Source organism: Macaca fascicularis, chromosome 9 (assembly GCF_037993035.2).
Source record: "Macaca fascicularis isolate 582-1 chromosome 9, T2T-MFA8v1.1".
Classification (NCBI taxonomy): Eukaryota; Metazoa; Chordata; class Mammalia; order Primates; family Cercopithecidae; genus Macaca; species Macaca fascicularis.
Genome location: NC_088383.1, coordinates 12,713,485 through 12,957,277, shown reverse-complemented (window position 1 = coordinate 12,957,277; position 243,793 = coordinate 12,713,485). Strand labels below are relative to the sequence as shown.

General features: G+C 44.9%; 2 protein-coding genes and 3 long non-coding RNA genes across 14 annotated transcripts; 3 read left to right on the top strand and 2 right to left on the bottom strand.

The window, feature by feature from the left end:
* The first annotated feature begins 517 nt into the window (after positions 1 to 517).
* On the top strand, positions 518 to 132,031 carry UPF2 (UPF2 regulator of nonsense mediated mRNA decay). Of its 5 annotated transcripts, none has more exons than XM_005564621.4 (22): positions 518 to 863; positions 8,978 to 9,360; positions 14,580 to 15,359; positions 30,354 to 30,514; positions 40,400 to 40,597; positions 43,272 to 43,421; positions 45,060 to 45,163; positions 47,306 to 47,391; positions 66,240 to 66,348; positions 75,826 to 75,939; positions 77,805 to 77,921; positions 83,334 to 83,519; positions 86,780 to 86,983; positions 87,799 to 88,074; positions 91,038 to 91,221; positions 94,812 to 94,951; positions 100,737 to 100,841; positions 101,139 to 101,237; positions 107,444 to 107,611; positions 120,099 to 120,240; positions 122,204 to 122,324; positions 130,748 to 132,031. In XM_005564621.4, the coding sequence occupies exons 2-22, from the start codon at positions 8,996 to 8,998 to the stop codon at positions 130,755 to 130,757; spliced, it is 3,819 nt and encodes a 1,272-aa protein (XP_005564678.1). In that variant the 5' UTR covers positions 518 to 863; positions 8,978 to 8,995; the 3' UTR covers positions 130,758 to 132,031. The 5 variants fall into 5 exon arrangements, 3 of the variants coding, with proteins under 3 accessions (XP_005564678.1, XP_005564677.1, XP_073857117.1); XM_005564620.4 differs by lacking the exon at positions 518 to 863 and adding an exon at positions 936 to 1,022; XM_074001016.1 differs by lacking the exon at positions 518 to 863 and adding an exon at positions 936 to 1,022 and having other exon boundaries at positions 14,580 to 15,532.
* A 13,451-nt stretch (positions 132,032 to 145,482) lies between these two features.
* Positions 145,483 to 151,067, bottom strand: LOC135965014 (uncharacterized). The gene is made up of 2 exons (XR_010577833.2): positions 150,811 to 151,067; positions 145,483 to 149,606 (listed from the first exon to the last, which is right to left on the bottom strand). It is a non-coding gene; the product is annotated as an uncharacterized lncRNA (long non-coding RNA).
* A 10,281-nt stretch (positions 151,068 to 161,348) lies between these two features.
* On the top strand, positions 161,349 to 172,879 carry LOC135965015 (uncharacterized). Its single transcript, XR_010577835.1, has 2 exons — positions 161,349 to 161,867; positions 168,380 to 172,879. It is a non-coding gene; the product is annotated as an uncharacterized lncRNA (long non-coding RNA).
* A 12,502-nt stretch (positions 172,880 to 185,381) lies between these two features.
* On the bottom strand, positions 185,382 to 234,378 carry PROSER2 (proline and serine rich 2). Of its 5 annotated transcripts, XM_074001015.1 has the most exons (6): positions 234,263 to 234,378; positions 207,527 to 207,630; positions 205,363 to 205,581; positions 191,840 to 191,940; positions 190,497 to 190,749; positions 185,382 to 188,123 (listed from the first exon to the last, which is right to left on the bottom strand). In XM_074001015.1, exons 4-6 carry the CDS (start codon positions 191,888 to 191,890, stop codon positions 187,207 to 187,209), a joined length of 1,221 nt encoding a protein of 406 aa, XP_073857116.1. In that variant the 5' UTR covers positions 191,891 to 191,940; positions 205,363 to 205,581; positions 207,527 to 207,630; positions 234,263 to 234,378; the 3' UTR covers positions 185,382 to 187,206. The 5 variants fall into 5 exon arrangements, with proteins under 5 accessions (XP_073857116.1, XP_015311030.3, XP_015311031.3 ...); XM_015455544.3 differs by lacking the exon at positions 191,840 to 191,940; XM_015455545.3 differs by lacking the exon at positions 191,840 to 191,940 and having other exon boundaries at positions 207,527 to 207,609.
* LOC123575522 (uncharacterized) lies at positions 188,114 to 206,222 on the top strand. Of its 2 annotated transcripts, XR_010577834.1 has the most exons (5): positions 188,119 to 188,247; positions 196,018 to 196,218; positions 200,477 to 200,578; positions 201,287 to 201,562; positions 205,812 to 206,222. It is a non-coding gene; the product is annotated as an uncharacterized lncRNA (long non-coding RNA). The 2 variants fall into 2 exon arrangements; XR_012417463.1 differs by lacking the exons at positions 200,477 to 200,578; positions 201,287 to 201,562; positions 205,812 to 206,222 and adding an exon at positions 191,212 to 191,900 and having other exon boundaries at positions 188,114 to 188,247; positions 196,018 to 197,198.
* Positions 234,379 to 243,793: the final 9,415 nt, after the last annotated feature.

Genomic DNA, 243,793 nt, shown 5'->3' with positions numbered 1-243,793 from the left:
TTTATAAATGGGTGATTTGATAACTCAGGGAGGTCTTTCCACTGTAATAAAAATTTGCTTGTTAGAACTGGGTGTTTTCTAAGAAGTGTATGGAAAAAGCCTTGATTCGTCTTCGCCCTGGGTGGTTTTTACGTCGAACACCTACAACTGCTACAGAAATCCCCCCGCGGGACTTTTGATGTCTTCTAGGGCATTCTTAAAACTAGACCCATTCCTAAGCGACTCCCACCTCCCAAACCAGCCATATGCTTTAGTTTCTCCAGTTTCCAATTTTCTAAATCTTCAACGTCTCCCCTCGAATTAGTCCAATCAAACTTTCTCTTCTTAGACCTCTTCCTTACGTTCGCACCAGGAAACTCCCAGGAGAATCACGTGCCCAGGCTTGTCCTTAATGGCGCTCCGTAACCCTCCCACTATTCCACCACCCTTCCTCGCCTCCCGTGAGCTCCGCCCCGCCCCATTCGCGCTTCCCACCCCCATCCCCCGCGAAGTGCTTGCGCCTGCGCAGCTCCAATTCAGGCGCTTTCCCTTTCCTGGCGACCAATCCACTTCCTGCCTCGGGTCCTCGGAACACTCCACCTCTCCGCTGGGGCCCTGGCTTGAGGTGCTGGTAGTGGCTACCTTACGCATTACCTGTCTGAAAAATTCGCTCTTCTCATCGACTGGGGAATTTGGAAGAGCCATTAAGTGGGTGGCACTTATATGAGCCTTTGCCTCGGACCCGCCACCCCAGAGTCAAGCTGAGGGCATCGGCATGCCGCGGGGAGGGCGATCAGGACTGTTTTTAATCGGGCAGTCGCGCGGACGGCCTTTTCCCTCTCGCCTCCTTCCGCCCCGCCCCCACTCTCAGCCCGGCCGCGCTGGTGAGTGGCGGGCGGGAGGGCCGGCGGGCGGAGGGAGGAGGGGGAGCTAAGGGAAGGCGGGCCCTCGGCTGCGAGATAGGTGGGGGGAGGGGAGGGGAGAGCCCGAGCGCTGGAGTTGGTGCTGGGAAACCCGGGGCTAATGTTGACAACAGGCTCGAGGTGAGTCCCGGGGATCCTCCTTCCCCTCCGCTCCAACGATCGGGAAGAAACGGGGCTGGGGGGCACCGGCCTAGAGTCCTACTCCCTGGGGGACCCCAGAGGCGACTCCGCACTCTAGCTCTCCGGGGTCGGCGAGCAGTGGAGGGACCGCGGGTCCGGCGTCGTTCTTCTCAGACCCCCTCTCTCCGAGGCTCCCATCAACGCGGGAGCCCCCGGGCCGGGCCGGGCATGGGGGGCGGTGGAGGAGGTGCCTGCCCCACATGCCTGGGCCGGGCCTCGGGGCTGGAGGCGGGGAGCCCGCGGTGGAGGGGCGAAGGTGTTCGGGGGCGTGGAGGAGAGCGAGGGGAGGTCGGGGGAAGCTCCTCGAGAGCCGGGAGGGAAGCGAGGGCGAGGAAGTGGGGAGGGCGCGTGTGTGGGAGGCTGCGGAGTGGGGAGACCGGCCGGGGAGGCTTCTGTGGCGAGGGAGTGTGGGGCGAGAAGTTGGGGTTGGGGCAGCGATGGTCTGCGAAGGTGACCGTGGATACCTGTGGGAAGGGGAGTTGTGGCGGGGAAGTGGTGTGGTGGGTGTAGACGTTGCCACACCACCAGAGCAGGGGTTTGTAGGAGAGGTGTGTGTAGGCGAAGGGGCTTGGGGTGTATCTGGGGATGGTGGGCATGGGCTGTTTGGTTGACTTCCTTTTAATCACATAGGCTGGTTATTCTTCACTTTGCCTTCACCCCTTCAAGACTCCAGGCACTCTCTTCTTGCTAGGACTGTTGGACTAAGGAAGTGACCACAGGATATTTGGTCCCCAGGTTGGCAGAGCAGAGCCAGCTGGGTCCACTCTGGGGTGATCGGACCTTCAGTTGCCTTGCTCTTCTTGGAGGACTTACACGACACGAAGTGATGCATCAGATCAAAGTGAAACGCTCGCTGACGCTTTATCTCATTTCCATAGTTCTTAGGTGTTCCTTAACATCGTCAGTCTCCTCATTTGTGAGCTGGGACAATTTCTAACAATTCTTAACTAAACGTCCTTTATACTAAGGATGTTCTTTAAAAAATAAAGTCAGAAACTGAGAGAGAGTGTTCCTGTGCTGTTCTGTCCTTACAACATTTTGACTAAGAATTGAAAGGTGAAACAGCATTCTCTCACTCTGGAGTATTTTCGGAGCACTCTGATTGGGATTTCATACATAACCCATATGGTACTTTGCAAGGGAATATCTTTAAAAAGGAAACACCCCCTTTTGTGCCCTCTTCCCCCCAGTACACTCCACTGGTACTTTTACTAGTAAATTAGTTTTACTTTCTTTTGGGAGTTCAGAATATATTTAGAATACCAAATAAAATATACAGTTCAAGTGACAGGACACTATTTTGGGAGCTAGGAAGGTGGTTTTAAAGCATGGTTTCCTTTTAAGGGTAGTCTGAATATAAATTGTATTCAGCAAACTAATTTGTAACAGCTAATCGGATTCCAGCGAAAAGATCACGATTTTTTCTTGTTACTATCTTGAGAAAGGACCTTTTTAAAATTGTAGTTTGGACTAGAAAAACTTTTGGAAACACTTTAGATGACAAGTTTGGCTGTTAAAGCTTGAAGTTATTGAAATAAGAATTTTAGTATTTTATTAAATATCACTTAGTGCTCAGTTTCTTTTCTTTTTTTTTTTTTTTTGAGACGGAGTCTAGCTCTGTTGCCCAGGCTGGAGTGCAGTGGCCAGATCTCAGCTCACTGCAAGCTCCGCCTCCCGGCTTTACGCCATTCTCCTGGCTCAGCCTCCCGAGTAGCTGGGACTACAGGCGCCTGCCACCTCACCCCGCTAGTTTTTTGTATTTTTTAGTAGAGACGGGGTTTCACCGTGTTAACCAGGATGGTCTCGATCTCCTGACCTTGTGATCCGCCCGTCTCGGCCTCCCAAAGTGCTGGGATTACAGGCTTGAGCCACCGCGCCCGGCCAGTGCTCAGTTTCTTAAGTGGACATAAAACAAACGTGTTTTGAGGTGAATCATGGTGTTTGTATATTTTATTCGTTTTAGTGTAGGTAGTGAAAAAGAGTACTGGGTAGTGAGTGTTGATCCAGCCATGGAAACTATCTGTGTAATCTTGGGTAGGTGACTCTGCTGCTGTCCTTGGAATGTAAAAATTGAGGATAGAAGTAGATAAAATCTAATAGTCTTTATTTGACTTTACAAATCTCTCATTGTATGCTGAACTTCTCAGTGTTCTTTGTGAGCGAACATTTATTAATGCCTCCCTCGTGCTAGTTACTATGCTAGAATTTTAAGAACTTTACAAGATAGATAGCAGTATATCCTTCTTATTGATAAATACGTGGACTCAGAGAAGTTGTTGCCTGATTTCTGTAGCTATCAGGCTGCAGAGTTGGGAGGCAGATTTAAAATCTATCGACTTCCAAGCCCATGTATGTTGTTTTCACAAGTTGCATTGCTGCCTCTTCGTGAACTTTTAGATTTTTGTCTTATTTTTTTGTTTACGGAAATTTAGTTCCAAGTATACTTTGGGTGTATGCTTGTAATGTGAGGATGAAGTGATTGAAAGAAGATACCAGTATCAGGACTTATGGGTTATGGAGAATCTGTTTTATTATGCTCTAGGGTAGAGTCTATTCCTATTTTTTTTTTTCTTGAGACAGAGTCTCGCTCTGTCGCCAGGCTGGAGTGCAGTGGTGCCATCTCGGCTCACTGCAACCTCCACCTCCTGGGTTCAAGTGATTCTCCTGCCTCAGCCTCCTGAGTCGCTGGGACTACAGGCGTGTGCCACCACACCCAGTTAATTTTGGTATTTTTAGTAGAGACGGGCTCTCACCATGTTGTTGGCCAAGATGGTCTCCATCTCTTGACCTCGTGATCTGCCTGCCTCAGCCTCCCAAAGTGCTGGGATTACAGGCATGAGCCACTATGCCTGGCCCCGAGTCTAATTCTTGAACGCCTACTGTAGCTTTATTTTATATAGTAAATACTTAAAATTTAATTAACAAATGAATCTTATTAAAGAGTCATAAAAGTTTGGGACTTTGTTGAACTAATAAATGATGACCTTTGTGAATTTGTCAAATACTAGATGAATTTCTTAATCTTTTCTTTGAAGAATTTAAGATTTTATCTTTAGAAATGAGACATGAGGCCAGCCATGGTGACTCATGCTTATAATCCCAGAACTTTGGGACGCCAAGGTGGGTGGATCACCTGAGGTCAGGAGTTTATGAGACCAGCCTGACCAACATGGAGAAACCCCTTCTCTACTAAAAATACAAAATTAGCCGGGCATGGTGATGCGCACCTGTAATCCCAGCTACTCGGGAGGCTGAGGCAGGAGAATGGCTTGAACCTGGGTGGCAGATGTTGCGGTGAGCCGAGATCGCGCCACTACACTCCAGCCTGGCAACAGAGTGAGACTCCATCTCAAAAAAAAAAAAAAAAAGAGAGACATGAATTGTAAGTTCTGATGTCATTCTTTGTAGTTTCCTATGGTCCTGAAATGTTACTTGTTGATGTATCACATCAGAAAATGTGAAATCTATATAAACTTTTTTTCACTTAATGATTAATATCCCTCAATAAGATCATGTTATTACCTTAGATATTAAGTTGTCCCCGTATGTTTCAGCCAGAGTCTGCTAAAAGTTAAAAACATTGTGTAAGAACTGCTTAACCACTATGAAGGATTCTTTCTACTCTTGAGATTCATAATTCTATGGTTTGCCATAGTCAGTATTTACAAACAAATCTTCCATCTCGCAATTTGGTACTCTTAGGATTCTTTGGTTCAGAGAATGGGTTCAGATTCCCATTCTGTCACCAGCTGTGCAGGCCTTGGTCAAGTTACTTGGTCAAGTCTCAGTTTACTCATTTATAAAATAGCGAAAATAATACCTACCTCATAAAGATTTTAGTATTAAATGAGATAATGTATGTAAAATGTTTAGTATGGTACCATGAGTAGTAAGTATTAGTATTATAGTCTCTTTGAAAGTTTGCTTGGTTTAAGGGCGTGATATTTTCTTTTCTTTTTTTTTTTTTTTTTTTTTTGAGACAGAGTCTCACTCTGTCGCCCGGGCTGGAGTGCAGTGGCCGAATCTCAGCTCACTGCAAGCTCCGCCTCCCGGGTTTACGCCGTTCTCCTGCCTCAGCCTCCTGTGTAGCTGGGACTACAGGTGCCTGCCACCTCGCCCGGCTAATTTTTTGTATTTTTTAGTAGAGACGGGGTTTCACCGTGTTAGCCAGGATGGTCTTGATCTCCTGACCTCATGATCTGCCCGTCTCGGCCTCCCAAAGCGCTGGGATTACAGGCTTGAGCCACCGCGCCCGGCAGCATGATATTTTCACATTAAAGTTGGATATTTAATTGAAAATGTATAAGAATCAATAACTACACTTGTAGATAATATAAATGCTGGCCAGGTGTAGTGCCTCATATCTGTAATCCTAGCAGTTTGGAAGGCAGAGGTGGGAGAATCCCTTGCGCCCAGAAGTGTGAGACCAGCCAGGGCAACATACTGAGACCTTGTCTCTATTTTATTAAAACGGTTTTTTTTTTAAATTAAAAAATAGATAATATAAATGCTAATGTTGTCTTGGTGTAGAAAGAATGCTTTTTCATTTTTTGTTGTTGTTGCTTTTTTTTTTTTTTGAGACGGAGTCTCTGTCTGTCGCCCAGGCTGAAATGCAGTGGCACTATCTGGCTCACTGCAGCCTCCGCCTCCCGGGTTCAAGTGATTCTCTTGCTTCAGCTTCCTGAGTAGCTGGGATTACGGGCGCCCTCCACCATGCCTGGTTAATTTTTGTATATTTAGTAGAGACGGACTTCACCATGTTGGCCAGGCTGGTCTTGAACTCCTGACCTCAAGTGATCCTCCTGCCTTGGCCTCCCAAAGTGCTTGGATTACAGGAATGAGCCATGGTGCCCAGCCTGCTTTTTCATATATTAAAGGTATTTTTTGTGTGTGTGTGTGTGTGTGTGTGTGTGTGTGTGTGTGTGATGGAATCTCACTCTGTCGCCCATGCTGGAGTGCAGTGGCACGATCTCAGCTCACTGCAACCTCTGCTTTCTGGGTTCAAGCAGTTCTCCCTCAGTCTCCCCAGTAGCTGGGATTACAGGTGCCTGCTACCACGCCCAGCTAATTTTTGTATTTTCAGTAGAGATGGGGTTTCACCATGTTGGCCAGGCTGGTCTCGAACTCCTGACTTCAGGTGATCCGGCCACCTTGGCGTCCCAAATTGCTGGGATTACAGGCATGAACCACTGCGCCCAGCCCCTAATGACGATTTTAAAAATAGGACCAACAGCTTTTTTGTTGTTCTGAGTTTTACCAGTGGGGTTAGCTAAAGCTTTTAGGTGTCACTATCAAAATAAATGCATGGAACAAGGGAGTGGAGAGCAATGACGGAGTAAAAGAAAAAATAGAAGGAAAAGGTAGCTATGATAAGGTATAGGCTGTGGCATGTACCTGCAAAAATTAAAGCGTTTCCATTGGCCTAGGTTGCTTTCTGTGGTATTAACATTTTATTAGAGCACTGAAGTAAAGTATTTTTGTCTTTAAAAAATGTCAATATTGCAAATGCTTTTTTTGGTAACCTAGTTTTAAGTGCTGTAATTTAAAACCTATATTTGAAAATATTTAAGGATACTATTGCTTTTAATAAAAAAAAAAAATAAGGGGTGGCCGGGCGCTGAGGCTCATGCTTGTAATCCCAGCACTTTGGGAGGCCAAAGCAGATGGATCACTTGAGGTCAAGAATTCAATCAGCCTGGCCAATATAGTGAAACCCGTCTTTACTAAAAATACAAAAATTAGCTGAGTGTGGTGGTACACGCTTATAATCTCAGCTACTTGGGAGGCTGAGGTGGGAGCATCGCTTAAACCCGGGAGGTGGAGGTTGCAGTGAGGTGAGATCGTGCCACTGCACTCCAGCCTAGGCAACAGAGTGAGACTCAAAAAAAAAAAAAAAAACACAAAAACAAAAACAAAAAACAAATAAAGAAAAAAGAAAAAACAAACACTGAAGCTCAAAAATACAATGGCTCATGCCTGTAATCCCAGCATTTTGGGAGGTGCAGATGGATGGATCACTTAAACTCAGGAGTTCGAGACCAGCCTGGTCAACATGGGGAAATCCCATCTCTACTAAAACTACAATTATCTGGATGTGGTGTTGAGCACCTGCTGGCCCAGCTACTTGGGGGGCTGAGGCAGGTGGGTCACTTGAGCCCAGGAGGTCGAGACTTTAGTGAGCTGTGATCGTGCTGCCACGCTCTAGCTTGGGTGACAAAGTGAGACCCTGTCTCAAAAAGAAAACAAAAAAACTAATAAATTTAGGTAATTTTCTACTTCTAAAATAGAATTTTGATTTTCTTTTTTTTCTTGAGACAGAGTTTTGCTCTTGTTGCCCAGGCTGAAGTGCAATGGCGGGATCTCGGCTCACTACAACCTCCGCCTCCCAGGTTCAAGCGATTCTCCTGCCTCAGCCTCCCGAGTAGCTGGGATTACAGGCATGCGCCACCATACCCGTCTAGTTTTGTATTTTTAGTAGAGACGTGGTTTCTCCATGTTGGTCAGGCTGGTCTTGAACTCTAGACCTCAGGTGATCTGCCCACCTCGGCCTCCCAAAATGCTGATATTATAGGCGTGAGCCACTGTGCCCGACCGAATTTTGATTTTCTTATATACAACTCTTAGATAATTTAGGAGTTAAAATGTGAAACACTGTGCCTAAAAGAAATTAGACAACTAGTTCTGAGTAGAGAAATACATTTTTAGAAAAGAAAAATTAAGAATTTTCCTGAAAAGTACAGTTTTTTGTTCCACAGTTACTTTCAGTTAACTGTAAGCCTGTACTATAGGCCAGTGCTATCCAATAGAGCTTTCTGTGGAAATGCTCTGTATCTGTCCTGCTATGTATGGAAGCCATTTAGCTACATGTGGAATTGAGCACTTGAAATACAGATACTAACTGAAGAACTGAATTTCACATTTTATTTAATTTTGATTAATTTACATTTAAGTAACCACATATGACTAGTGCAGCAGTTTTGGGGTGATAATTTTGTCTCCAAAGGATATTTAGCAATGTCTGGAGTTATATTTGGTTGTCAAAATGAGGGAGGAGCTACTTGTATGCACTGCATAGCAGGCAGGGACACTGCTAAACCTCCTACTGAGCACATGGTGGCCCCTTCCCTCTAAAACCAAAGAAGTATTTTGCCCAAACTGTCAGTGGTGCTGAACTTTAGAAACCCTGGGCTAATAACTACTCTGTTTTGGCAGATATAGCACGGAACATACGGATTTTATGTTCATGTTTATTTATAAATTAACTTTGACTAATATAGGTGAAGAAGTTAGAAGTCTAGTTTAATTTGAGATAGTTAACAGTTTTTGTATCTGAAAGTTTGGTGATAAGGTTAGAGCAATGAAGTGAGATTTGTGAGTCCGCTGTTCTGTTTTGTCTGTTGACATATAGGAGGCAAGGGCTTGTTTTTGTTTCCTTTCTCAGCTGAAATACTGAGATTGAATATTATATGAAATAGTGAACCACCATCTTTCATGGTTGTCAAATGCTAGGGTTAAAGCTGACTCAAAATGTTCACAGATATATTCTGAAGTATTTACAATTAAATGACATATTGTTTTGGAGTTGATAGTGGCTGAATCTGAGTGATGGGTACGTGGAGGTTCCTTATATTATGCTCTCTACTTTTGTTTGGGCTTGGATTTTTCCTTATTAAAAGTAAAAAACAAGTACTTAGACATGGGCATAACTAATAATGATAGGATGAGAAATGTGAGCAATAACTTATTTTGTTACAGAAATAGTATTCATTTTACATGCCCACATTTACTCTTTTACAATTGCCAAGTTGTATTAATATGTTCTGTTTAAAAAATAGTGTCATATCATTTAAAAAAGTCACTGCATCTATGGTACTGACATCGTTTCCCTCTTACAGATTGTCCTGGGTCACATAATGCCAGCTGAGCGTAAAAAGCCAGCAACTATGGAAGAAAAAGACTCTTTACCAAATAACAAGGAAAAAGACTGCAGTGAAAGGCGGCCAGTGAGCAGCAAGGAGAGGCCAAAAGACGATACCAAGCTCACTGCCAAGAAGGAGGTCAGCAAGGCCCCTGAAGACAAGAAGAAGAGACTGGAAGATGATAAGAGAAAAAAGGAAGACAAGGAACGCAAGAAAAAAGATGAAGAAAAGGTGAAGGCAGAGGAAGAATCAAAGAAAAAAGAAGAGGAAGAAAAAAAGAAACATCAAGAGGAAGAGAGAAAGAAGCAAGAAGAGCAGGCCAAACGTCAGCAAGAAGAAGAAGCAGCTGCTCAGATGAAGTAAGGCAGTTGATTGTATTTATTGATGTGAGGGAATGGGAAGATTGGAAATTTTTGGGAAAAAAACATTATTTGAAATGTAGCGTCCTGGGTGCAGCTCTTTAAGAATTGGGAGTATCTTAATTTACTTGTTAGGTTAATTTCACTGACTAGGGGTATGCTAAAGGTATGTTAATTATTCAAATTAAATAATAGTAACAATCTTTAATGAGTACTATTCGAGGTCTTGGGTAATCTGTGTTTTGTTTTAAATTTTATTTATTTATTTATTTATTTTGAGATGGAATTTTGCTTAGTCGCCCAGACTGGAGTGCAATGGCACGATCTCGGCTCACTGCAACCTTTGCCTCCTGGGTTCAAGTGATTCTTCTGCCTCAGCCTCCCGAGTAGCTGGGATTACAGGCACCTGCCATCATGCCCGGCTAATTTTTGTATTTTTGTAGAGATGGGGTTTCACCGTGTTGGCCAGGCTAATCTTGAACTCCTGACCTCAGGTGTTCATCCGTCTCAGCCTACTAAAGTGCTGGGATTACAGGTGTGAGCCACCACGCCCAGCTGTTTATTTTTTAAGACTTTTTTTCATACAAAATTAGGCATGGTGGCGCGCGCTTGTCGTCCAGTTACTCAGGAGGCTGAGGTAGGAGAATCGCCTGAACCTAGGAGGTGGAGGGTGCAGTGAGCCAAGTTTGTGCTGCTGCATTCCTGCTGGGGCGACAGAGCAAGACTGCATCTCAAAAAATAATAATAAAATAAATAAAACAAAAACTTTTTTTCGTGGTATGATAATACTCCATTTTTTAAAAAAATTGAAAACCTTCAGTTGGCCTCTGTTTCTTGAGTTCTTATGTATCAGGCCTTGTACAGAATATATTAGCATCTATCCTTAGGACAATCTCAGTGAAGTAAGTTTTATGATCCTCATTTCACAGATTAATAAAATGAAGTTTAAGGACGGTAAGTTGCTTAAGGTCACAGCAAATAGTAGAGCTGTTGGGATTTAAAGCTAGGTTGGCCTGACTTTAAAACTTTTGACTATTCATTAAGCACAATTCCACAATGCTTTCCATTCTTATCTTTATTTAAATCTATTTTTAACCTTGTAAATCTGTGCAAGTAAATAATAAACTAGTGAAAAATGTAGTTCTTAGAGGAAAAACACCAGAGATGCATCAGCAGTAACTTTGTTGAATAGCTTAAGCTCTTCTCTAAATATGAAACTTATTAGGCCAGGCATGGTGGTTCACGCCTGTAAACCCAGCACTTTGGGAGGCTGAGGCAGGAGGATTGGTTGAGCCCAGAAGTTCAAGACCAGCCTGGGCAATATAGTGAGACCCTGTCTATGTGAAGAAAAATAAGGGAAAGAATAATATATAACTTATTTATTTTTTAATTAAAAATTTTTTTTTAAATTTAAGAGGGCAACTTACCTTTTTTAAGCTTCATTTTGTGGATCTCTAAAATGAGGCTCGTAGAATTTAACTTCATTGGTACTGTGTTAGGGATATTTGCTAATGTATTTTTACAGTGCCTGGTAACATAATAAGAGCTCAACAAACTCCAGCCAGGCTGGAGTGTAGTGGTGTGACGGCAGCTCACTGCAGCCTTGACCTCCCAGGCTCAAGCCATTCTCCCACCACATCCTCCTTGATAGTGGGGACTACAGGTGCATGCTACCACACCTGGGTATTTTTGTACTTTTTGTAGATAGAGTTTCACCGTGTTGCCCAGGCTGGTCTTGAACTCTTGGACTCAAGAAGTCCTCCTGCCTCAGCCTCCCAAAATTTTGGGATTATAGGCATGAGCCACCATGTCTGGCCTAAAATAATCATTTTTTGGAAATGATGTCTTGCTATTTTGTCTAAGTCTGTAATTGCTGAGCTCAAGCGATCCTCCCACTACAGCCTCCCTAGTAGCCGGAACTACAGATGTACACCACTGTGTGTGGCCAGATATATAATTTAAAAAGCTTTTTGCAAGCACGATTTTGTATAGATCTCTAGAACAGCCACCTTTCTTCTCAGAGTTGTTCTTTAGAACTTCTGCTTTCTTCCCTTTTTTGTGGGGGTGATGGGGGCATTGCTGTGTTGTTACCCAGGCTGGAGTGCAGTGGCTGTTCTCAGGTTCCATCATAACGTACTGCAGCCTCCAACTCCTGGGCTCAAGTGATTCCTCCTGCCTCAGCCTCCTGAGTATCTGTCATTACAGGCTTGTGCCACCAGTCCTGGCCAGGACCTCTACTTTTAATAAGGAACAGAAGCCTTAGGTCTGCAAGACTATAGTAGTGCCTAGTTTTGGAATATTCAGAACCATGATTCTTGAGAGATTTTTTTTTTTTTTGAGACAGGGTTTGCTCTATCGCCCAGGCTGGAGTACAGTGGCCCGGTCTCAGCTCACTGCAGTCTGTGCCTCCTGGGCTCAAGCGATCCTCCCACCTCAGCCTCCTGAGTAGCTGGGACTACAGATGCATACCACTACGCTTGGTTAATTTTTGTATTTTTTGTAGAGACGGGGTTTTGCTGTGTTGCCCAGGCTGGTCTTGAACTCCTGAGCTCCTGGGGAAATTTCAGATATATGCAAAAATAGAGGAGTATAGTGAACTAGTCCCTCATCTACCTAGCATCAATAATTACACACTTTCTCCCCCTGGAGTATTTTAAAGCATCATAGCATTTACCCATAAAAACTTCATTATACATCTTAAAGTGTTTTCAGTGCAGCTGAAAATTGAGTTATTTAATGTATGTACGTACTTTCTTTTCTTTCTTTCTTTTTTGAGAGAGTTTTGCTCTTGTTGCCCAGGCTGAATACAATGGCACGATCTCGGCTCACCCCAACCTCCACCTCCCGGTTGAAGCCATTCTCCTGCCTCAGCTTCCTGAGTAGCTGTGACTACAGGCATGTGCCACCACACCCAGCTAATTTTTGTATTTTTAGTAGAGATGGGGTTTCTCCATGTTGGTCATGCTGATCTCGAACTCCAGACCTCAGGTGATCCACCCATCTTGGCTTCCCAAAGTGCTGGGATTACAGGCGTGAGCCACCACACCCGGCCTTGTACATACTTTCTTAAAATGTACTTTCACTGCTCATTTTGTATTTGTGTGTTGCTGGGAGACTTCAAAGAGATACTCAACTGTCCATGTTATCAGTGATAGAGGCCACCTTTCTGTTAATATATTGTAGTTTTTAGTGGAAAAATCAAGTAATTATCTTGTAACTCAGGGGTGATTATCTCAGAAAGATGAAAATCTACTTTTTTAGAGATTTATAGATATGTGTATAATTTTTTGAGACAGGGCCTCACTCTGTCACCTAGGGTGGAGAGCTATGGTGTGATCATGACTCACTGCAGCTTCAACCTCCCTGGCTCAAGCGATCCTCCCGTCTCAGCCTCCCAAGTAACTGGGACTACAGGCCTGTGCCACCACGTCCAGCTAATTTTTTAAATTTTTTGTAGAGATTGGGTCTCACTCTGTTGCCCAGTCTGATCTTAACTCCTGGGCTCCTCCCACCTCAGCTTCCCAAAGGGGAGATTTAAGTTATATATTTTGTTATCTCAAAAACTTCAATAAACTTCAAAATCATATTGTTTGTCACCCCTCACTCCTGCCTATTTTATTACTTCTGCAATTTAAATTGTTCTGTCTTTTTAGAGGAAAAATAGGTATATTTGTTTTTAGTTATTTTTTTCAGTATAAACTGAGTCTACTAGCTTTTTATTTAAAGTTTCTTATTTGATAGTTGTCTTCTGGTTCCTTTCCAAATTTTCTAAATCACTTGAATTTTTAAGAGTCCAAACCTGGCAAGGTAGTTTGTTAAAGGTTTGGCTAATGTGCTGAGTATGGAAAAACAATATCTAACATTTCAAAACTTTTTTTTTTTTTGAGATAGAGTCTCACTCTGTTGCACAGGCTGGAGTGCAGTGGCATGATCTTGGCTCATAGCAACCTCTGCCTCCTGAGTTCAAGTGATTCTCCTGCCTCAGCCTCCCGAGTAGCTGGGACTACAGGCGCGTGCCACCATGCCTTGCTAATTTTTTGTTGTTTTTAGTAGAGATGAGGTTTCACCATGTTAGCCAGGATGTGTCGATCTCCTGACCTTGTGATCTGCCTGACTCGGCCTCCCAGAGTGCTAGGATTACAAGTGTGAAGCCACCGCCCAGCCTCAAAAACATTTTTAATGCGTTCTTTTATAGTACTAATTCTTTTTTTTTTTTTTGAGACAGAGTCTCACTCTGTTGCCCAGGTTGGAGTGCAGTTGCGTGATCTTGGCTTACTGCAGCATCAGCTTCCGACTCCCAGGTTTAAACAATTCTCCTGCCTCAGCCTCCCAAGTAGCTGGGATTACAGGCGCCCACCACCATGCCCAGCTGATTTTTGTATTTTTAGTAGAGACGGGGTTTCACCATGTTGGCCAAGCTGTTCTCAAACTCCTGACCTCAGGTGATCCACCTGCCTCCCAAAGTGCTGCCTCCCAAAGTCACCATACCTGGCCTTGTAGTGCTAATTCTTTAAAGAATTCTTTGTGGATTTTTTTTTTCTCTTTGCCCATTGCTTTTATTTGTTTCACATTTTATATCCTTCCCAAACATACTATATTTTTCATAGTAGCATTATATGTCTTACCTAGTTAACTTGCCAGTTGGCAGAATGATTTTTAATTTAATCTAGTCAGTATCCTCCGCTCTATGACATTTGTTATCAACCTACAGTACTGGGCTTCTCATTAAGATAATACTTGTTAGCGTAAGTCATTAGTAAAATGTGTTTATTTATTTATTTATTTTGAGACGGAGTCTTGCTCTGTCGCCCAGGCTAGAGTGCAATGGCACCTTCTTGGCTTACTGCAACCTCTGTCCCCTGGGTTTAAGTGTTGTGCCTCAGCCTCCTGAGTAGCTGGGACTACAGGTGAGCGCCATCACACCCAGCTAATTTTTGTATTTTTAGTAGAGATGGGATTTCACCATATTGGCCAGGCTGGCCTTGAACTCCTGACCTCAGGTGATCTGTTTGCTTTGGTCTCCCAAAGTGCTGGGATTACAGGCATGAGCCACCACGCCCGGCCAGTAAAATGTCTTTAAAAGTAGTGAAAGGCCTTTTGAATCTTGTAGATTATTATACTTAGATAATTTTTTTCACTGGTTTTTTACTCGTAGGGGATTTGTGTATAATGCTTCAAAATATAGAGAGTATTTTATGTATTTGTTTGTTTTTATATAGAGAAAAAGAAGAATCCGTTCAGCTTCATCAGGAAGCTTGGGAACGACATCATTTAAGAAAAGAACTTCGTAGCAAAAACCAAAATGCTCCGGACAACCGACCAGAGGAGAACTTCTTTAGCCGCCTTGACTCAAGTTTGAAGAAAAATACTGCTTTTGTCAAGAAACTAAAAACTATTACGGAACAACAGAGAGACTCCTTGTCCCATGATTTTAATGGCCTAAATTTAAGCAAATACATTGCAGAAGCTGTAGCTTCTATTGTGGAAGCAAAACTGAAAATCTCTGATGTGAACTGTGCTGTGCACCTCTGCTCTCTCTTTCACCAGCGTTATGCTGACTTTGCCCCATCACTTCTTCAGGTCTGGAAAAAACATTTTGAAGCAAGGAAAGAGGAGAAAACACCTAACATTACCAAGTTAAGAACCGATTTGCGTTTCATTGCAGAATTGACAATAGTTGGGATTTTCACTGACAAGGAAGGTCTTTCCTTAATCTATGAACAGCTAAAAAATATTATTAATGCTGATCGGGAGTCCCACACTCATGTCTCTGTAGTGATTAGTTTCTGTCGACATTGTGGAGATGATATTGCTGGACTTGTACCAAGGAAAGTAAAGAGTGCTGCAGAGAAGTTTAATTTGAGTTTTCCTCCTAGTGAGATAATTAGTCCAGAGAAACAACAGCCCTTCCAGAATCTTTTAAAAGAGTACTTTACGTCTTTGACCAAACACCTGAAAAGGGACCACAGGGAGCTCCAGAATACTGAGAGACAAAACAGGTGATTTTCAAATGTTTCTCAGAGTTGAGAATTTATTTTTGGAGCTCATACTTAAAAATGTTTAAAGTCTTCATGCCACTGAAAGAACTTATGGAAAAGGGCTCCTTACAGGTGATTTCTTAACATTCCAGGAAAATTTCAAAGTAGAACAGTCTGAGTACTCATGTTTTAATGTGAGTCTACAATAGATTTTGTTTCTGATTTAAAAAAAAAATCTGCCAAGTAGATGGTGATTTTCACCTTGTGAATGTGTATTCTTCCTGTGATTTTAAACACTACTTAATAATTGAGGGATAAATTTTCCTTTTCTGTCACTTAAACTTACCTGCTAATATTTTTCTGTGTGCTTTAATGTTCTCTCTATAACAGGTTTGCTTTCATTGTTTTGTATTTTAAGTTCTTTATGTCACTGTTGCTCTTCTTAAGAAAATGAGTCATTAATTACCAGTGGTATTTCAGATTAGAGTTTTGGAAAATAATGCACAAAATAAGCTATGAAAAATTTCTTAAATGCAACTTCAAAACTCATTCGTAGGAGTCTTCTTCCTTGGGGCATTCATTTAAAATTCTAAATGAGGAACGTACTGTGCCTGTGGTAATTGGTGAAAAGACCTGACTTTGGGGCCAATTTTGATTGTTAAAAGGTATTGTAGGCTAGTGTGTAGTATTTGTACCTGAGAAGCAACAGGAAGCTAGAAGTTGATGGAGTTGCTGGGCATTAGGTCAATTTCTGTGGAGGATGGATTTGGAGGGGGGCTGAGGGGGTGTAGAAATAAGGTAATAGCCATAGCACGTGGCTGAGTATTAAACTATTTTAATATTTCTACAACTATATTGCGTGGTTGAGAATCTGAAATTACTGTTGATCAGAAATTTGTATAGGAGAATATCCTTTTCTAGTTTCATAAGTCTGTGGTAGGGGAGGAGTGGTTTAAGTAGTTAACCGCTAGAAGATGATTGACTTAACCAGAAGACTGAACAGGAATAGTGTATGCCAGTAGTACAGTTAGGGCAGGGTCAAGGTAGAGACTGTGTGGTTAAATCTTTGTGGCTGAAGGTCACTCAGAGGTGAGAATTTTAGATGGCAATGGTGTTATCAATAGTTCTTTTAGGAAAAAGAAAAAGGCTTATCCTTGTTTTGTGTTTTGATTTGCGAGGACTGGTTTAAACTTTGAAGAGGCAACCTGAGAATGTACTTGTACCATCAGTAATGGACTAAAAAGGATTATGGTTGTGCTTTATTCATACTTCTCACTTACTGAGGGCTTCCTAATTATGATTTCCATATGCTTTGTCAGTTTCATAGTCCTTTCCTCATACATTCTACTTAATATATCATAACTGATGATTTGTAAGTATGCTAATAGTATGCTAATGATTGATTAGTTCTTGGCTACTTTGAGGGTGTATGTGTGTGTATTTGCTTTTGATTGGACTCAGAATCTTGGAGAGTGAAGAGATTCTATGATGTTTTAATCCAATCCATTAACCTTTCCGAAGTAGGAAAACATTTTATAGATTATCTAACAGATAAGATTATTTTTCCTCTGAATACTTCCCAAAGGAGCTCAGTTCTGTCTGTGCCATTGCACTGTTGGTAACACTTATGGGCTAGGAATTCTTTTGTTACATCTAGTGGAAATTTAACTTACCACAAAATGGTTCACTTTGATTTGGTTCTTTTTTCTAGTATGGATGGAATACAGGTACTTGAAGTAGAAGATCTATGAACTTTTTACCTGTTCATAATGAATGAAATACAGAAAGTGAGAGTGAGCACTTAGAAATTATTATAGGAATTTTCAGGCTGGGCATGGTGGCTCACACCTGTAATCCCAGCACTTTGGGAGGTCAAGGCGGGTGTGTCGCCTGAGGTCAGGAGTTCTAGACCTGCCTGGCCAACGTGGTGAAACCCCATCTCTACTAAAAACGCAAAAATTAGCTGGGCATGGTGGCAGGCCCCTGTAATCCCAGCTACTTGTAGGGGCCTGAGGCAGGAGAATCGCTTGAACCCGGGAGGCAGAGGTTGCAGTGAGCTGATATTGCGCCATTGCCCTCCTGCCTGGGGGATAAGAGTGAGACTTCGTCCCCGCCCCCCCCCCCCAAAAACAAGGTTTATAGGAGTTTTCAATGGTCATAGTATTCCTACTATATTTTTACGGAAGTGTCCAATGGTTGGGGATGGAAAGGTGGCCCTTTACCACAGATGGTTTGGGGAACACTGGTAGAGGACATACGTGTCCACTTTTATTCCCATGACAGTATCTCAGATATTCACAGACTGCTGTGATGTTTCCCTTTTCTCTTCTCTATGTTAAATACCTCCAGTTCTTTCAGTTTGCGCCATGATTTCCAGACACTTCACTATGCTTAGGATACTTGTTTTGGATGCATTCTTTTCTATCTGTGACCTAAAATTGCCTTCGTTTTTATAGCTACCTTGTCGTTCTTTTGGTTTTTGTTAAACTTATTTGCACTAAAGCTTTATTTCTCATATGAACTGCTGACAAGCCACTTCTTCTTCACCTTAAACTAGTGAAATACAGTTTTTAAAGCCTAAATGTGTACTTGCTTATCTCTATTAAACTTTATTTAGATGCTTTTGGTATATTATTTTAGCTTTATGAATGCTTTGGATATTGATTACATGTATATTAATAATACACAGTACTGGCTGGGCGCAGTGGCTCACGCCTCTAATGTCAGCACTTTGGGAGGCTGAGGCAGAAGGATCGCTTGAGCCAGGAGTTTGAGACTAGCCTGGGCAACATGGTGAAACCCCATTGCTACAAAAAATATAAAAATTAGCTGGGTGTGATGGCACGGGCCTGTAGTCTCAGCTACTTGGGGGCTGAGGTGGGAGGATCACTTGAGCCTGAAATGTCAAGACTGCAGTAAGCCGTGATCGTACCACTGCACTCTAGCCTGAGCGACAGAGAGAGACCCTGGCTCAAAATAAAAACTGATTAGTACTTATCTTCTGGTCATATTCAGCTTTGATAAGCAGCTCTTCTATTTTATTATTCAAGTCATTGATAAAAATTTGAAAAGGATGTTGTTAAGAACACAGCTTTGTGGCGTTTCCCTAGAAACTTTTATCCATTTGATACAGAACTATTAATCCATAGTTATTAGAGAAGTTTACTTATGTAGTGTAAACTGACCTTAGCATTGTCACAGCCTATTTATTTATTTATTTAGAGATGGAGTCTTGTGCTGTCTCTCAGGCTGGAATGCAGTGTCACGATCTTGCTCACTGCAACCTTTGCCTCCCGGGTTGAAGCAGTTCTCCTACCTCAGCCTCCCAAGTAGCTAGGATTACAGGCCTGTGCCGCTATACCCAGCTAATTTTTGTATTTTTAGTAGAGATGGGGTTTCACCATGTTGACCAGGCTGGTCTCAAACTCCTGACCTCAGGTGATCCGCCTGCCTCTGCCTCCCAGAGTGCTGGGATTACAGGCGTCTGCCACCGTGCCTGGCCATCACAGCCTTTTTATCAAGGGAGACTTTGCCCATTTAGATGTAATGATTTGAGGATGTGTGAATCTTAATCACCATGTAGAAAATAATTGGCATATGGCTTAATAAATCACTCATGCCTTAGGATCGCTTCAACTTGAGCAGCCACTATAGTGAAGATGCAGAGACGTGACTAAGCGAAAAAAACATGAGGAAAGGATTAATGCACAATCCCTACTTGGCCTAATGATAGTTTCCTACCTTCTACGAGGGTACATTATGGTGTTCTGCTAAAATGATCATTTTTTCCTTCCCAGTCATTATCCAGTAGCTGTGTGTTGTTTTGTTTTGTTTTGTTTTGTTTTGTGGCAGGGTCTCACTCTGTTACCTGGGCTAGAGTGCAGTCGTGTGATCATGGCTCAGCGTAGCCTTCCTTGACCTCCTGGGTTTTAAGGGATCTTCCTACCTCACGCTCTCAAGTAGCTGAGACTACAGGCCCGTGCCACCATGCCTGGTTAATTTTTTAATTTTTTTATAGAGAGAGAGCTCCCTGTGTTGCTCAGGCTGATCTCAAACTTCTGGGGTCAAGTGATCCTCCCGCCTTGGCCTTCCAAAGTGTCGGGATTATAAGTGTGAGCCACTGTGCTCAGTGCTACCCCACCTTTAATTAACAAATAAATTAATTAATTTTTTGAGACGGGGTTTCATTGTATTGCCCAGGCTGGAGTACAGTGGTGTGATCTCAGCTCGCTGCAACCGCCGCCTCCTGGGTTCAAGCAATTCTCCCACCTCAGCCTCCCGAGTAGCTGGGACTATAGGCACATGCCACCACGCCCAGCTAATTTTTGTATTTTTAGTAGAGACGGGGTTTTGCCATGTTGCCCAGGCTGGTCTCGAACTCCTGACCTCAGATGATCCACCTGCCTTGGCCTCCCAAAGTGTTAGGATTATAGGCGTAAGCCACCGTGCCTGCCCCCTACCCCAACCTTTAAAATAATTTTTGTAAACATAGAGATATGGTCTCACACTGTTGTCCAGGCTGGCCTTGAACTCCTGGGTTCAAGCAGTTCTCCTGCCATGGCCTCCCAAACTTGTGGGTTTACAAGTGTGAGCCACTGCACCTCTCACCCAGTAGGTATTTTGAGGTTTTTCTTTATCATAGGACTAAATAATGGGCAATCGTTCTTCCAGTAAGGTTTCCCTGAAGTGTGGTAAAGCAAGAAAACTAAGCTAGCTGATATTTAAGATTCCTATGTAGTTAAATTTCTTTAAACCTTTTATTCAATATCTTTTATTATTTTATTTTGGTTTTTTTTTGAGACAAGGTCTCACTCTGTCACCCAGGCTGGAGTGCAGTGGCAGGCTGAAGTGCTCACTGCAGCCTCCACCTCACGGCTCAAGCAGTCCTCCTCCTGAGTAGCTGGACCATAGGCACGCGCCACCATACTTGGCTAATTTTTTGTATTTTTGGTGGAGACGAGATTTCTCCATGTTGCCCAGGATGGTCCCAAACTCCTGAGCTCAAGCCACCCGCCTGCCTGGGCCTCCCACAGTGCTGGGATTACAGGCATGAGCCTCTGCCTGGCCAATATCTTTTTTTTTTTTTTTTTTTTTGAGATAGAGTGTCACTCTGTTGCCCAGGCTGGAGTGCAATGGTGTGGTGTCAGCTCACCACAGCCTCCACCTCCCGGGTTCAACTGATTCTCTTGCCTCAGCCTCCCGAGTAACTGGGATTACAGGCATGCGCCACCACGCCCAGCTAATTTTAATTTTGTATTTTTTGTTTGTTTGTTTTTAGTAGAGACGGGTTTTCACCATGTTGGCCAGGATGGTCTCGATCTCTTGACCTCGTGATCTGCCCGCCTCGGCCTCCCAAAGTGCTGGGATTACACGCGTGATCCACCACACCCAGCTGAATATTATTTTTTATTATACATTTTGGTTAAGTGATTGACCTGGTGAGTTACAATTATTAGAAATTTAAAAATATCATTCAGTAGTAGTTGCCTATTTGGAGTTAATAGCTTTACTTTCTTGGTGACTTTTGCCTGTTAAAATGTTAAGTGCTCTTTATATGCTTTGAAATGCTTTGTACTTTGAAATATTGTAGAGGTCCTGTTAGTATATTTTGGACATTTAATTGGATGAAGAAGTGATTTAATTTTTATTGGCTATAACTCAGTTATGTTACAGAATTTGTTTCTTTTTTTTTTTTGAGATGGAGTCTCGCTGTGTTCCCCAGGCTGGAGTACAGTGGTGCAATCTCGGCTCACTGCAAGCTCCGCCTCCCGGGATCATGCCATTCTCCTGCCTCAGCCTCCTGAGTAGCTGGGACTACAGGCGTCCGCCACCGCGCCCAGCTAATTTTTTTTGTTTGTTTGTTTCTTTCAGTATAGTGAAATCATGAATTCAGGTAGTAGGCCAGAATTCTTGTTTGAGTAATCTTGATGTATCTTTATTCCTTTTTTTCTCTCTAATTGATGGAAGTGGTTACAAATTTCTCTTCAGCACCCATGACTTAGTACCTTCATGATTGCAGGCTTAGTCTGACAGCAGTGAGTTGACAAAGTTCAGGAAAAAGCATTTAAGTAGAATGCAGACTTTTTCCTCTGCCCATGGTTTAAAAAAAAAGTCAGAGGTTTCTTTTATGAATGATAATTCTCGAGGCATTATTGACTGATAATGAAACTTAAAAACACATCAGCAAATAATGAAATGGGACTGCTTTTACTTTCACTTTCCTTCCAGGTGAGTTGTACCTTGCTTCACAGGTAGGTTTAATTAATTGGTAGTATTTAAGCACAATTAAGATGTTACTTCTCTGTACTTTAGACTTAATGTTATAGCTGTAATGTTCTAAGAGCTCTAAAATTGTCTCCTAGATATTCTAATTGTGTTTAAATGACTGTGCTGTAGTAGTAGTACCCATTTTAATGGGTACAGTTTTGCTTTGCTATGTTCTAGAGTCTTTTTACAAGATTATGAGACATCCATAAATAAATTAATTCTAAAATGAAACCAAAAGAAAATCTAAGATAATTTTTTTTTGAGACGGAGTCTCCCTCTGTCTGCAGGGTGGAGTGCAATGGCACGATCTCAGCTCACTGCAACCTCTGCCTCACAGGTTGAAGCAATTCTCCTGCCTCAGCCTCCCAAGTAGCTGGGACTACAGGCATATGCTGCCACGCCTGGCTAATTTTTTGTGTTTTAGTAGAAACAGGGTTTCACCATGTTGCCCAGGCTGGTCTCGAAGTCCCGAGCTCACGCAGTCTGCCCGCCTCGGCCTCCCAAAGTGGTAGGATTACAGGCGTGAGCCTCTGTGCCGGAGTCTCACTCTGTCACCTAGGCTGGAGTGCAGTGGCACGATCCTGGCTCACTGCAACCTGCACCTCCTGGGTTTCAAGCGATTCTCCTGCTTCAGCCTCCTGAGTAGCTGGGATTACATGCAGCTGCCACCACACTCGACTAATTTTTATATTTTTAGCAGAGACAGAGTTTCACCATGTTGGCCAGCCTGGTCTCCTCACCTCAAGTGATCTACCCGCCTTGGCCTCCCAAAGTGCTGGGATTACAGACGTGAGCCACCGCGTCCAGCCAAGAAAATCTAAGATAATTCTAAGCCAATTTTTATTAAAATTTGACAGAATGCTGGAGGAGATATAAAACCCAGAAGTTTTTCTGGGGTCTTCTTCATGATCATTCTTTTAGAGATTTTGTCCATGTGTTATATTTAATTTTGTATGATTGCACAAGGTCAAAGTTAAAATGAATGTTCTGTATTCTTGTCAAGACTATTTTCCTTTTTAATTTGGCTAATGATTAATAGAATTTGGCATTGAAGTTCTTGCCTTTCCTTTATTAGGCTTTGGCACTTTTTTTCTCATGAAAATACCATTTTACATTAACATAATGAATCACATATATGATCCTTTTTTTTTTGAGACAGGGTCTTGCTTTGTCATCCAGGCTGGAGCATCATGGCGCAGTCATCGCTCACTGCAGCCTTGATATCTCCCACCTCAGTCTCCCAAGTAGCTGAGACCACAGGTATGCACCACCACCCCTGGCTAATTAAAAAACATTTTTTTTGTAGAGACTTGGTCTCATTATGTTGGCCAGGCTGGTCTTGATATCTTGGGCTCAAGTGATCCTCCTGCCTTGGCCTCCCAAAGTGCTGAGATTACAGGCGTGAGCCACCACACCTGGCCTATATGATCTTAATTGATCCTAACAGTACCTATATTGTATAAATGCCTATATTTTGAAGATGGTAAAACAAAGGGATTAAAGGGCTTGCCCAATATAACATGGAAAGTGAGTGACAGAGTCAGGTTATTTTCTTCCTCTTCGTACTGTACTTTTCACAATTACATAATATCCATCCATATTTACATTTAGCACTTGTTTTTGAAGTGTATAGTATACATGTTAGCCACTCAATATTTACCAAGTCAAATCCAAAGGAGAGAGGGACCCAGAAAAGGAAATAGAATAAGCTGTTCTGTGGTGAGGGCTTGTCTTCGTGAATGTGTTTGAGAAACATTTGAACTTCACTAGAATGTACAAAGTGGATAATTATAATTTGAAAGGCAACATAGTCCAGTATTTCAGAGCGTGGACTTGAGCTAGAGCACTGTCGTTTGCACATTCTGCAATCTTGGGCAAGTTACCTAGCATCTCTGCTTCAGTTTTCCCATCTGTAAAATGGGCATAACAATAGTTCTGTAACTCTGAGGTAAATGTGAATCATGTAGTGAATTCATATGTGTAAAAGCACTTAATAACAGTGTCTGGCACATTGTAAGTGTTTAGTAAATGTTAGCTAGCTTTTATTAATAGATTGCCTGCCTGACCTTTCTGAAAGACATTTGAATGAGAATTTCTCTTTCTGTCTTTTTATGATTTTATAAATTTTTATGTTAAACTTCTTAAACTTTAGTAGCTCACCTGAGGTCGGGAGTTCGAGACCAGCCTGACCAACATGGAGAAACCCCGTCTCTACTAAAAATACAAAATTAGCCGGCGTAGTGGCGCATGCCTGTAATCCCAGCTACTCAGGAGGCTGAGGCAGGAGAATGGCTTGAACCCGGGAGGCGGAGGTTGCAGTGAGCCGAGATTGTGCCATTGCACTGTAGCCTGGGTGACAGAGCGAAACTCTGTCTCAAAAAAATAAAAATAAGTAAAAATAAAATTTATTTTTTAGGATAATACAAAACAAAAATTAAGTAATAAAATGAAGGAAATATTAAAAAAGTCAAAAAAATGGAAAAGAAAAAAGTTCTCTTAATATTATAATTTTTTAGGCATTAATGAATTTTCTCATTTATGATGTATAATGCTTGACTCAAAAATTGACTGGTTTTTTTGGTTGGTTTTATAATATTAAATTAGTAATACAAAAAACATTAAACTGGGTGCGGTGGCTCATGCCTGTAATCCCAGCACTTTGGGAGGCTGAGGTGGGCAGATCACCTGAGGTCGGGAGTTTGAGGCCAGCCTGGCCAGCATGGCAAAACCCCGACTCTACTGAAAATTTAGAAATTAGCTGGATGTGGTGGTAGGCTCCTGTAATTCCAGCTATGTGAGAGGCTGAGGCAGGGAGAATTGCTTGAACCTAGGAGGTGGAGGTTGCAGTGAGCCGAGATTGCGCCACTGCACTTCAGCCTGAGCAACAGAGCAAGAATCCCTCTCAAAACCAAAACAAAATGAAATAAACAAAAAAAAATACTCCGTAAAATCAAGGACTGATGTACCTTAGAGATTCTTCTGGACAGTGATGTCTCATGTATGTTGCAGAAAGGAGGGCAATTTTTTTTTGTATTTTTATAACAAAGCGTAAGAGTTGGCATTGATTTTGTTCTCATTACTTACTGTTTACATCTGTAAAAGGGGACAAGTACCTCTCTAGTGTGCAATGATATTGCAGGAGGGAATGCACTAATTTATAAGACATGTAGTAGTGTGACAGGGATGGCAAACTATGGCTTGTGGGCCAGATTAAGCCTATGACTAGTTTTTCTACAGCCTGTCACCTAAGAATGGTTTTTACTTTTTTAAATGGTTGAAAAATAGTCAAAAGTAGAATGTTTTGGGAAGCATGAAAATGATTTCAAGTTCAAATTTCAGTGTTCATAAATAAAATTTTATTATAGTCACCCTCATTTGTTTACATATTATCTGTGGCTGCTTTTGTGTTACGTTAGCAGAATTGAGTAGTTTCAGCAAAGACCAAATGGTCTGCAGACTGAAATACACATTGTTTGCCCCTTTACAGAAAAAGTTTGCTAACCTCTACTTTATGACATTCTCAAAAGAATGGCTTAAATTCAGCTTTATGTAATTGATGTATTTCTAAAAAGGCAGTAATTAAAATATATGATGAAATCATGTTTTCAGCTTGATTTTGGTTATATTTTCTGTGATACATTCTCATGGAATTCACATGAGAAATTTTGGTCATATTTTTTGATAACTGATAGAAAGCAGAGATACTTGTTGGTCAGATGTGTTGTGTAATATTTAGTTCCCTCACATGGGTTTTCAAAAACAAACTGAAAACCTTTTCCTATGAGTTTCATAAAGTTACAAAAAATACCCTGACATTTTTAGCTTACATTTAAACATGTTTAATTTCTTTTTTTTTTTTTTTTTTTTTTTGAGACGGAGTCTCGCTCTGTCGCCCAGGCTGGAGTGCAATGGCGCGATCTCAGCTCACTGCAAGCTCCGCCTCCCGGGTTCCCGCCATTCTCCTGCCTCAGCCTCCCGAGTAGCTGGGACTACAGGTGCCCACAACCGCGCCCGGCTAATTTTTTGTATTTTTAGTAGAGACGGGGTTTCACCGTGGTCTCGATCTCCTGACCTTGTGATCCGCCCACCTCGGCCTCCCAAAGTGCTGGGATTACAGGCGTGAGCCACCGCGCCCGGCCAACATGTTTAATTTCATTAGAATTTCTAAATGATCCTGGGGTTTATTTATTTATTTTTTGAGGCAGGGTCTCACTCTGTCACCCAGGCTGCAGCGCAGGCATAGTTGCAGCTTACTGCAGCCTCGACCTCCTGGGTTCGGGTGATCCTCCCACCTCAGCCTCCTGAGTAGCTAGGACTATAGGTGCCCACCACCGCATCCAACTGATTTTGGTTTTTTTTTGTTTTTGAGATGGAGTCTTGCTCTGTCTCCTAGGCTAGAGTGCAGTGGTGTGATCTTGGCTCACTGCAACCTTCGCCTCCCGGGTTCAAGTGATTCTCCTGCCTCAGCCTCCTGAGTAGCCAGGATTACAGGTGCATGCCACCATGCCTGGCTAATTTTTGTATTTTTAGCAGAGATGGAGTTTCACCATGTTGGTCAGGCTGATCTTGAACTCCCGACCTTGTGGTCCACCCGCCTCAGCCTCCCAAAGTGCTGGGATTACAGGTGTGAGCCACAGTGCCTGGCCAATTTTTGTGTTTTTTGTAGAGATGGAGTTTCACCATGCTGCCCAGGTTGGTCTCGGACTTGTGGACTTAAGCAATCCGCCCTCCTTGGCCTCCCAAAGTGCTAGGATTACAGGCGTTAACCACTGTGCCTGGCCAATCCTTGGGGCTTTATATGTTCAGGCACTATAATGAGTTATTTCTCTGCTTCATCTGTGTATCATCTTACTGTATGCTGTGGATTTAGTCAGTTCAGTAAATGTGTATTACTTAGATGTCAAGGAAAGGATATATGGCTACATCTGTCAGTTTTATATATAACAGAAGTCATAACTGTATTAATTGGTATTCTGTCCTGGTAACCAAGTGCTCGGTGTAAGATATTAAAAACAAAACAAAACAAAAGAAAAAAAACTGGGGGCTGGGGGGATAGGGGAGGGATAACATTAGGAGAAATACCTAATGTAGATGACAGGTTGATGGGTGCAGCAAACCACCATGGCACGTGTATACCTATGTAACAAACCTGCACGTTTGGCACATGTATCCCAGAACTTAAAGTATAATAATAAAAAAAAAAAATGGGAGTAAAAGGCTTATGGAGCTATAAAACAGACAAACAAAACCCCAAATCTAAACTTTCCTTGAGGATGATTTTCACTGAATAGTAACTTAAGTACCTACTCATTAGTTAGGTAAGTTAGTGCTATTAATGCATTTGATCATGGAATTAAGGGGAGGGTAAGGAGTATCAGTGAAGCTTTATAGTTTTAGTTTGCTTCCAGCAGGACTGGAGAGGAACTGGAATGCAGACTCAGGGAACCATCATAGAATGAAATCACTTTTAATGGAGCCAGCGCACAGTCACAGGCAAATCCCCACGTGAAAGTGAGGAAAAGTACTGTTCATTTTTGTTTTCCTAAGGTAGTCATCACCTTGCTACTGCTTATGTATTAGAAATCCTTAGTGTAATTATGTATCTCAGTGGACTGGATGTTTGTTCCTTGGATGACCAGAATGTCAGAACTTGTTAAGAGAAATAAAGTTTTGGGTTATGTTATTCTGAGATATATTTTCCAATTTCAAGTATGAAATAATGTTACATAGTAATTGTCATTAGGGGTTTTGAAATCTGTTAGAACCATTATTATCCCTTTAATATAATTTGCTTCAGAATAAACTCTTCAGTTTTTGTTTTTTAATTTTTTTTCCAACTAAAGTGCCATGGAATAAACTCTTCAATTTTTACCTGTTAACATTTTTCTTAATAACATTGCAGATTTTTTTTTTTTTTTTTTTTGAGATGGAGTCTCGCTCTGTTGCCCAGGCTGGAGTGCAATGGTGCAATCTCAGCTCACTGCAACCTCTGCCTCCCGGGTTCGAATGATTCTCCTGCCTCAGCCTCCCAAGTAGCTAGGATTACAGGCACCCACTGTCGTGCCCGGCTAATTTTTATGTTTTTGTAGAGACGAGATTTCACCATGTTGACCAGGCTGATCTTGAACTCCTCACCTCAGGTGATCCACCTGCCTCAGCCTCCCAAAGTGCTGAGATTATAGGCATGAGCCACCATGCCCAGTCCTACATTGCAGATATTTTAAAGTAACTTGCTTCTTTTCTTTTTTCTTTTTTTTTTTTAAAAGACAGAGTCTCGCTCTGTTGCCCAGGCTGGAGTGCAATGGTGCAATCTTGGCTCACTGCAACCTCTGCCTCCCGGGTTGAAGTGATTCTTCTGCCTCAGTCTCCCAAGTAGCGGGGATTACAGGCGCCTGCCACCGCGCCCGGCTAATTTTTAAATTTTTAGTAGAGACAGTGTTTCACCATATTGGCCAGGATGGTCTCAAACTGCTGACCCTGTGATCCCACCCACCTTGGCCTTCCAAAGTTCTGGGATTACAAGCGTGAGCCACCGTGCCCAGCTTAAGTAACCTACTTCTGAGCATTACTTATTTGACTAACTTACTTAATTTTGGCCGAGTGTGGTGGCTCACACCTGTAATCCCAACATTTTGGGAGTTTGAGGTGGGAGGATTGCTAGAGGCCAGGTGTTCCAGACCAGCTTGGCCAACATAGTCAGATTCCTATCTCTACAAAAAATAAAAGTAAATGGAAAAAAAAATTTTTTTAATGACTTTTAACTTCCATAATGAGTTCTATTAGAACTTCTGATTAAAAGTTTTAACAAGCTCATTCAGAGTGCTAATGCTGTCTTTCATAGGTATGAATATGTTAAAATGCTATGGGTTTTTGTTTTAATTTTTAAAATTCATTCACAAAATTACTGAAAAAGCTTTGTGTTTGTAACAGTAGTCTGAAACAAATGTTTGAAGAGGGAAAAATGCTCTCTAATGACAATATTTTTAGAGAAGCACTTTTTAGCCTGGATTATTATGGTTAAACTATTTTAACGTTTTACTAATGTGTTGGTAGAATGATATCTAATGTATATTTAAATCATAAGAAAATGAAATTTCTCATTTTAGACCCCAATAGGCCAGATTTGAAAAGAGGAAATAACTGGATTTCATGAATCTATGCACTGATGCACTTGTAATGGGAACTAATATTTGGAAAATTGAAAATGTTGTTACTTGAATTGTTATAGTATTTATTTGTTTATGAGACAGGAGTCTTGCTCTGTCACCCAGGCTGGATTGCAATGGCACGATCTCGGCTCATTGCAACCTCCGCCTCCTGGGTTCAAGCGATTCTCCTGCCTCAGCCTCCTGAGTAACTGGGATTACAGGCGCACGTCACTGCACCTGGCTAATTTTTGTATTTTTAGTAGAGACGAGGTTTTACCACGTTGACCAGGCTGGTCTCAAACTCCTGACCTCAGGTGAGCCACCTGCCTCGTCCTCCCAGAGTACTGGGATTATAGGTGTGAGTCACCATGCCAGACTGAATTGTTACAGTATTTAAACAAAAGCTTATGTGAGTAGAAATAGGGCAAAATGGGGAAGTTTTGACATTATTTCAAATAATCTGGGAAGAATAAATATAGGCATAATTTTTCTGCCTTTTTCTCTGTAACTTTTAGAAGATGGAAGATGGCATTATAGAAAACCTTGTTTTCTTCACTGTTCAGAAGAAAACTCAAATAACAAGAAATAAAAAACTTCTAAGTATTACTTGTAAAAATAACTTTATAATTGACTTTTTGAAACATTGTATTTGCATTATAGTTTATAAATTTTGAATATTATAGTACCACATGGATATTTTGTATGTAAAAAATTGGATCCAGCTATATAAGTCTCAATGATTTACACGAATATAATAAGACTTTTACTCTATACATTTTGGTGTTTTCAGTAGTTTTGCATTTGTAGTTATGGGCTTATTGGTGTATTCTTGCAAAGTGGAAGAGTGGTTATGTCCTTAGTTCCTTGATATGGGCTGGCCTGAGTAAGTGGACTTCTCCGTTACCCAGATAAATAACCAGTACTTGCACAGTAGATTGAGAATTGGCTGTGGGGAAGATTGTGGGGTTTTTCAAAAGGTAACCTTGATTCAAATCATTATGGAAGTTTAAGGATAACTGATTCTGTTGTTTTTGAACCTGTTCAAAATCTGTTGGTTTTGAAAACTGAGTTGTGTAGTTGTGTTAAATATTTTTGGTTAGCTCTGTATGTCTGAGGGAAGTATGACAGTAATAAAAAGCCAAATAATTTTTTATTATTTTGTGATATGTTGTTAAATATGATATTTCTGATTCAAATCATGGAGGTTTAAGAATAATTGATTCTTTCTATAACCTGTTGCTTTTGAAAATTGGCTTGTGTAGTTGTGTTAGTTTTGGTTAACTTTATCTGAGAAGAGTGTGACTGTAATAAAATACTGAATAATTTAAAATTATTTAGATGTGTATTGTTAAATATTGTGGTATTTCAGCAAGCATGCTTCATATTCTTTGAGGAACTAGTGTTAAAATTTAAATGTTCAGGTAAATTTGATTATACATTTCAGATACATTTTGAAAATATTAGATTCAAATGTTAAATAAAAATGAAAATTATACTAAATTTGTATGAGAAAATCAAATTATGGCATGTTTCCCATATGTAATAATTTGTGATCACATCTGTTTTGATAAGACTGTCAGATGATTTCATTTGTTTATAGGCGCATTCTACATTCTAAAGGGGAGCTCAGTGAAGATAGACATAAACAGTATGAGGAATTTGCTATGTCTTACCAGAAGTTGCTGGCAAATTCTCAATCCTTAGCAGACCTTTTGGATGAAAATATGCCAGATCTTCCTCAAGACAAACCAACACCAGAAGGTAAGATATCCTTAAAAACAAACATTGTGTTTTCTATAAGCACTGTCACTTACCTTTAGGCTTGTCAGATGTGCAGTATTGCGAATTTAAATTTTTAAAATGGCTTCAACATTTTAAAAATGGGCCAGGCATGGTGGCTTATGCCTGTAACCTCAACACTTTGGGAATCCAAGGTAAGAGGATCGCTTGAGACCAGGAGTTTTGACAGCAGCCTGGGCAACATAGTGAGACCCTATCTCTGTTTTTTAAAGAAATTTTTAAATAAAGAAATGGTGTTAAAACCTATTGACAACCTTGAAAAGCTATTTGAAATGATCCCTGAATGGAAGAGTCTCTGGACATAGAAAATAATAATTAACTCATATGACAATATGATGAGTTCATTCAGATTCTTATGTAATAGATAGGTATCTTTGAATTTCCTGGCAATTCTGTTTACTTAGAAATCTTAAGGGTGGCCAGTCTCAGTGGCTCATTCCTATAATCCCAGCACTTTGGGAGGCCGAGGCAGGAGGATCACAAGGTCAGGAGTTCAAGACCAGCCTGACCAACACTGAAACTCCGTCTCTACTAAAAATACAAAAATTAGCTGGGTGTGGTGGCACATGCCTGTAGTCCCAGCTACTCAGGAAGCTAAGGCAGGAGAATCGCATGAACCTGGGGGGCAGAAGTTGCAGTGAGCTGAGATTGTGCCACTGCACTCCAGCCTGGATGACAAAGTGAGACCCTGTCTCAAAAAAAAAGAAATTTTAAGGGTGAAGTATTTGTAAAATATCCTTTTGTAATTAAAGAAAAATTTATATTTAATATTCTCAGTAAGAAATACCTGTTGTATACTGTGAATGCATTTATTATATTTATATATAATAATGTACATAATTCTTACACTTTTTTTTCTTTGAGACAGAGCCTTGCTCTGTTGCTCAGGCTGGAATGCAATGGCACAGTCTCAGCTCACTGCAGCCTCTGCCTCTTGGGCTCAAATGATTCTCCTGCCTCAGTCTCCCAAGTAGCTGGGACGACAGGTGTGCACCACCATGTCTGGCTAATTAGAGACAAGGTTTTACCATGTTTCTCAGGCTGGTCTCAAACTCCTTAGCTCAAGCAATCCTCCTGCCTTGGCCTCCCAAAGTGCTGAGATTATAGGTGTGAGCCACTGCACCCAGCCTCCTATTCAGTATCTCAAAAACTCAGTCTTAATCAAACTTTTTAAATTTTTTTTTCTTTTTTTTAGTTGGAGTCTCGCTCTGTTGCCCAGGCTGGAGTGCAGTGGTGCTGTCTCCGCTCACTGCAAACTCTGCCTCCTGGGTTCACACCATTCTTCTGCCTCAGCCTCCCGAATAGCTGGGACTACAGGTGCCCGCCACCATGCCTGCCTAATTTTTTGTGTTTTTAGTGGAAACGGGGTTTCACCGTGTTCGCCAGGATGATCTCCATCTCCTGACCTCGTGATCCGTCCGCCTCGGCCTCCCAAAGTGCTGGGATTACAGGCGTGAGCCACCGCACCCGGCCAAACTTTTTAAATGTTTTAAAAAAGTTTCATCATAGAATTTGTGTTTTGGTTGACCCTGGCTTGTTTCTCAGAACTTTCTCAGTATATTTGTTATGATATTTTAGAACCAAAATCTCTGTATAATATTTAGCATATGGCCGGGCACAGTGGCTCACGCCTCTAATCCCAGCACTTTGGGAGGCCAAGGCGGGTGGATCACAAGGTCAGGAGTTCGAGACTAGCCTGGCCAACGTGGTGAAACCCCCTCTCCACTAAAGATACAAAAGTTAGCTGGGCATTGTGGTGTGTGCCTGTAATCCCAGCTACTCAGGAGGCTGAGGCAGGAGAATCGCTTGAACCCAGGAGGTGGAGGTTGCAGATTGCTGAGATCGCACCATTGCACTCCAGCCTGGGTGAGACTCCGTCTCAAAAAAAATAATAATAATAATTAGCATACTTGGGGATTAATTTAGTTGGTTTCTTTACCGTTTTCCTCTAATTGTCATACTGAAATTTAAGCTAATTTTTCTTTTCATTTTAAATGACTTTAAATGTATTATTATTATTATTATTTTTGAGACAGAGTTTCGCTCTTGTTGCCCAGACTGGAGTGCAATGGCGCGATCTCGGCTCACTGCAACCTCTGCCTGCCAGATTCAAGCAATTCTCCTGCCTCAGCCTCCTGAGTAGCTGGGATTACAGGCGTGTGCTACCACACCCAGCTAATTTTGTATTTTTAGTAGAGACAGGGTTTCTCCATGTTGATCAGGCTGGTTTCAAACTCCCAACCTCAGGTGATCCAACCGTTTCGACCTCCCAAAGCGTTGGAATTACAGGCGTGAGCCATCGCCCTCTGTCATGACTTTAAATGTATTTTTAGACATCTTCCAGAATTAATAGACCTTGAGAAAATTCTGTCATTGTTTTTATTTTTATTTTTGGAGACAGAGTGTCACTCCATCACCCAGGCTGGAATGCGATGGTGCAGTCTTGGCTTACTGCAACCTCTGCGTCCCAGGTTCAAGCAATTCTTGTGCCTCAGCCTCCCAAGAAATAACTGGGACTACAGGTATGCGCCACCAAGCCCGGCTGATTTTTGCCTTTTTAGTAGAGATGGGGTTTCACCATGTTGGTCAGGCTGGTCTCGAACTTTTGAGCTCAAGCGATCTGCCTGCCTCAGCCTCCCAAAGTGCTGGGATTACAGGCTTGAGCCACTGTGCCCAGCCCTGTCATTGTTTTTAAAAGATCTTTTTGTCTAGGCATGGTGGCTTATGCCTGTAATACCAGGGCTTTGGGAGGCCAAGGCAGGAGGATTGTTTGAGGTGAGTTTGAGACTAGTCAGGGCAACATAGTGAGACCCTGTCTCTACAAAAAATTTTTAAAAAATTAAACAAATTTAGCTAGTCATGTGGCACAGCCTGTAGTCCTAGCTACTTGGGAGGCTGAGGTGGGAGGATTGCACGAGCCCAGATATTCAACCTGGGTGACAGAATGAGACTCTGTATCTTAAAAAAAATTTTTTTTTCAGACATAGAACTTAAGGGCAAGAGCTTTTTTTCTCTCAGTACTTTAAAGATGTTACTCCTCTGTCTTCTAGCTTGCATTGTTCCATCAAGAGTGCTCTTACCTTTCTTACCTTTGTTCTTATTTATGTAATTTATATATTTTTTCTCTCATTGCTTTAAAATTTTTTCATTATCGCTGATTTCAAGCAGCTTAGTTATGGTGTGGCTTGGTATGGTTTTCTTCATTTCTTGTACTTGGGGTTCCTCGAACTTCCTGGATCTGTGGGTGTATAGTTATCATCAAATTAGGAAAACCTTGACCTTTATTTTCAATTGTGTTTTCTCTTTCCTCCTTTGTCACCTCTCCTATAGGGACTCAATTACAGGTATTTTAGGTTGTTCAAAGTTGTCCCACAGCTCATTAATGTCCTGTCCTTTTTGTTCTTCATTATTTTTCCCTGCCTTTCCTTTTGGATAGTTTCTATTGTTATTGGATAGTTTCTATTCTATTGTTGTCTTCAAGTTCACTCATCTTTTCTTCTACGGTGTCCAATAATTTAATTCCATTTAGAGAAGTCGTTTGTTATCTCTATATCTTGTCATATTTTCTTTTTCTTCTATATCTTGTCATATTTTCTTTTTCTTGTATATCTTGTCATATTTTCTTTTTCTTCTATATCTTGTCATATTTTCTTCATGCCTGCTAATGTTTTATTGGATGTGTCCTGGATATTTTTGTGTTCTTATAAATATCATTAAGCTTCATCCTGGGGTGCAGTTAAGTTACTTGGAAATAGTTTCATCTTTGAAAGGATGCTTTGTTAGGAGGTGTCAGAGCAGCCTTTAATCTAGGGCTTATTTTTCCTAATACTGAGGCAGTACCTTTCTGGACTCTGTCTGATAAAGTAGAGTCTTAGAAGATTCTTCAGTCAGCCTGGTGGGTATACAGACCATTCCTGGTCCCATGAGCCTCTCTATGAGTCTTAATTCTTTTCAGTAGTTATTTTCCCAGTCTCACTTAGTTTCCTCACATATAGAGGCTGATCAATACTCAGGTGAACACTTTGTTTCCTTATACATAGGAGCTGATCAGTACTCAGCTGAATGTTCAAGGAGACTGCAAATCTTTTGAAGTCTATCTTTGTGCTGGTTTCTCCTCTCTGGTACTGTGTCCTGGGAACTCGACCTGCCTTGGGTAGAGTATTACCAGACTCTCAGCTCTCATCCTCAACTCAGGGAGACTGCCTGGCTTCTCTCTTACTTGGCCATAGCCTGAACAAAATCTCTTTATGAAGTAAGCTGGGGCAGTTGTAGAGCTGAGTTTTTGTCTGCTCTTTATCAGGGATTATTTTCCTATACTGCCTGATGTCCAGTGTTTGAAAATCATTGTTTTAATATTGTTTGCTTGCATCTTTAGTTATTTTGGGTCACTGATAACAGTACTTCATCTTGTCCGGAAGAGGCTTACATTGTCCAGTGATCAGAATATCCTTTATTCTACAGCCACTTTTTCCAGTTAATCATATGTCTTAGATTTTTTTTCATTTTAATACATTAGTGCCATCTAATTCTTTTTAATTGCTACATAGTAGTATCCTGTTGTATGGTTGTGCTGTAGTTTACTTGTCCTCTGTTGATTAACACTTAGTATTTCTGGCTTTTAGCTATTATTGTCAGTGCTGTAACAAAATCTCTGAACCTGCTTCTCTCTGTATATATGCTAGTGTTTACAGGATACATTCCTAGAAGTAGAATTCTTGGGCTAAAAGGATATATGCATTTTAAGTTTCAATATATAATGCCATATTTGGCCGGGCGCGATGGCTCACACCTGTAATCCCAGCACTTTGGGAGGCCGAGGCGGGCGGATCACGAGGTCAGGAGATCGAGACCATCCTGGCTAACGCGGTGAAACCCCAAAAATACAAAAAAATTAGCCAGGCGTGGTGGCGGGCACCTGTAGTCCCAGCTTCTAGGGAGGCTGAGGCAGGAGAATGGCGTGAACCCGGGAGGCAGCGGAGCTTGCAGTGAGCGGAGATCATGCCACCGCACTCCAGCCTGGGAGACAGAGTGAGACTCCGCCTCAAAAAAAAAAAAATGTATATATATATATGTATGTATGTATGTATGTGTATAAAATGCCATATTTTCTATTACAGAAATTTACAGCAACCCAAATGCCCATCAATAATAGACTAGGTAGAGAAAATGCGGTACATATACACCATGGAATACTATGCAGCCATAAAAAAGAGTGAGTTCATGTCCTTTGCAGGGACATGGATGAAGCTGGAAGCCCTCGTTCTCAGCAGACTAACATAGGAAAAAGACCAAATGCCACATGTTCTCACTCATAAGTGGGAGTTGAACAGTGAGAACATGTGGACACAGGAAGGGGAACAACACACACTGGGGCCTGTTGGGAGGTGGGGGATAAGGGGAGGGAGAGCATTAGGACAAATACCTAATGCATGCGGAGCTTAAAACCTAGATGATGGATTGATAAGTACAGCAAACCACCATGGAATATGTATACCTATGTAACAAACCTGCACATTCTGCACGTGTATCCTGGAACTTAAAAAAAAAAAAAAATTACATGCCACTAAGTATATGAGAATGACTGTTTCTTTCTTTCTTTTTTTTTTCTTGAGACAGAGTCTTGCTCTGTCACCCATGCTGGAGTACAGTGGTGCGATCTCAGCTCACTGCAAGCTCCGCCTCCCGGCTTCAAGTGATTCTCCTGCCTCAGCCTCCTGGGCAGCTGGGACTACGGGCGTGTGTTACCATGCCCGGCTAATTTTTTGTATTTTTAGTAGAGACAGGGTTTCACTGTGTTAGCCAGGATGGTCTTAATCTCCTGACCTCATGATCCATCCACCTCGGGCTCCCAAAGTGCTGGGATTACAGGCATGAGCCACTGTGCCTGGCCCGAGAATGACTGTTTCTTTACACTCTTACCACATTGCAGTTCTTAATTTTTAAATTTGAAGTCAAGTTTTAGCATCTTTAAGTTTATTGATTGTTTTATAAATGTATTATTTTTCCTGTGAAATTCCTATTTGAATCTTTGATACCTCCACCCCCTGCCCTTTTTCCCCTTGTATCTTTTTAAAAAATTGATTTATAAAAGCACTTTGGGAGGCCGAGGTGGGTGGATCACTGGAGGTCAGGAGTTCTAGACCAGCCTGGCCAACACGGTGAAACCCATCTTTACTAAAAATACAAAAATTAGCCAGGTGTTGTGGAGCGCGCATATAATCCCAGCTACTCGGGAGGCTGAAGTGAGAGAATTGCTTGAACCCAGGAGGCGGAGGTTGCAGTGAGCTGAGATTGTACTCCAGCTTGGGTGACAGAGTGACACTCCATCTCAGGGGGAAAAAAAAAAAAGCACTTTGTATATTAAGGAAATTATTATTATTATTATTATTATTATTATTATTATTATTATTTTGAGACTGAGTCTTGCTCTGTCGCCCAGGCTGGAGTACAGTGGCGCATTCACAGCTCACTGCAAGCTCCGCCCCCCGGGTTCATGCCATTCTCCTGCCTCAGCCTCCCGAGTAACTGGGACTACAGGTGCCTGCCACCATGCCCGGCTAATTTTTTGTATTTTTAGTAGAGATAGGGTTTCACCGTGGTAGCCAGGATGGTCTCGATCTCCTGACCTTGTGATCTGCCCATCTCGGCCTCCCAAAATGCTGAGATTACAGGCCTGAGCCACCGTGCCCGGCCGACAGAAATTATATTTTTTGGCCAGGCGCGGTGGCTCAAGCCTGTAATCCCAGCACTTTGGGAGGCCGAGGCGGGCGGATCACAAGGTCAGGAGATCGAGACCACAGTGAAACCCCGTCTCTACTAAAAAAATACAAAAAATTAGCCGGGGCGGTGGCGGGCGCCTGTAGTCCCAGCTACTCAGGAGGCTGAGGCAGGAGAATGGCGGGAACCCGGGAGGCGGAGCTTGCAGTGAGCCGAGATCGCGCCACTGCACTCCAGCCTGGGCAAGAGCGTGAGACTCCGTCTCAAAAAAAAAAAAAAAAAAAAAAGAAATTTTTTATATGCATTGCAACTATCCCTCCTCTCTTTTCTCTTTTTTATATGCATTGCAACTATCCCTCCTCTCTTTTTCTCTTGTCCTGTGCCTGTGATTTTTCTATTTTTTTTATTGCTTTTGTTTGGTAGTATTTTTACCTCTCAGAAGCTGAATTTATTTTTTTGATTTACATTATTTTTTAGATACACAAAATATTTATGCATATTGTAGATTAAAAAGTGAAAATTTACTGTCAGATGCATTACATTCTCCAAGGTAACCACCCTTAACAGCTTGATAGTAATGTGTCCAGACTTTACTTTTTTCCACAAAATATGTATAATCAGATATCTCTAGCTTCAGTAACTTAGGTAAGATGTTTTGCATGATTTCCTTTATTGTTTCAATAATTATGTTTGAGAGCTTTCTGAGTCAGTTCTTGTAGATACATCTCATTCCTTTTAACACCTGATTAATATTACATAGTTGTCTTAGTCTTTTCAGGCTGTTGTAACAAAATATCCTAGACCGGGCAACTTACGAGCAACAGAAACTTACTCCTCCTCTCTGGAGTCTGGGAAGTCTAAGATCAAGGTGCCAGCCAAGTTGGTGTCTGGCGAGGACTCTCGGCTTCCTAGATGGGTGGGAGAGTGGGGCTGAAAGTTCTAATCCTGTAGTCACTTGGTCTTTCTGGTGACTGGCTCCATCCTGAGACTATCCAGAGGCTCCACCCTAAGTCACCTCATTAGCATCAGCTGAGGTAGGGTCAGTAAGCTAGTTATGAATAACAAAATACATTACTTTTACTCAGGAAATTCCATTTTTAGGAGGTCTGCCAGGAACCAGTGACAAACACCAAATATATTTATTATACCATGCGCTATATATTACGGATGTATTCTTTAAATATTGTCAATATTGTCTTCTAGTTTGTTTTTTACTTTTGTTTATACTTTTCATTAAACAGAAGTTGTAAATATGTCAGTGTTTTTCTTTTTGGTGTATTGGTTTAGTGTCCTAATAAGTCTGTGTTTAAATATATGTTCTGTAAGGAAAGTGAGGAGTTTCAAGCAGCCAGTGTTTTTTTGTTTTTGGTGTTCTTATTTTCATAAGTCACATTTAATGGATAATCTAACTTAGGGTTAATTTTAATTTACATAGTCACTCTATAATTCTCATTTGGAGAGAAGTATGTGAGAATAGATACGTTCATGAATGAGTTCATAATCATAAAGTAGGAAGTTACTTTCAGTGTTCTGAGTTTATAATCTGTAGTTGTATGTACTGCATGTGTGTGAATATGTACATACTTTCCATTCTCTAATAAGAGATCTGTACACTTCATCTTTCTTCCCTTCTTTTCTAGCTATCAATTGACTGACATTTATGGCATAAAAGAAAATAAAGGCTGAGCGTGGTCACGCATGCCTGTAATCCCAGCACTTTGAGAGGCTGAGGCGGGTGGATCCCTTGAACTTAGGAGTTTGAGACCAGCCTGGGCAACATAATGAAACCCCATCTCTACTGAAAATAGAAAAATTAGCTGGGCTTGATGACGCATGCCTGTAGTCCCAGCTACTCAGGAGGGTGAGGCAGGAGGATTGTGCGAGCCCAGGATTTTGAGGCTACAGTAAGCTATGATTGTGTTACCGCACTCCAGCCTGGGCAACAGAGTGAGACCCTGTCTCAATTCAAAATAAATAAATAAATACAGTCTGGGTGTGGTGGCTCATGCGTGTAATCCCAGCACTTTGGGAGGCCGAGGCGGGTGGATCAGCCGAGATCAGGAGTTTGACACCAGCCTGGCCAACATGGCGAAACCCCATCTCTACTAAAAATACGAAAAATTAGCCAAGTGTGGTGGTGGACACTTGTAATCCCAGCTACTTGGGAGGCTGAGGCAGGAGAATTACTTGAACCCGGGAGGTGGAGGTTGTGGTGAGCCAATATCAGACCATTGCACTTCAGCCTGGGCGACAGAGTAAGACTCTGTTTAAAAAAAAAAAAAAATTCAGGACCCTCTAAATTTATTATAGCAAGGGGAAAGTTAAGCCTTGGAGACTGAATTACATAACCTGTGTATATCTTTCCTAAAAAAGACGACTTCTACTAATCAGATAGTTGTAACTGTGCATTAAGCCTTATGTGGAAAGATGTTGAAATTACCTAAACTTTCTCTATATAAACAATCTCAAACTTCTACACTTTGGAACGCTGACTTCTGTTCTTTGGAATCTCTGCTTCCTGGGAGGCTGTCCTCAAACTTTGCAATTGAATAAACTCTCTTTAAAACTAGATTCTGACCTTTTTGATTATTTTAGGTTGACAGTGGCAATCTACCATGTGCTAAGGATTATGCCAAAAGGAGGAATGCTTCTTAATTAAAGGTTTATGGTCTGTCTTTGGAGATATAAATGGTATATAAGTATGATGTAAATAGTATAGAGGATTATGAGTTGCCAAAAAAAAAAAAATACTCATGGGGGAGGTGAGACTTTAAACGGATGTCGTAGGAGTGGCCAGACTTACATATTTTATTTTTTGACTTTAAGTTTCATGAAAGTAGACCTAATTTATCAAATGGCTATTTAATCTCATATTAATTGCTTAAAACAAGTATAAGAGCAAAAAGTATTTATGCTGTTCTCTAGTCTGTTTTATTAAAGGGCTTTATTTAAAACACAGTTTTTGATTTGGTGTTGAAAATGGTCACATGTGCTTGTTGATTGAAGAAGTTCCTGTCAGTTGAAACACTCAAGATTCAATAGCTATAAAACTGAAAAAATAACGAATGTCCTGTTTATCATGCTATAACCTCAAGTTATGTTAATTACTTGTGATTTATTTTATGGTAGAACATGGGCCTGGAATTGATATATTCACTCCTGGTAAACCTGGAGAATATGACTTGGAAGGTGGTATATGGGAAGATGAAGATGCTCGGAATTTTTATGAGAACCTCATTGATTTGAAGGCTTTTGTCCCAGCCATCTTGTTTAAAGACAATGAAAAAAGTTGTCAGAATAAAGAGTCCAACAAAGATGATACCAAAGGTAAATTCTAGAGAAAAAATATTTACATTAAGTGCTACAAGAATTAGCTTCAAAATAGTATTTGTAAAAAAAAAAAAAAAAAGCTACTAGTTTTGTAATATGAACATTGAGTCATTAGAGTAAATGAGTGACAGAATTGTATGGAATGATGGAGCATTAAAGGATGATAATTGACATACTTTTAACAATGCTGATACATTTAAGTTAATGTTAATTTGAAAGTGTTTGTTTATAATGTCTTGTAGTGAATTCATGTGAGGTCTTGGTCCTAAGACACGCATTTCCCCCAGGTAGATTGTTAGGGCAGGTGTTAGCTCTAGACGCTTGTTACCTGTACTGCCTTTTCTAGGCTAGATAGAACCAACTCTTTGTGAAGAAGAGTGACTTTAGAGAAGTCAGAGCTTTTAGGTCATTAATAGAGTGGGAGTTTCTGAATGCCAGTTACGTTGTGTTTCTCAGGTTTGTCTTATATTTGCTGCTGCTATTCTAATCTAACTCCCATCCTCTCTCACTTGGGTTACTGTAACACCTCCTACCTGGTTGCCCTGTATTTGCTTTGTTTCCTTCTGTGCATTCTTTTTTTTTTTTTGAGGCAGAGTTTTTGCTCTTGTTGCCCAGGCTGGAGTGCAGTCGTATGATCTCGGCTCACTGCAGCCTACACCTCCCAAGTTCAAGTGATTCTCCTGCTTTAGCCTCCCAAGTAACTGGGATTACAGAAGTGTGCTACCACGCCTGGCTAATTTTGTATTTTTAGTAGAGACGGGGTTTCACCATGTTGGTCAGGCTGGTCTTGAACGCCTGACTTCAAGTGATCCACCTGCCTCGGCTTCCCAAAGTGCTAAGATTACAGGCGTGAGCCACCACACTCAGCCTGTGCATTCCTAAACATTAATTTTACTCTCCTGCCTACCTGATGTCCTTGAATAACTTTACATGTACTTGGAATATAATTTAAAATTGTTAACATTGTCTCTTTAAGACCCGCATAGTTTCAGGTTTGCCATTACAACTCTATTATCCTTAATTTGCCATCCTTCTCAGTCTCTGAAATGGGCCCATCTTCTTGCCTTCTTGCCTTCCTGCATTGTTCTGTTTTCTGCTTGGAACCCTCTCCCACCATACCGTATTTGACTACCTTATGCATATTAGTTTAATTTCCTCAGATAAATTGTATGTTTTTTGAGAGCAAGGGTCACATTTTAAACTTTTTTCAGAATGTCTGACAGCTTTGCGTCATTTTGAACATGTAGCTGATTAGTAGATGTTTTAGTAGCCAGACATCGGGACATTGGGGAGTGAATGCATGCTGCATGTGGGCAGGAGTTTTTCTCTGCTGTACTCACAGGTATATTCCTGGTGCCTAGAACAATACCTAGCACATAGTAGATATTCAGTAAAAGTAGAATGAAAAGATGAATGAATGAGAAAGTAGTAGTCTGTTTTCATCTAGAGGTAGCAAAACTGATTCATACTAGAGTTTTCATCCTCCCAAATAAGATATGACATCAAGTATCAGTAAGACATTTCTGTGTTCAATGCAGAAATTAGGAGATTAGAGGCTTTTAAGAGATGAAGCTGAGAAATACCATACTTTCAGTTTAGGTATATATTCTTGAACTCGGGTTTTATTGGCTTTTGTTTCTTATTTACGAAAATTTTCAAACACAAAAGAAGGCTGTTATAGTGAACTTGCATTTACCTATCACTCAACTTCAGTTATTAACATTTTGTCCCTCTTATTCAACTAAGGTTTGGTTTCTCTTTCTTTTTTATTCTTCCTGTTTTGCCTTTTACCAATTACTGGTCATTTTCTTTTGTTGTGTTTCATTTTTTGGTTTTCTCTAACCCTTCACATTGAAATGATAAGGATATTTTCCTAATTGGTCTTTCTATATCTACCCTTTCCTGACTTTCTAATTGATTTTATATATTGCTACTAAGTTAATTTTCACATCAGTTCCCTTTTAAATGTTATCCCTTGCATAAAGGAGAAACTCTCAACTCCTCATCTGGGAGTTTGAGACCCTTCTTAATGTGAGTCCACTTTAATCAGCCTTTCTCCCCCGCCACCTTTAGCATAGATAGATTTTCATGCCATGTAAGTCCTCATCCACACATATATCTTTCCATCCAGTCATCCGTCCATCTCTTCAGTTAACAAATGGTATACATAATCAGAGAAGATATAGCCTTCGTTCTCGATGAGCATAATGTATATATATATTTTTAGACGGAGTTTCGCTCTTTTTGCTCTGGCTGGAGTGCAGTGGCGTTATCTCGGCTCACTGCAATCTCCAACTCCTGGGTTCAGGCGATTCTCCTGCCTCAGCTTCCTGAGTAGCTGGGATTACAGGCATGCACCACTATGCCGAGTTAATTTTTGTATTTTTAGTAGAGGTGGGGTTTCACCATATTGGTCAGGCTGGTCTCAAACTCCTGACCTCAGGTGATCTCCCTCCTGGGCCTCCCAAAGTGCTGGGATTACAGGGGTGAGCCACCATGCCCAGCCGAGCATAATGTATTTTATAAAATCTAAATATATTAACTTCAGTTGCCGGTTATACATGCAGGTTTTAAAAGAAGTGATGCAGATTTTGTGAGTCTTTATCTACTTTTGTGTAGCAGGATTTTAATATGACTTTGCATTTAGGTATACTTGTTTGTTTTTCAACAGAGGCAAAAGAATCTAAGGATAATAAGGAGGTATCAAGTCCCGATGATTTGGAACTTGAGTTGGAGAATCTAGAAATTAATGATGACACCTTAGAATTAGAGGGTGGAGATGAAGCTGAAGATCTTACAAAGAAACTTCTTGATGAACAAGGTAAAGAACTATTTTACCAACTTTCATTTTTAATTGGTTTTTACACACAGAGCTCTTGCCTAAGAATACAGATCTTTTCTCCTTAATTCTGTGTTTTCTAATCCCTTGTTTTTCTGTTGTTTTCAGTCCATCACTGTTTTTGGAATTTGATTTATAACAGGACATTACATACCCAGTATTATATGTCTACAAGCTTTCATGATCATCTAAATTTTAAATAACTTAGTTCTAAATATCTTTTTTTTTTTTTTTTGAGACGAAGTCTCACTCTTGTCCTCCAGGCTGGAGTGCGATGGTACAATCTTGGCTCACTGCAACTTCTGCCTCCTGGGTTCAAGCAATTCTCCTGCCTCAGCCTCCCGAGTAGCTGGGATTACAGCTGCCTGCCACCTTGTGCAGCCAATTTTTGTATTTTTTAGTAGAGATGGGGTTTCACCATGTTGGCCAGGCTTGTCTCAGACTCCTGACCTCAGGTGATCCACCTGGCTCCCAAACTGCTGGGATTGCAGGCATGAGCCACTGCACCCGGCCCTAAGTATCTCAAAATAAATTTTTCTTGCTACCGCTTCTGTGATGGAATAATGATACTTTTCTGATAACTTGATAGCATTCTCCTGATTGATTTAATTATATGACATAATCTTTACAAACAACATTAATGTATTTGAAAGTTATTCTGAAATGATTACTGGGTAGGAATATGACTAGCTTATCAGTTCATCTATTCATTTTATCTGTCTTTATAATTGAGTTGTGTTTTGTATTCAGTAATACAAATATTACGTTTATTCCCTAAATAATTCCTATCAAGCTTTGAGTTGATTAGCTAGGATTCTTTTATTTTTTTGGGACAGGGTTTCACTCTTGCCCAGGCTGGAGTGCCATGGCATGATCATAATTGACTGCAGCCTCAAACTCTTAAGCTCAAGTCATCCTCCTGCATCAGCCTCCCAAGTAGCTGGGACTGTAGATGTGCACCACCACACCCAGCTTATTTTATTTTTATTTTTATTTTATTTTATATTTTTTAGAGATAGGGTCTTGCTGTGTTGCCCAGGCTGGTCTTGGACTCCTGGCCTCAAGTGATCCTCCTGCCTCAACCTCGTAAAGCCCTGGCATTATAGGCATGAGCCATCACACCTGGCCAAGATTCTTTATTAGAAGGATACCTTCTGTCAATATTGCTTTTCTCTCTGTTGGCTTTACCCTATCTTACTGCAGATTCTTTCTCTATGTAAACCAGCCACCCTCCTTAGAATCACATGGAATAGGGAGGCTTAGTGCTTCAAAGGCAAGAATTGGGAGTGCTGTTAATTGAAGAACATAGGGGAAGGGATGCCGGGCAGATACAAATAACATTTACCATAACACTGCATGCTTTTTCTGACCAAGTTTTTGTGCCTAATGCAAAAAGTTTGACTTTTTATAGTTGATACCTGAAAGACTCTAGTGACTTGATATTATGATTCTAGAGTTACCTAAACTTTCCAGGATAATATTCTAAAAAATGACTCATGTTTTCCTGGGCACAAAAATTGGTCTAGATTATCTATTTTCCGAATAATTAATCATTGGATGTTTTTATTCTGTGTTCTGTTTGTACTTTTTTAACCTATTTAAAAACTGATTTTACATTAGAACAAGAAGATGAGGAAGCCAGCACTGGATCTCATCTCAAGCTCATAGTAGATGCTTTCCTACAGCAGTTGCCCAACTGTGTCAACCGAGATCTGATAGACAAGGTATTGGTATCTCTGTGTAACTTTATTCAAGCACATGGAGCTTGTAGGAGTCCTCTGATAAGGAATGTCTATGGTTTTTAGACTATTTGAGCTATAAAGTCCACCATTTCTTCAAATGAAGTCTTAGATGGGAATTCAGCATAAGCAGACAAAATTGGATATAATTCGTAGATGCTCTGTTTGGGTATAGAATTGGCTATAGCATCTTGTCCTGTTCATATATGGATCCCAGAGTTTGGAAAATATTGTTTTATATCAAAGGTGCTAAAAGTATGGTTTCTGGATTTTTAGTGGCTTTGAGGCACTTCCTGGGGTTCTGTGAGGTCAAAAATTCTTTTGATGATAATATTAAGTTGTTTTTTTTTTTTTTGAGATGAAGTCTCACTCTGTCGCCTAGGTTGGAGTGCAGTGGTGTGATCTCGGCTCACTGCAACCTCAGCCTCCCAGGTTCAAGCAATTCTCCTGCCTCAGCTTCCTGAGTAGCTGGGATTATAGACATGCGCCACCATGCCCGGCTAATATTTTTGTATTTTTAGTAGAGACGGGGTTTCATTATATTGGCTGGGCTGGTCTCGAATTCCTGACCTTGTGATCTGCCTGCCTTTGCCTCCCAAAGTGCTCAGATTACAGGCATGAGCCACCGCACCAGGCCGATTTTTTTTTCTTTCTTTTTTACTGTTTTGACATTTGCAAAAGTGATGGTGGGTAGAGCTACTAGCATTTTATCATGATTCAAGGTAGTGGTACCAAATTATACTAGTACCATTATACTTTCACCATGCATTTGCTGTTAAAAAAACAGTGCCACTTGCACTTAAGAGTCTCCTTGTTGAGTCCATAAAAATGAGTTTTTTTTGTTTTTGTTTTTGTTTTTGTTTTTTTGAGATGGAGTCTTGCTCTGTTGCCCAGGCTGAAGTGCAGTGGCACGATCTTGGCTCACTGCAACCTCTGTCTCCCAGGTTCAAGCAATTCTCCTGCCTCAGCCTCCTGAGTAGCTGGGACTATAGGCGTACACCACCACGCCTAGCTAATTTTTGTTTTTGTTTTTTTTTTTTTTGAGACAGAGTTTTGCTCTGTCGCCTGGGCTAGAGTGTAGTGGCGTGATCTCAGCTCCCTGCAAGCTCTGCCTTCCGGGTTCACGCCATTCTCCTGCCTCAGTCTCCCGAGTAGCTGGGACTACAGGTGCCCGCCACCATGCCCGGCTAATTTTTTGTATTTTTAGTAGATATGGGGTTTCACTATGTTGGCCAGACTGGTCTCGAGCTCCTGACCTCAGGTGATCTGCCTGCCTCGGCCTTCCAGAGTGCAAGAATTACAGGCGTGAGCCACTGTGCCCAGCCAAGGAGCTGTTTATTATGTTTCAACCTTAACTACATATGCCTATAGTCTCAGCTACTTGGCCGGGAGCTGAGGCAGGAGGATCACTTGAGCCTGGGAGAGCAAGGCTGTAGTGAGCCATGATTGTGCCACTGCACCCCAGCCTGGGTGACAGAGTGAGACCTTGTCTCAGAAAAGAGTCTGTCCAGGTGGTAATGGTCATCTAGATAAATTCCCTGTTTTATAAAATTTTAGACAGGGGATTGAAGACAGTTGAGTTTCTGTTGGAAGAATTCTCCTCTGTCAGCTAAGGTATCTTGGAGAGAGAGAGTGCCATTTCCTCCACTTGGGAAGAGAAACAACGGATTGTCAGAGACCTTGACTGAGGCCACTTATCAGGCTTTCCAGTTTTCTTAGTTCAAATGAAGTACTCAGCATCCAAAGAGCCATATTTTGGGGTATTGTTTTCTAAACCCTAACATTACCAAATCTGACTGTCAAGAGTAAACTTTTTTAGTGAATGTGAGGGCACACTTATTCTTACATCTTCTTGGGTATGATTTGTGCCTGTCTCTTTCTCTTTTCTCATTCACCTGTACTGCTTTTTGGTTATCCTTATGAGAGTTAGTAGTTTTCTTGGCTCTTGGTAACTATTCTTGCTACTTTTGAGCTCTATCAGAAAACTTTCCTGGTACTAACAATACTAGTTTCTTAAAACCATTTTGAAATGTTTAAGAACAAATAAAAATATCATAGTAGGCAGGATTTCTGCTTTCCGTAACTAAATAGAGGTTTTTAAAGAAAAAGTTTGCTTTTTCCCAACAGGCAGCAATGGATTTTTGCATGAACATGAACACAAAGGCAAACAGGAAGAAGTTGGTACGGGCACTCTTCATAGTTCCTAGACAAAGGTAAGTGTTATAAAAGAGAAATTTATTAGTGTTTTTACTCTGTAGTGCTGGTTGTAGGATCAAAATTCTTATCTTTTTAAAAATATTGCTTTTGATTTTACTCACTCTGTAGGTCATTAGCATTATTAGCATATTTTTTAGAACTTGTTTCCCATTGATTTTTGTTCACTGCTTGTTAGCTCTGATGGGAATATTTCTTCTGATACCTAATTATTTTAAGAGAAAATGTTTAAGAGTAGCTTAAGCAGAATAAGAATTGCTAGAAGCACTTGCTTTGCATTTTTGCCTCTGAAGAAAAAGTAATAAATGGAACATATTTTTTTTTGGAGAGTTTTTAGTTTGTGCAAAGATCAGGCTAATGTAATATATCTAGTTCTTAGATTTATGTTTAAATGAAAAATTTCAAGTTATTTAGGTAATTATAATAGTTTAGAGGTATGATAGCCTGCCTAGAGACTCATTGGATAGAATTGGAAATCACACTAATGATTATGTTGCTAGTAATTCAAGACACATATTCAGTTGCATAATGCTTTTAGATAATTCTGATGCATTATATTACACTAAATTAAAATTTCTACTTCACCTGAACATTTCAGGACCACTCATAGACTGTTGACCTTAGAATCCTGGAGGAGATCTATTTCCGTTTATTCAACAATAAATAATTAAATAATTTTGTTAACTATTAAAATGATTACATATGATGTAGCTAAGACAGATACTCTCCCAAAAAGATAAGGATTCTGAGGGATTTCATTGAAGGTTTCTTCAGCAGAATTTTAATGAGGTTCATTCATTGATGGAGGCCCATGATCTCTTGATAATGGTAAGATTTCTCAGTGAAACCAAATCACTACTTGCCTTTTTTCTTTCATATCAGTTTTTAATCTCCCGTTAGCATTATTAATTCATTTTAGTGGGGCAAGAGAGAGGGAATGTGTTAATGTAGTGAGTAGATAATTAAGAATTATGTAATTGAAGAAGTCATATGGATGAATATTTTTATAATGTAAAATTACATACTTCAGGCCAGGCACAGTGGCTCAGGCCTGTAATCCCAGCACTTTGGGAGGCTGAGGCTGGTGGATCACCTGAGGTCAGGAGTTTGAGACCTGCCTGACCAACATGGTGAAACCCCATCTCTACTAAAATGCAAAATTAGCAGGGTGTGGTGGTGCATGCCCGTACTCAGCTTCTCATGAGGCCGTGGCAGGAGAACCGGTTGAACCCAGGAGGCAGAGGTTGCAATGAGCCAAGATAATGCTATTGCACTCCAGCCTCGGTGACAGAGCGAGATTCCATCTCAAAAAAAAGGTGGAATGAAGTGATAGTTTATCATAAGTATTAAAAAAAGATGCAAGTATTCTAGAGCCATGAGAAATAGATCTCATAGTCTTATATCCTTGTGGTATATAAATACAATTAAGTATATTATAATCAGCCTGATAGGAAAGATTGTTATATTATTCTAAAATTTAATCATTCATTAAATAATTCATTAAGCATCTGCTGTGTACTGTGATCCATGCTGGAGATACAGTACAGGGGTGAACAAGATCATCTTAGTTCTTGTATTCATACAGCTTACAGTTTGGAGAGGCAGACACAGGAGTAATTCTAAGTGCCATTGTCAAGAAGAAGCGCAGCATGCTTTGAAGCATAGAGCCAAGTGGAACTGACTGACTGAGTCTGAGGAGTCAGAGAAGACTGCCTGGAACAAGGGTCATTTCATCTGAGGCCTGAGAAGAATGGACTAGATAAGGGATGGGTGGGGACTGGGAATGTAGGGAGAGCGTTGCTGACAGAGGCAACACAGTATGTGCGGAGAGACAGAGACAGGAAAGGTCATGGCATCAAACTCCTGGAAATTCTTGGTAAAACCTCTTTTTTTGTTGTTTTTTTTTGATACAGAGTCTCTCTTGTCGCCCAGGCTGGAGTGCAGAGGTGCAATCTCAGCTCACTGCAACCTCCGACTCCAGGGTTCAAGCGATTCTGCTCCCTCAGCCTCCCAAGTAGCTGGGACTATGGGCCCCGCCACCGTGCCCGGCTAATTTTTATATTTTTAGTAGAGATGGGGTTTCACTCTGTTGGCCAGGCTGATGTTAAACTCCTGACTTTGTGATCCGCCTGCCTTGGCCTCCGAAAGTGCTGGGATTACATGTGTGAGCCACCGCGCCCAGCCAAACCTCTTTCTTAAATGTTTTGACGTTGTCCTCTAGACTGTAAACTGCAGGAAGGAGGCCATGTTTACTGCTTTATAGCCAGCGCATAGCGCAATACCTGTCATGTAAAAGGTGATCAAATTAGGCAACATGACACGTAATGCCCTTTCTTGGCTAGCTGGCTTTCAGCTTCTTCAGTCTTAATTCTAGCTATTCTTCCTCCTGCAGAATCTTGATCTGTAATGGCTTCTCGAATACCGTTTGCTCTCTCTACTCCCATGCCTTTGCCGCTGCTCTCTGCTTTTATCTGGGATGTCCTTTATTTTTCCACTGGAAATCTTTGACTCATCTTTAAGTCTTTAATAAGAGCTATCCTCTATGGACAGCCTTCCTTTTTTCCCTTGTGTAGATAGAGATGTTCTTTACAGCACTTCATGTTGGTTTGCTTCCTGTCTCTCCTTCAGGCTTGAAACTATCACTCTTTAGGACAGAGGACTCCATCTTTTCATTTTCTGCATCTCCAACACCAAGTATAGTGTTTGGCATATAGTCCAACCTTAAAATATTTGAGGAATTAATCTTGATCATATGCAGTTTTAAATAATAAGTGATACAGCCCTATAGCTCAAAATCCAGAAGTAGAAAACGTTATAGATGAAAAGTATCCTTCTTATCCTTGCCTTCCCATCTGCCCAATTTCCACTCCTTTCAGTAGGAAATCAGTATCTTGATGCTTATATATTCTCCCAAAGATTCTTCTGCGTATGCAAGAAAATACAATTACAGATTCTTATTTCCTGTTTTTAACACAGTGGGTAACTGATACATATCTTTTCATCTCAAGACATAAAGATTTCCCTTGTTCGTTATTTTAAAGCTGCAGTGTTTCTTTTGATGAATGTACTATATTTAACTGTTTCAGACTTTCCAGTCTTGCCATTACAAACAGTGCCATGTTTGAATTTGTACTTCCTCTTTTCTCCTCATGATTATGTTAGCTAGTGGTTTACCTAGTTTTTTCCTACCAAAAAAACTCAGCTTTTAGATTTATTATTTATTCTCTGTAATGATTTTCTTACTGTTATTTTTGATTTTGTTCTTTATTAATTTCTTCTTTTGGGTTTCTTCCTTTTATTTTGTTTATTTTCTGGCACTTCGCATATGAGTTGTCCATTGAGCATAGTTTAAGCCATGTCTCTTGGTTCTTTTTTTAGAGACAGGGTTTTGCTGTGTTGCCTAGACTGGAGTGCAGTGGTGAGATCACGGCTCACTGCAGCGTCAACCTCCCAGGCTCAAACAATCCTCTCACATTAGCCTCCCAAGTAGCCGGAACCACAGGCATGAACCACCATATCTGGCTAATTTTTACATTAAATTATTATTATTATTGGTAGAGTCGGGGTCTTGTTATATTGACCAGGCTAGTCTTGAACTCCTGGGCTTGAAAGCAGCTCCTCCTGCTTTGGCTTCCCAAAGTGCAGGGATTACAGGCTTGAGCCACTGTGCCCGGCCATCTGTTAGTTCTAACATGTGGTAATTTTAGTTTTATTTCCTTTGTGACCCAACGAGTTTCAAAATTTCCAGGTAGAGGGGCTTTTTTTGTTTTGTTTTGTGGCTTTGTCAATAATTTATATTTTTATTGCATTTTGATTAGAGAATACTGTCTTTTTATTTTTTTTTGGAAGTTTTGAAGTTTACTTTGTCTCTAATTATATAGTCAGTAAACGTATTGATCAGGTTTACATGATTAAATAATGATTCAGATCTATTTTCTTACGTTTTTGGCCATTTGCCCAGAGGTCATGGCTTGAGAGGTGGAGTCAAGACTGTGACTCCTGATCTGTTGCCTTTCTCCTAATAGCTACTATGATTCCAGATTTCTGTATATTACTGTTGTGGTATTTGTTGTATAGATAAAACTTAATTGTTAATTACATACATTTTTTGTCATTATAAATTGTTCTTCTTGGTCTTATTTAATGCCTTTTGGCCTGAATTCCGACTCATCTGATACTAATGATTATGATTGCTGCCTTTTTTTTTTTTTTTTTTTTTTTGAGGTGGAGTCTCACTCTGTCACCCAAGCTGGAGTGCAGTGGTGTGATCTCTGCTCACTACAACCTCCACTTCCTGGGTCCAAGCAATTCTCACGCCTAAGCCTCCATGTAACTGGGGTTTCATGCGTGCACCACCACGCCCGGGTAATTTTTTGTATTTTTAGTAGAAATGGGGTTTCACCATGTTAACCAGGCTGGTCTTGAACTCCTGACCGCAAGTGATTCACTTGCCTTGGTCTCCCAAAGTGCTGGGATTACAAGTGTGAGCCACCGCGCCTGACCGCTGCTTTCTTTTTAGTTGCGTTTTGTTTGGTATACCTGTGCCCTTTATTTTATATTCCATCTTTCAGAATCATTTTAGTTGAGTCTCTTTTATGTACAATTGAATTGAATTTTACTCTCAGACATAGTCTGAAAATACGTTTCTTTTAATGAAAGGAATTTAGGCTATTTATGATTGGCTTGAGTTCTGTAATATTTTTCTTTTTGGTTTAATTCCTAAAAGACTTTCATTGTGTGGTCTTTTATATTTTTTAATTTAGTGTGCGTGCATGAGTGTGTGTTTCTTGTTTTTAGGAAGGTTTGCATTATTATTTTAGTACTTTATGATTGTAAGTTTCCTTAGCGATTGTTTATTTAGACAGTCTCTTATTTTCTACCATGAGCAGTGGTAAAATTAGTTTGTGGTGTCTTCTTACTCTCTTTAGTCACTCATCTGATATTAGTTAATAACGTTTTCTTCCTTAGTATTTTCCTTTTTACTCTTAAATGTATTTATTCTTGTATTTGAGTAATATTTAACTTTCAGCATTACAAGTAGGCAAGCAGCACACCTGACTTCCTGTCTGCTTTCCCAGCCCGCCTCACTTATTTTTATGTTGATGACATATCCTGATAGGGAATAAAACATTTATATTAAAATTTCTTGCTCTAATGCCCTTATTTGCTAAAGTTCATTTTCGTCGTCGTTTTTTTTTTTTTTTGAGACTGAGTTTTGCTCTATTGCCCATGCTGGAGTGCAGTGGCGTGATCTTGGCTCACGGCAACCTTTACCTCCAGTTCAAGCGATTCTCCTGCCTCAGCCTCCTGAGTAGCTGGAATTATAGGCGCCTACCACCACGCCCAGATAATTTTTGTATTTTTAGTAGAGACAGGGTTTCATTATGTTGGCCAGGCTGGTCTCATACCCCTGACCTCAGGTGATCCGCCCACCTCAGCCTCCCAAAGTGCTGGGATTACAGGTGTGAGCCACAGCGCCTGGCCTGAAGTTCATTTCTAATAGTTTTCTCAAAAAGTGTTGTTGGGGAAAAAATATGCCTTGAATTTCTCTATGTTCAGGATTGGGGCTATGTTACTTGAATGGCTGCTTGACTGGTTATAGTGGAGGATCCACAGCTCATACCTTTTAACCCTAAATATCGTGTAGGTGTCACTCAATAGTCATTTGGCATTTGCCATTACTGTGTTGAAATATAGGCCAGCTGGCCTTTTTTTTTTTTCCTCTCTTAAAATTGACTTGGTCATTTAAATGACTGGCCAAGTAATTTTTTCTCTAATTAATGAAGTAAATGCAATAACTTTCCTAGGATAGATCGTTCTTGGTGTGGATCCTTCTGGGTCCTTCTTCATGCCCCTTCCATGTTCATATTGAAAAATTCAGGGAATTTTATTTTCTTTTTCCTCAAATATATTTAAATCCTAGTTCTGTTCTCTTGTTTTGGCTTGCTTTTTTAGGTACCCCAATGATGCATAACTGTGCTTTGCTTGTTTTCTGGCTATTTTATTCTTACCAATCACTTTTTTCAGTGTCGTCTTTTTCTTACTCAGCATTCTGCCAAGTCTTTTCCCTCTACTACTCTTTTTCTCATTTCTTGTTTCAGTTCATTCAATTTTTTAAAAAATGCGTGGAAAACTGGCCAGAATTTTCATATATTTCATGGCAGTATGTTTCTGGAGAATTTTGTTTGGTAGGTTTTGAGGAATTTGTTCTTTTCTTTCTAATTTTTTTAATTTAAAAAAATGGACAGTACCTTTGCATTGATGCTGTACCTACCCTCTTTGTATTACATATCATGAGTTAGATTTGCTCAGCTTTGTTATTAACAGGTTTCTTTTTTTTTTTTTTTTTTTTGTTGAGACGGAGTCTCGCTCTGTCACCCAGGCTGGAGTGCAGTGGCCCCATCTCGCCTCACTGCAAGCTCTGTGTCCTGGGTTCATGCCATTCTCCTGCCTCAGCCTCCCGAGTAGCTGACACTACAGGTGCCCACCACCACGCCCAGTTAATTTTTTTGTATTTTTAGTAGAGACGGGGTTTCACCATGTTAGCCAGGATGGTCTCGATCTCCTGACCTAGTGATCTGCCCACCTTGGCCTCCCAAAGTGCTGGGACTACAGGCGTGAGCCACCGTGCCCGGCCAACAGGTTTCCTTTTTAAGGACAGATTTTTGCTGTGGTTTCTGATGTTGGTTGCTTTGGGGGCCATTTCCCTGTTCTGCATGGGTGTTGCATTTCCTCCTGGAGCTTTTGCTCGGTCTTTACCCTGCCTTTCCAGATGCTAAGCTTTTGTTGTATGTCAGGAATATGGGTTTATCACTGAAAGATAGAACTTGAGGATAAGTGGTCAAACTATAGAGAAACAATATGTGTTTATCATTGAAAGAAGCATGTTGATTGCATATTTGAAGATCTGCCCTGTTTGGGCCAGCTTTCCCTTTTCTTTTTTTTTTTTTTTATTTTTTTATTTTTGAGATGGAGTCTCGCTCTGTCGCCCAGGCTGGAGTGTAGTGGCCGGATCTCAGCTCACTGCAAGCTCCGCCTCCCGGGTTCGGGCCATTCTCCTGTCTCAGCCTCCTGAGTAGCTGGGACTACAGGCGCCCGCCACCTCGCCCGGCTAGTTTTTTTTTGTATTTTTTAGTAGAGACGGGGTTTCACCATGTTAGCCAGGATGGTCTCGATCTCCTGACCTAGTGATCCACCCGTCTCGGCCTCCCAAAGTGCTGGGATTACAGGCTTGAGCCACCGCGCCCGGCTAGCTTTCCCTTTTCTTTTCACTTGCTTATCCTGCTGTAATTTACCTTGAAGCAAATCTGGACAGACTGGATGGCTTCAGTCAGAGTTTTCTTTTGAAGTTCATGTTTTCTTACATTAATATCATTCTAGCTTCCTATAACTGAGAAACTATTTTCAGCTTTATTGGTGTCGGCTATTACTTTTCCTGAGAAGACAGATAAGCCAGGATAGGCTAGGGATGTTGGAGGAACAACAAACCTGAAATCTGAGGCTCTTGAAGTCCTCTGGATTTGGTGGGCTCCCTAGAGCACCCTTTCAGGAGGTGACTCAAGGATCCAGACTACTTTCATCTACATCCTAGCATGACTTTTAGGTGGCCGTGGCATGGGAGGCAAGCGTGTGAACTCAGCTTAGTCGTAGATACTTTGGACAAGAAGTGCCATGTCATTTTTGTTCTTAGCCTATTGTCTAGGACAACAAGAGCATTTAGAAAATGTAGGGAAGCATGTGAAGCATTGGGGTAACATTGTGGCCCTTGCTACAGAAGTACTCACAGGGATTTGTTTTCAGTCAGTAGACTTGTGTTAATAATATTCCTCTTGTAAGTTATCTTGTTGGAAACAGAAATACTCATGATTTGGCTGGTAGAGGACAGTCTTTTGAAGGATGTAATTTATACCTAGCTTTGACTGTTACTCTTTACATGTCTATTTATTTATTTATTTATTTATTTATTTTTTTTTTTGAGACGGAGTCTAGCTCTGTTGCCCAGGCTGGAGTGCAGTGGCCGGATCTCAGCTCACTGCAAGCCCCGCCTCCCGGGTTCACGCCATTCTCCTGCCTCAGCCTCCCGAGTAGCTGGGAGTACAGGCGCCCACCACCTCGCCCGGCTAATTTTTTTTTTGTATTTTAGTAGAGACGGGGTTTCACCGTGTTAGCCAGGATGGTCTCGATCTCCTGAACTCGTGATCCGCCCGTCTCGGCCTCCCAAAGTGCTGGGATTACAGGCTTGAGCCACCGCGCCCGGCCTATTTATTTATTTTTTAAGAGACAGGGTCTTGCTATGTTGCCCAGGCTGCTCTTGAACTCCTGGCCTCAAGTGATCCTCCTGCTTCTGCCTCCTGGGTAGCTAGGATTACAGGCATGTGCCACCATGCCTGGCACATTTTTATATTTTATATAGATTTTAATCAATTGAATTGTATCAAAATCTATAATCATTTCTCATGTTAATAGTACTCTGTATAGTCTTTCCAGTGTTTAAATAAAACCGTCTCAATCTTTTTAAAGGTCATTACTGTGGGATTTGGAAAGCCAAGGCCTCTGTTTACAGATCTGTAAAATGGGATAATAGGGAGGGACTTGGACCAGGTTGACATTTCCTGGTTGGCTGTATGTTTTTATTGATCAGAAAAGTCTTTCATTTTGAAGGTCTTCTTTTGTCCTTCTCTCCCAGGTAGATTTCTACCCTACCTGCAGGATTTAGCTTATCCCTGAGCGGGGGGGATGGCTTGATCCCTAGGGAGTCTGGAGTAGACAGATAGTAATCAAGTGCCAATCAATTCCCTGTCATCCCATTTCTTTCTTTTTTTTTTTTTTTGAGATGGAGTCTCGCTCTGTCGCCCAGGCTGGAGTGCAGTGGCCGGATCTCGGCTCACTGCAAGCTCCGCCTCCCGGGTTCATGCCATTTTCCTGCCTCAGCCTCCCGAGTAGCTGGGACTACAGGCGCCCGCCACCTCGCCCAGCTAGATTTTTGTATTTTTTAGTAGAGACGGGGTTTCACCATGTTAGCCAGGATGGTCTCGATCTCCTGACCTTGTGATCCTCCAGTCTCGGCCTCCCAAAGTGCTGGGATTACAGGCTTGAGCCACCGCACCCGGCCCATCCCATTTCTGATTCTTCCAGAACCCATGTATTCCCATAGCTTTCTCTATCCTTTGAGTGATAGTGATGACTGATAGCCCTCAAGCGGGGAGGTAAGGAGAGTAAAGAGAGTTGAGCGTAGAGTAAGCAGGCTCAGATATTCTCCTGGGTAGACAGTGAAATGGTATTGGAGGTAGCAAGTTACTTCGAGTCTTTGGCATTTGGGGCAGGCTGGAACACTTTGGGAGAGGGGGCAAGGAAATACTATCACCTTTTGGCATCCTGGCCTAGTCCACCCATACCCACCCAGCCTGTTTGGGACTTCTTTAGTCAGATGCTCGTCCTCTGTGGCATGCTCCTTCCTCCCTCCTGTAAGACCAACACTTTTGGAGACCAAGGCAGGAGGATGGCTTGAAGCCAGGAGTTTGAGACCAGCCTAGACAACATAGTGAGACCCCATCCTCTATAAAAAATAAAATAAGCCAGGCATAGTGGCATGTGCCTGTAATCCCATCTACTTGGGGGAGGCTAAAGTGGGAGGATCAGTTGAGCCCAGGAATTTGAAGTTTGTGCGCTCTGATCTCACCACTGCACTCCAGCCTGGGTGACAGAGTGAGACTCTGTCTCTAAGAAATTAAAAAAATAAACACAGCATAACAACTAGTTATATAGCATTTACATTGTGTTAGGCATTATAAGTAATTTGGTATCTTTTGGGTGGGGGTAGTAGTTCCTGGAACCAGTCCCTCACGGATACCTAGGGACGACTGTATTTCCCTAATGACATATGACGTTGAGCATCTTTTCATGTGCTTAGTGGCTGTTTGCATATCTTCTTTGGAGGAGTATCTATTCACAGCCTTTGCCCCTTTAAAACTGTATTTGTCCTCTTTTGAATGAGCTGTAAGAGTTCTTTATGTATTCTGGGCACACATCTCTTACCGGATGTGTAATTTGGAAGTATTTTCTCCCATCTTCCGAGTTGTCTTTTCACTTGCTTGGTAGTATAATTTGCAGCACAGTTTTTAAAGTTTGATGTAGTTTATTTTTACAGTTCTTAAAGGTTTGATCTGAAGCAGTGTTTTAACTTTTAGTTGCATTCTTCCCGATGAAAAAAAATCTCAAAAGACTATGATTATATCCTTTAGCCTTTTTTTTTTTTTTTTTTTTGAGATGGAGTCTTGCTTTATCACCCAGGCTGGAGTGCAGTGGTGTGGTCTTGGCTCACTGCAACCTCCACCAACTGGGCTTAAGAGATTCTCCCACCTCAGCCCCCCAGGTAGCTGGGACTACAGACATGTACCACCACTCCTGGCTCATTTTTGTATTTTTTTTTTTAGTAGAGACAGGGTTTCACCATGTTGGCCAGGCTGGTCATAAACTCCTGACCTCAAATGATCCACCCACTTTGGCCTCCCAAAGTGCTGGGATTACAGGGAGGGAGCCTCTGTGCCCAGCCTCTCTTAGCCTATTCATTTGGACTCCACTGAGATGTAGAAATCCCCTTAGATATTTGCATTTTATTTTATAGGTAATTTATAACATAGCTATACACACAAGTAATTGAGATTTCACATTAAGTGTTTATGTCTTTTTTTTTCTTAAACTTTTAAAGTTTAAGTTCAGGGGTGCATGTGCAGGATGTGCAAGTTTGTTGCATAGGTGAACATGTACCGTGGTAGTTTGCTGCACAGATCATCCCTTCACCTAGGCATTAAACCCAGCAGCCACTAGTTACTCTTCCTGAGTTGTTTCTATCTAAAGTACACATGTGTCCATCACTCAGATCAAGATATATGACATTTCCAGCACCCCAGAAGGCCCCTCACCTAAGCCAAAATTTAAAGTCAGTCAATACCATGGGAAGTACATAAGAATCTCTTCTTTCCTTGTGTTTAAAGTATAAATGCACTTGGTATTGTTTTAGCCAAGTGTTGGCTCTTTAGATTAATGTAAACAGAATACTCTTCAGAGGTGAAGTGCTGCGCTTAATTCCTGAACAGCTTTTCCCGATCTAGCTTTTAGGAGAGTTTGCTGGACTTTTTGTGAGAAATTTTCTGATTGGACCTCTTCCTTCACTCAATTTGGAACTGTGAGAGAATGTTTTAGTGAAATCTGTTAGTATGTTGCACCACTTGGTGCCGCTGTTGTGTTGGAAACAGCAGCATTGTGGAAAAGTCGACAGGGCATTTGGTTGTTGATTTCAGAGTAAATGACCCCAGAGTTTTGTTTATTATATTTCATTTTTTAGGAATCATCTTCTGCTTTAGTGTTTCCTATGAAATCCTTTGTATTCTTTAATTGAACCATAACAGTGTTCTTTCACATTCATTTTTTTCCAGGCATTTTTGAGCACAGAGATAAAATTAAATAGCTTTCAACAGTCAACTTCTTTAGATTTTGAAGAGAAAAAGAGAGCTAGACATTTGTTTTAGAAAGTCAATTGATTAGGAGATAAAACCCCATAAGAATTTCTTCTTTCCCTCTCAATAACAAAAGTGTTTGTGTGTTTCTGCAGTCTTGTTTCTGTTTACTTGTAGTTAGTGACTCTTTACTAACTTGATAATCATTAACCGCTAGTAGGATACTTAAATGTGTGATTCAGGAGACCTTAAAAACATAAAGAAGATTTTATTATTTAAGGACAAATAGCATTCTTTTAAAGTGGTTCATTGTTCATTGTTGGTAAATGTAATTATCACCATTTTATAAGATCATAGAGTTCTGTTTTCAAAGGAAGGATCTAAGTATTTTTCAGTTGCTTTTCAGAACACTCAAATTAGATGAAATATCCATCTAGCTTAAATTTTAGGCTGGGTGCGGTAGCTCACGCATTTAATCCCAGCACTTTGGGAGGCCGAGGCGGGCGGATCATGAGGTCAGGAGATCGAGACCATCCTGGCTAACATGGTGAAACCCCGTCTCTACTAAAAATACAAAAAAATTAGCCAGGCACGGTGGTGGACGCCTGTAGTCCCAGCTTCTCGGGAGGCTGAGGGAGGAGAATGGTGTGAACCCGGGAGGTGGAGCTTGCAGTGAGCTGAGATTGCACCACTGCACTCCAGCCTGGGCGACAGAGTGAGACTCCGTCTCAAAAAAAATAAAAAATAAAAAATAAAAATTTTAACACAAATTTGCAGTTTATGTTGATGAAAATATTTTGTGTTATTAATAACTTTCATGTGACTGATGTGACATTTTGCACTCCATCCCCTTTTTGAGCTTGTGTGCCCTTTGGAAGGCAGAACATGCAGAAAGCATTCTTAAGCAGGACTAGCATTGAACAACTATATAATTGATTATTTACAACATAAAGGATTTTATTTTGTGAGTAATGGATGAACAGACATAGGACTTCAAGATTTCAGTAGGGCAGGGTGATATTTTGTATCAACTATCCTTTTTATAGGGGTAGAGGATTCCAAGAAAATGGAGTATCTAACTTCCATAATTCCTTAACTCATAACTTCCTTAACTCATTTTAAAAATCCCTGTTAAAGCTGAAAACATTTTACTGTGTTGTTACTTCACTGACCTGTGCCTGAACAGGTAGCACAAAACTGTCTTGCTTTAAAATGCATGGCTGGACCGGACATTCACGCCTGTAATCCCAGCACTTTGGGAGGCCAAGGTGGGCGGATCACGAGGTCAGAAGATCGAGCCCATCCTGGCTAACACGGCGAAACCCCGTCTCTACTAAAAAATACAAAAAATTAGCCGGGCAAGGTGGCGAGTGCCTGTAGTCCAGGCTAACCAGGAGGCTGAGGTAGAAGAATGGTGTGAACCCAGGAGGCAGAGCTTGCAGTGAGCTAAGATCGCGCCACTGCACTCAGCCTGGGTGACAGTGCAAGACTCTGTCTCAAAAATAAAATAAAATGCATAGCTGGCCAGGTACAGTGGCCCACGCCTTTAATCCCAGCACTTTGGGAGGCTGAGGCGGGTGGATCACTTGAGGTCAGGAGTTCAAGATCAGCCCGGCCAACGTGGTGAAACCCTGTCTCTACTAAAAATACAAAAATGAGCCGGGTCTGGTGGTGGGCGCCTGTAGTTCCAGTTGCTCAGAAGGCTGAGGCAGGAGAATCACTTGAACCTGGGAAGCAGAGGTTGCAATGACCTGAGAACCTGCCACCAGTCTCCAGCCTGGGCAACAGAGTGAGATTCCAACTCTTTTTTTTTTTTTTTTTTTTTGAGACGGAGTCTCGCTCTGTCGCCCAGGCTGGAGTGCAGTGGCCGGATCTCAGCTCACTGCAAGCTCCGCCTCCCGGGTTCACGCCATTCTCCTGCCTCAGCCTCCCGAGTAGCTGGGACTACAGGCGCCCGCCACCTCGCCCGGCTAGTTTTTTGTATTTTTTAGTAGAGACGGGGTTTCACCGTGTTAGCCAGGATAGTCTCGATCTCCTGACCTCGTGATCCACCCGTCTCGGCCTCCCAAAGTGCTGGGATTACAGGCTTGAGCCACCGCGCCCGGCCCCAACTCTTAAAAAAAAAAAAAAAAAAAAAAAAGCTGTATCTGCCTTTTTGGGGGGACTCAGAAAAAGTCTCAAAGTAGATTGGGCTACTTGGGAGAAGAAAATGAAGTGAAGTGCAAGGGACAGGCCAACAAATAGAAGAAAAGTGAAATGATCTTAGACTAGGTAGCACAAGGAAGGAAAAAAAGAAAAGTGAAATGACATAGTTTAAGAATATCTGATGCTGTTTTATCTCAAACTTTGTTGAAAAATACACTGAAAAAGATAACTAAGATAAAAGTTTTAGAAATTCAAGATCTGGTTCTTGGAAAAATCAAAATAGAGAAGTGTGTAGAAAATATAGTTTGAACAAAAAGAACATTAAAAAGTTTAAGAAATGAGCAGATGATATACTTAAAATATTTTTAAACCACTTGAAAATCTCAGTGAAACTTAATGTTTTGAAAAAAATGCACATTTTCAAAATTCATTCAAGATAAAATACCCACATAGAACAGTAATCATGGAAGAAAGCGTTAAACTTACCAGTTGGGCACACTGGCTTACGCCTGTAATCCCAGCACTCTGGGAGGCCGAGGCGACGGGTCACCTGAAGTTAGGAGTTCGAGACCACCCTGACCAACATGGAGAAATCCCGTCTCTACTGAAAATACATGGTTAGCTGGGTGTGGTGGCACATACTTGTAATCCCAGCTACTCGGGAGGCTGAGGCAGGAGAATTACTTGAACCTGGGAGGTGGAGCTTGCGGTGAGCCGAGAACACGCTATTGCACTCCAGCCTGGGCAACAAGAACGAAACTCTGTCTCAAAAAAAAAAAAAAAAAAATTTCATCTTAAATAGAATAAGACTAGAAAGCTTAACTGAGTATTTTTAGCCTTTTAAGGAAGAAATAATATCACTTGTTCCAGAGCATGGAAAGCTTGTTATTTCATGTATTAAAAATTCTAAGAAGAAGGAGCAAGAAAATCACAAGCATTGACCAATGTCACTTGTGAATGTCAATATAAAAATTTCAAGTAAAACACTAGCAAATCATATTTAATACATAGTATATTGGAAAATAAGAATCCAGCATGACCAAAGAAGATTGATCATAGGAATGGAAGGATGCTCTAACATAGGCAATCTATTAATATATATAACATCAGCAGGAAAGTAAGTAACTATGTGAATGTCCCATTAATTGCTAAAAGATAATTTGGGTTAGCTTTTGCTTGGTAAAATGTAATATTATTACAAAAGTAAGATGCTACTTCCTTAATACGAGGAAGAATGTCTTAGACTAAATGCTAACAGTATACTTAGGAGTGAGTTACCAGAGATATTCATTTATCTAACAAACGTGTATATTGAGTACCTGCCTATGTTCCAGGCACTGTTTGAGTGCTGATAAACTGTCTGCCATGGAACTGAACATTTCTGGCGGGGAGGGGTAACAAATGAGTTAACCATAACAAATCAATTATTTACTACTTTAAGTGGTAAATTCCATTTTTAAAAGTAGTGCAGTAGGCCTGGGCGCAGTGACTCATGCCTATAATCTCAGCATTTTGGGAGGCTGAGGCAGGTGGATTGCCTGAGGTCGGGAGTTCGAGATCAGCCTGACCAACATGGAGAAACCCAGTCTCTACTGAAAATACAAAATTAACCAGGTGTGGTGGTGCATGCCTGTGATCCCAGGTACTTGGGAGACCGAGGCAGGAGAATTGCTTGAACCTGGAGGCAGAGGTTGCAGTGAGCCGAGATCGCGCCATTGCACTCCAGCCTGGGCAACAAGACTGAAACTCTGTCTCAAAGAAAAAAAAAAAAGCTTTGTAGGGGGATTGGGAGAGGTAGGATGGGTTAGGTGCAGTTTCCTTGGAGTATTCAGAATGGGTCAAAACAGGGAGACTGGGACTCCCCTTAGGGAGGGAGTAAACAGTATGGATGTTTAGGGAAAGCATATTCCAGCCCAAGGCAGGGACCATTGCAGAGGCCCTGAGTCAGATCGTCAGTGAGGAGTCAGTGGGCCTGGTGCAGGCGAGCTGGGAGGTATGGGAGAAGAGGGTGGATCAGTCCCTGAGGTCATGGAGACGCTGTTTGCTGCTAGAGTTTATACCTGGGCCTCCTCACTCCCAGTGCGTTGCTTTGCCATCTTGTTACCTTTGCTCTGGTACCTGTACTTTTCTGACCCGAAATTATAGCAATGGCAACAAAAGAACTTACGCATAAATTTAAATCCTATATTTGAATTTGACAACTGATTATGAACTGGAAAATAATACTTTCTTTGTTGTTAAAATGGATGTGGAAAATGAATGAAGAACCTAATATTCTAACTAAAATTCGTAAATTTAATATTAGTGTAAATTCATCTATTATGTAAGAACATTAAATGTTCATTTGCTCCAAGCCTTTTTTTTTTTTTTTTTTTTTTAGCGCTAGGAACATTAGGGAAATTATTACATGTTTATAAGAGTAACTTATAGGGGCCGGGTGCAGTGGCTCACGCCTGTAATCCCAGAACTTTGGGAGGCCAAGGCAGATGGATCACGAGGTCAGGAGTTCAAGACCAGCCTGGCCAATATGGTGAAACCCTGTCTCTACTAAAAATACAAAAATTAGCAGGGCATGGTGGTGCTTGCCTGTAATCCCAGCTACATGGGAGGCTGAGGCAGAAGAATCGCTTGAACCCGGGAGGCTGAGGTTGCAGCGAGCCAAGATTGCGCCACTGCAGTCCACTCCAGCCTGGGCAACAGAATGAGACTCCGTCTCAAAAAAAAAAAAAAAAAACCTTACGGGAGTACCTTATTTTTATAATATCTTTAGAGAGTGGTGGGACCTATTTTTGTGCATTTTCCATGTGATAGCAGCTTAGACTTTAATTGATAAGACCTTAAAAATATTTTAAATAAACATTTAAATTTTAGCATTAAATGTTTTTATATAATGGATTATAGTTTTCACTGTTTCTTTAAAGAAAGATATGATTTATTTTAAAAAACTATTGCAGTATTGCTACAAAGCTATCATATTGCCAACTTCTCTCAGCATCTGTCTTATTTCTGCAATGGTGAGTGTAATATCCACCGTATAGAGTGGTTATTAGGTTTAACAAGTTGAGTTATATATATAAGGCCTAGACAGGGCCCAGCACATTAGTAAGAACTAATTTGCTTGTAAATTATAATAGCCCAAGTTTTTGAGGAGTACTATGTTTTTGAGGCTTTTAGGTATGAATTTAACCAGTTTCCTCCTTTCAACCATACCTTTCTTCTTTTCAATTTTTTTTTTTTTAATCTTTATGAGATAGTCTCACTCTGTGGCCAGACTGGAGTCCTGTGGCATGGACTTGGCTCACTGCGACCTCCACCTCCCAGGCCTGAGTAGCTGGGATTACAAACAGGCCCCACAGCACCCAGCTAAATTTTGTATTTTTAGTAGAGGTGGGGGTTTCACCATGTTGGCCAGACTGATCTTGAACTCCTGACCTCAGGTGATCCGCCTGCCTCAGCCTCCCAAAATGCTGGGATTACTGGCCACCATGCCCCGCCTAACCATACCTTTCAAATTTATTTCCATCCTTCTTTTTTCACTGTATCCCTTTAGCTAAGGGTTAATGTATCCATCCAAGGAGCTTTCCAGATCTAATTATGTGGTTTTTTTCCTGATGATCAAACATTTTCATATATTATTGTATAGTACAGTGATGTACTCAGCAATAATCTTTTTTTGTGATGGAGTTTCGCTCTAGTTGCCCGAGCTGGAGTGCAATGGTGTGATCTCGGCTCACTGCAACCTCCTCCTCCTGGGTTCAAGGATTCTCCTGCCTCAGTCTCCCGAGTAGCTGGGATTACTGGCACCTCCCACCATGCCCGGCTAATTTTTGTATTTTTAGTAGAGATCGAGTTTTACCATATTGGTCAGGCTGATCTCAAACTCCTGACCTCAGGTGATCTGCCTGCCTTAGCCTCCCAAAGTGCTGGGATTACAGGCATGAGCCACCGTGCCCGGCCTCTACTCAGCGATAATTAAGACTTGTATGATTATTTGTTTCTGTTCTAATTGGCTTCAAGCTGTCATAATTTTTAAGCTCTTGTAATTTTATAGTTTTTAGCTTCCTCTCTCACTGTTAGCTCCATTACTTGCTGCTGTCGGTACAGCTGCTTTTATCAGTTCCTCACTACTTCTCATCTTCAGAGTCTGATCTGCTGAGTGTTGAATCATTGAGTAATAACATCTATGGCAGGAATGGAAAATAAATTTTAGCTTGCGTGTTGATTCCAACTAGTAGTGGTCACCTGGAGTGCTGTGCTAAGCAGGATTCCGGAGCATCATTCCTGTGTAATGGGAAAAAGTGCTCTGACAGTGGAAGAGGGTGGCAGTGTGAATGCCACATATTTGCCATTTACTGTCCAAATTAAGATCCTGAATGAGGATCTGAGTGGGTTCTGTAATGAGTGAAATACGTAAGTTAGTGTATAGATTTTGTAATATTGTTTTGCCTTCCTTGAGGCTTTTTCAGTTACTGAGTACCATTCATTCATTCATTCATTCATTCATGTGATGGAGTCTTGCTCTGTCACCCAGGCTGGAGTGCAGTGGCGTGATCAGGGCTCACTGCAATGTCCTCCTCCCAGGTTCAAGCAATTCTCCTGCCTCAGCCTCCCGAGTAGCTGTAACTACAGGCGTGTGCCACCATACCCGGCTAATTTTTTTTATTTTTAGTAGAGACAGGGTTTCACCGTGTTAGCCAGGATAGTCTCGATCTCCTTACCTCATGATCTGCCTGCCTTGGCCTCCCATTACAGGCGTGAGCTACCGCACCCAGCCTGTTGATTACCTTTTTGCTTTAGACCTTGGGGTTTCCAAATAACTTACCCTGAGATAAATGAAGGAAACGGCTTTAAAGGATTTTGTCTTACACTGAAGAAGTTACCTTGAGATTTGTAAATATGCAGTTACTCAGTAATTATGTGATTAAAAATTTAAGTCATGTCAAAACATACTGTTGTTTTTTGTGTGTGTGCGTGGTGTTTCATATTTTATCAAAATTACATACTTAATAAAATTATAGCTATGCAATAAATTCACAGAATGGAGAATGCCAGAATATTAATAAAATTTCAGAAGGCTCATTGAATTTTCAAACACTTCTTTATGATGGCAATAAATAGGCATGTCTGTATGATTATGAGTTTTAAAATCATTTAATGTGTGAATACATCTGAAAAAGTTTAAATTTTAAAATGAATTATTTTTGATATGTCTTTCCTTTGACACATATCACATATAACTTTTGCAGGTTGGATTTGCTACCATTTTATGCAAGATTGGTTGCTACATTGCATCCCTGCATGTCTGATGTAGCAGAGGATCTTTGTTCCATGCTGAGGGGGGATTTCAGATTTCATGTATGTATTTAAGCATTTATTTTGTAATATATATATTCTTATACGTTGAGTGAGGATTCTTTAAGAATGTAATTGTTGGTAAGCATATTCTTGAAATTTGATAGTGGTATAACAGTTTAGAATTTATGGTATTCTAAATTTTTGAAAAGTGGTTTATTTAACGAAGCTTGAAATTGATGAGTGATATTCTGTTGGAAGGTGAGCTGTTGCTGCTACCTTGTTCCCCCATTGCAGGAATGGCACTTTTTTGCTTTTCTAAGGTAGAAACGCTTCTCCAAGGTCAAGACAGCCGGAGCCTTCATTGGTGTTTCCAAAAGAAACATAATTGGCCACCATGAGTCAGGGTGTAGTGCCACATAGGATAAGGTTCTTTAGGTGCTTGGGTCCAAATGTGTGGCGTCTACAAGTTTCCATCAATAATCTGATACTAGCGAGTGCTGCCATAGCCCGTGTTTCTTTGATTCTTGCCTTAAGAAATTTTACCTTGGATCATGGTGAGTTTCTTAAAGATCACCCTGGGAAATAACAGGAGCCTGTTGCCAGATGGCTTCCCTTTCTCTCTAGCCCTAGAAGTATGAACAAACTATGTGTTAGTGGTTCTCCCAACCCATGTTATCCAGTTACTTCATGGAGGTGCTTCTGCTTCAAATACAGGCTTGATAGTGGGGAAATGATACTGCCAGAGGTGACTGAAAGTGGACGTTATTAGACTGTGAAAAAACATGAAATTCAGTTGTTGTTAGCCAATGGAAAAATGGTGTTTACAAAACTTTGCTTTATCATAAGTTGGTCAGAATGCAAATAAAAACAGGAAATGTCTGCACTGCTATCTCTCACTCACTATGCACCAGTCAGTCGTATTGCCAAGCTCTCGGAAGAACAGACAAAATTCCCGAGGTCAGGAACTCAAACGGTGTAGTTGAGGACACAAAGTTTAAATAAAAATTAATCCTTAAATGTAATAGCTGTAAGGAATTGCATGCTGAATTGCCAGGTGAATTATTGGAGAGTGGGTGCTTTGAGTGCAAAGGAAGGAGAGTCTCTTGCAAAGGAGAATAGTCTGTAAGCACTTCTTGTTAGTATGAGATTTGTGGTTAAGATTTTTTGGGGCCAACTTTTGCTAGTTTTTCAGATTTTCACAGGTAGTATGTAAGGGAAGGTTTCTGTGTTTAGAGAGGTTGGAAACCCTGAACTCAATAAAGTTAAATGGTTTTGTTTTGTTTTGTTTTGTTTTAAGAATTCTCAAAGCATTAATATGGTAATGTGCTCTGTGAATCTCCTGGAGGGCATGCATATGGAACCCATCAAAGAACACACTTTGACAAATGCTGCTAGTTCAGAGACAGATACATCATAAGCCGTGATATTCTTGTTGATATGTTTAATCTCATTGTACAAAGAAGTAACTGTTTTACTAGTGGACAGTATGAGTTATTATATTGGTTATATGCCTATACCCCTCAACCAATCTCCAAATTAAAACACAAGTTCCTGGACCAAGCATAATTAGTGCTTTTGGTGAAAAACTTAAAATTAAGAAAATTCTATATGTACTCTCTCATTTGAAAATTGGGGTGAGAGTTGGGGTATTGGCATTTTTATTGTACTGCTGCAATGCTTCATTACAAGGGAAGAATATCAGAACTCCAGGAGCACACTGGGAACCAGTGCTCTCCGAGGGAGAAGAAAGAGCACTCTACATACTTGATCACCGTCTACTTCCTCCAGGATCTGGCCTTCCTACCCCAAATCTATAGGCTTTGCCAGCGATTTTCTATTAGGCGGAAACATGCTCACCACTCACATCCTTAAAGTGACAACAACAAACACCTTTTCTCAGCATCCCCCGTCCCCTCCCTCAGCCGCCAACTGTTTCATTACCTTCTTATTGAAATGTTTGACAGTATACTTGTCTCTGTTTCTCCTGACATTTACCCTTTGATTCACCATCATAGCACCCTGGCAGAGACCAGCAGTTGTTTTTCCGGTTGCCTGTTAGTTAGTGTCTCTGCAGACTCGAAACTGCCAGACTCTCCTGTTTTTTAGGAAGCCTGCCTCTGGCTCCACCACATGCTAGCATTGTAACTGTGGCCAACTTAGACTCAAGTGTTCTAAACCTTGGTTTCCATGTCTACCAAGTAGGGTTAATAATTGCATTTTTAGAAATAGGATTGTTCTTAAGGATTAAATGAAATAATGCACGTATAACTCCTCACATAGCATCTGTACATAAATATCATTTAATAATAATTATACCTTCTATACCACCATTCTCTCCTGGTTCTTACTTGTGTTACTTTCTTAATCTCCTCCACCTTTTTTTCTACCTGAGTTTCTTTGTTGGGATTGGCTCAGCTTTCTTCCTTCAGCCTCCTTTTTAATGGGATGCATTTAGCTGGCTTTTAATTCTTATCTATTTTTCAACAACCCCAAATATATATATCTTGCCAGAACCTCTCTTATGATACTTAGAAAGTTTTCATGTACTTTGAGCTAAATTGTTCCCCAAACTGAATTCATTATTTTCTTCTTAAAAATGTCTTTTACTTTCTTGAATCTGCTTCTGTATTTTCCCTGTAAATTTACAATGTATTTTATCCAATTACTGAGATAAATACCTCTACTTTTGCACCTAGACATTTAGGAGCCATTGTTTACGGAATTAATTGGATATTGACTTCTAAACCAACTAAAATCTAGCATCTTCTCTTCGTACCTCCTGCCACTGTCTTTCATTTTCTATACCTGGAGTTATGATAGTAGCTTTTTAACCAGCTTTTCTTGTCTCTGTCTTCTACCTAGATCTAGTGTTATTTCTGCAGTCTGATATGTTTTCCCCCCTAAGAACCTCAACTGAGAAATAAAGCTTTTGTTAACAAAGCCGTGTGAAATTTCATTGGCAGTTAAGGAAATTCTAGTTGAAACAATGGGTTTGCTAATTTAACTGACAATTAGAAAAGGTAATAGACATGAGAAACCAACATTCTCAGATACTTCAGGTGGGAATATGGTGAAGCTGTTTGGCACTAGATTTCAAGAGCCCTAGAGGCATTCATAATTTGGACAACTCCGAGGACATGTCCTAAGTAAACAAATCTATGTACCAAAAAAGGGTGATTCACACTATGACTCTAATAGGGAAAACTGATCATCTGAAAGCCCAACAGTGGATTAATAAAATGGCCATATAATCACAATGCTGAAATGATGGAAAGCCATTAGAATTGATGTGTACAAAAACCTTTTTAGGGCCAGGTGCGGTGGCCCACACCTATAATCCCAGCATTTTGGGAGGCCGAGGCGGGCAGATCACCTGAGGTCGGGAGTTCGAGACCAGCCTGACCAACACGGAGAAACTCTGTCTCCCTAAAAAAAGAAAAAATACAAAATTAGCCGGACGGGTGGCACATGCCTGTAATCCCAGCTACTCAGGAGGCTGAGGCAGGAGAATCACTTGAACCCAGGAGGCGGAGGTTACCGTGAGCTAAGATTGCGCCACTGCACTCTAGCCTGGGCAACAAGAGTGAAATTCCATCTCAAAAAACAACAACAGCAACAACAAGTTTTTATATCAGAAAGTACTTTTTTAAAAAGCAAGATATAAAATCTTACGTATAATAAACATACACTTAAAATGCTTAGAAAGCAGAGAAGAAAAAACAATCACATGTGAGTATGTTAACGTGGCAGTCTTTGGATGGTGGGAATATGAGGAATTCTTTTCCGTTCTAGTTTTCTCTAAAGTTTCAGTACGGCCTACTTCTTTAGTGATGAAGGGGACAACTTTTTGTTTTGTTTTGTTTTAAGAGATGGTATCTTACTCTGTCACCCAAGGTGGAATGCAGTGGCATGATCATAGCTCACTGCAGCCTCAAACTTATGGACTCACGCGATCCTCCTTTTTCAGCCTCCCAAGTGACTAGGACTACAGGCGCATGCCAACACACCTGACTGGGGAGACAACTTTTATTTAACATAAGCAAATTAAGTCACTGACATTTTAAAAATTAATCATCTCCCAACTTTTTGATTAAGTTTCTTTATTTGTTAAAATAAGTTGACTACATATCCCCATTATAGGTATATTTATTTCAAAATTACATACCTTGGCAATTGTACCAAATGCTTTTGTGCATTGTAAACCATACAAAAACAAATGGAAATGTGTGAGATAAAACATATAAATAGAATTGCCAGTTTCCCCTCCCTACTCCAAGTAGGTAAATAGTCTTATGCACTCTACTTTGGAGATACTGGTTCACAAAAGTTTTTAAAGAATTTTATGTCAAGGCAAATTTACTTATTTATAGACTCAGTACTGATTTTATGTTTAGCCTACAGTAGGTTTTCAGAAAAGTTTGCTGAATGATTGAAGAAACTTCATGTAAAACAAAGTGAGCAAATTATGGAGGATAGAAAATCTATTTGGGTGAATATCTATTTGGCCCTTCTAGAGGGGCCAGCTTGACTAGAACAGAGGATTCTTTCTCCAGGAAAGTGGTAAATGATAGGCCTTAGGAAATCCTTACAGTTCATGTGTGTTGATATATCTGAAAAGTTTTTTTTTGTTGTTGTTGTTGTTATTTTTGAGACGGAGTCTTGCTCTGTTGCCCAGGCCGGAGTGCAGTGGCGGGATCTTGGCTCACTGTAACCTCAGCCTCCCGGCTTCAAGTGATTCTCCTGCCTCAGCCTCCCAAGTAGCTGGGACTACAGGCACAGGCCACCATACCTGGCCAATTTTTGTACTTTTAGCAGAGACGGGGTTTTACCATGTTGGCCAGGTTGATCTCAAACTCCTGACCTTAAGTGATCTGCCTGCCTTGGCCTTCCAAAGTGCTGGGATTATAGGCATGAACCACTGTGCCCAGCCTGAAGAGTTTTAATTAGTATATACAAACTTTGTTGTTCAATTAATCTCAATTTTATTTGTCTTTAGCAGAGTTGCAAGCCACATTTTTGCTATGGATGATTGATTATATGAATAAAGTCTTACAAGAGGCATTATTGAACTACAAATATATAGAAAATGTTACATTGTTAATTCATCCAGAAGTGTTTTGACATATTTTTGATCATAAGGTTTTAAGAAACCAGAGTGAAGACCGGACGCAGTGGCTCACGCCTGTAATCCCAGCACTTTGGGTGGCCGAGGCGGGCGGATCACCGGAGGTCAGGAGTTCAGTCAGCCTGACCAACATGGAGAAACTTCATCTCTACTAAAAATGCAAAATTAGCCAGGCGTGGTGGCACATGCCTTTAATCCCAGCTACTTGGGAGGCTGAGGCAGGAGAATCACTTGAACCTGGGAGGCGGAGGTTGCGGTGAGCTGAGATCACACCATTGCACTCCAGCCTGGGCAACAAGAGCGAAACTACGTCTCAAAAAAAAAAAAAAAAAAGGAAAGAAGTGACAGTGAAAAATGTTGAAATGTTGAATGAGGAGTGAGAATGTTAGCCATTTTTATAAGTTACAAGCTTTTGAAAAGCCTTCAGTTTTCTCATCTGAAAATGAGGGAGTGAGATCATTGATTTATAACACTTCATTTAAATATTGTATAATTTTGTCATTTTTATTAATGTAACCTCTGTAACCTTTATATTTTAGAATAATTAGAATTAATGTAAATATATGATGTGGATGATACAGCATGTTAACATGTTTTGAAAACTAGAATGCTTAGTAATGCTGAAAATGGTGTGATATTCCATAGCAGTTGAAGAAGAGGATATGCATCCAACGTCATTCAAGGAGATTTAAAAATAGATATATGTATTTCCCAACCCTACTGACCCTAAAGACTTAGTTTTAGTATATAGTGTTTTTTTTTTTTTTCCCTTTTTTTTTTTGAGATCGAGTCTCACTGTGTCACCCAGGCTGGAGTGCAGTGGCATGATCTCATCTTGCCACAACCTCCCCCTCCCAGGTTCCAGCGATTCTTGTGCCTCAGCCTCCCGAGTAGCTGGGATGATAGGCACGTGCCACCATGCCCTGCTAATTTTTGTATTTTTAGTAGAGACGGAGTTTCACCATGTTGGCCAGGCTGGTCTCAAACTCCTGACCTCAAGTGATCCACCTGCCTCGGCCTCTCAAAGTGCTGGGATCACAGGTGTGAGCCACCATGCCTGGCCCGTTTTAGTGCGTAGTTTTTGATATGCTTTCTTATGTGTTTTCCCAAACAAAGACACAAGGTCAGTGTAATTTAGAAAACATTTAAAGTTAAAAAAAAGGAAAGAAAAATACCAGTTTCATTACTTAACAGCAACGTTTTGGTGGTTTTTTGTTTTTTAGTTTTTAGTTTTACCTTTTTTTCTCTATAGTTTTTCATGGATGAATTATATTTTATGTGTAATTTTCTGTTATTTCTCAGAAGCATTTTACCCTGTCATTAAAATACTCCTTAAGCATCATTTTATTTACTTATTTTGAGACGGAGTCTCGTCTCGCTCTGTTGCCCAGGCTGGAGTGCAGTGGCACGATCTCAGCTCACCGCAAGCTCTGCCTCCCAGGTTCACACCATTCTCCTGCCTCAGCCTCCTGAGTAGCTGGGACTACAGGCGCCCACCACCACGCCTGGCTAATTTTTTAATATTTTTAGTAAAGACGGGGTTTCACCGTGTTAGCCAGGATGGTCTCAATCTCCTGACCTCGTGATCCACCCGCCTTGGCCTCCCAAAGTGCTGGGATTACAGGCGTGAGCCACTGCGCCCAGCCTAACATCATTTTAAAAGTTGTCTAATCTTCTTTTGTCCTGTACCTTAATTGCTTAGTACCAAGTGAAGTGTAGTCACTACCATCATCATCATTATCCTTACTTTACCAAGTGGGCAGACAGGCTCAGGGAGTTTATATGACTTGCTTGAGATATTATATCCCATAAAGTGATCTTAAGAGCACAGACATTCTAACTCTAGAACTTTTGCTCTTTCATGTCACTGCAGAATGTATATTAAGCTTTAGCTTTTCAATTACTTGTCAGCAAACATTTATTTAGTGCCCATGTATTAGAGGTACAAATATACAAGGAAGGATAAAATGAGTGATAGTATTTATTGAACTCTTGCTGGTCCAAAGCACTGTTTTATGTGCTTTACAAGTATTAACTTATTTAAGACTTATAACCCTATTAGGTCCAATTTACAGATAAGGACATTGAGACACAGGTTAAGTAACAGGCAGTAAGTGTAAGTAATAGTGCTGGGATTGAAATCCAGCAAAACTGGTCCACAGTCCACACTCAATCAATCCTCGAAGCTCAGAAAATAAGGTAAATTAATAAGAGAAGTTTTTTATGTGCATGTATATGAAACATTTATTTGTGAAAAGTTCTTTATGAAGGCTGTGCTTCTTTCTAAATTACAAGGCTAATAATAAGCAGTCAGGTTTATTCAGTATTTTGTTTAATATTACAAATGAGACTCTAGTTCTATTTTATATTTGTCTCTAATTGCAAAACTATTTTGTATGCTTAAATGATGTCATTAAAAAAAAAGTTCTGGCACTTTGGGAGGCTGAGGTGGGGGGATCATGAGGTCAAGAGTTCAAGACCAGCCTGACCACCATAGTGAAACCCCGTCTCTACTAAAACTACAAAAAATTAACCAAGCGTGGTGGCAGGCGCCTGTAATCCCAGGTACTCAGGAGGCTGAGGCAGGAGAATCACTTGAACCCGAGAGGTGGAGGTTACAGTGAGCCGAGATCGTGCCATTGCACAGCCTGAGCAACAGTGCGAGACTCTGTCTCAAAAAAAGAAAAAAAAAGTTCTAGGCCGATTGTGGTGGTTCACACCTGTAATCCCAGCATTTTGGGACGCTGAAGCAGATGGATCGCTTGAGGCCAGGAGTTTGAGACCAGCCTGGGCAACATGGTGAAACCCCATCTCTACTAAAAATACAAAAATGTAGCCAGACGTGATGGCACGCACCTGTAATTGCAGCCACTCAGGAGGCTGAGGCACAAAAATCTCTTTAACCTGGGAGGTGGAGGTCGCAGTGAGCCGAGATTGTGCCACTGCACTCCAGCCTGGGTGACAGAGTGAAGCTGTCTCAGAAAACAAGGAAAGAAAGTGCTAAACTAATTCAGGGCACTACATTATGGTCACTGGTGTTCAAATGAAAGTTTTCTAGACTGTAGGTTTGGTTTTCCGATGAAAATGGAATTCTGAGGTTAAATCCAATTACATTTATCTTGGTATGTCTGTTTGCATTGCACTGTAGCAGCCGGATTTTGTTGCATCTGATAATTCTTGAAATTTGTGCCTAACTAGAAGACTTACATTTGCAAAGGACTTAACCATTGACCAAGTACAACCATGACTGGTGATAAAAAAGAACAGTGATTATATTGGCTCTTTCGTTGTAATGTATTTATAGTAAAAATGCAGCATAGTTCATAATTATAATACACTAGTCAAGCCTTAATACCAGTTTTGCTTAGGTGAGCACTTGGCATTCATATTTTTAAAGCAGCATTTCCTAAAGTGTGTTCCTTATAGTATTAATTTAAAGGGATGTTAACTAATAGCAGTTTCTAACATTTCAAAAAGGAGGTTCATGTTGCCAAATAAATTTGAAAAACATTGACTTAAAGTTTTCTTTATTTAAGAGCCTCTTTAGGCCTGGTAAAATTCATTTTTTTTCTCCAAATTACTTGACCGTGGAGCTGTTTTGCAGAGCACATCCTGGGACTGGTGTTATACAGAGCAATTTTTTCTTTAACTTACAATAGTTTAAGTATAGCAAGAGTTTTGTTTTTGTTTTTGTTTTTTGAGACAGAGTCTTGCTCTTGTCACTCAGGCTGGAGTGCAATGGCATGATCTCAGCTCACTGCAACCTCCACCTCCAGGGTTCAAGCAATTCTCCTGCCTCAACCTCCCAAGTAGCTGGAATTACAGGCGCCTGCCACCACGCCTGGCTAATTTTTGTATTTTTAGTTGAGACAGGGTTCCGCCACGTTGGCCAGGCTGTCTCAAACTCCTGACCTTGTGATCCATCTGCCTCAGCCTCCCAAAGTGCTGGGATTACAGGCCTGAGCCACTGCACCTGGCCTATAGCAAGAAATTTTACCCTTACCTATTAAAAATATCTGGAATGGGCTGGGCATAGTGGCTCACGCCTGTAATCTCAGCACTTTGGGAGGCCAAGGTGGGTGGATCGCCCGAGGTCAGGAGTTTGGGACCAGCCTGGCCAACATGATGAAATCCCATCTCTACCAAAAATACAAAAAATTAGCCAGGTGTGGTGGTGGACGCCTGTAATCCCAGCTACTTGGTAGGGTGAAGCAGGAGAATCGCTTGAACCCAGGAGGCAGAGGTAGTGAGCCAAGATTGCACCATTGCGCTCCAGCCTGGGCGACAAGAGTGAAACTCTGTCTCCAAAAAAAAAAAAAAATCTGGAGTCAATTTGAATGCATTAAAAATAGTTTTTATCACAGAGATTCAAAATGTTGATTAAGCATTATCTTTTCTCTTTTAATTTTTAGGTACGAAAAAAGGACCAGATCAATATTGAAACAAAGAATAAAACTGTTCGTTTTATTGGAGAACTAACTAAGTTTAAGATGTTCACCAAAAATGACACACTACATTGTTTAAAGGTTAGTGCTAAATTGGTTGATTGCTTTTAATTGAAAAGTTTAAAGTTTTAGTTATAAATGGTAGATAAAGTGAAATAATTTAATATTTGATTAATCCAAAAGAACACCAAGAAAGGAAGAAAAAGTAACATTAAACAGGTGTGCAAAATACAAAACAAATAGTTAAGATCTTAGATACTTATGCAGTTCTACCAGTAATAACGTGAAACCTGAAAAGGGTGAAATACATCAAGTAAAAGCCTTAAAAATATAAAACTTGATTAAAACAACTATTAGGAGCTATCTACAACTGTTACCCTTAAATATGAAGATGAGAAAAATTAAATAAAAAGATGGGGAAAATAGTGCTATACAAATACTAATAAAATGAAAGCTGGTTTCTCTGTGTTATCGTAGAGGTTAAAAATATTGACTGGCGGTAGTTATCTTACTCTGTCATATGAATACAAACATTTCTACTTAAACTAGAACGTCCCATACTTATGAGTTGCCATCCCTGGAGAGCTGTAGAAATTTTTTCTCACTTGGCTACCAGTGAGTTCACAGAATTACAAGGGGTTATTAAGTTCAACCTGTAACACTTTTGACAAAAGCATTAAATATTATTAGAAATAAAGGGCCAGGCGCCATAGCTCACGCCTTTAATCCTAGCACTTTGGGAGTCTGAGGCTGGTGGATCACCTGAGGTCAGGGGTTCAAGACCAGCCTGACCAACATGGAGAAACCCCGTATCTACTAAAAATACAAAATTAGCCAGGCGTGGTGGCTGGCGTGCACCTGTAATCCCAGCTACTCGGGAGGCTGAGGCAGGAGAATCACTTGAATCCAGGAGGCGGAGGTTGTGGTGAGCCAAGATCACACTATTGCACTCCAGCCTGGGTAACAAGAGTGAAACTCCATCTCAGAAAAGAAAGAAAGAAAGAAAGAAGGCTGGTTTGTAATGATGAAGAGGTTATTTTAACAGGAAAAGATTACCTTTCTGAATCAGTATGCAGCCAATAACATAGCTTCAAAATATGTAAAGCAAAAATTGGCAAGAAATTGGTTTCTATTGTATCATGATATGAACTAGATTAAAACTTACTTGATTCTTATTCATCATGCAAATTGCCTCCCATTTCAAATTTCAAATACTGTATTCCAAAATCTGAAAAAAATTTGAAATCTGAAACATTTCTGGTCCCAGGCATTTTAGATAAGGGAAACTTAACCTGTAGTAAGAAATGGGAGGCAATTTGGATGATGAATAAGAATCAAGTAAGTTTTAATCTAGTTCATATTATGTAGTACTATGTTCTTTGCAAATCATGCCATAGAAGGACAAAAAAGGACACAAAAAGATATTCCTTATAAGCCAGAAAAACCAAGTGATTAAATGATACAAAGAAACCAAGTTCTCAAATGTCTCAATCTGTTTTAGTTTAGAAAATATGCATAAATGATTAGGAGGGTAAATACTAAAATGTCCTAGTGATATGTTGTGTCTATAATTCATATAATGAGCAAATAATACTTTGGTAGTGAGAATTTTGGAAAATAAATATATAGACCAAAACAAAAGGCATTGAGAAAAAGTCTGCTGTGTACGTGGCATGTGTTTAAATACAAAACATCTAATAATAAATATAGAAAGGGCTTTGACATTCGTTTCCACATATCTTTCTGTGAAAGACATTAAATATATTGAAGTTTTTCAATACAAATTAATGGCAGAACACAAAAGATGCCCAGCAGTGAACCCGAGTAGACTCACTTCTGTTTTTTACATTTTCCAAGTTCTTACACACATTAGATGTATGATAATTTCTTCCTCTACTAGGATTGAAGAGTTGCCTTTGTAGTTTTCATCATTCTTCCTGTTGCAGATGCTTCTGTCAGACTTCTCTCATCACCATATTGAAATGGCATGCACCCTGCTGGAGACATGTGGACGGTTTCTTTTCAGATCTCCAGAATCTCACCTGAGGACCAGTGTACTTTTGGTAAGGGCTTGAGGATCCTGGAAAGAGCTAGAGGTTCTTGATTTACCTGTGCTTCAGAGGTTGGAAATATTGACCAGTGCTGGTTATCTTATTCTTTCATAAGAATACAAACATTTCTATCTAAACTGGAACATCCCATACATATGAGTTGCCATCCCTGGAGAGCTGTAGACATTTTTCTCACTTGGCTACCAGTGAGTTCACAGTATTGCAAGGGGTAATTAAGTTCACCCTGTAACACTTTTAACAAATGATGCAGATGAGCAGGCACCCAATAGTGTTTTTTAGAGCAATGTTTATGAATGTTTTTGTTATGTTATGAATGTTTTGGTGCATCTCAAACCATTATTCGTGTGTCATGTAAGCACATAAAATGTAAGCTTAAATTTTAAAATTAAGGCCAGGCGCAGTGGCTCATGCCTATATTCCCAGCACTTAAAAGATACCAGCCTGGGCAGCATAGTGAGACCTCCTCTCTACAAACACATTTTAAAACTAGCCAGGCATGGTGGTGCTTTCCTGTAGTCCCAGCTACTCAGGAGGCTGAGGTGAACTTGGCAGATCAAGGCTGCAGGAGCCGTGATCTTGCCACTGCACTCCAGCCTGGGTGACAGAATGAGACCCTGTCTCGAATGAATGAATGAATGAATACCCACACAGCTATAGGGGGGATGATAAAAAGAAATGAAATATAATTACCATCTTCAAAGTGATTCACCTCTAATGGGTGAGAGTTAACTACATAATTCTAGTACAATGTTGTAGGTACTGTAATGGGGGACGGCAGAGGATATTGTGGGCTCATGGAGGAGGTACTTAAACCAGACTTAGGGTAGGAAAGATCTCCCCTAATGGCTTGATAGTATTTATGGAGTGTGAACTCTGTGCTAGACCCTTGGAATATAAAGTTGGAAGAGTTTCTGCCCTTATGTAGTTTATAGCCTAATAGGACAGTCAGACAAATAAATAGAGAATTGAAATACATTATGGGAAGTTAAAAAAAAAAAGACATGGCCGGGCGCGGTGGCTCAAGCCTGTAATCCCAGCACTTTGGGAGGCCGAGACGGGCGGATCACGAGGTCAGGAGATCGAGACCATCCTGGCTAACACGGTGAAACCCCGTCTCTACTAAAAATACAAAAAACTAGCCGGGCGTGGTGGCGGGCGCCTGTAGTCTCAGCTACTTGGGAGGCTGAGGCGGGAGAATCGCGTGAACCCGGGAGGCGGAGCTTGCAGTGAGCCGAGATCACGCCACTGCACTCCAGCCTGGTCGACAGAGCGAGACTCTGTCTCAAAAAAAAAAAAAAAAAAAAAAAAGACATACATTATGGTAAATGTATAAGCCTAGGGTATTTTGGGTGTAGCTAGAAGAGACACCTAATTTACTATATCAGGAAAGGGTTCTTGGAAAAAGCAGTTTTTATTTTAGAGACCTAAGCTGAGTCTTAAAGGCAGAGACGAGAAACCAGTTGAATAAAACAGCTGCAGGTAAGACTGGAGGGGAGGGTAGGCACACACTAGCTTATAAGGCGCCCAGAGTGCCATGCTAAGGAGCTTGAGGTTTTTTTCCTGGTGGCAGTGAATAACTATTGAAGGATTTTAACTAAGCAGGTAGAGTGGTTATGATCAGATTCATGTTTTTAGAAAGATTGGTATGGAGGCAATAACTGCTGAGACCAGGGATACAGAGAACAGTTAAAAGGCTGTTTTAAAAACCTAGGGAGACAACAATGAAGAAATGAATTGGGGTATGGATGGTTGGGGAGAAACTGGAGAATTCTGACTTGCTATATGAAAATTTTTAGGAGGTAGAACTGAGGAGACTTGGTGGTGAGATATAAGGGATGAGGAAGCAGAAAATACACTAAGATAAGACTAAAATTCTGCCATGGGCATCTGAGCAGATGATGGCGCCAGTCACAGACATGGGGGAATAAAGGGGAGGGAACAGATGAGTTTGGTTTGAAGCACATCAGTGCTTATAGGATCATCTAAAAAGTATTCACATTTATTTGAGAAGACATACAACCTTTTAACTGGTTTGCCTTCAAAATTATTCTTGGCTAATGTTAAAATTAGTTTGGGGTATGTGTGAGTGTGCGTGTGTGGGGGAAAAGGTTCTAAAGCAGGCCAGATAACAGGTTGAGACTAATTGAGATTAAAAGCTGGATTATCTGTGTACAAGTGATAAGTTAAATGATGCATTCTATTTTGTCCAAAGAACTTACAGGGTGCTGTCATTAAGTCTCTAGCTCTATTTAACATGGGAGTGTTTTCTTGTCTGTTTGGAAGACTGAATATTTAACAGGCATTCACTAATTATAGTACAAAGATGTGTCAGTATAGGGGCTTAGGTACAGTCAGTGTACTATAGAAATCCTTGGAGACAAGAGAAACAGTTATGAAACTTGGTATGCCCACAGTTTAACTTATAAATAGCAAAACTTTCTCCTAGTATATGATGATTTTGCACGGATAGAAAAGCAGTCCATAGGAAAGAGTGAACGTGTTTTTAAAAATTCATTCATTTATTCATGCATTGTTAAATATGAATTGCATGTCTGTCAGGCACTGTTTTAGGTGCTACATATGTGACAGTGAAAAAGATACAGCCCTTGCCCTCCTTGAGCTCACATACACACAGAACTTGAAATCCACCACCACCCAGCACCCCAGTCCACAACACTGCTTGAAGCTCATCAGTGATCTCCCTCTGCACATTTAAACCCAGCCTTCTCACCTTCGTGTGCAGTGCTCTCTATTACCCGTCCCCTCCCTCCTCTTCCCTCTTCCACTGCTCCCTGCTGGGAACACACTGGCCTTCTGTTCTGTGCCACATCTGCCTTTCTTTCTCCTTGGGCCTCTGCATGCTTGCTCTTCCTGAGGTTCTTCAGCCTTTGTTATCCTTCAGATCCTAGTTTAAATGTCACTTTCTCAGAAAAACCTTCCCTAACCCACCCCGAACTAAAGTAGGTTCTCTGTTGTTTCAGATCGCAGTACTTATTGTTCATACTACTGTTGCAATTATTATTGAAAAGAATAGTAGTTGATTTATTTGTTGATTTTATTCTGTCTTCTGACACCAGACTATTAAGCTTCCTGAAAGTAGGAATCATGTCTGTCCTGTTCACTGATGAGTTTCCCGTGCCTGCCATATTGCATAACACTAATTAAGTACCAAGTAATTTTTGTTTGTTTTTGAGACAGGGTCTCCTGCTGTTGCCCAGGCTGGAGTGCAGTGGTGTGATTATAGCTCACCGCAGCCTCCAACTCCTGGGCTCAAGTGATCCTTCCACGTCAGCCTCCCGAGTAGCTGGGACTATGGATGCACACCACCATGCCTGGCTAATTTTTTTATTTTATAGACACAGGGTCTCACTATGTTGCTGAGACTGCTGTCGAAATCCTGGCCTCAAGTGATCCTCTTGTCTCGGCCTCCCAAAGTGTTGGGATTACAGGCATGAGCCACTGCACCTGGTTACTTTTCTTTCTTTCTTTCTTTCTTTTTTTTTTTTTTTAAGAGATAGGGTCTTAAGCTTGTCTTCCAGGCTGGAGTGCAGAGGCATGATCATAGCTCACTGCAGCCTTGAACTCCTGGGTTCAGGCAATCCTCTCACCTCAGCTTCCTAAGTAGCTGGGATGACCGGTGTACACCACCATGCCTGGGTAATTTTTTACTTTATTTTTCTTTTATTCTGTTATTTCTTATTTTAGAGATGGGGTCTCACTCCATCACCCAGGCTGGAGTGCAGTGACATGATCATAGCTTACTGTAGCCTCGAACTTCTGGGCTCATGTGATCCTCCTGCTTTAGCTTCCCAAGTAGCTGGGACTACAGGTACTTACTACTGTGCCCAGCTATTCATTTTAGTTTAGTTTAGTTAAGTTTATTTTAATGTAGAGAAGGGGGGTCTCACTTTGTTGCCCAGGCTAGTCTCAGACTCCTGATCTCAAGAGACTCTCTCACCTCAGCTTCCTAAGTTGCTAGGATTATAGGCTTGAGCCACTGCCCCCAGCAGATGTTTTTAAAATGACTTAATTATTCAGTAATCTTAATGCTTTTTGACATGATGCTGTTTTAAGAATTAGGAGTGCTGTTTAAAGATCTTCAACTTGTCAGTGGTTCTCAACTGGCATCTAGTGAGTAGAGGCCAGAGTGGCTGTGAAACATTCCACAATGCACAGAATAATCCCCCACAACAAATTATCCAATTCGAAATGTCAGTAGTGCTGAGGCTGAGAAACCATGAAGTAGATGGTGAGTGACTAGATCTGTATTTGTTAGTTACTTACCTCTCCTGAGCTGATACTGAGCAACCCTAGACACATTATAAGACGTTGGGGACTTTTAGTTTTTTGCAGAGACATGTCAGGTATCTCATACAACATTGGAGCCTTGAGAATGAAATCTTAGTTGTACTGGAAACAGCTATAGTCAGCCCTTTATTTATATTTTTAGTCCTTGTTGTCACTCACTTGTATATTTGAGCCTTACTTTCCTTAAAGTTCATGTTTTTTGGCAAAGTTATGAAAGAAGTTACCTTGGCAGCAAAGTTCTGAGTCTTTTATTGGATGAAGCCTAAGGCTAAGTAGTCATGGACTAGTATGTTCTTTTTTTTTTTTTTTTTTTGGGATGGAGTCTTGCTCTGTCGCCCAGGCTGGAGTGCAGTGGCGCGATCTCGGCTCACTGCAAGCTCTGCCTCCCGGGTTCACGCCATTCTCCTGCCTCAGCCTCCTGAGTAGCTGGGACTACAGGTGTCCACCACCACGCCTGGCTAATTTTTTTTGTATTTTTCATAGAGGCAGGGTTTCACCATGTTATCTAGGATGGTCTCTATCTCCTGACCTCGTGATCTGCCCACTTTGGCCTCCCAAAGTGCTGGGATTACAGGCTCGAGCCACCGCGCCCAGCCCATGGATTAGTATGTTCTAAAAATAAGTAGTATAACAGTTAGTGTGCTTACATGCTCTTTGATATGCCCATTGATTGTTTTTGTCTCACCACCCCCACCTCCTTGTGCTCTTTTTTTTGTTGTTTTTTTTTTTTAAAGAGACAGGGTCTTGCTCTTGCCCAGTCTGGAGTGCAGTGCCAATCATGGCTTACTGCAGCCTCCACCTCCCAAGTTGCTGGGACTACAGGTGCGTGCCACCACACCTGGCTAATTTTTGTACCTTTTGTAGAGATGGGGTTTCACCATGTTGCCCAAGCTGGTCTTGAACTCCTGGGTTCAAATGATCCTGTCATCTCAGTCTCCCAAAGTGCTGGGATTCGAGGCATGAGCCACAGTGCCCAGCCCTTTCTTTGGCTTTGTAACCCATTACTTTGAAATAGTAAATCACTGAGAAGTTTAGTTAGAAGTAAAGGAATCTTAGAAGGAAAGTGTTTTGATTAATTTGGACGTTTTATTTCAGGAGCAAATGATGAGAAAGAAGCAAGCAATGCATCTTGATGCGAGATATGTCACAATGGTAGAGAATGCATATTACTACTGCAACCCACCTCCAGCTGAAAAAACCGTGAAAAAGAAACGTCCTCCTCTCCAGGAATATGTCCGGAAACTTTTGTACAAGGATCTCTCTAAAGTTACCACTGAGAAGGTAAATCTTATGAAATCATGCAGTAATAGTTAACGTGAGATTTGTGGTAGTACTAAGCTTATGTAGAGTAGGAGAACTGGGGGTGGAGCTCAAGTTCCTTTACAGTCAACTCTGTGTAAGTCATCCTAAGAAGGAATTCTTACGATGATACATGATATTTGAGACATAGGTTTTGTTTTCCTTTTATGACAACTTTTTGTTCTAATTGAAATAGTAACTCTAGGAAATTTTGATTTTATGTATATATTTGAAACTATTACTTTCTCTCTGGTATTCCATAATAAATTTGTACTTAAATATTTTGCATCAGTACATGGGATCCTAACCTTTAGTAGACTTTATAAGAGGCCCATGATCCCTCTGAAATCTCATAATTTTGAATGTCTGTGGCTATTTGTATTTTTGTGGAAACAGGGTCTGCAGCTTGCTTTAGATTCTCAACAGGGGTTAATTTCCAGTGAAGGTAAAGAATCACTGACCTATTATGTTAATAATTGTAGTTACCATGTTAGAAACTTCGCTTTTCAGTAAGATATGTCGAACAAAACATTTCTTGGTGAACTCTACAACTTGACATATAATACAGCATAGAATTTTTTTCTTTTTAGGATGGAAGGTGATAAGAAATTATGTTGCAGGTTTGAAAATTGAAACCAGCTTCCTCAATCAGAGGCAGTAGTTGTTTCAAATAGTTTTGGAATTGTCTAAAAGTTTGAAAAGTATAGAATGGCTAAATGAGTTCTCATACCAGCTTCATTGGAAATGTCAGAGTCATGTTTAGTGTCTGAAAGATGAATTGTTGATGATAATAGAGAGTAGAGATGAAAGGATTACTTTGCAATTGGCTAATAGTATCCATTTTATATAAGGAGAAAAATGGAAAGACTTTGATTATGGTTAGAGCTCTGCTGATTATCTTGTTATAGTAGAGGCTTTGAAATAATAATTGCTAACTTTTAAAAATAATTTAATTTAATTTAATAGAGATGGGGTATTGCTATGTTCCACAGGCTGGTCTCGAACTCCTGGGCTCAAGCAATCCTCCTGCCTCAGCCTCTCGTAGTGTTGGGATTACAGGTGTGAGCCACTGCATCTGGCCACTAACATTTTTATAATGTGCCAGACACTTTCCTATGTACTTCACATATTTTTAACTTGTCTAGTCTTTACCATAAACTAGGAAGTAAGTACTTTTTTGTTATCCCCCGTTTACACATGAGGAAACTGAGGTTGTTGTACAGTGTCAGTCTTGATATAGTGTCCTCCACCTTAAGGGATCTTTTAGGCCGGGCGAGGTGGCTCAAGCCTGTAATCCCAGCACTTTGGGAGGCCGAGACGGGCGGATCACGAGGTCAGGAGATCGAGACCATCCTGGCTAACACAGTGAAACCCCGTCTCTACTAAAAATACAAAAACTTAGCCGGGCGAGGTGGCAGGCGCCTGTAGTCCCAGCTACTCGGGAGGCTGAGGCAGGAGAATGGCGTGAACCCGGGAGGCGGAGCTTGCAGTGAGCCGAGATCCGGCCACTGCACTCCAGCCTGGGTAACAGAGCGAGACTCTGTCTCAAAAAAAAAAAAAAAAAAAAAAGGGATCTTTTAGCCAGTTGACTTTGGGTTTATTTGTTGGAAATTAATGATTTTATTTTTTAAGTGAGATTATTGACTGGCACAGTGGCTCGTGCCTATGAGCCAACACTTTGGGAGGCCAAGATGGGCAGATCACTTGAGGCCAGGAATTTGAGACTAGCCTGGCCAACATGGCAAAACCCTCATTTCTACCAGAAATACAAAAATTAGCCGAGTGTGTTGGCGCATGCCTGTAATCCCAGCTACTCAGGAGGCTGAGGCACGAAAATTGCTTGAACCCTGGAGGCGGAGGGTTGTAGTGATCTGAGACCGTGCCACTGCACTCCAGCCTGGGTGACAGAGCGAGACTCCGTCTCAAGAGAAAAAGAAAGAAAGAAAGAGAGAGAGAAAGAGAGATTATTTATGTCAAATGATGCACCAAAGAGAACATGTTATTTTTCTTAAACCTTGGGTTTTTGTTTTTGTTTGAGAGGGAGTCTCGCTCTGTCACGCAGGCTGGAGTGCAGTGGTACGGTCTCGGCTCACGGCCATCTTTCCTTCCCGGGTTCAAGTGATTCTCCTGCCTCAGCCTCCCTAGTAGCTGGAATTACAGTTGCCCACCACCGTGCTTGGCTAATTTTTGTATTTTTAGTAGAGACAGGGTTTTGCCATGTTGGCCAAGCTAGTCTTGAACTCCTAACCTCAGATTATCCACCCACCTTGGCCTCCCAGAGTGCTGGGATTACAAGTGTGAGCCACTGCGCCTGGCCTGTTCTTGTTTTTAAAGACCTACTCTATGCTGGGCATAGTGGCTCATGCCCGTAATCCCAGCATTTTGGGAGGCCAAGGCACAGGGATCACTTGAGGTCAGGGGTTTGAAACCAGCCTGGGCAACACAGGGAGATTCCACCTCTACAAAAAATACAAAAATTAGCCAGGCTTGCACGCCTTTAGTCCCATCTATTTGGGAGACTGAGGTGGGAGGATTGCTTGAGCCATGGAGGCAGAGGTTGCAGTGAGCCGAGTTTGCACTACTGTGCTCCAGCCTGAGTGAGACTGTGTCTGGGGAAAAGAAAACAAAACAAAACTTACTCCAAACTCCTGGTTGGATATTTCTTTTAATGACCTTAGTACAGTTACCTAGATTGAAGACCTGAAAACTCTAGAAAATTTGAGAGCACTATGGAAGGATTTGGGAAAGATGATAATACATTTTATCGTAATTAGAAAATCTCATTTTTTCTATTTCTGAAGAGGCTGTTAGAGGATTTCTTTTTTTTTTTTGAGACAGAGTCTCGCTCTGTCGCCCAGGCTGTAGTGCAGTGGCGCTATCTCGGCTCACTGCAAGCTCCGCCTCCCGGGTTTACGCCATTCTCCTGCCTCAGCCTCCTGAGTAGCTGGGACTACAGGCGCCCGCCACCACGCCTGGCTAATTTTTTTGTATTTTTAGTAGAGACGGGGTTTCATTGTGTTAGCCAGGATGGTCTCGATCTCCTGACCTCGTGATCCGCCCGTCTCGGCCTCCCAAAGTGCTGGGATTACAGGCTTGAGCCACCGCGCCCGGCCCTGTTAGAGGATTTCTAATGTACTTTCTATTTCAGAAGTTCTCTGTAGAGTCATAGCAAAATTTCTGTATTATTTGGTCAGACTACTGTGCACTTACTTAATAATTTAAACAAAATTCTCTTTGTTTAGGTTTTGAGACAGATGCGAAAGCTGCCCTGGCAGGACCAAGAAGTGAAAGACTATGTTATTTGTTGTATGATAAACATCTGGAATGTGAAATATAACAGTATTCATTGTGTAGCCAACCTTTTAGCAGGACTAGTGCTCTACCAAGAGGATGTTGGGATCCATGTTGTGGATGGAGTGTTAGAAGATATTCGATTAGGAATGGAGGTAACCAAGACTTTCTTTAATGTCACACAATTGGAATTTGTGGATAATTTATTATTTCTAGGTTACTGTTGAGACTCAAGTTATAGGAATCTGTAAGTTTATTAGTTAGAAAAAGCTGATAATCATTTTATAAGAATTTTCTGTAAACACTTTCCTCTTTTTTTTTTTTTTTTTTTTTTTTGAGACAGAGTCTCGCTCTGTCACCCAGGCTGGAGTGCACTGGCATGATCTCCGCTCACTGCAAGTTTGGCCTCCCAGGTTCAAGCAGTTCTCCTGTCTCAGCTTCCCAAGTAGCTGGGATTACAGGTGCTTGCCACCACGCCTAGCTAATTTTTTTGTATTTTTAGTAGAGACGGGGTTTTGCCATGTTGGCCAAGCTGGTCTCGAACTCCTGACCGCAGGTGATTGCCTGTCAACCTCCCAAAGTGCAGGGATTACAGGTGTGAGCTACTGCGCCCGTCCTAACACTTTGCTCTTATTGTAAAACCCAGATTTATTATTTTCTTAATTCACTGATTGCAGAGAAAATAGGTTAAGGGTAGAATTACATTTTAACTGTTTTAGAAACAATTAATGTAATGATAGCTAAATTTAATATCTAATATGTTCTTTTTGTGAAAACACTTTAAAGATAGCCATTTCCTAGAGAGAGAAAAGGACACCTGGAAGTGACCACTTTATTATGAAAGATCTGTCGTTTCTCTATTCAGTGTTCTTCCAGTGATTGATATTTTCAAGTTACAGAGGCAAGTTTAACCTGTTTTCATGTACACTACTCCTCTTTAATGAAAATCTGTGTTTTTGTTTCCTTTTAGGTTAATCAACCTAAATTTAATCAAAGGCGTATCAGCAGTGCCAAGTTCTTAGGTGAACTTTACAATTACCGAATGGTGGAATCAGCTGTTATTTTCAGAACTCTGTATTCTTTTACCTCATTTGGTGTTAATCCTGATGGCTCTCCAAGTTCCCTGGACCCACCTGAGCATCTTTTCAGAATTAGACTCGTATGCACTATTCTGGACACATGTGGCCAGTACTTTGACAGAGGTTCCAGTAAACGAAAACTTGATTGTTTCCTTGTATATTTTCAGGTATATAAGCTGAAATATTCAGTTTGGCATCATTTAATGCATTGCATGTGTTTTAAAAAATACTATTAGAGAAGAAACATGGTATTCATATACCCTATATATGTTCATAATTAGATTATATTGTTCATAGAAGAATGCTTTTGGAAATTTAAAGATATATGGTGGATTCTATTATATGAACATTCTCATTGCATGTAACCTTTATGATTGATAATGATTGCTCATTAATCTTGGGAATTATTTTCATACAGTTTATAAATTTGGTTCACTAATTTGTGGACCATTATATTTAATACAGTAATTTATTAATTAAAATTACTTGTGATTTGTAATACATTTGTTAATGTTCTCTTCTCACTCATCTATATTCTGATTTACATCTCAAATTCTTGCCTTTTTTTTTTTAAATAGAGATGGGGTCTTGCTGTGTTGGCCAGGTTGATCTTGAATTCCTAGCCTCAAGTAAGTCTCCCACCTCAGCCTCCCAAAGTGTTAGGATTACAGGCATGAACCACCGTGCACAGCCCAAATTCTTGTTTCTAAAAGATAGAATTTTTTTTTTTTTTTTGAGGCTGAGTCTTGCTCTGTCAGCCAGGTTGGAGTCTAGTGGTGCAATCTCAGCTCACTGCAACCTCTGCCTCTCAGGTTCAAGCAGTTCTCCTGCCTCAGCCTCCAGAGTATCTGGGATTACAGGCGTACTCCACCACACCTGGCTAATTTTTGTATTTTTGGTGGCGGGGGGGGGGGCGCGGTTTCACCATGTTGGTTAGGCTGGTCTTGAACTCCTGACCTCAGATGATCCACCCATCTCGGCCTCCCAGCGTTCTGGGATTAACAGGCATGAGTCAGCATGCCCAGCCTTTTTTTTTTTTTTTTTTTAAAGAAAACCTATCGCTTTTGAGAAAAATGTGTTCTAGGCCGGGCGCGGTGGCTCACGCCTGTAATCCCAGCACTTTGGAAGGCCGAGGCGGGCGGATCACAAGGTCAGGAGATCGAGACCATGGTGAAACCCCGTCTCTACTAAAAATAGAAAAAAATTAGCCGGGCGCAGTGGCGGGCGCCTGTAGTCCCAGCTACTCGGGAGGCTGAGGCCGGAGAATGGCGTGAACCCGGGAGGCGGAGCTTGCAGTGAGCCGAGATTGCGCCACTGCACTCCAGCCTGGGTGACAAAGCGAGACTCCGTCTCAAAAAAAAAAAAAAAAAAGAGAAAAATGTGTTCTATTTAATACAGAAAGAATGTTTGTTCATTTATTCATAAATTCTTGAGTTGTGCACTCCATATCTTAATTTTGGTTAATTATATAAACTTCTGATTTAGACCAAGTACAATATAAATTAAATTCATATACAAATACAGGGACAGTACTACAACCTCTATAAAGTTTATATTTCAGAAGTTAACTTATAGGTTGATTAGTTGGAGCCCAATTACTATTTCCCATAAAATACAATTTTCTAAGTGCCGATTAGGGTGAACAACTCACTATCAAGTGCTTTAAGTTTTACTAAGTACTGATAGTACCATTCAATTCTATATAATCACAGTTGTTAGTATTTTCATTTACCCATTATGAAGAAAATAAGTTTAATGTTACAACTTGAAGTATTAAAAATACATCCACATTGTGGCATGTGTTAAGTGGGGGGTAAATATTATTGGGGAATTGTGGTCTGTTAGCTTGCTCCTACCACTATTCTTTTGCAATAGAGGGAAACTTATTACTCCTTTACTTTCTGAATTGATGAGCAGAAAGTGGGGAAAAGGACTTGCAGATTTGAGCGTTGGAGTCCCTGTTGTATGTGAGGACCATCTTAAGTTGGATACTGTATTAAAAGCCAGAGTTTTGCTGCAAAATGGCAACTATAACAGCATCCAAACTAGAGTCTCTCTCAGAAGGGAATCATTCTTTGGATTCTCTCTGACGTCTTAGGCTGAGAGAAAAGAAACACTCAGAAATATTCAGGAGCAAAAAGAGACAAAAATGTTTTCCAAATTGATTAACAGACAAAAGTGCATAGCAGAGCCATACTTAGGAATTGGAGTCAAAAGTGAGTGAGGCCTGGGTGGCGAGGTCTGTGTGTTCACCCAGAACATGGAGTGTACAGTGCAGTATTAGAAGGTCAGGAAGAAAGGATCACCTGGAGCAGTGCTTCTAAACTTTGCTGAGCATCCATGTCCCCTGGGGACATTGTAAAGATGCAGATTCTGATTCAGTTGATCTAGGAGGAGGACTGAGATTCTACATTTCTAACAAGCTCCCAGATGAGGTCCACACTTGGAGTAGCAAGGACCTGGAACAGACTGGAGAGGAAGAGTAAAACTCCCAGAGGAATACCTGTTTATATACTAGTAAATTCTTGGGTTGGGGTTGTGCTTTCAGTTAATGTAAATTTAGGAATTAGAACAAATATAAAATAGAATGTGGGAACCAGGCTTGGAGTAGAGAGGGAAAATATCTACACAGTGCCATATACACAGTAGATGTTCCATAAATGCTTGTTGATGATTAGTGGTTTTATATATTTCAAAAACCGTATCTTCAGATACTTTAACTCTTCAAAAATCAAAGCAAGTAGTACAGAGAAAATAATGAACATTTATCACAACAATGGCTTTGAATTTGGTTATATTTGCAAAATTAAATATGGGAAATCAGTACCTTGTTTTGGAGTAGCTGAAAATTTATTTGGTATTTTATTTATAATATATCCTTGCCTTAAACTGTGACAGTTATAATAAAAAGATATTTAATACATTCACCAAATAGCTGAAAGCCTGTATAGACAGAGGGAAATGATTGGAATAAGATCATTGCTGTTGACCGTTAATAGAAATGGTAGGTGTCTTTTACAACCTTTTAGCTTAATAGTTATAACTAGGTAACAGCACAATATAGTTTATTATTTTTAAATATTTTGTTATTAATTTCTTGTAGCTAAATTTATTTTTCATTTGTTATCAGCGTTATGTTTGGTGGAAGAAAAGTTTGGAGGTTTGGACAAAAGACCATCCATTTCCTATTGATATAGATTACATGATCAGTGATACCCTAGAACTGCTAAGACCAAAGATCAAACTCTGTAATTCTCTGGAAGAATCCATCAGGCAGGTACAAGACTTGGAACGAGAATTCTTAATAAAACTGGGTAAGCAATTGATTATAGACAGAAAATGAAGGTGCTATTTGGCAGATTGTATCTGGAATTTGCTTTATAATGTTACCAGTCAGAGTTTACATTGTATCTTTTCTATTTTCAGTGTTGAGTGTAACATAATAGTGTTAGGTAATAGCCATGTGATGTGCTTGATTTCACTAGGTAATTTCAAACTGGAGAAAAACAGTTATGCAGTACTCACAGGACTTGAAGCAAGTAATAGTGATGGGAAAAAAAAAAACCGAAAACCACAATCCTGTCTACCTCTCTTAATTGTAGAATTTTTGGTTGCTAATATAAAATCTATTTTTGATTAAAGCATTACTTATTTTTGCAGTATATATTTTCAACAGGCATTATTTCCTAAAAAGTGCAAGGAAAGAAACTGTAGAAGGGAGTAACTGTCAGAAATTTGGAACTATCCTGCAGGGTAGGATTTCAGAGCTTACCACTGGCAGAGTTGCTTCTGTTTCTAAGGACTAGAGAAAATCTAGAGATAATTAGAAGGTTCTCTATATACTTCAGTATCCTGAGGTTGTTTTGGGGAGAAGAGTTAACTCTTGAATAGCTGCCATTAGAGCTGCAGGAACTTACATGTCTTTAGAAATAACCAGTACAAGGTATAGCCATACCAACCTGGTTTATATGCTGATAGTTCTTAGCATGTTTTATTGTAGTCATTTTAAAGTGACATGTTTTGGACAGTTGTGGTGGCTCATGCTTGTAATCCCAGCACTTTGGGAGGCCGAGGCAGGCAGATCACCTGAGGTCAGGAGTTGGAGACCAGCCTGGCCAACATGGCAAAACCCCATCTCTACTAAAAATGCAAAAATTATCCAGGCATGGTGGCGCACGCCCATAATCCCAACTACTCAGGAGGCTGAGGCAGGAGAATTGCTTGAACCCGGGAGACGGAGATTGGAGTGAGCCAAGATCACGCCATTGCACTATAGCCTGGGCAACAAGAGTGAAACTACATCTCAAAAAAAATAAATAAAATAAAAATAAAGTGACACGTTTTCATACTATTAAGCTAGTATTTGATTTCCCACTAGAACTTGGTACATTCATGTCTATCATGAAGGGATCTTTACCTTAACCAGTTATGCAAATTATATAAATTTACTACATTGCATATCTGAAGAACCACTTTTCATGGTAAAGGTTTTATAAGTGCTGCTACTGATTGTGCAAGTATTAACTTTTCCTGCAACTTAACCCGTAAAAGCATATGTGATTCTTTTTGTTCTTTGAACCTTTTTCCAAGTTACCTACTTTCTTTTCCTTTTGAAATTTCTAATTGAATACATGATCTCATATCAAGCAGAGTATTTGTGAACTTATTTCACTTGCTTTGGATCCTTGGAAAATTGTTAAGTCTTAGCCTTGTTTCTCAAAAACCTTAATGAATGGTACTCTCTGTATAGTGGACATGAGTAAATATTAGTGTGATACCTAGTTTGGTGACAGAAAAGAGAACAGTTGTGCTTTGTCCTTTGTAGATCAAAAGGCTAAAAAGGACTGCAGGCTTCTTGTGAGGACTCTGTCCTTGCTTAGAATATGAAGGTAAAAAATAGATCGCTGTTCATGAATAAAACTCAAAAGATGGTAGCAGCTGCAATCAGTGCACTCCCAAGTCTCCATTTGCTTCCTGGTTATAGAGTCTAAATATCAGGAAGAAGACATATGCAGAAAAATTGATATTAAATCAGTTTCCTACTGATAAACCAGAAGATAATACAGTATTGTGCTTTTGGTAGTTTTTTGTTTTCAGACACCTGAAAATTCATTGTCTTATGTTAGTTTTATAGTATCCCAATGTTAACATTGTAGTTAATTGGAAAATACTAAAACCATTTTCTTGTATTTTAAAAATAATTTTTAATAGTATTAAAAGTCATAAGTGTTCATGACAGTAATTTTTTTAAATACCAAGAAAACAATACCAATATTCCATACAGAAGGATAATCATGTGTTACTATTTTGATACATATTTTTCTACTCTTTTTAAATTTTTTATGTGTTTGTGATTTTATAACCAATTGGTTCTACTTAATACATTATGAAATTTTTTCTTGACATTACACATATTCTTTTAAAGCTTTATTTTTTGTTTTTTAATTGGCTGTGTTCATTTGTATCTATGTGCCATAATTTACTTCATACAGCTGTTTCACTCTTAGGTTGATACTGTTTCACTCTTAGGTTGATTCTAGTTTTATGTAAATAACATTTTTAGTGTACCTCTGATTTTCTCAGGATAGGTAAGATTACTGGCTCAGATTTTTATTTTAATTTAAGAACAAAACTAAAATGATAATAGTCAATATTATTTGAATTCTGGTTTGGAAGTGTTCAAACCAGTATTCATGAAATGAGAGGGTTAAATCATATCATCACTAAAGTTTCTTCCTGCTTGAATCCTCTCAGATTCTATGAATCAACAGGTATTTATTTAACACCTACTGTGTATTTATTAATATATGTGCTCTCAAGTTTTGAACATATAAGTTTTTTGTCCTCAAGGGTCTTATAATCTGATGTAATATTTATGTGATTATTAGGAAAAAAATAACAACGTAGTATATCATCAAATGTAAGATGCTATAAGTTCTCCACATGCTTTAGGAGCAAATAGGAGAAAAAGTAATAGATTGAAATACTCATTGACAGTTTATGCAGCAAGTAAAACTGAAACGGAACTTGAAGAGTGGATGGGATCTGAAAGTACGTATTGAAGGGTGTTCTCTATTGAGAAGGATATTGGACAAGCAAAATCTTAAAGCAGTGTGTTCTGTGACAGGAGATGTCTGAGGCAACTTCAGGGGAGGGCTTAGGAGAGAGGAGTGGGTAGCAGATCAGTGGGATCGGATGAGACCATATTGTGTGCATCTCAAAAGTAGAGAGGGTGGATTGGAATTCCAACAGGAAGAATTGACTAGGCTGTGAAATGTGGGATGGACACAGGAGGTGAAAGCAGATTCAGGCCAGGGAGTTCCATTAGGCTTAGGAGGAGAATGCTGTTATTGAAGAAAAAAAGTGAGTCTGTATGGTGACAAAGCTGCTATGTAGCTTTTTGCCCCATTCCCCCACATCTTAATTTGCATACATTCAAATTGATAGCCAAATATGATTTATCCATTAAAGTGGCACAATTTGTTTCAAGTCTTTGAGTTTTTGGAGACTCTTTAAATCTCATTTGGTAAAGAGTGTGGCCAACGCTGTATCTTACATATGGCTGAGACTGTACCTCCTCTGTTGCTGTTTTCTACCTTTGTCCAAGACTGAGATATATAAGATTATCCAAGTATTTAAAGCTGTAAGAAAAGAGGGAAAAGTATACACACATATACACTTATTTTTTGTCGCTTTTTGTTAGTGGTGTTTCTTTGTTGAAATGTAGGCCTACACATTTAGTTTTTAAAATGTCTCTCACCGCAGTTTTTAACTCTTTTACGTTTGTTCTGAGAAAATGGCTGTTGAATTATTAATGCATACTTTTACATGAATTGGTATAGTATAGAAAACTGGCCTGTATCTATTTTTAATGTATTTTCCATTTCCATCTTCTCATTTCAAGGCCTAGTAAATGACAAAGATTCAAAAGATTCTATGACAGAAGGAGAAAATCTTGAAGAGGATGAAGAAGAAGAAGAAGGGGGAGCTGAAACAGAAGAACAATCTGGGAATGAAAGTGAAGTAAATGAGCCAGAAGAAGAGGTGATGACTTTTATATATAGCAACATAGAGTACATTTGTATAAGAGTATTTTGATTATACGAGCCAAAATTTTTTTAATACATAAGACCTCCTCCTTAGTTGTTTTTTGTTTTTTTTTTTTTTGAGACAGAGTCTTGCTCTGTCGCCCAAATTGGAGTCCTGTGGTGCAATCTTGGCTCACTGCGACCTCTGCCTCTTGGGTTCAAGTCATTCTCCTGCCTCAGCCTCCCGAGTAGCTGAGATAACAGGTACCTGCCACCACGCCCAGCTAATTTTTGTATTTTTACTAGAGATGGGGTTTCACCATGTTGGCCAGGCTGGTCTTGAACCCCTGACTTCAAGTGATCCGCCCCTCACAGCCCCCCAAAGTGCTAGGATTACAGGCGTGAGCCACTGCACCTGGTCTCTTATTTAGTTTTATGATAGTAAATGTAACTAGTAGTATATTTCTATCATAAAACCCCTTGTTTAATTGAAAGTTTTTTTTTTGAGATGGAGTCTTGCTCTGTCCCCCAGGCTGGAAGTGCAGTGGCGCGATCTCGACTCACTGTAAGCTCTGCCTCCCGGGTTCACGTCATTCTCCTGCCTCAGCCTCCTGAGTAGCTGGGACTACAGGCACCCGCCACCGCGCCCGGCTAATTTCTTGTATTTTTAGTAGAGATGGGGTTTCACCGTGGTCTCGATCTCCTGACCTTGTGATCCGCCCGCCTCGGCCTCCCAAAGTGCTGGGTTTACAGGCGTGAGCCACCGCGCCCACGTTAAAAGTTTTTAAAGAAAGTAATAAAATACTGATCATAGCATTTTTATTTAATAAGCAATTTAAAGAAAAAAATTGTTTGATCTCCACATGTCTTTTTTTTTTTGTTTTTTTTTTGAGACAGGGTTTCTCTCTGTTGCCAAGGCTGGAGTGCAGTGGTGTGATCATAGCTCACTGCAGCCTCAACCTCTTGGGCTCAAGCGATCCTCCCACCTCAGCCTCCTGAGTAGCTGAGATTGCATGGACGTGCTACCACGCCCAGCTAATTATTATTATTATTATTATTATTTTTTTTTTGTAGAGATGAGGATCTTGCTGTGTTGCCCAGGCTAGTCTTGAACTCCTGGGCTTAAGCAATCCTCCTCCCTCAGCCTTTCAAAGAACTGGGATTACAGGTGTGAGCCACTGCACCCCACTTCTTGTGTATCGTAATCTCGCTGTTGAATATGGACTTTTTAAAAGTCAGTGGATTTTATACTCTTCAAAGCAAAATTACTGGCTAGATATTAATGAGCTTTGCTTTATTTTTCCCAGATCTCATGGTTATATGAAATCCGAAATTCAACATATACCATAGTAATTGATACACCCTTTTTGTATCTATGACTCTATTAAGCTAAACCATATGAAATTGCTCTTGTACTGTTTCTGACTTAGCAAAATGTCATTTCTGTATGATTAAAACTAGCAGTTTTAATTCTTTCGGTTTTGTCGATGTTTGATACAGTCTTCACTGTCGCCCAGGCTGGAGTGCAGTGGCATGATCTCTGCTCACCATAGTCTCCACCTCCTGGGTTCGAGTGATTCTTGTGCATCAGCTTCCCAAGTAGCTAGGATTTTAGGTGTGTGACACCAAGCCCAGCTAATTTTTGTATTTTTAGTAGAGACGGGGGTTTCACCATGTTGGCCAAGTTGGTCTCGAACTCCTGGCCTCAAGTGATCCCCCCACCTTGGCCTTCCAAAACGCTTGGATTACAGGCGTGAGCCACCATGTTCGACCCATGATTCTTCAGTTTTTTCTTCCAAACTCACTTACGTTTAAAAGTTCCATGAAGCTGTGCACATCTGTAGTCCCAGTTACTCAGGTGGCTGAGGTAGGAGGATTGCTCGAGCCCAGGAATTCATGTCCAGCCTGGGCAACATAGTGAGACCCTGTTTCTTTAAATTAAAAAAAAAAAAGTCGAACAAAATAAAAGGATGTCTGGGATTTGCTTTATAATCTCGTAGATTGGGGAATGGGTTAGGGGTATAGAAGAAAAATGAGAGTTTAAAAAGTTAGAATTAGTAAGATACGAATAGAATACTGATGAAATTAAAATGTAAGTCATGAAATTAGCAGTTTTTCACTGGAAGTATTATTTTAATTAAATATTGAAAAAAGTTTAAATTTGCAGTCAATACTTAAGTGTTTTGGGGAAGTTTAATTTCAGTTTTAAAGTTTTTATTTATTTGAGTAAATGGGATGTAAATATTTTGAGAATGTGGGTTTAATATTTAAAGGACTATTAATTGTTTATAACATTCATAAGATAGATTTGCAAACTGGATATTTAAAAAGCTTTATTTAGAATTAAAGAGAAAGGACTCATAATTTAAGGTGATTAAAGGTTTCTGCGGTCAGATGTAAAAATCCATAAGGCTGTGTTTCCTTCAGCCCTAAAGCTTTGTAACTTATTGGATATTTGGAATGCTTTAACTGCATAACAAATGGCTTTGCTGTTAGTTAAAAAGGATTGGTTGTGAAAAGATAGGTAATAATGTACGGTTTTCCTAATTGGCTAGTATTTATAGGCAGTGGAAATGCACTATTAAGTATTTATGTTATTTGCTACCACTTTTTCTTTACAACCTTAGAACTTCCTTAGATATAAATAAGTTAGTAAAAATTTAGAATTGGAATATGTTTCTTTAATTGGCTTCAGTGTACTAGATGGGCATTACATTGCTTTGTTTTCAAAATGAGGTTGTAATAGAAACATTCAGTAATAGAATTCAAGTTGACTTATTAAGTATTTTATAACAACAAAGGGAAATGAGAAAATATTTCCATTTCATATTTTCAGACTAATCTTATGGTTGTCTTGGATTTGGCTACTGTACTAATTACATGAGCAGTATCTAATAAATCCAGCATCCTTGGTAAATATGACATTAAGGAGCGCTCATTTTCTTACTAATTTCTCATTTGAAGAGTTCTGATATGTTTCTTCCTCTAAATGCATTTTCTCCTTTTTAAACATGAACTTTATACTTTTGATAGTTATATCATTTGTAACCATTACTTACTTTTCCAGTTGGAGAATGCATAGTGCACAGGATACATGGGTGTTTGCTGCGTAAAAATACAAACAAAACGTGCAGAGGGAGGTTCCATGTGCTTGTGTGTGGAAGTGAACTGAGACTGTGGTTTACTTTGTGAGAAATGAGGTTGGAATAGTTCACTTCTCCTTTCACCCCAAGACCAGTTTCCCATGACCGCCCTCCAAACATAAGGAGGAGAAATTTATTAAAGAAAGAAGATGCATTGATTATAAAGTGATAAGAGCAATGGATAGGCCGGGCGCGGTGGCTCAAGCCTGTAATCCCAGCACTTTGGGAGGCCGAGACGGGCGGATCACGAGGTCAGGAGATCGAGACCATCCTGGCTAACACGGTGAAACCCCGTCTCTACTAAAAAATACAAAAAACTAGCCGGGCGAAGTGGCGGGCGCCTGTAGTCCCAGCTACTCGGGAGGCTGAGGCAGGAGAATGGCGTGAACCCGGGAGGCGGAGCTTGCAGTGAGCTGAGATCCGGCCACTGCACTCCAGCCTGGGCGACAGAGCATGACTCCGTCTCAAAAAAAAAAAAAAAAGAGCAATGGATATTCTACAGTTATTTACTTTGAGACAGAAGGGTTATAATTCAGCTCTTCAAAACAAATGCTGTGTTCTATTTTTATCTTGGTCCTCAGCTGTTCAAGGTTCTATTTGACCTTTTGAAGAGTGGGGGTGACTCTTAGCACCTGACAACCAGAACATTTTCTCTTAAACATCAGCTATCTAAGTTAAAGATAACTGTTTCAATTAAATGTTCTTCTGTGACAACTCCAATATTCTCTAGCATTGTGTAATTTATCAACAGAAAGTACAAGATTCATTCTTATAATAGCAATAATAGTTATTTACTGAGCAATTGTTATTCATGGTTACTGCCCTAAGCGCTGTCTTTGTATTACCATTTCTCATACTACCCTTGCAATAGGTGGGAAACGAAGGCACAGATAGGTTGAATAATTTTCCCAAGATCATAGAGCAGGTGGTGGCAGAGCCGGTATTTGAACTCAGGCAGTTCGCCTTTTGCTGCGCTGTTCCTCTTGCTTTCCCTAGCCTGCTTAGGTTTTGTGGTTCATTGGCGAGCACTTCTTAATTCCACCCATTGTTGTATCAGTGTACAGTGGGATTAGGACAAATGAAATTCTTGTTCAAAATCTTAATTTGAAAAATTAATGCATGCTCCATTCCCTGAATAATATGAAGCATAAAGGATGGAGAGAGGGAAAAAGTTAATGTATTTTAGCTTAGTTTTTGAATGGGAAGTGTCTTTTAAGTGTTAAGAAAGGATTCATTTTTTCAAGAGCAAATTTAAGAGCACCTCTATTGCAAATTTAATTTTGAATTATAAAATTAATTCAGAAAACATGAATGCATTTGGGGGGGAAAAGGTAATGTATTGATGTACATTTTCTTTTTGAGTGGGGGATGGAGTGTAGCTCTGTCGACCAGGCTGGAGTGCAATGGTGCAACGCTGGCTCACTGCAATCTCTGCCTCCCAGGTTCCAGTGATTCTCTTGCTTCAGACTCCTGAGTAGCTGGAATTACAGGTGCCTGCCACCATGTCTGGCCAATTTTTGTATTTTTAGTAGAGACGAGGTTTTGCTATGTTGGCCAGGCTGGTCTTGAACTCCTGACAAGTGATCCCCTGACCTCGGTCTTCCAAAGTGTTGGGATTATACCATGGCGCCGGCCATTGGTATCCATTTTTGAAATGTTGTCATTTTAGGAACTCAAAATCTTCAGCTGTCTATACACTGTTATGGTTTTGGAATTAATTGCTCCATACACTAAAGATAACACATTTAAGTCATTTGTTTCAGGAATTATTTCTCAGCCGTCTTTGCACAGTGAGAAGCAGCTGGGTTTAGTGGGTTTTTTTTTTTTTTTTTAACTCTTAAGGAACCATGTTGGGGGTGACTTGTGATACTGGGGTGGAGGGGCAAACGAAGCTCCACTCTGTGCTTTGTGCCCTTTGAAAATCTGTCGGAACTCTGCCCCGTCTTCTGTTTGACCAGAAATTTCAGCTGAGGGAAGTGGATGGAGGCAGGGACTGACTGTGATAACGGGGTGAAATCGTCTTTGAAAACCACCAGTTAGGGGAGCTGAACGGCCAGGTCTTCTGCTTAATAGCAGTGTGCCCTTGGGCAAGTCACTTAACTTTCCTGAGTCTCAGTTTTTTCATGTGTAAAATAGGAACAGTAAAGCTTGTCCTTGCATCCTCAGACTTGGGTAGAGCAAACAAAATGAAGTGTATGAGAATACCTTCCAAACCGAAGTGCTTTATGAAAGGTATTGCTGTATCATTGCTTTCAGCTCATAATGCTGTTATATTTGAACTTTTGTTGGTTTCCGTTGCAGTTAGATGGGTATTAAAGAACTACTGTGAGACATTCAGATTAGTCTCCAGATTAGTTTCAGGAGGAGGAGAACACAAAAGGCTCAGGAAACTTCTTCATTGTGGAATTCAAGAAAGAGCTTCTACAGTAGATCTCTGTATTGTTAGATCAGTTGAAGGCAGTAAGATGGGTTTTCAACTACCAATTTGTCTTAAATGTTACTAGCTGACTTTGCCCTCCCACTGGAAGCCAACTACATAAAGAGCTAAAAGTTGAGAATAGTAAACAATTATACAGAAGTTTTGAAATCTTTTTAAGGCATGTAAAATATGATTAACTTCTCAAAGTGCTTTAATCTTCTAATATTCAATAATTTCAGGAGGGTTCTGATAACGATGATGATGAGGGAGAAGAAGAGGAGGAAGAGAATACAGATTACCTTACAGATTCCAATAAGGAAAATGAAACCGATGAAGAGAATACTGTATGTATGGCTGAAAAGTTTACTTTTTGAAATTGTGCAACATTTTTATAGTATTCAAATTTTAGTCACTAAACTTTTGTTTCTTTTGATTATGAAAAATGTTTGTTTAGAAATTCATTTTCAATTTGTTTTCCTAACCATTTTCTTTAAATTCTTTTAACATTGAATAATGTTAGATATTTTACTCACTTTACTCCTTGAGTTATGTTGAGCAAGTTATCAATACTAAAAGGCTTTGCCCTAGAAAACGTTACAGTTAAAATTTCTGGTCTGATTTTGTTGTTTTGTTTTAATAAGGAGGTAATGATTAAAGGCGGTGGACTTAAGCATGTACCTTGTGTAGAAGATGAGGACTTCATTCAAGCTCTGGATAAAATGATGCTAGAAAATCTACAGGTATTAAATGTCGTTTGTTCCAAAGACTCCTCTCAATACAAAACGTTGCAGCCCATTATATTCTGGTTCATGTGAAGGCCTCTCCTATCTAAGTGTCTCTTCTGCAGCAGCTTTTGCTAGATCATGTGTAGACAGCTTGCAGCTAGCTGCTTGTCCTTCTTGCATCCCACATCCTGATTTGCATGAGGTAGAGTCGGTGAAAATGCAACACACACAAGATTTGGAACAGAATAATTTCATTATGCCAATCTTTGCCTTTATTTCTTAAATCGTATTTCTTTTTTTTTCTTGAGACAGAGTCTCACTCTGTTGCTGGAGTGCCCAGGCTGGAGTGCAATGGCACGATCTCAGCTCACTGCAATCTCCACCTCCTGGGTTCAAACAATTCTTGTGCCTCAGCCTCCCCTAGTAGGTGGGATTACAGGCATGTGCCACCACCCTGGGCTAAGTTTTGTATTTTAGTAGAGACGGGGTTTTACCATGTTGGCCAGGCTGGTCTCGACCTCCAGACCTCTCAGGTAATCCGCCTGCCTCGGCCTCCCAAAGTGCCGGGATTACCACGTGAACCACCGTGCCCGGCCTATTAACTCATATTTCTAAGACTTCTTTCTTGCGGTTTGTTTGGAAGCCAAACTGTGTATAAGATAGACATTTGGGGTCATTTAATTTAGTAAATTCTTACATTTATTAGTTGAATAGCTTCTATGTTAATGGAAAAATGTTTGTTATTTAATGTTTAAAGAAATACTAGTTGTTTAATGTATTCATAACATTAATAAACTGGATTTTCTAAAAAACACCATCTAGCAGTTTTTTGAATGCCACAGTAATTTCAAGTAACTATATTTTTCTAGAGTTAGAGGTAAAATCTTAGACTGCTTACTTCAGCCCTATATGTACTTGATGTTAACCCTTTGGTGACTTGACGAGTGGGTTTGTTTGTTTGAATGGCAGGATGCAGGCCCCGTTGGGGTGGGTTTGGTGGAGAATGGGAAGGGAGGGAGTGAAGATACTGGATATAGATAAGTCTTGAGGAGTTTTGCCAGAAAGGGAAGAGAAACGGGGAGGTAGCTAGAGAAGGTCATAGAGTTAAAAGACAGGGTTTTTTTTTTTAAAGGTAGAAGATATTATGGAATCTTTATATGCTCATGGAGCAGTCCTTTAGAGTTGAAATATTGGATTTTACTTTCCTTGATGCTGCTACAGCCAAAGGTATGATCAAGTACAAATTAGTGTTATAGGTGTCTTAGGTGATCTTCTTTCTTTAAATATTAAAATAACATGTGTTCATATATCCAGAAAGCTCCTAATTTATGAAATAAATCTTACATTTATTTTATTTAGGAGCCCAAGCAATCAAATAAAACATAATCATTATAATCCCTTGGAGGAGAGAATGGTTTACTTCTCTGAGAAACTTCCCATCTTATATGAATCAGTAGCCATTTACTCAACCACTCATTTGTTTAGCAGATATGTTTATTGGGTACCTACTGTGTGCCTAACAGTGTGCATCAGGCTAAGTATAAAGTGGTAAATGCAACTGACGTGGTTCCTGTTCTAACAGAAGGTAGATATTTAACAACTAAACAAATACATCATTTCAAATTGTGATGAATGCTAAGAGCAGAATGCTTTGGTAGAGACTGAGGGAAGGGCATTCCTAGATAGGATAATGGGGAAGACGCCTCTGAGGTCATGAATTTCAAACAGGGCAAGTAAAGTGGAGCCATCCATCCAGGTGAAAATTTAAGGGAAGATGGGAACAATGTGTCAAAAGTCTTGAGGGAGAAAAGAACCTGTGTTTAAAAAACTAAAAGAAGGCCAACACTAATAGAGGGCAGGGCACAATCCTATGTGGGAGGGTAGAGGTACCCAACAGGGCAAGACTAAATTCAGGGAGCCTGGACAGAAGGCTGTTGTAGTGAGTCAGGTGAGAGATGATGGTCAGCTGTCTAGCATATGGCAAGACACACGGAGAGAAGTCTGGATTTCAGCTATTCAGGGGTAGAATGATCTGGCTTATTTGTTGCTGGATTGGGTATGGGTGTGTAGGGGGTGAGGCATCAAAGATGATAGCTGGTTTTCCAGATTGGGCCACTGGCTAATCTCTGGGACAGGAAACAAGGGACCAATGAGCAGAAGTTTCCCTTTGCCCATGCTACACTTGAGAAGCCTTAAGGTGTCAAAATGGAAATGTATGGAGATCAGAGGGATATGTGGAGTGAAAACAGAAATGTGATTGGTAGAGTATATTTAAAGCATTGGAACAAATGATTCATCCCTGGTGTTAAGTGTGGAGATAGAAGAGAAGCAGGGTCAGAATTGAGCCCTGAAGAACCCTAACATTTAGAAATAAGGTAGAAAAGCTGATGAAGTCAAAGGAATAGAAGTTTTTGATATGGTCCAATAATTTTTGCTTATTGACAGTTCTTGAAGAAGCAAGCTGGAAGGATGGGAAGATATAATCAAGGAGGGAAGTTTGGATTCACATTTTTGCAGGAGATATGCTTTTTGTGCTGGAGAAAAACTTAATCCTATACTAGGCCCTAGTTTTTAAGCAATATCAAAATACTGAACAACTGTACAGTATCTCTTTGTTTTGATAAAATTGTCACAGGAAGATACAGTATCCTAGAGATACTAGTTTTCCATAAATCAAGCCCTTAAACTTAGTGGAATCCTAATTATATCACACCAGGAAGATGTTTTGGTTTTGCAGGGGAAAGAGAAGAGCAGGGAGATCAATGCAGAATAAATTTAAAATTATTTCTTAAAACATCTGTAAGAATAAGCAAAATAGAGAATGCTAACAGATTTTTGGGAAATGAGTGAAATGCTCTACAAGATATGAAAATATGGCTGGGTGCGGTGGCTCACACCTGTAATCCCAGCACTTTGAGAGGCCGAGGCGGGCGGATCAGATGAGGTCAGGAGTTCAAGACCAGCCTGACCAACATGGTAAAACCCTGTCTCTACTAAAAATACAAAAAAAAATTAGCTGGGCTCGGTGGTGGGCACCTGTAATCCCAGCTGCTCGGGAGGCTGAGGAGGAGAATCACTTGAACCTGGGAGGCAGAGGTTGCAGTGAGCCGGGATCGCACCATTGGGGACAAGAGCAAGACTTCATCTCAAAAAAAAAAAAAAGATAAAACGTTTTAAACTGACAATAATAGTTTGATACAGGAACAGATTAATGAAACAGAGGAGAATACAAAATCGACCCAAAACATGACCGTTTAATAATATGATGAAGATAACATTGCAAATCAGTTAAGGGAAAACAGACAATAAACAGAAATAAAGTTGACTTTCCGTTTTATTTCCACACCAGAATTAATTGCAAATCTATCAAACACTCCCATAATTTTGAAGACTGTTGGGCCCTGCATCAAGTGCTTTACATCTATTCTTTGCACAGTGCTGTCAGATACTATTAGTATTCTTTTGCTTTAGCTAAAGAAACAGAGGCTTGGAAAGACAAGAAGCTTGCTGGCCAGGCATGGTGGCTCACGCCTGTAATCCCAGCACTTTGGGAGGCTAAGATGGGTGGATCACGCGGTCAGGAGATCGAGACCATCATGACTAACACGATGAAACCCTGTCTCCACTAAAAGTACAAAAAATTAGCTGGGCGTGGTGGCGGATGCCTGTAGTCCCAGCTGCTTGGGAGGCTGAGGCAGGAGAATCACTTGAACCCGGGAGGTGGAGGTTGCAGTAAGCCAAGATTGTTCCACTGCGCAATCTCTCTGCCTGGGGGACAGGGTGAGACTGTCTCCAAAAAAAAAAAAACTTGCTTATGGCCACATGGCTAAGAGGTGTGAGAATCTGTTCTCAACTATTTTACTGTGTTGCCTTCTAGCACAGGATGCTATGAGAAACTTGAAGAAATGACAGGAAGAAAACGTTTATAGTCTACACAAAGGCCTAATACTTCTATAGCAAACCAATGAGAAATGATAAATGATCTAGTTTTTTTTTTTAATTGTATGAAAGGTAATGGCAAAATCATGCCAAAGCTCATGAGTAATAAAATAGTGTGCAAATTCAGATGAGCCTTTTCACTCATCAGACCATCAGATACTGAGATTTACTAAGTGATAATACCCAGTGTGGTTTTGTTTGAGTAAACGTATTTGTAAATGTCTGTCAGTCCAGCTTTTTTAGAGGGAAATTCAGTAAACCTGTCGAATGGGCTTGCCAGTTGATCTAAAAATTTACCCCTACTTGTTCTCTTTATAAAGCTAAATATACAAAGATATCACATTGTGATAGGAAAGAAAGTCCTTCCATGTGTGGGAAGGAGCATTAAAAAAAAAAGTCTTGGTTGTCTGTCAATAATCAATTAAATAATAAGGGCATATCGACGTAATTCGCTCTATATATATTCAAAGAAAAAGATAACCAAGATATAGGATTAAACAGAAGAAAAAATATGTATGTTGAGTATACAACAGTATGCATAGTGGTTGCTTGTGTTTATATGTATATATTGTTCGTATATGCAAGAAAAAATCTGAGAGAACATACTCCATTGTTAATAGTTGTTGCATCTTGGGGTTGGGGCAGAGGGAAGTAGCTGGAGGAGTTAGTATGGACATACTTACCAATACATTTTCGTATTTAAATATTTTATGAAGAGAATATGTTAATGTTATAATCAGGGAGAAAAATCAAGATTTGTCTATTGTGATCCTTTTGAATTTTAAGAAAAAAGTCTTCATAAATCTTATAAACCTGGGAAGACTTCAAGCAGATTATAATAAACTGGAGCTTAAAAAACAATAAAACAGGATTTTACTTGATTTGCAAGTCTCTTGAATATATGGGGCCTGTATCAGAAGACTGTTTAAATGGTGGTAGAGCAGTTTCCAAGACATTGAGGGCCTTTCAGCATGACCTGCCTAGCTTCATGGAATATTCAGCTCTTCCCTCTTTGCTGCTCATTCATCAGTCCTGTGTTTGCAGTTCCCTAAGTGCACCATGCTGGTTCATGTCCTTGCTTTGCACCTGTTCTTCCCCTGCCTGGATTCCCTCCAAATCCCCCAAACTGCTCTTTTACCGTTTGCTTGGAAGAAGTCGATGAAGTCTTTAACATTCTCAAATGTGCCATTTCTATTCAGCCTTTCGTGAAAGGCACACAACCACTGCCAGCCAGGTACAGGTAGTCACTTAATCTCCTCCACAGGTGTTATACACCTATGATGTATCATCATAATTGTTTCTGCATCTGTCTTAACAAGCTTATTGAGCTCTTGGAGGGTAGTGGCTAAGTATTTTTAACATTACTATCTCCAAGCCTGTAACATATGGCAAGTCTTCAGTGAAGGTTCATTTAATTAATTGGTTGGAAAGTTCATTGTAAATGTTAAAAATAATTGATTTTGCCAACCAAGGAATTAATCCGAATGGTCATAGATTCCATTCATTCTTCAGTACTCCCTGAGTGCCTGCTGTGGGTAACGCCCTGCTGGGGAGCCCTGGAGAAAGGGATGCAGTGATGAGCCCATGCTGCCTGGGATTATGAAGGAAGATGTGGTCTAGGAAGATGAATAGAAGGGTGTGGTGTATTTAAGGAGGGGGGGGGAAGATTTGGTAGAACCTGCAGCACTGCGTGCTTGGGAGAGGCTGGAGCAGTCAACAGCAGCCAAGTCCCATAGTTCCTTCCATGTCGTAGGCAGAGGTGTTAGGTGGAGGGAGAAATGCTCCCTAGATTTATCCACGGTTCGAAAGAGTATTATGATAGTTGTGATTGTTGACTGTTACAGTTCTTACGATTGTTGTGTTTTAAGAAATACAGCATTGGGCCGGGCGCAGTGGCTCAAGCCTGTAATCCCAGCACTTTGGGAGGCCGAGACGGGCGGATCACGAGGTCAGGAGATCAAGACCATCCTGGCTAACACGGTGAAACCCCGTCTCTATTAAAAAATACAAAAAACTAGCCGGGCGAGGTGGCAGGCGCCTGTAGTCCCAGCTACTCGGGAGGCTGAGGCAGGAGAATGGCGTAAACTCGGGCGGCGGAGCTTGCAGTGAGCTGAGATCCGGCCACTGCACTCCAGCTTGGGCGACAGAGCGAGACTCTGTCAAAAAAAAAAAAAAAAAAAAAAAAAAAAAGAAATACAGCATTGAATGAGTTTGCAATTTATATTGACATACATCCATATATATCTTGGAGTGTTTATTATGTCCTTTTTAATTTCTTTTAGCAACGAAGTGGTGAATCTGTTAAAGTGCACCAACTAGATGTTGCCATTCCTTTGCATCTCAAAAGCCAGCTGAGGAAAGGGCCCCCACTGGGAGGTGGGGAAGGAGAGGCCGAGTCTGCAGACACAATGCCGTTTGTCATGTTAACAAGAAAAGGCAATAAACAGCAGGTAAGAAACTGCCCGGCCTGTAATTATAGCTGATTGTGAGTTATCCCGTTTAAGGAGCAACTTTGTTTTATTGGTTTTAACTTATCTTTGACCTACAAGGGGATAAGGGTTGCACAGTTTTAAAGCGTTCAGTGTTCAGTGGTAGAATAATTTCATCCCTTATATGGTTTGTCTTTTATTTGCTTGTTTGTTTGAGACAGAGTCTCACTTTGTCACCTAGGCTGGAGTGCAGTGGCAGAATCTTGGCTCACTGCAGCCTCCACCTCCCAGGTTCAAACGATTCTTCTGCCTCAGCCTCCGGAGTAGGTGGGATTACAGGCATCCACCATGACGCCTGGCTAATTTTTGTATTTTTAGTAGAGACGGGGTTTCACCATGTTGGCCAGGCTGGTCTCGAACTCCTGACCTCAGGTGATCCGCCCACCTCGGCCTCCCAAAGTGCTTGGATTACAGGCGTGAGCCACTGCGCCTGGCCCCTTATGTGTTTTAAATGATATATATTTGTTAGAATATGTAACTACCTTGATATCTAGCATAAACGTCCACAAGCAAGCCCCGGGCAGGGAAGGAAAGGAGGATGGCAACTGATGCAGCTCCGAAGAGGCTTGGCTGCCGTCACTTGAACATCACACCAACCCTTCTCTATATCCCTCTCCATTTTTGTTGTTTGCTCTTTCCCCCTTCATACAAGATTGTCCCTCAAAACCTTTTGCCCCTCTACCAAGCTGTTACTCTAGGGACTCATAGTTGATTTGTCGTATACTTATTGAGCATCTACTATGTGCCAGGTACTATTCTATTCAGGTCCTGAGGCTACAGTGATACACAGACCAATGTACCTGCCCTCGTGGAACTTACCTCCTACTAAGAGAGTGAGAGAGACAAATGCACCTATTTGTAGACAGTGAAACATGGTATGAAGAGAATATAGGCCAGCTCTCAGATATACCTTTAGGTGTATTTAGATCAATTCTGTAAACTTTTTTTACATTTTAACATTTCTGAGATCAAGTTGCTTCTTAGAGTTCATGGAATCCTGTGATAATTGACAGCATTTCTTTCTGCTTTAGGGATAAATAAAATAATGGTGCCTATTAGAATTAATAGAATGTTACATTTTGTTGTATATGGTAGCTGCCACAGTTATCTTAGACAAGTCCAATACCTGACTCCCACATTCATCTACACAGTCGTTTAACAAATATTTATTATTTACCTGCTACACACCAGGCACTTCTGTGTGCAGAACATAGCAGCAGTTAGCCAGAGTCCCTCCTCTCTTGCAAGCTTTCATTCTGGTGTTGGGAGGCATGAGAAATACACCAAGTCACGTTGGGGGAATGGCTACTGAAGGGGTGGCCTGCCCCTCCACACCCGTGGGCATTTCTCGTTAGGTGGAACGAGAGACTTGAGAAAAGAAATGAGACACAGAGACAAAGTATAGAGAAAGAAAAGTGGGCCCAGGGGACCGGCGCTCAGCATACAGAGGATCCATGCCGGCACCGGTCTCAGTTCCCTTAGTATTTATTGATAATTATCTTTACCATCTTAGAAAAAGGGACGTAGCAGGATAAGAGGATCATCGAGGGAGAAGGTCAGCAGTAAGACATATGAATAAAGATCTCTGTGACATGAATAAGTTTAAGGAAAAGTGCTGTGCCTTGATATGCATATGTAAACATCTCCATAAACCTTTTTAGTGCATAAAGAGCGGCATTGAGGCCGGGCGCGGTGGCTCAAGCCTGTAATCCCAGCACTTTGGGAGGCCGAGACGGGCAGATCACGAGGTCAGGAGATCGAGACCATCCTGGCTAACACGGTGAAACCCCGTCTCTACTAAAAAATACAAAAAACTAGCCAGGCGCGGTGGCGGGCGCCTGTAGTCCCAGCTACTTGGGAGGCTGAGGCAGGAGAATGGCGTGAACCCGGGAGGCGGAGCTTGCAGTGAGCTGAGATCCGGCCGCTGCACTCCAGCCTGGGCGGCAGAGCGAGACTGAGGTGGTTTCGCCCTGAGGTGGTTTTCTCCTCTCTCAGTAAACAGAACATGCAATCGGGTTTTACACCCGAGATGTTCCATGCCCAGGGACGAGCAGGAGACAGATGCTTTTCTCTATCTGAACTGCCAAGAGGCCTTCTTTCCTCTTGTACTAGTCCTCCTCAGCACAGACCCTTCACGGGTGTCAGGCTGGGGGATGATCAGGTCTTTCTCTTCCCACAAGGCCATATTTCAGACTATCACACAGGGAGAAACCTTGGACAATACCTAGCTTTCCTAGGCAGAGGTCCCTGCAACCTTTGGCAGTGTCCCTGGGTACTTGAGATTAAGAGAATGGTGATGACTTTTAACCAGTAAACTGCCTTCAGGCACTTCTTGAACAAAGCACACCCTGTACAGCCCAAAATCCTTTAAACCTTGAGTCACCACAGCACATGTCTCTTGCAAGGACAAGGTTGGGAGTGGGGTCACAGATTAACAGCATCTCAAATACAGAACAAGATGGAGTCTCTTATGTCTGCTTCTTTCTATATAGACACAGTAACAGTCTGATCTTTCTTTTCCCCACAGCTACCAAGGAGGATAAAGCAGGGTAAGAGGATAGAAAGAGACAGGGGTGATGAGGTGCCAGGAGAGGGAGGCTGCCTCTTAGGTAGGATGATCAGGGAAGACTCTGCAATAAGTTGCATCTGAGATGTCCTCCCCACTAGCACAACCTCAAATATATGATGCCTAAATATCCCTGCATTTGTTGGGCAACTTCTCATGTACACCAAGATCAAAATTGTGCAGTATACTTGTGCAGCATACAAGTGATATACTTGAGCAGTATACTACTTGTTGCTGCAGCGATACCACCTATATACCAATTAGAATTGTGGAGTGTGGCCGGGTGCGGTGGCTCACACTTGTAATCCCAGCACTTTGGGATGCCAAGGTGGGCGAATCACAAGGTCAGGAGTTCAAGACCAGCCTGACCAACATAGTGAAACCCTGTCTCTACTGAAAATACAAAAATTAGCCAGACGTGGTTGTGGGCACCTGTAATCCCAGCTACTCAGGAGGCTGAGGCAGGAGAATCACTTGAATCCAGGAGGTGGAAGTTGTAGTGAGCCAAGATCGCACCATTGCACTCCAGCCTGGGCGACAGAACGAGACTCCGTCTCAAAGAAAAAAATAAGAAGAAGAATCGTGGAGTGTGGGGCTGGCAAAGACTTCACGGCATGCCTCATGTATTGAGAGTTAACTTTGACAGGATCACAGCATTGCTGAATCTTCCTCAGACACTGCCATCATCAGGCCTTGCCTCCAGCCCAGGCTCCAGCCAGGCCTCCTGGTGCCTTCAGGAGAGCCACACCCCTCCCCTCCTTTGACCAGGGTTGGACTCTGGCACATCCCCCTTCCTTTACTCTCCATTCTCTATCTGTGGGGAAAATGAGAGCTTTTTCAAAAATCAGGCCCTAAATGTGGTGTTGCCCTGAGATCTTTGCTAAGACTGCTGTCCTCAGAGCACCGGGAAATGCTAATTCACCACTGTTAAACCAGGATTCACAAATCCCAGCATTTTTGCTTTTCTAGGGACTATTTAGTTCTCTGAACTAGACTTTTCTATTTCAGTTACCATGTTTTAGATCTCCTTCATTCTCTTTCTCTTTAAAAACTCTTAGCTTCCTCCTCCATTCCCCCATCACCAGCTTTTCTTGGCACACAGTTTCTAAAGGTAATTAGGCTGTAAAGTTGGAAGGCATGCACACATGCACATATCTTGGCTGTTGAATTGTGGAGTGGAGTACATGGCAGCTTCAGCTAGATATACCTTGGTCTCTATTCCTGCACAGCTGCTAGATAATGCTATTCCATTGGCACACTAGGGCCATGATTTTTGTTAACTAAAAGAGAGTTTAGGAATATCTCTTTTTGAAGGTCAGATTGCACAACAGTAAATAATCAGTTTTTTTCTTCCTCCCTTTCATGAAGTACATGAATATTCATTATCACCTTTGTCAACTCTACACCCCATCTGGCCCTTATAGAACATGTAGGCATTGAAAATAATCAAAGCCTACTTAAAAAAAGCTTGTGGGCTTTGGAAAATAAGTATACCCCAGCAGTCTGAAATTCTAAATTGTATAAATCAAAATAAGATTATGTATTTTTTAGAAGGAATATTTTTGGTTGAAAGTAGGTAGATTATAAACCGGGTGGCTTATGTAATTTTATGTAAATGAATTTGAAGTTCTTGTTTCTTAAAATGTAACATTTAATTTTTAATTGTTAAGGATATATTGTTATTAAATTTTAAAAATATTAGCAGACATGAAATGAGAACTCAGAGTACCTGGTTATTAAGTAAATTTTCAATGCTTCTAAACTTTATTTGGAATTTTGGAAAATGTTCAGTTTTTGGAACATTATTTGAAGAAACATCGTTGGTATGTTGTGGTCTGAAAAAGAAAGTATATTTTGTTGTGATTTTTATTCCTTTATTTGGCTTTTGGGTGTTGGCCCTTCTGGTGCAACGGTGTTTCTACAAATGTGAAATGTGTTGCCTTATAGGAATCTTTGGTTTTAAAGTGAAAGACCTCTTTGTGCATCAAATTTGTACTCAGAAATAACTTTCTGTTGTGGTCATTAGGGGAAAGAAAAAATTGCACCAATGAAGTGAGTAGTTGCAGAGAAAGAAAAAGATAATGCTTTTAGCCATTTCTTTCTTTCTAGATTTAAATATTTATGAATTAGAATAATGAATTTAAATTAAAACAAGTTTTAATGTAATATAAATGTTATAAAATGCTTTAAAAAGCTTTTTTGACCAGGCGCGGTGGCTCAAGCCTGTAATCCCAGCACTTCAGGAGGCCGAGGCAGGTGGATCACGAGGTCAGGAGATTGAGACCATCCTGGCTAACACAGGGAAACCCCGTCTCTACTAAAAACACACACAAAAAAACTAGCCGGGCGAGGTGGCGGGCGCCTATAGTCCCAGCTACTTGGGAGGCTGAGGCAGGAGAATGGCGTGAACCCAGGAGGCAGAGGTTGCAGTGAGCTGAGATCGCGCCACTGCACTCCAACCTGGGCCACAGAGCAAGACTCCGTCTCAAAAAAAAAAAAAAAAAAAAACTTTTTTATTATTTCAAACAAATGTGTAACATAGTATAGTTTAATACTGGCAGACAAGCCTTTTTTGCAATTAATGTTTACATAAGGAGTTATGATTTGTTATTATATTTTTACTAGAATAATGGATAGTTATATGTCATAGTAACTTGGGATTATGTTTTTTAATTTTAGCTACAGTCATGGAGTAGCAGCAAAATATAAGCTAAATCACCTTCATTGCTATTATGTTCAGGAAATTTAGTTTGAGTGACTTCAATATTTTTATCATCTAACTTGCTATAAAGTAGTGTGTCTCTGTTAACAGTATCTTAGCAGCTCTGCAGTAAAGGCAGTAGGCAAAGGTGGCCATCAGTAAATTTGTCTCTTTGTTTCCCTGTATTTATTACTGTCTCTTTTATGTTCTTTTTAAGTACATAATACTTGAGAACTTTGCCTTTTGTAAAATTTGTCTGAGTTCATAAAATGTGTTTTTGTTCATCTTTTATTTATAATTGTTTCCCATTAGAAGATCTTTTTTTTTTTTTTTTTTTTTTTTTTGAGACGGAGTCTCACGCTGTTGCCCAGGCTGGAGTGCAGTGGCGCGATCTCGGCTCACTGCAAGCTCCGCCTCCTGGGTTCACGCCATTCTCCTGCCTCAGCCTCCCGAGTAGCTGGGACTACAGGCGCCCGCCACCGCGCCCGGCTAATTTTTTGTATTTTTAGTAGAGACGGGGTTTCACTGTGGTCTCGATCTCCTGACCTTGTGATCCGCCCACCTCGGCCTCCCAAAGTGCTGGGATTACAGGCTTGAGCCACCGCGCCCGGCCTAGAAGATCTTTTGACCTTCTTTGATCACATTATGAACTTTTCTTTACAATGTTTTGTACTATTTTATTATTGTGATTAGTGCCATCATCATTAGGCTTATTATTAGTGGATTATGAAGGAAATTTCAAATTTTATCGTCAGGAACCTAAAAGGGGGAGAAGTGGCCAACTGTTTTATTTCTGAGTGTTTAGATAAAAATATCTTAGAGTTGCAACATCTAGTTTCATGATGATTAAGAAATTATCTGTCTACTTTTTTTTTAATTGAGTCGGAGTCTTGCTCTTTTGCCCAGGCTGGAGTGCGGTGGCACAACCTTGGCTCACTGCAACCTCCGCCTCCCGGGTTCAAGCAATTCTCCTGCCTCAACCTCCCGGGTGGCTGGGACTATAGTTTTAGTAGAGATGGAGTTTCACCATGTTGGCCAGGCTGGTCTCGAACTCCTGACCTCAGGTCATCCAGCCACCTCGGCCTCCCAAAGTGTCAGGATTATAGGCATGAGCCACTGTGCCCCACCTATCTACATTTTTTACTGGGCTGCCTTGCTTGACTATTTTGTAAAACAGTAATATACCAATCCCTCTATTTGCATAATTCATAACTGTTTAGGACCAGTTAGTATAGCCACTGAAAGGAAAGCCAGCCAACTGATTAAGAGGATTGTAATGCCAGAGTCTATAATTTACATTCAGAAATTCAGTCTGCCATGTCTCTTCATCCAAGGCATCTTATTTTGTACTTGGAACAGAAAATGGTTTAAAATTTAGCTGTCACTCTCAAAGCCTAATTGATGTTTTTATATATATATATATATATATGTTTTTTTTTTTTTTTTTTTGAGACAAGAGTATCACTCAGTTGCCCAGGCTGGAGTGCAGTGGTGCAATCTGGGCTCACTGCAATCTCCGCCTCCCAGGCTCAAGTGATTCTCCTGCTTTAGCCTCCCAAGTAGCTGGGATTACAGGCGTGCACCACCACACCTGGCTACTTTTTGTATTTTTAGTAGAGGCGGGGGTTTCACCATGTTGGCCAGGCTGGTCTCGAACTCCTGACCTCAGGTCATCCACCCACCTCGGCCTCCCAAAGTGCTGGGCCCCAGGAGGTGCTGTTTTAAAAGGCTGTCTTTAGAGCATAAGAACAAAGAAGGGTAGTCCCAGTGCTTGCAAAGAGATATGGGAAACAGACAAAACAGACCTGTTCTCAGTCCCTTTTATAATGTCAAAAGGAAAGATTATTATCCAAAAGGATAAAATTAAATAATATCAAAAGGGATTATCTTACTACACATTGTCTGTCTGTATCAGAATATCTCATGTACCCCATAAATATGTACACCCCACAAACCCACAAAAAAAAAAAAAAAAAAAAAAGATTATCTGACCAGGCACAGTTGACTTGTGCCTGTAAAACACTTTGGGAAGCCAAGGCAGCTGGATCATTTGAGCTCAGGAGTTTGAGATCAGCCTGGGCAACATGGTGAAACCCAGTCTCTACTAAAAATACAAAAATTAGTTGGGTGTGGTGGCGTGCACCTGTAATCCCAGCTATTCAGGAGGATTGCTTGAACCCAGGAGGTCGAGGCTGCAGTGAACCCAGATGGCACCACTGCACTCCAGCCTGGGTAACACAGCGAGACTCTGCCCCTCCCCCTCCCCCCAAAAAAGAAAAAAGTTGTAATAAATAAAAGAGAGAGATTATCTACTTTAAGTGAGTCCCAGTTAGGCATAAACAAATTGTATCCTTTAGGACTGAAATCACACATAATTATAAAGCAGTTGTCATTAACTTAGAAAAATCTTACCAAATGGAATGAAAGATTCACAGTGGGCCAATATTTCCTTTTTCAAAAGCAAGCAAAATATACATGCGGAAAACTAGATAGTCTGATAAGCTTGATGTCAACTTTTAGCATAATTCTAGATTGAGTTTTAAAACAGATGGTTTTAGTTGTTAGGAAAATGAAAATTAAAACCAAACAAAATAGCAGTATATGCTCATTAGAATGGCTAAAATTAAAAACTGACCATATCAATTTTTTGCCTGGGATATGAAAGAACTGGAACTCTCATACACTTCTATCATAATATGAAATGGGGCTGAGCACGGTGGCTCACACCCATAATACCAACACTTTGGGAGGCTGAGGCAGGTGGGTCACCTAAGGTCAGGAGTTCAAGACTAACCTGGCCAACATGGTGAAACCCCATCTCTACTAAAAATACACAAATTAGCTGGGCCTGGTGGCACGCAACTGTAATCCCGGCTACTTGGGAGGCTGAGACAGGAGAATCGCTTGAATCCAGGAGGCAGAGGTTGCATTGAGCCAAGATTGTGCCACTTTGCACTCCAGCCTGAGCAACAAGAATGAAAAAAAACTCCGTCTTAAAAAAAAAGGGTATAACGTATAACCACTTTGGCAGTTTCTTTTTTTTTTTTTGAGATGGAGTCTTGCTCTGTCGCTCAGGCTGGAGTGCAGTGGCCGGATCTCAGCTCACTGCAAGCTCCGCCTCCCGGGTTTACGCCATTCTCCTGCCTCAGCCTCCCCAGTAGCTGGGACTACAGGCGCCCACCACCTCGCCCGGCTAGTTTTGTGTATTTTTAGTAGAGACGGGGTTTCACCGTATTAGCCAGGATGGTCTGGATCTCCTGACCTCGTGATCCGCCCGTCTCAGCCTCCCAAAGTGCTGGGATTACAGGCTTGAGCCACCGCGCCCGGCCTGGCAGTTTCTTAAAAAGTAAAACACACCAGATATTTCTAGCTATTTCATTCCTAGCATTTTTCAGTTAAGAGATGAAGACAAACATCCACCCAGAGATTTGTACATGAATGCAGAATTGCATGTGTAATAACCCAAAAGTAGAAACAGCCAAAATGTTCCTAACAGGTGAATGAATATGTGGCATATTCATACAAGGAAATACAATTCTGCAATAAAAAGGAGCAACGTATTGATGCATACAACATGTATGTCTCTCGAAATCTTTATGGCAAGCAAAATAAGCTGGACAATGAAAGAGTGCATGTTGTGGCTGGGCGCTGTGGCTCACGCCAGTAATCCCAACGTTTTGGGAAGCCGAGGCAGCCAGATCACCTGAGGTCGGGAGTTCGAGACCAGCCTGACCAACATGGAGAAACCCCATCTCTACTAAAAATACAAAAGTAGCCAGGTGTGGTGGTGCATGCCTGTAATCCCAGCTACTCAAGAGACCGAGGCAGGAGAATCACTTGATCCTGGGAGGCAGAGGTTGCAGTAGGCCAAGATTGCGCCATTGCACTCCAACCTGGGCGACAAGAGTGAAACTCCATCTCGGGGGAAAAAAAAAAAAAAAAAGACTGCATGTTGTATAATCTGATAGATATAAACGTTTAGAAAATACAGACTAGCCAGGCATGGTGGCACTTACCTATAGTCCCAGCTACTCAAGAGGCTAAGGCAGGAGGATCACTTGAGACTAGAACTTCGAGGCCAGCCTAGACAACATAGCGAGATATGTCTCTTTAAAATGAAAAGAAAAAGAAAATGCAGGCCGGGCACGGTGGCTCACACCTATAATCCCAGCAGTTTGGAAGGCCGAGGCGGGAGGATTGAAACCAGCCTGGGCAACAAAACGAGACCCACTCTCCCCACCCCCCAGCCTCCCACTCTGCCTCTACTAAAAATTTTTAAAAATGAATTAGCCAGGCATGCCGGGCACGGTGGCTGGTGTCTGTAATCCCAGCACTTTGGGAGGCCGAGGCGCGTGGATCACGAGGTCAGGAGTTCCAGACCAGCCTAACCAACGTAGTGAAACCCTGTCTCTACTAAAAATACAAAACTTTTGTGCCTGCCTACAAAACAGGTGGTGGGCACCTGTAATCCCAGCTACTCGGGAGGCTAATGCAGGAGAATCACTTGAGCCTGGGAGGCAGAGGTTGCAATGAGCCGAAATTGTGCCACTGCACTCCAGCCTGGGCAACACAGCAAGACTCTTGTCTCAAAAAAAAAAAAAAAGTTAGCCAGGCATGGTGGTGTGTGCCTGTAATCATAGCTACTTGGGAGGCTGAGGTGGGAGGATCACTTGAGCCCAGGAGTTCTGATGCTGCAGTGAGCTATGGTCATACCACTGCACTCTAGTCTGCAAGACCTCATTTCTTAAAATAAAATGCAGACTAATCAGTAGTGACAGAGAGCAGATTGGTGGTTGCCTGGGGATGGTTTCCTTGCTTACGAAGTTTGAAGGTGACGGATGTGCTCATTGTCTTGATTGTGGGGAGGTTTTCTGAAGTGAGCACATACAGCAGAACTCATCAAATTACGTTTTAAATATGTGCAACTGATTGTATGTCAGGTATACCCCAATAAAGTTGCTTTAAAAAAAAAAGTTTTGAAGCCAGGGCAACATAGTGAGACCCAGGTCCTCCAAAAAATGAAAATTAGCTAGACATGGTGGTGCACACCTGTAGTCCCAGCTACTTGAGAGGCCAAGGTGGAGGATTGCTTGAGCACAGGAGGTGGTGGCTGCAGTGAGCCATGATTGCACCACGGCACTCCAGCCCAGATGACAAAGCAAGACCCTGTCTTAAAAAAAAATAAAAAATGTTTTGAGCTTTTTAAAAAGGAGATGATAATTGTAAGGAGTCAATACTAGATCACTAAGACCAGATTCTCAAGCTGAGGTCACTGGGGGCATGGGTAGGGTTTACCGGGCTGGTAGTTAAGTGGACTACCTTAATATTTTTTTCATTTTTATATGTGAGATATTTATCTGCTGTCTTTTTTTTTTTTTTTTTTTTTTTTTTTTTGAGACGGAGTCTTGCTCTGTCACCCAGGCTGGAGTGCAGTGGCCGGATCTCAGCTCACTGCAAGCTCCGCCTCCCGGGTTTACGCCATTCTCCTGCCTCAGCCTCCCGAGTAGCTGGGACTACAGGCGCCCGCCACCGCGCCCGGCTAGTTTTTTGTATTTTTAGTAGAGACGGGGTTTCACCGTGTTAGCCAGGATGGTCTCGATCTCCTGACCTCGTGATCCGCCCGCCTCGGCCTCCCAAAGTGCTGGGATTACAGGCTTGAGCCACCGCGCCCGGCCTATCTGCTGTCTTAAATATGAAGTGTAGTTGGGCTTGTAGATAGTCTCTCACCTGCACTTAGTTGCACCTTAGTGTATCTGTCCTAGTGTGTTTGGCATTCTGGGTGTTCCTTTTTTTTTTTTTGAGTCAGAGTTTTCGCTCTGTCTCCCAGGCTGGAGTGCAGTGGCGCAATCCCGGCTCACTGCAACCTCCGCCTCCTGGGTTCAAGCGATTCTCCTGCCTCAGCCTCCTGAGTAGCTGGGATTATAAGCGCTTGCCACCATGCCCGGCTAATTTTTGTATTTTTAGTAGAGACGGGGTTTTGCCATGCTGGCCAGGCTTGTCTCTAGGTGTTACATTTTAAGAAAAACATTGACTGACTAGAGTGCATCCTAAGAGAGAATACCAAGAGAAGATGTTGGAGATAATAGAATCAGACTGTCAAATCAGACTCCAGTGAATCAGAGCTCTTGTACAGTGTTCAGCTTTAATGATAATTTCAAGGATGCCAGTATTCTGAAGACACAGGTTAAGCTGAAAGAAGCCTGGGACATGGGCACAGCTCCCCAAATCCTTCCATTCCACATCATGTGTGCCTTTGGTTTGGAGTCACTGATGAGGTCTCTTAAGTGAGGTATGCAGGTTATCAGACAGGAGAGGGGGAATTTAGGTTATGAAACATCTCCATCTTATGCTTAGATGCTGACATAGCTTACTTAACATTTTCCTGGGAGCCATGGCCCATAAGTTGATAGATCCTGTCTTGGTTTGTTTAATAAGAGCAATCTTAAACCAGGAACATCCTGCTGAAAACAAACACATTTCTAGATAAGGACTCACTTTCCTCCATAACAGAGAACTCATCTCACTAGGTTAGTGGCTTCACTCTCCCCTCATCACAGGTGTCTTCAGACGTATGAACGGCGAGTATTGCTGAAGATGGACTAGATCTGTTCTGTGTAAACACCTTTCCGACAGTGACCCAGACACTCCGAGGTTAATGGTTGAAAGGTTGTCCCCGGTTGCTAGATGCGTGCTTCTCCATAGGATGCAGAAAGCAGACCATCTGTTGTTTTATGGAGGTTGGACTTGGCTTTTCCCTTATCCAGCCCTAATAGGTTTTGACTGTATTAGAGTAATACTGGTATCTGTTTTTTCTTTTTTTCTTTTTTTTTTTTTTTTTTTTTTGAGACAGAGTCTCACTCTGTCACTAGGCTGGAGTGCAGTGGTAGCTCACCTCCGCCTCCCGGCTTCAAGCAATTCTCCCGCCTAACTGGGACTGTAAGCACATGCCACCATGCCAGGCTAATTTTTGTATTTTTGTTAGAGACAGGGTTTCACCATGTTGGCCAGGATGGTCTCATTCTCTTGACCTCATGATCCACCCGCCCAGGCCTCCCAATGTGGTGGGATTACAGGCGTGAGCCCCCACGCCCAGCCTCTATTTGCCATTTTATTTGAAGTCTGTTTTTTCTTTCTCTCAATGTTCTCAAACTATTTGTGACTCCTTTGTTATTTTCTCCCAGTTTAAGATCCTTAATGTACCCATGTCCTCTCAACTTGCTGCAAATCATTGGAACCAGCAACAGGCAGAACAAGAAGAAAGGATGAGAATGAAAAAGCTCACACTAGATATCAATGAACGGCAAGAACAAGAGGATTATCAAGGTATAAAATCATCTATAAGAGAAGTGGAAATTTTTGTTGCCTTTTGAATATCAAAATTGTTATTTTGTCTCACCTTTTCGTGTCATTTTTGTCCATATTTATGCTGAGAAATTCATTTTGTATCCCACTGTGTTAATTTTTTTCACTTATTTGTAAAATAACAATAGTGTAATTTTTACCATATTTTGCTCTAATTAAATTAGATTATAAACTGCTAGCTATGTTTGCAAGCAAGGTGATAATCAATTTTTAATTGCTTCACATTGCCAGCCAGTTGTGTGCAGATTCATTTAACAAATAGTATGTGTTGCTTAATGACAGGGATACATGCTAAAAAATGTGGCATTAGGCAATTTCATCATTGTGCTAACATCATAGAGTATACTTGACAAACCTAGATGGTGTAGCCTACTACACACCGAGGCTGTATCGTGTAGCCATTATGAATTGTTGGGACCACCATTGTATAGGTGTCTGTCATTGACTGGAACATGGTCACACAGCACACAACTGTATTTATCTCCTTTTGTCTATTGGGCGTCCTGGTCTTGAGGAACCTGTATTCCTTCAGATTTGAGGAAATACTCAAATTAGGATTCTCGTTTTATGCATACACACCCAACAATTTTTGGTTAATTGGAACCTTACATATCGAGTCCATGGAGACTTCATAAGATAGCATTTTGGTGTTCCTGTGGTATGCAGATTTTACAGCCGTAACAGTTGTTTATACAGCACTGTGCTGAACAAACCGCTGTTTGTACAGGAGAGTGCGTGTAAATCAGTATTTGTGGTTTCTAATCTTTTAATCTCACTTGTAGAATGTTCTCTCCCAGTTGATACCCAACAGTGCTTTTGTTTGTTTTAAGAGCCTTCCTTTGTCACCCAGGCTGGATGGAGTGCAGTGGCGCAATCACTGCAGCCTCAAACTCCTGGGCTCGAGTGATCCTCCTGCCTCTGCCTCAGCCCCCCACGTAGCTAAGATTACAGACATGTGCCACCATACCTGGCTAATTTTTAACTTTTTGTAGAGAGGGGATCTCGCTATGTTGCCCAAGCTCATTTTGAACTCCTGGGCTGGAGCAGTCCTCGCGCCTCTGCATCCCAAAGTGGTAGGGTTACAGACGTGAGCCGCCACACCCGGCTCCAACATTCTTAATGATAATAGCTAACACTGAGTGCTTACTCTTTGGCCAGACACCGTTTTATGTACTTTTTCAAAGTGTATAATCCTCATAACAATTCTTTGAGATAAGTGTTGTTGTTATCTTCATTTTACATTGAGGGAAATTGAACCTAAAGTCCCACAGCTAGAAAGTGACAGAGCTGGGATATTAACCAGTAGTCTCGCTCTACACACAATGCTCTTAGCTATTGCAATGCACTGCCTCTTAGGCTTTTTTACTGCTTCATAAGATAGCTGTGTGGTGGCCAAATTCACAGTAAAGGGAACATTGGGTATTAAAAGAGTCTCATCTCTTGATAATGCTCTTTCAAAACTTCTTAATCATTTTAGTCTGTATAATAGCTATTTTTCTTTAGTCAGCTCCCTGACAGGACTAATAAACTTAATCTCCCCAACATTTCATTCACTCTGTAGGAGGAGTACATTTCTTTTTTTTTTTTTTTTTTTTGAGACGGAGTCTCGCCCAGGCTGGAGTGCAGGGGTGCAATCTTGGCTCACTGCAAGCTCCGCCTCCCGGGTTCACGCCATTCTCCTGCCTCAGCCTCCGAGTAGCTGGGACCACAGGCGCGCACCACCACACCCGGCTGATTTTTTGTATTTTTAGTGGAGATGGGGTTTCACCGTGTTAGCCAGGATGGTCTCAATCTCCTGACCTCGTGATCCGCCCACCTCCGCCTCCCAAAGTGCTGGGATTACAGGCGTGAGCCACCGCGACCGGCCGAGGAGGAGTACATTTCTAAGAGTTAACAGCATTTTCTTTTTTGCTCCTAATTACAGAAATGTTGCAGTCTCTTGCACAACGCCCAGCTCCAGCAAACACCAATCGTGAGAGGCGGCCTCGCTACCAACATCCGAAGGGAGCACCTAATGCAGATCTAATCTTTAAGACTGGTGGAAGGTAAAGCAGTCATTACTCTTCCTTAGCTGTTTGTTTTTCATGATGTCCCTAAGAATAAATTAGAGAATTCTGGATTACATTTTGGCTAAGGCCTGATTATTAGCAAAAGAGAAAAGTCTTTGAAGTGTAGATATTTGAGGGGAAAAAACCTGATCTATACTCTAGTTATGGCTGTTCTGTTTTTCTGTTTTGTTTTGTTTTTTTGTTTTTAATTATTTTTTGAGACAAGGTCTTGCTCTGTTGCCCAGGCTGAAGTACAGTGACACAATTACAACTCACTACAGCCTCACCCTCCTGGGCTCAAGTGATCCTCCCACCTCAGCCTCCCAAGTAGCTGGGACTATAGGCATGCACCACCACAACTGGCTAATTTTTATGTCTTCCATGCAGACAGATTCTCGCCATGTTGTGCAGGCTGGTCTTGACCTCCTAAGCTCGAGCCATCTGCCCATGTGGCTGTTCTTACGAAGACAGTGGTTTCAGCTGGATCCTGGCTTTTGCCCTGTCTGAGTGGACTTCTTTCTTCTTCTTTGGCTTTAATAGGAAGGAGTTTGTTACAGATGAGCAACAAAGAGACATCATAGGCTTTGCGCTAGAACTTCTCAGGCCAGGGTTAATTAATATCGATGTTTCCAAAAACTGAAAATCGATTTTCTGGACTTTTAACCATGCAGGTAGTTTGTTCCTAAGCTCTTATTTATTTATTTATTTATTTATTTATTTATTTATTTATTTTTTGAGACAGAGTCTTGCTCTGTCGCCCAGGCTGGAGTGCAGTGGTGGGATCTGGGCTCACTGCAACCTCCGCCTCCTGGGTTCAAGCGATTCTCCAGCCTCAACCTCCTGAGTAACTGGGACAACAGGGCACGCCACTGCGTCTGGCTAATTTTTGTATTTTTAGTAGAGACAGGGTTTCACCATGTTGGCCAGGATAGTCTCGAACTCCTGACCTCAGGTGATCGCCTGCCTCGGCCTCCCAAAGTGCTGGAGTCACAGGCGTCAGCCACCACGCCCAGCCTGTTTTTTTAAATTATAAAATCTCCTGATGGAATTCTTACCAGTTCCACTTAAATTGTTTAATGTGAGATAATTTAAAACTCTATAAAGAATTTGAAAGTGAAGATGTTCCCTAATAAGACCTCTTTTATGTTTTTTAAGGGTAATTTAAAGTTTCTATGGGACATGATCTAAAGACCCATATCATCAACTAACTTTGTTCTTTTCTTTCTCTCTGTTTGTTTTTTTTTTTTTTTTTTTTTTGAGACTGAGTCTCACTCTGTCACTGAAGCTGGAGTGCAGTGGTGAGATCCTGGCTCACTGCAACCTCCACTTCCCGGGTTCAAGTGATTCTGCTGCCTCAGCCTACCAAGTAGTTGGGATTACAGGCGCCTGCCACCACGCCCAGATAATTTTTGAATTTTTAGTAGGGATGAGGTTTCACCATGTTGGCCAGGCTGGTCTCGAACTCCTGACCTGAGGTGCTCCACCCACCTCAGTTAATACTGTCTTGTGGTTAAGTTAAAGTGACAGTGGCTTCTGCTGCCCTTACTGATCTCACTTAGGGGATTAGTGTAAACACTGAGGCTCTACAACAGCCCAAGATGGCACTTTGTTGTTGGGAGCAGGGGAGCAGGTGTAGACGGAGAGTGTGCTGGGGATGGCAGAATTAGATCATGATTCAGGAGGGTAGCATGGGGGAAAATGTAGTCATCAAAGCCTGTGTCTGTTACTCACTGAACATCACTGAACATATTCGTGTGTTCTGGTGGCATTTTTCTTTGAACTATTTGCTCAGATAACTCTAATCAAATTGTAATGTAGAAAATTGGCTTGTCAAGACAGTTTGGAGATCTGTTCTTTAGCATCTGTTAAGTATACTTTTTTTTTTAAATCCAAGTTGTAAATGACGTGTAAACCCGTCTAACTAGGCATAATAAGATACTAGGTTATTTTTAATTATCCAAATTTTATTAAAGTCCTTTAATTAAGCCTGTTTTATTACTGCTAAAATGTAGAAATTAGCTAGGTTAACAGGCAATGAAAAATGTTCATTTCCTGCTTTTGCATCTTCTTAGAGTAGCTTTAAATATATGCCACAGTGTTCTTGATAACATAAATTCCCTCCTGTCTCATCATCAGAGACCAAAACTGTTAGAATATTTGTATTTCGGTTGGTAAAAAGTAATGCAGTTTTTGCCAATAAAAGTAATGGCAAACACTGCCATTATTTTTGCACCAACATAATATCTTGACGTTTTCCATCATCTTTTACCTGTTCATATTGCAACCTAACATCTCTGAATAGCACAATTCATGTATTGCAAGTGTAGTGTCTTAGTAATTTGTGTAGACTCACTATGGAGTTGGATGACATGAAGGGCATCCAGTAGGATTTGCCTCCCTCCCTCAGTGTACAGTCATCCAGGACTGCACTGTGGTAGATGGAGTACAAGACACAGGACTGCACTGTGGTAGATGGAGTACAAGACACAGGACTGCACTGTGGTAGATGGAGTACAAGACACAGGACTGCACTGTGGTAGATGGAGTACAAGACACAGGACTGCACTGTGGTAGATGGAGTATAAGACACAGGACTGCACTGTGGTAGATGGAGTATAAGACACAGGACTGCACTGTGGTAGATGGAATATAAGACACAGGACTGCACTGTGGTAGATGGAGTATAAGACACAGGACTGCACTGTGGTAGATGGAGTACAAGACACAGGACTGCACTGTGGTAGATGGAGTATAAGACACAGGACTGCACTGTGGTAGATGGAGTAGAAGACACAGGACTGCACTGTGGTAGATGGAGTACAAGACACAGGACTGCACTGTGGTAGATGGAGTACAAGACACAGGACTGCACTGTGGTAGATGGAGTAGAAGACACAGGACTGCACTGTGGTAGATGGAGTACAAGACACAGGACTGCACTGTGGTAGATGGAGTAGAAGACACAGGACTGCGCTGTGGTAGATGGAGTACAAGACACAGGACTGCGCTGTGGTAGATGGAGTACAAGACACAGGACTGCGCTGTGGTAGATGGAGTACAAGACACAGGACTGCGCTGTGGTAGATGGAGTACGAGACACAGGACTGCGCTGTGGTAGATGGAGTACGAGACACAGGACTGCGCTGTGGTAGATGGAGTACGAGACACAGGACTGCGCTGTGGTAGATGGAGTACGAGACACAGGACTGCGCTGTGGTAGATGGAGTACGAGACACAGGACTGCGCTGTGGTAGATGGAGTACGAGACACAGGACTGCGCTGTGGTAGATGGAGTACGAGACACAGGACTGCGCTGTGGTAGATGGAGTACGAGACACAGGACTGCGCTGTGGTAGATGGAGTACGAGACACAGGACTGCGCTGTGGTAGATGGAGTACGAGACACAGGACTGCGCTGTGGTAGATGGAGTACGAGACACAGGACTGCGCTGTGGTAGATGGAGTACGAGACACAGGACTGCGCTGTGGTAGATGGAGTACGAGACACAGGACTGCGCTGTGGTAGATGGAGTACGAGACACAGGACTGCGCTGTGGTAGATGGAGTACGAGACACAGGACTGCACTGTGGTAGATGGAATATAAGACACAGGACTGCACTGTGGTAGATGGAGTATAAGACACAGGACTGCACTGTGGTAGATGGAGTATAAGACAGGGTCTTTACCTGCAAGGTTATGGTCTGGTAGGGAAGCCAAGTACAAGTACTTGAAAGATAATTCCACCCTCTTCATTTGTCTGTTTCAAAAACCTTGGGTGAGAGTGTGTTAAGGACCAGGCAGGAGATACGTAAGCATATGTGTGCTGTCATCGACATGCTTGTGAACAGAGGTAAGCCTTTATTACCTGGCTACCAGTATTAGTCGCTTTGCAGAGTTCCTTCACTTTCTATTTTCCCTTCCTCCCTCCAGTTCCTCTTGGAAGAATTGGCTACACTTGCCCCTTCTTCCTTGCTCCCACTTGGGTGGCTTACCGCTGCCAGTTCACAGCTGGCAGTGGGAGGAACTGCCCACGCCAGTGGCCATGCTAGAAAAGAAAGGTTCGTTATTGACTCCTGTCACCTTCCAGTCCCTAGGTCTAGGCAGCTTCTGCCTTCACTGGCATCCCCACCTGTCATCTCTTGGCCTCATCTCAGCAGCACTTTGCGTTGTGGGCCTTCCTTGTTCTCCCAACAGACCCTTCCTTGGCGTCTGTGAATCTGCTGGCTTCTGAGTTTTCCCTTCCCCTGACCACTGCGGCTCCTGCTTCTGACGCCGCCTCCTTTCTGCGCTTGCCCTGCCCAGAGATGTCTGTGTTCCTTGGGCTGGGCCTGGACCCTCTTCTTCTTCTGCACTCTCTAAGGAAGTGTCATCCCTCCCAGTGGCCTGGCTGCTGTCCAGGTCTCCAGCCCAGATCTCACGTTTTCATTTCTGACTTTCCACCCGCCTATGACTCAGAGATGGAAGACTCCGTGCCCCTGCCCCAGGCCCCTCTCCCCCAGGGTCTCCAGTGCAGGGAGAGGAGGTGTCATCTGCCCCCTTGTCCACAAAAGAAGAGGAAGTCGTGTTATTGACAGCTCCTCCTCCCTCAATCCCCAGATCTAGTTCATTAGCAAATCCTCTGCATTCTGCTCCCAAATTCTGCCCTCACTCTTGCCTGTTCTATTCTCTGCCCATAGCCAAGACCCTGGGTCAAGCCACCATCGCCTCTTGCCTGGGTTGCTGTTGCTGCCTTAGCCTCCTTATCAGCCTCTCCGTCTCTTCTCAACCCTTCAACCTTTTCCTACTCATTCTCTCCCTACAGACCCAGTGTTCTTTCTAAAATACAAATTTGATATCTGTGTGTGCCCTTCTGCTTAAAATCCTCCAATGGCTCCTTGTGGCTTGTAGGATAAAAGTCTAAACTCCTCAACTTGGTCCCCAAGGCCCCATGATGCAGGTGAACATACATTACTGGCTTCATCTCCTGCTGTTCTTTCCCCTGCTCCAGCCTTGCCGACCTTTAGTTCTGTGTTCTTTCTGCCTCCTCTGTGTGGAACAGCCTCCAGCTGTTCCCCTGGAGAACTCCTGTTTCTTCAGGTCCTGCCTTGGTGTTCTCAAGTCTGACATAGGTCACTGTGGATCTACTGCCACGACTTATGGTATTTATGCAGACCTCGTCCTCCTTAAGTGCCACTTAGCTTGTCTCTATTCCCCATGAGATTACAGGCCATGAGGGCAGGGAGTAAGTCTCATGTTGTTTCCATTCTGTCTCCTTTGTAGCTCTTGGTGCCTGGCACCTAGTAGATGCTCAATAAATATTTGGTGAATGGACAAAGGAACTTTTCGCAGTCTGTGTTTAGTCATTTAATAAACATTCTCACTCCAGTTCTACTCCCTAGCTCTTCCCGCTGTTTTTCTTTTTTTAAGAGTCCCAGCTCTTGAGCTAGCCATTCAACTGTTTTAAAATCTCTTCTTCAGATAGCACCTTAAGAAAGAAAACTCGTCCATCCCTCTTAAGAATGGCACTCTGGGCCAGGCGCGGTGGCTCAAGCCTGTAATCCCAGCACTTTGGGAGGCCGAGACGGGTGGATCACGAGGTCAGGAGATCGAGACCATCCGGGCTAACACGGTGAAACTCCGTCTCTACTAAAAAATACAAAAAACTAGCCGGGAGAGGTGGCGGGCGCCTGTAGTCCCAGCTACTCGGGAGGCTGAGGCAGGAGAACGGGCGTGAACCCGGGAGGCGGAGCTTGCAGTGAGCTGAGATCTGGCCACTGCACTCCAGCCTGGGCGACAGAGCGGGACTCCGTCTCAAAAAAAAAAAAGAAAAAAAGAATGGCACTCTGTAAAGTATGATGAATGGAATTTTTATAGTCAGTGCTCCTAAAGTACAGGGGCAGTAAACACGGTAGATGAACAGGCAAACATGGAAACATGAGATTTTACCCTTTAGAGGACCAAATGTCCTTTGCTGTTTTTAAAATTTGTCTTTTTGTTTGTTTGTTTGTTTGTTTGTTTTGAGACGGAGTCTCGCTCTGTCACCCAGGCTGGAGTGCAGTGGCGCGATCTGAGCTCACTGCAAGCTCCGCCTCCCAAGTTCACGCCATTCTCCTGCCTCAGCCTCCCGAGTAGCTGGGACCACAGGCGCCTGCTGCCACGCCCGGCTAATTTTTTGTATTTTCAGTAGACAGGGTTTCACCGTGTTAGCCAGGATGGTCTTCTCTGTAGTGCTACAATTTTTAACATATGTGCTGCTGAAGTGAGCACAAGCTCTGGTTACTTTTTTTTTTTTTTTTGAGACGGAGTCTCGCTCTGTCGCCCAGGCTGGAGTGCAGTGGCGCGATCTCGGCTCACTGCAAGCTCCGCCTCCCGGGTTCACGCCATTCTCCTGCCTCAGCCTCCCGAGTAGCTGGGACTACAGGCGCCCACAACCGTCCCCGGCTAATTTTTTGTGTTTTTAGTAGAGACGGGGTTTCACCGTGGTCTCGATCTTCTGACCTTGTGATCCGCCCGCCTCGGCCTCCCAAAGTGCTGGGATTACAGGCGTGAGCCACCGCGCCCGGCGCTCTGGTTACTTTTAAACAAGCTCTCCAGTGATGTCAAAGCTGCTGGTGTGTGGCCTACACTTAGTGGCATGGTAGTATGCTATCTTTTAAACCCATTTTTTTCAAAATAATTTTTTTGTCTGTTTTATTTGGTTTTTGAGACAGGGTCTTCTTGCTCTGTCACCCAGGCTGGAGTACAGTGGTGTGATCACAGCTCACTGTAGCCTTGACCTCCTGGGCTCAAGCAGTGCTGCCTCAGCCTCTCAGTGTCTGGGACTACAGGCACACACCACCACAAATGACTAATTTTTTTTTTATTTTTAGTGCAGTCGAGGTCTCACTATGTTGCCCAGGCTGGTCTTGAACTCTTGTAAACCTATCTTAAGTAGAGTCTGCATTTTTTCATCAGAATTTTTTTTTATATCTTTATGTAAGGTTAAATTAGTGATAGTTTTGTTATAAAATAGAGTCCCTTGTAGAATTGCATTTAATCCAAAGTGTATATTGTATTAATAAACACTTTTTGAGCTGATAGATTTTTGAGTCACTCAGATGATTGTTTGCCTGTAAACCAGTCGAATGACACCTTATGCTTTAACTATACCTTACTTAGCAAGGATTTTGCACATTTTTTTCCTGTCATTTACTGCATTTATTTAAAGTATTCTAGGTTAGATAGCTGCCTTTTCTTAACTTCAGGAGAAATGCTTGAATCTTCTCTTTCATTCTCTCAGGGAATACTTGTGTTTTTTCCATCAGTTCATTTCTGGAAAAGTTATGGATCTTATCCAGCTGAGGATATACTTTTCCACATTTGCCTCTTAACGCTTTGAAAGTTTCTTGCTAAGATAGCTTGCTCTGTGAAAAACATACTGTTCATCTGCTTGGGCTGCCGTAACAAAGTATTACAGCCCTAGTGGCTTAAACGACAGAAGTCTGTTGTCTCATAGCTCTGGAGGCTGCCAGCAGGAAACCTGAGATCAGGGAGTCAGCGGGCCGGTTCCTTCTGAGACCTGGAGGAAGGCTGCTCCAGGCCTGCCTTCTGGCTGCTGGGGGTGCCGGCAGTCTTTGGCTTCCAAACCTTGTCATAAGGCACCCTGGTCTCCGCCTTCGTCTTCACATGGCCTTTTCCCCCTGTGTGTGTCTGTGTGCAAATTTCTCCTTTTTATAGAGATGCAGTCATAGGGGATTAGGGCTCCACCCTGCTCCAGTATGGCTTTATCTTAAGTAATTACATCTACAGCAACTTTGTTTCCGGATATGGTCACATTCTGAGGTCCTGCAGTTCAGTGTCAACATGTGAATTTTGGGGATGCACAACTGAACCATGACACAAACCGTGAATTCTTAGCATCTTAGGAATTAGTTGTAGAAGAGAACAGGAGCCACCCCTCCAGTCATTGCTCCAGTGGCTCTGGTTAAGTCGTAGTTCAGTAGAGAGCATGAATGCTCTCAAAAAAGCACTACAGTTGTCCTCGGTATCCACAGGGAGTTTCTTCTTGGACTCCCTCAGACACCAAAATGCACAGACACTCAAGTCCCTGGTAAAAAATGATGTAGCATTTATGTATAAGGTATGCACATCCTCCCGTGTACTTTAAATCATCTCTAGATTACTTGTAATACCTAATAAAGTGTAGATGCTATGGAGATAGTTGATATACTTTATTGTTTTTAATATTTATGTTTTTTTATCGTTGTACTGTTATTTTTTATTGTTTGGGGGTTTTTTCCCCCTATATTTTTGATCCATGGATGTGGAACCCGCAGATGCCAGGGCCAGCTGTAACTTGGGGAAGTTACTTGGTGGTGGTGGGTAGTGTTGCAGACACAGTCTTGCTGGAGTTTGCCCTGCGGCAGTAAGCTCTCTGATGTGACCCTGTTTGTTCCTTTAGGAGACGTTGATCCAGCAGCACATGTCATTTCATTAGGTCCTGTATCTGATGTTGTGGATAGTGGAGTCCTCCAGCAATTGAATGAGAGCAGTGGACACATCTCAGCAGGTCGGTCTAGAGAGTTGCGAATCTAAACCTGGGACAGGCTGGGGCCAGGAGGCAGAAACACCAGCCTCTGCCAACACCGGAACAAGCCGACGCTTCCAGACAAGGCGGAAAAGGCCTTTTGTAATGGAAATCTCGCGAGGGTTAATCTTCTCTTGAGAATGGCAGTCAAGAAATGAGATGGTTCACTTGACTACTGAGCAGTTACACCAGGGAGAGCGTGAAGGAGATGATTGAGCCAGAGAAGAAACGGGTTGTGATGGTAATGGTGTGGGGGAAATGAACTTGAGCTTTAAACTTGATTTGGGTTTCAGTGTCTCTGAATTGAACATCCCATGTTGGAAGAAGATACATTTGGGGGCTCCAGGACTACAGTAGAAAAGTATAGAGCAAGCAGGAAAATCTTCTAGTAAAACTTACATGCAGGACAACAAAATGATGAAAGATATCCAAATACCAGATAATCCACCAGGAAGGCTTGTGTTTAGGGATTTGTTTCAAGAGGAACAAGGGATGAGGGAGAAAAATCCGTTTTATTCATCAGAGTCAGTGATATAAAATTGCCTATTAGGGTAAAAGAAAAATGTGAAGACTATTTTAGTATACAGAGAGCATTAATTCAGATGGCTTAGAAAAGTGATACCAGCCCAAGAACAGGGATCTACTTGAGCCCATTGTAAGTATCATTGAAAACAAAACATGCCAGTCAGCATGTCACAGAAAACGAACGAAGGACAACAAGAAGTGGATGAGAATATTTTGTTGACCTTCATGGGTTTACAGCCTCTGTCTCTAAACAAAGTATGGAAACAAGTAGAGCTTTTATTTTGCTTTTGTTTTTGTTCTGTTTCGTTTTGTTCTCCCCCACTCAATAGAAATGAGGGTTCTTAGTCTGTTTCTGACAATCTGTTAATTTCTTAGGATAGTTGTCTTTCGTTTGCTTTCCAGTAGGCATAGTACATTTAGTTGAAGAGCACATCTGTATGCTACAACTTGATTACATCTTTTTTTCTAGCTATTTTGCATTTTTTCTTTTACCATGTTTCAGTTTCTGCATGTAGATTTAAATAAGAAACAAAACTTGTAAAGTTGTAACATTTCACACGGAAATGCTGCCCAATCTTCACCAGCTTCAGAAATCTGACCTTTGCCGATGCTGCAATAAAGTGTTGTAATTTAGATTTGGTGTGGTGGTGTTTTATTTGGTTTGGGTTTTGGAAACCTATTGAACGGGTAAATTGGTATCTCCCAGCGTCATCTTTGTGCTTTAAAAATACATTCTCAGACGATTAGTGTTGTGTTCACCTTAAGGATTCCATCTGTGCATGACTTTTCTTAGGTGCTGGAGTTAATGTATTTGGGGCCAATGAAAAATAAAGTAGCCTACGCAGACCAATGAATGCACATTTTTAGAAGAGGCCGAATACTGGTGGAGATGGGAAATGGTACTGCATGGTTCAGCCTGGGGCAGCGTTTGTGATTTCTGTGGGCAGAGCCTCTGCAAAGCAGGTAACTCACAAAGGAACAGCAAGAAACACTCTTGGTCATCTCTTGCCAGGTATTAATTTTAAGACTGATTTACACACTCCAAACAGTTACTGTAATCACCATTGCTAAAATTTCAAAAATTGAGCTGAGAGTTATCATTTGGAAAAAAACAAGGATTTATTAAAGAAAAAACTTTCCAAATTTCACATACAGGAAGCTTATCATCCAACCCTTACCACCATCTTCATCACTGACCTGTGTACTGTTACTGTCCTTTTGTTGGGTTTACAAGTTTATCATTTTTATATTATTTCTAGATTATTTATTACAGGGAGCCAGGATAATTCTAAATTCACCCTTTAAACTTCATATCATACACAAGGCAGACAATATGAAAATCAGGTGCGTGGTGATGATTTACCTTCATTCACCTTTCATCTAGAAAGAATATAGTCACTAGTAGGTGTAATATGTTTGGGAACCAGAAAGTGGGCCAAATTAGATTCTTCACAACATTGCATCTTCAGTTCAAAAGGACAAGCCCCCTTAATTTTGCAAATTTTTATGTTTCTCATAACTGTCAGTCTTTCGGGCCTCCTTTTTCCCCCTTGTGATCTTCAGAGGTAAGCAGGTGTTAACATATCTGACTGTCAGACTTCTTCCTTTGAGCCTTTGATTCTTTTGGGGGGACTGATAAGCTGGAAAGGCATCCTGGCAGCCTCAGGATCTGTCTCAAGGTCAGTCCCCTTACTTCCCTGTGGGAGCCTCACAGGCCGTTAGACACTCTGCGTTCACATACAGCTACTGCAGACCTGAGCTGTGCAAAACGAAGCAGCCCAACGGAGGGTGCAGAAAGTGCACAGTGGCTAGGAGAGCCAAGCAAAGGATCATGATGAGAAAACTTAAACCCAAACAGAAGCCAGGCAGAAAAACACAAAAGAGCAAAAACCCGAGAAGCTCAGTCCAATCTTAACCCTAGAGCACATAGAAGATTTGGATTGGAAGAGGCCCTCATAGTCAAGGAATCATGCTGAGAGGTGTGATAGTGCCATTCAGTACAGTAGAATCAGTCATGGATGGTTTCAGGGTTTTTATAATGAGCAGAAATATTAATAACTTCATTATAGGAAGGAAATACAGTTGACCGTTGAACATTGTGGTGGTCAGGTGTGCTGACCCCCCATGCAGTCAAAAATTCACGAAGAGCTTTTTTGAGATGGAGTCTCACTTTGTTGCCCAGGCTGGAGTGCAGTGGTGCAATCTCGGCTCACTGCAACCTCTGCCTCCCGGGTTCAAGCAATTCTCCAGCCTCAGCCTCCCAAATAGCTGGGATAACAGGTGCCTGCCACCTCGCCCAGCTAATTTTTGTATTTTTAGTAGAGATGGGGTTTCACCATGTTGGCCAGGCCGGTCTCAAATTCCTGACCTCAGGTGATCCACCTGCCTCGGCCTCTCAAAAGTGCTGGGCTCACAGGCATGAGCCACCGTGCCCGGCCTGCATATATCTTGATTCTCCACAGACTTGACTAATACAGCCTGGTGTTGACTGGAAGCCTTAGCAATATAATAAGTAGTCCGTTAACATGTTTTGTATGTTGTATGTATTATGTATTTTATTCTTACAATAAAGTAAGCTAGGGATAATGTTATTAAGAAAATCATGGGCCAGGCACGGTGGCTTATGCTAACGATCCCAGCATTTTGGAGGCTGAGGTGGGAAGATCACTTGAGCCATGGAGCTTGTGGCTGCAATGAACAGAGATTGTGCCACTGCACTCCAGCCTGGGCAACTGAGTGAGACCCTGTCTCTAAATAAATAAATAAGTAAATAAATAAGAAAACCATAAGGAAGAGAAAATATGTTTACTATTCAGTGGAAGTGGATCGTCATAAAAGTCTTCATCCTCATCGTCTTCACATTGAGTAGGTGAAGAGGAGGAGTTGGTCTTGCTGTCTCATGGGTGGCAGAGGTAGAAGAAAATCCCTGTGTAAGTGGACCCCTGCAGTTCAAACCTGTGTTATTCAAGAGTCAGCTGTAGTCCCAGAGTGGTGAGGCCTACAGTAGAGAGGTGAGACCACAGACTTCCTACCTCCAACCATATCGTGTAGTATCTCCATGATACTCAGAGTGAAAAACTCAAGATATTCTTTGGAAAAGGCAGAGATGCAATGTCTTAGGTGCCCTCCTAAAATTGTTTTCATCTGGCCGGGCGCGGTGGCTCACGCCTGTAATCCCAGCACTTTGGGAGGCCGAGGCAGGGGGATCACAAGGTCAGGAGATCGAGACCATCCTGACTAACATGGTGAAACCTTCTAAAATTGTTTTCAAGTTTTTATATATTCAGAGGTAAACTTTCAGCTGTTGGGAGCCCAATGTGTCTTGTAGATTTTTTTGTGTTTGTTTTTTTTGAGACAGAGTCTCACTCTGTTGCCCAGGCTGCAGTGCAGTGGCATGATCTCTTCTCACTGCAACCTCCGGGTCCCAACCTCAAGTGATTCTCCCGCCTCAGCCTCCCAGGTAGCTAGGATTATAGGTGTGCACCACCACGCCAGGCTAATTTTTGTATTCTTAGTAGAGATGGACTTTCTCCATGTTGGCCAGGCTGATCTAAACTCATGTGCTCCGCCCACCTTGGCCTCCCAAAGTGCTGGGATTACAGGCACGAGCCACTGTGCCTAGCACTCAATGTGTTTCTTAGCTGCAAATGGAAGGTATCCAATTGGCAATTTCCTTTTTGTTTGTTTGTTTGTTTGTTTTAAGACCAGGTCTCACTGTGTCTCCATGCTGGAGTGCAGTGACTGATCTCTGGTCACTGCAGCCTCCGCCTCCCAGGTTCAAGCAATTCTTCTGCCTTGCCCTTCCGAGTAGCTGGGATTACACGTGCCCACCACCACACCTGGCTAGTTTTTGTATTTTTGGTAGAACTGGGGTTTCACCAGGTTGGCCAGGCTAGTCTCGAGCTCCTGACCTCAAGTGATCCACCCGCCTTGGTGTCCCAAAGTGCTGGGATTACAGGCGTGAGCCACCACACCCAGCTGGCAAACTTGGTTTTTTTTTTTTTTTTTTTTTTTTTTGAGACGGAGTCTCGCTCTGTCGCCCAGGCTGGAGTGTAGTGGCCGGATCTCAGCTCACTGCAAGCTCCGCCTCCCGGGTTCGGGCCATTCTCCTGTCTCAGCCTCCTGAGTAGCTGGGACTACAGGCGCCCGCCACCTCGCCCGGCTAGTTTTTTGTATTTTTTTTAGTAGAGACGGGGTTTCACTGTGTTAGCCAGGATGGTCTCGATCTCCTGACCTAGTGATCCACCTGTCTCGGCCTCCCAAAGTGCTGGGATTACAGGCTTGAGCCACCGCGCCCGGCCGCAAACTTGTTTTGAATAAAAATAAGAGGTGAAATCAATTTAAATTTTTAAGACTTAGTATGTTATGAGTAAAAGCATGTTTTTGGCATTCTGGGTTTTTTTGTTTTTTTTTTTTTTCCTTTTGGTAACCCACATGCATGCATTCTTAATTTAAATGAGTGTTTTGACCACACATGGTGGCTCACGCCTGTAAGAGGCAGGGGGATCACAAGGTCAGGAGATCAAGACCATCCTGGCTAACACAGTGAAAACCCGTCTCTACAAAAAAAAAAAAAAAAAATTAGCTGGGCATGGCGGCACGCACCTGTAGTCCCAGCTACTCAGGAGGCTGAGGCAGGAGAATCACTTGAACCCGAGTGAGCCAAGATGGCGCCGCTGCACTCCAGCCTGGGTGACAGCGAGACTCTGTCTCCAAAAAATACATATAATCAATGAGTTTTTTTAAACCTTTGGAAGTACAAAGGGCATTCAGACATCTTCCGTTGTCTCAGTAGACGTGCTCTCTGGAAGAGTAACTTTGAAAATTATTGGATTATCACTTAAATGTTAGTTTCATTAGAAGCTGTTCTAATTTTATAGTTACTGGGAAAAGCACATCAGGTTCTGTTAGGTATGCTTGTATGTGTGAAAATGCTAATGTTGTTTACTGTTGGCCTCCTGTAGGATAGTGGAAAACTTTTTTTCAGGGGGTATAGTCCGTTTTATGTTGGATTTATGGATTTAAGCCTTTTTTTTTTTTTTTTTTTTTTGAGACAGAGTCTCGTTCTGTCACCCAGGTTGGAGTACAATGGTACGATCTTGGCTCACCGCAACCTCTGCCTCCCAGCTTCAAGCGATTCTCCTGCCTCAGCCTTCCGAGTAGTTGGGATTACGGGCATGTGCCACCACACCGGCTAATTTTATAATTTTAGTGGGGAGACGGGGTTTCTCTATGTTGGTCAGGCTGGTCTTGAGCTCCCGCCTCGGCCTCCCAAAGTGCTGGGATTACAGGCGTAAGCCACTGTGCCTGGCCAGATTTAAACTTTTATATGTATACTTGGAGACCAAGGGAAGACAGAGATTCATTTCACAGATACCTATTGATCTCATTCTATATGCTAAGGCACTGTTGTAAACCCTGGGGATAGAGGTGGAGGGACAGTCACTGCCCTGGAGGAACGAACATTCTTCCAGCAGGAGAAACACACAAGAAATGTGAACAATTCAGTGAACTTAAGCCACGGTATCTGCTTAGAGCAAGGCTTGGCACGTAGGAAGGATTCCTTTAGTGGCGGAGCTGTAATTACACCTTTGGATGTGCTGTTTCCTATGCTCATGCCCCTTGCTTTTCTTTTCTTTCTTTTTTTTTGAGACGAAATCTTGCTCTGTCGTTCAGGCTGGAGTACAATAGTGCGATCTCGGCTCACTGCAACCTCCACCTCTCCTGGGTTCAAGTGATTCTCCTGCCTCAGCCTCCCGAGTAGCTGGGGAATTACAGGCATGCACCACCATGCCCAACTAATTTTGTATTTTTAGTAGAGGCAGGGTTTCTCCCTGTTGGTCAGGCTGGTCTTGAACTCCTAACCTCAGGTGATCCATCCGCCTCAGCCTCCCAAAGTGCTAAGATTACAGGCGTGAACCACTGCACCCAGCAGACACACACATGACTTTCAACGACTATGCTTTATTGCGCATAGCAACATACCTGAACAGTAGTGGGAACTGTGGGAATGCCACCCTTCAGGGAATATGGCCTTGCCAAGTAGAGAAACAATGTCCCCACCTCCCCAGACACCACTGACCACTTAAATCCAGGCACAAACCTTTTATTCTCTCAGTTTTTCTTCTGTATGCCTCTTCCCTCCCAATAATGTTGAAAGGCTTATTTGAATATCAAGGAGAAATATGTGGTATTCCCAGTTTATACGATTCCTTCATCCAAAAAGTATCATGGCAGCTTCTGAGCCCTGCAGCGTGCCTGGACAGGAACTGGCCTGGGTCAAACCACTGCAGCTGTTAGTTTCTGAGATACATCATGGATGGTGGTCGGGTCCAACAAAATCCAAGGTGCCCTCTGTAAAATATGGGAATTTTTTTTTTTTTTTTTTTTGGAGATGGAGTCTAGTTCTGTCACCAGGCTGGGGCACAATGGCATGATCTCGGCTCACTGCAACCTCTCCCTCCCGGGTTCAAGCAATTCTCTAGCCTCAGCCTCCCAAGTAGCTGGGATAATAAGTGCCTGCCACCTCGCCCGGCTAATTTTTGTATTTTTAGTAGAGATGGGGTTTCACCATGTTGGCCAGGCTGGTCTCAAACTCCTGACCTCAGGTGATCCACCTGCCTCGGCCTCTCAAAAGTGCTGGGCTCACAGGCATGAGCCACCGCGCCCGGCCTGCATATATCTTTTGATTCCCCAGACTTGACTAATACAGCCTGGTGTTGACTGGAAGCCTTAGCAATATAGTAAGTAGTCAGTTAACATGTTTTGTATGTTGTATGTATTATGTATTTTATCTTACAATAAAGTAAGCTAGTGATAATGTTATTAAGAAAATCATGGGCCAGGCACGGTGGCTTATGCTTACGATCCCAGCATTTTGGTGGCTGAGGTGGGACGATCACTTGAGCCATGGAGCTTGTGGCTGCAATGAACAGAGATTGTGCCGCCACACTCCAGCCTGGGCAACTGAGTGAGACCCTGTCTCTAAATAAATAAATAAGTAAATAAATAAATAAGAAAACCATAAGGAAGAGAAAATATGTTTACTATTAAGTGGAAGTGGATCATCATAAAAGTTTTCATCCTCGTCGTCTTCACATTGAGTAGGTGAAGAGGAGGAGTTGGTCTTGCTGTCTCATGGGTGGCAGAGGTAGAAGAAAATCCCTGTGTAAGTGGACCCCTGCAGTTCAAACCTGTGTTATTCAAGAGTCAGCTGTAGTCCCAGAGTGGTGAGGCCTACAGTAGAGAGGTGAGACCACAGACTTCCTACCTCCAACCATATCGTGTAGTATCTCCATGATACTCAGAGTGAAAAACTCAAGATATTCTTTGGAAAAGGCAGAGATGCAATGTCTTAGGTGCCCTCCTAAAATTGTTTTCATCTGGCCGGGCGCGGTGGCTCACGCCTGTAATCCCAGCACTTTGGGAGGCCGAGGCAGGCGGATCACAAGGTCAGGAGATCGAGACCATCCTGGCTAATACGGTGAAACCCCGAAAAAATTAGCCGGGCATGGTGGCAGGCGCTTGTAGTCCCCCAGGTGGAGGCTGAGGGAAGAGAATGGCGTGAACCCGGGAGGCAGAGCTTGCAGTGAGCTGAGATTGCACCACTGCACTCTAGCCTGGGCAACAGAGAGACTCTGTCTCAAAAAAAAAAAAAAAAAATTGTTTTCCAGTTTTTCTATATTCAGAGGTAAACTTTCAGCTATTGGGAGCCCAATGTGTCTTATAGATTTTTTTTGTTTTTGTTCTTTTTGAGACAGTCTCACTCTGTTGCCCAGGCTGCAGTGCAGTGGCGTGACCTCAGCTCAGGCAACTTCTGCCTCTGAGGCTCAAGTGATTCTCCCACCTCAGTCTCCCAAGTAGCTGGGATTATAGGCGTGCACCACCAAGCCTGGCTAATTTGTGTATTTTTAGTAGAGATGTGATTTCTCCATGTTGGCCAGGCTGGCCTCGAACTCCTGACCTCAAGGGCTTCATCCCCCTTGGCCGCCCAAAGTGCTGGGATTACAGGCGTAAGCCACTGTGCCTGGCCAGATTTAAACTTTTATATGTATACTTGGAGACCAAGGGAAGACAGAGATTCATTTCACAGATACCTATTGATCTCATTCTATATGCTAAGGCACTGTTGTAAACCCTGGGGATAGAGGTGGAGGGACAGTCACTGCCCTGGAGGAACGAACATTCTTCCAGCAGGAGAAACACACAAGAAATGTGAACAATTCAGTGAACTTAAGCCACGGTATCTGCTTAGAGCAAGGCTTGGCACGTAGGAAGGATTCCTTTAGTGGTGGCTGCTGTAATTACACCTTTGGGTGTGCTGTTTCCTATGCTCATGCCCCTTGCCTTTCAAGATTCAGTTCAAGCACCACCTCTCCATGGAAATGCGCGGCTGTCCTCTGGGCCCCCTGCGTGATTTAGGGGCTCCTCCCCTTGAGCTTTGTATAAGGTGTCTCTCTGCCTACCCACAGCCCTGGCGGAGGGATGAGTTTAAAGGGAGGGTGGTTAGTCGGCTGCTGTCTTGCAAAAGAAACAAGCTTGACCTGTGTACAGGAGTCTAAGGTTAGGAATGGGGGTGCCCTGGGAAGTGCTCAACAAATGCTCCCTCCCACCCCCCAGACTGTGGAGATTTGGAGGGAATCCGCCCTGCCCTGGTTTGGAACAGGCTTCCGCACTTGATGCAAACGCTGCCTGACCTCAGGCTTGCTGGTGAGCTCTCACTTGTCTAGTCTGGTTCCACCAGAGGAGCTTAGGAATTTGGAAAATAAAGGCAGGTCTTGCTAGTCACCACGTCCCCAGTCCACACTGACTCTGGATGGCGGCAGGGTCACTTAGAGCCTGCTGGTGTCAGTGCTGGCAGGAAATAGCTTGCCTGGACTGATGGGCGAGGACGCTGTCCCACTGCCACAAACTGTTGGCTTTGTAATCTAGGAGATGAGCAGGCAAGCTTCATATACACTTGCCACTAGGGAGCGGGCAGGTGTGGAACGTTGTTGCAGCAGGAGCCCAGAGGCAAGAAATACCTGCTACAGTCAGAGGAGAGCGAAGGTTCCAGGCTGGCCGTGGTGGCCCCTCATTAGATGCACATTGAGCCCCAGCTTCAGCACTTCCTACCATTATGACCTTGGGTAGTTATTGACCTCTGACTCTCAGTTTTCTTATCTCTAGGATGGGGATAACTTAGTAGGGTTGTATGAGGAGTTAATGGGATAAAGGACATGAGACAGTGGCTTTTTTTTTTTTTTTTTGAGATGCAGTCTCGCTCTGTCGCCCAGGCTGGAGTGCAGTGGCACGATCTCAGCTCACTGCAGGCTCCGCATCCCGGGTTCCCGCCATTCTCCTGCCTCAGCCGCCTGAGTAGCTGGGACTACAGGCGCCTGCCACCATGCCTAATTTTTTAGGCATTTTTTTTTTTTTGTATTTTTAGTAGAGATGGGGTGTCACTGTGTTAGCCAGGATGGTCTTGATTTCCTGACCTCGTGATCTGCCCTCCTCAGCCTCCCACAGTGCTGGGATTACAGGCGAGAGCCACCGCGCCCGGCCAGGGACTGTGGCTGCTGCAGCGTAAGTGCTCAAGGAAGGTTAACGATTAGTATTATGATCATAGTGTCTGCATGCCAGATACAGTGTTGAATGCACAGTGGACCAAGCAGGCTCTGTCCTTGCAGACCTCAGAAACCCCTCAAGTGTGCACAGTCAGTATCAGGTTCTGACCTGGGCAGCTAAAATCACACATGCGACTTTCAACGACTATGCTTTATTGCACATAGAAATGTACCTGAACAGTAGTGGGAACCGTGGGAATGCCACCCTTCAGGGAATATGGCCTTGCCAAGTAGAGAAACAATGTCCCCACCTCCCCAGACACCACTGACCACTTAAATCCAGGCACAAACCTTTTATTCTCTCAGTTTTTCTTCTGTATGCCTCTTCCCTCCCAATAATGTTGGAAGGCTTATTTGAATATCAAGGAGAAATATGTGGTATTCCCAGTTTATGTGATTCCTTCATCCAAAAAGTATCATGGCAGCTTCTGAGCCCTGCAGCGTGCCTGGACAGGAACTGGCCTGGGTCAAACCACTGCAGCTGTTAGTTTCTGAGATAATCATGGATGGCGGTGGGGTCCAACAAAATCCAAGGTGCCCTCTGTAAAATATGGGAATTTTTTTTTTTTTTTTTTTTTTTTTTTTGGAGATGGAGTCTAGTTCTGTCACCAGGCTGGAGTGCAATGGCATGATCTCGGCTCACTGCAACCTCCGCCTCCCAGGTTCAAGTGATTCTTCTGCCTCAGCCTCCTGGGTAGCTGGGATTACAGGCATGTGCCGCCATGCCCAGCTAATTTTTGTATTTTTAGTAGAGATGGGGTTTCACCATGTTGGCCAGGATGGTCTCAATCTCCTGACCTCATGATCCGGCCGCCTCAGCCTCCCAAAGTGCCAAAGTGCCGGGATTACAGGTGTGAGCCACCGTGCCCAGCCAAAAATATGGGAATTCTTTTTTTTTTTTTTTTTTTTTTTTTGAGATAAGTCTTGCTCTTGTCCTCCAGGCTTGAGTGCAATGGCTTGATCTCGGCTCACTGCAACCTCCGCCTCCCAGGTTCAAACTATTCCCTTGCCTCTGCCTCCCAAGTAGCGGGGATTAAGGTGCCTGCCACCACGCCCGGCTAATTTTTGTATTTTTTAGTGGAGACGGGATTTCACTATACTGGCCAGGCTGGTCTAGAACTCCTGACCTCAGGTGATCCGCCCGCCTCGGCTTCCCAAAGTGCTGGGATTATAAGCATGAGCCACCGTGTCTGGCAAGATGGGAATTCTTAAATCCCACAGACTGGTGACTTTTTCTTTCAGTAGGGTGGGCCAGAACAATACTGCAGAATCATTTTGAGACTGACGGTGGGATTTTTGCAGGGCTTCGCTGAGACAAGATTGGCAAAGAATAAGTGAAGGAAGCAAAGCAGGAAGAAGATTTGAAATACTCAGTTTTGACCCCTGGCTTGTGTGCCTAGCACAAGGGCATAAGGGGATGCGGGAGTCGGTTCTCCAATCAATGAGCCCACATTTACTATGACTTCTAGGATACCGGGAGCATTGCATTCAACACTGAGAGTGTGAGGAATTGTGGGGATTTGCTCAAATCCTTACCCATCTGGAATGTGTACCCTCATCCTTCAACACAGGGCTGACCACCGACTGCTCCTTTGCCATCCTTCCGGTACGGTGGCAGGGATGCTGGTGTAACTGCAGGACCAGTTCACACCGATTCACCTTTGCTTAAGTTGTTACAGGTGACAGAGCCAAAATTGCACACACAGCAGGAAAGGTTTGACGTCGTAATAGTTAACACCACAAGTCAGGCAGACCGGCTGCATTGCCATCAGCTGAAAATAGTTAGAACGGCCAGGAGGGCTTGACCCACCTCGCATTAGGGACACGCATTGCCATCAGCTGAGACTAGTTAGAACGGCCAGGAGGGCCTGACCCACCTCGCATTAGGGAGCCGGGTGGGAATGTGGCTTCCTGTCTCCGCGCCGGGGACTCGCAGCCGCCGGCGCCATGGTGTTGGCTTTTCTGCCTGGGGGGCGGCAAGCGTGCCGCCCAGAAACACTGGCTGTGGGTGAAGCAAGCCTGGATGTGAGTTCTGCTCCTGCCATTTACTAGGTAAGTTTCGTAACTGAAGCCTCTTTAAAGGATTTGTATAATGAGAATACATTTCTGAAAGTTCCAGGGTGATGGTGAAAATAGAATGGAAAACAGGTTCCAGACCTGGGCAGCTAAAATTCCTTCAGCACTCCTGTGCGCTAGATACGGGTAATCAACGAGGTTACAGTGATAGGGCAGAGAAAGTCCTGCTTCTGTGGCGCTTCCGTTTTCCGAGGGTGAGAAACATAAACAGTGATTGAGGACACTGTCTCACAGAGGTCACTGCTGATGGAGACTGTGCGTGCTGCCCAGACTGCCTTCCCTGCAGGACTCATGCTGGGAGCTGCCAGGAGTGCTCTTGGCAGGCAGCCTCCAGCTGTCAGCTCCTGGGATGGTCTCGGCTGCAGACGTGGCTGGGGGTGGCCTGAGGACACCCAATGTCAACGCTGGTCAGTGTGGGAGTACAAGGGCCAATGCCTCTGCTCAAGTCAAGGCAACTTGAAAGGGCCGCCCTCACTGGAGGGTTCCTGGGAGCTGTTGCCGGGCCTGTGTCATGGCTTAATGACTTTTTTTTTTTTTTTTTTGGAGTAAGTAACTTGCTGTGTTGCCCAGGCTGGAGTGCAGGGGCATGATCACGGCTCACTGCAGCCTTGGACCTCCTGGGCTCCAGTGATCCTCCTACCTCAGCCTCCCAAGTAGCTGGGACTACAGGCATGTGCAACCCAGCCCGGTTAACTATTTAAAATTTTTTTGCAGAGACAGGGTCTCACTTTGTTGGCCAGGCTGATATTGAACTCCTGACCTCAAGCACCCCTCCCGCTTTGGCCTCCCACAGTGCTGGGATCACAGGTTTGAGCCATCGTACCCACCACAGCTCAGGGGTTAGCTGCTTGAGGTCGGGTGTGTGGAGGAGAAGTCCTCCAGGCCAAGAGAGAATTAAGACCTGACAAGGGGTCAGCCCCGGGCTGGGGGACACAGTGCGGGAGAAGAGGACGGAGGGAAAGGACTGAGCGTGGCCCTTTGAGGAACGAGGAAGATGCAGCAGGAGGTGGAGAGAGCCGCAGGGGAAGTGGCGTGGGGGCCCGTGCTGGAGCAGGCTTGGTCGCCAGTGGGATGTGTAGGTTTTCTTCTAAGTGTTGCGGGGTTGGTTGGATCTGACCTGAGGGCTCGCTCTGGCTGTGGGGTGGGGAGCAGATGGCAGGGGCTGAGGTGGAGTCAGGAGGTTGAGGCCCTAGTCATGGGACTCTGGGGGGACAGTGGACGGGAGGAAGGGACCAGACAGACTCGAGCGTGTGTTCCAGCAGAGCTGCCAGGCCTGGGCTGTGGGCTCCATGGAGGAGCAGGTGGAGTGAGGGGACTCGGGGCTCCTGGCCTTGCGACTGGCAGGGTGGGAGAGTGTGGGAAGCCCCCGGTGGTGCCACTCGTGGGGAGGGCGAGGATGAGCTGCCTAAGTGTCGTGTGCCTCTCCTCCGGGTCTGCCTGCCTGGCAGGGCCTCATGGCTTTACTGCTGCCAGGGAGAATGGCCCCTGCCAGGTGGACCTGGCTGCTGGAGGCCCCCGGTCTGCAGCTGGCAGGCAGAGGTCTGGCCAGGGATCTGAGGAGGTCACATTGCTCTGGGAAGGGCAAACGAGGCACTGGGGTGCGTGGGACGGAGGCTCCCCTCCAGAACCGCAGTAACCGAAGATGCTTCTAGAGCCACTTGGGATCCTCAGGCCTGGGGCTGGGGCCTGAGGAGTGCGGGAAGCGCCCCAGCAGGGACAGGAGCTGGGAGAGAGGGGCTGGCTGTGAGCTGACGCCTCCCTCTGTTATGCCTGGCCGGATTTTCCTTTCCTTCTGCTTTGACTTTGTTTGTTTGCTGGGCATATGCTTTGCATTGTTCCTAAGCGAGCCTCAGGAGCTGTGGCCGCAGTGGCCCGGGCTGCTGGCATTGGACAGTGGAGAGCGTCGCACACCTGGGGAGGCCAGAGGCCTCCCGGCCACAGCCTGCTGCGCTGTGTCTCCTTTGAGACCCAAGGCCTGGGAAGCAAGCTTCCTTCCCACAGCAGCAGGCAAGAAGCGCCCGCCTGGGCCCGGGCCCTGACCCCTGCCCTGCCGCCTGCCTCACTGCCCACAGCAGAAGGGGCAGACAATGGTCTGCTGAAGCTCCGTGGCAGTGACACTAACTCAGCCCCTCAGGAGAAAGCCATCTGGGTCCCTCTCTTTGGGGCCTAACGGGACAGAGGCTGAAGGTGGAGGAGTGTTTACATCACAGGTGCCAGCCCTGTGGGGCTTTGGCATTCTTGCTCCTTCCACAATCAGCCAGTGCGCCCCACCTGGACTCCAAGAGCACCCAGCCCTGTCAACTCCAATCAGATCCAAGCGTGGGGGTCAAATGCACAGAAGGCAGCAGCACCCTGTGTTACTGGGCGAGGAGAGGCAAAATAAGGACGAGAATTCCTGACCACATTTACAACTTAAAACTGTTGATTTGGGAAGAATTACAGATGCCCCTGAAGTTGCAAAGATAACAGAGTCCCACAAACCCTTCAACCAGCTTCCCTCAATGGAGGCATCTTATAGGATGATTGTCCAACGTCACAACCAGGAAAGTGACATTGGTTCAATGCTGTTTTTTTTTTTTTTTCTTTTTTTTTTTTTTGAGACGGAGTCTTGCTCTGTCACCCAGGCTGGAGTGCAGTGGCCGGATCTCAGCTCACTGCAGCCTCCGCCTCCCGGGTTCACGCCATTCTCCTGCCTCAGCCTCCCGAGTAGCTGGGACTACAGGCGCCCGCCACCTCGCCCGGCTAGTTTTTTGTATTTTTTAGTAGAGACGGGGTTTCACCGTGTTAGCCAGGATGGTCTCGATCTCCTGACCTTGTGATCCGCCCGCCTCGGCCTCCCAAAGTGCTGGGATTACAGGCTTGAGCCACCGCGCCCGGCCGGTTCAATGCTGTTGATCAGACGTCGAACCTTTCGCAGTTCCACTCACTTTCACATACGTGTGCGTGTGTGTGGTTCTGCGAGACGTGATCCCGTGTATGGGTCCTGTGACTCCGTGCAGTCGAGATACAGAACTTCCACCACCATAGAGGAACTCTCTGTAGTCACAGCACCCCTGTCGCTGTCCCCCAGCAACTCCCAGTCTGGTCTCTGTCCTTCCACTTCTGTCATTTTGAGAATGTTCCTATCGACGGGGTTGCATGTAGCTCTATTGCAATGGCCTTGGGAGCCCCGCCAGCTGCTGTGCGTGTTGTGGGTTTCTTTTTGTGGCTGAGTCGAATTCTGCGGCCGGATGGACCAGCGTGGGTCTAACCATCCACACGCGGAAGCACGTTTGGGTTGCTTCCAGGTTTTGGCTCTTCTGAATAAAGCTGTTATGAATATTTATGTACAGATTTTGTGTGTGTGGTAAAATATATGTAACATAAAATTTACCAGTAATCCTTTATTTTTTATTTTTTTTGCCTCAGCCGCCCGTGTAGCCGGGATTACAGGCACGCGCCACCACACTCGGCTAATTTTTGTATTTTTGGTAGAGACGGGGTTTACCCGTGTTGGCCAGGCTGGTCTCAAAACTTCTGACCTCGGGTAATTCACCTGCCTCGGCCTCCCTAGGTGCTGGGATTACAGGCGTGAGCCACTGTGCCCAGGCACCAGTAACCTTCAAGTATACAATTCAGTGCATATATAGGTTTTTGTGAAAAGATAAGTTTTTTGTTTGTTTTTTGTTTGTTTTTTTGACACGGAGTCTTGCTCTGTTGCCCAGGCTGGAATGCAGTGGTGCATTCTCAGCTCACTGCAACCTCCACCTGCCAGGTTGAAGTGATTCTCCTGCCTCAACCTCCTGAGTAGCTGGGATTACAGGTGCTCACCACCATGCCTGGCTAATTTTTGTATTTTTGGTAGAGATGGGGTTTCACCATGTTGACCAGGCTGATCTCGAACTCCTGTCCTCAAGCGCTCTGCCCACCTTGGCCTCCCAAAGTGCTGGGATTACAGGCGTGAGCCACTGTGCCTGGCCTGTAACCATTTTTAAGTGTCCAATTCTGTGTGTGTGCAGGTTTTTGTGTAAATGTAAAAGTGTTCATTTCTCTGAGACAAACACCCGAGTGTGATTGCCGGGTCGCATGGAAAGTGACTGTTTTGTCTTCTAAGAAACAGCTGCTGAGCTGTTTTCCAGAGTAAATGTGCCGTCTTCCATTCTCACTAGCCATGTTTGAGACAGCCAGTTTCTCCATAACGTTGCTGGCATCTGCTGTTAGGAGTATCTTTATTGTAGCTGCTCTAACTAGCGCGTGGGGGCATCTCCTTATAGTTGCCATTGGCATTTTCCTGCTGGCTATGATGTTGAATGTGCTTTTATACACTTGGTTGCCGCTCACGCCTCCTCTTTGGTGAAACGTCTGTTTGTCTTTTGCCTGCTTTCTAATTGAATTAGAAGCAGGACCTTCATCTGTGTTTTTACCATTGGGTTTTGAGAAGCCTTTATGTACTCTAGATACAAGTCCTTTGTGAGTTACATGCTTTTTCAGCATTTCTCCCCAGTTGGTAGCTTGTCTTTTCATCCTCTTAACAGTTCTTTCACTCAGCAAGTTTTAAATTTTGATGAAGTCCAACCTCTCTCTCTCTCTCTCTCATATATATATATAAAAATATATATATTTTTTTTCTTTCATGGATTGTGTATTGGTGTCATGCCTAAGAACTCTACTCTTGGCTGGGAGCAGTGGCCCAAGCCTGTAATCCCAGCACTTTGGGAGGCTGAGGCAGGTGGGTCACCTGAGGTCGGGAGTTCAAGGCCAACCTGGCCAACATGGTGAAACCCCGTCTCTACTAAAAATAAAAAAACTAGCCAGGCATGGTGGTGCACGCCTGTAGTCCCAGCTACTCAGGAGGCTGAGGCAGGAGAATCATTTGAACCTGGGAGGTGGGGGCTGCAGTGAGCCGAGATTGCACCACTGCACTCCAGCCTGGGCAACACAGCGAGACTCTGTCTCAAAAACAAAATAAAACTCAAGTCTTCACCTAGCTCTAGGTCTCAAAGATTTTCTGTTTTCTTTCCTAAAAGTTTTATAGTTTTCTGTTTTACATTTAGGTCCATGTTTCATTTCGAGTGGACTTTTTGTATCAGGTGTGAGGTCTGGGACGAGGCTCACTTTCACCTGTGGGCGTCCAGGCTCGCACCGTTTGTTGAAGAGCTCTCCTTGCTCTGCTGAATTGCTTTTGCACCTTTGGCAAAAATCAGGTGAACCGAGTATGTTTCATAAGGCAGGTCTGCCAGCAGCAAATTCTCTCAGCTTTTCTTCATTTGGGAGTGTCTTTATTTTGTTTTCAGTTTTGAAATAGAGTTTTGCTGGATAAAAAAAAAAAAAAAACCAGGCTGGGCACAGTGAGTGGCTCACGCCTGTAATCCCCATATTTTGGGAGGCTGAGGCAGGCGGATCACCTGAAGTCAAAAGTTTCAGACCAGCCTGGCCAACATGACAAAATCCCGTGTCTACTAAGAATATAAAAATTAGCCAGGTGTGGTGGCGCTTGCCTGTAATCCCAGCTACTCGGGAGGCTGAGGCAGGAGAATCGCTTGAACCCAGGAGGCAGAGGTTGCAGTGAGCCAAGATCATGCCACTGCACTGCAGCCCAGGTGACAGAGCGAGACTCTATCTCAAAACATAAATAAATAAAACAGTGGAACATGCTCATGTGGGCCTAGTTCTGGGTTCTGTTCCATTGGTGTGTCTAGTCCCCCACTAATACCACACTGACTTGGTTGCTGTCTGTAGAGTAAGCCTTGAGACCAGGGACAGTGATTTCTTTCTCTTTTTTCTTCATCAGGGTTGTTTTTACCTGATCTAGTTCCTTTGCCTTTCCATATAGATTTTAGAATAAGCTTCTCTATATCTTTAAAATATCTTGCTGGGATTTTGATAGGAATAGCATTATCTTTGATGCTATTATGAATGGAATTACTAACTTCATTTTCTTTTTTTTTTTTTTTTTTTTTTGAGACAGTGTCTCGCTCTGTCAGGCTGGAGTGCAGTGGTACGATCTCAGCTCACTTCAGTCTCCACCTCCCGGGTTCAAGTGATCCTCCTGCCTCAGCCTCCCAAGTAGCTGGGATTACAGGCACCTACCACCACACCCGGCTAATTTTTGTATTTTTAGTACAAATGGGGTTTCACCATGTTGGCCAAGCTGGTCTCGAACTCCTGACCTCAAGTTGTCTGCCCGCCTTGGCCTCCCAAAGTGCTGGGATTACAGGTATGAGCCACCACACCCGGCCACTAATTTCATTTTCAGATTGTTCATTGCTAATACGTAGAAATGCAATTGATACTTCTACCCTGATCTTGTGTTCTGTGACATTGCTGGACTCTTTCATTAGTTCTAGTGGTTGTTTTATACATTCCTTAGGATTTTCTTCATCCGGGATCATGGCAGCTGTACCAGCTTTCCAATGTGGATGTCTTTTATGTCTTTTTCTTGCCGGATTGCACTGGCTAGACTCTCCAGCACAATAATCAATGAAAGGGGTGGGGGTGATCCGGTTGCCTCGTTTCCAGTCTTAGAAGGAAGGTGCTCTGTTTTTACCCTGCAGTACCAACAGAGAAAACCACATACCTACCAAGTGCCAGGATCCTGAGAAAGGGGAGATTGGGTAAGGCGGTTCAGGAAGGCTTCCCTAGAAGATGAGCCGATAGGAAGACGGCCCGCCGAGGGCAGGGAGTTGGTGAGTTTGCCCTGACATCCCAGTGCTGGAGCTGGTCACTGAAGAGAGTGGGCTCGGGCTCCTGCTGCGAACGCAGGCTTTGCTGTGCGTCCTCTGGCAAGGCAGATGCCCCTGTCCTTATTAGACCTACAGGGACAGCCTCCTGGCCTCCAAGGCTCCTGGGCGCTCCCCAGGGTGCATCTCATTTCCTGTCACTCCAAGATGGGGGCAGACAGACTGAGATGCTCCCCACTGCTCAAGGGAAGAAAGGTGGGGCCAAGCTTGTGAAACTCTCACCCCAGGGTGCGCGGCCAGTGGAATCCTGCAGACCTTCCTGTGTTAAGAGCCTGACGTCTGGCCGGGCGCGGTGGCTCAAGCCTGTAATCCCAGCACTTTGGGAGGCTGAGACGGGCGGATCACGAGGTCAGGAGATCGAGACCATCCTGGCTAACACGGTGAAACCCCGTCTCTACTAAAATACAAAAAAAAATTAGCCGGGCGAGGTGGCGGGCGCCTATACTCCCAGCTACTCGGGAGGCTGAGGCAGGAGAATGGCGTGAACCCGGGAGGCAGGGCTTGCAGTGAGCTGAGATCCGGCCACTGCACTCCAGCCTGGGCAACAGAGCTAGACTCCGTCTCAAAAAAAAAAAAGAGCCTGACGTCTGTTTGTTCCTCCCTCCGTTATTGATTCATTTGCTTCATGCATCTGTGCCATTCAGGCTCTGTCCACAGCATCTCTCGAGGCATAGCCTGGGATGTGAACAAGGCCCTCACTCAGTACACAGCTGTAATTGACAGCAGAGGCAGAGTGAGTCTCAAATGCACTTCAGGAAAGAGGGTGAGCTCTGGGCTAAAAGACCCAGTGCTGTGGTCACTGCAGGAAAGGCCGCAGCGCATCTGTTCGTGTGTGTGCGCATGCGCACGTGTGCATAGGGTGCGGTTAGGGCAGGTGGGAGGTGACATGGAGCAGGACACAGTCAAGCTGAGCCCTAAAAGACGTATAGGATTTTGACAACAGATGCCTGACAGGAGCTTTTGGGCCGCCTTACAGCTGTTATCCCCAGGCTCTCATGGGGACATGACTCACCTGAGAGCTTGTTAAAATGCGGATTCTGACTCAGTGGGTTTGAGGTGGGCTTTGAGATCTGCACTTCCCAGGAACTCCCGAGGGAAGCCGATGTCACAGGTCCTGCCTGGGTTCACGCTCTGAGTAGCCGAGTGGAGAGAACATCCGATTTGATGTGGTCAATATCAGGAGAGAAGGAGAGAACTGCAGAAGTCGGTAGGGGCCCGGTTCCAGGCTGAAGAGACTGACCTCTGTTTGGCATGCAAGGCGTAACCTCTGAAGGTATTTGGGTCGTGAAGTGAGCCAAAGCTGACTTTAGGCAGATTAGCCTGGAAATCACTCAAAGGAGAGCCTGGAGCAAGGGCAATGGAGGCAGGGTGCTTCGTCATCCACTCACCCATGGACTCACCCATCTGTCCGTCTGTCCATCTCTCCATCCAGCCTCCCATCTGCCCATCTGTCCATCCACTCACCTACCCATCCAGGTGTCTGCCTAGCTGTCCGTCCATCCATCCTCTCATCTACTCACTCACCTACCCACCTGTCCACCCACCCATCCATCCACTCACCCACCCACCCGTTCACCTGTCTGTCCATCCATCTACCTATCTTCCCCCATCCATTTGCCATCCACCAATATTTATTAGATGCATATTGTGGTCTAGACCCTGGGGAAGGATGAAGATGACCTAGTCTCCCCAAACCACAGGGATCCCAGGGCCCCGTGGGGCCGATGGATCCCTGTTACACATGCAGGGTTGGGTGGGCGCACAGACACCCAGCACACGGAGCATGGGCAGCCACCACGCTGGTGGGGGGAAAGGCTTCCTGAAGGAGGGGGGCCTTGAGAGCTTTCAAGGAGCAATGGGGGTCCAGTGAGGGAAGTGCTTGAGCAGGAGCTGGTGGTGAGAAGCAGCGTGGTGTATGCAGTGGCTGACAGAAGTTTGGAGCTGATGGAGGCGGAGAAGGCCAGACACGAGGGCAACTGGTCAGGGTCCCTAGTCACAAACAATAGCACTGGCTCCAGTTACGTCCGTGTACTGGCAGCTCATAGAACTGACTAGAAAGTTGGAGAACCAGTGCCGGCAGGAGCCCGAGGTCCTGCCCTGTCCCCATCTCTCTGAGGATTGTGCCCAGGTGGAGAAAGGTGTGGTCAGCCAAGCTAATGATGTCACCATGCGGTGACAGTCGCTGGAGTCTATGGGGGAGTTCACGTGCCAGGCTCCCTGCGAAATGTCTTGCACACATCATTGCACAGACTCTTCCCAATGATGCTGGGAGGGGCTCCCCACTGCAAGGAGGAGGAAACAGACTTCAAGAGGGTGGGTTGCCTGCCTGAGCTCACCCCGCTGCCAGTGCTGGGGCCTTGGCTGAAGCCGAGCATGGGCTCCACTGCCCAGGACAGGGACCTGGAAGGAGACCGGGTGCCTCAGACAGCCTTCCTGCTAGGGACTGATGAGGTGAGGGGTAAGGAAGAGACTCAGAGGGGACCCAGGAGAGTGAACTGGAAGGGGACGGCACCCAGGGCAGCTCAGAGGGGAGTGGGTCTCAAGCTATGCCCAGGAGAGGGCCAGGCCCATGGGAGTCACAGGGCTGAGAAAGATACCTGGTGATGGGATTGCCAGGGGCTGATGCAGAAGCAATGGCCACCCCTCAACCAGGGAGGGAGAGATGTGATGTGGGGTAGGAGGGGCTGTGCATCCGCAGGCCAATGAAGGAGGTGGAGGGAGGACATGCCGTGTGGCTGGGAGCAGAGGCTCCCTGTGCCCTGGAGAAGCTGGCCATTGGGCTCCCCAGATAAAAAGATGGGAGAGGGGTTGGGGCCGGAGCCAGGGTGGGAACTCAGGGCTGGAGGTGCCTGCAGAGGACGGGTTCACTTCCATCATGGCTGAGAGGGGGCCGCCTTTAGCTACATGCTTTGGTGGACAGTTTAGGCCAAAAGATGCAACCGGCAAGGTTTGAAGATAGCCCCAAAACAGGACAGAAGTGGTTGCACCCAGAAATGTAGACACTCAGGAGAGGGTATGTGGGGACAGAGGACTCAGGGACAGAAAGGACCTGTAGGAGGGAGGCATTCCACTGGACATTGTGTGCAATGGCCCAGCTCCTACACACCCCTCTGTGTGTACACACATGCGCACACGCACCTACCCCCTACCTCTTTCTCTTTGTCTCCCTTTGTCTCTCTCTCGGTCTCTGTGTGTGTGTGTGTGTCTCTCATCCCCACCCTTCAGCCCAGTGACCCCTCTCCTTGGTGTGGGAAGTGGTTAGGGTGCTGTGTCAAGGCAAGTGAGGATGGCAACCGATCTCTAACTGAAAGAATTCTGCAGAATCAGCAGCCAGCTGCCAGAGATGACACCAGAAGCAGGAGCCGCTGCTGAGACTCTGGGGAGAGGCTGGGGGTTGCTGGTTCCCCATTTCCTGATTTTCAAAGGTGGGAGTGGCCTGCAGACCCCCGGCCCAGCCCTATTCTGAGCGGAGTCTACACACAGGGTAGGTGGCCTGGGTTGGTCTGCACAGGCTGCCCTAACCAAGAGCGACAGACAGGTGGCTTAGACAACAGTGGTTTTTGTCCCACAGTTCTGGGAGACAAGATCAAGGTCTTGCGAGGCTGGAGTACAAGATCAAGGTGCTGGCAGGATGGGCCTTGGTGAGGCCTCTCTCCTGGGTTTGTGGATGGCCTCCCGCTGGCTGCGTCCTGGTGTGGTTCTTCTGGGCTTGCGCAGGACGGGGGAGGTCCTAGTGGAGGGAGCACTCTGGGATCGCCTCCCCTTCTTTTTTTTCCCCCGCCGATGGAGTCTCGCTCTGTCGCCCAGGAGCTGGAGTGCAGTGGTGAGATCTCCACTCACTGCAAAGCTCCGCTTCCCAGGTTCACGCCATTCTCCTGCCTCAGCCTCCCGAGTAGCTGGGACTACAGGCGCCCGCCACCGCGCCAGGCTAATTTTTTGTATTTTTAGTAGAGAGGGGGTTTCACTGTGTTAGGCAGGATGGCCTCGATCTCCTGACCTCATGATCTGCACGACTCGGCCTCCCAAAGTGCTGGGATTACAGGTGTGAACCACACGCCCGGCCCACAGTTCCTCCTATAATGAAGCCTAGGAGACCCTCTGGTTCAGACCCCTTATTTTACCAATGAAGAAACTGAGGCTCAGAGAAGATAAGTGATTGGCCCAGGGTCACACAGCTGGCGAGTGGCCCAGCCAGAACTGGAAGGACAGTGTGGGTGGGGACACCTGCCCTATGTGTGCCCTTCAGAAGCAGTTCTGTTCACTTGAGAGACAAGAGCTGATGGGCGCAGAGCCCCCCAGAAACCTGAAGGCCTTAGCTGAGACCTCACGAAGTGGCAGAAGAAGTGAGTCATAGCGCGGACGGCAGCTGTCGGTGGGGAGGTGGGGGGTTCTGCCTCTGAAAACGGCCGGGAGTCCGGCAATATTTGGGAATAGACTTCGTAACTGCTTAGAGATCCTTCCAGGCTTAGGCTTAGGTTTCCGTAATGGCAATGAGGAAACTCTTGAATGGAACTTCCTGAATCCAGGAGAAGTCTTGACAGGAGGAAACAGAAAGAGAACCTCCCTGGGCACGTGTGTAGGCCAGCGGTTCGGCCTTGGGGGTGAGGGCAGGAACCTGGGCATGTGAAGGGCAGCCTGCCTTCGTTAGGTGACACAGATCAGTCATCCGTTCCATTTCTATTTGCAGACGGGGCCAAAGTTTTGGTGGGCAAGGTCAGAGCAGAGAGCAGGAACCACAAACGTGGTCAAGATCCACCCTTGGGAGATGGAAGGGGTGGGGAGGGCGGGCGAGAGCCCATCTCCACTGCAGGGGCCTGTTCCCTCTGCCTTCCGCCTACTGGAACTTCTCTTTCCCTCCCCACAGCATGCCCTTCTGCTGTTTCTGGGCTGCCTCAGGCCAAAAAGACATTTTTTTGAACCCCAAGAAAAAATGTTGTTATTAAAAAATGTTTTTATTGATCAAAAAACAAATTTTGATCAATCCCGTTCAGAGCCACAAATGCCATTTTTAGGAAAATGGAACTTCTGAGACCTGTCTTGGCAGTGTAATAGTAGTTGTTGTCTTTCTGGGCGCGGCCGCACCCAACTGGCAACAGAACATGGTCTTTGGAGACGCCACATCAACACGTAACAATAAAGCTGGTTTGTTCTTGCCATAGCCTTATTGTGACCTTTGATGGGTATTTTCTGGCTCAGTGTAATAAGGCCATTGACCCCCTTCAGAACCCTAGGGAAGAAAGGGGAAGTCAAGAAGGCTATCACCGGGTGGCTGCCTGCTACCGTGGTCCCACCCCCAGCACCCACGCCTGCCCCGCCACAGCCACAGTGAACAGCATCGTCTCATTCGAGATTCCGAAAGGCATTTTACAAAACACAAATTGGTTCCTGGGCTCCGGCTTTTTTTTTTCTTTTTCTTTTGAGACAGTCTTGCTCTGTCACCCAGGCTGGAGTGCAGTGGTGCGATCTCGGCTCACTGCGACCTCTGCCTCCGGGGTTCAAGCAATTCTCCTGCCTCAACCTCCCGAGTAGCTGGGACTACAGGTGCCTGCCACCATGCCCAGCTAATTTTTGTATTTTTAGTAGAGACGGGTTTCACCATGTTGGCCAGGATGGTCGTGAGCTCCTGACCTCTTGATCTGCCCGCCTCGGTGTCCCACAGTGCTGCGATTACAGGTATGAGCCACTGCGCCCGGTCAGCTCCAGCTTTTTGAGTTATGAGAATCTCTGTGGCTCCACCTCAAATCACACCTGCGAAGAGGAACCACTCCTGCGCCCCTGCCAGCCAGTGGTGGTGCCGCCCCGGGAAGAGCTGGGGCTGGCAGGAGTGTGGCTCCTGTGCATTTTGGCTGTGCCCACCTCTCGTGGGTGGGTGAAGCGAGTGGAGGTAGGGAAGGAGCGTGTCATGTCCAGGGACCACAGGACCCAGGCTTTGTTCGGTCCTAACCTGAGACACTTACTCCTGCTGTCCCCGGAGGCAGCTCCTGGTTGGAGACAGTTGAGTTGGGAGATGTGGACAGTAGGCCTCATTCTGCAGGCGCTGGGCTCACTCAGGAAATAAGTCTTTAAGAACTGAATGGCCGGCTGGCATGGTGGCTCATGCCTGTAATCCCAGCACTCTGGGAGGCCGAGGCGGGTGGAGCATGGGGTCAGGAGATTGAGACCATCCTGGCCAACATGATGAAACCCTGTCTCTACTGAAAATACAAAAATTAGCTCGGTGTGGTGGCGGCGTGCACCTGTGGTCCCAGCTACTCAGGAGGCTGAGGCAGGAGAATTGCTTGAACCCAGGAGGCGGAGGTTGCAGTGGGCTGAGATTGCGCTACTGTATTCCAGCCTGGCGACAGAGCAAGACTCTATCTCAAAAAAAAAAAAAAAAACAAACCAACACTGAATGGCCTTGTAGAAGGCAGCCTATGTGGCTCCTGGTGGGGCAGGATCTGCTCCTGTTCTCAGGACGGACTTGCTGTGGGTGTGGGCTCCATGCGGATGCTTTAGGACTTGCAGGCTCCCGTGAGTCGAGTCTTCACCTCCCTGTTGGGGTGCTGGCTGCGGGTCATGGGCTGTGACGGTGGAGAGCGGGATGGCTTCTCATCACCTCTTCAGTGCCTTGCCCAGATGCCTACCCAGATGAGCACAGGGCATGTGGACGATGCCAGGGACCCCGCTGTCTGGGCTGGGCAGTGGCCGGGCCGCTCAACAAAGCAGTGGGCTTCAGCCTACCTCGTGGCCCCGAGGCATGCTTGCTGCACCTGGCTGGATCTAGATGGTCCAGATGGGGTGGGGCGCAGTAGAGTGGGGCCACTGGCTTGCGCTTTCTCTCTGTGGCCTCTGACCTTCAGCTTCTTCATCCTGCAGCCGTAACAATGGGAGCTACTTCATGAACTTGTCATGCGAATGAATTGGTAATTAGCATACGGCCCTGGGCGAGGTAACTGTTGCATAGAGGCCCACACGTGTTTGCCCCTATTGACTGTCAGTCTTGAGCCTCCCTCTTTGCCCACCCTGAGGTGGAGTTCCGCCAGAGGGAGTCCCAGAGGCCCGCTGTTTTCCTTGGTGATGAAAACAGTGAGTGTGCATTGATTGGGGCTGTTGGATGTGAGGGGGCCACAACGTCTTGTCAAGTTGAGTCACAGGGACTTGGCTTTGTCACCACCTTACCTTACAGAGAGCTTCATTTTCCCTAAGGGATAAACACGGCTTGAATCTGTGGACTCCATGGCCACGGCTTCAGCAGACAGGCCGTGTGGCATTAGGGAAAGCCCACCAGTTCCCCATAGGCTCGACACCACCCTCGGCCGGATGCTCCCCAGGGTCTCGGCTGCTCTCAACTCAGATAAGCCCTGGGCAGAGCCTGCTTGACCCACTTCCCTAAGACACCTCCAGACAGAATGCAGACAGCCCCCAGGGAGGTGCCGGGGCAGGCAGAGGTGGTGCCGGCGCACAGATAGGGGAGAGACACTCGGGCTTCCCTCCTCCAGGCCTTCGGGGGTCTTGGTGTCTGGCCCTTGGATAAGGTGAGGATGGGAGTGGGAGACCACGAATTCACAAGGCCAGTGACCACGATGCCATTTCTGGCCTGGCCTGTAAGTCACTTCCTGGCCACCCCATCCTAGGGCCTCTTCCTCTCCCAAGGGGGAGTCCAGGCAGCTGTGGGGGCGGACTGAGGAGCCGAAGAGCCTGGAGAAGGCAGATGAGAGATAAAGGCAGCCCTCAGAGGAAGCCGCCCAGCCCGGTGATTACAGTGGCACGAACTCCAGCCAGGTCCCGGTGGGGTCTCTGCCTCCCTGGGGCTTCATTCCTGGCCAGAGAATGCAGTCCTTTCCCGGCAACGGGCTCAGAATGGAATGTGGTGGAACCAACAGGTGTGTAATGAGTGCTACGAATGCTTGCTCAGTGAGGTCAGAGCTGGCCCTGGGCCAGGCGCACACAGGTGAAGGCTGAGTTTGCTAACCCCAGCTTTTTCCCTCCCTTTCATCTGCTGCTGCCCTCACTCATCCTGCTCTTTCTCCTCTCCCCTCATCTCAAACCTTTCCTTAGGAAAGGGGGTGCGTTTAGACTGTAGTGTAAATAACTGGCAGCACTTTGCTGCTCTGCCATCCACTTTCTTGTTCTTTTAACAAGCTTGACATGGCCTTTGTCTTGGGCTTCTGAAACTAGGATCACAAATCTCTAGCGTTACCTGGTGATGTGCTGGGGGCTAGACAAAGCCATAGGATACCATGGCGTACCTTTCTGAACATCAATTTTATTAGATAAGACAACAGTTAACAAAACAAACACAAGCAGGTTATAGAGGAGAGAGAAGTTGCTATAATCATAAAGACAAAACAAAGTCTTCTCTCTGTATGCCGGTTACATCTGCTTCCTCCAGACTGGGAGGAACACAGCTCCCTGACGATTGCTCCAGATCACGTCAACCCCTGATGGGTGGGAGTATCCTGTGATCCTATGACAATCCCCTAGTCAGTTATCTTTTTTTTTTTTTTTTGAGACAGAGTTTCGCTCTTGTTGCCCAGGCTGGAGTCCAATGGCGCCACTTCTGCTCACTGTAACCTCCGCCTCCCAGGTTCAGGTGATTTTCCTGCCTCAGCCTCCCAAGTGGCTGGGACTACAGGCATGCACCACCATGCCCAGCTTATTTTTGTATTTTTAGTAGAGACGGGGGTTTCACCATCTTAGCCAGGCTGGTCTTGACCTCCTGACCTCAGGTGGTTCGCCTGCCTCAGCCTCCCAAAGTGCTAGGATTGAACCACCACTGGTCACTTGTAATCCTGAATTAGAGGTGATGGTTTGGTAGCGACTGCTGGTATACCATACATATGTTTTTCTAAACACTAACATCATATTTTTGAAATTAAGGTTAGAATTTCTTTTTAAAATTAATTAATTTTTTTTTTTTGCTTACCTCACAGTAAACGAAGATCAAATGTTAGAATTTCTATCAGTGTTACCCCATGTTACTCATTATGAACCTAACCCGAAGCAAAGGGCATTCAGCAGAATGTTCTGCATGCCTTTACCTAAAAGAGTCAGTTTTAAAAAGTAAAGACAGGACTGAACCAAGTATAAAACTCTGAGAAATCACAAGAAGAAGTCAATGAAATATACTGGGGAAGAGCCCAGGCTACAAGGACGAAATTCTACAAGGACTGTAGAGGGGGACTAAGAATATTTTATTTAAAAAAAAAAAAAAAGCCTGGAAGCCAGGAGAAATGCACATCAGATAGGTCACGCCCAGGAGCTAATGGGAGGGTCCAGCAGCTGTCACAGACACTGTGGAGCCCACTTCACCACCAGGGACCCTGTGCTGACCCTTGCTTGAGGCCTCATTCTGCACCCTTATCTGCTCCAAGCTACTTCTCATATTTAGAAGGAGAAATAAACAGGCAGAGGTCACAAACAGACACTTCTCAAAAGAACACACACATGTGGCCAACACACATAAGAAAAAATGCTCAACAGAGAAATGCCAATCATAACCACAATGAGATACCATCTCATACCAGTCAGAAGACCTATTATTAAAAAGCCAAAAAATGACATGCTGGGGAGGTTATGGAGAAAAGCGTACACGTATACACTGCTGGTGGGAATGCAAACTGGTTCAGTTACTATGGAAAGCAAATTAGAAATTTCACAAAGAATTTAAAACGGAGCTACCATTCGACCCAGCAATCGCATTACTGGGTATATACCCAAAGGAATATAAATCCATCTACCAAAAGACATGCAGCCGCGGGCAGTGGCTCACACCTGTAATCCCAGCACTTTGGGAGGCTGAGGTGTATGGCTCACCTGAGGCCAGGAGTTTGAGACCAGCCTGGCCAACATGGTGAAACCCCGTCTCTACTAAAAGCACAGAAAATTAGCTGGGCGTGGTAGTGTGTACCTGTAGTCCCAGCTACTCGGGAGGGTGAAGCAGGAGAATGGCTTTAACCCGGGAGGTGGAGGTTGCAGTGAGCCAAGGTTGTGCCACAGCACTCCAGCCTGGGCAACGAGTGAAACTCTGTCTCAAAAAAAAAAAAAAAAAAAAAGGTCAGGTGCAGTGGCTCACGCCTGTAATCCCAGCACTTGAGGAGGCCAAGGCGGGTGGATCACGAGGTCAGGAGATCAAGACCACCCTGGCTAACACGGTGAAACCCCGTCTCCACTAAAACTACAAAAAAATTAGCCAGGCGTGGTGGTGGGCGCCTGTAGTCCCAGCTACTCTGGAGGCTGAGGCAGGAGAATGGCGTGAACCCGCGAGGCGGAGCTTGCAGTGAGCTGTGACAGCGCCACTGCACTCTAGCCTGGGTGACAGAGGGAAACTGTCTCAAAAAAAAAAAAAAACCCAGATGCACACTTGCGTTCATCGCAGCAGTATTCACAATAGCAGGGACTTGGCATCCGCTTAAATGCCCATCGATGGTGGACTGGACAAAGAACATGCAGTACATATATGCCACGGAATACTATGCAGCCACAAGAAGAATGGAGTCCTGTCCTTTGCAGCAACGTGGATGGAGGTGGAGGCCATTATCCTAAGTGAATAACACAGGAAGGGAAAACCAAGTACTGCATGTTCTCACTTATAAGTGGGAGCTAAATGATGAGAACACACGGACGCAAAGAAGGGAACAGACACTAGGGATTACTTAAGGGTGGAGGGTGGGAGGAGGGAGAGGATCGAGAAACTACCCATCAGGTACCATGCTCTTACCTGGGTGACAAAAAATCTGTGTACCTAATTCCCATGTAACAAGCCCACACATTTAACCCCTGAACCTAAAATAACATTTGAAAAGAAAATACATAAAAATAAAAACACAAAGGTCCTTAACGTCTGGTAGTATCAAAGACACCTCAACAGACTTTTGACAGAATCGGCTTCTGTTTTCTGAGACTTCCATTTGCTCTTGCGGTTGTCTCTTGCTCTGAGACCTCAGACCCCGCAGTTCCTAACTGTCCCCTGGACTGTGAGCTGAGCAGTGATGGGGAATGAGCGGGGAGACGCGCTGTGGCTTTGCTGGGGATCCCGCCTCTCGCTGGTCATGGGGGCACTGTTTCTGGAAGGTGGCCAGTCACTGGACCATTGCTATATAGCGTGACTGTCGTGTTATCCTTTTGAATTCTCCTTCCCCTGTAAGTCCCCTGGCTTCTTGAGGTGTTCCTTCTTTCTAAACATGCTCCCCACTTTTGGTGGGTGTGCTCCTCCCCACTGCCCTGTTTTGGCGGCATCCTCTCCCTTCTGGCTGGTGTGTTCCGCTTTCCGGCGGGTGTGCCCCGCCTTACCCCACTTTCCGCTGGGCCTCCTCCCTCCCTTCCAGTGGGCGTGCTCCCCCATTTCTGCTGGGCCTCCTCCTTCCCTTCTGGTGGGCATGCTCCCCTCACTTCTGGCAGGCCTTCTCCCCCTCCTTCCAGCAGGCTTGCTCTCCCCATTTCCAGCGGGCCTCCTCCCCCGCTTTCCAAAGAACAAGCTCCCCCCTCTTCCGGTGGGCCTCCTCCCACTTCTTCCGGCGGACTTCCTCTATCCCCTTACACTGAAAGTGCTCCCTGCTTCCGGTGAGCCTCAGTCGCGTGCAGGGCAGCACCACGTGCGGTTGCTGGGCTGGCGTCCTCCTGCTGTGCCGGCCCTCCACTGCCAGAAGCCTTTGCCGTTAGCACGGAGCGCGGTGCCGTGCCTCGGCCTTTCGGCTCTGCCTCCTCTGCCCGTCACGGCGGGTCACGACATCGGCCAGGACCCAGCAGAAGGGACAAGACACGCAAAGAGGATGGCGCAACCACCTCGGCACCGAAGGCCAGTGCGACCTCCCGGGAGCAGGCGGGCCAGCGTGGGCCTCCCCGCTGGAGACAGCTAAGCCGAGACCTGGGACCGCAGAGGAGCAGCAAGGAGGAGGCAGGCGGGGCCCGGTGTCCTCCTCGTCTGCCCTGCTGGGTGGACAGTCCGCTTGCCTGTCTGCGTGAGGAAACTGAGGCACAGAGATGCGCTATGCGAGCGGCTGGTGTAGCAAGGGCTCCCCCCGCCCCACGTGTTGCCATCCACCACACAGGAACGACCGTTTCCGTGTCATAGATGGAAAACCAGGACGTGTAGGTATCAGGTAACTCGCCCGTCACCACGAGATACCCAATCTGGTAACTCTGACACTGAAGCCCTGTGTTATCACCAGGCTCCGTGACCGCTTCCAGGCCGCAGAGCTGTTAGACGCGTGGGCTGAGTTCCCCGTCCCTGCCGCCTGCTAAAGCTGCCAGAATGCCCAGGCCAGATGGCCCCTCCTGTGGGCCCTAGAGCTGCTTTAAGCCGGCTGGGTTGAAAGGAGCCCCAGGGATGCCACTGCCAGCCACACGTGCAGCCTGACTATTGGAGGACCCTATCCCAGTCTCTCGGGACTCCAGCATTGGGTCTGCTGGCGGGCATGGGGCATTTTTGCCTTTTGTCTCACAGCAGCATTGGCTCAGGCTGGGTCTGCAACCCGGGCTGCCCTAGCCTCCACATCTGTAGGTAGTGCTAGCACTGGTTGATGAGCTTGAAAATTCACCTTAGCCAGGGGAGCCTTGGTTCTCCTGGGGGCCCACTGCCTCTTCCTGCCCGCCTTTCTCATCCTCCCTGGCCAGACTGAGGCTCACTGTGTAGAGGGGCATGCTCAGGAGCTTGACTCTCCAGTGACAGGGCAGGAGGCTGGGAGGCCTGATCCTCCAGCAGAAGGGACGGACCCAGCCAACAGGCAAGAGAGTGTGGAATAGTAGATTCTGGGCCAGGCGCGGCAGCGGCTCACACATGCTGTAATCCCGGCACTTTGGGAGGCTGAGGCGGGCGAATCATCTGAGGTCAGGAGTTCGAGACTAGCCTGTGCAACATGGCGAAAACCCTTGTCTACTAAAACTACAAAAATTAGCCAGGTGTGGTGATGGGCGCCTGTAATCCCAGCTACTCAGGAGGCTGAGGCCGGAGAATTGCTTGAAAGTGGGAGGCGGAGGTTGCAGTGAGCCGAGATCATATCACTGCACTCCAGTCCAGGAAACAGACTTTTTTTTAAACTTTAAAAAAGATTCCTGAGAGTTTGAGGGGACACTCTGGTCTAGTCTGGCTCAGGCCCAGCGTGCACTTCTTAGCCAAGAGAATTGGCTCCAGTTTAGACCTGGTTGTGCTAGGGTGGCAGAAAAGGAAGTTCTTGATGCTAAAATGCGCAACTCAGCCGGTGCGCGGTGGCTCACGCCTGTAATCCCAGCACTCTGGGAGGCCAAGGTGGGCGGATCATGAGGTCAGGAGATCAAGACCATCCTGGCTAACACGGTGAAACCCTGTTTCTACTAAAAATACGAAAAATTAGCTAGGCGTGGTGGCGGGCGCCTGTAGTCCCAGCTACTCGGAAGGCGGAGGCAGGAGAATGGCGGGAACCCGGGAGGCGGAGCTTGCAGTGAGCGGAGATTGAGCCACTGCACTCCAGCCTGGGCGACAGAGTGAGACTCTGTCTCAGAATAAGTAAATAAAATAAAATGCACAACTCTTGTGCTGGAATCTGCTAACTGATGCCCTATGTGCATTTTCTTTTTCTTTTTTTTTTTTTTTTTTTGAGGCGGAGTCTTGCTCTGTCATCCAGGTTGGAGTGCAGTGGCGCCAACTCGGGTTACTCCAAGCTCCGCCTCCCAGGTTCGTGCCATTCTCCTGCCTCAGCCTCCTGAGTAGCTGGGACCACAGGAGCCCGCCACCACGCCTGGCTAATTTTTTTTGCATTTTTAATAGAGATGGGGTTTCACTGTGTTAGCCAGGATGGTCTCGACCTCCTGACTTGTGATCCACCCGCCTTGGCCTCCCAGAGTGCTGGGATTACAGGTGTGAGCCACCGCACCCGGTTCTACTGTGCATTTTCACCCTTTCACTTAGTACTAGAGTTGCTAGGTTCCCAGCCTCACCTTTAGCTGGCGGTGACCACGTGACAAATCCTGGCTCATGGAGTGGGAATGAAAACAAGATGTGTACGAATTCTGGGTCGTGTGTTTGAAAGGAAGTGGTGTGCCTTCACCTGTTTCCAGGCTGCTTTCCTTTTGGCTTGACTGTGAATATGATGGCAGGAACTGGAACAGCTATTTTGGGTCCCAACATGGAAGTTCGTGTTGAGAATGGCAGAGAAAATAAGGTCACACCTCACTTAATGAGGAAGATACATTCTGAGAAATGAGTCACCAGGTGATCTTCTTGCTGTGAGGACATAATAGAGTGTATTTACACACCTAGATCGGGCAGCCTGCTACACACCCAGGCTATATGGCGGAGTACTGCTCCTGGGCTCGAACCCTGGGCAGTATGTGACTGCACTGAGTACCGGAGGCAGTTGTAACATGGTGTTTGTGTATCTAGACATAGAAAAGGTACAGTAAAAATACAGTATTCTCATGTTAGGGGACCTCCGTTGTATATGCAGTCTGTTGCCAGTGTGCCCATGACTGTAATTTGAGGGGCTCTGAGTCCCTGATGGCTGTGGAGCTGCCATACTGGCTCTGTCCACCATTGGAACTTCGGCATGGAGGCCGTACCGATTCTGTTTAAGCCAGTGTTGTTCGGGTCTGTTTATTACAGAGGTAAGTTGATGCTACTACTGCAGCTCAGAGCTCAGCGGGGCTCCCTATGCCCTCCCTTTGGGTGCAGTGGTTTTGTAATTCCTCATGCATGTGGAACACCATGCTACAGGGCTCAGCATACGCGGGGCCTTCACCTTCCTAGGGTCACAGGGACTACATCTTGAGGTTAGTTTGTAGGAAAACAGAAAAGAAAGCTATTCCGGGCAGCCTCCTTCCTTGTAGGCCTGTGGCCACTTGAAGGTGGGCGGACTGGCCAATGCTTCTAGAAAGGGGAGCTGGCCCTGGTTATTTCATTCAAACTGAGGGCAGGGGGAAAAGATACTCTGTTCACCAGTCACGGAGTGGCTCTAGACCAGTTTCCCTGTTTGTAAAAACAAATGTCACTGTCCCTCCATAATGCTCTGTCACCCCAGGAACCTGGGGAAACTTTTAAATTCAAGTCTGTGGTGGATTGCATTTCTCAGAGATGGCGACCATCTTTGATTTGATGTCTTGTAGTTTGACTTAAGTGGAAAATCACCCAGTTGGCATCACTTCTGTGTCCCCAGGGACAGCCCGACACAGTCCTGGAGCCAGCCTGCCTACACTTAGGCCCTGGTGCTGCCCCACACCCACCAGGGAGCTTGGCACCTTTCATGACTTCTCACCTCAGTGATGAGCTTGGCCTTCTGGTGTCCGGCTGGGCCTGGGCTGTGCTGTAGGAGGCGGGTGGGTGGTCCCCTGGGGCCTGACCTGTCCGGACACAGACGAAAGCATTTCTCAGGACCTTCAAGGGCAAGATTAAGGGCCGCTTCTGCTTCCCACAGAACTCCTGCTCTTACCTTCCATTTCTTCATCTTCGCATCTTTGATCAAGGGACTCGCTCCCTTAAAATAAATGTCTTTGTCTCATTGTCCTTTCACGAGTGGCCGCTACCTGTCTCCTGGGGAAAGCTTTGCTTGATGAATTCCTTCTCCACCTGCCCTGCCCTCTCCCCTCAGCGGACCTGAAGGGGCTTCGAGGGAGGATTTTGTTGTTGAGAGGACTTTATAAATAAATGGATGGGCCCAGCTATCCCAGTTTAGCTCTGATCATCAAGTCCATGCCTAATACTCTATGACTTTTTCTTTTGTGCTTGGGATGGCATTGATTTTTTTTTGTTTTTATTTATTTTAAAGATGGAGTTTCACTGTCGCCCAGGTTGGAGGGCAGTGGTGCAGTCTTGGCTCACTGCAGCCTCCACCTCCTGGATTCAAGTGATTCTCCTGCTTCAGCCTCCTGAGTAGCTGGGATTACAGGCATGTACCACCACACCTGGCTCATTTTTGTATTTTTAGTACAGACAGGGTTTCGCCATGTTGGCCAGGCTGGTCTCGATCTCCTGACCTCAGGTGATCTACCCGCCTCAGCTTCCTAGAATGCTGGGATTACAGGCATGAGCCACCGTGCCCGGCCAGCATTGATCTTTCAAGGTGGAAATGACCTAATTGGGAATGGCCTCCACTGCAGAAGCACCAAGTCCTGGTGGGAGGTGTACTTGCGGAGGGCTGGCTGGGAACCTGGGCTGCTCTATGTCAGGTTCCTGCCATCTCCACCTTCAGCCCACTTATTAAATAGGTGGCCAAAGGCCTGCTGCATTACCCACTCTGTCTCAACAATCTCTCCTATAAAAGGGGAATAACAAAACCCTTCCGTGCCCGAAGGTTCTCCTGAGTTCCCGGCCATCTCTGAGACCTAGAATTTGATGGAAGACTGATAGATGGATTTAGAAACAACCTCGGAACTTTTACAGAGAAGTTACAAGTACAGTGAACATTCCTTCACCCCTCAATCATTTGGGAAATAATTGCTGAAATGGTGCCTCAGCACCTCCAACTGTTTTGGTGTGTTTTTTCTACAAAGAAGGGCATTCTGTAGAACCACAATACCAGTATAAAAACCGACAGAAATGGTGGGCACCTGGAGAGAACACCATGAGGACATAACAGCACTTCCTGCTGTTCCTACCAGAGACAAAACCTGTGCTGTCGTGCTTGGGGGCAGGTTTTGTCTTTGGTAGGAAGTTAGTGTTGCTCGATCACCAGCAGCCACTCCTCACAGCCTAGTCAAAGTTCCCCAGTCTTCTCCATGATGTCCTGTGGAATCCACTGTCGAAACGCGTTGCCTACAGTTTCATGCAGATGTATCTCCTTAGACTCCTTCAGTCTGGGAGAGGGCCCCAGTCTGTTATTAACTTCACGATCTTTTTTTTTATTATTATTTTTATTTTGTTTTTTGAGGTGGAGTCTCACTCTGTTGCCCAGGCTGGAGTGCAGTGGTGCAATCTCAGCTCACTGCAGCCGCCACCTCCTGGGTTCAAGCAATTCACCTGCCTCAGCCTCCCAAGTAGCTGGGATTATAGGTGCACACCACCACGCCCAGCTAATATTCAATTTTTTTTTTTTTTTTTTTTTTTTTTTTTTAGTAGAGACGGGGTTTTACCATGTTGGTCAGGCTGATCTTGAACTCCTGATCCCAGGTGAGATGCCCGCCTTGGCCACCCAAAGTGCAGATTACAGTCATGAGCCACGGCGCCCAGCCGACTTGCATGATCTTATTCTGAAGCTTTGCAGATTTGGGTATTTATGGGATGCCCCTCAAGTGGGGTTTTCTGAGGTCTTCTCATGCTTGGAGGCAGGTTTCGTCTGTGGTAGGAATAGCAGCAAGTGCTGCTGTCATGGTGCTCTCTCCACGGGCACACTATTTTCTTTTCTTTTTTTTTTTTTTTTTTTTTGAGACAGTCTGACTCTGTCACCTAGGCTGGAGTGCAGTGGCGCGATCTCTGCCCACTTCAGGCTCCTCCCGGGTTCACGCCATTCTCCTGCCTCAGCCTCCCGAGTAGCTGGAACTACAGGTGCCCGCCACCACACCCGGCTAATTTTTTTGTATTTTTAGTAGAGACGGGGTTTCACCGTGTTAGCCAGGATGGTCTCGATCTCCTGACCTCGTGATCCGCCCGCCTCGGCCTCCCAGAGTGCTGGGATTATAGGCATGAGCCACCGCGCCTGGCCAGGCACACCATTTTCATCTGCCCCTTCTCTGGTGTCACTTGAGTCACTTGATGAAGGTAGAATTGGCCAGGCTTCTCCAGGTGAAGTGATTTTTCCTTTGTAATTAAATGTTTCAAGAAGAGTTGCTCTGGAACTATATAAATATCTCATTACTCATGAAATAATTGTAGTTAATAATATAACTAATGGATATAATTAATACAGGTGTGGCCTTACGTGGTTTCCCATTTTCAATGGGTTGTAATGGGTTACAATCTATTTGTTATTATATTATTTATTTTATGCTCAAATTAGGCCAGATTTGGTTAGTGAGAGTCCCTTCAAGCTGACTTCTGTGTTATTTTGACCTGTCTCCATCATTCTTTGAGCACTTCCTTACCTCTGGCCCAAAAATGTATGTCGCAGGCTCATCTGATCATTTCCCTGCCCAAACTCTGGAGTCAGCCATCTCTCTCGGGAGCTATGATTCTTTTTATTTTAATTTTATATTTATTCAGAGGCAGGGTCTTGTTGTGTTGCCCAGGCTGGAGTGCAGTGGTGCAATCCTCCTACTTCAGCCTCCGAAGTAGCTGGGACTGTAGGTGTACACCACCATGCCCGGCTAATTTCTTCATCTTTTATAGAGATGGAGTCCCACTGTATTGCCCTGCTGGTCTCAAACTCCTAGGTTCAAGTGATCCTCCTGTCTCGGCCTCCCAAAGTGCTGGGATGACAGGCCTGAGCCACCACGCCCGGCCTCCCTGATTCTTTGTTAGTGGGGAATGGAAATTCAGAAGTTAGTGTTTGGGTGCTGTTTGTGCTCGTGGATGTTGGGTATCCCAGCCCTCAGCCCTGAGTGGACTGAGCTGGGGATACACACGCATGTACGTGCTTTACATCCATGCTTGCTTCTGTATCTATCAGTGTCCCACCTGTAGCTGGGACTGCAGGTGTGCACCACCATGCCCAGCTAATTTTTCATTTTTTTGTTTGTTTGTTTTTTTGTGAAGACAGGGCTTCTCCATGTTGGCCAGGCTGATCTCAAACTTCTGAGTTCAAGCGATCCCTCTGTCTCAGCCTTCCAGAGTGCTGGGATGACAGGCGTGAACGGCTGCTGCACCCGGTGAGCTCATTTGTTCTTCTGGACGTGTTGGGTCCCTCCCTTCATCTGTGACTGGCCTCATCCCATGCTGCCTCCTCCCTGGGGCACTGCCTTCCCCTCACTGCCCCCAGCTCTGAGACTCAGCATCAGGCCCCCTGCTGCCCAGTAGCTCTCCTCACCCCACCTGGACTCTGCCACACCACCCCGCGCCTCTGGACCCAGGATGCAGACTTCCCTCACTTGGGCCCCTTCCTCTGCAGAGGCCATCCTGCCCCACAGACCCCAGCCTTGCCCAGCTGTCTTGTTAGGGAAGCAAGAGGGACGTGGCCAGTGAGGGGCCTTCGATGGCAGAGAACATTCTAGTCGGTGGTGCTGGTGGTGTTTGAATCTTTGAAACCCAAGATAGGGCCTGCAGTGGACTGGTCCCTCCACACCAAGGCATCTCCCTGGGGCCGTCTGTGACCGTGTCTATACCTCTTAAAAAGGAAAAGCCATTGGCGGTGCCCGGAAAGAAATGGGCCTTTTCTCCTGCAGGGCGTCTGCTTTGGCTTCAGGCCGTGTTCCTGACCCTGGGTGGGTTAAACTTGAACGCTCCCACCGGTTTCGGGTCTGGTCAGGGGGTTTTCCACATCTTGCCCTGGTTACTCAAGCGTCAGGGCAGGCGGGCTGCCAGGGCCTCCCCTGAATCACTCGGCATCTGGGCCCCACCCGGGAGTCAGCCTCAGTGGTGCGTGACAAGAGGCCGGGCTACTTGTGAATTTGCCCTCAGACCCTTCCTGCGGGGCTTTCGGGACATGGCTTCTCTTGCCTGGAGGAGAAAGGGCTCCAGGAAGCCCTGGCGTAGATCATCGGGGACGTCCTCTGGGGCAGGGCCCATCTACCACGAGGCTAGAGAAGCCTCCAGCTCAGCCTCCCTGGCTGGCCTGGGCTGCTTTGAAGCCTGAGCTCTTCACATCACAGTTTTATAGTCTTTACCTTAAGAAGTGTCTCTCAAAGCATCTAAGCTGTATGCCCTGTGACCTGGGCCGGCTGTGGCTCTGATGTCACATACAGTGTAACTTCCAGGCTCCAAGTTCCCACAGTGGCAGGAAAGGACCAAGAACAAGGCCCTTGTGCAGGGGTCGGCTCAGCGTCGCAGCTGAGAGGGGGCAGCCTGGGTCCATGTCGCAGCTCTGACATTCATCAGCTATGGGATCTGGAAGTTACCCACCTGCTCCGTGCCTCAGTTTCCTGCAGTAGAACCTACTCCACAGGCTCAATGTGAAGATGAAATAACCTGATACTGATATTCAAAGAGAGGGTCTTCAGAGCAGCACTTAGCTGTATTCTGTTTCTCTCTTTATAAAGTGCTGTCATCAGGCCGGGCGCGGTGGCTCAAGCCTGTAATCCCAGCACTTTGGGAGGCCGAGACCATCCTGGCTAATCCGGTGAAACCCCGTCTCTACTAAAAAATACAAAAAACTAGCCGGGCGAGGTGGCGGGCGCCTGTAGTCCCAGCTACTCGGGAGGCTGAGGCAGGAGAATGGCGTAAACCTGGGAGGCGGAGTTTGCAGTGAGCTGAGATCCGGCCACTGCACTCCAGCCTGGGCAACAGAGCGAGACTCCGTCTCAAAAAAAAAAAAAATGCTGTCATCCAAGGCAACTACCCTGCATCGTGGAGAGCTCTCGACCTTCTCATCTTTCAAGGCCAAAGACTGTTCCCTAGCTCCTTTGCCTTGTTGAGCCAAGGTTTGAAAGCCTGGAAAAGATTTCAGAACATTTGGGTTTGGGGATCTTCTGTCTTTGGCTGGTTTGCCACAGAGTGGCTTGGCTTTGGACACCACACATGGGTGTGTTTGCATGTTGGCAGCGGAGGAAGGGCCTGCTGGCCTGGTCCTGGCTCTGTCCTCCAGGAGACGGGCCAGCTATGCCCTGTCCCCACTGGGGGGAAAAGGAGGCCAGGAGAGATTCGGGATTTGGGCGTTTGGGAGGCTGCTGGTTGGGGGAGAGAGTGACGGGAACTGGCTGTTGGAACAACCCCACCCCCTTTGCCAGTCTCTGAGGGGATGCTTAACCTGGGGCGCTCCGGCTGAGACCTAGGAGCCCCAGGCCTCCCACGGGTAGGGGATTCTGACCCCATCCTGCCATCTCCTCCCATGTGTTGTGAAAGCTAGGTGCGACGCGCTTGAACTTTGTGTGCATATTTTTTCTTGTTCCCTCGCCAGCTTTGTGAGGCCAACAATGAATGACAGACACCCTAGTTGATCAGGGACAGGGGACACCCTTGTTCCCCTGGAGAAGCCACCCACCCAGCCCCTGGCTCTGGAGACAGCTGAGTTCAGCTGCTCCTTGTAATGGAATTCTCCCTGGCACCAGTGGATGGCTCCCGGTGCCTTCCCTTATTCCAGCTTCCCGGAAAGTGCCTGCCATACTTGTTACCACCTTTTCCTTCCCTTGGCTTCCTCCATCTCCACCCACCCCTGCCCTCCCAGCCCTCCCAGCCCGGCCTCCTCCATCTCCCCCCACCCCTGCCCTCCCAGCCTGTCCTCCTCCATCTGCACTCACCCCTGCCCTCCCAGCCTGTCCTCCTCCATCTGCACTCACCCCTGCCCTCCCAGCCTGTCCTCCATCTGCACTCACCCCTGCCTTCCCAGCCCGGCCTCCTCCACTGCACTCACCCCTGCCCTCCCAGCCCGGCCTCCTCCATCTGCACTCACCCCTGCCCTCCCAGCCCGGCCTCCTCCATCTCCACCCACCCCTGCCCTCCCAGCCTGTCCTCCTCCATCTGCACTCACCCCTGCCCTCCCAGCCCGGCCTCCTCCATCTCCACCCACTCCTGCCCTCCCAGCCTGGCCTCTTCCATCTGTACTCACCCCTGCCCTCCCAGCCTGTCCTCCTCCATCTGCACTCACCCCTGCCCTCCCAGCCTGTCCTCCTCCATCTGCACTCACCCCTGCCCTCCCAGCCCGGCCTCCTCCACTGCACTCACCCCTGCCCTCCCAGCCTGGCCTCTGCTCATGAGCCCTGCCCACCCCAGTTCTTTAGCCAGTTCTAGGGACCCACAGGGCCATGACTCTGCAAGTGTCACAAGGAAAGTATGTAATGTCCACACTAAACAGGTGCTTTTGAAACTAAAATGGGCTGGGGGACACCAAGCATCACCAGGACTGCCCAGGCCAGTCTGTGGTAAGCTGTGTGGTCACCCTGTTCAACCCTGTTCAAGCCCAGGACATTTTGCCCTTCAGCTTAGCCCTGGCTGCTGGCTCTGCACTGGCCTGCCTTTTCCTTCCGGAATCACTAACTCCAAGGCATCCAGTCACTCAGCGTAGGCCGGGCCCTGTCTTCCCTGACTGCTGGGGCTGGCTTGTCCAGGCTGGCCAGACTGATGGGTACAATTTCAGGAATTTTATGAGCCAGGTGTTAAACACAGCCATCATTTTAAAATTAGGCAAACGTACAATCACATAAGACAAAGGTAATAAGTACTCTAAATTCATCACTTCCTAATCATACCACTTTTTCTTTTCTTTTTTTTTCTTTTTTTTTTTTTTGGAATGCAGTCTCTGTTGCCCAGGCTGGAGTGCAATGATGTAATCTCGGCTTACTGCAGCCTCCACGGCCTGGGTTCAAACAGTTCTACCTCAGCTTCCTGAGTAGCTGGGATTACAGGTGTGCGCCACCACACCCGGCTAATTTTTATGTATTTTTGGCAGAGATGGGGTTTCACCATGTTGGACAGGCTGGTCTTAAACTCCTGGCCTCAAGTGATCTGCCCACCTTGGCTTCCGAAAGTGCTGGGATTATAGGCATGAGCCACCATGCCTGGCCCATATCACTATTTTCTATACTTTTGATGTTATTTATGTCCACTATGTCTGTATGGAGGGAGACCACCATGTGACGATTTGCTCATGCTCGTCTCTTACTGACTCTGAGCTCGACATCGTCAGATTGGTAGCTGGAAATGGGCCATGGTGGGAATATTTGCACCATTGCAATTGGCAATTGCTATAAATCAGGCTTGATTTATGGTTCTGTTGATTATTCTTTGCAGTGATGTTAGTAATACAGATTAAACTTAACGGTGCATTGTACCTGTAACCATGCCATTGTGAATAACACAAAAAGTAGAGGAAATATTTTTCTCACATTTGGAAATTATTCTGTGATTCAGCAAAGAAGCTGCTCGTGTCATTGACAAGTTCAGAAATACATGCTGCCAAAGCCAAAAAGAGGCTTCGGTTTAATACAAATAATTAACACGAAGGGGAGAAATGGTTTACCACCTGTTCACTTACTGGATTTAAGGACACTTGTTGGGGAAAGAGCAGAGTAAGATGCAACTCTGTCAAATCATGGCTGAATATGTTTGGCAAAAAATCAATAAAAACTGAGCATCAGTCTGTTATGTGAAATGGAATATTTTAACATTATTTGTAAGTTGTGTGCTCTGTGTCCTTTGTATCATTAGAATTTATAAAATTATAAGTCAACATGCACACATACATGTTTCTTCAGAGAGCCAGTTGCTGAACAGTTACCAGCACACCGCTGCCCACCTCCTTTGCCTGGGCTGGGTCGGTGCCTCTCTTTGCTGCTCCCACAGAAACCTGTCCAGAACTCTAATGCGACACCTCTTCGTGTGTCTCACTTACTGAACTTCTTGAGGACAGAGTGATCTTTGTGGCTCCAGCACTTAACGTGATGCCCGGCACATACTAGGTGCCTTCCCCAAACTGAGTGAATAAAGGGGTTGAACAGTTGAGTGGGCGAGGACTGGATCATGCTCTCCCCATGGCATTGCTGCTTCCTGGAGAGGTGGCTGCATTTCCTGGTCCCTCCGCAGTGGGTGTGGCCATGTGGTGAGTGATACGTGGAAGGAGGATGCCAGTCAGCCTCAGGCCTGCCCTCCAGTGAATCCATGAGACCCTCCAGATCGCTCTCCTTCCCTGCAGCCTCTGGGAGCGTCAGAGGCCACATGCTCCTACCAGTGTAGCTACAGGGTAGAAAAGGGATGCCTGGCCCACAAAGTGTGAGTAAAATAAGCTTATTTTGTTAAGCCACTGCATAGCCTCACGCATCCTGACTAATCTGATGAGGATGCTGAAGCCCAGCCATAGAGGTGCCTTGGACCAGGCTGTGCCTTCTGTGAAGTGGCAGGCCCAGCCCAGAGCCCATCTTCATTGTCACTCTACCTCCTACCTCTGCCCATTTCTTCCCTCCTGAACACTTTTTTGGAAATACAGAATAAAGTGTGAATCTGAGGTGAGTTTTGTTCTAAGCCCTGTTTGAGACAATACCTGGTTAGGACCCACGCATGGTGACGCCTCCAATGGCAGCCAACCCAGGAGGCACACGACGCAGCCTGTCATTAGAGGATCAGCCGGGGTGGCTGATGTCTGGGATTCAGGCTCCCATTAAGTGTTATTAGCCTTAGCCTCAGTGAGGTTTCACCCACAAGCAACCTCCCTGGCCTTGTCATTTACCACTTCCTTTGGCTTATCTAGACCAGATCTGGTACTTGGGCATGATGGAAAACCAGCTTTGGATGTGACACACTCGGGCCCCAAATGCCAAGCAGGACAAACAGCTCCTTATTCTCAGCTGAAAAAAAACCTCAGCGTAGTTGCACGAACATTTAAATGTGGATTACGAGTCGGGCATTAGGCTGTTTACTGTAGTACAGTACATATAGTGTAGCCTAGTATAGGGCAATGTGTGTAGCATAATTATGTCTAATGTCCAGTATAATGTGGATCAGTACAATATGCATAATATTCGTGGTACAGTATGATGGTACAGTATAATAAGCATAATACCACATAGTCTTCGCTGCCTTGTTCCTTCCTCTCCTGAAAGCCTGGCTACCTTCCCATTGATTGCAAACGGGGAGGCTGAAACCATCAGGTTGAAGTCACAGAGGCCAGATCAGCACCGTGACTTGGGTGAGCTGGCACATTCCTAACTCCTGATTACCTGGTGATGACACTGGCCTTCAACTTCCTTGGCCCCACCCAGTCTCTCCGGGGCAGGGATTCCATCCATGACTTCTGCTTGACCCTGAAACACCATTCTTGGCTTGGCATTCTGTCTGTTTTTTTTTTTTTTTTTTTGAGACGGAGTCTTGCTCTGTTGCCCAGGCTGGAGTGCAGTGGCGCGATCTCGGCTCACTGCAAGCTCCGCCTCCCGGGTTCACGCCATTCTCCTGCCTCAGCCTCCCGAGTAGCTGGGACTACAGGCGCCCACAACCGCGCCCGGCTAATTTTTTGTATTTTTAGTAGAGACGGGGTTTCACCGTGGTCTCAATCTCCTGACCTTGTGATCCGCCCGCCTCGGCCTCCCAAAGTGCTGGGATTACAGGCGTGAGCCACTGCGCCCGGCGGCTTTCTGTCTTTACCACGAGAGTCTGTAAGCTCCAGAGGAGAAGAGTCTCGCTTCATGTTTTGCTTTTGTTATACTGTATCCCTAGCATCTAGGATGGTGCCCAAGTGTTTGTTGAATGACTGCTAGAACGCAAGGCCTGTGTGGGCAGGGTGCCCCTGCTCATGGCACAGTGCTCTATCCAGGGACTGTGGAGACTGACAGCGCCACATGGGAGCCCCCCACTGCCTTCCTCACACCTCTGACTCCTGACTGGCACTAGGTCTCTGCACAGGCTGTGCCCTCTGCCTAGAATATTCCCCTTGGCGTCCTTCTAGCCTTCCCTGACTACTGCTCCTTACTCAGTCTCCCAGCCCCATGTCTCCCTTGTCACAGTGCTGCCACACCTTCTTGCAAGTAGCTTGATCGCTTGTCTGTCCTCTGCCCTCCCCTGGACTGCGAGCCTGGGGAGCGTGGGGCTGTGTCTGTCCTGCTCCCCACCGTATCCTCAGGATGGCCACAGACACGCATACGCATAACAGGTGCCACATGCTAGAAGGACGAATGGAGGAATAGCTGGCCACAGCCAGGTGTGGCCTTGTGAGCTACTCGAGGGATACCTGGAGGTCATGTATGGGGGTGTAGGAGGTGTGGCCTGGCTCTGTGTCGGGTTGAAGCTGCCTCAGTCATTGGCGGTCATGCTCAGGACCAAGAAAGTGGCCTGGGTCTATTCTCTTATCCGAGCTGGACTGTCTGCTTCCTAAATTGTGACATTGGCTCACAGTGATGCTTCTGAGCCACTCCTGTTTATCAGTGTTCACACAGTGATTCATTTTAAAAGCTACTTATTAAACACTTACTGTGTGCCAGATGCCCTGCTAGGTTCTGGGGGTACAGAGATCAGCACGGTGGGGCCCCACCTCCAGGAGGTCACAGCCCCGTGCCCGAGCTGCGCCTGAGCGTGCATCTTCTACTGTGCTCCTCAGGGCAGCGTGCCGGGTTCTGTTTGCCAGCCCAGTACGCTGAGATCCCACCTCCCTGGGGCCCATCCCAGAGTTTCTCATCCATCAGGCGTGAGGCAAGTGTGATCATGTGTGTGTCTCACAGATTCCCCGGTGCGTGCTCTGCCGTCGGGGGCCTGCACTCAGAAACCCCGCCCTAGATTGTCCTAGGCTGGCAGTTTTCACGAGTCCTGCATATCCATGACCTCATCGTTTAGTCTTTCAGCCTCCCTCTCCTGCGTAACTTCAGTGCACACAGCAGGGGAGAGTCGGCGTTGTGTCTCGGGCCCAGGTCTTCCTGTTGGACGCTGCCCTCTCCTAGTGGCACCGGCTGGTACAGGAACAGTTTCCGGTGCCGTCGGAGTTCTAGGAGAGCTGCGGGACCTGGCCAGGGGAAGCTGTGGGGAATTCGCAGAGGCTTTCCGGAGAAAGGCCGGAGGAGGCCATGTCTCAGAGGCAGGGTGGCGGGTCGCCTTTCCGTTCTGCAAGGAGCACGGGCTTGGCAGGATGGGCGGAGGCAGAGCAGCTCGTGGGCAGGGCCCCAGGCCCCTACCTAGAAGGCAGAGGAGGGGCAGGTGGCGTTCCTTCCTGGGCGGGCCTCCTCTCCTCGGCAGTTGGGACTTGGGCCTCGGTCATCCCACCTCTGTATAGGCCCCAGCGGGAGGTCGGGGCAGCCTTGGCCTGAGAGTGCTGTGCGTGATGGCCAGACTGGGGCCTGTGGCCCTGCAGTTCACACAATCGCCCCCTCTGTGTCAGCCCAGGTGGCCGTGGGATTCTGGGCCTCATAGTTTCCAGCGTCCCTGGACTGGGCCAGGCTAGTCCGGGTTCAGTGCTGTCTCATCAGAAGGAGGCTGGGAGGGAGAGCAGGGAGGGGCCGGCTCCAAGAAGAGCTCCATGTTTCCACGGGCAAGGAAGGGAAGGTGGAAAACCCTGCGCTGGGGCGAGCAGCTTCCTCCCGTGTTGTCTCTGAGCAGGAAGCCAAGCCTGCCCAGCCCCGGGGAAGGAAAATAACTCTGGACACGTATTTGTAGAAAGTGGGAAAGCCCTGTTTCTCAGGGGTGGTGAACATTTAAATGTAAAACTGGCTTCTCTGCTGAAGTCCCCACTGACTATCCGGGAGGGGCCCAGGATGCAGAGTGGCCGGGGCTGCCGGTGCCTGGTAGGGGCTGGTTGTCCCTGATAGGAGCTGGGTGGTTGTCTCTCGTTGGAGCTGGTGGGTTCTCCCTGGTCAGGGCTGGTTGTTTTGTCCCTGGCTGGGGCTGGTGGGTTGTCCCTGGCTGGGGCTGGTGGGTTCTCCCTGGTCAGGGCTGGTTGTTTTGTCCCTGGCTGGGGCTGGTGGGTTGTCCCTGGCTGGGGCTGGTGGGTTGTCCCTGGCTGGGGCTGGTGGGTGCCTGGCTGGGGCTGGTTGGTTGTCCCTGGCTGGGGCTGGTTTTGTCCCTGGTCGGGACTGGTTGGTTGTGCCTGGCTGGGGCTGGTTGGTTGTGCCTGGCTGGGGCTGGTTGGTTGTGCCTGGCTGGGGCTGGTGGGTTGTCCCTGGCTGGGGCTGGTTGGTTGTGCCTGGCTGGGGCTGGTGGGTTGTCCCTGGCTGGGGCTGGTTGGTTGTCCCTGGCTGGGGCTGGTGGGTTGTCCCTGGCTGGGGCTGGTTGGTTGTCCCTGGCTGGGGCTGGTGGGTTGTCCCTGGCTGGAGCTGGTTGGTTGTGCCTGGCTGGGGCTGGTGGGTTGTCCCTGGCTGGGGCTGGTTGGTTGTCCCTGGCTGGGGCTGGTGGGTTGTCCCTGGCTGGGGCTGGTTGGTTGTCCCTGGCTGGGGCTGGTGGGTTGTCCCTGGCTGGGGCTGGTTGGTTGTCCCTGGCTGGGGCTGGTGGGTTGTGCCTGGCTGGGGCTGGTTGGTTGTGCCTGGCTGGGGCTGGTGGGTTGTCCCTGGCTGGGGCTGGTGGGTTGTCCCTGGCTGGGGCTGGTGGGTTGTCCCTGGCTGGGGCTGGTTGGTTGTCCCTGGCTGGGGCTGGTGGGTTGTGCCTGGCTGGGGCTGGTGGGTTGTCCCTGGCTGGGGCTGGTTGGTTGTGCCTGGCTGGGGCTGGTGGGTTGTGCCTGGCTGGGGCTGGTGGGTTGTGCCTGGCTGGAGCTGGTTGGTTGTACCTGGCTGGGGCTGGTTGGTTGTCCCTCGCTGGGGCTGCCGGGCCTGTGGGCTTTCACTCCTGCATCTCGTCTTGCTCCCGAGTTCCCAGGGCCATGTAGGAATTCCCTGCGGTGATGACGGGGATGAGGAGGGTGTGAGCCAGGCACATGCCAAGCACCTGACACTGGTGTCGCTGAGGCCTGTCCTTGAGGACAGTCTCTCCCCCCAGCCCTGGCCCTGCCTCTGCGCGCCGTGGGGAGGGGAGACCATGTTCTTATGAACGGCTCCTTCCATCCCAGGCGGTCTGAGTGCTCTACAGTTCCCCGGACTGAGTCGAAATCTCTCCACCTGTCCTCTCTGTGGCCACTCAGAATGATCTGGCATGACGGCCCCTCAGCCTTTGGAACCTCCCAGCTGTCTGTACTTCCTGGGTCAGTGTGCTCCGTGCTTTCCGCCGGCTCTGGGCTCCTCTGGAAGCTGCAGGCTTCGATGTGGAATTGAAAATCCAGCAGGGGGCCGGGCGCGGTGGCTCAAGCCTGTAATCCCAGCACTTTGGGAGGCCGAGACGGGCGGATGACGAGGTCAGGAAATCGAGACCATCCTGGCTAACACGGTGAAACCCTGTCTGTACTAAAAAATACAAAAAAACTAGCCAGGCGAGGTGGCGGCGCCTGTAGTCCCAGCTACTTCGGAGGCTGAGGCAAGAGAATGGAGTAAACCCGGGAGGCGGAGCTTGTAGTGAGCTGAGATTCGGCCACTGCACTCCAGCCTGGGCGACAGAGCGAGACTCCATCTCAAAAAAAAAAGAAAATGCAGCAGGGTACACTTACAGCAAAATGTACCTTTGAAATCTGGTACATTTTGGAGGATCTGGTTTTTAGAAACAGCAAGCAGTCCCTTGGAATCAAAACTATATGAGGTGGATGACTGAGCTGAGAAAAAACCAAAAATCTGGTTCAAAAGGAAAACTTGAGTGATTTTAAAAACCTGGCCTAGCCGGCGTGGTGGCTCACACCTGTAATCCCAGCACTTTGGGAGGCCAAGGCGGGCAGATCAAGAGGTCAGGAGATCCAGACCATCCTGTCTAACAAGGTGAAACCCTGTCTCTACTAAAAATACAAAAATTAGCCAGGCATGGTGACAGGCACCTGTTAGTACCAGCTACTCGGGAGACGGAGGCAGGAGAATGGCGTGACCCGGGAGGTGGAGCTTGCAGTGAGCCGAGATCGCGCCACTGCACTCCAGCCTGGGCGACAGAGCAAGACTCCGTCTCAAAAACAATAACAAAAACAAAACAAAACAAAACAAAAAACTTGGCCTAAACTGGCACTGAAAGTAGTTATTCCTAGATAAATTTACAAAAGATAATCAAAATGATAGCAAGGTTACCAGACAAACTGTGGGGCTTCCCAAGGCAAGGAGACCTCAGTTCCTTGAGAGCTGGCACACCCAATAAAACAGAGACAAAAATGTCAGCAGTGCCACTGAGGAATATTGGCAGAATTGTGATAATTTGTGACAGGGCAGGAGGGGCCAACAGTTTGTAGGGTACCCGTGTCACAACGGAGCTGCAGCTGGAAACGTGTAAGGCGAAATACCACCTGGTCCCTGCTGTCCCCTGTGCTGGGCCCGGGGTGCAGGTGGAGGCGGAGGCAGGCCTGGGCAGTGCAGTGCTGCCCAGATGCTGGGTTAGAGCCAGGTCCCTGGACTTTCCACAGAAGCCTCCTTGCCTTTCTAGCAACAACCACGGCTTCAAAGGCCTGCCAAGGAGCGGATCGGGCAACCCCAGGAGCTTGTGTAGCCGTGTTGTGTGTAGCAGTCCTGCACGTCAGGGCGCTGGAAACTCCTACAGGCAATTCTAGGTTCTAGAACCAGCTCCTAAGTGGGGGAAGGGAGACAGAGGCCACCAAAGGACCTGCCTGGAGCTGGGTCCCCAAGGCCGAGGTCATAGGCACCAGATTCAAGGACCCCCCTATCCGCTGTCTTGGGGGCCCTTCTCAGGCCCAGACTCACCATCCACCTCCCTTTCCTCTTGGAAGCTGCCCTTTGCCCCCGCTCCCTCTTCCTGCCAAGCCTGCCCTCAACTGGCCCAGCCTTCAGTTGCCTTTTCTTGTCACCCCTCTAAGTGGCCCCGTCCCTTTTACTATGCCCCTGAAGCCTATCTAAAGATCAGCAGGAGCCATGGGGAGAAGGGGGCCAAGTTTGTTGAGGAAGTGACTCTGTGGGTGGCAAGGAAAGAAGGGAAGCAAGAGGGCAGGACACACTGGAGGGTGCAGCCTGGCTGCCAGGGCAGGGCACCTGCGGCAGCCCCCAGAGGCCCCTGAGGAGAGAAGCGAAGCCTCCCTGTTCCATGTGTAAGCTGCTGGGACAGCCCCACCTGTCAGGTGGCCGTAGGGAGAAAGGAGCTACCATCTAGCACCACACAGTGTCGGCATATGGCAGGGACACAAAGATTGGCTGAATGTGTGAATGAATGCATGAGACTCTCATATCTGGTACCTCCCCGCTGCCGTCAACCGTTTTATATGGTAGATGTTTAAATTCAGTTCTTGTGGCTTTTAAGATTAGACTGAAAGGCCAGGCACAGTGGCTCACACCTATAATCCCAGCACTTTGAGAGGCCGAGGCGGGTGAATCACCTGAGGTCAGGAGTTCGAGACCAGCCTGGCCAACATGGTGAAACCCCATCTCTACTAAAAATACAAAACTTAGCTGGGCGTGGTGGCGGGCATCTGGAGTCCCAGCTACTAGGGAGGCTGAGGCAGAATTGCTTGAACCCGGGAGGCAGAGGTTGCAGTGAGCTGAGATGGCGCCACTGTGCTACAGTCTGCGCGGCAGAGCGAAACTCCATCTCAAAAAAAAAAAAAAGAAAAAAGATTGGACTGACGAATGAAGAGCCTCACAGAAAGCTTCACAGTCACATGGTGATGAATTAGGGAAGTCACGGTCATGTGAACCCCTCAGCCCTGAGTTGGGAAGGCGGGCGCAGGAGATGGGGCACCTCAGCTGCTCCGACATCTGGGCACGGCCAGTCCTTCTTAAGCCTTCTTACTCTTTGAAAACCGTCTTCCCAAGCAGAGGTTATTTTCCCCAAATTCAAAATGCCAGACGCCAAGTGAATAGTCACGTAAAAGGGATACAGTCTGTCTGATTTCAAGGACCAGGAAACTTGTAGAGTCCGAGAACCGGTTGGAAACTGAAGGTGGCCAGGTGGCATTGCTGGCTCCATAATCTGTTAGAGACATGGGTTGTATGAGGACTTGGGCCATTGCATAAGGGCCACAGAGGGCCAGGGCATCTTCAGAAACAAGGGCAGGTCCCTTGCTGCCATCCTCACACTCAGGCAGTTCATGGGGGGAAACGCACCGGCCCCGCAGTCAAAGGGGCCTGGGCCTGAATGGGAGCTGTCCTTGAGTTGTGTGCACAGGCTGTGCAGGCCGGGCACACAGCTCCCTTGTTCATTCAGCCCCACCCCTGAAAGGCATTTCCAGAATTTAGGTCACTACTGTTGGCAGCGTTGCTTCATGTACAAACACTCTGAGGTTAAAGTTTATGAAGGGTGACCTGTTTATCAACCACTGAGTTCCAGCAGCCTCCGCTTGCAAATGTGAATTCTTATCTGGGGCTGGGGTGGGCTGGTCATAGCGACTGCTCTGACTGCAGCAGGGGACGTGGGGGTGGGGGTCGCATGCTGGCCTGGGGTTCCTGCCATCTGCCCAGCCCGCAGCAGAGAGGCCTGGGGCTTTGAGCATGCCTACAGCGGGTTGCACTTCCAGATGCTCCCGAACCTCAGAAGCAAGGGTCAGTGAGGGACAGGGTGACCAGGGCTTTTTTTTTTTTTTTTTTTTTTTTGAGACGGAGTCTCGCTGTGTCGCCCAGGCTGGAGTGCAGTGGCCGGATCTCAGCTCACTGCAAGCTCTGCCTCCCGGGTTTTTACGCCATTCTCCTGCCTCAGCCTCCCAAGTAGCCGGGACTACAGGCGCCCGCCACCTCGCCCGGCTAGTTTTTTGTATTTTTTAGTAGAGACGGGGTTTCACCGTGTTAGCCAGGATGGTCTCGAACTCCTGACCTCGTGATCCGCCCGTCTCGGCCTCCCAAAGTGCTGGGATTACAGGCTTGAGCCACCGCGCCCGGCCTGACCAGGGCTTTAAAGCAGCCTCAGGAGCCAGGAAAACCTGCATGAAACCCAAGCAGTGAAGCAGGAGGGGACCCGGCCCGACCCTGCCTTGCTCCAGATCCTCCTGTGCCCAGGACAGAGGGGTCTGGCTGTGGACCCCGCACTCAGATCTGGGGATTGCAGTGGGATCCAGGCAATGCTGGGGCGCCGTGACCCCGCTGCACTCTGCAGGGTGTTTTGGGTGCTTCTCCCCTAGGCTGGAGTTTGCCGTTTAGGTCGTTACCAGGAGTCACCATGCAGCCCCTTCTTAGCTGGTTGCTGCATAGGAAGCTCCTACAGTCTACGTAAGAAGCAGGCCTGGAGGACACCCTTTCGGGCTCCTGGGTATTGGCTTCCCCCCTCCCCCAAGGACAATACCCAGGAGGAAGCACGAAGCCCGCTTTGCTGAGTGATGGGCATTTCATAAGTCTTGTGAATGTGGAATGCAGAGGGCTGAGTTCTGCTGTCTTGTTTGGAAGAGGCCTTTCAGAAAGCCTTCATCTGTCAAACTCCAGCGCGGACTGTTGCCATGGTGAAAAGCGCGGGGTGGGAGGGCCCCTGGGCCTTTTCTTCTATGGATGGCTGGATGCCCCCACAAGGCTTTCATGCCGAGAGAAAGTGGTGATTCTGGCAGTGAGGGAGAAGCCCCAGAGGCCTGGGGGAGGTAGACCACGTGGAGTTGGCTTCCCAGCCACGCCTCCGCTTCACATTCAATGACAGAGCACGTGATTTCCCAGAGCGGCTTGCAGCTCTGTCTTCTTTCCTCAGCTATTTGAAAGCAGGGCTTGTCCAACTAGCAGATTAGAAAAGGAGATGGGACTTGTTCCCCCTACTGAAAAGCAGGGGAGAAAAGCCTTGTGAAGAGAAGACACAAAACCTGTTTGGTGACTTGTCGTTTCAATGAAAACACAAACCTCTCCAGGTGAGCACTCCCAACTCCTCCCCTTCCTCCTCCCCCAGCAGCCCTGGCAGGGACCACAGGCATGATGAGAAGAACAGAAAAATAAGGCAACTGCTCACTCAGAGTTCACCATTCTTTGATGGCAGAAGTTTAAGACCCCAGGAAGCAGTTTAGGGGAAAACAAGTTTGTTAATCTCGCCACATCACAGCGAGAAAGACACGCAGAGAAACAGTCTCTTGCTGGGGGAAGTCGCCGTCGGGAAGACAGCACGGCAGTTCGGAGTTTCTCGATAAGGAAATTGTTGTCATATTTTATCTTTCTCTTTCATTCCTCTTTATTAGCCATTAAATACTGATTTCCTTAGATTACCTATTGTATATTAAAAAAAACAAACACCAAATCACTCTGACAAGTCAGAATCCTCACAGCCAGAGGTGTGGAAATTTAAAGAGAATCCATTTGTTTTTTCTTTGTTTGAGAAAAGGTCTCGCTCTGTTGCCCGGGTTGGAGTGCGGTGGCAAGATCTCGGCTAACTGCAACCTTGACCTCCCAGACTCAAGCGATACTGCCACCTCTGCCTCCTGAGTGACGTACTACAGGTGCATGCCACCCGGCCGGGCTATTTCTTTTTTTTTTGTAGAGATAGGGACTCACTATATAGCCCAGGCTGGTCTCGAACTCCTGGGCTCAATCGATCCCCCCACCTTGACCTCCTAAAGTTCTGGCATGAGCCACCGGCCAAGAGAATATATTTCCGATTTTTTGTTTTTTTTAATAAAACAGTCAGTCTTAAGGTTTCCATAAGGCCTTGCTCATCACCTCTGCTCAGCTCTTTACAATAGCTGGTTCCAAGTGGGCATCCTACAGTGGAACTCTGCACCAGGAATTTTGAGTGAGGGATCCTAAATTCAGAAGACAGCTTGTATAGCCCAGGAGGGGCTGAAGAGCAGGCAGGCAGCGTAGGCTGTGAGCCCCGTGCCTGGGGCCGCCCTCAGATGCCTGTGAGTTTGGTCAAAGTGCATGAAGCCGAGGGCTCTATCGTTAAACACGTGGAGAAGTCGTCCTCCGAATTCTTGATGAAAGCAACCCAGGATCGGTGTCTCGGTCTTTCCTGTCCCTTCTGTCCTCAGCCAGCCTTATAGGAGAATGCGGACGGGGAGACGCAAAGATCAGCATTTCTGCCAATCTCGTGAAGTTGGGTATGCATGCCAGGAACCAAGTATCAGAAAGGGGAGGAGGAGAGGACTGCAGCAGGTGCTGTGATCCTGTTTGGTGTTGCCATCCGCCCACGGGACTCTGGTTTGGTCATTTGCACACAACTTTTGGAAAGCAGAGGATATGGCTGGGGCAGTGGCTCACGCCTGTAATCCCAGCACTTTGGGAGGCCGAGGCGGGCGGATCACATGAGGTCAGGAGTTCGAGACCATCCTGGCTAACACGGTGAAACCCCGTCTCTACTAAAAATACAAAAATTAGCCCAGCATGGTGGCGTGTTCCTTTAATCCCAGCTACTCGGAAGGCAAAGGTTGCAGTGAGCTGAGATCACGCCACTGCATTCCAGCCTAGGCGAAGGTTATTCTCTCTCCCAGTTCTTGGGAAAAGGGAGACAACACCGTCTCAAAAAGAAAAGAAAAAAGGATAGGCCGGGCGCGGTGGCTCAAGCCTGTAATCCCAGCACTTTGGGAGGCCGAGACGGGCGGATCACGAGGTCAGGAGATCGAGAGACCATCCCGGCTAACACGGTGAAACCCCGTCTCTACTAAAAAATACAAAAAAAACTAGCCGGGTGAGGTGGCGGGCGCCTGTAGTCCCAGCTACTCGGGAGGCTGAGGCAGGAGAATGGCGGGAACCCGGGAGGCGGAGCTTGCAGTGAGCTGAGATCCGGCCACTGCACTCCAGCCTGGGTGACAGAGCAAGACTCCGTCTCAAAAAAAAAAAAAAAAAAGGATAATTTTTTTTTTCGGATTTAAGCATTAAGATAAAGAGTTTTGTAAAAGCAGAGAATGATTTACAAGCATCACTTGGGGGAAAAAGTGGGGCATTTAGGATTCATCTTTCTATTACGATTTTGCTTTGAGATATGTTTGGTCCTTCAAATTACCGTGAACCATTTGACCTTTAAGAAATGACATCATATTAATTACGGCAAGGAAACTAATGCCTCTCCACAAACTGGGTTTGCCAACATAAGTACACCTATGGGTTAGTTTAGCAGCAGCTACAATTTGAACTTTGTACAAAACATATGGCTTTAATTAGTAGGGTTTTAGACACAAGAAATGACCAGGGTGACAGTCAGTGTAACCATGAACAAACAGAAGAAATTATGAATAAATAGAAGGAAAGGGTATAACCATTTAAAAGAAAGTAACTGAGAATATAGCATGCAATGCAAAAACAAGCTTAAGAAAAAACTCTTAAATTTATTTTTCAAAAATGTGATTATGGCAACAAATAAACTAATATGCAGTCCAGTTCACCCTACTCACAGTGAAATCATGGGGTCAGTGAAAAATACACTGTCCTCATCCATAGAGTATTTAAAATGCCGGTTGTATCAGGACCTTCTGTTATTGAACAGTGTATGGCATCTTGCTTTGTAAAGAGGAAACAGCCCTTATAAATCCTTTAAACCAATCCAGCATTAACAGGAGTAAAATTTACAGTAACTACTTTTGAAAGGTAAAATTAAAGCACCTATTTAAATTAAGATCATCAAGAATCTATGAGGTTATTATTCATGAGAATAAGAGCCGGATGAGACTAAATATTGCATTTCTAAGGAAAAAATTATAATCATGCACTTTATGTAATTTACAAGGCAAATGGAATACTATGAAAAATGCCCTCCACAGCACATTTAAGTCTGAATTTAAGTAATACTCAATGGGAAAGAAACAGGCTCTGTTACGGTGCTGGCGGAGACATAAAAACACAAGGGTGTGACTGCTCAGGGCAGCCCGTCCCATCTATTTTTAGAGGTCTAAGACTCCAGCCTTAAATAGTTTTGATAATAACGCTTGTGGCATAACTCAGCGTGTAAGACATAGTCTGGGAGGAAACCGGTTCTTTTCCTGCTAACCTCCTTCACTGGTTTTTCCCTATTAATTCTGAGATGTTGCTTGTGGAACATGACAGTCAGGTGGATCTTTAAGAATCTTTTGCTTCCTTCTGTTGACCTCAGAATATGCAAAACTAAAATTAAGTGATAAAGGAGATTAGTTTTCTAAAAAGTTCCATCTTTAGTGAAGTCTTGCTTACTTGGAAGCAGGGAATATTACTTTAATTGGGAACAGAGGAACATTTTGTTAAGGAAAAAGCACTTTGGGTTCACCAAAATATCATGGAGACGTGCCCTTAAGACACTTCCATACTAGGAATAACAATTTCTTGTATCATCCGTCAGGATGCTGAGGTGGCTCTGTCTGCCCAAGAATAGGAAGCGGGGGCATCCTGTAGTGACTTAGGAGGGTGTTCAGAAGTTTCTATTTAATAATGATACATGTGGACACACAGGATACCTGTGCATGTATATGTTGACACATATGTATTTAAAAACATACACACACAGGCTCAGGCAAACATGGCCCAGACCGCAGAGTCTGATGAGACTTGCTTTCTCAAAATTACCGTTCTGTTTCACTCCCAAAACTCTAAGGTTTCATTGCAGTTTTCAGTAAAAAACAAAACTGGGCAAACTAAATTACGTCAAGAAACAAAAGCAAAGCTCCATGATGCCTCACCCTTCGAAAACAAAAGCGAGTATATTAAGACATTACAAAATGTAACAAGCATTTTTTTTTTAATTTTCTTAGAAAAGGCAGGGAGAATCCTGAGTGGAAGGGATCTGACCTTTCATGTCATGTACTTCGAGAAAAGGGTAGATGAGACTCAAGAATGATAATCAGACCAGTCCTGCTCCTCCCAGCCCCCAGAAGATGGCATTTACACATCACGGACACCCATGGGTCTAAGGTTCTTGGGTTCTCAGTTCTTGGGAAAAGGGAGGCAAGCCCCCGGCTGGATTCTTTCAGGGAAGAGTCCTCTGTTCCGGTGGCTGGAGCCGCTGGTGCGGGCTCAGCCCGGAGGCCCCAGCCTGGCACCTCTAGACTCTGATGCGCCGCAGAGGGCAAGGGGTCCCCTGCCACTTCCGTTTTAGGCCAAACAGCTCCTGCGTGCAGCGACTCTCTCACCCTCTCTTCAGGGTGGACCGGAGCCCGCGCGGCCCTCACGAGCTCTCCCTGAGCAGCCCCAGCTTCCGCAGCGCCTCCCTGCGGGCCTCCTCCGAGGAGCCGCGCCCTGCGAACTGCACGGTGATGCCCTGCGGCCGGGGCAGGGAGTCTGCGAGGCGCCAGTCCTGGGCACCGTCGGGCTGCCGGGGCCCGGGGAAGCTCTGGCGGGCCCGCGCACTGGGCAGGGCCGGGCCGGGGCGGAAGCAGAGGGACTTCCCGGTGGGCGCGAAGGCGCTGGGTGCGCTCTTCAGGGCCTCGTGCGCACTTGGGAAGCCGTTGGCCAGCGCCGGGCCCCGCGGAGCCTGACCCCCTGCCCGGAGACTCTCAGTGGGGCCAGGCAGGCCCTGGCCACGTGCCACCTGCTCCGGGGAGGAGCTGCCCCCCGGGGCCCCCTCGCCCACATCCCCTGCGGCGGGGAAGGCGCCGGCGTGGCCGTGGATGGTGGCCAGCACCTGCGCCCTGCGCTCCTGCACGCTGACGGCCGCCCTGGACAGGGTCCTGTGGGGCTCCCGGGCCGCGCCGTTGGTGACGATGATGTTGCTGGGGAAGCGGGGGGCCTTGGGCTGCGCCGGGCGACTGGGCCCCGGGCCGGGGTCTCTGCTGCGGGGCCCCCAGGCGGCCGGTGTCCTCCACTCCTCGGGCCGGCCCTCCCTGGATGGGGATGTGGGCGAGAGGGCTTCGTTTCCTGCCAACCTCTCGGAAATCTTCTGCGCAATAACGAGGGGCGTGGGAACGGAGCGCAGGAGTCTGGGGTGCTCCGCTGGCGGGGAAGGGGCGCGCAGCTCCCTCCTAGGGGGGTCGGGGGTGCTGGGCACGGGCGGTGGTGCAGGAAGGGTCTCGGGAGCTGGGGGGTCCGGAGGTGGAGGAGTCTCAGCATCTTGTTTCCTGTGCTCCTTCCCGGCAGGTGCAGGCCCTGGAAGACGAGGGAGGAGTCTGTGAGCCACCAGCCCACGTGAAAGTAAATGCATGACGTTCCCTCTGGCTGAACTGAAAAGAGCCTCAACCTGGACCTGACACCAACTTCCCCGGTGCTGCCTGTGAGTCAACTCCTCTCTCCCGGTTTCCGGGACTAGGGAAGCAGAAGGTGGTATATGTCATGCGCATGACCTCACTTTGAGAAGGGACAAATCACGATAACCCTGCAAGTCAGACAGTCGGCACCTAGGAGACATCCCCTCCATGCGGGCTGCTGAGGCTTCAGCCCCTAAGGCTAGGACAGGACGCAAGTAGTGACCAACTCATCAGGGGAGTTTACAAAGGGGAAACTGAGGCTAGAAAGTGTGGCACACACCGACACCAGCAGGTCCTTCTGGATGAAGGACATGTAGCTGTGTCACTTTCCTCTATGACAGAGAACTTAGCAGGCCTGCCTCTGAGTCCTTACATAGCATGTATCAATCACTGATCACCTGGCACTGCCGTACTTACACACCTCTCAATACAACACTGGGCCGGGTGCGGTAGCTCATACCCGTAATCCCAGCACTTTGGGAGGCCAAAGCAGGTGGATCACTTGGAGGCCAGAAGTTCAAGACCATCCTGGCCAACGTGGTGAAACCCTGTCTCTACTAAAAATACAACAATTAGCGGGGCGTGGTGGTGTGTGCCTATAGTCCCAGCTACTCTGGAGGCTGAGGCAGGAAAATCACTTGAATCTGGGAGGTGGAGGCTGCAGTGAGCTCAGATGGCACCACTGTACTCCAGCCTGAGCAACACAGTGAGACTCTGTCTCAGGAAAAAAACAAAACAAAACAAAAAACACCCTGAAATTCATAACTTGTTATGTTCATATCTTCAGAATCTCACAATGTATACTCTGTGGGCACTTACAATTGTTATGAATATACCAGGTGAGGCGGCTCACACCTGTAATCCCAGCGATTTGGGAGTCTGAGGTGGGAGGATCACTTGAGCCCAAGAGTTCGAGACCAGCCGGGGCTGGATAGTGAGATCCCATCACTATAAAAAAAAATGAGCCAGGCATGGTGGCACACACCTGTAGTGCCAGCTACTTGGGAGGCTGAGGTTGGAGGATCATCTGAACCCAGGAGTTGGAGGGTGCGGAGAGCCAGGACTGTGCTGTTGCACTCCAGCCTGGGTGACAGAGTGAGTTCCTGTCTCACAAAAACGAAAGAAAAATTATTATGAAAATATAATGTTAGAGAACTGACGGATAGGTGTAGCTGATTTTTCAAAGAGTGTTTTCCTTGGCATGACTATGTGATCTCACATTTTATATAGTAAAAATGTCCAGTACATTACTTCTCTGAAGAGATGGCTGCAAACCAAGCTCCATATTTACATGGAATCCATAACTGTAGTCTATGAAGTTCTGAGTAATACATAGCCTTGCTTAAAAGACATATGGGTACACATGTGCACACAATTTATTTCTAGTGGCTTAAGACAAATGACAGTATTTTATCCTTACCAGGGCAAAAATAATTTTTTCCTCATCCCTTCCAACATTAACCCCTTGGCCACATTTGTTTCCAGTATCCTTACCAATCAGGGAAAAAAAACTGGAAGATATTTTTCTCTGCCCATTTCCCTGCAGCTCAGGGATCACCAACACACCTGGTACTGGTCTGTGGCCTGTTAGGAACTGGGGCGCACAGCAGGATGTGAGCAGTGAGCAAGCGAAGCTTCATTTGTATTTACAGCCACTACCCATGGCTCGCATTACCAAGCTCCACCTCCTGCCATGTCAGCAGTGGTATTAGATTGTCTTTCTGTTTTTGAGGCAGGGTCTTGCTCTGCCACCCAGGCTGGAGTGCAGTGGCACAGTCTCGGCTCACTGCAACGTCTGCTTCCTGGTTCAAGCGATTCTCGTGCCTCAGCCTCCGGACCAGCTGGGACTACAGGCATGAGCCCACGTCCAGCTGACTTTTATATTTTTAGTAGAGATGAGGTTTCACCGTGTTGGCCAGGCTGGTCTTGAATTCCTGGCCTCAAGTGATCCACGGTGCCCAGCCTGTAACACAGAATAATTACCTGGAAGCCATTTCCAGTTTTCCTTCTTTCTGTGCGTGTGTATGCATTGTGTATTAAAAAAAAAAAAGTACTCTCCGCTTATGTGCCCAGTTCATTCCATTCTTTATTCTAGTCCTTCTGGCATTTCCCTTTGCCGGACAACGAAACTGCCAAGGATTCTTTTCCCCTATAAGAATCTTGTAAGACTCAACAGCTTCTACTGGCAAGCACAGGGGAACACAGAAGAAGTATCTCTGGGTCTCACAGACACCAGCAAACCATGTTCCAGGGCTGGCCTGTGCTTCCCCCTCACCTGCTGCCTGCGTCTCCTCTGGGAGGCCCTTGGCTTCCCCGGCGCCAGGTGCTGGCTGCACTAAGTCGATGACATCTTCAGGCTCGGAGGGACTGGAGGTGCTCTCCTCCAGAGACGGGGAGCAGAGGCAGCACACTCCCCCATCACACAGCACTGGCTCCTCAAAGTCCTCGTCCAGGGAGTCAATTGTCTCCTCAAAAAACAGGAGGACGTCCTTTTCCTCATGGGTGAGGTACTTCAGGCTCTCATCATCCTAGAGTATAGGTTTGGGGATTGGGAACAGAAGAGAGAAAACAAACAGTGGCTTCACTAAAGAGACAAAAGCCGAAGCAAAGTTGGGATCTGTCCGTAGCCCAGGGCGGAACTCACTGTGTCCTGAGAATGCCCTGCCATGCGGGGTGCCCCTGCCACACAGTGCCCGCATGTGCCTCTCCATCGCCCAGATGGAAGAGAACGCGCTCCGAAAGGCAGAGCGAATAACAACGCCTCAAAGCTCTTAGAACAGGCCCTCGCCTTGCGGTTCCTAGCAAGTCAATGACAAAAAGCAGCTGTTCGGGGCACACTGGACAGCTGCTGTCAGCCTACTGCCATCCCACACACTTGCTTTTCCATCATCATGGGAAACCTCTGCTTAAAGATGGTGGACTGAACTCGCATATTTATCTCCTTTCTCACCAGAAACCTTACTAAAACAAAGGGTTTTTTTTTTTTTAAGGCACAAATCACAATGACAAAATAACAGGAAGAGAGATGGTGGAGCACGTTGTCATCTTTGGGGAATCTGAAGAATTCAGGAGCCAAAAGCAGGGCAGGTGGAGGGCAGGACAGGTGGAAACTGACTGAGAAGGCCCAGGAAAGCCAGTGACCCACCTGCTGTGTCCCACAGAACTGCCCAGAAGCTCCGGTCCTGGAGGTGCTGAGCAGCTCTGGAAGTGTGGGCAAGGTGATGGCGAAGACGGCCCAACTGTTTGAAAGTCTCTTTCAGAAGCAGCGAGCTCATCCTGGCACAGAACTAGCCACTTACTCGAAAAAGGTGACAGAGGAACCCTGAAGTGGGGCCATGGGTGCAGTCAGGTGACCGCCCTCCAGACGGAGGACTGTGCACAGCATCTCTGGGGAATCTGAGGAATCCAAGAGCCAAAAAAGGCTGATCCCAAGGGTTCCCCAGCAAGGTCAATCCACAGGTAAAGACTACAGTCAACGAATCCCCGTGTAGAACTGCACAGTAGTTTCTGACTGTCCTACTCTGGAGTATGTGCAGATATCTAATAACCGCCGAGCATCTGAGGAAAACTGTGACCGTGAAAGAGCTATGAAAACCAAAGGACAAAAAAGCAACTTACAGGAAACGAACTATGTGGAGGGATGGAAAACTTCAAAAAGGCTATCGTCATCAGTTGTCAGGTAAGAGGGGATACTGAATCCACACACAGCATGATGTTTTCTTTACAGGACAAAAGAAGACTGTTAGAAATTTAAAAAACAACACTAACAGCAGAGAACAATGAAAAACTAAATAAAAGCCTAAAAGATAAAGTTGTGAAATCATAAAACTACGAAAAGAAAGGGTAAGAAAATCAAAGGATAGATCTGGGAGGGCCACTTTGTGAATAATGAGAGTTCCAGAAAGAGAAATCAGAGAAAATGAGAGGAAGAAATTATAAAATAAACAAAATAATTCAGGGAAATGCCCGTAAACAGGAGCACACGAGTTTCCAAATTGAAAGGGGTCCTTAGTGTACAAACTAACGAATAAAATCAAACAGACCCATGCTGAGGTATGCATCATTGTGACATTTCAGAATACTGAAAACCAAGAAAAGATCCGGAAAGCTTCCCAGAGTGAAAAAGCAGGTCACATACAAAAGATCAGAAATCAGAGGCCAGGTGTGGTGGCTCACACCTGTAATCCCGTACTGTGGGAGGCTGAGGTGGGTGGATCACTCGAGCTCAGGAGTTCAAGACCAGGCTGGCCAACATGGTGAAACCCTGTCTCTACTAAAAATACAAAAAGTAGCTGGGCGTGGTGGCATGCACCTGTAATCCCAGCTACTCAGGAGGCTGAGGCAGGAGAATCACTAGAACCCGGGAGGCAGAGGTTGCAGTGAGCCAAGATCGTACCACTGCACTCCAGCCTGGGTGACAGAGCAAGACTCTGTCTCAAAAAAAGAAAAAAAGAAAAAAAAAAAAGATCAGAAATCAGAATTTGATAACTCCCTGTGTAAGTTATGTAAGAGAATATCCTTGTTTTTAAAATGTACTTCTGTATTAAGGGGAGCATTATGTAGCAACTACATTCAAATGGTTCAGAAAAAAAGTGTGTGTGTGTGTGTGTGGAGAGAGCGCATGTTAAAATGTGGAAAAAATTTAAAAATTGGTGAATCTAATTAAATGGTATGTGGGAGTTCTCTGTGCTATTCTCACAACTTCATTAAGTTTGAAATAACTTCCAAAAAATTTAAACAAACAAAAGATCAGGAAACAGAAAACTGCAACAGACTTCTCAGCAGCAACACCAGAAGCTGGGAGACAATGAGGGCTAAAAACCCAGCTAAATTCTCAACTAGAATCCTATACATAATCCCATTATTAATTAGAACTGCGGAAGAATAAAGGTGTTTTTAAGACACGCAAGGTCAGGCCGGGCGCGGTGGCTCAAGCCTGTAATCCCAGCACTTTGGGAGGCCGAGGCAGGTGGATCACGAGGTCAGGAGATCGAGACCATCCTGGCTAACATGGTGAAACCCTGTCTCTACTAAAAATACAAAAAAAATTAGCCAAGCGCGGTGCTGGGCGCCTGTAGTCCCACCTACTCGGGAGGCTGAGGCAGGAGAATGGCATGAACCCGGGAGGCGGAGCTTGCAGTGAGATTGCGCCACAGCACTCCAGCCTGGGTGGCAGAGCAAGACTCCGTCTCAAAAAAAAATAACAAAAAAACACAAAAAAACAAACATGCAAGGTCTGTAATCTGATCTCCCATGCCAGCCTTTCTGAGGAAGCCACTGCAGGGTAGTCAGGAAGGGTAGCTGTTCCTCTCAACACGGAGTAAACCCAGACAGAAGTCACAGAGCCAGTTAACAGGAGCATCCACATGAGAAAGCCGCAGGGAATCCCAGAATAATGGTGGCTCCCTGGGAAGCCACCTGTGCGCTCAGCAAGTAGTCCAGTTCACAGCAAGCCTGAGGGCAACACAGGAAATCACGCAAGCAAAGAAAACTGAAACTACGATCAACCACAGAAAAACTAATGTGAGAGAAAGCATTATCATCTATGTCCAGCGATATACACACCTATACCATAACCGAGTTGTCTCAGATTGAAATTATGCAAACTTAATACACACGGAAAAAAAACCTGAAAGGATATACAGCAGTATGTCAATAGTGGAGTTAAATAACAAATAGGTAGAGTTAAGAGTTGTTACCTCCCGTGAGTATGAAATGGAGGTGGTACATGTGGACTGATGATTTTATAAATCTTATAGACTATTTGACTCTATAATACTATGAGCGTGGACCTTGCTTCTGCTGTGTATTTTGTTTTGTTTTGTTTTTGTAGGGGGATGGTTTCACTCCTGTTGCCAGGTTGTTGAGTGCAGTGGCGCGATCTTGACTCACTGCAACCTCTGCCCCCAGGGCTCAAGCAATTCTCCTGCCTCAGCCTCCTGAGTAGCCGGGACTACAGGTGCATGCCTGTGCCCTACTAATGTATTTTTTTGTCTTATCAAAAATGATTAAGAGCTGACCCATGTGGTGTAGACTGATGCTTTCCACACTGTGATCTGCGAGATACTCAAATGCCCACCTACCCAAAGCATCTAACTCCCAGGCCCATACAGAGCCTGTGGTCTATACAATTTCAGAGGCTGTAGCTGAAGGCATAGTATACTGTTGTTTTGGGGATGAAAACACAAGAACACATGCAAATTTCTCAAGCTAGCCTGGTCTTATTAGCTTAATCCTGAGAGCAGGATGGCTCAGGAAAAGGAGAGATACCTAGGCACGGCAGGCAGGCAGAACATTGCTAGGGAGGATAAGCAATGCGCACCCGTTGGGTATAAACCTACACATAATCGCTGGGTCTGAAGACGTGTGTCTGCTTGGGTGGGCGGACACAGCTTTCCGAAGTGGTTGTACTGACTGACAGCTGCTTTCAGCAGGGCTGGTTGCTCTGGCGCCCCGAAGGAGAGAAATGCAGTCATATTTCACTGTGATTTTCAATGTCATTTCCATGAAGACTAATGATGTTGAATTTTTTTTCTCCATAATACCGGTGAGTAGTACTCCTCTAAAATGCTTGGGATAAGAAGTGTTCTGGATTTTTTCACATTTTGAAATATTTGCATATACATAATGAAATATTTATGTTTCACATATGCCTTTTGTTGATTTTTTGGAGACCACGTTTTGCTCTGTTGCCCAGGCTACAGTGCAGTGGCACGGTCACGGCTCACTGCAGCTTTGGTCTCCCCAGCTCAAGTGATCGTCCCACCTCAGCCTCCCCAGTAGCTGGAACTACAGGCAAACACTGCCATACCCAGCTAATATATATATATTTTTTGTAGAGACAAAGTCTTGCTCTATTGCCCAGGCTGGTCTTGAACTCCTGGGCTCAGGCGATCCTCTGGCCTCAGCTTCCCAAAGTGGTATTATTGGAGGCATGAGCCACTGTGCCCAGTCTGTAATAAGTCTTGATATCTGGCAAAGTCCTTCAGTTTTGTTGGAATTCTTAAAGTCTTCCTTCTTTAAGTCTGTTCAGCTTTCTTAGTCCTTTTTTATTTCCATATAAATTTTAGTATCAGCTTGTCAATTTCCATATTCACATGAACACACACATACCCCTGTTGTGACTTTAATTGGGATTTGCAGAGAAGTTTCTCAAATTGGAAAGAACTGATGTCTTTGCAATCTTTTCTTGATCCATGAATATGGCACATGGCTTCATTTATTTAGATGTGTGGTTCTCAGCGTGTGGTCTTTGGACCAGCAGCAGCATCTGTGAACTTGTCAGAAACATTCTTGGGTCCAATCCCAGATCTGCTGCATTAGGAACCCTCAGGCACTGGGCCTGTCAGTCTGTGTTGGACGCAGCCTCCAGGGAGTCTGATGCGCTGACGTTTCAGATGCGCCGACGTTTCAGATGCACAGATCTGGTCCTTTAATTTCTCTCAATGATTTCTCATAGTTTCCAGCGTAGACATCTTGCACGTTTTCTGCCCTGTGTCTTCCTAGGTATTTGCTATGGCTCCGCCTACTCTTCACAGTTAACTTTCCACCATTCTCTCCTTTATATTCCTCAGGAGGTATGGCCAACTCTTTGGTAAAGGGTCAGGTAATAAATATTCTGGGCTGTGCAGGCTTTAGGGTAGCAACTACTCAACTCTACCAAGGTAAGGAATGAGCCTCACTTTTGTTACATTGAACTTTATTTATAAAAGCAAGGAGTGGGGGCAGCTACGGGCCACAGGCTATGGTTTGTCGCTTCTTGCTCCCTGCTCAGGTCCATCACTGGCTCTTCCTAGGTCAGCTTCTAAGGCAGCGACGCCCATCTGTGCACGGCTGCATCTCACCTACTTTCACGGCTGGATTTCAAACCTCAGCCCACCCCCACGGCATCCCCTGAATCACAGCCACACACACGCACCTGCTAAGCACACAACCCAATACGACAGTATAAATCATGCTCCTGCTGTCTACAGCTTACCACCCAACGAGGGCTTCAGGTAAGAACATCAGCAACTGCCCTAGAGTGTGGAACTCCTACGACAAGGTAAGCCTGGGGTGTGATGGAAACACAGCGTGCATGGTTACCAAGCCACACTTCCGGGGAAAGGGGTCTGTGCAGGAAAAACTTCAGAGAGGAAATGACACGTCAGTCAATGGCCTGGAAGAACTGGATGAGAGTTACGCAAGAAGGAACAAGGCACAGTCATCCACGCAGCATTTTGGAAAGATCATGTTGGTTATAGTGCAGAAAATACTGAATATGGGAAACAATTTATTATTATTATTTTTAGGAGTCTCGCTCTGTCGCCCAGGCTGGAGTGCAGTGGCACGATCTCAGCTCACTGCAGCCTCTGCCTCCCAGGTTCAAGCATTTCTCCTGCCTCAGCCTCCGGGGTAGCTGGGACTACAGGTGCACGCCACCACGCCCGGCTAATTTTTGTATTTTTAGTAGAGGTGGGGTTTCACCGTGTTGACCAGGCTGGTCTCGAACTCCTGACCTTGTGATCCACCCACCTTGGCCTCCCAAAGTGCTGGGATTACAGGTGTGAGCCACTGCACCCAGCCCAAAATCCATTTTCACCGAGCCAGTCGGTGAGCAGCTTCCCAGGTCCTGGGAGGCTGAGATTCTCACATCTTCAACCTACCCGAGTCCCTCTAGGGTGAGGGGCTGGAGTGAGTGCTGGGCACCTGGCGTGTATCCCAAGCACCTTCTCTGTGGTCAGCCTGGCCTTGTGCCCTGAGTCCTGAGGCAGCGCCAGCCATGCTGTGGGCTCCGTCTGCTGCCTAATCCTGGGGGACACGAAGCTGCCCTCCACAGTGAACCCGGATCTGCCTTCCCTGGGAGGGGAGGAGAGGAGAGGCAGAAGCAGACTGAGCTGGTGGGGAAGGGATCAGGGCCTCAGGGTCAGAAAAGAGGCTTGTGGCCCTTGGCAGGGAGATTCCGTCTACCCCTCCCCCGGGAGATGCTGGGAAGAAACAGATGGCCTGGGGGAGCAGGTCACTGCAGCAAGGGCAGGGGCAGGGATGGGCGGTGACTGCAAATGGGTGAGGATTTCTTCTCAGGAGATGAAAACATTCTAAAATTGACTGTGCTGATGTTAATACACTATATGCCATTGAATATATACTTTAAACGGGTGAACTGTATGCTATGTGACTTGTATCCCGATAAAGCTGTTACAGTAAAAAATCCCAAAGCACAAGGCATTGCCTGGTGGTCCCCGGAGGTGGCAGAGAGCTGGAGCCCGCACTGGAGGCTCCTGCAGGACTGGGTGCCACTGGAAGAGGCGTTTGCTAATGACTCAGGTCCCTAAGAACTACGTAGATAGGAAATGAGGAAAAGCAAAAATAGCCGCTTTCTTGGGCAAGAGTGAGTTGGAGAAAGCGTAAGTTTGTCCCTATTAGTTGGAATGGTAGAAGAAGGCTGACAGCAGAAAAGAAAATTCCCTTCTCAAAAAAAAATTTTTTTTTTTTTTTGAGACGGAGTCTCACTCTGTAGCCCAGAGTGCAGTGGTGTGATCTTGGCTCACTGCAACCTCCACCTCCTGGTTCATGCGATTCTCCTGCCTCAGCCTCCCAAGTTGCTGGGATTACAGGCTGCACCACCACACTCGGCTTTTTTTTTTGGGTATTTTTAGCAGAGATGGGGTTTCACCGTGTTGGCCAAGCTGGTCTCAAGCTCCTGACCTCAATTGGTCTGCCTGCCTCAGCCTCCCAAAGTGCTGGGATTACAGGCATGAGCAACCGTGCTTGGCCCAAATGATGTTTTTAATGTACTGGTCTGGGCTGTGGAGTAAATGGCAGTTCTTTAAGGCTACAAATCTTCAGATGTTAAAAGAACAGGCTAGAAAACCATCCCTCACATTTTTTTTTGAGACGGAGTCTCACTCTGTTGCCCAGGCCGGAGTGCAGTGGTGTAATCTCGGCTCACTGCAACCTCCACTTCCCAGGTTCAAGCGATTCTCCTGCCTCAGCTTCCTGAGTAGCTGAGACTATACGCGCCTGCCAACATTCCCAGCTAACTTTTTTTAGTAGAGACGGCGTTTCACCACATTGGCCAGGCTGGTCTCGAACTCCTGAACTTGTGATCTGCCTGCCTCGGCCTCCCAAAGTGCTGGGATAATAGGCGTGAGCCACCGCGCCTGGCCCATTCCTCACATATTCTATCCTACCATGCTGACTTCAAGAAATGACAAGTCTCTGAAGGAAATGTTGCTTTGCTTCGAGAATGTGAACAATGTATTTTTACCCTAATATGTATGTTATGATTTTGAAGAGATAATTTCTAGTGCATTCAAACCAGAAAATTCAAAATGCTGAACGTACTAAGGTAATTATAATGCACCAGAACAAGCCCCCACGAAGAGAACAAAGTCCCAGTCTAGCTGATCTCTGATGACTCCTGCACAGAGATAACAGAAAAAAGGTCTATCCAAGCTCCATCCAACCTCTGAGGGCAGCAGCCCAATAAAAAGCTGGATGATAACTTTTTAAAAAACTGCTAGCAACAGGTCCAAAAGTCAGCAATCCTAGCTATTCCTATGCCAGCATAGATTTGGGACAGGAGTTCTGTTTTTAGAGAAACGGTAGAATAAAATCTTTGGTTGGTTGAACAAAAACGCTGAGAAGGCTTAAAGTACGTGTACTGAAGTAACCTCTACCTAAAAAACAGCTGAATCGGCCGGGCGTGGTGGCTCATGCCTGTAATCCCAGCACTTTGAGGCCGAATCACTTGAGGCCAAGAGTTCGAGACCAGCCTGGCCAACATGGCAAAATCCCGTTTCTACTAAAAATACAAAAATATTAGCCAGGCATGATGGCATGCACCTGTAATCCCAGCTACTCTGGAGTCTGAGGCAGGATAATTGCTGGAACCCAGGAGGCAGAGGTTGCATTGAGCTGAGATTGTGCCATTGCACTCCAGCTCTGGGTAACACAGCAAGACTCCGTCCTGGGGGAAAAAAAATTGCCGGGTGCAGTGGCTCACGCCTGTAATCCCAGTACTTTGGGAGGCCGAGGCAGGCGGATCACCTGAGGTCAGGAGTTTGAGACCAGCCTCAACATAGAGAAACCCCATCTCTACTAAAAATACAAAATTAGCCGGGCATGGTGGTGCATGCCTGTAGTCCCAGCTACTTGGGAGGCTGAGGTAGGAGAACTGCTCGAACCTGGGAGGCGGAGGTTGCAGTGAGCACCGCTGCACTCCAGCCTAGGCAACAAGAGCGAAACTCCATCTAAAAAAAAGAAAGAAATTTGGTTTAACTGCAGACTAAGATAATTGTGGTGACTCTTTGTGAGGGATTAAAAAAAATGAAGCAGCAGAATTCATCTCGAGTCTAGACCAAAAAAAATGATAAAAAAGCTGCTGATGGCTAAGAAAATGTCTGGAGATGAGCCAGGCGTCTCTGAACCCCCGATGTCCTCGGTCAGCAGCCTGGGCTAGCTGGTACTGGGGTATTGGGCAGACTGTGATCTGATGTCGTCTTACAAACACTACAGTTGGCTCTCTGACACTCGAGCAATACTTTATTGATTTACTAATCCAGCCTGATGAGACCCCCCCTCGGAGCTGAAACAGAATAGGGACAGAGAGAAGAAAATGCAGCCGCTTCCTGCGAGGCTTTGAGTGCCGCACCCGCTTCGGCAACCTCGGAAGAGAGACTGGAAGTGCAGGTGGAGCGTCCCACGGTTTTGGGACAAAGGTTTTATTGTGTGTGTGGTTTTTTTTTTTTTTTTTTTTTTAAGATGGAGTCTCCCTCTGTCGCCCAGGCTGGAGTGCAGTGGTGCGATCTTGGCTCACTGCAACCTCCCCCTCCCGGGTTCAAGTGATTTTCCTGCCTCAGCCTCCGGAGCAGCTGGGATTATAGGCATGCGTCACCACGCCTGGCTAATTTTTGTATTTTTCGTAGAGACAGGGTTTTACCACGTTGGCCAGGCTGGTCTCCAAATCCTGACCTCAGGTGATCCACCCACCTTAGCCTCCCAAAGTGCTGGGATGACAGGCGTGAGCCACCACACCCGGCCAATTATGGTTATTTCTAGCTAGACCCTGTTGTCATGTTTCAAGATGGCTCACTTAAACCTGCACTTCTGGCAAGAAAGAGACACAAATCCATGAAGAATGAGATGCGTGTACAGTTTTGACTATAAAACCAAAGAATAATGGCTTCAAAAGATGACAGCTGGGCTCCTGGGCCACCTTACATGTCTTTAAACTGGTAATACGGATCTTGCTCTCTTCTCTCTCTCTCATAGAGAGATCTTGACTGAGACAGACACACCCCAAGTGTGTGGCATTTGAGACGCTCCGAGACCCTCATGAGCTCGGGTCCTCCATGGCTGCTTCGCCACTACATTGTGAGTTCCCGAAAGGGGGCAAACTGAGTCTTATCCCATCACCTCTCAGTTCTTATATGCAGTAGGCATTGATGAAATGCTGACTGAATTGGCCTTTTAGAAAAGCTCCTGAGTCATGTTTTAAAGCAGTTGTTTGACCAGGATCATTTGGATTCTAGCTGGCTGAGACGGCAGGATGAAAGGGCGGGATTATCACAGACTGGGCGGCTTCTCCCTCCTGGCTCCTCTGGTTCAGTGTCCCCTCCTGAAGTCACAGAGCAAACAGCACACTGGATTTCTAGTGCACGCCTCAGACTTTGCTCCAGCCCAGCCATGTGGGAAGTCCCCCAGTGCTTGCCGTGCCTTCTTAGCCCATGAGCCATGTGTGGGGCCAAAGGTGTCAAGTGCTCTGGAGGAATAGCGTGGCTCAGAAGCTGCTGGCAGATGCCTGGTCACAGACCGCTGTGTGACTTCAGTGCCACAGCACTTGTGGGTGTAGGGAGAGGGGGATTCAAGACAGAACTATCAAATATTAAATCCTAAAAACTCGCTCATAAATTTGGATCATTGTTTTTGCCCAAGCCAGAGGTAAAAACAAGTAAGAGGCAGACTTGGGACCCCAGGCACCCTCACAAAGGCAGCCATGGTGTTGGAGCTCCGCTCCTTGGGAATGGTGCCAATGGAGAGCGCTCCGCCCTTTCCGAGCAGCCAAATCCTATTTTCTTCTAGAGGAAGCTTCGGGATGTGTGAAGGCAGACCCGACTTCAGGACCTCATTCAGAGCGAGAGCCTGGGAACACTGGTATGAGGCAGCACCGTGTCCTCGCCGTGCACCCAGGGGGTTTTGTGAGATGAGGTGAGCCCTGGAGACACTGGCCTTAGAGGGTGACGTTGGTAACCAAACACCCAGAGCCGCCTACAGGAGCCATGGAGAGGAGAGCTGCCACCTATGGACGTCTCCAGCCCTTCTCGGGCCTTTTATTTTGTGCCTGCATCACCTCTCGAGGTAGGAATCTCCACAAGCACGCTCCCGACATTGTTAGGAAGCACCGCCTTGCACACACATCAAAGCCACCCTCTTACATTTCAAAGGAAAAGACATAATTCAAGGGACACATTTGTAGCCACATATTGTAAGATTTGGACAACTAATTCTAGTTCTACCTATACCTTTCATTAAAAAAAATTCACAGGCAGGATTCTTTACCAAAAAAATGCACGCACACAACCAGCCTCTTGAGAAATAAAGACTTCATATTCACTGCCCTCTTACAACAGCTTCAGTCATAATTGTGGCCATACAGATAGCCTCGATAATCCTATTTAAGTGGCTATTTTAACTTTAAAAAATATTCGAGATCATCTTCTAGAATTTATTTGTTTTGTGTAGAAATAGGGGTCTTGCTATGTTGCCCAGGCTGGCCTTTAACTCCTGGGCTGAAGTGATCCTCCTGCCTCAGGCCTCCCAAGTAGCTAGGACTACAGTTGTACGTCACCAAACCTGGACGCGTTTTAAATTTTCAACTTGCACTGTCTCAGGAGAAAAGTTTCTAATGAGCAAACATCTGTTATATACCAGGTGACACTCCAACTGGCACTGAAAACTTTAGGGTACTCTCAATTCAAATCAGGCGTTCATCTTTTATCTTTTAAGAATAACATTTGCTTAAAAAAAAAAACCTCTATAAATGAGAACGAGGTTTTCTTTCTTAAGAAACCTACAGACTGACTAGGTTATGTTTTACTTACATGTCGTACAACCTAGAGGCCTAAAAACGCTGTTGACTGACGAATCTTTCATGACCTTGGAAATTAAAGGACACCGCTTAATTAAGAAACCGCTATGGTTGATTTTTGTTTTAAAGAGAAAAGTCACATTAGAAAAAAACACCCGATGAGTTAGAATAAAACTTACAGCTCCTCTTAGAATTTACACTTCCAAAAAAGTGGAGTATGACATTTAAAGACGCTGTAATGCTGTGATAGGGACTGGCTGCTAAGTGCGGCTCTGTGAAAAGTGTCATGTGACTGTTTAAAAAACTTTAGTAGGAAAAACACAAAAATTAGTCGGGGATGGTGGCACATGTCTGTAATCCCAGCTACTTGGGGGGCTGAGGCAGGAGAATCGCTTGAACCGGGGAGGCAGAGGTTGCAAAAAAAAAAAAAAAAAAAAACAAAAAACTTTTAGTAGGCTGGGCGTGGTGGCTCATGCCTATAATCCCAGCACTTGGGAAGGCTGAGGCAGGAAGATTGCTTGAGGTCAGGAATTCTAAATCAGCCTGTTCAACATAGCAAGACCTTATCTCTACGAAAAAATTTTTAAAATTAGCCAGGTTGTAATCCCAGCACTTTGGGAGGCCAAGACGGGCGGATCACAAGGTCAGGAGATCAAGACCATCCTGGCTAACCCAGTGAAACCCCGTCTCTACTAAAAAATACAAAAAACTAGCCGGGCGAGGTGGCGGGCGCCTGTAGTCTCAGCTACTCCGGAGGCTGAGGCAGGAGAATGGCGTGAACCCGGGAGGCGGAGCTTGCAGTGAGCTGAGATCCGGCCACTGCACTCCAGCCTGGGCGACAGAGCGAGACTCCGTCTCAAAAAAAAAAAAAAAAATTAGCCAGGTGCGATGCTACCGCACCCATTATCCCAGCTACTTGGGAGGCTGAGGCAGGAGGCTCACTTGAGCCTAGGAGGTCACGGCCACAGTGAGCTATGATCATGCCACTGCACTCCCACCTGGGTAACAGAGCAAGACCTTGTCTTAAACAAACAAAACCAAAAATCCACTTTAGTTGTCATTTAAAGTTAAATGCCATATTTTCTCATTTTGCTAGTTCTAAAGGAAAGCGCACAACTGTGAAATGAAAAATAAACTTAGCTCAATAACTGTCCCTGGAGGAAAATGCCTGAAAACAGTTAACAGGCCTGAGGGGAAGGCAAGGAAACACTACCAGAACATTCCTCCAACATCTGGAGGAGAACAGGTCTAAGGCAGGATACAGCAGAATTGTGTGATCCCAGACACACACCATGCAGACATAACTTCATAATGAGTGGGCTTTACAATGCTGTTTCCATTATTCTACCCTATGATATACAGGGACAGGCACGGCGGGGAACAGAACATCACATATACCACAGGAGTGCTACTGGATGATGTAACGGATAGGAAAGAAATGGGTACAACAGGAATCCTTTAATTTAAAATCAAACTCATGCCCATAAAACTGGCAGAATGAAGAAATGTGTGCAATACCGAGGAGGAAGGAATGTTCCCTTTTAACACCTCACCTTTAGCGATCAAAGAACCTCTACAAAGAAGAGAAGGAGGTGGAAGGAGGAGCATGGATCCAAATAGGATAGGGGCGGCAGGATGAAGGGGAATGGCGCCCCCCGTGGACACTAACAGGACACCAGGGAAGGAGAAGCCGGCACCAGCGCTGCTCGGGTGCTGGGCATTTCTTTGAGACGGAGTCTTGTTCTGTCACTCAAGCCGGAGTGCGGTGGTGCGATCTCAGCTCGCTACAACCTCCACTTCCTGGTTCAAGTGATTCTCCTGCCTCAGCCTCCTGAGTAGCTGGGATTACAGGCGTGCACCACCACACCCAGCTAATTTTTGTATTTTTAGTAGAGATGGGGTTTTGCCATGTTGGCTGGGCTGGTCTCCAACTCCTGACCTCAGGTGATCCACCCGCCTCGGCCTCCCAAAGTGCTGGGATTACAGGCGTGAGCCACCGTGCCTGGCCAATCAAATAATATTTATCGCATATTACCATAATGGTTTTAAAAAAGAAAATATGTAAGTGGGGGTCTAGAAAATTCCGTCATTACTAGTAACTACCCGATACCAAGTATATCTAGCTTCAGCATAACTGGGGCTAATTTTATGGCACAGTGTATCTGAGGGAAACTGGTGCTCCCACTGGAGGAGAGGACCCGAGAGGCGCCCCCAGTGGTTCCTAGTGAGGCCCGGGGGCTCGATTCTGTCCTGTGTTCCTCCCTCTAGGAGTGAGTGTCATGGTCTCCCCTCTCCTGAAAGATGAACGTCCTCACCAGGGAAAGTACGAGATCCTCTCAACTTTACAAACTCTTTTTGTAAAGTTCCCAAAGCTATGCAAGGGTCTGGATTCTGAGAAGGATACAAAAGCATCTTTACTTGCACAGAAGTGAAACATCTGCTTGAGCGGGCCGGGCGTGGTGGCTCACGCCTGTAATCACAGCACTTTGAGAAGCCGAGGCGGGTGGATCACCTGAGGTCAGGAGTTCAAGATCAGCCTGGCCAACATGGCGAAACCCTGCCTCTACTAAAAATACAAAAAAAAAATAATAATACTTAGCCGGTGTGGTGGCACATGCCTGTAATCCCAGCTACTCGGGAGGCTGAGGCAGGAGAATTGCTTGAACTTGGGAAGCAGAGGTTGCAGTGAGCCAAGATCGCGCCACTGGACGACAGAGCGAGACTCTGTCTCAAACAAACAAACGAAAAAAGAGTGAACTGTGTTTATCTTGTGAGCTGTTGAGCAGCGCTCCTGTCTGGGTTGGTTTCTGCCCAGGGCCTGGTCCTGCCTAGGTCTAAGCAGCCATGAGTTACTGGCCATAGCAAGGGATTTGCCCCATGACTATGGGTAATGCTCTGTATTTGTGCAAAATTTAAGATGATTAAAAATAACCATTTCACAAAGAAGTATTCCCAAACATCAAGCTATTGACCCAAAAAGATCTGGTAAGATATTACTTCAAGGGAGAGGGACTGAGGCAAAATCCACCAACCGAAGTGCAAGAAAGCATGAAAAAAAAAAAACACTCACCAAAGTGAAGCTTCTGGAGCGAGAGCTGCTGCTTCGACTCTCCAGGCTGCCGCCTCTGCTGAAGGCTCGGAGCCTGCAGTTGGGGGACGTGTCCGAGTTCATGTCAGATGCGTCTGATTTCTGGTGGGTTACAGGCATCTCCACATAGTCATCAGGGCTGGCTCGATCAGAGGAAGCAGGGCAGGAGCCAGCAGCCCATTCTGCGGCAACAGCTCACTCCTAGAGACACCAAACACGAATGACAGTGGTCAGTGAGCCTAGACTGTAAAACGCCTCCATCCCTCAAAAACATGGCTTAGATGCATCTCCACTCTCAAACTCGATCATTAGGGTAAAGGGGATTGGGAAACGCTAAGTCAACCGGTTTGAGGATGCTGACTGCCACTTCTCTTTTATATTGTTAACCATTCTGAAGACATAAGAATAATTAAAAAAAATTTTTTTTTCAGAGATAGTCTTGCTATGTTGTCCAGGCTGGCACTGAACTCCTGGGCTCCAATGATCCTCCTGCCTTGGCCTCCTGAGTAGCTGGGATTACAGGCACGAGTCACCATGCCCAGCCGGAATAATCTGAAGGAAAGATGGGTATATTCAAGATGACTTTGCTGCTGGAAATATGACAGAATAATGTGGCATCTTCCTCTGCACTTCCAAGCTCTTTCGCACTCAGGCTCTCCCTGGCTTTTCTGTCTCAGACGCCATAAACTGTGGTTGCTTCTCCAGCTCCGTTACAGTTCACACTTGAGGGGAGGTGACAAGAGCTAACGTGTTACCACTGGGAGCCTGACTGATATCTCCGACACTGAGGACTCTACAGAAACCTCAAGTGCTATTGCAATGTGTTCAGAATAAGTAAAGTACCCCCGGTTAATACTGTGAGGAAGTTCCCATCTTTACTTCCAGGAGCAAAGACACTGAAACTGTCCCCTGTAAGCCGCTTAATTTCATATAGTCCTCTGACCGCCCCCCAACCCCAGCTACCTTTGTTTTGAGGTAAGGTCTTACTCTGCCAACCAGGCTGGAGTGCAGTGGTAAAATCACAACACACTGCAGCCTTGACCTCATGGGCTCAAGCAGTCTTCCCACCTCAGCCTCCTGGGTAGCTGGGACTACAGGCATGCACTACCACACCCAGCTTATTTTTTGTAGAGACAGGGTTTCGTCATGTTGCCCAGGTTGGTCTTGAACTCCTGAGCTCAAGTGATCCACCTGCCTTGGCCTCCCAAAGTGCTGGGATTACAGGTGTGAGCCACCATGCCTGGTCCTCTGACCCTTTTAGCAGGAAATCCAGCCCAGCCCCTGAATGGCGTGTTAAGACAGTTCAACAGACCTTCTAGAAGACCAAAGAAGACTCATAGGAATAAGCCTCTTGCTGATTAATAGAAACATGACCACTTGTGGACAAAATGCAGTCTGCCTTGAACACCTTTAGGGGAACCCTGTCATTTAAGACTTCAAGCATTACCATGAAAACCTCCTCTGAGAAACCTTACAGACAACTCTGTAAAACAGATTTAAAAAAACACATTTCTGCTCAATCGGTACACATCAAATGGCGATTAAGAGCAAGGCTAGGAAACCAGAAGATGATACGCATATACATAAATTTGCCACTACTCCAAATAGTGAAAAAAAAAAAGACAAAATCATGGTCCTAGGAGAGCTGGTGGGCTGTGGAGCCGGAGAGAAAGGCAGCTCCCTTCCTTCATCATCTCCGTACATTCCCAGAGGCCCTGGAACGACCTAGATGGTGTTACACACAAAGCCCTCCTTTCCCCATCCCACCACTGGGATGGGAGCAAATGGCCACACTCGGGTGTACAGAGCAGCTCAAGTAACCAGGTCTTTCCGCCATTCCCCTGAAGGGGCTGGTTTTGCCAAATGCCAGAGCCACATTATGTTAATCAGCGCCCATCCCTAGACACAGGGGCTTGCAGCCTCGTCACACAAATGAGCCATGGAGATGTCTCCGACTCCTCCCCTCCCTGCCACTCACAGGCCGCCAGCTGCCGAGCCCTGCAGACTCTTCTTTTACAACGTCAGTTGTACCCACTTCCCTTCTGGTTGCACATCCAAGTTCAGGACCATTTTAGCACATGCCTACGTTATTGCCACAGCCATTGTCTTCATCTGTTTTGTGCTGCTGTACAAGAAACAAACTTACCTGGCTTGTGGTTTGGGAGGTTGGGAAATCCAAGATCCAGGGCCACATCTGCTGAAGGCCTTCCTGCTATGTCCTGCTGTACCCTAACATAACGGAAGGCATCACTGGAAAGAGAGCACGAGAAAGGGCCAAACTGGCTTTTATAGTGAACCCACTCCTGCAATAACAGCGTGAAAATGTTCATCACCTCTTCCCGTCCCCGCCCCTCAACATGGCCATGCTGGGTATTAAGTTTCCAACACGTGAGCTTTGGGGTACACGTTCCAACTACAGCTGCCACCTGCTGTCCTCCTTGCCTTCTCCCTCTTCTCTACACTTCTGCCGGATTCTCCAGTTGGATTAATCTTGAAACACCACTTAATTGTTACCACTCTCCCAAAAGCAGTCAACTTTAACCCATTCCCAACAGGCTTGAGAACGAAAGTTTCAGCCTATCAGTCATCACCTGCTTCCATCTGAACCCTATCTTCCTTTCTAGCCTAAGCATATTCTTTGATGCTTACTGTTTTCCTACCTCACCTTGGGGAGATTCCAGGTACTAGAGAAAGGCAGATGAATCAGACTTCCCTTCCATAGAGGAGCCCATTTGTGCACTGATGCTTCACCCAGGCAATGGATGAGAAGCTCTTTGGGACTCAGACCCAGACCTACAGAATACATTTATGGGGGTAAAGGCTGGGAGGGTGTGTTTTTAAGGAGTTCTACAAGTGATTCTGACACATAGCGCCAACTCTAAGGGAAGACAGATACGTAACAATGTTCGGTGCCATTACAGGGGTCCAGGAGTGCCCAGGAAGGAGTGCCCATGGCTCCAGGGAGGGTTCAGAGACTTCACAGCAAAGGTGACGACTCAGCCAAGCTCTAAGATTTAAGGAGACAGCTAAACTTTTTTTTTTTTTTTTTTTTGAGACAGAGTTGTACTGTGTCGTCCAGGCTGAAGTGCAATGGTGCGATCTTGGCTTACTACAACCTCTGCCTCCTGGGTTCAAGTGATTCTCCTGCCTCAGCCTCCCGAGTAGCTGGGATTACAGGTGCCTGCCACCATGCCCAGCTAATTTTTGTATTTTTTTTTTTTTTTTTTTTTTTGAGACGGAGTCTCGCTCTGTTGCCAGGCTGGAGTGCAGTGGCACGATCTTGGCTCACTGCAACCTCCACCTCCCAGGTTCAAGCGATCCTCCTGCCTCAGCCTCCCAAGTAGCTGCTACAGGCATGCGCCACCACTCTCAGCTAATTTTTTTTATTTTCAGTAGAGACGGGGTTTCACCACGCTGGCCAGGATGGTCTTGATCTCTTGACCTTGTGATCCGCCTGCCTCGGCCTCCCTAAGTGCTGGGATTACAGGCGTGAGCCACTGTGCCCAGCCTAATTTTTGTATTTTTTAGCAGAGACGGGGTTTCACCATGTTGTTGGTCAGGCTGGTCTCAAACTCCTGACCTCAGGTGATCCCCCCGCCTCGGCCTCCCAAAGTGCTGCGATTACAGGCGTGAGCCACTGCACCTGGCCCATTAAACACACTCTTGAAACAACACTTTGACATCACCCACCCCTATGGGCATTCCTAACAGAGAAAAAAGAATTAACAAAGATGTGGAAATATATGCCTGTTTGAAAAATGGCGAGTGCTCAGGATAAAGCAGTGAACTCGGCTCAAGCTCAAGATACAACACAGGTTGCAAAACAGGTAGAGAGGTGCAAACGGGGGGGATGAGGTCAACTGGACCCCAGTAAATGCAGCTTTGATTTCTGAACTTTGCCTACAGGTGGGGGGCACCAAGGGAGTTTTACACCCCGCAGAGGGACAGAATCCACTTACAGTTTAGAAAGGCGACTCTGGCCATGGTCTGAAGCGTGGGCAGAACCAGGAGAAGGCCCTGAAAGCAGTGAGGCTAACTGAACACCACACACTGTTTAAAAAAGAATGAGGTGGCCCCTCCATCTCTATGACATTCTGTGAGTGGAAAGAAGCAAGGGAAAGAACAGAGTGGGGGGCTGGGCGCACCGGCACTTTGGGAGGCCGAGGCGGGCGGATCACTTGATGTCAGGAGTTTGAGACCAGCCTGGCCAACATGGTGAAACCCCATCTCTACTAAAAACAAAAAATTAGCTGGGTGTGGTGGCAGGCACCTGTAATCCTAGTTACAGGGAGGCTGGGAGGAGGCTGGGAGGCAGGCCTTGGGAGGCTGAGGCAGGAGAATCGCTTGAATGTGGGAGGCAGAAGTTGCAGTGAGCCGAGATCGCGCCATTGCACTCCAGCCTGGGTGACAGAGCAAGACTCCGGCTCAAAACAACAACAGCAACAACAACAAACCAGAATAAAGACTAAAAACCAGCCACTGACTCCATCAACTAAGGTGACCTTGTGAAGGCGGGTTAGAAATCACAATACAGTGGGCTGTGCCGGGAACAGCAATCCTGGAAGCAGATGGTTAGTGGTTTCTGAATTTGGGTTGAAAAGAGAAACAGAAAAGAGAGACGAGGCAATAGCTGTAGAGGAAAATGAGGTTAAAGAAAAGCATTTTGGAGTCTATATATCTATATCTATTTATCTATATATATATATGTTTGTTTGTTTGTTTTTCCTTTAAGAATAGGAGACACTTGAGCCTAGTCATGAGCTACAGGAAAAAGTTGGGGACAAGAGAAGGTAAAACCCTGGAAAGGCTGGGAGTGGTGGCTCACACCTGTAACCCTAACACTTTGGGAGGCCGATGTGGGAGGATTGCTTCAGGCCAGGAGTTCGAGACTAGCCTGGGCAACACTGAGGTACCCCCCTCAACCCCAACTCTACCAAAAATAGCAAAATTAGCCAGGCGTGGTGCTGCGTGCCTGTATTCTCGTGAGGTGGGTGGATGGCTCGAGCCCAGGAATCTGAGGCTGTAGTGAGCTATGATTACACAACTGCACTCCGGCCTGTGTGACACAGCTGGCTATCTCTAAAACAAACAAACAAAGCAAAACCAAATCCCAGAAACCTTCCTCTCTGGCAGTTAGACAGACTCCATGGCCTGGCCGGAGTCTATCTAACTGTTCAAAACTGTTCCAGTGCTGGATGAAATGTAAATCACCTGTGACTGCCCACGTCTAGGGACAGGCAGGAGGAAAGGCTATCATCCTAAAAAATAACCAGAGGAATGTGGAAGACAACCAAATAGAACTTTTTAGGAAGAAAAAATTGATAACAATTAAACTTGACAGACAGGGTAAACAGAAGATCAAATATTCAAATATAGCTAGACAGAGAATGTAGGAAAGAAAAGTGATCTGAAGAAACCTATCATTGGTCCAGACTGTAGCACAGAGAGATGTGAAAACCAATGAGAGGTTAGGAGACCCAGCACAGGCTGAGGAGGGTTATGTCTACGTCTAAGGTTTGTGTTTAACTAGAGTTTCTCAGAGGGGAGGAGAGCAGATGGGGCGGAAGTAGTGTTCGAGGCCGGGTGCAGTGGCTCACGCCTGTAATGCCAGCACTTTGGGAGGCCGAGGCAGGCGAATCACTTGAGGTCAGGAGTTTGAGACCACCTGGCCAACATGGTAAAACCCCATCTCTACTAAAAATACAAAAATTAGCCAGGTGTAGGCACGCCTGTAATCCCAGCTACTTGGGAGGCTGAGGCAGGAGAGTCGCTTGAACCCGGGAGGTGGAGGATGCAGTGAGCTGAGATCGTGCCACTGCGCTACAGCCTGGGCAACAGAGTGAGACTCCATCTCCAGAATGAATGAATGAATGAACGAATGGGGTAATGTTCAAGGAGACAATGGCTGAGCGTGTTTCACAACGGATGAAAGACACTGTGTGGTACAGCTTCAGTCTGAGAGTCCCCCCATCAGAACCATTCTCCGTCTTTCTCTAGCCTCACTCTCCTGGCTCAGGAGCAGGAAGGTATCAGATGGGCACCCTTGCTGTGGGGCTGCTGGTTCAGTCCAGCCAATGAGACCCCGGCATGAAAGGCAGGCTGCCAGCTCCCTGTAGGCCGGTGGGTCCTGCCGAGGACCCCAGCCTCTGCCCTTCCTCTCAGCTCCCTCCCCAGCTTCCACGGCTCCCTCCCTTTCCCCCAGGGCCCAGGGGTGCTAACAGCTACTGAGTGTTGCTGTCCTCTAGGTACCGAACCATCCTCTGCTGCTTTCCCTAACGCTGCCTATAATTTTTGTAAATCTATTAATTAAACTTTCCTAAATTATTCATTTCTGTGTGTATCCTCTGTATCCCGCTGACTGATAAAGACATCAATCCACAGACAGAAGAATTCTCATGAATCCCACACAGAATAAAAATTTGAAATGTACTATTAGACAATCACAATGAGACCACAGAACACCGAAAACAAGAAAAAGTTAAAAGCAGCTGCAAATCTTGAAAGCAGTCTCGAAACAGTAGCTACAAGGCTGTGGGGAAACAAGGCGCTCTGAGGCTCTGCTGGTGGGAGTGTAAACTGGCATAAGGCCTCTGGGGGCAACCACACAAAATGTAAAATCTATTCCCACGCACCTAGCAAGTCCATTTGGGGAAATTTATCCTACTGAGAAATTGCACACACACAGGGACATATGTATTAGGTTGCTACAAAAGTCATTATGTTTTTTTCTATTATTTTCTTTTTTTTTTTTTTTTTGAGACGGAGTCTTGCTCTGTCGCCCAGGCTGGAGTGCAGTGGCCGGATCTCAGCTCACTGCAAGCTCCGCCTCCCGGGTTCACGCCATTCTCCTGCCTCAGCCTCCTGAGTAGCTGGGACTACAGGCGCCCGCCACCTCGCCCGGCTAGTTTTTTGTATTTTTTTAGTAGAGACGGGTTTTACCGTGTTAGCCAGGATGGTCTTGATCTCCTGACCTCGTGATCCGCCCGTCTCAGCCTCCTGAAGTGCTGGGATTACAGGCTTGAGCCACCGCGCCCAGCCTTTTTCCATTATTTTCAATGGCAAAAGTCATGATTACTTTTGCACCAACCTTATAAGGTTACTCACTGTAGAATTGTCTGTAATAACAAAAATCCCCAAAATAACCTAAGTGTCTAACATAAGGGGCTGGTTAAATAGAGTACATCCATGTAACTGAATACTAATCAGCTGTATGAAGAACAGGGAAGGCTGGGTGTGGTAGCTCACGCCTGTAATCCCAGCACTTTGGGAGGCCAAGGTGGGTGGCTCACTTGAGGTCAGGAGTTTGAGACCAGCCTGGCCAACATGGTGAAAGCCTGTCTCTAGTAAAAACACAAGTATTAGCCGGACGTGGTAGCTCATGACTATAATCCCAGCTACAAGAGAGGCTGGGGTGGGAGAATCGCTTGAACCCGGGAGGCAGAGGATGCAGTGAGCTGAGATCATGCCACTGCACTGCAGCCTGGGTGACAGAGCAAGACTCCGTCTCAAAAAAAAAAAAAAAAAAATGAAGCTCTCCATGTACTGAGAGTAAAGATCTCTGGGTATATTACTGAGCAAAAAAATGCAAAGTCTAGGACTATATATAAAATACTATGCATTGTGTAAAACCAAGAGATTACAGATTAAGAATGTATATTTGTATTTGTTGTTGTATGCATAAGAAACTTTGGAAGGATATACAAGTCAACAACAATTGTTGTGTGTGAGGGGTAGAAGTGAATTAAGGACAAGAGTTAAATGGAGAGTTTCTAGAAATATAATATCCTTTTCTTTTTTAACCATATGAATGTATTACCTTTTGAAAAACTTAAAGATATTGTAAAAATATGCAAAGTGGCTGGGTGTAGTGGCTCATACCTGTAATCCCGGTGCTTTGGGAGGCTGAGGTGGGAGCATTTCTTGAGGTTGGGAGTTGAAGACCAGCCTGGGCAGCACAGTGAGACCTTATCTCTATAAGAAATTTTAAAACAGCCAGGCATGGCGGCACATGCCTGTAGTCCTAGCTGCTGGGGAGGCTGCGGTGGATCACCTGAGCGCAGGAGTTGGAGGTGGCAGTGAGCTGTGATCATGCCACTGGACTCCAGCCTGGGTGGCAGGGCAAAGACCCTGTCTCAAACAATCAAATGCACTCAAAGAAAAGACAGATTATTTTCAAAGAAGTGATAATTAGACTGACTTATTGAAACAGCAGCAATGGAAACAGTAATATTGCAGAAAAAAAAAACCACAAAAAAACCCTCAACCTAAACCTATATGTACTATAAAAACATTCTTTTTTTTGAGATGGAGTCTCGCTCTGTCGCCCAGGCTGGAGTGCAGTGGCATGATCTTGGCTCACTGCAACCTCTGCCTCCCAGATTCAAGCGATTCCCCTGCCTCAGCCTCCTGAGTAGCTGGGATTACAGGAGCCCACCACCGCAGTGGGCTAATTTTTAAAATTAAAAAAAAAAAATTTTTTTTTTTTTGAGACAGAATCTCACTCTGTTGCCCAGGCTGGAGTGCGGTGGTATGATCTCGGCTCACAGCAACCTCCGTCTCCCAGGTTCAAGCGATTCTCCTGCCTCAGCCTCCCGAGTAGCTGGGACTACAGGCATGTGCTACCATGCCCAGCTAATTTTTGTATCTTGAGTAGAGATGGGGTTTCACCATGTTGGCCAGGCTGGTCTCGAACTCTTGACCTCAGGTGATCTGCCCACCTCCGCCTCCCAAAGTGCTGGGATTACAGGCGTGAGCCACTGCACCTGGCCTATAAAAATATTTTTTCAAGAACAATGGCAAAATAGTATAGAAAATGCAAATTTCTAGAAGTTCTGTTTCATCTGAAACTAAGACAGGTTGAAAAACACACACATTGACACACATATACGTATATGTATACAAACATATATTTGTGAAAAATTGCTAAAGGTTTTAACTGCTGAAAACCTGTACCTCTGATTAAAAAAATGTTTGTGGAAAAAAGACCAAGGGAAAATGTTATAAATTTCTATATAAATAAAAACAGAGTTTTAAAAAGGCTCTATTTCAGGGAGGAAAGATGTGGACTAAATAGGCAAGTAAATGTCAACAAACACTGAGTGTATCAAACAATCCTGTTTTCTACGACAAGGCAGAGCTGAAACATGCCACAGTGACAGCACACACAGGAGGGAGGGGATCTGAGTTCTAAAGGAAGTTAAAATATTGACCAAGTTTAAAATTATATAAGCATTCATGTTAAAATTTCTAGAGAAACCACTAAAAAAACCCAGAATATTTATCATCTAAATTACAGGAGGTGATAAATGAAAGATTAAAAAATAAATCATTCCAAAAGAAGGCAAGGATAAAAGAAAAAACAGAAGAGGACAAATAAAAAGCACAAATTATGATAAAAATCTAAATATTTGCATAATTACATTTAATGGAAAATGATCCAGTTAAAAGAAAAACATTGTCACATTGGATTTTTTTTTTTGAAATGGAGTCTTGCTCTGTTGCCAGGCTGGAGTGCAGTGGCACGATCTCAACTCACTGCAACCTCCGCCTCCCGGGTTCAAGTGATTCTCTTGCGTTAGCCTCCCAAGTAGCTGGGACTACAGGCTCACGTCACCACACCTGGCTAATTTTTTATATTTTAGTAGAGACGGGGTTTCACGTGTTGCCTCCTGAGCTCAGGCAATCCACCTGCCTCAGTGTCCCAAAATGCTGGGATTACAGGCGTGAGCCACCACGCCCAGCCTTTAGCACACCTTTCTTGGCAACTGATATATCAAGCATTAGAATATAGAAGACTTGAACAATATAATGGGAAGTTTGATCTAATCAACTTTTTTTTTTTTTTTTTTTTGAGACGGGAGTCTCGCTCTGTGGCCCAGGCTGAACTGCAGTGGTGCCATCTTGGCTCACTGCAAGCTCTGCCTCCCGGGTTCAAGGGATTCTCCTGCCTCAGCCTCCCAAGGGGCTGGGACTACAGGCGTCACCACCATGCCCGGCTGATTTTTTGTATTTTTAGTAGAGACAGGGTTTCACCTGTTAGCCAGGACGGTCTCGATCTCCTGACCTCGTGATCTGCCTGCCTCGGCCTCCCAAAGTGCTGGGATTACAGGCGTGAGCCACCCTGCCCAGCTGATCTCATTAACATTTAAAACACATTATATGCAACAGCTTCACAATACACATTCTTTCAGCCTCATGCAGAATACGTAGGAGAACAGATGATGTGGGGCCAGAAAGCAAGTCTTGGCAAATTTTAAGAGACTGGTATCAAATATACATTTGTTTATTACAGAGCAATTAAATTAGAAATCAATGTACTAAAGATAACTGGAAGAACCCACGTGTGTAGGCACTAGGAATTTATACTTATAAATAACTCTCAGAAACAACATTGGGAATTGAGAAATACTTGTAAGTAAATAATAGAAATGCTACCTATCGAAACCTGTGGGATACAGCTGAAACATCACTGAAATGCCTGTGACATGAGGCAAGAAGGCTGAAATTTAATGAACCAAGCGTCTAACTTAAGTTAGAAAAAACCCAAGAGAATAAATGCAAAATCAACGAGAAAACAAAGAGTATGAAATTAAACAGAACAACATACAGTAGAGAAAAATAAAACAAAAAATTGTTTTTGAAAATATTAATGAAATTGACAAACTTTCAACAGAACTGAGGGGAAAAAATAGATGAATATCAGAATAAAAAGTGGGGCATAACTATAGGTGCCATAGATGTTGAAAAGGTTTTTATGAACAATTTTATGCCGGTAAATTTGAAAGCATGGATGAAGTGGACAAATTCCTGGAAGAATATCTCGTTAAAGCTTATTCAAGAATAAAATAAAAAATCTGAAGTCTTATAACCACTAATGAAAATGAATCGGCAGATAAAAATCTTTCAGTAGTGAAAAGCCAATCAGAAAGTTTTGCTGGAGAGTTCTACCAAATATTCAAGGAACAAATAACTCCAACCTTACACAAACTTTTCCAGAGAAGAGAAAAAGAAGAGACAACCCCCACCATCATATATATATATATATATATATATATATATATATTTTTTTTTTTTTTTTGAGTCTTACTCTGATGCCCAGGCTGGAGTGCAGTGGTACAATCTTGGCTCACTGTAACGCCCGCCTCCCAGGTTCAAGCGATTCTCCTGCCTCAGCCTCCCAAGTCGCTGGGATTACAGGTGTGAGCTACCGCGCCTGGCTGATTTTTGTATTTTTAGTAGAGACAGGTTTCGCCATGTTGGTCAGGCTGGTCTCAAACCCCTGACCTCAGGGTGATCCACCCGCCTTGGCCTCCCAAAGTGCTATGATTATAGGCATGAGCCACCGCGCCCGGCCCCCACTATCTAATTTTGAGGCTACTAAAACCTTGACACCAAAACCCAAAGAATATATGAGAAAGAAAAAATGACAAGCCAGTCATTTAAGAATGCAGATGCAAAAAGTCCCAAATAAAATTATTAGTAAACTGGGTCTATAAACCAAATAATGACAAAGAAGAGTTAATCCCAAGATTGTAAGGCTGGCATCACATTAATTTTCCAATGTGATGTACGACATCAACAGGTTAAATGAGAAAAGCCATTCAATTATCTCAACAGATGATGAAAGAAGCATTTGAGAAACTTAAAATTATGCAGAAATGTTTTTAAAACTTCACAAATTAGGAGGAATTTTTTTTTGTTAACTAAGAGTTTTTTTTAATGACAGCAAATGATGATGGGTGTGGTGGCTCACACCTGTAATCCCAGCACTTTGGGAGGCCAAGACAGGAGGATCACCTGAGGACAGGCTTTTGAAACCAGCCTGGCAAACATGGCGAAACCCATCTCTACTAAAAATACAAAAATTAGCCAGGCATGGAGGAGTGCGCCTGTAGTCCCAGCTACTCGGGAGGCTGAGGCAGGAGAATCGCTTGAGACTGGGAGGCAGAGGTTGCAGTGAGCTGAGATTGTGGCCACTGTACTTCAGCCTGGGCAACAGAGCGAGACCTTGTCTCAAAATAAATAAATAAATAAATAAATAAATAAAATGAAAATGAAAATAAAGACAGCAAACACCATACTTAACGGAAAATATTAAAAACCATTTCTGTTTTCACCACTGCTATTCCATATTGTATTTTAAGTCTTTTTTTTTTTTTTTTTCTGAGACACAGTCTCACTCTGTTGCCCAGGCTAGAGTGCAGTGGCGTGATCTCAGCTCACTGCAACCTCTGCCTCCCGGGTTCAAGTGATTCTCCTGCCTCAGTCTCCCGAGTAGGTGGGATTACAGGTGCCCCCCACCACATCTAGCTAATTTTTGTGTTTTTAGTAGAGATGGGGTTTCGCCATGTTGCCCAGGCTGGTCTTGAACTTCTGACCTCATGATCCGCCCACCTTGGCCTCTCAAAGTGTTGGGATTACAGGCGTGAGCCACCACACCCAGCCAAGGAGTTAATATAAAGTAGTAGTAAGTAAAACACAAGGCACTGGTACTAGGATAGACAGAGCAATGAAACAGACTGGAAAGTTTTATTTCTATCCTACAGAAATCGTTAGATATAAATTATAAGTATTTTTTTTAAAATTTGTAATACGACCTAAAGAATTTATTTTTATGTAGTTGAATTTATCAATCTTTTTGTTTATAGCTTGTGTTTTTGCAAATTTAGGCCTTTCCTATTCTAAGAATATAGAATATACCTCTCGAATTTCTACTAGCATTTTTATGGTTTCATTTTTCATATTTAAATATCTGATCTGCCTTGGATTTATGTCAGTGTCACGTGTGGAGTAGAGACCTGTTCCCTGCCCTCAAGCCAAGGTTACCCGACAGCTCCAGTGCCAAGTACTGAAGGATCCATCTCTTACCACTGTTTTGAAATACTAATGTTATTTATACTAAATGTTTATATGATGTTGGTTCTATTTCTGAATTTCCTATTTTGCTCTATTAATCTTTCTATTCATTAGGACTCAAAAAATACAGTTATAAGATGAAAATTTCAATGCATCTGTCTACATAAAAATTAAGGACACCATAGACAATATCAAGAGAAAAGCTGCCAGCTGGTAGAAGATATGTACTGTCTAACACGCATAAGGAACTGATAGCTAGAATGTAAGAAAATCTTCTAAATAAGAAACTCAGAAAAAAATAATGAACAAGGAATATGATTAGACAGTGTACAAAAGAGGAAACCAGATGATTACGAAGTACAAGACAGATGTTCAACCTCACTAGTGAACAAAAAAAGTGCAAAATTTAAGTGAAAACTACAATTCATTTTTTCATACCTACTGAAGTGGCAAAAATTAAGACAATAACAAGTGTCAGCAAGAACATGGGGCAACCTTTGTGAACCTGCTGGGAGTGAATTCACACAACCGTTCTGTAGGGCAACTGGGCAGTACTTAGAGAAACTAAGTGTGTCCTATGAGCCACACATCCCACTGCTCAGCCTTCACTCCAGGGGAGCTCTCTACTAGGAACAAATGGAAACACTTGCCGGGATGGGTATACAGCGTTGCTTGCTGTTGAGAAGAGTTGGTGGCAGTCCAGGTTCTTCACCTACCATGAACTTTCTATAAGTAGAGACGTGGTAAATGCTTACTATGGAATACTGCACATCAGTTAGACCAGCGGGATGAGGCCATGCACAGACGTTCAAAGCATTCAAGGAAAAGCCAGAGTTAGATTCTTAGCACAATTCTATTCATGTACATTTAAACCCCAGCGCTGTGTTTCACCCGCATATCCAGGCTCACACGCCAGTGGTGAGTCTGGGGGGTGAGTGTGGCGGGGGGAAGACCTGATTGTTGCAAAACAGATACCTGCCCGCCTCACTCACCGGAGGGCACCTGCGTGTGTCCTTCAGGCACCTGAGTCTGGCTGCCACCAACACAGAAAAGGAAGGTTTCCTGGAGGCTAAAGAAATGATTTATCAGGTCATTTTAGCACCTTGGAGCCTTTGAAAGACCCAGTATGTCAGGAGATGATACAGGCAGATAAGTTATGATTTAATGAGGGAAGAAAGGACACGGATCACCTAGAAACCCCAGGGCAATTCAGGAGGGAAGCCCAAAGACGGCAAGGGTGTAGTAACAGAAGAGGAAAAACACCGAAGGTAACCTTTTCTACCACCACAGTTCAGCTCAAAACTAACCAGGGAAAGGTTAACCCGATGCACTTTACTGAAGAATATAAGCTGGAACAAATAACATGAAGTTTCCCACATTCTATCATCAGGTTTTGCACCGAGTAAATGTGGGGGAAGGAAATCGTGTCTTGTAAGACTTGGATTCCCTACAGACAGCTTCAACCAAATCACAAGGTAATTACTGTCTCTGGTAGTTCTGAACGTGAATGGAAAAAGCATTCTCCTTAGTCAAGTCACGTAGAACCAATCTTGCTTAGCCAGTCTGTGTTACGTTTTAAAAAGAGAACTGTCCCAACTCATTGCCATTGCAAACACTTCACAAAAACAGGTCCAGGCTGGGTCTGAAGACTCAACCCCATGTGCCTGTATTGCTGCAGTTCTCCTTTATCTGAGGGGGTATGTTCCAAGAGCATCAGTGGATGCTTGAAACTGCAGACAACACCAATCCCAACCCATCTGCCAGCAACTGGAGCTTGTTTGTGTTCACGTCTTCTACCTACAAAGGTAACTAAGCACTTGTCACACAGTGGCCATAACTTGTACAGTATGAAGTGTGACAGCGAAACTAATAAACATTTCTTTTTCCTTCTGCACAACTTCACAGATAGAAGATGATGTGTTTTTGTTTTTGTTTTGAGAAGGAGTCTCGCTCTGTCGCCCAGGCTGGAGCGCAGTGGCCGGATCTCAGCTCACTGCAAGCTCCGCCTCCCGGGTTTACGCCATTCTCCTGCCTCAGCCTCCGGAGTAGCTGGGACTACAGGAGCCTGCCACCTCACCCGGCTAGTTTTTTGTATTTTTTTAGTAGAGACGGGGTTTCACCGTGTTAGCCAGGATGGTCTCGATCTCCTGACCTCGTGATCTGCCCGTCTCGGCCTCCCAAAGTGCTGGGATTACAGGCTTGAGCCACCGCGCCTGGCCAGATGATGTGTTCTTACAGTAGGTCTTAGCGACCTCAGCATTTGATTTTTTTTCTTCTCTAAGTTGAGAACTTTCACCCCTTTCAGTTAAAGGAAGCACTGGGTAGCTTCTCTTCAGCATATACAAATTGCCAGCCAGCATCATGTCTCTTCTGCTTCAGGGCCATTACTCAATAAAAGTGACTTGAACATAAGCACTGTGACATAGAGAGCTGACCTGAGAACTGAGGTGGCTACTAAGTGATGGGCAGGTGGGGACGCCGGGCAAAGGAGGATTCGCATGCAGGAGGCGATGGATCAGAACGACATTTCATCCCACTGCTCACAACGGTACACAATTTAAAACTTATGAAGGAGTTATTTCTGGAATTTTCCATCGAATATTTCTGGACCACGGTTGACTGCAAGTAACTGAAACCATGGAAAGCAAAACCGTGTGTAAGAGAGGACTTTGGTATAGGTTTATAGACTCTCCTACCCTGTCCAGACACCCACCATTAACCAGCACTTTTAAGATACAGTCAAGACAAGCACAGTTGAGGTGGGAAAGAGGTAGAAATGAGCTTCTAAAAGCCGTCCCCCTTCCTGTGTCAGGACATGCAGTAGGGCAGAGGTCAGTGAGCACACTTACACACTACAGCAGGGTCAAAGGGCACATCTACACGCTAGGAAGGGGCTGGCGTGCACACCATGAGTTATGTGAAGATTTGTTCCAAAATAGAGAATAAACATATCTTAGGCAAGAAATTGTCTTTAAAGTTATATCCTGGTCAGGTGCTGTGGCTCACGCCTGTAATCCCAGCACTTTGGGAGGCCGAGGTGGGAGGATTACCTGAGGCCAGGAGTTCGAGACCAGCCTGGCTAACATGGTGAAACCCCATCTCTACCAAAAATACAAAAATTAGCCAGACATGGTGGTATGAGCTTGTAATCCCAACTACTTGGGAAGCTGAGATGGGAGAATCACTTGAACCTGGAAGGTGGAGGCTGCAGTGAGCGGAGATCACACCACTGTACACCAGCCTGGCCAACAGAGCGAGACTCTGTCTCAAAAAAATAAAAAAAATTAGCCGGGCATAGTGGTGGACGCCTATAATCCCAGCTACTCGGGAGACCGAGGCAGGAGAATCACTTGAACCCAGAAGGCAGAGGTTGCAGTGAGCCAAGATCATGCCACTGCACTGCAGCCTTGGCGACAGAGCGAGACTCCATCTCTAAATAAATAAATAAATAAATAAATAAATAAAGTCACATCCCTAAAAATCCCTATATGGTGACTTAACAGCCAAGCCCTTTTCAAAAAGCTGTTTTCCTTGACCTTCAAGAGCACCATGAATGAGAGTGTGTCACAGTGGGAAGTCTTTCTGAATCACCCTGCTCATTACCATGAGTGGGCTTCTTCATACGGGTAAGTGGTGGGTGAAAATAAAGATCGTAAACACAAAACAGCCATTGTTGGCCCTAATGCTAGTGGCTCTTGACAACACTCATCCATGTGAACAGGCATCAGTGTCTTTTATGTGACAGGCACTTTGCTTTGATTTTACTCAAACGAAGAAGAGAGTCCTGCTTTTTCATCGTTTCTATCTGGTTCTGTGTTACTTCCGATTTTTATGTAACTGTGTATTAACAAAAATGAGTTTTATAATAAGAAACGTACTAGAAGAGGAAGCAATGAATGATGTCAAGACTCTTCTATAGTTTTTTAAACTCAATTCATAAATTAAAGGAAACGGAGTCCATACATTCTATTTTCTATTATTCCACTTAAGTAGGGCTTTAAAAAACAAACTCTTAGACTAAATTAACCATTTCCTTTTCACTCTGAAAATAATGTATAGACTACTTTCGTAAAAATAGGATTTTACCTCAGTTATCGTGACATACCCAAGAGCTCTGAGCACAGGCCTGGTTCTTTCTCTACGTTCACACACCAAACCCAATGTCCACGTCATCCCTGTCCCTGCCGCACCAAAGCTGCACATTCAAACACAAGTGCACAGAGCCGACCTCAGGCAGAGGTAAGAGGAAAAGGGGCTCCTACAGCGTTTTCTTCCTCCAAGGTCAAAAGAAACCAACACTCATATCACACCCACCTGTAAACTGCCAGATATTTCAATAACTAACATTTCTTTTCTTTTCTTTTTTTTTTTTTTAAAGACAGATTCTCATTCTCTTGCCCAGGCTGGAGTGCAGTGGCACGATCTTAGCTCACTGCAACTTCTGCCTCCCAGGTTCAAACGATTCTCCTGCCTCAGCCTCCCAAGTAGCTGAGACTACAGGCGCCCACCACCATGCCAGCTAATTTTTGTATTTTTAGTAGAGACAGGGTTTCACCATGTTGGCCAGGCTGGTCTCGAACTCCTGACCTCAGGTGATCCTCCCACCTCGGCCTCACAAAGTGCTGGGATTGATTACAGGGGTAAGCCACTGCGCCCCGCCTCAATAACTAACATTTCTAAAATCCCAGTTTACTCTTGATACCACAGGCCAGGCAAGGAGGCCGAGTGTTATTTATATATTTTTTTGAGAAGAAATCTTGCTCTGTCACCCAGACTGGAGTGCAACGGTGCGATCTCGGCTCACTGCAACCTCCACCACCCGGGTTCAAGTGATTCTCCTGCCTCAGCTTCCTGAGTAGCTGGGATTACAGGCACCCGCCACCACGCCCAGCTAATTTTGGTATTTTTAGTAGAGACAGGGTTTCACCAGGTTGGCCAGGCTGGTCTCGAACTCCTGACCTCAGGTGATCCACCAGCCTCAGCCTCCCAAAGTGCTGAGATTACAGGCGTGAGCCACCGCGCCCTGCCAGGTGGCCGGAGTTTTCATTTTCCTAATCTGTACTGCCAAGGAGCCGATCTGTAAGAAGGTGACGCTTTAAAAAGTATCTCTCTAGAATCTGGCCTAGCCTTGTCTCTTCCACCTGCCTTTCCACAATTTGAACCAGGTCTCCTACGAAAGTGCTACTCACAGCTGGGCGCGGTGGCTGACGCCTGTGATCCCAGCTCTTTGGGAGGCCGAGGTGGGTGGGTCACAAGGTCAAGAGATCGAAATCATTCTGGCTAACATGGTAAAATCCCGTCTCTACTAAAAATACAAAAATTAGCTGGGCGTGGTGGCGGGTGCCTGTAATCCCAGCTACTTGGGAGCCTGAGGCAGGAGAATCACTTGAACCCGAGAAGCAGAGGTTGCAGTGGGCTGAGATCACACCACTGCACTCCAGCCTGGGAGATGGAGCGAGACTCTGTCTCAAAAAAAAAAAACAAAAAAAACAAAGAGCTACTCGCTTGGGAACCCCTTCCCACTTTCTCCCTGCTGCCCTCCTCCCAGGCTTCAAAGCTCAGCTCAACTCTACCGAACCCGGTCAAGCCTTCGTGACTCCCTCATCACTGGCCTCCCCGCTGGCCTCCCGCGCCTGCTGTTGATACCCACCGCTGGCTCACTCTATGTGCTATTTTTCCCATTTGGATACAATTGATCCCATAAGGTTTCTGTATATAATTCTTATTTTCCTCCATTAGATGATACACTCCTTGTAGGCAAAGCTCTTTTTTTTTTTTTTTTTTTTTTTTTTTTTTTGAGATGGAGTCTCACTCTTGTCACCCAGGCTGGAGTGCAATGGTGCGATCTCGGCTCACCGCAACCTCCGCCTCCCGGGTTCAAGCAATTCTCCTGCCTCAGCCTCCAGAGTAATGGGATTATAGACGCCAGCCACCACACCCGGCTAATTTTTGTATTTTGAGTAGAGATGGGGTTTCACCACGTTGGCCAGGCTGGTCTCGAATTCCTGATCTTGGCCTCCCAAAGTGATGGGATTACAGGCGTAAGCCACCGCACCCAGCCAGCAAAGCTTTTTAATTAAAAAAATTTTTTTTGGTGATGGGGTCTCGCTATGTCACCCGGGCTGGCCTGGACCACCTGGACTGAAAACAATCCTCCTGCCTCAGCCTCCTGAGCTGGGACTACAGATGTGAGCCAAAAAAAAAAAAAAAGAAAAGCCACAACATTTTGTATAATGTTGTCACACAAAATATAGACTTAATCACTATTTATTACTTAACCAAAACTCATATTTAAAAAATCTAAAACCAGCCAGGCACTTTGGGAGGCTGAGGTGGGCGGATCACTTGAGGTCAGGAGTTTGAGACCAGCCTGGCCAACATGGTGAAACCCTGTCTCTACCAAAAAATACAAAAATTAGCCGGGCATGGTGGCGGGTGCCTGTAATCCCAGCTACTCAGGAGGCTGAGGCAGGAGAATGGCATGAACCTGGGAGGTGGAAGATGCCCTAAGCAAAGACCTAGCCACTGCACTCCAGCCTGGGTGACAGAGTGACACCCTGTCTCAAAAACAAAACAAAACTCTAAAACCATCTTATTAAAAAAAAAGATAAGAGTACCCTAAAAACAGACCTTGGATCTAAAAGAAAAGCTTAAATACTTGAGTAGTTTCAAACATGTTAACATCGGTGTGGTTATCATCCTTCCCTTTTCACCATAATTATAGATCAAATCCTTCCAATTTAAGAGAAATTAATCTCATCCAATCTGTACATTTACATGGGGAAATGGGGCAGATGAGGGGAGTGACTTTAAACACAGCAGTAGAAAGGATGCTTAACCCAGCTTCATAAATAACAATGTATTAAAAAGCTGACATCAATACACATTACACACGCTAACCCAGCAACACCTCCCAATATTAACAGGTAATCCATGTCAATATGAATGTGTATGCATCTACAAATGTAATCCATGACCAAAATTAATCTTAAAAATGGGCCTCCACAGAAATACAGAGGCCGCAGTAAAATAAATATGAAGCACATGAAGAAGCAACTACTCTTTAGTCTGCGCTATTTCTCAATTTCAAGAAAAAAACCTTGGAAAGAAAAGAATGCTTCCAAAAATTCTCCCTAAGTAAACTAGGACTGTATCCCAGCACTGAAGATCAAAGCAAGACCCAGGTGGAAGCTGGCTGCTGGGAGCGTAGGCAGTTTTGTTTTGGAGTTTGAAAACGTCGACGCGGTCACAGTTTAGCACCCTTTTCATATGACTCTGCTTTTCCTCCGAATTGGGATTTCCCTTACTTCTGAAATGCCTTACGTAAGAACTTAGAACCTTAAACACAGATTTTAAAAGGCTAGTAAGTCTACTTCCTGGAAGAATAATCATGCTTTCACTTAGTGTTTTTTTTTTTTAAAGTTCTTTCTGAACAATGTACAGAAACAAGGTTGATTTCAAACTGTCTCTGTTGTGAATAGTCTCAGCTGTGTTCATAGGAGCAGTGATTTACTCGCAGCCACACATCACATGGAAGTAATTGATTCGCCCACACTTAAAGCAAACAAGTTCACCAGGTCGCCTTACCTAGAGAGGCTGGGTTAACAGGCCCTGAGGGAAGAAGTTTCCTACCGCCAGTTCACCATCACTGAAAAAGATACCAAAACCAGAGTCTCCTCAAGTAAAATCTCACCTGAACACAATCTTGACCAGATGTCTGATTGGGTCCTAGTAACAAAAAGGAATGACCCAGAACGCAGGAGAGGGGAGGTCAACCAGAGCAAAGTCTAGCTGGGGGAACAGTTCTAGCTGACGCAATGTTTGCAAACTGCTATCAATCTCCAAGGTTTTGGAAAATAATGAAAATTGAAAAAAGAAATGTTTGTGAAGAGAGACACTGCACATTTTTACTCAGTACATTTTTGAAAAATGGACAGTTGGTATGTCTATTACGTTTCTGGATTCCTGAGAAAATTATTTATGGATAGAAGAAAATTCCAGTTGAAGTTATTCTTCTTTTGTGACACAAGCTTGTGTGCTTTGTCTTTATTTGCTTAGCAAATATTACCGAGCACCCAACATGTGCTTCACTAATGAGATAAATGTAGTACTTCTTGCTAGGAAGGAATTGTTACACCTTATTGTTTTGCAGGGTTCTATAGTGCTCTCCCAACACCCCCACCCCAAGAGGCTCAAAATTCTTGGCTGAATTTTTCATCCATGCTCCCAGTGAAAAGAAAGCTGGCTTAGAGCATGTTCATTTAGCACTGGTATTTGTAACACCTGGTTAGACTGGCAGCCGTGGTCTGATTTACATATCTTATCTCAAGTTGAACAGATTTAAATCCACAACAGGGTGGAACAAGCTCAAAGACCTCCTGCTGGGAATCCAACGCATGAAACTTTTAACCTCATCTGCCAAAGTCCCTTTGCGAGCCGGAGGATGGATGATGTCAGTAAGGTAAGGCGAGTAACAACCTCCTCCCTGCGAAGGAGCTAGAGGCTGCTTCTCCCGCTCTTCCTACACCTCCGGGGAACCTGCTCGCAAATTCCTCAAGTCAGTCCAAGTCTGTCGGCACAAAGGCATTTCCCAGTTTTAACAGGCCGGGGAGAAACAAGGGGTTTTTAGCGCATTTTTAAGCAATGGGGACCACCAAATGTTTGTTGAAAAACCTGGAAGACTCCAACTGACAGTTTCCATGTTACTATTTTCAGAAGTCCAAGGAATGCCTATGAACCTCTCTCAGAGAAATCAGGGCGCCTTTAAGTAGCTCAAGGGTAGCGTCTGCTATGGAAAACAGATGGAGATGTCTCAGGGACTAAATAGTAGAGTCAAATAGTAGAGTCTGCTACAGAAAACAAATGGAGATTTCTCAGGGACTAAACCTAGAACTACCACTGGACCCAGCAATCTCACTGCTGGTTATCTACCTACAGGGAGAGAAATGATTACATCAAAAGACACCTGCACTTGCACCTTTACCGTGGCGCTGTTCGCACTTGCACCTTTACCGCGGCGCTGTTCACAGTAACCATCACGGAATCAATCTAGCAGTCCATCGAGAGACGACAGGATAAAGAAAATGTGATACATAAACACCATGGACGACTACTCAGCCATAAAAATGAATGCAATCATGTCTTTTGCAGCAACATGGATGGAACTGAAGGCATTATCCTAAGTGAAAGTCTAACTCTGAAAGTCAAACGCTGCATGTTCTCACAAGTGGGAACTAAATGATGGGTCCACATAAATCCACAGAGTGAAATAGTGGACACGGGAGCCTCCAAAAGGTGGGAAGGTCCATGGAGGGGGATAGGAGGGCTGAAAAACTGCCTATTGCGGCTGGCACAGTGGCTCACATCTGTAATCCCAGCACTTTGGGAGGCTGAGGTAGGGGGATCACTTGAGCTCAGGAGTTCGAGGCCAACATGGCAAAACCCTGTTTCTACTAAAATGCAAAAATTAGCCAGGCATGGAGGCACATGCCTGTAGTCCCAGATACTCCAGAGGCTGAGGTGGGAGAACTGCTTGAGCCCAGGAGGTGAAGGCTGCAGTGAGCCAAGATCACGCCACTGCACTCCAGCCGGGTGACAGAGCGAGACTCGGTTAAAAAGAAAAAAAAAAAAAATCAGGAGTCAAGAAAAATAAAGAAAATTAACAGAACAGACTCACCTCATGTACATTTTGGTGCCATCTCATTCTTAAAGTGATATTGCTGGCATTAGCAGGAGCTCATGCAACAAATTCATTGGTTACCTAGTGTAGATGGAGGGCAATTTGTGGCATATGAAGAAACTGAGGTACAGCACCTCTAAGTCAGTTTGGCAAGTCTGACAGAGCTGGTTCTAGTTTTCTACTCTAGCACAATACTTTATTTATTTATTTATTTTTGAGACAGAGTCTTGGTCTGTCTTCTAGGCTAGAGTGCAGTGGCACCATCTCAGCTCACTGCAGCCTCAACCTCCTGGGCTCAAGCAATTCTCCTGCCTCAGCCTCCTGCATAGCTGGGTCTACAGGTACACACTACCACACCTGGCTAATTCTTACATTTTTTGTAGATGGGGGTCTCCCTATATCGCCCAGGCTGGTCTCAAACTCCTGGGTTCAAGCAGTCCTCCCACCTTGGCCTCCCAAAGTGTTGGGATTACAGGCATGATCTAGCATGCCCGGGTATGTAATACTTTTAAAAAACTTTTTTTTTGCACCTAAAATTCAATTCAACAATTGACATGCCTGGTGTCTTCCCCTTGTTCATACCATCTTATATCTTCCTATTTCTATGCTGCCTTCCTCAGTCCTAACATCCTGTTCAACTTCAAGTTAATCCCTCCATGTGTAAATGTCTCCTCCACGGGAGAGCAGAGAAACAAGATCTACCACTGCAACCTACTCAGAAACCTTCGCTGGCCCATGCCCCCAAATGGAAGGCTAATCCCTTTTAGCGTAATAACTGACTCCTCAATTCTACCGTGTTGGCCTAAATTTTCCCCTATGCTGCCCTTGTCGGCCCAGCTCAAATGCTACGTTCTCCAGCTGGTGGTTCTGACACCCCTGACAGACTCTCTCTGAGCTCTGCTCCCAAAACACCTGTGGGTCTCTGTTATCAATTCATATTAGACAGTGAATGTCTCCTTTCCCCAAGCAAAGCTTCATGGGAGCAGGGTCCACGCTGCCTTAGTCACCTCTGTATTCCCAGCGTGTTAGGAACTCAAATCTTCACTACAACTCTTAACATTCTCTGCATGTTTGTTCGTTTATTTTGGAGACAGAGTCTCGCTGTGTTGTCCAGGCTGGAGTGCAGTGGTGCGCTCTCAGCTCACTGCAACCTCCGCCTCCCGAGTTCAAGTGATTCTCCTGCTTTAGCCTCCCAGGTAGCTGGAATTACAGGCACGCACCACCGCGCCCAGCTAATCTTTTGTATTTTTAGTAGAGATGGGGTTTCACCACGTTGACCAGGGTGGTCTAGAACTCCTGACCTCAGGTGATCCACTCGCCTTGGCCTCCCAAACTGATGGGATTACAGGTGTGAGCCACTGTGCCTGGCCAAAATGCTCTGAATATTTATAGAAAATGCCAAATGCACCATTTTTAGAGGCAGCATTAGACTCAACTCAACTGTTTATAGTCTAGTACAAAAGAGTATAGACATATTCTTTTTTCCGCACAGAGAGTTCCTTTAAGTAATATGTGCAAACTAAATGGTTTGAAATACGCTCAGAATCAGGTTTGTAAAGGAAAGCTATGGTGAATCTCCAGTTTCAAGGTCTGAGAAGGGCCTGAGAAGTCATTCAGTCTTACCCCAAATTTTACAGACCAGGAGACCGAGTTTCAGAAGGGTGAAGGGTGAACCTTGAGGCCACACAGCTATCGGGGGCTGAAACCTGATGCAGATTCCCTAAATTCCAGTGTAGCACTGTTCTTTTCCCCTATATGCCCATTAACCTAATTTAAAAAAATAAAATGTAATCTGTGTACATCACAAAAAGACATATCTCAAAAAGAGAAGGTGGCTCATGCCTGTAATCCCAGCATTTTAGGGGGCTAAGGTTGGGGGACTGCTTGAACCCAGGAGTTCAAGACCATCCTGTGCAATACAGCAAGACCTATCTCTATCAAAAATACAAAAATCAGCCAGGCAATGGTGGCATGCACCTGTAGTCCCAGCTACTCTGGACGCTGAGGTGGGAGGATCATCTGAGCCTGGGAGGTTGAGGCTGCAGTGAGCTTGATTGTGCCACTGCACTCCAGTCTGGGTGACAGAGTGAGACCATGTCAAAAAAAAAAAAAAAAAAAGAGGACTTCCATGTTTGTATGCACAATGACCAGCCCAACAGCTTGGCACATTGTACAGGATCAATCTATAAATACTGTACTGCCAGACGAACTGATCAATACCCCAGGCTTGGGGGCAAGAACTACCACAGGCAGAAGATTAAAAATGTCAAAGCACAAGTCAGACAACTGGCTTCCCAGGAGAAGGAGAAGCAGCCTGAAAGACAAAGCAGGAAAAAACCCACAACAGAATGAAGCATTGGGAAGGAACCTAAATATACAAACCAAGCCCTATACAAATAACTGCACTTACGCACATGCAAAATTTCACGATACAAAAAATAACACAAAAAGAGAACCAAGTTCTCGCCAGACATTTCTCTAAAGGTGTCGCCAACAAGCACCTGAAGAGATGTCCAGCATTGAAGTCGTGCGGGAAATGCACCAAAACCACCATGAGATACTACTTCGTACCCACTAGGAGGACCGAGATTTTTTTCTTTTTTTTGTAAAGGAAGGCCAAGTGTGGTCACTCATGCCTGTAATACCAGCACTTTGGAAGGCAGACGTGGGCAGATCGCTTGAGCCCAGGAGTTTGAGACTAGCCTGGGTAACATGGCAAAACCCAGTCTCTACAAAAAACACAAAAACACAGCTGGACGTGGTGGCACGTGCTTGTAGTCCTAGCTACCTTGGAGGCTGAGGTGGGAGGATCACTTGAGCTTGGAAGGTCGAGGCTGCAGTGAGCTGAGATCATGCCATTGCACTCCAGCCTGGGCAAGAGAGTGAAATCCTGTCTCAGGAAAAAAAAAAAAAAAAAAAAGGCCGGGCGTGGTGGCTCATGCCTATAATCCCAGCACTTTGGGAGGCCGATGCAGGTGGATCACGAGGTCAGGAGATCAAAACCATCCTGGTTAACACGGTGAAACCCTGTCTCTAACTAAAAATACAAAATATTAGCCAGGCGTGGTGGCCGGTGCCTGTGGTCCCAGCTACTGGGGAGGCTGAAGCGGGAGAATGGCATGAACCTGGGAGGTGGAGCTTGCAGTGAGCCGAGATCGCACCACTGCACTCCAGCCTGGGCGACAGAGTGAGACTCCGTCTCAAAAAAAATAAATAAATAAAATAAATAAATAAATAAATAAAATAAATAAATAAAAAGGCGGGGGGAAATAACAAGTGGTTGACAAGGATGTCGAGAAACTGGAACCTTCACACATTGCTAGTGGGAACACAAAATGGCACAGCTGCTATCGAAGACAGTTGGCAGCTCCTCAGCAAGTTAATCACAGAATTACCATATGACCTGGGGAATTCTACTTTCAGATATAGACCCAAAAGAACTGACAACAGGTGTTCACACAAAAACTTGTACACAACGGTTCATAGCAGTACTATTCACAATAGCCAAAAGGTGGAAACAACGCAAAGTCATTCATCTGATGAATGGGCGAATAGAATGCGATCTGTCCACACAATGGAACATTATTCAGCCATCAAAAGGAGGGAAGCAACGACGCACGCTGCGACATGGACGGACCTTGAAAACATTGTGCTAAGTCAAAGACACCAGACACAAGAGGCCACAGATTCTAAGATTCCACGTGTATAAACATCCAGAAGGGGCAAGTCTACCAAGACAGAAGGAGATCAGTGGTTGCCAGGGGTTGGGAGAGGGGAACGGGAATCGTCTGCTTAATGGGTTTCCTTTTGGAGTGATGAAAAAGTTCTGGAACTCGACAGTGGTGATGATTGCCTAACATTGGGAATGGAATGTACTTAATGCCACTGATTTGTGCCCTTTAAAGTGGTAAATTTTATGTTCTATGTATTTGACTATAATAAAAAAGATAAACAGCATCAAGTCTTCACGGTGCTCGAGTCTCTGGCAGTACCCAGTCTGAAGACACGTTCACGAAGAGCTCTCCCATCCCTGTCCGGCAAGGCAGAATGCTCTCCCCATATGATCCTTTCCTGCCCATCCTGAATGCACAGATTACAAACCCAGCACCAACTTTCTTAAAATACTCTTAGTTTTCAAGATGAATGCTGCCAGTCTAGAAAGGGGACAAGGGCATTATGGACAGGGGCAGCTTCCCTGTGGGTTCCGCAGACAGAGGCTGTTGTTGCCACTGGCTGGACATAACCCGTGCAGAGGGCAGCGCCTCCGTGAACACAGGCTTTCCTATGGTGGCCAGGAGACCCCTCAGAGTGGAGCGGGGATGGCTGCAGTCTATCAGGGGCAGAGTTACCAGGCCCTCTTCTCAGAGCACACAGGCAGCTAGGAAGCCACCAAGTGCAAAGAAAGGTGACACGCGGCGATGGCCTTCACCGTCAAAGGAAAGAGCTCGGGTTCTGGGATGCTCCTAGGATTCCCCTGGCACCTCCCGAATGGCCTCTGTGCCACTGGCAGCTGTCCCACAACACTGCAGATAAGATGCACTTGAACTTCTAGTTCTAGAGGCTCCCCTGTTCTCAGCTCTGCTCTACCCAGGCCCTTCCTCTCTCCCCCTTCAGGTTTCCAGGCTCCACTCCTGGAGTTATCTGAGATGATCTTCCAAATCAACACACAGTGCCAACTCTGGGCGCCTCGGGTGTCTGAGAACTTTGGAACCAAGGCCAGGTATCTCTTCAGCTGCTGATGAAGGCTTGCTTGATCTGGTTTTAATCAGTTTGGGCCATGTGGCTGTTATCTAGAAAAGACTGTATGCTGGATGTCCAGTCACGGCTCTGCGCGCTGTAAGTGGTCAGTCTACAAATATTCCTGAATGAATTAACGAGCAAATCCCACCCCCCCGCGACCCCTCCGTAACCAGAGATTCAAACACGCTCAAACTTTCCTAAAAGCATCGCTCCTCTTCCCAGCTTTCGCTCCACTATCACTCTAATTTTGGATTTCTGATTTCTAGTAATGGAGAAAATATGTTACTTTTAAATCGTCAGCATCTAAAATTTTCAAAGAAAGCTCATCTGAAGTGCTGTTACCAAGGGATATAATCCAATCGCATTAAAATGGCTATTACTAGTCTGGACAAGAAAACACACAAGATTCCATACATACGCTGTCAACTTTGGCAAGAAAGATTTTAGACAACTTCCATCCTTCCCACCCAATCCCAAGTCAATAGGGCATTTGTTTGTATTTCCACATTGGCTTCACGAACGAAAATACCTCCTCCACCTAGAAAAACAACCAGTAAAATTCAGACACAGAACTTGGAGGGCAATCGTTTTAGTGCATGCTGGGACACTTTTATGTAGTGTTTTTTAAAAATAACGTAGAAAAGTATTTTTAATAAAGTTTTCTCCTATGAGCATTTCCCTCAAGTTTCCACGTATGCCTGGTTTGGTCTTTCGATACCTTTCAGAAATACAGATTTTTAAAAAATGATCTCCGTTAAAATTGGAGCCAGAAAGAACCTTCTTCCTACAGATCTGAACGTTTTACTCTGTTTAGGGTGGAAAAAGACACACACAGTCATTTTCCTTCACTCACTTTTAACTTCTCTGCTCTGCACGCACGAGGTTCTGGTAAAGAGTTAAAAGTTTTCTGAGGTTAGTTCCTGCGGTTAAGGGAAAAAAAAAAAAAATACACCAAACAACTAGATGCTTAAATTTAGACTCCGTAAAACAATACTGGGAAACTTTCAAAGCCTTGGAGAAATACTGGAGTTTATTTTATTGCCTTTTGTTCAATTTCATCACACGGGTCACATTTTCTCCTCTATTTTAGTCCCTCCCGCCGGCTGGGTTGGGCAGACCCTGCACATTCCCGCGTGATTCCAGGACCTGGGGGCCCGGGTGGAACAGGTGGCTCCGCCCGCCGCGTCGGACCCGCACCCTCTCCGCGAGGCCGCATGGGGGTCCCACAGCGCAAGGGAGAGCGGTCCCGGGCTGGGGGACAGGCGTCGGGGACAGCGGGGACGCTCTGCGCCCAAGGCTGGGAAACCCGCCTCCACCCCTGCGCCCCCAGGACAGCCCCAGACTCGGAACCCAGCGCGCTCCCCGCCGCGCCCCGACTCAGAGGTCCCCGAGGAGGCAGCGACGCCCCGGGGTCAGGGTTCGGGCACCGGGTGGCCTCTGCGGCAGCGCCGGGCTCCCCCAGTCGGAGCGAGAAGCGCGCAAGGCAGGGTCCGGCGCCCCCTCTCTGCCCGACCCGCCGGCGTCCCAGCCAGACCCCAGTGCCGCCACCGCCGCCAGGACGCCCTCCCGCCGCTCCAGCCGTGCCCGGAGTCCTAGGGCCGCACTCACCTCGCGGGAGAGCCCTACTCCGGGACTCAGGTGTCCACGCCGCCAGCGACCCTGAGCCCTGACGCCGGAGCCCTCACGCCGCCGCCCGTCCGGCGCAGATTGTCCCGGGCCGCCCCGCCGCGCGCTCTCCCCCGTGCGCGCCCACCCGTGCGCGCTCCACCGCGCACCGCGCGCTCGCGCCGCCGGGACTCGCGATCCTCAGGCACGCACTGCGCGCGCCCGCGGCGCTTAAAGGGCCAGGCCCCGCCGCGCTGCAGGACCCCGCGGCCGCCTCCCGGGTGCCCTCGGTCAAGGTGTGAAGTTCGAGTTGGGGGACATCACCGTGAAAATCCCCAACCCCATCGCCGAGCGACCCATGCAGAGAAAAGCAGTGGGGATGTGTGTCTGAAACTTACAAGAGATGGGACATTAATTTAATCTAATTTTTCTTGAGACAGGGTCTTGCTGTGTTGCCCAGGCTGGAGTGCACGTTGTGTGATCTTGGCTCACTGCAACCTCCACCTCCCAAGCTCAAGTGATCCTCCCAGCTCAGCCTCCCAAGTAGCTGGTACCACAGGTGCACGCCACCACACCCAGCTAATTTAAAATTTTTTGGAGAGATGGGTGGGGGTCTCATTATATTGCCCAGGCTGGTCTCGAACTCCTGGGCTCAAGCGATCCTCTCACTTCAGCCTCCCAAAGTGCTGGGATTACAGGCCTGAGCCACTGCACTTGGCCTTTAATTTTTTCTTTTCTTTTTTATTATCATCAGCTTGGAGAGGCTATTTTATACTTAATAATGCTGATGCAATTTATTGCATACCTGTACCCTCAGACACAGCATTTAATGTGCATACACCAAATACATTATTTCATCTAATCCTTAAAATGTTTTTCTGGTTTCTTAACCCCATTTTACAGAGCAGGAAAGCTGAGGTTCAGACAGCTGAAGAAACTCATGGGAGAATTTTTGACCCCATGGCTCATTGCATTTTCTTCTTCAGGCTATCACCGTGGAAATATCTCCCAAGGTTAATAGCTGGTTGCGGAAGGCTTTTGTAAGTTGGTGGAGGTTAATGTTACTGGGTTTAATTCGGTAGGCAGGGAGAAAGCAAGGATTATGGGGTTGTATTAATTGTAGGGTTTGTTACATACTCAAATGGCAAATGTTATAACAATCTAGATTCCCAAAATGTTTGTGTTTACTCCCATTTTACAGAAAACTAAGAAGGAAGTGGTTGCACAGAATGACTGAGTCACTGGCCCCACTCAGGGTTGAGCCCCAATGCCTTAGTCCTGAGGTCATTTCTTTGCCCTCCCCAGAAAGAGATACCTGATTAAAGGGAAGAAAACTTTTCCTCTAATAACACATTGGCCTCACCTAACTCCCTGCATCTTTAATTAATGTTTACAAAGCACTTTAATCTACCCAACATGCTACTTAATTGGGTCAGTATTATTATCCTCTCTTTCTGAACAAAATCTAGGAGATAATCAACTCTGACAGTCCTTAATCCTCAGTGAATAATAAACCTAAGCTTTCTGGTTATGTTCTTCTATTTTCCCTCTCACATTTTTGTCTCATGTTGTGTTAAATATGAACGCATTTGTCATGAAGTGACATAATAAATGGTAATATTAAACACCTGCCTATAGGTGACAGGTAATATGGCAGCTGCTGTCTTTAAGGAATTTATTTTATTTTATTTTTTGAGACAGGGCCTTGTTCTGTTGCCCAGACTAGAGTGCAGTGGCGAGATTGTAGCTTACTGCAGCCTCCAACTCCTGGGCTCAAGTGATTCTCCTGCCTCGGCCTCCCAAGCTGGGACTACAGGCACGAACCATTATGCCTGGCTGATTTTTTATTTTTCTTTTTGTAGAGATAGGGTCTCACTCCCACAGTAGTCTCAAACTTCTAGGCTCAAGCGATCCTCTCCCCTGGGCCACTCAAACTGCTGGGATTAAAAGCATGAGCCACCACACCTCGCCCTTTAAGGAAATCAGATCAAGAGAAAAAAAAATTTTTTTCCCTTGGTTTTGGTAAATGATAAATAATTTTGATAAACATTGATAAATGCTTCCTAGAATTATTTTTCTTTTTATTATTCTTTTTGCTTGGTTAAACTTTTATGGTGCCTTTTTTCACAGGTGAAAAAGAAATGAGAAGGATGAGATTGAAGGATGATGGGGTTAGAAAGGAAGAAGGGGAAAAGAAAAAGGCAGAAAAATAGCAGAAAATGAACAAGGAAGAAAATGAGACTGAGAAGGCTTCAACCAACAGGCAGTTAGGGACGTAAGGCCAGCCCCTGCTAGCATGTCCTAAATCTTTATCAGAATCATGATCAGGTGGCCCTCGGGTGGCCTGGCACAGACCTGGCCAGAAAGTTAGCTCAGGGTGGCCTACTGCCCTGATGCTCCCTGGCCTAGGCACCTTTGTGACAACTGAACACACAAAGGGACTAAAAAGTGAGAAAGGACAGTGAAGCCAGGTCAGAGGAAAAGAAATAGTTTACAGGGGAAATGTAAAGATGGTTATTTGGCCGGGCACGGTGGCTCATGCCTGTAATCCCATCACTTTGGAGAGGCCAAGGTAAGTGGATCGCCCGAGGTCAGGAGTTTGAGACCAGCCTGGCTAACACAGCGAAATCCCATCTCTATCAAAAATGCAAAAATTAACTGGGCATGGTGGCACATGCCTGTAATACCAGCTCCTCAGGAGGCTGAGTTAGGAGAGTTGCTTGAACCCAGGAGGTAGAGGTTGCAGTGAGCCGAGATTGTGCCACTGCACTCCAGACTAGGTTACAGGGACTGTCTCAAAAATAACTAAATAAAGATAGTTATTTGTGAAAGTACTTAGATAATGCCCATAGGAAAAGAAATGAATAAAGAAATATCTGGAAGGTCTTTGTACTGTTACAGTTTTAAAATCTATGAAATTTTTAAAATTTCACTGTAATGTCACTTGACTTTTTCATAAATGTTTTCTGAGGCTGGTCTTTGCTCAGAAAATCCTGATAATACATGACCCCCAAATATTAAAGAAATATTAATGAACTTTATATAGGTTAAAAATTTTAAAGTAAGCTAAAAAATAAGCTAGGTCTTTTTATGTTATAAAGGAGTGTATTAATTACTGTATAAAATTGACTTCAGGGCCGGGCGCAGTGGCTCACGCCTATAATCCCAGCACTTTGGGAGGCCCAGGCAGGCGGATCACGAGGTCAGGAGATCGAGACCATCCTGGCTAACACGGTGAAACCCCTTCTCTACTAAAAATACAAAAAATTAGCCGGGCGAGGTGGCGGGCGCCTGTAGTCCCAGCTACTCCGGAGGCTGAGGCAGGAGAATGGCGTGAACCCGGGAGGTGGAGCTTGCAGTGAGCGGAGATCGCGCCACTGCACTCCAGCCTGGGCGACAGAGCGAGACTCCACCTCAAAAAAAAAAAAAAAAAAAAATTGACTTCAGAAACTGTAATAAATTGTAATATGTGTTATGACCACTAGAGGGAGGCAGACAGGAAAGGAGAAAGAAAAGTAAGAAAACTTCATAACTTTACTGAAAAGTCGACAGCAGTTTGGATCTGACAAAGGAGATGTAAAAAACATGATTTGTTACTACCTTAAGCTGTTTATCCTTTTTGAGCCTCAGTTCCTCATCCATATAATGAGGCCATTAACACCTACCCTATGAGACCAAAATAAAAGTATTTTAAAGTGTATCTGAACAAATTGAACAAATAGTAGGCGAGAAAAGTTAACAAAATTAAGAAAATGAAGAAAAATATGGGAAATTGACCCACTTATTATTGAAACATAGTCTAAGGCTATACTGATGAAATGTATCATAATAGAACAATATAACCCAGGAAAAGCTAGTGTACACTTTCACATGTGATAAAAGTCATCAAAAATAAATGAAAAAGAGATGGAGTCTCAATAAATGGAGGTAAGAAATGTAGTAATTTGAAAAGATAATCAAGTTAAGCCCTTACCTATCATTATATGCTGAAAGATGTTCTAGCTACATTACATAATTTTAAGGTTGAGCAGGATGTCTTGCACCTGTAATCCCAGCACTTTGGGAGGCTGAGGCAGGAGGATTTTGCTTGAGCCCAGAAATTCAAGACCAGCTTGAGCAACATAGTGAGACCCCCGTCTCTACAAAAAATACAAAAATTAGCCAGTGTGGCAGTGCATACCTGTAGTCTCAGCAGCTCACAAGGCTGAGATGGGAGGATCACCTAAGCCTGAGGGGGTTGAGGCTGCAGTGAGCTGTGATCGCACCACTGCACTCCAGCTTGGAGGTACAGAGAGACCCTGGCTCAAAAAAACAACAACAAAAAAGAATTTTAAAATTAGGGGAACATATTGGTAAATATTTATGTGATCTCAAGGTGAGCAAAGAAAAGAAATGGAATACTAAGAAAGAAAATGACCATTAGACTAGGTTGCACAAAATTTAAAAAATTCTGGTAACTAAAAATATTGCAAACAGAATCCTAAAAGACAAAAAAAAAAAAAATCTGAAACGACAAAACTCTGCATAACAAATCCAAGAGTTAATTTCAGCTTCAGGAGCACACATAGATTGATAAGAAAACCCTAATAACTCTGTGGGGAAATTTCCTCAAAGAGAAAATTAAGGTGGTTAGTAATTAGCCATGTGTATATCTGTGTAAGTGTGGGTTATTATATTTTAAAGGGTTTCGGTTACCTAGTAATTTCAAAAATAAAAAATGTTAAATAATATACAATATTTTCACCTTATAAATTAGAAAATATATTTTAGGTTCTAATATTCAATGCTGGCAGGAGTGCAAAGAAATGGGCAATTTTATTTATTTATTTATTTAGAGATGGAGTCTTGCTCTGTCGCCCAGGCTGGAGTGCAATAGTGCCATCTCAGCTCATTACAACCTCGGCCTCCCAGGTTCAAGTGATTCTTCTGTCTCAGCCTCCCAAGTAGGTGGGACTACAGGCATGCACCACCACGCCCGGCTAATTTTTTGTATTTTTAGTAGAGATGGGGTTTCACCATGTTGGCTAGGCTGGTCTTGAACTCCTAACCTCAAGCGATCCGCCTGCCTCGGCCTCCCAAAGTGCTAGGATTACAGGTGTGAGCCACAATGCCTAGCCAATGGGCAATTTTATTTCTTTTTATTTATTTATTTTTAGATGGAGTCTTGCTCTGTCACCCAGGCTGGAGTGCAGTGGCATGATCTTGGCTCACTGCAACCTCCGCCTCTCAGGTTCAAACTATTCTCCTACCTCAGCCTCCCGAGTAGCTGGGACTACAGGCAAGTGCCACCACGCCTGGCTAATTTTTTGTATTTTTAGTAGAGACGGAGTTTCACCATGTTAGCCAGGATGGTTTCAATCTCCTGACCTCGTGATTCGCCCACTTTGGCCTCCCAAAGTGCTGGGATTACAGGCATGAGCCACCGCGCCTGGCTCCAATGGGTAATTTTACATACAATTAGTGGAAACATAAGTTGATATAACTTTACTGAAAAGCAATTTTGTAAAATATTTCAAGAGCTTAAAATGTTTATGTTTTGACCCTATAATTCCATATCTAGGGCTTCTATGGAAAAAATAAAAAATAATCACAACGATTTATGCATAAAGATATATATACACCGTCTCCATTTTCTATACTGTCAGGAAATTAGAGACAACCAAAATATCCCAGATCAGGGAGAAGTTTAAATAAATATTATGCAGCTGTTAAAATGAGGAATTTTGGCTGGGCACGGTGGCTCACGCCTGTAATCCCAGCACTTTGGGAGGCTGAGGCGGGCATATCACCTGAGGTCAGGAGTTCAAGCCCAGCCTGGCCAACATGGTGAAACCCCATCTCTGGTAAAAATACAAAATTTAACCAGGTGTGGTGGCAGGTGCCTGTAGTCCCAGTTACTCAGGAGGCTGAGACAGGAAAATCTCTAGAACCTGGGAGGTGGAGGTTGCAGTGAGCTGAGATTGCACCACTGCACTCCAGCCTGGGCAACAGAGTAAAACTCTGTTGGAAAAAAAAAAGGGAATTTTTTATGAACTACAGGAAAAAACCTAAATGTACTATTAAGAGAGAAAAAAGAGGCCGGGCGCGGTGGCTCAAGCCTGTAATCCCAGCACTTTGGGAGGCCGAGATGGGCGGATCACAACGTCAGGAGATCAAGACCATCCTGGCTGACACGGTGAAACCCCGTCTCTACTAAAAAAATACGAAAAACTAGCCGGGCGAGGTGGCGGGCGCCTGTAGTCCCAGCTACACGGGAGGCTGAGGCAGGAGAATGGCGTAAACCCGGGAGGTGGAGCTTCCAGTGAGCTGAGATCCAGCCACTGCACTCCAGCCTGGGCGACAGAGCGAGACTCCGTCTCAAAAAAAAAAAAGAGAGAAAAAAGAACATTACAAAACTGTATGTAAATTATTACTTCAGCTATGGAAAACGCATGTATATACAGAAAACCCAGACAGAAATATCTTAAAAGGATAACAGTTACTCTTTCTGGATGTAATTATGTGTAATTCTTATTTATAGCATTGTGTATGTTTCAGACTTCCTATTGTGACTTCATATTCTTTCTGTTTTTCTTTTTTGATACAGTTTTGCTCTTGTTGCCCAGGCTGGCTGGCAATGTTGTGATCTCAGCTCACTACAACCTCCGCCCCCTGGATTCCAGCAATTCTCCTGCCTCAGCCTCCCAAGTAGCTGGGATTATAGGCATGCGCCACCACACCCAGCTAATTTTGTATGTTTAGTAGAGACAGGGTTTCACCATGTTGGTCAAGCTAGTCTTGAACTCCTGACCTCAGGTAATCCGTCCATCTTGGCCTTCCAAAGTGCTGGGATTATAGACGTGAGCCACCACTCCAGCTTCATATTCTTTTTATAATGAACAAACACTAATATAGTTCATTTTTTTAGATGAGACAATAAATGCCAGTGTGCACAACACAGAATCTGGCCTATATCAAACTTTTTTTTTTTTTTTTTAAGGCAAAGTCTTACTCTGTGCCCCAAGCTGGGGTACAGTGGGGGGATCATGGCTCACTACAGCCTCTGTCCCCTGGGCTTAGGTGGTCCTCCCACCTCAGTCTCCTGAACAGCTAGGATTACAGGCAAGTGGCACCATGCCCAGCCATAAACTTTCAATAAATATTTAGTAGGTGTATGGAAGGAAGAGGAGATTGATGCATCTCAGGGATAACTCATTAGTGAAGTTTCCTGATAAAAAAATAAAAATAAAAATAAAAAAATAAAAAACCAGGTAAGGTGGCTCACGCCTATAATCCTAGCACTTTAGGAGGTCAAGGCAGGAGGATAACCTGAGATCAGGAGTTTGGGACCAGCCTGGCCAACATGGAGAAACCCTGTTCCTACTAAAAATACAAAAATCAGCCAGGCATAATGGTGGGCGCCTGTAATCCCAGCTAGTCTGGAGGCTGAGGCAGGAGAGTCACTTGAACCCAGGAGTTGGAGGTTGCAGTGAGCTGAGATCACGCCACTGCACTCCAGCCTGGGCGACAGAGCAAGACTCCGTCTCAAAAAAAAAAAAAAAGAAAGTTAAAAAGTTATTCTATTTCTACAGATGAGGAAATTACGACCTGGAGACTTTTTGGTGACAAGTTTAGAGAAAAGCTATGAAAAGATAAACTAGTTTCACACACCCAACAAAGGAGTGATGTGCTGCCTTGTCCATATTCCAGGCCGATATTTTGAAAGAGAAACACATTTCTTGTTTAGTTTGACTGTGGAAGAAAACAGTGAGTGATGTCTAAGGTTGATGATAAGGGTTCTGAAAGAGAAGCAGGTCTCCCAGTGGTCTCTGGTAAGAAACAAGTGTTGTTTGTGGAAACTTCAGGAACTGCAAGTGACTGAGATCCAGACAGGACCAAGGGTATATGGCACCCATTTATTCTTTATTCAAAAATGATTTGTGAGGGCAGGCATGGTGGCTCATGACTGTAATCTAGCACTCTGGGAGGCCAAGGTGAGTGGATCACTTGAGGCCAGGAGTTCGAGACCAGCCTGGCCAACGTGGTGAAACCCTGTCTGTAATTAAAAAAAAAAAAAAAAAAATTAGCTGGGCATGGTGGTGCACGCCTGTAATCCCAGCTACTTGGGAGGCTGAGGCAGGAGAATCACTTGAACCCAGGAATCAGAGGTTGCAGTGAGCTAAGATCGTGCCACTGCACCCCAGCCTGGATAACAAGAGTGAGACTCTACAAAAAAAAAAAAAAAAAATTGCGGTCTGTTCTGTGATGTTGGGGCGTAAGGTCCAAGAGATGCCACCATGAGCAGCAGAGATAAACTCTCTTGCCTGCATGGAACTTATAGTCCAGGAGGGGTTGGGGGCTACAGGCAAGAATCAGATGGGAAGCCGTTCATGGCTAACAATGAATTAATCCACAGATAGAATGTAAGTGATTCTGCAAATGAAGCAACAGGTAGGATGATTTCCCTAAAGATAAGCCTGAGAAGTGACTAGAGTTAAAATATTGCTGAGGACAACGTGTTTTGCTTCTGCTGACCTCTGGCTAGTTTTCGGTTTGCAGATGGAGCAGGCCACTCTGGCAGGATGTTGAGACTGGCTTGGGAACCCTGCAGTATCTGGGGAGACCAAGGTAAGGCAGCTGCTGAGAGAAAGTGATTGATTGATTGATTGGTTGATTGAGATGGAGTCTCAGTCTGTCCCTCAGGTTGGAGTGCAGTGGTACGATCTTGACTCACTGCAACCTCTGCCTCCTGGGTTGGAGCAATTCTCCTGCCTCAGCCTCCCGAGTAGCTGGGATTACGGGTGTGCACCACCATGCCTGGCTAATTTTTGTATTTTTAGTAGAGACGAGGTTTCACCATGTTGGCCAGGCTAGTCTTGAACTCCTGACCTCAGGTGATCCACCCACCTCAGCCTCCTAGAATGCTGGGATTACAGGCGTGAGCCACCACGCTTGGCTGAGGCTTTCTTTTAAAGAAGAGCTTCAGGAAGTTTCCTAGGTAAGGCATCCTTTAACCTCCAGCTTCCCACCAAACCTCCAGTAAAACCTACATTCCCCCTGAGTGCTTTGCGGGTGAACTTTGTTTTCAGGAGATTTGAATATGAGTGACATTGGCCTCAGGTGAGTGCCAGGTAACAGCAGGGATCCCCCCTGAGACCCAGTCCCGTTCGTGTTACTGACACAGGAGGTGGCCCATTGGAAAGGGAAGATGGGCACCGTATGGAGAGGACCTGGCGCATGCTGGGAGCTGGTGTTACCCTTCTGCGAAGTTGATTGTTGTCGAGCCTTTTCAGTTCGGGTATTTAATAATACCAGATTTCTAATTTTCCCATGCAATGAATTCAGTGGTGACTCATCACTTCCTTTCCCATCTGCCCCTGAACTGAAGGGTGTTCATTTCCTGAATTCTGAATTCTGAATTGAGCTCTTTATCCCACTTGCAGGGACAGGATAGAGGAGTCAGCAGCAGGAGAGCTGCCCGCTTAGTGTGGCAGCAAACCCAGCTGTGTCCCTGAGCCTTACAGATCCAACGCGGGGTTCTGGGGAGGGGCCCTT

Excerpts from the sequence above, each read along its gene's own strand:
- PROSER2 (XM_015455544.3), bottom strand. The coding sequence starts at position 205,500 with ATGCCTGTAACCCACCAGAAATCAGACGCATCTGACATGAACTCGGAC. Across the intron at positions 190,750-205,362 it reads GCTCCAGAAGCTTCACTTTG|GATGATGAGAGCCTGAAGTA; the intron begins GTGAGTGTTTTT and ends CCTATACTCTAG. Across the intron at positions 188,124-190,496 it reads AGAGGAGACGCAGGCAGCAG|GGCCTGCACCTGCCGGGAAG; the intron begins GTGAGGGGGAAG and ends CTCGTCTTCCAG.
- UPF2 (XM_005564621.4), top strand. The coding sequence starts at position 8,996 with ATGCCAGCTGAGCGTAAAAAGCCAGCAACTATGGAAGAAAAAGACTCT. Across the intron at positions 47,392-66,239 it reads TTCATAGTTCCTAGACAAAG|GTTGGATTTGCTACCATTTT; the intron begins GTAAGTGTTATA and ends TAACTTTTGCAG. Across the intron at positions 120,241-122,203 it reads AGAACAAGAGGATTATCAAG|AAATGTTGCAGTCTCTTGCA; the intron begins GTATAAAATCAT and ends TCCTAATTACAG.